The 288,358-nt window shown below is 38.8% G+C and overlaps 4 protein-coding genes and 2 pseudogenes across 7 annotated transcripts; 3 read left to right on the forward strand and 3 right to left on the reverse strand.

Moving 5' to 3' along the window:
* Positions 1-45,227: 45,227 nt before the first annotated feature.
* CSRP2 (cysteine and glycine rich protein 2) lies at positions 45,228-63,646 on the forward strand. 2 transcript variants are annotated; one of them, XM_012442082.2, is made up of 6 exons: positions 45,228-45,317; positions 57,329-57,441; positions 60,559-60,727; positions 61,940-62,069; positions 62,700-62,793; positions 63,329-63,646. In XM_012442082.2, the coding sequence occupies exons 2-6, from the start codon at positions 57,330-57,332 to the stop codon at positions 63,403-63,405; spliced, it is 582 nt and encodes a 193-aa protein (XP_012297505.1). In that variant the 5' UTR covers positions 45,228-45,317; position 57,329; the 3' UTR covers positions 63,406-63,646. The 2 variants fall into 2 exon arrangements, with proteins under 2 accessions (XP_012297505.1, XP_064233023.1); XM_064376953.1 differs by lacking the exon at positions 45,228-45,317 and adding an exon at positions 54,098-54,255.
* Positions 63,647-73,701: 10,055 nt separating this feature from the next.
* ZDHHC17 (zinc finger DHHC-type palmitoyltransferase 17) lies at positions 73,702-169,532 on the reverse strand. 2 transcript variants are annotated; one of them, XM_064376954.1, is made up of 17 exons: positions 169,422-169,532; positions 138,336-138,439; positions 131,369-131,491; positions 119,533-119,610; positions 118,793-118,937; positions 112,072-112,136; positions 111,264-111,426; positions 105,017-105,142; positions 100,570-100,712; positions 99,105-99,207; positions 85,619-85,741; positions 84,731-84,793; positions 81,800-81,893; positions 80,589-80,672; positions 78,894-79,051; positions 77,822-77,916; positions 73,702-76,783 (listed from the first exon to the last, which is right to left on the reverse strand). In XM_064376954.1, exons 1-17 carry the CDS (start codon positions 169,512-169,514, stop codon positions 76,645-76,647), a joined length of 1,899 nt encoding a protein of 632 aa, XP_064233024.1. In that variant the 5' UTR covers positions 169,515-169,532; the 3' UTR covers positions 73,702-76,644. The 2 variants fall into 2 exon arrangements, with proteins under 2 accessions (XP_064233024.1, XP_064233025.1); XM_064376955.1 differs by lacking the exon at positions 138,336-138,439 and having other exon boundaries at positions 169,422-169,531.
* LOC105709902 (alanyl-tRNA editing protein Aarsd1) lies at positions 114,963-116,268 on the forward strand. Its single transcript, XM_012442081.3, is given in 1 exon segment — positions 114,963-116,268. A coding segment is annotated over 1 exon segment (1,239 nt). The 3' UTR covers positions 116,202-116,268.
* On the forward strand, positions 125,864-128,051 carry LOC105709901 (kelch-like protein 2). 2 transcript variants are annotated; one of them, XM_021675273.2, is made up of 2 exons: positions 125,917-126,106; positions 126,229-128,051. In XM_021675273.2, exons 1-2 carry the CDS (start codon positions 126,017-126,019, stop codon positions 127,627-127,629), a joined length of 1,491 nt encoding a protein of 496 aa, XP_021530948.2. In that variant the 5' UTR covers positions 125,917-126,016; the 3' UTR covers positions 127,630-128,051. The 2 variants fall into 2 exon arrangements, with proteins under 2 accessions (XP_021530947.2, XP_021530948.2); XM_021675272.2 differs by having other exon boundaries at positions 125,864-128,051.
* Positions 169,533-175,189: 5,657 nt separating the features above from the next.
* On the reverse strand, positions 175,190-175,919 carry LOC105709873 (RWD domain-containing protein 1-like; annotated as a pseudogene).
* A 15,138-nt stretch (positions 175,920-191,057) lies between these two features.
* On the reverse strand, positions 191,058-191,583 carry LOC105709872 (large ribosomal subunit protein eL32-like; annotated as a pseudogene).
* Between the last annotated feature and the right edge of the window lie 96,775 nt (positions 191,584-288,358).

Raw genomic sequence — 288,358 nt, forward strand, 5'->3', positions numbered from 1 at the left:
AGCCTCCCAAAGTGCTGGGATTACAGGCGTGAGCCACTGCACCCGGCCAATCATATGCATTAGTTTTAACTCTTTTGGTCACAAAGGTTCAAAACCCCAGCATAAACTGGCTTAAATAAATATTAAATTTATTACAGAAGAGTGCAGAGATGGGTATGGCTTTAGGTGTAGACTAATCAAGAGTTTAAATTCAACCCTATTTCTCTCAGTCTTCCAAGTCTACTCCCTTTCATGTTCGTTCTATTATTATCAAACACACTATCCCCTTGAAAGGCAACACAGTTAAAGCCAATATCTTCATAACTACGATCTGGAGCAAAAGGGAAAGGACTGCCTTCACAGGGTCTCAGTAGATGTACCATTGCATCTTGCTGGCTCTGATTGGCTCATGAACCAATCTCCAATCCAGTCACTGTTGCCCAGGGAATGTGATGTTCAGATTTGCTGAGTTTGAATCACTTCTCTGCTGGAGCAGGGAATGGAATTAATACCTTTGGTAGCACATTAACCAAAATCACAGCGCAGTTATAGAAGAATAGTGAATGGCTGTTCTAGGGCGCAAATAACAGATGTACATCTCAATACGACTTCAGTCAAATGTTTTATTTTAAACAGAGCTTCAACCCTGTGAGCTCACCAAGATGAATTAATTCCCAAATGTCCCTCCACGTAACTAAATTTGATCTGTTGAATGAAATGATTCAATACTATCTACTTTACCTAAATTCAATAGGCCATTTGCCAGAAGGAACTATTTGGGTTTGGGCAAATTTGGTCCTGATTTGTTCTTTTTAACAGCTATTTGCCAGCAGATTCAAGAATTTCCTAAAGTCAGTTCCTAAATGACTTGCTATTTTCAGATAGGTCTTTAATAAACAGAATCTTTTGACTTAAAAACAGCACAGTACTCTGTATAAAGTGTGTTTTTTGTTCATTTATTCAAGAAATACTCACTGAGAGTATGTTCCAGGCATTCCATTTACGGTTAGGGAACTAAAGCAAATGACAAGACCCCAAATGCTGCCCTCATGGAGTTGACAGTAGTAAGCCTAAGAGTAGAATAAATTTTCAGCTGTTCAAGTGCATGAGTTACTAAATGTTCTTTTTAAAGCATTTCAGGCTGCAGATTTCACAGGTCATTAATCTGGCCAAACAAGGAGAATATTTTGTTCTTGTGGGAAAGTTCTCTGGTCACTGGGGAACATCACTAGCATTTAGACAGGGCTTTTGATGGAAGAATAAGTGGAACTGGAATAATTTGTCAAGACTGTAGTGTAGACCCCATCCCCCTCTCAACTGCAATTTGGTAGACTTTCAGGGGTAGGCGGCTTGGAGGCAGAAAGTAGAGTTTAAAAGAAAGAAGAGAGGGCCAGAAACATAAAAAAGGAAATAAGTCAGGGAAGGGTGGGTGGAGGAAAAAATGAAGAAAAGAGGAGGTGATACAGATTGTGCCCCCTGGGACATGAATAAATATTTGTCTATTGCTTGTTATTAGCATCTTTCCCAGACTCATTTAGAAAGATGCCTCCTTTGAATGAGTCAGTGAGTATTTCAAATGATCTTCAAAAATTTTGAACAAAAACACTATTGACTAAAGACCCAGAAAACTAATTTTATGCCATCCTGACTTAATTATGGCAAAGAATAATTGACTCCATATAAAATTTCATGTTATATTCATGTCATACCTCTCAAGTAAAACATTCAGTTTAGATTTCTCTTACATACTTGGCTAACAAGAAAATATTTGATTGCAAAACAAAGGAAAGAAAATCAAAATGCAAATTCAAGTGAGTGGAAACTGCATTTCAAACAAGGAGAATAATTATGTATACAGCATCATAAGCTGGTCTTCAAAGAATGTAGGCAGTGACTGACGTAAACTATTTCTACAGGAAACAAAAGTTCTCTTTAGAATAAAGACAATAGCATATGTAATTTACATTTGCGGCTGAATAAAAATAAATGTTTCAAAATGTATTGTTTAATCAAGAAATTAAAGACAGTCATACCAATGCCAAGAGTAAAATTTGAACGTCTTACCAAATAAAACATTTTGAAAGATCTGCTTGTAATTTTTCTAAAAGCTAAGAGAAGGAAATTAGAAAGTTAGTTGAGATTGTGATACCCAGTTTCAATGGCTTTCCAAATCCAAGATTATTGCATCTAGATTGTAAAGCAGACATGCCAAGTTTTTGAAAAAAACAAAAAAATCTGTTAATGTTACACAAAAGGCTTCAAGGTCCTGCTCTATTTGACCTGCTTCCTCAACCTCATCTCCTTCAATTCCACCCTCCACCACTGCCCTCCAGCCATGGCTGGCCTTCTCCTGCTTCTAGAACACAGTCAGGCATGCTATACCTCAAGGCCTTTGCAGTTGTCCATGTCTTTGATTAGAACCTTCTCTCAGGTTACATTACATGGCTTCCACCAACCAAAGTCTTTGCTCGGCAAGGCCATTCCTGACAACCTATTTAACATCAAAAACTCCCTCCTCTGCTTTATTTCTCTCCAAAACTTACCATGTGAGCATCACCATTTTTGTCTTTTGCCTCCTACTTAATGTGCCTGGCAGACTACATGCTCAATGAATATCCATTAAATGAGTTAATGAATAAATGCTGATATCTGAGAATGGAGCTACAGGCATGGTTAGTGGCCTAGTTAATCACCTCCTGAGTAAAAGCAGTCCCATCCGAAATCACATCTCCAAGCATTGTACTGATTGTTAGGATCTGGGTTCTGAAAGCAGAGCCTGAGACAAAGGCAGGCATGCAGGTGGTTTATTTGCAAACTGACCCCAGGCATCAGGAATGAGGTAGGAATGAAAGACAAAAAGCAGTGAAACAAACAAATGTTACTGAAAGGGACACGGGAGGAAGGCAGTACACAGGCCTAACTGTTAAAGGGGCACAATATTGGCAAAGCTAGAAGTGTTAGTAGGTGACATGGTTTGGATGTTTTGTCTCCTCCAAATCATGTGTTGAAATGTGACCGCCGGTGTTGGAGGTGGGCCTAGTGGGAGGTGTTTGGGTCGTGGAGATGGATCACTCGTGAATGGCTTGGTGCTGTCCTCGTGGTAATGAGTTCTCACTCTATGAGTTCATGTGAGATCTGGTTGTTTAAAAGAGCCTGGCACTTCCTTTCTCTCTTTCTTGCTCTGTCTCTGGCCATGTCACACGCTGGCTCCCCTTCATCTTCTGCTATGATTGTAAGTTTCCTGGGGCCCTCACCAGAAGCAGATGCCATCACATGCTTTCTGTGCAGCCTGCAGAACCGTGAGCTAAAATAAACTTCTTTTCCTTACAAATTACTCAGCCTCAGGTACTCCTTTAATAGCACCACAATGAACTAACAGTAGATAAGCAAGCTTGGGTGGTATGCAAGAGTGAGGACCGTAAGTCTTGTTGGGGCAAGTCTGGAGGAGAGAATGGGTGAGGTTGCTATTGGACAGTGTCATAAAGCTAGGCAGAACAAAGGAGACTGACAAGTTCTAACTGCCTTGAAGTAATCTCTGATTTCAGGGTGGAGTAATTGCTCAGAAAGGCATAGTGATCAGAACTGACTTTATGGGCTTGTAATCTGCATTTGCACAGGGACCCTGAACTTGGTTTAATGTTCTGTGCTGGAATCTTAAAAGTCTTACTATCTTTTTATTTATTTATTTATTTAAGATGGAGTTTTGCACTTGTTGCCCAGGCTGGAGCGCAGTGGTGCGATCTCGGCTCACTGCAACCTCCACCTCCTGGGTCCAAGTGATTCTCCTGCCTCAGTCTCCCGAATAGCTGGGATTACAAGCACTCGCCTCTACACCCAGCTCATTTTTGCATTTTTAGTAGAGACAGAGTTTCACCATGTTGGCCAGGCTTGTCTGGGACTCCTGACCTCAGGTGATCCACCCACCTTGGCCTCCCAAAGTCCTGGGATTACAGGTGTGAGTCACTCTGCATGGCCCACTATTTTATCTTTGAACTTGTGTTTTGTAGTTAAGGCTGAGGGGACTGTGGCACATGTACACAGCTGGAGGCTAGATGCTGGACCACTCTGCATGCAACCTGTTGTGGTCCAGCAGCCCATGCACAAAGGGCTCACCACCACCAGCCCAGTGGGCAGCAGGCATGCACAGCAGTCCCTGTGGGAAGTCCAGGGTGCCCCAGGGCCCGTGGGGACAACCAAGCTGGGACCTGGCCCAAGACTGAAAGTAGCAACAGTGACAGCAGCAGCAGAAGTAGTGGAACAGGAAAAATGGCAGCAGACACAGAAGAAAGAAGGGACTGTGTATAAACACAGCACCAGGACCTGCAGAGGAAGGCCAGCTTGCCCGTGTGTCCCCAGAGCCTGTCCTTGGCACATCTGCACAAATGTTAACACTCCCTCTGCCTAGAGCACTGGGACTATAATTGCTGGCATTTCAGGCAGTAAATTCCATCAGCAAATTATTACAAAACAAAAGTCCGTACACGTGGACATGGAAGTGAAGCATATCAGGGAATTATTAGTATTTTTGAAAGAGTTTAGTATCTCTGCTTTTGAAAACTGCTGCAATATTGCAAAATAAATGTCTACAGGCTTCAAAAGGGAAACTGCACTTAAAAATTGTCACATCCAATGAGAGAGACTTCTATTTTCATACAAAGCTTTGGCTGAAATAATTACTAACAAGGAAAACAGTTTTTAAGTGAATTTTGTTCTTCTAATTAAAGATACAGCAATAGAATTCATAAAAGGGCATTTTCAATTATATACATAACATAAGCCTCTATCAGTTTCTTGTATTGGTCTCTGTAAGTTACAGAAAATACCAGAAAAAAAAAATTAAATGGCATTGTATACATTTACATTCAAAATTAAATTCAAACATACAAAATTGATTTGTATGAAGAGTTAAATTGTTTTTAGAAAAATTGTTCCCCAACAATTATCAGCCCCAGATATACTAAAATATATGTATCACAATAATTTATCAGATATGTATTCCCATGTAATCACAGTCAAAAAATAGTCTTAACTCCATAACAGTAGCATCAATAGAATCTTATCAAAATTATAAATTATCAAAAATTATTCGCCATCTTATATTTGCCAAGAGTGACCAGAATTGTTGTCAATTAGATTGATGGAAAAGTACAAATTTTGATGATCTAATAAGTGAATTTGCAGAAAAGTGGGCCAGAAAAATCTTATAATCCATTAAGATTTTATAATAATAAAGTATTATTAATTTTATTATATAAAATTATGACACCAAAAATAGTTTCCTTTTTTGATAAGTTTATGTTGTTATTCATGTGTCACTATTACTCCTTTAACGTTTTATAAATAGTAAAATATGTTTAAGGGAGAAAGCTTTATAGTTTAGTACCTTTAATGGCACTTTTCTTCTTTTTTGAACTAAAGGCCCCATATTTTTTATACATTGAGCCCCACAAATTATACATCTGTCCCTGATAATAGTCATTTGAAATGTCATTACATGGTTTAAATGTGTCATGTGTTGGACACTTAATCCCTAGTGCACGTGTTGAGAGATGAGATTTTTAAGAGTGATTAGGTGATGAGGATGGATATGAAGACAGACATTAATGACATTAATTAATTAATGTCACTATCAAAGGAGTGGATTTGCTATAGAGAGAGTGGGTTTGTTATAAAAACAAGTTTGGCCACTGTTGCTCATTCTTTAGCACATGCTCTTTTGCTCATCCCCCTTCCATCATGGGATAACCCAGAAAGAAGGTTCTCACCGGATGCTGACCCTTGGATATCCCAACTTCCAAAACCATGAGCCAAATAATTTGTTTTTCTTTATAAATGACTCAGCCGTAGCTGGGCTCACCCTTGTAATCCCAGCATTTTGGGAGGCTGAGGCAGGAGGATCTCTTGAGGTCAGGAGTTCAAGACCAGCCTAATTAACATAGCAAGACCCTGTCTTTATAAAGAAAAGAAATTAACAATTAAAAGTAAATAACTAACCCAGTCTCTGGTATTCTGTTGTAGTAGCACAAAATGGACTAAGGCACTACACCATTTGAATCTGGACATCAGTTTGAAACAAAGGACATCCTTTCAATAGGGAGAAAATTAAAAACGTGAGAGGTAACAAGAAACCAGCACCTGGCAATGAATGACCCTTTCTGATGGTCTTTCCTTCAGAGGAATGACTAATTAATAAGAAAGAGGGTGGGGAAAACCGTCGTTTTAATACAGATCTTGCAAAGCCAAAATCAAGAAACCTTGAGGAAAAAATAAAATAGGTAGCTGAGCTGCACATGGAAAAATGTGTCTGCCCCATCCATACATACCTTGTTATAGTTGCAAAACTACGGTTGAATACATGAAGAATTTTTAAAATCAGACTAAATAGCATACTAGAGAGTTAAATAAAATAAAAACCAAGTGGAGGAATATGTATTAGATAATGAGGACTCTGGCTAGTGAGCAGCCAATGTTTTAAATCAAAAGGAGCTTATAAGCGTAGGATGAGTAAGTCTAGAGACTGAATGTACAACATGAGTACTATAGTCAATAATATTGTATCACGCTCAGGATAATTGCTAAGAGAGTAGTTTTAGGTTCTCTTACCCCCAACACAAAAAAGCAACTGTGTGAAGTGATGGGTATGTTCATTTGTTTGACTACAGTTACCATTTCACTGTAAGTATATCAAAACATCATGTTGTATACCTTAAATATAAATAAACAAAAGAAGCATATAAGAGCTAAGACTGAGGGAGATAGGAGCTGGGAAGTGTGGCTTGGCACAGAAGGAAAGGATACAAACTGTTATTTTTCTCAGATAGTGAAACATTAGCTGGTTGGCCACAATCATTGCATGTAGAAAGCCTGGTCAAAAGGCAAACTGGGAGTTAGTTAGGTTCTTGTTCCACCACTAGTGTCCACACGACACTAGGCAGATTTAGTCTTGCATGTTCCTAATCTGAAAACCGAAGGAATTTACATTATCTTCCTACTCACAGGGTTTGGTAGAGATAACATGTGAAAATTCTCTGAAAAACTAAGTCATAGTCACAGCCTTAAATTACACATTCCAGCACTTAGAAGAGCTGTTTTATGTCAAAAAAAAAAAAAAAAAAAGAATGGCTTTCCTGTGATTTAAGAAAGACTGTAATTTCAGTGGAGTGTTTGTCAGTAGCAAGCTCTATCTTCTTAAATATTCTTTAAAAACCATCTATCAAATGATGAATAGCCAAGACACCAGTAATTACTGAGTTGTCCTCAAATCTCTCCTAAACTGATCATAATTATGATAAACAGCTAACAACACAGAAAGAGCTGACCAGTGGAAAACTGTAGTAGTGAGCAGAATCTGGATTACAGTCCAAAATAAATACCAAACCCTTTAAAAATAGCTGCATGATTTCATAAACACTAAAACACAAACACATAAAACTCTTGAAGTTATTTGAACAAGTGATGATAAACATGATAAAAATATCCCAAATTTTAAAACCAGACATGAGCTTTCTCCAAGTTCTCCCCAAGCCTTCAGCAAAGTCTCCTTCTAGAGAGTCTATAGAATTGATATGGGACTGTAGAAATAATCTGCCCAATTCTGTGCTACGGTTACGTAACCTTGTATGTAGTTCCATATCTTCAGAGAACCAGTTTAATCATTTGTAAATGGCATAATAATTTCCCTGCCTATTGCATGGGGCTTTAAAGTAACTAAAGCAGCAAATGTCTTGAAAACTATGAGAATCTCTGAACAGTGAGACATTTCTACCAGTGTTCACTATGTTCCTAGGCTTTTCAGCTTGATGTGGAAAGAGTCAGGGATACTAAAGAGCGGAGAATTTGAAGAATTCTTTATCTAAGGCCATAGTCAATAAAAAGAGGACAGAATCCCTTTAGTCAATAAAAAGAGGACAGAATCCCTTTTGGGGGCTTTGCTTGAAACAAAGCAAAAATGAAACAAAAGTAATGCGTTGGTGATTTCTGAAGCAACTAACTTCTGTTCTGTAGAAATCTAGGTTTGTCTAGCCAAATATTAAGAAGTATTACTTTGCATAAACAAAACAGATTTATAGCAAATATATCTGAATCTACTTATTCAAATAAAATGTTGCTTCCCAGCATTTTGGGAAGCTGAGGTGGGCAGCTCATGAGGTTAGGAGTTTGAGACCAGCCTGGCCATATGGTAAAACCCTGTCTGTACTAAAAATACAAAAATTAGCTGGGTGTGGTGGCACGGGCTTGTAGTCCCAGCTACTCGGACGCTGAGGCAGGAGAATCGCCTGAACCCGGGAGGCGGAGGTTGCAGTGAGCCAAGACAGCACCACTGCACTCCAGCCTGGGTGGCAGAGCAAGACTCCGTCTCAAACAAACAAACAAAAAAAACAACAGGCTCCTTCCCTCAAAATAACCACATCTTCAAAATAACACACTTATTCCAACTACTATGCTTGCCTCCCTCACACCCCCAGTTCAAAATATTTTTAGATTTGAGTCACACTTCATTTGTAAACCAAAACAATGTTATCCAGAAATGGCCCCCAAACATATTTGGTTTCTGACGAAATTTAAATTCATCTTTAAAAACATTTTGCGGGACTCCGTGTTTGGGTCCCCTTCCACGAACACTCCCTTCCTTGAAGCTGTTTTTCTCTATCCTGGATTTTCCCTCTGGAGGTCCCTTCCACACTCTCTCGTGGAAGCCTGTCTTTCCCTCCTAAACTCCACTCTCTCTCTTCTGTCACTCAGTGTGGAAGCTGATTTCCTTTCCTGGATTCCATCTTTCTAAATTCTCTTACTCAGTGTGAGAGTTAGCGGTTTCTTTCTCTCTCCTTCTCCTGTTTCTCTCTCTCTCTAAATAAATCACTTTCTACAAACAAACAAACAAACAAAAAACCATTTTGCTAGGATTGGAAATTCTTCAAAAGAAACTATCATAGAATGCTTAATCACAGGCTATCACAAAAGAACATTTTTGAGCTGTTTTAGCAATAGCATCTTCAGTGTAGGACTGGCATGACTTCCCAAAGGAACTTCCTCCAAAAGACTATCTGAGCAAGTTCTAATTTTGTTTTATTAGGTTTTTTTTTTTTTTTTTGAAACAGTCTCACTCTCACTTAGGCTAGAATGCAGTGACTTGATTGATCTCGGCTCACTGCAACCTCCGCCTCCCGGGTTCAAGTGATTCTTGTGCCTCAGTCTCATGAGTAGCTGGAATTACAGGTGCACCGCCACACCAGACTAATTTTTGTATTTTTAGTAGAGACGGGGTTTCACCATGTTGGCCAGGCTGGTCTTGAACTCCTTACCTCAAGTGATCTGCCCACCTTGGCCTCACAAAGAACTGGGATTACAGGCGTGAGCCACTGCCCCTGGCCTGATTTTGTTCTATTGTTGATTGGTCATGTTACATTGCCTCATGCATTTGTGTTAATATGCTCAAGTGTGCATATCTATGCCTGTGTGTATGTACATGTCAATCTTGGCGTGCTGCTGCTTTGCCCGGAGTGGCTGATGAAAATTTTACTATCTCTGCTCAATGCTTTATCAGAGTAAAAAGGATAAGTGAGGTATCCCAGGAAACTGGGAAATATTTGGAGGAAGGAATGCATATCCTACTGTAGACATTATTTTTTATTTCACCATCCCACTTTTGTTTTCACCATACCATTGATTCCTTATCTCATATTATGTCATTTCATTGTTCTCTTTTTCCCTAGTAGACTCTAAGCTCTAAATGTGTATTGCCTGTGGGTCCTGCTCAACTCTATAGCCCAAGGTCTAGAACATAATAAATGCTTGATAAATCTATTTGGAAGGAAAGAAGGAGGGGAGGGAGAGAAGAGAAAAAACAGGGAGGGAGGAAGAAATGAAGGGGAAAAGGAAAATTTCCCATGTCTGGGCTGAGATTTAATTCCTTTGTCTTTGAAAGAAGTCAGCTGGTGGTTCGGTCTACACTAAATTAAAAACAGGTGAGGGAGCCAAGGATCATTTAGATGCTCTTTCCCACCCAACCCCCCAAACTGTTTTCACTCACAACACTTCTGACACCAAATATGTGAGGGATTTTTCCCATACCAGTAAATTCTCCAACTCTCCAGACATCAACTGGGTGTCTGAGGATACAATTCAATTCTGACACTAACTACCCAGCATTAGCTCAGACCCCACAGGTTAAGGTTCTGTCCCACAAGACTGCCCTCATTTCAGACACCAGTCAAAAGTCCCAGGTTGCCACTTACACTTCTGACAGGCTATAAAATCAGGGGTTCCCATAATGCCCTCTTCACATTCAATAACTTGCTAGAATGACTCACAGAACTCAGGAAAGTGTTTTACTTGCTATGACTGGTTTATTATAGAGTATAGTTTGGGAACGGCCCAGTGGATGAGATGCATAGGTTCAGGTATAGGGAAGGGATGAGGACCTTCCATGCCCTCTCCAGGATCCCAGCACCTCGATGTGTTCACCAACCCAGAAGCTGTGTAAACCCCGGAGTTTTTTATGGAATTTTCATTACGTAGGCATAATTGATTAAATCATTGGCCATTGGTGATTAAACTCAATATCCAGTCCCTCCCCCCTCCCCAAGATCATGCCTTGGTCTTTTTGGCAACCAGTCCCCATCTTGAAGCTATTTAGGGGTCCCCAGCCACCAGCCAATTCACTAACATAACAAAAGTCACTCTTAGAATTGCAGAGCTTCCAAGGGTTTTAGGACTGTGTGCCAGCAACTGGGAACAAATGCCAAATATCTATTTCTCATTGTGCACCACCCCTTCATCCATGCCCAATAATCTCTGCCAATTACTGCTCCCACCCACATCTTCATTTTTTGATAAACTTTCCTTAATCTTAAAGAACTATGCAAATGCAGCTTCGAGCCAAAGATTCCAGCCACAGTTACCTCTTCTGCATAGAAATTATGGAGCTATATAAGAAACCCAAAGTGCCTGAGTGTTTTATTTTTGACAGGTGTTATGGTATCAGATGAAGCTGCTATGGTCTCACTGTCTTTCTATTTATCTATCCTTTTCTTTCTGTCTCCTTCCCTCCCCACCAAGGATCACATCCCCCTCCACGAATCGGGGTTTATCCACCAGGACAATTTAGCCTGGCCCTCATATTCACCAAAGTGTGAAAGGTAGACTTTAGACATTGTGTGCAGGTGAACTTACACTTACAGCTGCCTTGAAGGCTGGGAGTCATGTTAAAAGAGTTAGCTTGTTAAATGTAAACATTTAAAATAAACGTGATCCTGTTTGGGCATTTCTTCATTTTTTAAAGACATTGGAAGACTTAAGAAATGGAACTGGCTTGGGCATTCTCAACCTCTGAGAGGCTCTGAATATGATGAAGAACTCTGGCTTCTAATGATTTGGCCTTGAATATGTTTCTATCCCTTGGAAACCCAGTTTAATTATTTCTAAAATGAGGTAATAATTCCCATCCTGCCCATCATATATTGCTGCTAGAAGGACCAAATGTGGAAATGCCTTGAAAAACTGGAGGAGATTTACAATGAAGTGAAGGTCAAGACCTGAGGGTTAGGGTCCAGCACCTCCACTGCCCAGGTGTGTGACCTTGCCAAAGCACTAACCCACACTGTAAACAGAAGGACTCACCCCGCTATGTTTTTAATCCCTGCCAGCTATCAAATTTTATGTTAGAAAATGAGGGATTATTATCATCACTTCCTTTCACCTTCGTTATATAAGGAGCTAAAATAAACTGGCCTTTTTGCATATTACTTTTATTTTGTGGAATAAAGAGTTTACCGTTAGCAAACCTCAGGAAACTGACCAGAGGGTGGAGCTGAAAGGAAAGTAGCAATAAGTTTATTGAGAAATCACATTTTGCAAGTCAGTGGCTAAGAAAAAAAAAAAAATTATGCTTCTAGCTACAGGGGCATCTTAACACTCTTTAGAACGTCAGAAGTAATCAACTACAGCCAATGTCTACTTTTACATGTAATTCTACTAATCTAGTGCAAAGGAAACGAAAACTGAAGGGCAGTAGGGGAAAAACGTCAGATAAATGGTGAATTTGTTCTACACATGTTTTGCCAGTAATGAGACAACAAAGCAAAAAGGAATGTCTTGAGTTTAGTGATGACTAGAATAAAGCAAGGGATAAAAGTATTCATAAAAACGGAATCTTGAATTCCATCATTCATATTAAAAGCTCTTTTAAGTAAATAACTCCACCAGTTTCCCACCCACAGGTATGAACTCAGTTTTCCTGGGCTCTGATCCTTCTGCTCACTCTTAAATCCTGTCCCTCGACAACTGTTCTATCTTAAAAGCCACTCTCTTCACAATTCCATGACAGCTTTTATAGCCATGGGTTAATCGTAGTTCCCTACTTCTTTACTGATTGATACTGTTAATAGAGAATAAATGTTAGCTATGCAGGACAAACAAAATAGCACCCCAGCAATCATACTAATTAATGCAGAATTGTTGTCTTTTGATAGTATCCCTAGACATAAGATTAAACAATGATGCTTCAGAAAAATATATTTTTTATCATGCTGTAATATAAACAAAGCACAATAAATAATCACATTAAATAATCTTAATTTATTGCTGATGTCATGGAGCCAATGATCTTTTCTTTTAAATTAAAAACAAAATCAGAGAAAGAACCACGTCCAGAGGCGTGTGTCTATAGTCCCAGCTTCTTGTAAAGCTGAGATGAGAAGATTCCTTGAGTCCAGGAGTTCTAGTCCAGCTTGAGTGACATAGTGAGACCCTATCTCAAAAAAAGAAAATCAGGATTGCACCATCTGCTATCATTCTAATTAAGACTAGATTCCAAGGTGATTCACGAGGATGCTTACCCCTTTAGATCTACTATTGTCTGTGCTTAAAATATTGCGTACGGGAGGCCAGCAGATTGACTTTCAAGCACAGACACATTTTGTTTGAATAACACAGTGTTTTTTTTTTTTTTTGAGCAGACATTAAAAAAATATATAGACACTTAACTAGCCTTTCATTAAAAATTGGAAAATCTGGCAACAATGGATATTGTTCATTCTATCTTCCCTCTTTCTCCATCTTCTTCTCTATGTTTTTCTCCTCTCATTCTTTCCTCAAACACTGATGCATTTCATTTATTTAGACTTCCTGACTGGCCCCGTTGGGATATGAGTTTTCTGCCCCTTCTGAAGGAACTCATATCACAAGACTAGTAGTGTCTTTGTTTGGATTTCCTTTATTTACAGTGCAGTTTAAAAGGTCTTCCTGCTTCTGAGTTTTTGTCTTAATGTCAATATAATGTGACCAACTTAATAGTAATAGACTAGAATGTTAGAAACGCTTTAAACATGTACTAGTGAAATAAATAGAAAAAGTGCTTCCAGTCAGATGAAATCCACAAGGGAAAAAAATAGAGAAAGTACAGAGAGTGAAAGTATTGTAAGGGTTGCAAATAGAAACACATACACACACACACACATACAAACACATAGATATATACAAATTAAGAAAAAAGTTAGGAATACCACCAGCAGACTCAGACGTCCAAAACCCATCAAAAATCAATCTATAGTTTAACAGAACCTGAATTTCATTAAGCTTCTAATCTCAAAAAACAACTTTCTGGTGACTCCTCAAAATAGGGTGGTTAAAAATATATATCATCTCATGTAACTGAACAGGAATACTATCAGCCAGTTAAATGCTGGGGAGAAAATAACCAAAAATGCAATCCCTGGTTGTAAATCAAGAGTTCCCAAACTTGGATCCTTTAAAAAAAAAAAACACTGAGGTCTAAATCCACTTCAAAGATTTGCATGTAATTGGTGTGGAGTGTAGCCTGGACATCGGGACTCTTTAAAGTTCTTCAGGTGCTTCTAAAATGCCACATAACTTGAGAAGCATTGCTGTAGGCATTGCTTTGCTTATCACTAAATACTAGGCTCCTGCCTCTTAAAAAGCAATCACATTTCCTGAGATTAAAGAAACCATCTACATATTCCCAAAGTTCCAAAAAGTGTATCATGTCATTAAACTACAGATTTGAGAGAATAGGAGGTCAGAAAGCCAATATTTTTACCCCAAAGGAAAATGTTGCCTAAATCCACCCAAAGAAGTTCTACAATCCTACTTGAACAAGTTAATTCCTAGACTAGGCCTTGATATCCTCATGTGTAAAATAGAGACAATAATTCCTACTTTATAAGGTTTTTCTGTCCATTAAATGAGATAATGCCTATGGAGGGATAGTTCTTTTAATCACAAGTCTTTTTTTATAAATCTGATATTCAGTGATTATAGTTTTTCCTTAAAGCCATAGCTAGTAATTCTAGCTAATATTAACCTCTCTCCTCCTTTATATTACAGTGCTCCAATTTCTTTTTTTTTTTTTGAGACAGGGTCTTGCTCTGTCATCCAGGCTGGAAGTGCAGTGCCTGGATCTCAACTCAACCTTCATCCCCCCGGACTCAAGCAATCCTCCGCCTCCCAAAGTACTGAGATTACAGTGCGAGTCACCGTGCCTGGCCTACAGTGCTCAAATTTCAAATGCTTTATTTTATTTTATTTATTTATTTATTTTTTTGAGATGGAGTTTCGCTCTTGTTACCCAGGCTGGAGTGCAATGGCGCGATCTCGGCTCACCACAACCTCCGCCTCCTGGGTTCAGGCAATTCTCCTGCCTCAGCCTCCTGAGTAGCTGGGATTACAGGCACGCGCCACCATGCCCAGCTAATTTTTTGTATTTTTAGTAGAGACGGGGTTTCACCATGTTGACCAGGATGGTCTCTCTTGACCTCGTGATCCATCCGCCTCGGCCTCCCAAAGTGCTGGGATTACAGGCGTGAGCCACCGGCCCGGCCCAATGCTTTATTTTATATTGTCCTATAATTGTTCAATGACTTGTGGTCTGACTAGATAGACAAGAATTATTTGGAAAGAAGGGAGATTAAAAGGCCACTTATCAGCAATGAGAAAAGTTGCTTGCTTCTCATACAATTTACTGCAACATATTAGGTTGGTGCAAAAGTAATTGCGGTTTTTGCCATTAAAAGTAATACCTAGATTGAGAGATTTGATCCTACAATTATAAGAAGAGAAATTAGCAATGAATTTGAAAGTGCATCCAGAAAAGCCAATGGATCAGTAGTTGGGAGGGGACTGTGGAGTCGTATTTTCATTTTTAAAGGTAGAATAAGTCATACTTTGTATATTAGTTTTGCTTGCAGCTGTAACGAATTACCAGAAATTTGGTGGCTTAAACACACCAGTTTATTATCTTATAGTTCTGTACATTAGAAGTCTGACATGGATCCCACTGGGCTGAGATCAATGTGCCAACAGGGTGCATCCCTTTCTGAGGACTCAAGAGGAGAATCTGTTTCTTTGCCTTTTCCAGCTTCTAGGGTTCCTTCCCTTAACTCTTGGCTTCTTCCCTATGTCTTCAGATCTAGCAATGCCAAGCAGCGTCCTCACACTACCAACTCTCTGCATTCCCTTTCCTGTTGTCACAAAAGAAGTCAGAGGGACTCCTTTTGTGTCTCTCTCTTCCACTTTCATTTTTATTTATTTGTATTTTTGAGACAGGATCTTGCTCTGTCACCCAGGCTGAGTGCAGTAGTGTGATCGTAGCTCACAGCAGCCTTGTCCTCCTGGGCTCGGGATCCTCCCACCTCAGCCTCTCAAGCAGCTAGGACCACAGGTGCACCACACCATGCCTGGTTAATTTTTTTTTTTAACGTTTATAGATCCTGGGGGGAAAAGGTGGTGGGAACAAGAGTGGGAGCTAGGGGAGAGCTCTTTATGTTGCTCATGCTGATCTCAAACTCCTGAGCTCAAATGATCCCCCCCCCCCCCCCCCACTTCAGCCTCCCAGAGCACTGGGATTACAGGTATAAGCCACTGCACCTGGCCCCTCTTCCACTTCTAAGGACTCTTGTGATTACAATGCACCCACTTATGTCAGAGACATCCTAACCAGAGTGATTCTATTTTGAATAAAAGCCAGATAGAGCAAGACCTGCTGGGTTACATTTCCAGGAAGTTAGGACCTGTCGATCACAAGATGTTTATGGTTGAGGAAACGAGTTCATGGAAAAAGGCATCCTTAGTTTAAAAACAGGTTTCCCACTAAAGATAATAGGATCCTCACAAATTCTTGCTAAAAGTAATAATTACACAAGAGAATACCAATACTAACAGTCCATCATAAGCTGAACACAAAGACCATTATTCTTAGCCTGAATATCCCATATAAGTAAGCCTTATGTTTGACGTAGGGGCATTCCTCCTCTTGCTGTCTCAGCAAGCCCTACTCTGTAATAGAGATGTTTCTAATAAACTATTTTAACTTTACTATATTCCGAGACTCACCCTGAATTCTTTCCTCTGTGAGATCCAAGAACTCACTCTTGTGATCTGGGATGAGATCCCCTTTCTGATACCATGTAGGTAATCCAGGCTTGTCTCCCTACTTTAGCTGACTGGCAAACTTATTCCATCTTAATTCTCTTTTGCCATGTGACATATTTACATAATAACAACGATGGAAAGAGAAGCCAAACTTGACTGCCAATTACATATCAGTGATCATCTAATCTCTCAGTTCAGTGAAGACTAACTGTTATCCCAATTCCAGATATTCCTTTGGAAGCCCTGAGAAGCTAATAGGATCAATCATTTATAAACAAGTAACATCTAATACAAGACAAATTGAGATAACAGTTACTCACCAAATCATGCACTCACAAGGCAACCAACTATGCCTCTTCTCTTCTCTACCTGATTCATGGCAGACATTGCGAATCCACCAGGTATAATGGTAACCTCAGAATCTTCCACAGAGCATGCTAAGAATTACCAGTGAGTACAATCAATCAAATTGGCATGTGAACTATAATCTATATCCCATCCTAACTTTGAACAATTGTGGGAGCAAGAGACTTTCTCTCAGGGACATTTTTTTGGAATCAGGTGATGATGTGATTTTTTTAATTGGCAGACCAAAGGAATCCCAGATGAGCTAAAGAAAGAGATTATAATAAGAAGATAAAATAAGTGAAATACTTCAACCATTCACAGAAATCTGTTTCAATGATCCCCTATAGAGAAGTCATTGGGTGGCCAAGAAAATCTTCATGTATTTCTAGCCCTGCCCACATAACACAAAGCCTTCTCTTGAGATCTCTTATTATGCACCTTTCTTTTTCCTAAAAGGATATTTTGTTCAGAAATAGATTTAGATAGATGTGTCTGTGTAGGTATTTTAAAGTTTTCATTACTCTAAAATAAAACTCTATGGCCTTTTACAAGTATTTCACATAAGTAATCTATGATCATGGTAGAGAAATTAGAAAAAACACAAGAAGATAGGAAAAAAAAAAAATCTCACATCTAATCCTATCTGCCAGAAATACATTTTGGTGCTTAATCTGACAAATGTGTTTACATTCATTTATTCATTTAACATATTTTATTGAGCTCTGTGCCAGGCACTATCCCAGGCCTTGAGAGTACAACATGAATAAAACAGAAAAAAAATCTATGCCCTCGATAAGTTCAATTACATACAAAAAAGAACATTTTAAAAACCACAAATTATACCATATTTCGCATATATGTAGTTTGTAACTGGCTTTTTCTATATCCTAGGTTTTTGAAGTATCCCCCCTAATTTTGTCAGGCTTTTGTGGTTTTCCCAGTAATCTTGACTGAACTGAGAGATGAGTACTGACTGCTACATAATTAACAGTCCAGAATTTTCTTTCCATAGTTTGTTGCTATGTGATCAGAAGATAATCTTCTCTCAAAAAAATAGTACTGTCTCTGAATTTCTTTAGACCACAAAGCCTACTCAGGGAATTAAATAGAACTTCATTCCCAGTGTTAAAAGAAAAACTTCAGGTGAATTAAATTTAAAGGAGTTTAAGTTATGAATGACTCGAGAATCAGGCAGCTCCCAGAATCACAGCAGACTCAGAGACTCCAGGGGTGCCTCGTGATCAGAACAAATTTATAGACAAAAGAAGCAATGTATAGAAATTGGAAGTGAAGTACAGAAACAGCTGGATTGGTTACAGCATATGAGCAGCTTGAAGTACGCATATGAGTGCTCAGCAGCATCTGAGTGCTTGAAGTGTGCTGCCGGAATTGGCCAAGACTCAGCTATTGTTACAGATGCATACTTCTAAGCTAGATTTTCAACCTTGTTAGGCTGCCATTCATCCACAAGGACTCAAATATAGAAGTAAGGAGTCCTGGCAGGGCATAGTGGCTCACGCCTGTAATCCCAGCACTTTGGGAGGCTGAGGCAGGTGGATCACCTGAGGTTAGGAGTTCAAGACCAGCCTGACCAACATGGTAAAACCCCATCTCTAGTAAAAATACAAAAATTAGCTGGACATGGTGGTGCGTGCCTGTAATCCCAGCCAGCTACTCTGGAGGCTGAGGCAGGAGAATCACTTGAACCTGGCAGTGAGCCAAGATCACACCACTATACTCCAGCCTGGGCAACAAGAGTGAAATCGTTTTAAAAAAAAAAACAAGTATGGGGTCCTTCTTTGGCCATATTTACTTAGCTTTAACACCTGGTATGTATTGTTGCATAAATTGTCCCCCTAAACCTTAAGGGCTTAAAACAACAATCATTTATATTACTAATTGACAATTATGGAGGTTTACTCTATTCAGCAGAATAATTCTTTCTTGGACCTTTCTCCCCACGCAGTTTGACAATTTCTGGTGCTAGAGTCATCTTGAAGGCTTCTTCACTCACAGGTCCTGTTGATTCTGGCTATCATCTAAGACCTCAGTCAAAGTGGCAGTCTGGAACACCCACATCCAGCTATGTGGCTGAGCTTCCTCACAACATGGTGGTTGGGTTTTGAGATCAAGTATCCAAAAGCATTAGACAGAAGCTGTATCACCTTTTCTGACTTAGCCTCAGAAGTCATGTAGGGACACTTCTACCATGGTCACAAGCCTAGTAGATCAAGGAAAAGAAATACAAATCCTATCCTTTTGATAGGAGGAGTATCAACATCACCCTGTATGAGCTTATGGGGCGGAATATAGTGTGTGACCATCCTTGGATAATGAAATCTGTCACGTATCTCAATCTCCTTACACCTTTACTATGTATGGTTAAAGACAGAGGTACCAAGTTTCAGGGCCACTGTAAGGTTAAGAGAAAAGTTCTGTCACTATCAAGACTCTCTAACACATCTCAAAGTTTCAGTTTAGTAAAAAGGAACTGACGATGAAATAGCCAAGTATTCTAATTCTAATATTTATCCCATTGATTAATGTGGAGAATTATCCGTTGGTGATAAAAGCTGCATCAGGCTTTTCCCTCTTTAATTTGGAAAACTCACCCTGGGAAAGTGACATATAGAGAAACACTCTTTCTTGTGTATGAAGCATGGGAAACACTATTAACTAATTTTGGCATCCAAGGCTTCTAAGATTATATTGTAAATTAATCTTAATAGTGCTGAAATGTAATATTAAGAAGGCTGCCAAATAGATTCCAGATATGTGTGGGATCTCTAGGTACCTTGTTGGGAAGAGATAAACACATTAAATTACCATTTAGTCTTACCAAAAAAAAAAAAAAAGCCACATAAGAATTTAGAAGAACTATTTAATACATGCTTGCTAAAACAAATCAACCTTCTTTTATTCAACTTAATGAATACCTATGATACATCTGATACAAACAAATACCAGGTACCCACAGTATACTAGCTGTATTAGTCTGTTTTCATGCTGCTGATATAGACATGCCCAAGACTGGGCAATTTACAAAAGAAAGAGGTTTAATAAACTCACAATTACACGTGGCTGCAGAGGCCTCACAATCATGGCGGAAGGAAAAAGGTACGTCGCATGTGGCGGCAGACAAGAGAAGACAGCTTGTGCGAAGAAACTCCCCTTTATAAAACCATCGGAGCCCATGAGACTTACTCACTATCACAGGAACAGCACAGGAAAGACCTGCCCTCATGATTCAGTTATCTCCCACCAGGTCCCTCCAACAACACATGGGAATTCAAGATGAGATTTGGGTGGAAACACAGCCAAACCATATCACTAGCTATCTAGGATACATATAAAATAATGTAAAAATGATTAATCCTGTAGCATTCTTTTTTTTTTTTTAGAGGGAGTCTCGCTCTGTCATCAGGCTGGTGTGCAGTGGCATTATCTCTGCTCACTGCAACCTCTGCCTCCTGGGTTCAAGCAATTCTCCTGCCTCAGCCTCCTGAGTAGCTGGGACTACAGGGGCGCACCACCACGTCCAGCTAATTTTCATATTTTTTAGTAGAGACGGGGTTTCACCATGTTGGCCAGGTTGGTCTCGATCTCTTGACCTTGTGATCCACCCGCCTCGGCCTCCCAAAGTGCTGGGATTACAGGCATGAGCCACCGCGCCCAGCCCAATCCTGTAGCATTCTTAATATTACAAATAAAATACTATTATAGTAAATGCCATTATGAAGGATTTTATATAATATATTTAATATCATAGCAGAATATCCACAACTTCAGTGAGCTACTGATCTTGTACCAGAAAGGGGCTTTGATCCAGACCCCAGAGAGGGTTCATCGATCTCATGCAAGAAAGAATTTGGAGCCAGTCCACAGAGTAAAGTGAAAGTAAGTTCATTAAGAAAGTAAAGAAACAAAAGAATGTCTACTCCATAGGCAGAGCAACACTGAGGACTGCCAGTTGGCTATTTTTATGGTTATTTCTTGATCATATGCTAAACAATTCATGAGTTTAGCGGAGCTGAAGATTACTCGTGAGTTCTGGGAACTGAGGGTTCCTCCCCTTTCTAGACTATATAGGGTAACTTCTGGAAGTTGTCATGGCATTTGTAAACTGTCATGGTACTGATTGGAGTGTCATGTAGCATGCTAATGCATTATAATTAGCATATAATGAGCAGTGAGGATGACCTCAGGTCACTTTTGTTGCCATCTTGGTTTTGGTGGGTTTTGGCCGGCTTCTTTACTGCATTCTGTTTTATCAGCAGGTCTTTTTTTTTTTTTTTTTTTTTTGGACAGAGTTTTGCTCTTGCTACTTGGACTGGAGTAGTCACACAATCTCGGCTCACTGAAACCTCTGCCTCCTGGGTTCAAGCTATTCTAGCACCTCTTCTAGCACCTCAGTTTCCTGAGTAGCTGTGATTACAGATGTGTGCCACCATGCCCAGCTAATTTTTGTATTTTTAGTAGAGACAGGATTCCACCATGTTGATCAGGCTGGTCTCGAACTCCTGACCTCAAGTGATCCACCCACCTTGGCCTCCCAAAGTGCTGGGATTACAGGCATGAGCCACCATGCCCGGCCTCAGCAGGGTCATTATGAACTGTATCCTTTGATACCAGTCTTACAGACCTCCTATTTCATCCTGTGAATAAGAATGCCTAACCTCCTAGGAATGCAACCCAGCAGGTCTCAGACTCATTTTACCCAGCACCTATTAATGATGGAGTCACTCTGATTTGAACATCTCTGACAATCTGATTACAACACACTCTTCTGTTGCAGAGTAAATACTAGTTCATGTCTCTTTTTTTAAAAAAAGAATTACTCCTCAGGTTTATAATTATTTCCTGTAGAGGGAAGAGTTAAGCTGGATGGTAGCTAAAAGTCACATATTTCTTTTGTCCTGCTGTCAAAGAAACACTTCCTTTTGTGTTGTACAAATTCACAAATCAGCAAATCATCACTCTAGAAGTTAACATAAAAAAACAAAGAATTTCCTTCCTTCTGAGTTTAATCCTTTCTCCTGGTTACCACAAAGTCAATGAATGTTGTTTCCTTCAGACCTGTTTCTAACCATGTCTATTAAAACTAAGTTTCTTGTTTTAAAATTGTTTATATTCTCTAGAGCTCATTGTAATGGGAATTGACTATCACAGTTTCCAACAACATCATGCATTAATTAATTGATAAAATTAGCCTAAGAAATCTGAGATTCCCATGCATCACATACTCAACTTGGTAAACTTACTGGATCATTTCACTTAGTAGGAAAAATAAGGTGGAACAGACAAGAGAGAACTATGTCAGGAACTAGCAAAGGGAAATCCTGTTTTGTTCCCTCTTTGGTTTTTGTTTCTCAGGTTTTGATGTGGTTTTGGTTTAGTTTTGCTGGAGAAGAGGAACCTGCCCACCAGCACTGCCCTGACAGAAAAAAAGATACCCTGGCAAACCACGTTTTCCTGAAATCACAGCTTTCTCTCTCCACTACTAAAGATGGTTTAGGGAACTTACAAGAGTAGAAAGTAGAAAACTCTACTTTCTTTGTTAAATCATATACAATACCTGCAAGGAAAAGGAAATGATGCTAAGGTTTTCTTCCTGGTCTCAGAATAAACTCATTGCTTGAGTAGATCCATGAGTGGGGATAAGAATTACCTGTGGGCTTTTTCAGGCCTTTACTGGATATTTACTTTTATATCTTTAATAAGTTAGAATTTTAAATAACCTAGAAACATAACATGTAGCTTGAATTTCTGTCTTAACTTTTGACATTGTAAATATCATAAATAGTGTTTCAATTGTTTTTCTTCAGCTACTGCAAAGGTATAAACTGTATAATGATATATTAATCATTACTCTTACTTTAAGTCTTATACATATAGCGTTAGGCCTTCTTAGATCAAAGGAGTATAAAAGTCTACTTGTAAAAAGATATCTATTTTGATAATATAAAATAATGAAGAAGAAAATAACAGTAGTTTTAAATGTCTGATTCATTTCCAGTTTTCTAAATCTATCAAAACCAAGGTTTTCCTTTATAGGCATTAAGTATACGCATCAGGGAAATCAATTTATAAAAACCAGGTTAATTGGCCTTTTTATAATGGGCACTGTAATTCCTTGCTCTGGGTTGAATTTTTTTTTTTCCTGTATTTTTCATTCTTATTTTAAGTCCTGTGCATTAGTCTGGAAACTCAAAATTAGTAAGACAAAAATTCCTGGACTGCAGAGTATAAAGCTTAGCAAGGAAACAGAAAATAACCAGTCACAAAACAATGTGTTTATCCAGGGATACAGTAGAGAAAAAAAAAAGAAAAAAGCATAATCCCTGTCCTCATGAAGACAAATTATGGAGCTAGGTCTTAATCATATGTAACATAGGTACAAGCTGAATACAATGGAGTTTAGAACTCTTTACATTTGCAGCGGCTAAACCCCCAACTCACAGTCGCATAAGCCAAAAAAGAAGGAGGGTGGTGAGTATTCACTGGTTCAAGGGCTGGTTGCAGCAGCCGTTGTTGTAGGGGCTCCAACAGTGTCACCAGGACCTGGTGCCTCTCCTTTCAGCTCTGCTCATCTGAATTTTGGTTTCATCTTCATGTTCAAATCCAGTGATAAGTGTTTCTCTCCTCCAAATATTCTTAGTGTGACTCTCATTAGGCTGAAGTAGACCACGTGCACATTCCTAAACTAATCCTGGGCAGGGTAATGTGGTGCTCTGATAGGCCAGGTCTAAGTCACATGCTCTTCCTTAGAGCTGGGGGTGGAGCCAATTCCAGCAGAAGTTTGTGAAGTGGAAGGGCCAGAGGTTCAGTCCCCAGGAGAAATTGGGATGCCTTACGAAAGGAAGGGGAATGGACATTGTCAGTCAAAGTAACAAGCCACTGTCTTGTTACTGGTCCAATTTCTTTGTTCCTTTCTATTCCTGGAGAGAAATATAGCAACCAAAAAATCCACTAAAGCAGTTTCTAACTTTACTCGTGCCTCTCAAAAGACTGCCAAAGGGGGCCAGATGCTGAGGCTCACACCTGTAATCCCAGCTGGTTGAGAGGCCGAGGTGGGTGGATCACTTGAGGTCAGGAGTTCGAAACCAGCCTGACCAACATGGTGAAAATCCGTCTCTACCAAAAATACAAAAATTAGCCGGGTGTGGTGGCACACACCTGTAGTCTGAGCTACTTGGGAGGCTGAGGCAGGAGAATCACTTGAACCCGGAAGGCAGAGGTTACAGTGAGCCAAGATGGCGCCATTGTACTCCAGCCGGGGAGACAGAGTGAGACTTTTTCTCAAAAAAATAAATAAATAAAAATTTTAAAAAGACTGCCAAAGGGAATTCAATTTGTAACCCACAGACACACATCTTGATATTCCCTTGTCCCTCTTCTCTCAGTCTTAATATATCTGACATCCCTTAATTGTCCCAGTGCCTCTCTGCACACCTTATTATTCATCCTTTACTAAAACGCCAACCTTAGCCCACATTCCTGCCATTTTTCCTTCATTTATTGTGCCTCAACAACATTTGTCTGGGTCAGCTTTTCCCTCATCTCTAATATTTTCCGGATTCATGTGGATCCTCTAGGCTTAACTGTTTCTTAAGATTTTCCTCTACTACTTTCCCTAACCTGCATAATAAATTTCAAAAATTCCCTTAAAATGTGGTGATAGGAGGGCCCAAAGACAAAAAAAAAAATTAGACTATTTTAATCTGAGGAGGTGATAAATACACTTATTATGTCTTTCCTTTCATCTGCCATGCAATTATATTCCATGGTCTATAATTTCAGAATGTGATAAGACTTTGTGGTGGGAATGGGCTGGGAGGAGCAGTGGCAGGTTTTTTTTTTTTTTTTTTTTTTTTTTTTGAGGCAGAGTTTAGTTTCTGTTGCCCAGGCTGGAGTGTAGTGGCGCGATCTCGACTCACTGTGACCTCCCCATCCCGGGTTCAAGCTATTCTCCTGCCTCAGCCTCCCAAATACTGGGATTACAGGCGCCTGCCACCATGCCCACTAATTTTTTTGTGTTTTTAGTAGAGACGGGGTTTCACCGTGTTGGCCATGCTGGTTTGGAACTCCTGACTTCGGGTGATCTGCCTGCCTTGGCCTCCCAAAGTGCTGGGATGACAGGCATGAGCCAACGCGCCCAGCCTAGACATTTGAATTAAGATCTAAAGGATGAAAAGGAATTAACTAAGTGAACAAGATGCGCAGGTGAGAAAGTATTCCAGTAAGAAGACATCATCAGACAAGACCCTGATCCTGAAGAAAGGCATACGTGTGTTTGGAGTGCGGTAGCCTGACACGAGATGAGGCTGTGGGTGGGCCCTGGAAATCCCCCAGCAGGACTACAAAGAGCAGATACCAGTGACTGAAACAAGAGAGTTTGACCCAAAAGGTCTCCAGAGTTTCTCTGAATCTCAGGAGGACAAAGGAAAGTCCCTTTAATACTGTTCTAAGCCTCTGCACGGTGAGAAAATCATTACTGCAGAAATCCCTTTCCAGCACTCTGTGCCTGGGTTGTTATACTATGGCAATCTGAGTTACGTAAGTGCGCCGTGAAGAAAGAAATGAAAAGTGCCTTCAGCACGGTGTCTCTTGGCTGAACTTGCTAGACATCATTCTGTGATCAACTTAAGTCAGAAAAGGAATCCCTGCCAAGATCATTTTGCTGTTATAACCATGATTAGCTCAAGTTTCTAATCTTTCACTGAACAACTTTTTGACAGAAATGTAAAGCAGATAGGAGATCAAAGTTAACTTGTTTATTTGCCTGAGGGTATTGACTAAGAGTTTATTGATATCGTTGCATTTAAATCTACCTTCTTGCTGTTTGTTTTCTATTTGACCCATCTGTTCTTTGTTTCCCTTTTCATATTTTCTGCCCTCTTTTGGATTATTTTTATAATTCAATTTTATTTCCTTTGATGGCTTATAATTAGCTATTACTATTTGTTTTGTTTTGTTTTAGGGGTTGCTTTAGGGTTTATAGTATACATCCTTAACCTATTACAATTAATCTTCAAGTAATAATATACCACTTCACATATAGTATAAAAACCTTACAACAATATACTCCCTGTTCCCACTTCCAGGCCTTTGTACTATTATTGTCATGCATTTTACTTTTATATACATTATAAACTTCACAATACACTGTATATGCTGTTAATGTTTTTTTTGTGAAACAGTCAATCATGCTAGGCACAGTGACTCACACCTGTAATCCCAACACTTTGGGAGGACAGTGAAGGAAGATTGCTTGAGGTCAGGAGTTTGAGCCCAGCCTGAGCAAGTTAGTGAGAACTTGTTGCTGCAAAAAATACAAAAATTAGCTGGGCATGGTGGTACATGCCTGTAGTCATAGCTACTTGGGAGGCTGAGATAAGAAGATTGCTTGAACCCAGGAGTTTGAGGCTGCAGTGAGCTGTGATCATGCCACTGTACTCAAGTCTGGGTTACACAGCAAGATCCTGTATCTAAAAAAATAAAAATGAAAACTTTAAAAAGTTGATTATCTTTTAAACAGATTTTTTAAGTTAAAAAATATACTTACCTATTCTTTTTATGTCTAGGGCTTTTCATTCCTTTTGAATAAACTTTCTACCCTGATTCATCTCTGTATATCCTCTTTTCGTGTAGAGAGGTTTTTGATTTGCCCTTAGATTTGCCCTTTTGAGGCTATTTTCTAGATCTGGTAGGTGTGCTTTATTCTTTTTTCTCCTTTGTATATTTTCATATAGCCTGTTTTTCATTTCGCTAATTCTTTCTTTTGCTTGATCAATTCTGCTATTGACAGACTGGTACATTTTTCAGTTTGTCTTTTGAACTTTTTAACTTCAGAATTTCTGCTTGACTTTGTCTTATTATTTCAGTCTCTGTTAAATTTCTCTCATTGAATTCTGAATTCCTTCTCTGTGTTATCTTGAAGTTCACTGAACTAGTACAAGGTGGCTTTTTTTTTTTTTTTTGGACAGAGTCTCACTCCATCACCCAGCCTGGAGTGCAGTGGTGTAATCTCAGATCACTGCAGTCATCACCTCCCAAGTTCAAGAGATTCTCCTGTCTCAGCCTCCTTAGTGACTGGAATTACAGGCACATACCACCACACCTGGCTAATTTTTGTATTTTTAGTAGAGAAAGAGTTTTGCCATGTTGGCCAGACTGGTCTTTAACTCCTGACCTTAGTGATCTGCCCACCTTGGCCTTCCAAAGTGCTGGGATTACAGGTATGAGCCACCATGCCAGCTATGACTGCTATTTTGAATTCTGTGCCTGAAAGGTCACATATTTCCGTCACTCTAGGATTGCTCATTTGTGCCTTGTTTACTCTGTTTGGGGAGTTCATATTTTCATGGATATTCTTGGTGCTTGTAGAGGTTGGTTCATGTTTCCACATTGAAGAGTTAGGTATTTATTCCAAACTTTATAGTCTGCGCTTGCTTGTACTCATTCTCCTTGAGACGGCTTTCCATAAATTCAAAGGGGATTGAGTGTTGTGCCCTAAGCCTACAGTCGCTGCAGCTGTTTCAACACTAGGAGCACCTTAAGCCCAGGAATGCTGCATGCAACTTCTGCAGACTCCTAGATACACTGCCTCGTTGGATTTGGGTGAGATAAAGAAAAGTTCCCCAGGTTACCAGGCAGTTTCCTGCTCTCTTCCCTCTCTTTTTCCCTGTCAGGAGTCTTTCTTCATGCTGGGCTGCCTGGAGTTGGGAGAAGAGTGACATGGGCACTCCCATGGCCACCATAGCTGGCACTCTGCAGGGTCACACTTGAAGCATTGTAGACTAGCACAGCAGTGAGGCTCACCCAAGGCCTGCAGACACTACTGCCTGGCTGCCACTGATGTTTATTCGATGCCCAAGACCACTTTAGTCGGCAGGTGGTGAATTCTGCCAGGATTGGATCCATCCCATCAGGGCAGTGGATTCCCTTCTGGCCCAGAGTGGGTCTAGAAACACTGTCCAGGAGCAAAGACTCAGAATCCAGGGCTTCAGAAATCTGATTGATTCTTTATTTTACTGTGGCTGAGTTGGTACCCAAGTTGCAGGACATAGTTCTCTGTACTCTCATCTCTCCTTCCCCCAAGTGATAGGAGCTGCACTGCCTGGAGCTGGGGAAGGGGTGACACAGGCACTCCCTTGGCTACCATAGCTAGCATTGCACAGGATTGTACCCCTAAGTCCCCTGCCTCCCAAATCAGTGCAGTAGGGCTTACCCTAAGACTGCAGTCCTTATGGTCTGACTGCCATTCACATTTACTCCGGCTCCCAGGCCTCTTTAGTTAGCCAGTGATAAAGGCAGCTGAGACTTGAGTTCCTCCTATTGGGACAGAGAATTCCCCACTGGTCCAGGGCTGGTCTAAAAGGTCCCTCTGTGAACACTGATAGAATTCTGTCCTGTGCTGTGTTCTGTTGTGATAGGGCAGCACTGAGTTCCAAGGCCAAGTTCCACACTCCCTCCCCTAAGCACACAGATTCTCTCTCCCTACTGCATTGCCTAGGGCTGGGAGATGAGTGATGCAGGCAGTGCAAGGCTGACCTTCCCACCCTCTTCAGTGCCTCTTTTTTTTGAGATGGACTCTTACTCTGTTACCCAGGCTGGAATGCAGCGGTGTGATCTTGGCTCATTGCAACCTCTGTCTCCTGGGTTCAAGCGATTCTCCTGCCTCAGCCTCCTGAGTAGCCTGGATTACATGTGTGCGCCACCATGTCCAGCTAATTTTTGTGTTTTTAGTAGAGACAGGGTCTCACCATGTTGGCCAGGGTGGTCTTGAACTCCTGACCTCAGGTGATGTACCCACCTCAGCCTCCCAACGTGCTGGGATTACAGGTGTGAGCCACCGCACACGACCAATGCCTCTTTCTTTGATATTATGTTCACACCAGGTAGTGTGATCACTCAAAACTTGATTGTTTTGGTTTCTATGAAGGTGCTTCCTTGTGTGGATAGTTGTTCACTGTAATGTTCCTGCAGGGGGATGATCACTGGTGAGCTTATTCAGCTGTCTTGCTCTGCCTCCTCCTTGCTCCTTTTGTAGATATAGATTCCTTTTTAGTATCATTTTCCTTTTACCTGATTTCTTTATAACATTTCTTTTGGTTCAAGTCTGATTTTTTTTCAACTTTCATATGTCTGAGAGAAACTTTATCTTCATTATTGACAGATACTTTTACTGGGTTTTGAATTCTTTTTTTTTTTTTTTTTTTTTGAGACAGAGTCTCACTCTCCTGCCCAGACTGGAGTGCAGTGGTACAATCCTGGCTCACTGCAACCTCCACCTCCTGGGTTCCAGTGATTCTCCTTCCTCAGTCTCCTAGGTAGCTGGGACTACAGGCATGTACCACCACACCCAGCTAAATTTTTGTATTTTTAGTTGAAACGGGGTTTCACCATGTTGGTCAGGCTAGTCTCGAACTCCTGACCTCATGATCCACCTGCCTCAGCCTCCCAAAGTGCTGGGATTACAGGCATAAGCCACCACCCCTGGCTTGGTTTTCGAATTCTAAGTTGACAGATTTTTTTCTTTCAGCACTTTAAAGACAATGCTCCACTGTCTGATGGCTTGCATCGTTTCCCACAAGAATTCTGCTGTCAATCTAATCATTTGGGTTTTTTCCTCTGTGGCATTTTCCCTCTGGGTGCTTTTAAGATTTTCTCCTTATCTCTGACTTTAACCTTTTCTTGTTTGTGCTGAGAATGCTTACTGGCAGCACTTACAGCTGCAGCCTTTACTCAAGATAATTTTGCTATAAAATATCTCACTTTTATTATTTTTGCATCACTGTAGTATATCAACTTTGGAAACAAAAGACATCATTCTATTTATAGCATTCTATTTTTAGTAATGATATTCCCATTTACAAAATACAGTAATTCTCAGTCACTGAAAACGTCAAATCCTAGCAAACGTAGAATTCCTATATGTGATGTTAGCATCGTTCTTTAACAATCATTGGTCAAAGATTCATTTGATGAATCTAATTTTTCTGAAATAGACAATTCTGATGATTTGGATGATTCTATTAGTTCTATTTAGAAATAGCTTCAAGAACAGTTTTCATATTTTATTTTCACATTGAAAATCAATCTGATTTTCTTCAGCCGTAAAGAATGTATTTATGTAAAATTAAATGAGTGCTGGCAGCCAGCTGTGCTTCGTTTTTCTAAATGTGAAAACGGTTAAGTAATACAATTATGCTGATTCTTGGCATAGTTTTCATGTTTCTTGTTCTTGAATTTGTTGAATTTCTTGGATTTGTAGATTTATAGTTTTCATGCAATTTGGAACTTTTTTGAGTATTATTTCTTCAAATATCATTTCTGCCCTCCATTTTTAGGGACTTTAAGTACGTGTATTAGGTCACTTTAAATTATCCCACAGCTCACTAATATTCTATTTTTTCCATGTTTTTTCCTCTGTGTTTTATTTTAGATAGTTCGTGTTGCTATGGCTTTAAGTTATGTAGTATTTTATTTTGTAGATCTTAATAGATTGCATTTTTCATCTCAGACCTTATATGTTTGTCTCTAGAAGTTCAATTTGGGTCTTTAAAAAATATATATCCCATGTATCTGCTTAACATGCACAAGGATTTCTCTACTTTATCATAAGAACTTTTATGGAATATAGCTATAACTATTTTAATGCCCTTGTTTACTTATTCTATCAGCTGTATCATTTCTGGGTTTCTATTTATCAATTTTTCACTTCATTGTGGATTGTATTTTCCTGTTTGTTTGTATGCCTGGTACATTTTTATTAGATACCAGTCATTATGACTTTTTCTATCAATATTCTTGAGCTTTGTTCTGGGATGCAGTTATGTTATTTAGAGATAGTTTGATTCTTCCAAAATTTTCTTTTAAGCTTTATTATTCAGGATCAAAGAAGCTTTTAGTTAAGGGCTAACTTTGCTTCTCTACTGAGGCCATAGTACCCTCTGAGTATTTTACCTGATGAGTACTCTATCTTTCCTCTGTGAACTGGAAGGTTCATCCTCTCTGGCTGGTGGGAACTAAAACTCCCCAGCCCTGTATGGGCTGTAGATATTATTTCCTCTGATCCATTTGGGTGGGTCTTTCTCCAGCCTCAGCTAGTTTCCTAAATGTCATGCACTCATCAGTACTCAATTAAAAACTTGAGGGGATCCTCTGCAGCTCTCTGGATTTTTTTGTTTGTTTGTTTGTAGCTGTCTCTTGTCTGGCACTCTGCCCTGCAAATTCCAGCCACCTTGGTCTCCCTGGACTCCTAATCCATCTCCTTAACTCAAAGAGATGGCCAGGATCTGCCTGGCTTCCCTCTTCCTGACATCAGCCTGGAAACTCTTCCCAGGTAGTAAGTTGGCAGAGTCACAGTAATCATTTCTTTTACTTACCATTTCTCAGGGATAACGTCCAGTGCTGCCTCATGTTCAATATCTGAGAACTATTTTTTGTATATTTTGTCTCGCTTTTCAGTCATTTCAGGTAGGAGGGTAAATCTGGTCCCTGTTATCCCTTCTAAGCAGAAAGCAGACATCTTAGGCTGTCTTAAGCTGGTAGTTCTCAAACTTTAGCTTGCATTAGAATTAACCAGCAGGCTTGTTAAAACAGAAATTGCTACACACCCCATCTCCTTAGAGTTTCTAATTAATGTGTATGGGGCCTGAGAATTTGCAATTTTTGGAGATAGGGTTGGTCTCTGTCACCCCGGCTGGAGTGCAGCAGCACAATCAGAACTTACTGCAGCCTCACACTCATGAGCTCAAGCAATCCTCCCACCTCACCGTCCCGAGTAGCCGGGACTACAGCCACTTGCCATCATGTACAGCTGATTTTTTTTATTTTTATAGAAGGGTTTTGCTATGCTGTCCAGGCTGAGAACCTGAATTTCTAACAAGTTCTCAGGGGATTCAGAAGCTTCTGGTACAGGACCGCACTTTCAGAACCACTGTGATAAACTAGTGAACTAACAATATCTCAGATGATGTTCATCTATTAATCAGTCATAGAGTGTGAACCACGTTCATAGTCAAGCAAAAACCTGTTAGTCATAGAAATACAGTCATCAGTACTTACGTGTTGTTGTTTGAATCCACTGGCAGATGCACAGAATAAGAACTAAAAGGCTGTCCATGCCCTCTTATCTGGTCAATACAGGAAATCAGCTCCACAGAAATCATGTAGGCCAATCTTTCTCAAATGGCTTGGTGCAGTGGCTCATGCCTGTAATCCCAGCATTTTGGGAGGCCAAGCGGGGAGGATCACTTGAGCACTTGAGCTCAGGAGTTTGAGAGCAGCCCAGGCAACATGGCGAATCCCCGTCTCTACAAAATTTAACCACCTGTGGTTAAAGCTACTCAGGTGGCTGAGGTAGAAGAATCACCTGAACCTGGGAAGCTGAGATTGCAGCGAGCTGTGATCGTGCAGCTGGACTCCAGCCCAGGGTCAACAAAGCAAGACCGCGTTTAAAAAAAATTCTTTTCTAAGTGATATTCTCTAGAACATTAGTACTCTATGTGTTGTGAGTAAAACTAGGTGCTTTGTGAAAGGTTTGTATAGTCAAGTAGGATTTAGAAGCTGTAATGTTGGGTGTGTTTTATGAACTTTCCAAGAGAAAGACACGATTTGAAGTGTTTCTCAAACTTATTTTACAACAGAACCATTTTATTTTGCAAAACATGTATTATCAACTTGAGGAACTCTGATGCTCCTCTGAAGCCAGTTTGAGAAAGACTAAAGCAGACCCTTAGCATTTGTAAGTTTACTGTTTTCCATGTTAGCTATTTATGAGAAGTTGCTCCATTGCTGTGGTAATTTGTGATTCTGCGGGAGCGAGGGGGCACACCTGGGGAGTGAGTCACTCTGCTGATGAATGAGTGAATGAGCCCTGCCCACCACCCACAACACACACTCCAGTGTGGCATTCTCGTTTGCTGCTCATCATGCGGTAGTATTTTTTTTTTTTTTTTTTTTTTTTGAGACGGAGTTTCACTCTTGTTACCCAGGCTGGAGTGCAATGGCGCGATCTCGACTCACCGCAACCTCCGCCTCCTGGGTTCAGGCAATTCTCCTGCCTCAGCCTCTTGAGTAGCTGGGATTACAGGCACGCGCCACCATGCCCAGCTAATTTTTTGTATTAGTAGAGACGGGGTTTCACCATGTTGACCAGGATGGTCTCGATCTCTTGACCTCGTGATCCACCCGCCTCGGTCTCCCAAAGTGCTGGGATTAGTTTTTATAGTAATATAAATTAATTCGTTAAAATAAACCTGAAAAAAAATATTAGCTATTGGTTTAAGAAAAAGAAGAGGAGGAAGTTGGGGAGATATCTTAAAAAGTAAGTCTTGGCAAGAAAATAAATGTTTAGGGGTAAATTTTAAAGGCAGCCTCTGAGATTTGTCAGAGAAGTGGATCTAAATGTGAATACGGTCATCATGTAGCCTATCTGAAAACCATAAAAAGTGATTCATGAACTGTTTTAGTAAGAGATAAAATTTAGCAAGATAAAACATTACATATGCAACTCCTGACTGATACATAATTCAAGAGAAAGCCAGAAGCCTGAGCAGGTGTTTCTCTGAAGTCACAGGTGGTGAAAACATGCACGTGGTACAGTTTGCGTCTAGAATTTAAAGAAGAGCTTTCTTTACATACTCTGATGTTAACAAGAGAGGAGATGTGTCCTTAGCCACAGGAAACATTTCCCCCTGAGCTAAGGACTTCACAAAAGAAAATATCTGAGAAATAAATTTTATGTCTTAGGACACATAGAAAGTTATGGAGGAAGAAGGTGCTGTGAATCATAATGATTCTTTTAAAAGACTCTAACTCGAGGTCTCCTATTAAGCCTTTAACACCCTGCATAGGGATTTTCTCCCATAATTAACCAATCTTACCCAGAATCTACTATGTGCCAGGTGGTGTGATAGTTAAAGAGCTTTTCAGTGTAAAGAAGCCAATTCCCTGCCTGCAAGGAGCTCACAGCCAGCCACCTGATTCACCTGCCTGCTCTCCCAAGGATGAACCACCGTGAACTACTTGTGAACTACCACAGCCAGACTCATCTGCCATGGACAGGTTTCAACAGTGTCCCCACCTAAAATGCCAGCTCTATAAGGGCAGGGATTGAATCTATCTTGCTCACCTTTATATTTGTGGAATACGTATTTATTGTTTAATGAACATTTTAAATAATGAATTGAAAACAACCTACATGTTTAAATATAGTGGAATGGCTAACAAAGAGTCAGTTAACACCATGAAATACTAGGCAGCAATGAAAATAGAATTAAATAATATTAAGGGGGATAACAGACGAGATAGCGCTGTACCAACTGTATCAGTTATGGACAGTATTCTGAATTTGGCTTCTTTGGGTCTTTGCTCCCTGTATTTGGAATGGCTTTTCCTTGACAATACCTGTTGGTGTCATATCTCTTTAAGGCTCAGTTGAAATACCACATCCTTCCTGAAGTATCAAGACTTCCACATCCCTCTATCCTCAGAATCAACCTCTTTCTGTAGCATATGCTGATAAGTCCCACCCCATGCCTCCAGCTTTACCTTCAGTACTTTCAACAAACAGCTGGTAGCAGCATGTCTTTGACGGAGAGCTTCCTCCACACCTGGGAGAGAACGCTCTGCTCACTTGCTTGACAGACCAGAAGCGCTGACAAGTAATTCCCTCCAGAAAAGCCTCTGATCCAAGACTGGTGGAAGCTGGTAACTAAAGGCCTCAGCCCCTTTGCTCCTTGGGTAGAATAACTCTAAGTTTTAGTCCATATTATTTCCCGGGTTCCTCAGGGGATTAAGCTTCAGGTGATGACACACCTGCTGTTGGCCACTTTCTCTTACTCTTCCCGACCCCCTGCCTCCCTAAGCTCCCAAACCGAACTGCCTGCTCTTGCAAGATCATCTCCCCATCTGAGCGCCTATGTTCCCATATAAGTCCCACATTATCCTCTATATTGCAGGGTTTTGTGAATGTCTTGGCTCTCCGAACTAAACTGTCAACTGTTTGAGAGCAGAAACCTTTGATTGCTGTATTCCTCAAAGCCTGACAATGTACCTGGCACATAGCAGGTGCTTGAAAAAACTAGGTTTAATCAAATTGAGAATTTTTAGAAGAAAGACACTATAGAAATCCAACGCTGAAATAAATAGTTCACAGCATTCTTTGTGGCATTAAATTAATCAAATGGTTTAAGCCAAGTTTTATGAATCATAATTATATATTGATTTCAAAATCTCATAAGCTACTGTTCCAAGTTCAAAGTCAGACTTCAAGGTGAAGCAATGGGTTGAATATATTTTAGCATTTTCTGTTTGAAAAACATCAGCACCTATTAAGGGAATTTGAGCGGTGGAGATTTTAAGTGATTTGGTATCCTTTAACATAGTATTCAAAGACCCCTAGGGGCTAGTTCTCCCCTCCATTTCCAGCTTTCTCTTTCATTCTGTTTCACTATTCCTGGGTATAAGGTTGTGTGATCTTCATGCAAATAATCTGTAATTCAAATTTATATTTGCTTATTAACAAAACTGTCTAATGCCATTGTGGACTTTGTAAGAAAATTATCATTGTTTTAATATGAGCAACGAGAGACATGAGATGAGGGGACGAAAAGACTCCAAGGAGGAAAAAGACTTCTCCAGATAATTCCCTGATATTATTATATTGTCTGAGTCTCCATGAAGAAACTGATTCAAATGTCTAGAAGTTGGATGACGTGATCTGAATTAGAATATGGTTTACATGCCCTTAAGAGTTATTTTCAAGATCTAACTCTGTGGCCTGTACTTGAAGACAGACATCTTCAGACACAAAAAGGCAGGGATACCACCTTTATGTCAGGTAAAATCATAGGCACAAAAATAATAAGCATCACTCTTAAGTAATTATGCAAGTAATACTCATTCATGGCAGAAAACTTGGTCAATACAGAGAACCAGAAACAAGATAAAAACATAACAGTCCTGATCAAAGAAAAGCACTTCTAAAATTTTAGTGTATACTTTTCAGACTTTTTATTTATTTATTTATTTATTGAGACAGAGTTCACAGTCACCCAAGCTGACGTGCAATGGTGCAATCTCAGCTCACTGCAACCTCTGCCTCCTGGGTTCAAGTGATTCTTCTGCCTCAGCCTACTGAGTAGCTGGGATTACAGGAGCTCGCCACCACACCCAGCTAATTTTTTGTATTTTTAGTAGAGACAAGGTTTCACCATCTTGGCCAGGCTGGTCTCAAACTCCTGACTTCATGATCCGCCTGCCTCGGCCTCCCAAAGTGCTGGGATTACAGGCGCGAGCCACCGTGCCCTGCCCAGACTATTTTATAGAGTATATTTTTATATATAGAAAAACGGGTTCACAGTGTACATACAATTTTTTTTTTTTTTGAGACAGAGTCTTGCTCTGTCACCCAGGCTGCAGTACAATGGTGCAATCTCAGTTCACAGAAACCTCCGCCTCCCAGGTTCAAGCAACTCTCCTGCCTCAGCCTCCCAAGTAGCTGAGATTACAGGCATGTGCCACCATGCCCAGATAATTTTTGTGTTTTTAGTAGAAATGGGTTTCACCATGTTGGCAAAGCTGGTCTTGAACTCCTGAACTCAGGTGATCAGCTCACCTTGGCCTCCTAAAGTGCTGAGATTCAGACTTGAGCCAACACACCCGGCCTGATCTCTCCCTTTTTGCCCAGCAATGTAACATGATGTTGCAGACACTACACACAGGGTCACTTAACACCCACTCACTCTTTGAACTCAGCTTCCTGTGCTCCAGAGGCTAGACAGGCAAACATTTCTAAAACTCTCCTGCAGCTTGAGTTCCACACATAACATAGTTTCCACCAAGCCCTAATGGAAGATATCCTGAGCCAGATTTGGAAGGCAAATAAGCAACACAAGGGGCTGGCATGGTCAAGGATAGCAGATCTAGCTGGAGTAGACAGTCTACTCTCAGGCCCAGCTTAATAAATGTTACGAGGCAAGTATAGGCATCAGCTGTGCCACTCTGGGGTCAGGCACAGATCCTGACTCTGTAACATCATGTGTCTCCTTGTTCCTCTTGTAAAGTCTGTTATCTTCAACTAAGAACCCTGATGGATACATATGAACACTTTGCCTTGTCAAAAAACATGTGACTATAATATTGTACAATTGCTACTAGTGGAATCATAGAATCCTAGAGCTGAATGGGACCTGAGTGATCAGCCAGACAGGAAAATTAAGCTCAAAGAAGTTAAATAGCTCACCCAAGGCAAGAACACATGTAGGTCTCCCCATTCCCACTCTGCTTAAGGAATTTATACCAACATTATGCCCCAAAAGGAGGTGGGACAAATGGCTGCCTGACTGTGCTCCAAGTTAGACTTTGGTATTTTTGTGTTAGCATAATGTGATATGCTCGTCCATCATCTGGCAGGCTTTAGCCCCAAAAGGATTGTCAGAATGTGATGCCTTTTAAATGTGTTTGCATCCTCTTGGCATCCACCTCATGCTGCACCCCCACCTCCCCTCAGCAGAGGCCCCAGCCCCAGCCCTGCTCCCCTAGTTGAAGACCTGCTTAAATTCTGCATGGTACTCTTCCTTGTCTTTTTTTTTTTTTTTTTTTTCTTTTTTTTGAGATGAATCTTGCTCTGTCGCTCAGGCTGGAGTGCAGTGGCACGATCTCAGCTCACTGCAACCTCCGCCTCCTGGGTTCAAGCAATTCTCCTGCCTCAGCCTCCCAAGTAGCTGGGATTACAGGCATGTGCCACCATGCCTGGCTAATTTTTGTATTTTTAGTAGAGACGGGGTTTCACCATATTGGCCAGGCTAGTCTCAAACTCCTGACCTCGTGATCCGCCCACCTTGGTCTCCCAAAGTGCTGGGATTACAGGCGTGAGTCACCATGCCTGGCCTCTTACTTGTCTTAGACTTCATCTCAGTCACCTATGCTGTGCAGGTCTCCTCAGATGGAAAAGATCTATGTTCAGTTTGCCCAAAGACTTGCTCCCAAGGAGCCAGCAGTCTTTAGTGTCTTTAAGCAAAGGTACTTTCTTCACTCTTCTAGTATAACAGGAAAGAATCATTGTTAAAAGGCCACATTCTACAGAGGAAAGAGTGTGAGGTTTGGATCCAGACTGGATTTGAATCCCAATTCTGCCACTTACTAGCTATGGGGCCTTGGACAAGGTATTCAGTCTCCGTGAGTTTCACTTTCCTCACATGTAAAATGGAAAGAAAGATAACTTACAAGGACAAGAAAACAATATTCCTACAATGTTTGACATGCAACGAACGTTCCATCAATAGTCATTGCCATTTGGTTGAAACACATGTTGGCTTGAAGAACGGCCAATGGTGTGTACTTCGGCCTGTTCTCATTTACGGTTTTTCAGCTGAATTTGGATGGATGATCACTCCACAATAACCCGATACCCTTTCACAGAGGATACAGATCATTTTGCAAGTCCGGATGTGTGCACACATACACACACACAAGATGTAGATATTTGAGCTCATACCCAGCCGTTAACAGGTCAGCGGAGTATGGTTCTGCAGTAGCACTCTGAACTCTTACAATGAAGTGAACACAGGGACAAATAAATCAGCAGCTTGAGTCTTTTTCTGTTAGTTTGTTTATTGAGACAAAATCTCATTCTGTTGCCCAGGTTGGAATGCAGTGGCCTAATCTTGGCTCACTGCAACCTCCGCCTTCCAGGTTCAAACAATTCTTATGCATCAGCCTCCTGAGTAGCTGGGACTATTTAGCTGGGACTACAGGCCTGCACCACCACACCGGGCTAATTTTTGTATTTTTAGTAGAGACGGTTTTTCGCCATGCTGGCCAGGCTGGTCTAGAACTCCTGGCCTCAAGTGACCCACCCGCCTCAGCCTCTCAAAGTAATTTTAACATATAACATCATTTAAGAATTAGGAATGGGAATTAGGTATTCCCACAATCTTTTTGGAACAGTGTAAGTAAAAACTGTTTAAAGTAAAATCTAAGCCAGCACTCCTTAAAAACATGTAAATACAGAATTTATACAAGCTTTTTTTAAAAAAGGCATTAACTTTTTTCCCGTAGTTTAATACTTTTCTCATGAAGTGAGAGCTACAGACGTGACAGTTTGTATTTTCTTTTACAAGAAAAGGTTCATTTTATGAATGATTTTTAATCCCATATGTGAGGATTACACAAAAATCCTGGCAGGCATATGCCATAAATGATTAACTGCCTATCAATTATAGCATTATGTATTGTTTCCAGAATCTTGTTCTTTTCATCATTTCCCAAATACACACACACACACACTCACACACACACACACACACAGTTTTAGTGGAAATTTTTATGAGGTTTTCTCTGGAGCTTGCTCAATGATCAAGATATATATATGGAAATGTCATTAACTACATTTAAAATAAAATTTACACTTAATTTTCAAATCCTGAATTAGAGTAATTTTCTAGTTAGTCTTTTCCTGAATAGGAGGGAGAAACCAAAATCTTTTGATAAGCCTGACTGCAAATTATAAAAATCTATCTTAAAAATTTGATGGATAAGTATTCATTCATTCATTCATTTATTGAGACAGAGTCTTACCCTGTTACCCAGGCTGGAATGCAGTGGCAGCATCTCAGCTCACTGCAACCTCTGCCTCCCAGGTTCAAGCAATTCTTCTGCCTTGGCTTCCCAAGTACCTGGGACTACAGGCACACACCACCAAGCCCGGCTAATTTTTGTATTTTAAGTAGAGATGGGGTTTCATCATGTTGGCCAGGATGCTCTCGGACTCCTGACCTCAAGTGATTCACCTGCCTCGGCCTCCCAAACTGCTGGGATTACAGCAGTGAGCTACTGTGCCCGACCTACATTTATTTTTGTATAATCTTTAGCAAGAATTTTAGAATCTATGTAAAAGCTAGAAAGTAAACACATATATACTTTATTTTTGTAAAATGGTATATCTTATCACAAGTGAAATAATAAAAACATTATTTAGTGCATCTGTTGCTCACATTACAGTTTTTTGGGGGAGAAACTAAGCTTTCTAGTGGTGGTAGCTTTGAAAATTTCTTCCCATTTATCATTTGAACAGTAGCTAGAGACAGAAGTTAGCATTTGTGAGAAATTTCAGAAGTGTCATCCTTCTAAAATATTTCATTCCATGCATGTGCACGCGATCATACGTTTACTCAATGTTGTCTAATAACCAAGAGGTTGAGTAAGGTAAGAACTGAAAAATGGTCATTGGTTTGGCAATTAGGAACTCTCCAGTGACCACAGTGAGAGTCTTAGGATCTCTCACGAGGTTGCAGTCAGTGTCAGCCAGCGCCGGAGTCATTTCAAAGCTTGACAGTACTGTAATATCTCCTTCCAAGCACACTCATATTTTTGTTGGCAGGAGGCTTCAGCTCCTCTGGGACTGTTGGCCATAGGCCACTGTACTTCACTGCTTGAGTGTCCTCCTGACATGGCAGCTGGCTTTCCCCACAGCAGTGATCACACACACACACACACACACACACACACACACAAGTTGGCAGGGTGTTGGAGATGGGGAGAGTGGATAAGAGAAAAGGGTGGGGGAAGAATGAGGAGAAAGTTGTCACAAAGCGTTTTTTGACTTAGTCTCAAAATCATACATTTTATTCTGCTTTCTAGAAGCAAAGTACTAAATCTAGCCCACACCCAAGGGGAAGGGCATGAATTAAATTCTGCCTGTTGAAGGGAGGAATAACAAAGTGCATGGACATGATTTTAAACCACCACAGTATTTGGGAGTCCTAACAGCAAGTAACAGAAAATCCATCTCCAAATGGATTAAACAGCAATGGGAATTCATTGGTTCCCGTAATGAAAAAATCCTGCAAATAGGTAAACTTAGTGAATACTTTTTCAGAGCTCTATTTCTCTGTCCTCCTCTCTGTGTCAAATCATCCTTGGCCAGCTTGCTAGCAAAAATGACTACAACCACTCTAAGGCCTCCTCCAGGCACATAGCACATTCCAGAATAGACGAGCTTGGCTCTGACTCTGCACCCAGCAGAGTGAGATTCACTCTGATTGGATGGGCTTAGGCCACATGCTTAGCCTCCCCAAGCTGGGGCCTCGAATGCCTTGACTGGATCCAGTGCTTCACTCTGAACCAGGACCATGCCTGAAACCACCCAGAGAGGAATGGATGCTAGAGAGGCAATCACAAATACCTACTACACAAGTCATTTATGTCAGCTTTTAAAAATATGGGGTGAATAGAATTTTTGTCATTTGAAAGGAAAGAAAGCAATAGAGACAGAAATTGAAGAGCAAGGGAGTACAGTCATGTGCCACTTAAAGACTTTCAGTCAACAACAGACCACAAATAGGATGGTGGTCCTGTGACACTACAATACTGTGTCTTTGCTGTATCTTTTCTAAATTTAGATATGTTAAGATACACCAATACTATTGTGTTGCCATTGCCTATGGTGTTCAGTACAATCACATGCTGTACAGGTTTGTAGCCCGTGAGCAATAGGCTATACCATAGGCTATACTGCCTAGTATAGCATTATACTCTGTGATGTTTGCACAATGGTGAATTTGTCTCATGATGCATTGCTTAGAACCTGTTCCCCTCATTCAGTGGCACATGACTGTATAACTAAAAAATGCCAAAGAAATGGATCAAAAGCCTAGGCAGAGTGGACACGGTCGGTAGGGAGTGAGAGCACCATTTGCTCCTCCAAGATCAGGGACAGCAAGTACAAACATAGGAGAAAACGTGGATGCTTCCAGGCAAAGTGGAGGAAGGTTGAGGAAATGTTGGTGGGCGACTGTAATGTGAATGAAGGAGAAGAAGGTGATGTCACCAGCTGAAAAAGGGAGAAAAGAGAAATAAAGGAATTAAAGGGTTAAGATAAGATGGATAGAATAGGCTCTCTGGGAGGTTAATGGTGTCTTTCTTACTAGCAGAGCTAGAAAAACTGCTGTAATAAGAAAACAGAAGCAGAGCTCGAAAAGATAGAAAGCTCTGGTCAAAAAGAAGACATAAATGACATGGTAATAGAAGATAATAACACTGAATAAAATAGTACCTACTGCAGAAAGAGAGTTAGGAAATGAAGCAAGTATGAGAAAGTAGGAGTTTATGGCAGGTTAAAAAAGCAACTATGAAAAATATCAAGAATAAAATTATCTACCTTCCAACGTTTTAGCATATATAACTTATATTATTCTTTTCTCTGTTAGATAATACATCACAGAGTATTAGGGTTAAGTATGAGTAATTTTTAATTCCCACCACTGCTGCTAAATCTTAGCTAAGAAATAAGGTAGCAAAAACTGCTTCTTTTTGTGTTATTAAATGTGTAGGTTAGCAAAGTGCAAATTTTTTCCCTTTATTTCATACTAAAAGTATTATAATAAAACATTTCTCTTCAGTATAGCCTTCCTGCCTTCTGGGAAGAAAGCCTTGACCTAAAATAAAGAGGCTTTGTGTTTAAATTCACCCTCCTCTGATTCAGAGTTTTGTTTAGAAAAAGGGGCATGAAATAAAAATATTTTAAAAATCTACGTTTGAAGCACAAGGTCATGACGAAAGGCAACAACCTTGGTTCAATTTGCCTTAGGACAGTGACCTTGAGAGAGGGCTTTGATTTGAAGTTGGTTGATGAATTCCAGAGAATACAGTTGTCACAAGTATAATGTGCATTTTTAGTGGGAAAAAGAAACAGCCTGCTGGACACATTTAGCCTTCAATTCTGCCTATTACGAGGTTGAAGAGTCAAACAGACCAGGACCATGTGGACTTAAGAAAGGTTTGTCCTTCTCCAAGAGGACACATTTCTCCCACTAGCCTTCTTCAGGCTTGCAGATGCTTTCTACTGTAGGCTCTTAATTGTTTTGGAAAACACCTCATACATTCTTAATACCAAGCCCTCAAGAAGGTAGCATAAGAACTTAGCAAAGCACAATTTCTATTTCCTTTCTGAGAGGCAAAAAGGACATCAAGATATCTTTGCTTAACATAACAATCATCGCTTACTCAGTATTTATCATGTGCCAGGCACTATGTTTGGCATTTTACATACATCATCTGATTTAATCCTCGTAGCACTACAAGGTGTGTAGAATTCTCTTTTTACAGATAAAGAAACAGATGCACAGAGGTCAAGTATTTAGCCCAAGCTTACAAAACTGATAGGTGGCAGAGCTGTATGTTGAAATCATGTGTTTGATTCCAAAGCCCATACTCTTTCTTTTGTACCTTAAAGAATTTCTTCATGTTCATAACTAAAAGAGTCAAAAGTTTAACTAGATGTTTAAAGAAAAAATAAGTATTTTAAAATGTTGATCATTAAATACAAATACAGATTTGTTCAAAATCACACATTGTATATCATCCCCATACTCACTGTGAAATATACAGAGACAAATGCATACAGGGACAGATAGCAGAAATACTTTTAGGTCAGAAACAAGCCCAATTTCTTTTTTGTTTTGTTTTGTTTTGTTTGAGATGGAGTCTCGCTCTGTCACCCAGGCTGGAGTGCAGTGGCACGATCTCGGCTCACTGCAACCTCCACCTCCCAGGTTCAAGCGATTCTTCTGCCTCAGCCTCTGAGTAGCTGGGATTACAGGCGTGTGCCACCATGCCCAGCTAATTTTTTTTGTATTTTTAGTACAGAAAGGGTTTCACCATGTTGGCCAGGCTGGTCTCGAACTCCTGACCTCAGGGGATCTGCCCGCCTGGGCCTCCCAAAGTGCTGGGATTACAAGCATGAGTCACCACACCTGGCCAACAAGCCCAATTTCAAATAAGATATGGCTCTGAAATTTAGCGACAACTCGAGCTTGACAGAAAGCAAACAGCTCAGGTCTGGGAGGCCCCTTCCACAAAGAGGCATTGAGAAGAACTCAGGGTAGGAGAGAAAGGGCAGTGGTTTGCTAAAATCTGGGCTGCAGTGAGACTCACTGATACAGTTTTATTCAGTAGAAGCACTAAGCAAACTTATGCAAGAAAAAATAAATACTGTGAGCAGCTGAGTTAAAGCAAATGTAGACTCTGAGGGACTGAATTTTCCTGTTGGCCCGAGTCAAGTCACTTACACTAGCTGATATCATGGAAATAAGGATTGCCCATATTTAGAAAAGCTCACAGCAGGCAAGAATGCTTTCCAGACTCCTGCCACAATATCAGGAGACGTCAATCACCACTATGTGTTTTTGGACAGTACTTGGTGGACAGAGAATAAGGCAGCTATTATAATGTTTATCCTGGATTGGCCCCAGCATATAAAATAAAACAATAATAATATTATAAATCGGTTCTGCACATTGTCATGCGGATATGCGCTCCCTGCACTCTCCCCAAGAGGGCATTTGGCAATGTCCAGAGACTTTTTGATTGCCACAATGTCGAGGGAGGGGTGCAACTGGCATCTAGTGGGTGGAGGCCTCCTACAATGCACAGGACAGCCCCCCATAATAAAGAATTAGGCAGTTCAAGACGTCAGTGGTGTGGAGGCTGAGAAACTCTGGACCAGAGGAGGCAATAGCATTTATGGCATGCGGGGGCTTTTTTGAACTGCCCACTCCGCAAGTATCAGTCTCTGTGATCATTGCTTCTGGCAGGAGAGGTCATGAGGAGGCCTAGAATATAAACCAGATAGAGACTGCATTGTTTATTTTCCTTTTCATCTAAAACAATAAACCATCCTGTAGCTTAGGCATTAGGTCCCTTCGGTTGTCACGGGTATCCTCGTGCTTTTCTGACATCAACACATAGAAACGCAGGGCCCTGTGGCGCCCGGGGTTTCTGCTTGGGTTTAGGTTTCTTATCCCTCAGTATCGCGTGCTGTGCCCTAGTGGAGGGGAAGAGAGAACAACTTTAGGAATGGGGCGTTTTCATAACGTCATTTATTTAGTCTAGATGAGGAATTTTGCTCTTTAAGAACGAGAAAGTTGTGGATTCCCAGAAGCTGGAAATCGGACGAGAGAATATGCGTTAACTCGGGAAGTCAATCACGTTGAGTTTACTGACAAGGACAAGGCAAGGGAGGAGGTGGCGGAAAGCCCCGTTTGGCTGATTTTCCACTGCTAGAGCCTCCCGGGCCCTGACTGTCTCCTCGAGGAGGGGGAGCGGCGCTCGCGGTGGAGAGATCCGACGCGGGGCGGCAGGGGCCACCTCCCAGAGGGACCGTCCCGCCGCCGGGCCTCCCTGGAGGGGAAGGAAGTCCCTCTCCAAGTCCAGTGGCTTCTGGAACTGCCAGGTCCCCTTGGGAGGGAGCGGTCCCGGGACGTGGGAAGATGCCGGGCGGGCGGGAAGCTGCAGGAAGAGGCGGGCCTCCTGCCTTTTGTCTCCTGGTGGCTAGCCCGGAGCCGGGCCGCGGGCAGCCCTCCCGCTACACGCCCCGTCCTCCCGCTACACGCCCCAGCCCGGCGAGCGGCTCCGGGAATCCCGCGGGCGGGGCGGGGCGCGGCGGAGGGCGGGGCGGGCACGGCCACGCCCACCGGGAGCTCTTTAAAAGGCACCAGCGCGCGCTTCGCCTCGGATCTCGGACTCTTTGGACCCTCCCTCCAGCCCAGCCTCGCTAGCTCCGCCTGCGGTGCGTGCTCCCGCCTCTAACTCAAGTGAGTAGGGGCTGTGGGGCGGTTCCGCGGCGCCGCCAACCCCGGGGCGGGAGTTGGAGGGGGTTACCATAGCCTCTCGGGGGCCTCCTGCAGCCCGGCCGGCGCGCCCTGGTCCCCTCCGACATCTCCATCCCGGTCCCCATTTGTGCCCCTGCCAGACTCCATAACCCTGCACCCCAGATTTTCCCTCTCTTATCCCCCAAATACACCTGCCCTTGTCCCTGAGGCCTCCCAGGCCGTGCGCTGGGATCCCTGGCCCGCGGGGCAGGTACATAATCCTGCGTGACCTTTAATTTCTCCATACTGGTTTCTCTGGGAGAGAGGCGGGTCGTGAGTTTCGCGTTTCTGCTAATCCGCCTCTTAGCAGTCGTGGGTCCCCTCCTCCAGCGGCAGGCTCTCTCTCTGGGGTGGGGGTCCTAGTCTCAGGGTCCCTTCTGTCCGGAGTGTGGCTTGCACCGAGGGCGACCTTACCGGATTCGGTCCCCTAGGGGTGGAATGGGACTTCTGCATCCCCCCGAGCCCAGGGTACTGCTCCTACCGCCGCACCGGGCTCCTGGCATTCCCATTGTTTGCTGGTGTCTGCCCACCAAGCACCGAACCCCTCTGTGTTGAAGGAACGGCAGGGAAATGTCAATCACTCACTCCTAGCTTTTTCCAGAACTTTCCACGATTCAGGTACAAAGGGGAATGCAAGAATGCTTGGTTGTGAAATTCTGCCACAGGTCCTGAGAATCAATTCTGGGCTCTCCAGAGCCAGATTCAGAAGCTCCACGTAGGCACCCCCTGGGGGCGGGGACGGGCTTTCTAAACCGGTGGATCCCTTTCCCCCTTCTAAGCCAGGGCATTGGTTAAACGATATTTGCTTAAATGGCTACCCAAAATGTTTAACCTGTTTTATTTGCAGTCTGCAAACCAAGCACATTTTCCCTTTATAAATGCTTTTCGATACAGTATTTGTTTTTTAGGGGGTAGTAATCTTTTAACCCAGGCAGTAAAAATCGTCGTTTCAGTTCTTGACTTTTCCAATTAATCTGTTTTAAAACTCTACTTATAAAATGCCAAGAATTCAAATAGGACAGCCGCAAGTTGGCTGTACTTTAACTCACATTTTTCAAGAAAGAGTTGGGTGATACATTTTGAAAGGAAGAATCTAACATAATTTCAGAACTGCCTGCCAAGCTACAAAAGATGTTGTGAAGTACTGGGTGTTCTCCCCCGGTACTCCTGGGGTCATCGCTCTCATCCTTTGCCACTGATACTTGGTCAGTATTTCTCTGGGTCCTTTCTCCTCTGCATTGTAAGTTTCTTTGCTCTTTTGGTGCCGTGTTACCTTTGAGACCAGACCTGCGTCACATGGGTCTTTGAAACTCACAGTGCTTGCTTGGGTGCCTTGGACAATTGAGTGAAGGAAGGAGTGAATAGGTTGTGGTGATAGGCAACAAAAATATAATTTGACTCATACAATAGATATTTGTTTGCAGATTTGACCTAAAGTTTTTATCATAAATTTTTAATGCATTTCTCCAAATGTATTTAACAAATATTGATACTGGTATATGCTAAGTACTGTGTGAAAGCAGAACTTGCTGGAGGCCTGTCCTGATGAAATTGCAAAATCACTTGGGTTTGGGGGAAATTGAATTTTATCCTAAAATAGCAAGAATGTTGGTATAGAGTGAAGGGGACAGCAAGGAGTTTTAGGAGCCTGGGTCCAGAGGCAACTCTGACACTAAATTGCTATAGTGATCTGGGTCTCTAATTTTTCCTTGTCAAAAGTGAGGTGAATCAAATGAGCCCCAAAAGGGAGCCCCCTATGGGAGAGGAGGCATGGCATGGCTGAAAGGGGCAGGACTGAAGCCAGTCAGGCCCAAATTCACACCTCAACTCCAGTAGCCATTGGTCTGATGCCCTTGGGCAAATTAACTTTACTCTTTGGCCTCAACACTTCATCTTGTAAAATGGGTATTGTAATGGCACATGCCTTGCAGGGTTGTCATAAGGCCTGTTGATGCTTGTATAAAGCCGGGCCCAGCCTGGGAGTGGTTCCTTGTAATTAGACAAAGTTGTGCACTTAGTTGAATATATGCGGGAAAAGGCTATCAGTGAAAGTTTGTTCCAAGAGAGAGCTGGCTCAGACCTGAATAATTTCCTAGACCTTGCCTGAAGGCCAGCTTTTTTCTCTGTGCAGACACTGACAGGTTTCCTCAAGGCACGGTACCCTGACTGCCAGCATGCCATCCCTTGGGTTCTGTTGGGTGGGGATCCCCAGGCACCTCCGGGTCTTTGATTACCTAGGTGGGGATTTCTAACTGCTTTTATATCATGGCACTCCTGTGAAGCCACCAGAACCCTTCTCAAAATGTTGTAACATAAAGTATGTGGTACCAAGTTCCCCAATCCCCAGAATTAAAAGGAATTCTGGATTCTGGGTTAAGAATCCTGACTTAAGAGAGTGTTTCTCAGTCTGGATTTTGGAGAAGCTGGGCACAATTTCTTTTTTTAAATATGTTTTCCTCCTCAAATTCCTTTTTACCATAGGCACAATTTCTGATTGTTAAAAACTTTATTGTTGTAAGTCATAGAGGAAGAACTAATAGAAGTATATTGTGAATGATTTGGAAAGGATATCAGGTTCCTTGCTTTTTTGTTTACGATCTCATTGTGCCAACAGTACTCTTAATTGTCTTTGACTAATAAGAACAGACACCACGTAATACATTAGGGCCAAATGACTCCCCAGTTCACTATAGGGAAGAGGGCTTCATGGTAGTTCCACAGTACTTCCAAAAGAAAATAAGCCGAAAGAATTGAATCTTCATCCAGCACACAGCAGTACAGGAAGTACTCAGCTTAAGAAGAACCTGTGCCGTAGCCATGGAGGTCAGTACTATATCTGTACTTCTACCAGTGGTTTAGTTTAGCAAAACATCAGTCAAGTAATTTTGAATTGGAATTTTGTTGTTATTCATTTTTAAGTTGAATTGGTAATTTTATTTTGGTTTCACAGTTATGAGGCATTTAATATCTCTATGCCTCAGTTTCCCCACTCATAAAATGGGAATAGTAGTAGTACTTGCTTTAGTTGTTATGAGTATTAAATGAGGTAATATAAACATAAGTAAAGCATATATTAAGCTTTATAGAAGTATTTGTAATTGTTATTACCTGTCATGTGGCAGGCACTATTCTAAGTGTTTTGCATATATTGTTTAATCTCAAAACTGCCTTAGGGTATAAATAAGCATTGTCTCCATTTTTACAGTGAGAAAACTAGCAGATCAAATGAACAACCTGTGATCATTTGGCAAATAAACAATAGTCTCAGCATATATATTTAGGTCTGATTCCATGAAAAAGTCACGCAAATATTAAATAGTTCAAATAATTAAATAACTTGTAGTTTGCACAGATTGCAGATTGCTGTGGCAGATGCTGGGGATCAGGGTTACCGAGCTTATAGCATAGTTGCATTCTAATTACAATATGGGATTTGGCAGATAGTGATTCAAATCTGTGTTGAATTTTGCTGCACTCTAAGTTGTAGACATGAATGGCAGCAGAATACAGAAGTAGTAAGAATGCTGAGGCTGAAGTACACACAGGAGCGTTCACTAGATTAGAGAGTTTTCCTTCAGTGAGGTTAGATTTAGGTTAGCAGAGAGGGGTGATAAAAAGCTTTTTGGTTGAAAGTAGCAGTTTGGGTGTGAGATTGGTGCACAGAGACCACTTACTGCTAATTGGGTGGAGAGGAAGGTGTGTGATTTGTGTGTGTAATTTGGTAATTCAAGGGTTGATAATTCTCAGGTCATTTGAATAGTCTCAACCCTTAATGTTCTGTACCAATCAGATATGGGAGTTTTGAGGAAAGCTTGTGGTTCTGGAATCAAAACATGAGCCTGATTTGTTTCTTTGGAGATCTGTGACTTCAGCAAGTCACCCAGTTCAGCAGTCCTCGTCCTTTTTTGGCACCAGGGACCAGTTTTGTGGAAGATAGTTTTTCCATGGATGGTGTGGGAATGGTTTTTTCCATGGATGGTGTAGGATGAGACTGTTCCATCCCAGATCATCAGGCACTAGATTCTCATAAGGAGTGTGCAGCCTAGATCCCTCACCTGCACAGTTCACATAAGCGTTCCTGCTCCTATGAGAATCTAATGCCTCCGCTGATCTGACAGGAAGCAGAGCTCAGGCGGTAATGGTCACTCACCCTCCACTCACTTCCTGCTGTGCAGCCTGGTTCCTAGCAGGCCACAGACCAGTAGCAAGTGGTCTGAGCACAGAACACAGCTATTGGTGTGTGGCCTGGGTGTTGGGACCCTTGACCTAACTGACTGAACTTGGTAACTATATTCAGGCCCTGAGTGCTCCTAAAGGAAAAGGAATCCTGCACATTTGTGGAGTACAGGCTCCTTGCCAGGTACTTTACAAAGTTTATCTCATTAAATCTTTACAACCACCTATAAGAGAGTTTGCATCCATTTCCAAGTTATGGCTGAGGAAGTTAAGACTCAGAGGTTAAGGAAACTTGGCCAAGATTACCGAGCTGATAACTGGCTTTGACAACCAGCTTGTGTCTATCTGATTCTAAGCTCTGCACTGTTTCTTTTGTATCTGGCATGTCTAAAACGTGGCATGTGTACTGCGGTATCCATGGCAGAAATTATTAATCACAGTACTCTTGATTGTAGAATCTGGACTAAACGTCAGAATCTTTCTCAACATAGTTCGAGGAACTCACTATCAGTGGATCTGCAAGATGGAACTGTTTTGTCATGTCTGTGGAAGTAAACGGTGCAGACCTTCAAAAGCCCTTTTTGCATGCCTCTGTGTCATTTATTTTACTATACTGCCATTATTTGTCCATATGTTTTTACCACCAAAGTAGAACTCCGTGCAAAACAGGACTTTCCTTATGACCCATTTATCCTCAGCCCCTAACCCAGTACGTGGCTTATGAAATACTGTTGAATTAATACATTCAGAGCTTTATAAACAGTAAGCATTATACAGTGCTTGCAAGCTGCCTCTACCCTAGAACAATTACTTGAGATACAGAAATGAAATGGATGGAATGGAGGTAAGGCAGTTGCCTTGATGGGGAGGGTTTGGGGGATAAGGAGGGAAACGATATGTGAGATGGCAGGGCAAGATGAGTATTGATAACAAAGGTTGAACATTGCTAAATATTAGTGACAGATGCTATCATGTGAGTCCCTACTATGTATGCAAGCATTATCTCATCTGTAACTCTATAAAGAAGGTACTGTTGCCCTAAGTTTACGGATGAGAGAAATGACACTTCCTGGATTCCAAACCCATGTTCTTACTTTGCCCTTTTGCTAAACTGATTTAAAGGCCAGGTTGACGATTTGGCTTCAGTAGGAGGAGCCAAATGGAGTATGGAGCGGATCACTAAGACATGAAGAGTTCTTCCTTGGTTCAGTGGTATTTACTTCCATAAGGGAAGTAGACTCAGAAGGTAGTTGGGGTAGCAGAAAAAAAAAATGCTTAGAACAGGCATCATCTGAAAGCTTAATTTACGATTAACTACAGCTGTCAAATCCTGGCCTTGCTAAAAAGTCGTTGTAATTGGGGATGGTGCTACTAACTTAGATTCTTTAACAAATGACTCCCCCTGGATGTGGCTCCAGATGAGACTGTATTTTATACAAAATTCTCCTTTTAGGGAAATCGGATTATAGTCAGGTTCTAGTGTTAACAACAAGGCCCTACATGTAGTAATAAAATGTCAAAGCTTCTGGAGGCATTTAGAATCTGGGTAATTATAGAATATAGACTGATTCAATCCAAACTTGTAGTTTCAGAACAGATAACTTAAACTTTAAATGTTAACATATAGACTTGAAATTCATAGATTCGAGCCATTCAGATTCTGAAATAAGACAGTAAATGCAGCACTAATGGTATGAAAATGGCCCATGTGGTTGCTCTCCTTATGGTATACGGCTACGATGAGTGGAGGAACACCAGGGTTCTTGGTCCTCATGCCGGTTTAGAGAAAACCACACGGACACACATGGAGTGCTTTTAAGGAGTGGAGAGTTTAATAAGCAAGAAGAAAGGGAGAAGACAGAAGGAAGAAGCTCCCCCGGAACAGAGACAGAGAGGGGTTCCAAAGCTGAAAGAGGAGGTCCCCACTCTGCCCGGGATACCACCCAGGTAACATATGCAGAGGCTGGAGGAGGCGATGTCTGATTTGCATAGGGCTTAGGGGATTGGTTTGACCAGGCATGTCATTCACATGGCTCACAAAAAAAGCTGGCCCTCCCACTCTAACTTTTTAATATGCAAATGAAGGGTGCCATGATGTTCTACACACGTTGGGGGATGTGTGGGGGCGGCCGTATCACCCGGCACAGGTGGGACAAGGGCTAGAGGAAGAGGGCGGAAATTGCCATATTTGGTGGACCCAGTTTCTAATGGCCTACATTTACATATCAAAGGTTGCCAGCCTGGCTCTAAGAGCAGGAGCTTTACAATAAACTTTTGCAGAGACACTTTTAAAAAATGAAAACTTCCCAAGGACCCCTTTTACTCTCTCTCTGCCTAAAATATATTCTTAATAACTCCTACCACAGTTATCTAGAAAATGAGGTAACTGTACCATAAGACGACTCAGACTATATCAGTTTTCCCCTGTGGGTGAGTCTTAGAAATTTTGGGTGGTATCTAGGCTAAGGAGAAGCAGCAAAGAGAAATTGCACATAGGTGTTCAGTTTAAATCACGTTTTAAAATCTAATACAGTGGATAAATCAGTGCTGGAACTCTTTCAGGCACTGAAAAAGAACAAGGCTGAGAAACAGAATTTGACCTATTTTATAAGATATAAAGTGGGCTTTAATTTTTGCTTTTACCATTCTGTAAATTAATGCATAGGATTTGGGAAAGGCATGCAGTCCAGATTGCTTAGTGCAAATCCAGTTTGCTGTGATTAGTGGCAGCTGTAGTGGAGTAGTGTGGCCAAAGGCTTGTAAGAAAATGAAGACTTGCATTTTAATTAATTAATTTATTTTTTATGCATAGCAATGCCAAGAGTGACAGAAATGGAAGCTCATCACACTTCTTCCAGCCAAATTCAGGAACTGTCCATAGAGGTTCAACTTAAAAGTGTAAATTTGAACTTCGTTTCTTAGATAGTCACCACGTAAGTGGAACCATTGCTATACTTTGGAGTGCATTTTAATGTCTTCAAAAAAGAAGGTTTTTAGCGACCATTAGTTCAGTTTTTCCTTACCTTGTTTGCTGCTCTGCAGTTATGTTCTAGGTGCTGGTTGGTGGGTTTTCCTACTCCAGTGCTGATAGCAGGATGGATAGAATGAGATGTCCCCTGTATCTTCAAGCTTACAGCTACTGGATTCCTGCCAAGGCATTTTCTTACCTTATCTTGCCTTTGCAATAGTTCTGTGGGTAGAGAGAGCTACCTGTCTCCATTTTGAGCATGAGAAAATGAAGCTTCAGGTTGCATAGCTATTGTAATGGTGGAATTAATGCAGGTATGTTTAAACCAGTCAACCTACCTACTCTCCCTCCTTCCTTCCTTTATGAAATATTTGAGACATACAAAGTAGAGAACAACATAAGGAATATTCAACTATCCCCTATCCACTTTTTTTTTTTTTTTTTTTTTTTTGAGATAGGGCCATCTTGCTCTGTTGCCCAGGCTGGAGTACAGTGGTGCGATCAGAGCTCACTGTAGCCTTGACATTCCTGGCACAAGTGATCCTCCCACGTCAGCCTCCCAAGCACCTGTGACCAGAGGTGTGTACCACCACGCCTGGCTAATTTATTTTTAAATTGTTTTAAATATAGGTAATATAGGGTCTCCTTATATTACCCAGACGGGTCTTGAGCTCCTGAGCTCAAGCAATCCTTCTGCCTCAGCCTTCCGAAGTGTTGGGATTATAGGCATGAGCCACCACTCCAGGCTCAGAAAAATATAAATCCAACTTTAGCTTTCTGAGGATGCTCTTTATGTTACATCATTTCCCTCTATCACAGAAAAGTTATTCAGAAATCCTTAGGAAAGCCCTTAAACTGAATACAACTATAATATTTTGATATATGCAAATACTCTGGTAGATGGTGTGGAGAATACAGAGATGTGGTTCCCACCCTCAAGGGACCAGAAACTTACAGCATAGTAATTTGAATGCTGTGGAACTTTGATAGGTATTTCCTGAAAAACTGACACATTCACATTTGGCTGGTGCAGTTAACTTAGAATAAGTTAAAGAAACCCTGAATTACATAAAGAAAGGGAAGATATTCCTTCTTTCCTAAAAATCCAGACTGTTGTTCAATGGTATGGAAGGGAATAACAAAGTTATTAGTTGGGTTTTCCTTTTACTGTATTTCCTTTTAATGACAAAGACAGCCTAGACAAACCTTAGTCACTATAGCAATCTGTCTCCTTACTGGTGATTGCTCCAAAGTAAATATGTGTGAAAATGAAAAATACCAAGTTGATATTAACAGTTTGCTTTCTAATATGAGAAGTGCCTCAACAACAACAAAGTATTTGAAGAACCAGTCGATACTTGGGATCCAATATGTACAATGTAGTGTCATTACTTATTATAGGCCTGGATTAGACCTTTGGTTCTGCAGGAATCATGAGGGAACTTCCAGCAAATGTCTGTTGCATCCATGAGCATTCAGAATACAGGTAACTTTGGAGGCAAGGGGCAAAGTCAGTGTCACTAACTGTGCTACAAACACAGGTCACTGCAGGCTGTTGGAGCCAAGGCTTTATGTTGTAGGTTTTACAGCCAGGCTTATGTTTCACTCTGGATTTAAACAATGGAGTGAGTGCCTATCTCCAGGGACGAGAATAAAAGATTTATGCAGCTACAAAAGGAAAGCTTCTCAACATGTCCTATTGTTGCAAGATACTGATCCTATGCGGATGCCTTCACAGTAAGCCTGGTAACATTTGTGGACCCTTGGAATAACTTTGTTCCTGTCTGGATAAAAGAAGTTGGCTTTTTGCAAATTCAGACTTACAGTTTAGTGATAAGCCATATCAGTCAGGGGTGTGTGTGTGTGTGTGTGTGTGTGTGTGTGTGTGTGATTTGTTTTAAGGAACAGTAGTTCCAATTCCAAATGACTTAAAAAGGAAATTTATTGGCCCATAGCTGAGGCATGTAGGATAAGATAAGGGACAGTTGATTGACCGTGACTGAGTCACATGCTCAGCCCTGGAGTTGGGGGTTGCTATGGTTCAAGTGTTTTTGTCCCCTCCAAGACTCATGTTGAAACTGAATGAGTCTTTAATTCATGTTAAAACTTAATGTTGGGAGTTGGGCCTAATGGGAGATGTTTAGGTCATGAGGGATCAACTCTCTTGAATGTATTAGTACCACCATAAAAAGGTCTGGTGAGAGCGGCTTCGGTGTCTTCTGCTCTTCTGCTATGTGAGGTACAGTGCTCTCGCCCTCCCGAGGATGCTGCATTTGAGGCACCATTTGGCAAGTGGAGATGGAGGCCTTAGCAGACACTACACCTGCCATGCCTTGACCTTGGACTTCCCAGCCTTCAAATCTTTATATTCTCAGTCTAGTCCTTATAAAATTACCCAGTCTCAGGTATTCTGTTATAGCAACACGAAACAGACTAAGACAGGGATAGAGTCGATACCATCTAAAACCTGTGCTTTTCAAATCATCAGTGGTAAAAGTATTAGTCTGTTCTCATGCTGCTAATAAAGGCATACCTGAGGCTGGGTGATTATCAATAAAAAAAGGGAAGAGGTTTAATTGACTCACAGGTCCACATGGTTGGGGAGACCTCACAATCACGGTGGAAGGTGAATGAGGAGCAAAGTCACATCTCACATGGCAGCAGGCAAGAGAGTGTGTGCAGGGGAACTTCCTTTTATAAAGCCATCAGATCTTGTGAGACTTACTATCATGAGAACAGCATGTGAAAGACACGCCCCCAGGATTCAATGACCTCCCACCAGGTCCCTCCCACAACACATGGGAATTATGGGAGCTACAATTCAAGATGAGATTTGGATGGGGACACAGCCAAACCATATCAGTAAAGGACTGTTACTTTTAATTTCCAAGTACAGACTGATGACTCTGTTCAACAAGATGAGTTCACTGAGCTTCTCTTAGTTCTTATGGCATAAATATTTCTAAATGCTTACCTGAATTTTGCCTCAAATTGGTAGCAAGCATAGTGGCCCATCCATCACCAGGAGACCACTTTTTAATAAGCACTTCTTTAAACCACATAGTCTAAGAAAGAGATGGCTGCTTTCCTGGAAGACGGTCTAGGGAAGGTATCACCAGAAGAGAGGAAGAGAATACCGAGTGCGGGAAAGTTGCCCGCCACAGTGATCAACTCCATAAATCTTGCTTTTGGAAAGGCCTCATCTTTGTGTCCAGGAAATTGTCAGGTTCTGAATCACCTTAATGGGGTAGGATGAGAATTCCCCACATCCCTTTTGATTTTAAGGATTGAAGACTGTTTAATCTTTTCTACATAGCAGCACTCCTTTTCCCTTCTCTTTCTAGCCAGGTTTGGGTTAGTAAGAGGCCTCGGCTTTATTAGCCACCTGTTTCCTAGAGAGGCAAGCAACCTATCTGAGGAGACTTAACAGGCAAGGGCTGCAGAAGGAAGCCCAGAAAGGATGGAGGGGAAAGGGGAGTTAATCGCTTGTGTTTTTAGATACCACTCAGGGTAGGGCGGACATAACATGCCTTCTTAGCAGGACAACTTTCTTTACTGGTTAAGGCACCTGAGGAAGCTGGTCATTCAGAAACAGGCTTTTTTTTGAGTCGAGTCTCGCTCTATTGCCCAGGCTGGAGTACAGTGATGCAATCTTGGCTCAATGCAACCTCTGTCTTCCGGGTTCAACCAATTCTCCTGCCTCAGCCTCCTGAGTAGCTGGCATTACAGGCACCCACCACCACATTTGGCTTTTTTTTTTTTTTTTGTATTTAGGTGAGACAGGGTTTCACTATGTTGGTCAGGCTGGTGTCGAACTGACCTCAGGTGATCCACATGCCTTGGCCTCCCAAAGTGCTGTGATTACAGGCATGAGCCACCATGCCCGGTCAGAACCAGGCATTTTAAACTGGGTCAGGCAGACCAATTTGTTGAGAAGGGAGATGAGAAAATGTTGGCCCTACATGACAGTGAGACAGCCTAGGATCTGTACTTCCAGTTTGCCCCTTACAGCAGGCCACACTGTTAGAGGTTATTCCTGCATACTCAGCAAATAGTAGGAAGGGAACTTGTAGCCGATTCTGTATGGCCTGACCAACTTGTCAAAGAGGAAAATCCAACTGTTGGTTGGCCTAGTGGGCCTTGGGGTTAGTGAAGCATAGAAACTTAAACCAGAGCCGTCTGGATGGGTGTTTGTTGTGGTTACAGCAAAGGCTTTGGGCATGCAATTGTACGAGTCACAGACACAGCTATTTACACTACAGTTGTGTAATTTCAGCAGACAAATATAAAACTTGTTCTTGCAGGGCAACACACTTTCTTCCCTAGAAAGTGTGTCATAGCTTATATATGTTAAAGGTTAAGAATTTAGTGTTGTTACAATGAATTAAACATGTAATAAAAACCTCCACCCAAGTGTAAGATCTTCAGCTGAGTTTTTAAAAACTGTTTATTAAAAATGGGCATGTTGAGGGGGGGACAAGGCTTGCCCTTCCCCTCCCCATGCTTCTTTTTTAACTCCTGGGGATTCTAATGGCATAGTTTGTTTTGTGCCTGGTGACCTGTACTGTTGTATTGAATGCAGGTCCTTTGTCTTGCAGAAAAAATCCTGTGCATGACAAGCCAGTTTCCTGAAAGAGTTGTGATTTGGGAGGAGATGAGGTTATTTTGGAGGAACACAGGCCTCTGAAAGATGTGGTTAGAGAGGTTCCTAAAGAAATGAAAATCTGCAGCTGTCCCTGGGCTTCAACAGCCCTCTAGGGAGCTATAAGACCAGCATAGGGACATTCTAATGAATCCTTTATTTCTTCAGAATGCCTGTCTGGGGCGGTGGAAACAAGTGTGGGGCCTGCGGGAGGACCGTGTACCACGCAGAAGAGGTGCAGTGTGATGGCAGGAGCTTCCACCGCTGCTGCTTTCTCTGCAGTAAGTAGCTCCCCGACAGAATTTGTATGTACAAAGCTTTCATTTGTCTATTTAAGGAAAAATTGCATTTTTGCCCATAGAGATTATTTTGGAAGCACGAGTGATTTTTACTTGTCTTCTTAGATGTTGTAAATGCCGAGCCTAGCAGCAAAGACAGGAGGGGTGGCCTAAGATACCCAGTCGCCCTTTGTATCCCCAGAGCTCTTGGTCGCCGTTTTGGCCTTGACTTTGTTAACACATCTGCCTCCCCGACCTCACTGGGACCAGGGTGTCATTTATGTGGTTTGGCACCTAGCACAGTTTCTGGCATATGGCAAGGGCTCAGCTCCTGCTTTTGAGTAAATGAATTGCTTCTCATCCACCCCAGCTTTCTATTTCTCAGATTCGCTTTAGTGACAACAAAGTCTTCAGTTTTAAAACTGTAGAGTAGCAGCTTAAGAAAGTGCTTCATTAATCATCTTCTGAGTTAATGACAGAATTTTCTTTAATCAATGATTATGTCAGATAAACCCACTCATATGGGCAGATGTTTTGCCTTATCAATCGTATTGTACTGGGAAAATTCCTACAGAAAACCATATGTTAAAAATTGGTTACATTGAGAAATGATCTTCAGGAAAAGACTTCATTCTTAAATTTGAATTGTGCTTTTCCTTCATTGGAGCCAGCATTCAAGGTATCTGGACCTCTTTAATAGCGTAACTTCTTTGCAGACAACCAGAAACAGACAGCAGAAAGTTGCAGTAGCAAAAATAAAAATAAAAATACTGCATAGGAATGTTCACTATGTATGCCTCCGCAATAATTATACTACTGTTCCTCAGAAGATCTGGCTTAACCATTTCTTATAGAAGTTACTTTTTTTTTTAAAGTAACTTCTATTTTTCAGCAGGCTTGTAACCAAGGAAGTATGGAAACAATGCAAATACTTTAGAAATTGCTCAGTTTCATCTGTCAAGGTTTAGCCACAATGTCTACACCATAATGAAACATCACATGCGTGTATGCTGTTGACATTTGTTTTACTAAATGTCAAGTTCTTTACTGGTCATTTCTACCAATCCTTTCTAATATTTGTCTTTGCTGACTAAAGCCCTCTATGGAAATAATTCAGAGTAGTTTGCAGACCTATGAGAATTTTACTGCAGACAACACGGATGAGGACTGGGGAAGAAAGGGGTGGTTATATAGTAACATTTTCATATACCTACACTTGTTTTGGTTCATACAGGTTTTTCAAAACAGTTTTTATATTTATTTACATTTATTCTATCTGTTAAGGGTATTTGTCGTTCAGCAGTGCATGGTGTTAGGTTGACTATGGTTTCAGATATAGTCACCTTTAAGCACATATATTTCAGCACTTGAGCCTCAACAGTTAGAATGAAATGGTATCTATGCTGGAATCTACTATGGAAGACTTTAGCCTAAGATAATAGAAGCTTCAAATTTTAACTCTTATTTTAAACCAGCTACCTAGTCCTCCTTCCCTCCCCTCCCTTTTATCCTTCTTCCTTTTTATTCAACCCCCCTTTTATTTTATTTTTTAATTTTTATGGGTACATAGTAGGTATATATATTTATAGGGTACATGAGATGTTTTGATACAGGCATACAATGTATGATAATCACATCATTTTTTTCACTTATTTTTTTTTTGAGAAGGAGTCTTACTCTGTTGCCCAAGCTGGAGTGCAGTGCAACCTCTGCCTTCCAGGTTCAAGTGATTCTGCCTCAGCCTCTCAAGTAGCTGGGACTATAGGCGTGTGCCACCACACCCCACTAATTTTTGTATTTTCAGTAGAGATGAGGTTTCACCATGTTGGCCAGGCTGGTCTTGAATTCCTTGACCTTGTGATCCACCGGCCTCTTCCTCCCAAAGTGCTGGGATTACAGGTGTGAGCCACTGTGCCCGGCCATCACATCATCTTACATGAGGAATCCATTACCTCGAGCATTTATTATTTTTTTGTGTTACCAACATTCCAGTTAAACTTTTATTTTTAAATGTACAATAAATGATTGTTGACTATAGTATCCTATTGTGCTGTCAAATACTAGATCTTATTCTGTCCAACTATATTTTTACACCCATTAAGTCTCCCCACTTCCCTCCCCACACACTACCCTTCTGAGCCCCTAGTAACCATCATTCTACTCTGTATCTTCATACAGTTGACTTTCAAATAAGGGGGAGAAATTCTGATCTTTGATTTCCAGCTGCCAGATTGTGCTACCAGTGAGTTTCTTCACAATTTACTTTTTTCTCAAGCCTAACTGAAGTTTGAGAAAGTGAAATAATGTCTGGATGAAACATGACAACATTTGGCAGGTTTACAAAGTGGGACACGTGGAAATGTCCTGTGGCAAGAGATCCGTGAAGAAAGAATGCATTCTCCTTTGGGACATAAGGGAAAGCAAATGCAGACTTTGAACCACTTGATGATTTTCAGACAGACCCATCACTGCTGGAGAAGCTGCTGGGGAGAGGGAAGGGTGATACCTCTTCCCAGTCTAGACTAGTGATGAAAACTAGAATTCAGGATTTAAAACTATTTTTATCCCAGGGGGTGCTTTTTGGGGAAGGAAAGGCTACAGAGGCAACTCCCCCAAGGCACTGAGCTACCCTTCTGTGCTTTTCTAGGTTGTGATTTAACAGTACTCGGTAAGAGAAGGCTGAAAAGATTGAGTGTTGAGGGTTGGGAGCAAGGTGGTGTTTTATTCCTTTTGTTTAAGTAATTATAGCCATCTCTGAAACTTTTCTCCCTTAATATGATCTCCCAGAAAGGGAAATCATATTAAAAGTTTGATGAGCACCATAGGAAAGGGAATAAAATATAAATGAAACAAAATAAAAATAAAGCTTAAGGCTTCTGATGTTATATTCTGATATATTTTTAAAGCAACTGTTATATCCGTGGAGGAATGTAAATAATCCTCGAATGTAGCTGGCCAGTCCAGTTGCTGTCTCATGGATTTTGGGAAGCCACAGGATAAACCAGGAATGTGAGGGAGCCTCCGCTTTTACCGTTTGTAGGCCGTGTGTCTGTGCCACCATTGTTCTAAGGAAAAAGACGTCCTTGGAACGTATTTAAAGTCTAACTTTTTCCCCTGCAGTGGTTTGCAGGAAAAATTTAGATAGCACAACGGTGGCAATTCACGATGAAGAGATCTACTGCAAATCCTGCTATGGAAAGAAGTATGGGCCAAAAGGCTACGGTTACGGCCAGGGCGCTGGCACACTTAACATGGACCGTGGCGAGAGGCTGGGCATCAAACCAGAGAGGTGAGTTGGGAGACTGTTGGTTACCTTCAGAAATGAGTTAACAACAGTTAGTGCTGCTTGCTGAACAGGAACCTGGGAGTATCCAGATTTTTGTTGAAACTTAGCAAATAAAATGGGACTCTGATTTTCTAATGTAAACTACTGTTCTTTAAGTTCAAAATACAGTTTTGGACCTAACAAAGTTCTTATTAATAATTCCAGTGATTTCTACTCCTGGCTTTACAGCATTCCAAGCTCTATCAAGGAGTCATGTTCTCAAAAGCAAGTGATTTACATTTACTTCCATTTCACAGTACCTTGGAGACCAGATCTCATGAAATTAAATGGTAGAGAAATGTGCTATGTGAATCATGAGAGGTGTTTCTCATGTGCAATTTAAGCAGTCAGTGAAAATTCCTCAGTCACTCCTTCTATGTAAACATTTTTCATCAAGAAATCACTTTTCTCTAACATTTTGTACTTAAAAATGGAAATTATTTCTTGTTTTTGATTCTTTGAGAGGGTAGTGTTAAACTTTAAAGGCTTCGGTACCAATGTATCAAGGTGCTAAATTTGTTAAAGTTCACTTAGTATTTCCTATTCAAGTTAAATAACTTCGTTTGGAATTCCGCCCTCCCCCACCACTACCACTTTGTGTGTGTGTGTGTGTGATAGAGTCTGTGACAGAGTCTCACTCTGTCACTGTCACCCAGGCTGGAGTGCACTGGCGCAATCTCGGCTCACTGCAACCTCTGCCTCCTGGGTTCAAGTGATTCTCTTGCCTCAGCCTCCTGAGTAGCTTACGACCTTAAATATAGCACTTGGCTTGGCTAAAATAATAATTACCATGTATTGAATCTCTGTTGTCTGTTGAATGTTAATCTTCGTTCTGTATAATCCTCACAGTAACTCTGAGGTCCATTTTATAGATGAGTCACGTCACAAAGATAAGTGAGGGGAGCCAGGATTTGAACCAGTCCATTTGGTTCCAAAGTCCGTTCCCTTCCAACTGCATTTTTATAATAATAATGAGCCCAGAGAGAGGTTCAAGTAGTAACTCTGGCTGGCACCTGAGTCATTTCTTCTTTATTCCCTCCCCTGTGCTAGCCTGTGAAGGCCTCCAGCTTTCAGGCAGTATAGTGATTAAGTCCCAGAGTTCCATTGTTCATGCCTTGTGAACTTAAAAGGGCCCTGTGGAAACTCTTGCCTACTTTTTTTTCCTCTTTCCACAAGTGTTCAGCCTCACAGGCCTACAACAAATCCAAACACTTCTAAATTTGCTCAGAAATACGGAGGTGCTGAGAAGTGTTCCAGATGTGGGGATTCTGTATATGCTGCTGAGAAGATCATTGGAGCTGGAAAGGTAAAGTGCTATTTCAATTAATAACAGCTAATGACTCCTCTGCTCCCTTTCTCTCCCTAACCCTTCCATATTCCTTGCTTGGGTGATGGCTTATATGAAACTTTTCTTTAAATGCATTTCCATTAAAATCATTAATTTTTTTGAAGTGATTCCCTTATTTGACAAGTCACTTTTATGTTTAAAAGAACTTGTTTTCATAGGGGGCACTCCTGAAGGTTAAACTTTAAAAGGCCAGACTGTAAAGGAATCTCCAGGTTATTCAGTATAGTGAAAAAAGGAATCTGAATCAGGACACCTGATGCGAATTCAGTGTATGGATTTGGAAAAGTTACCAACTAACCCCTTTGAGCTGTGCTGTTCTCAGCCAGAAAGAAGATGGTCTCTTTATAGGAGCAAACTGGGCTTGTGGTTAGGTCTGAGGCTGCTCTTAAGGAAACAGCCTTTCTGTGGGTGACCAAGAGTGAGTGCAGATACTGAGGAGCACTGGTTTCAGCTTTCTCATTGGAGCTGAACCACAGAAATCAGGAGCTTGCCTTGGGGTGATCTTCCTGAGCCGCCACTTGCCACACATCTAAATTGAACTGTAGGAAACAGGCCTCTCAAACATGCTGACACATTTGTCTTTTCCAGCCCTGGCACAAAAACTGTTTCCGATGTGCAAAGTGTGGGAAGAGTCTTGAATCAACAACTCTGACTGAAAAAGAAGGTGAAATCTATTGTAAAGGTAAAATTAGTTTCAGTTACTGCTGTCCATATGAATATCCCACACCAGCTCTTGTTTAATGAAATGTCACTAGCATTTAAAAAAAAAAAAAGGAGAAAGGGGTACCACTGACTGTTTGAAAATAAGATATTCCAAGATACTTGAAGATGACAGAAAACCACAGATAATCTCTTAAGTTCCTGATTATTTAAAACTCCCCGCAGATAAAAGAACACCACAAATAGCTATCTTTTGCCTTCATGTCTTCAGCAAAGCCTAAATATATGGAAGAAAACAGACAAATACATAACTTACCTGTCCTCACGCTTGCAACTCAGCAGGACCACGCAGAACGCCATGGAACTAGAATGCGTGGACTTGTCTTTACAGCGTTAAGATATTTAGTACACAACACGTTTAATATCTTTAAATAAGTTGAGCCCTTTCACACAGCAGTTTTTTTAAATTTATGGGGGTTTGTTGAGTGGGTCTTAAGCAGTGCTAGCAAAGCTTAATGGACTTGCACTAACTATCCTTCCTCCCTTTTCCTTTGTAGGATGCTATGCAAAGAACTTTGGGCCCAAGGGATTTGGCTATGGCCAAGGAGCAGGGGCTCTTGTTCATGCCCAGTAAGGTGTAAACCCAGAACTAATCATCACACACTGAGAATCTCTTCATAATCTAGGCACAGATAAATCTTTAACACTAAACTACTACTGTGAAATTCTACCAGCATTAAGTACTGTATATTACCCTGTACTTGGATAGGCTGGCTAACTCGTAGGAAGAGAGCACTGTGTTGTATCCTTTTGCTTTGTTCACCAGCATTTTGGGGGAACATTTCTTTTACTTTTTAAATAAAACTTCAGCTTGACTTGGGTGTTTATTGTCTTTTAATTAACCTTTTGGAGAAGCTGCTTTGATTTCAGTTAGTGGAAAATCATTTGGGTCCCTACCTTTGTTACCCCATTACCCCGTTGACTCACTAGGTTAATGTTTGCATTACAGCTGTTGAAAAGGATCTTTTAAGCAGGCAAGTGTGCCTGAAGAGTAAAGGTTGCTAGGCAACAGGCATCACCATTTCAGCTCCTCAAAGCTGGTGTTCAGCAGTGCAGCATCTCCTTCCTTCCTGCCCCACTGTACCCTCTAAATTATTCTTTTGATCTATACTTAAAAATCAGTACAAACACCTGCAGGCTACTACAGAATCTGAGACTTAGTATGATTCTTTTTAAAGACTCTCCGCTGTGTTCTGACAGATGGTGACCTACTAAATCCTGGAAACTGGGGTGTTTCACACATTTTGACTCTGTATAAGTAGCAAAGAACTTTGCATTGTCTGGGCACATTCAGCTGGCTTAGGTAGAAGAGGAGCATTAGACTTTATAAGGTATGGTTTCCTTATTCCCCCAGAAACTTTAGTTCTTTGCTAGAGATTCAATCCAACTCTCTCTCCCCCAGGAGTAGGATGTGTAATAGTTCTGTAACATATATTAGTAAAATTGAACCAGCCTGTGAACACATCTTAAATCTTTTCCGAGGTTCATTTTAACATACTATACTGTGTGCATTTCGCTCTCTTGCCCAGGCTGGAGTGCAGTGGCGCAATCTCAGCTCACTGCAACCTCTACTTCCTGGGTTCCAGTGATTCTCATGCCTAAGCCTCCTAAGTAGCGGGAACTACAGGCATGCCACTGCACCCAGCTAATTTTTATATTTTTAGTAGGGATGGGGTTTTGCCATGTTGTCCAGGCTGGTCTTGAACTCCTGGCCTCAAGTGATCCACCCACCTTGGCCGCCCAAAGTGCTGGGATTACAGGCGCCACTGCACCTGGCTTATTTGGCACTACAGTTGCCAGCAGTCCTTCCTTAAATATACCAAACCAACATATTGCTTATTTTGAAAAGCTAATGGGGATATTGGTATGTATGACATCAAAAACGAAAAATAGAAACCCAGTTAGAGGAAGGTGGTGGAGGGTGTACTGGGTGCTTATTTCACATCATAGCCTCGAGCAACTTCAGGTGTTTTATAAGGCATACCAGTTCCATCACTGGAGGGGGTGGGGGGCAGAAAGTAAACAGGCTGCGGAATAGTTAATTGGTCATAAGAGATGTTGAAGGAGAGGAGTTATGGAATAACTTCTGATTCTATATGTGGTAGAACATGTCCACAAATTCTTTGACTTTCCCATCAAATGATAGTCTAATTCCCCTGTCTTTGAATAAAGGCCTACCTTAGTGACTCATTCTTAGTATTTTGGACAAGGCTAGGTTAGAAAAGACAAGACAGCTTTTGCCTGCCTTTTCCTCTTAGGATGCTTACTCTTGGAATTCAGCCACCATGTTCTGAGGAAGCCCTAACTACATGGGAAAACCACATGTAGGCATTACAGCCATGGCCTCAGCTGAGATCTTTGAACAGGCATTATCAACCGTCAGGCATGTGAGTGAAGCAGCCTTCAGATTATTCTAATCTCCAGTCTTTGAACCATCACAGCTGATCCCAAGTGGAGCAAAGTGAGCTATTCCTGTTAAGCCCTGACCAAACTGCAGATTTATGAACAAAAATGTTTTAGACCACCAAATTTTGGGGTAGTTTGTTACCATTCCTACCATTTCCCAAACTCTACTGGAGTTGCTAGTAGATATTCGAGAGGAAAACAATGTAAATGAAGTTTCCAGGTGCCTGGTAATTTGAGATTTCTGTCTGGTAAAATAAAACAAGATATCCATTCATATTTTAAGTCATTCTTGATTAAATTGGGGAGCCATGGCAAAATAGCTACTCCAACACTGTAAGATTAGTGTCCAGTGGTTCTAGCAGTAGAAAAAGGAATTTGGCTTTGGGCCAGACTGTTTTGGGAGGAATCACTTGGTCATTTTGATGTACGTCAGTAGCCCGAAAGTAATCTGAATGCAGTATTAAAGTGCTGCAAGATCACAAAATACTACTTTCATTTTTAAAACTACCCCTTATGCTGGCTTGGTATATTTAAAGAGGACTGCTGGCAACTCTAGTGCCAAAAAAGTCATGTCGATCAAGTAAGTTTAGGGTGTGTTACAGAAACTAGATAGATCTGTAGGCTGACACTGCACACTAGCTATCGAAGGCCTTGAGAGCCTGTGGTTGAAAAGTCTGTTTTAATTTGAAGACAGCCTTACCTTGAATTAGTTGTCCATGGAACCATTAACATCTTGGAAAATGTTTTGGACCTGTGATTCCCAAACAGTTTGATCTCAGGACCCCTTCATATTCTTAAATTATTGAGGACTCCAAAGAGCTTCTGCTTATGACAGTTGTCTCTATCAAGATTTTGTATTAGAAATTAAACATTTTTAAAATTTTAATTCAGACTTCCACTTGTAGCCAAAATGTAATAACAGGGACCAGATTTACCTTCTCACTGTAAACAAGACAAATTACATGAAAAAAACGTCCAAGACACTGCACATTATAGGCATCAAATACCAGTTATGGGCGATAAAATGAGATCAGTCTTAGTAACTATCAAAGTTTACTGCTTTGAGTTTTCAGGCTGTAGTACAAGGAAGAAGAACACAGGTGGAGCTAGAAGCCACCCTAAGTTAAGGCAGAGCTGAGAGTTGAGGGGGCCCAGGTGGCTAGAGTTTGCAGGACTGGAGAGGATTAGAGAGAGCAAACTAGGATTATGCAGAGCACTGCCCCACCGTGCAAGTCTTCAGCTGAATTCTGACAGGACATGCATGTTAGGTGACTACCTAAGGCCTGGAAAAGAACCATCCAAAAGGCATGGAGCAAACAGTGTCTGGCGTTCACATGGAATGGGAATAGTGCCTGTTCCACCAACAAGACTGGGAAATATGACTCCTTAGGGTTTGGGACAGAGTACAGAGAAGGCTGTTAATTCAGTAAGAGCACTGCTTTGGTCTTGCCTAACAAATCTGAAAAGCAAAGGATCAAATTTTCCAAATAACTGCATCCTGAATAAAGCTCAAGAGTTTATAGAAACATAAAAATATCAGGCACCCAATTCATAGTGTTTGGCATCCAGCCAAAAATTACCAGGCATGCAAAGAATGAGGGCAAAAAAATATCAAAACCAACTCACAACTGACAAAAATGTAAACGTTCGCAGGTAAGGATATTAAAAGTTATTAGAACTACATATTTTCAAAAGGTTGAGATACTGAAGATACTTTAAAAGGTCCAAAGCAAACACTGTAGGTGAAAACAAAATGTGAGATGAAAATAAACTGAATGGTATTGATTACACATTGCAGAAAAAAAAATTAGTCAACATAAAGACAAACTAAAACAGAGAAAAAGAACTTAAAAAACCAACTAAGGATTGATCAGTGAGTTGGAAGACAATCTCAAGTGGCCTAACCCCTGTGAAATTAGTTTCCTGAAGGGGGTGGGGAGGAAAAATAATTGAAGAAAGAGTAACTGAAAAATTTCCAAATTTTGATGAAAACTGTAAACCTACAGATTCAAGAAACAGCAGCAGCAACAATGAGACTTTATGATGCTCTGAATGGATACAATCTAAAAACATTGCCATCTATTAAAAATATTTGTCAGTCCTAGTAAATGATGATGAGAGACAGTTTTAGCAAAATTTATCTGGGTAAGACACTCATATCCAATTCAAAGGCAATCTTTAAGAGGCATAGCTGGTTTCCTTGAGTTTCTTACTTAGCTGACACAGACCAAGGAACATTCTGAATGTTCACTCTACTTGGATTTACAGATTTTTCTATTTTAAGTCACATAATTATATTTAATAGAAAACTCTGGTAACAAGCACTTTACTTTCTGACAAGACGTTAAGATTTTTCTATACTGGTATGTACCACTTGTTTCCAATTATGTCTAAAAACTCCAAGACCCAGACATCCATTATCATAGGTATGATCTATCAATCTAGCAAGGACTAGGGGAGAGAAAAAGTAGACAATAAAGAGGAGGAGAATACTGGGCTGGATGATCCCCGTATATCCAAAGAGTCACCTCATAAAGGAGAGCTCAGACTGACATTTGGCAGGTATCCTTCTGGGACAAAGCAAAAGAAGAAACTGGTAGCAACCTTTACTGTTCTGCAGCTGCTGCAGGTGATCCCCAGGCAAGCAGGGCCTGGAGTGGACCTCAGCAGTGTTACAGCAGAGGGGCCAGAATGTTAGAAGGAAAAATAAGAAACAGAAATAACTTCAACATCAACAAACAGGACGTCCACTCAGAGACCCAATCGGAAAGTCAGCAACTACAAAGACGGTAGTTGATTTGGACCTTTTAAAGTATCTTCAAAGGTGAATAAATCCACAAAGATGGGAAGAAACCAGTGCAAAAAGGATGAAAACACCCGAAACCAGAACACCTCTCCTCCTACAAGGGATCACAACTCCTCACCAGCAAGGAAACAAGACTGGATGGAGAATGAGTGTGATGAAATGACAGAATCAGGCTTCAGAAGGTGGGTAATAAGAAACTTCCGTGAGCTAAAAGAACATGTTCTAACCCAATGCAAAGAAACTAAGAACCTTGAAAAAAGATTTGACGAAATGCTAACAAGAATGGACAACTTAGAGAGGAATATAAGTGAATTGATGGAGCTGAAAAACACAACACGAGAACTTCGCGAAGCATGCACAAGTTTCAACAGCTCAATTGACCAAGCAGAAGAAAGGATATCAGAGGTAGAAGATCAACTCAATGAAATAAAACGAGAAGGCAAGATTAGAGAAAACAGGGTAAAAAGGAATGAACAAAGTCAACAAGAAATATGGGACTATGTGAAAAGACCTAATCTACGTTTGATAGGTGTACCTGAATGTAACAAAGAGTATGAATCCAAGCTGGAAAATACTCTTCAGGATATTTTCCAGGAAAAGTTCCCCAACCAAGCAAGGCAGGCCAATATTCAAGTCCAGGAAATACAAAGAACATCACAAAGATATTCCTCAAAAAGAGCAACCCCAAGGCACACAATCGTCAGATTCACCAGGGTTGAAATGAAGGAGAAAAATGCTAAGGGCAGCCAGAGAGAAAGGGAGGGTTACCCAGAAAGGGAAGCCCATCAGATTCACAGCAGATCTCGCAGCAGAAACCCTACAAGCCAGAAGAGAGTGGGGGCCAATATTCAACATCCTTAAAGAAAAGAACTTTCAACCCAGAATTTCATATCCAGCCAAACTAAGCTTCATAAGTGAAGGAAAAATAAAATCCTTTGCAAACAAGCAAGTACTCAGAGATTTCATCACCACCAGGCCTGCTATACAAGAGCTCCTGAAAGAGGCACTAGACACAGAAAAGAACAACCAGTACTAGCCACTCCAAAAAGAACAACCAGTACTAGCCACTCCAAAAAGAACAACCAGTAATAGCCACTCCAAAAACATACCAAATGGTAAAGAGCATCAACACAATGAAGAATCTGCATCAACTAATGGGCAAAACAGCCAGCTAGCATCAAAATCGCAGTATCAAATTCACACATAACAATATTAACCCTAAACATAAATGGACTAAATGCCCCAATCAAAAGACACGGACTGGCAAATTGGATAAAAAGCCAAAACCCATCAGTGTGCTGTATCCAGGAAACCCATCTCACATGCAAGGATACACAAAGGCTCAAAATAAAGGGATGGAGGAAGATTTACCAAGCAAATGGAGAGCAAAAAAAAGCAGGAGTTGCAATTCTCATCTCTGAAAATATAGACTTTAAAGCAATAAAGATCAAAAGAGACAAAGGACATTACAGAATGGTAAAAGGATCAATGCAACAAGAAGAGCTAACGATCCTAAATATATATGCACCTAATACAGGAGCACCCAGATATATAAGGCAAGTTCTTAATGACTTACAAAGAGACTTAGACTCCCACACAATAATAGTGGGAGACTTCAACACACCATTGTCAATATTAGACAGATCAACGAGACAGAAAATTAACAAGGATATCCGGGACTTGAACTCAGACCTGGAACAAGCAAACTATAGACATTTACAGAACTCTCCACCCCAAATCCACAGAATATACATTCTTCTCAGCACCACATCACACCTACTCTAAAACTGACCACATAATTGGAAGTAAATCACTCCTAAGCAAATGCAAAACAACGGAAACCATAACAAACAGTCTCTAGGACCACAGTGCAATCAAGTTAGAACTCAGAATTCAGAAACCAACCCAGAACCGCACAGCTTCATGGAAACTGAACAACTTTCTCTTGAATGTTGGCTGGATAAACAATGAAATGAAGGCAGAAATAAAGATGTTCTTCGAAACCAACCAGAACGAAGACACCACATACCAGAACCTCTGGGACACATTTAAAGCAGTCCCTAGAGGAAAATATATAGCAATTGCCCACATGAGAAGCAAGGAGAGATCTAAAATTGACACCCTATCGTCAAAATTGAAAGAGCTAGAGGAGCAAGATCAAAAAATCTCAAAACCTAGAAGAAGACAAGAAATAACTAAAATCAGAGCAGAACTGAAGGAGATAGAGACAAAAAAAACCCTTCAAAAAAATCAATAAATCCAGGAGTTGGATTTATTGAAAATAGACAGACCATTAGCCAGGGTAATAAAAAAGAAAAGAGAGAATAACCAAATAGATGAAATAAAAAACGATAAAGGAGATATCACCACAGATTCCACGGAAATTCAAACCATCATCAGAGATTATTACAAACACCTCTATGCACATAAACTAGAAAACCTGGAAGAAATGGATAAATTCCTGGACACTTGCCTCCTCCCAAGCCTAAACCAGGAAGAAGTCAAAACCCTGAATAGACCAATAACAAGGTCTGAAGTCGAGGCAGCAATTAAGAGCCTACCCCTCAAAAAAAGCCCAGGTCCAGATGGGTTCACAGCCGAATTCTACCAGACATACAAAGAGGAGCTGGTACCATTCCTTCTGAAACTATTCCAAATAATCCAAAAAGAGGGAATCCTTCCCAAATCATTTTATGAGGCCAACATCATCCTGATACCAAAACCTGGCAGAGACTCAACAAGAAAAGAAAACTACAGGCCAATATACATGATGAACATAGATGCAAAAATCTTCAATAAAATACTGGCAAGCTGATTGCAACAGCACATCAAAAAGCTTATCCCCATGATCAAGTAGGATTCATCCCGGGGATGCAAGCCTGCTTCAATATACACAAGTCTATAAATGTAATTCACCACATAAACAGAACCAAAGACAAAAACCACATGATTATCTCAATTGATGCAGAGAAGGCCTTTGACAAAATTCAACAGCCCACCCTCAATAAACTAGGTATTGACAGAACATATCTCAAAATAATAAAAGCTATTTATGACAAACCAACAGCCAATATCATACTGAATGGGCAAAAACTGGAAGCATTCCCTTTGAAATCTGGCACTAGACAAGGATGCCCTCTCTCACCACTCCTATTCAATATAGTACTGGAAGTACTAGCCAGAGCAATCAGGCAAGAAAAAGAAATAAAGGGTATTCAAATAGGAAAGGAGGAAGTCAAATTGTCTCTATTTGCAGATGACATGATTGTATATCTAGAAGACCCCATCGTCTCAGCACAAAATCTCCTGAAACTGATAAGCAACTTCAGTAAAGTCTCAGGATACAAAATCAATGTGCAAAAATCACAAGCATTCCTATACAAGCATTCCTATACACCAATAACAGACTTAAAGAGAGCCAAATCAAGAAGAAACTGCCATTCACAATTGCTACAAAGAGAATAAAATACCTAGGAATACAACTAACAAGGAATGTAAAGGACCTCTTCAAGGAGAACTACAAACCACTGCTCAATGAAATAAGAGAGGACACAAACAGATGGAGAAACATTCCATGTTCATGGTTAGGAAGAATCAATATTGTGAAAATGGCCATACTGCCCAAAGTAATTTACAGATTCAACGCTATCCCCATCAAGCTACCAATGACCATCTTCACAGAACTGGAAAAAACCACCTTAAACTTCATATGGAACCAAAAGAGAGACCACATAGCCAAGTCAATTCTAAGCAAAAAGAACAAAGCGGGAGGCATCACACTACCAGACATCAAACTATACTACAAGGCTACAGTAATCAAAACAGCATGGTACTGGTACCAAAACAGAGATATACACCAATGGAACACAACAGAGGCCTTGGAGGCAACACAACATATCTACAACCATCCGATCTTTGACAAACCTGACAAAAACAAGCAATGGGGTAAGGATTCCCTTTTCAATAAGTGGTGTTGGGAAAACTGGCTAGCCATGTGCAGAAAGCAGAAACTGGACCCCTTCCTGACACCTTACACTAAAATTAACTCCAGATGGATTAAAAGACTTAAACATAAGACCTAACACCATAAAAACCCTAGAAGAAAACCTAGGCAAAACCATTCAGGACATAGGCGTAGGCAAGGACTTCATGACCAAAACACCAAAAGCATTGGCAACAAAAGCCAAAATAGAGAAATGGGACCTAATCAAACTCCATAGCTTCTGCACGGCAAAAGAAACAGTCATTAGAGTGAATTGGCAACCAACAGAATGGGAAAAAATTTTTGCAGCTTACCCATCTGACAAAGGGCCGATATCCAGAATTTACAAAGAACTAAAATAGATTTACAAGAAAAAAACAAACAAGCCCATTCAAAGTGGGCAAAGGATATGAACAGATACTTTACAAAAGAATACATACATGAGGCCAACAAACATATGAAAAAATGCTCACCATCACTGGTCATTAGAGAAATGTAAATCAAAACTACATTGAGGTACCATCTCACGCCAGTTAAAATGGCGATCATTAAAAAATCTGGAGACTACAGATGCTGGAGAGGATGTGGAGAAATAAGAACACTTTTACACTGTTGGTGGGAGTGTAAATTAGTTCAACCATTGTGGAAGATAGTGTGGCGATTCCTCAAGGACCTAGAAATAGAAATTCCATTTGACCCAGCAATCCCATTACTAGGTATATATCCAAAGGATTATAAATCGTTCTACTATAAGGACACATGCACACAAATGTTCATTGCAGCACAGTTTACAATAGCAAAGACCTGGAACCAACCCAAATGTCCATCGATGATAGACTGGACAGGGAAAATGTGGCACATATACACCATGGAATATTATGCAGCCATCAAAAACGATGAGTTCGCATCCTTTGTAGGGACATGGATGAACCTGGAAACCATCATTCTCAGCAAACTGACACAAGAACACAAAATCAAGCACCTCATGTTCTCACTCATAGGTGGGTGTTGAACAATGAGAACACATGGACACAGCGGGAGAGCACACTACACACTGGGGTCTGTTGGGGGGAAATAGGGGAGGGACAGCAGGGGGTAGGGAGTTGGGGAGAGATAGCATGGGGAGAAACGCCACATATAGGTGAAGGGGAGGAAGGCAGCAAATCACACTGCCACGTATGCACCTATGCAACAATCTTGCATGTTCTTCACATGTACCCCAAAACCTAAAATGCAATTAAAAAAAAAAAGATTGCTTACAAAAAGAAAATAAATAAATACTGGGCTGGAATGAAAACTGGTGACTTGCTTTACTTTATACAGTCATTCAAGATACTGTTACTTGAGCTCCAGACAGCTCTTGGGGCATTTTTTTCAATATAAAATTATGGCTAGAGTATTAGTCCAATTTGAAAATATTCCTGTTTAATACCACTGTGTTCTCAAACCATTAACAACCACTCGAACAACAGGAAAGGGTGCATTAGTAATTTTTGCATTTTAAAGTCCCAGACAAAGTTCTCTTTGCCACACATATCTTCTCAAGTAAATGAGATCAATGTCTGGTCGGCTTCATTCTGCCATATTTTTCTTTAGTATAGTATCTTTAGACATATTTAAAACTTGGAGATTCATACAGTCCCTGAGGATCCTAATTAACTCCATGAAATTCAAAATTCTTAAAAAAATTTATTCTCTTTATTTAAAAAAAAACATTAATTACACACACATGCATACACACAGTATTGGAATTTTTTTTTAAGAATGCTAACACCATCTTTTACGTTTCCAAATTCCTACAGTCCTATGCCACTTGACTCCTAACCAGGATATAAATAATCTTTTCACATCATAGGTACTACTATCATATTTCATCAATTTCCTGATGTAAATTGAGTGAAATCATAAGCACACACTTAAGAGTCAGTATTTATTCTGATTAATATTTTACAAAATTTTGACATTTAATTTATGTAAGGAGGGCTAATTTATTAAACACTTTACAGGTTTTTCTTTCCACAGAATTACACGGTAAGTAGCAAAATAATACTTGGCACAGTTATAAATAAAGAAAATATAAAATAAAAATATCCATAGCTTAAGTACAATGATGCTGTTTTATGCCCATTAATATCAAATTCCTGGAAACAACAAAAATATGAATGAAAACAACTCCAAAGAAGTAATTCATGTTCAGTGCCGAGAATTAAGTTCCTATTTGCTAAAAGTATCCAATTAGGTTGATATGAACTATTCTCAAAGGTTCACCATCATACACAACTTTAGAACTGGGTTTATAGTTGGTTCCACACACAGGACCTACAAAATAATTACACAGATGGTATACTGCTGCATAGCTGGCTCCTGACCATCTGACCATTTCTGTTATAGATTTCACAGGTACTACAAGATGGTTACTACAAAAGCATTCACATTGCTAGTATTTTCCATTAATTATACATCTAGAGGTTTTTTGTCTATTTAACTGAATGACATCTCTTTTGCACCGAAAAGAATATTGTACCACAAACATAGAACATGGTAACAACATTCTTAGCCAAACTCTGAAAAACCACCATAGTCTTTAACTGTTGATAAAAATGTATTTGATAAAAATGCAACTGAGTCTTCATGTGAAGTGGCTCAAAATACAAAAAATTAAAACAAATTCTAGCATTTTATAAATAACTCTGAATTTAAAAATTATCTAAAATTTCCCCCAATTAGTAGTCAAAACTAGCTGACATCTGTAAAGTTAACCAAGTTTTACATTCTATGACAAAATGGCACAATGCTAATTGCCACCCCACACCCATCTCTTCCCTTTTCAAAAATAAAGTACATATGCCAATTTTCTAATATTAAAACACATACACTAAGGGTAATTTTTATTTGATGTGTGACTTATGGTCAAACAAACTACTATATAAAAAATGGTACTTGGAAATACTGAACATCAACTATATACATTTCACTGCTCCTCTTACTAAGGCAAGGGGCGGGTATACCACTAGATTGCTTTAATACCTGTAATCTGCATTTTACGGGGAATACTAGTTTTACCAAGCATCAGACATGCAGTGAACTTGCAGGGTATAATGCCTATTAACAGCAATTTTGAACATCACTAGAAGCTCATTAGTTATCTCCCTTTTCTTTTTGGTTGGATAAAATGAAATGAGCAGCTTTAAAAACACTAACACATACAGACACAAAGAGAAAACTATTTGATAAATTATTTATATACAGATACACATTCTTTACACTGGTCTAGGTTCTGTCATCTGTCTGACCACCATTCCCCCACCCTCTCCCACCCCATTCCCTCTCACAGATTTCCCACAGGTTGCTCGAACCACAGTGTGCTACAGCACTTAAGATGACTAAACCATATCTTACCCTGTAAACAGTATTTACGGAAGCAGTGACTAGTAGTCCATCAGGAGGGTATGAAAATGCTGTGACAAAAATTGATCAGTGCATCACATTTAACAAAAATAAAATCTTTTCTAAAGCTGTTTCAGAACTTATTCAATATCGGATAAATTGAAATATTCTTGTGGATGAAATTCTACTTTCTGATAGGTCATTTTATTAAAACCAGAATATACCATCAGCTTTTCTTTCATTCACATGTGCTATGTACACAGATCATGCTCCATCTTTAGTTAAATGCCATTATTTTGTCTACAATTATTTTGCAGATGAGAATTTAAAAAGTATTCCATGTTATCACTATTACTGAGAATTTTGCATTATTTGTTCTGCTTTTTTCTTGAAAATACCACCTTAACCCTTAAAAATGGAACTGTTTGAACATCAAATTAAATTCTAATTTATGCTTCACTGGATAGTATCTGCTAGTATACATTCTATGTGGTGTATCATGCACTTAGTAGGGCTTTTAAATTTGAACAAAATAACATGACTTACTATACTCATGCAAGTGCTTCATTATCAGACCATAAAACCTCAGAGCAAGGTTACTACAAATTATTTCACTGAACAAGAAATATATCAGCATTGCAACAGCTGATAGAAACAACACGTTGTTAGCACATTTTATTGTGAACATTTTCTCCTGCATTTGAAGTCAACAACACAGTAGATCCCAATCACATGATTTTCATCACAGTATTTACGTGTACATTCTAAAATGTACATAATACTAGTCAATCAACTTAAAACAATGCTCCTGGAATTAGATGCAATATTCCTAACTAGATTGCATCATAAAATTAAGCCAAGTAACTTAAGTTTAGTTTTAGTTAAAACTGAACATTTCTGATCAGTACACCATGTCTGTCAATAGAATAAGCATACTCTTTTTTTGTGAAAAATACTGTGAGAACAAAACCCAAAAGTTGAGTATGTTGTGAATTTCCACATTAAGAACCATTAAAATTCTTTTTTATCATCTGTATTCTTCCCAGAAATGGCAGTGTGTTCTGTCCATGTTTACTTTTGTTAATAAAAGTGTTGAAAAAAAGACTGTAAAATTCACCGTTAGCCCTACACATAGCATGCTCAAAGGATGTGGATTCGAGTGTGAGAGAGACACGGACAGACACAATTTTCAGGCACCACTCAGCAATATGCTTCATAGGATAAAGATGTTGCTACACCAGCTGGTACCCAGATCCTGATATTTGGTCATATTCTATTGTATATTGCCTGGTCCAGTCCACGATAACAGGACGAAAGAGGCCACAGCATCGAAATTCAAAGAAGTCTATAATATTCCTTACGCATCCGTGGCTAAAGACAGCACCCCAAGAAGAAAAAAATGTCAGTCAGTATAAATGATTTAATACATGGATTCAATATAATTTTCATGTTAAATATATATTTTTCTAAACTTAAAAACTCAAGTTACTTGCAAGAAGGAACCAATTTATAACTCTATAAAATACATACGCCTTCATGTTTCTCCACTGCTCTGCCAACAATGATTTTTCTCTTTTGCTAATTTAAAGACTTAAGACAATTATATTTTAAAGTTATTCAAATGTGCTTAAAGCTTTTAAAAATTCTTACTATGTTGCCCAGCCTGGCCTCAAACTCTGGGCTCAAGCATTCCTCTCACCTCAGCCTCCCAAGTAGCTAGGATTACAGGCACGTACAACAATGCCTAGCTCCATATGCAATTTTTGATAAAAAGCCTTTAATTAGTGGCTCCTAGGCAGGAGACAAACTACCTCTAAAATCGAGAAAAAAAGTAAAAGACAAAATAATTATAAATAGCATGAATTTGGCAGTGAACCTAAGGATAACAACTTAAAAAAGAAACGTCAAGGATAAGTTCACGAAATTTTAGTATTCCAGTAACACCTTCAGAAAAGCAGTCAGTTTTATGCCTTACATAATTTTTGTATCTCTGGGAGAATTCTCAAAACTACCCAACTAACTCTCTCTGACTTTATTTAAAGATATGCTTGCTTTCCAGAAGTATGCCATAATTGACAGCCCCACAAAACCTTAAGAGTTTGTAATAACTTCAGTAAAACTCTAAGTTTTAAATATGTCATATAATTAGGATGTACTGTTTCTAAGCACCAGACTGAATACAAATTAAAATTAAAAAGAAAAAATATAAGGAGATATCACAACTTTATTATATATAATTGATGTGATGAATTACATTATGTTATGGTGTAATGGTGAACTGACCAATGCTATTTCTGCAGACATCTTAAATAGGATTTAAAAGCTATTTTACATATCACTAAGTAAAAGAGTCTGGTAAGAAAATTTATATAACCAGGGAAAATATTAAATTTATAGATATGTACGTACTTGAATGGGCTTTCAATAGATGTTGTTGTAACTTTAAAGTGCTTGTATCTCCTGGCATTCATTCTTTCATTTGTAGTAATACCTAAACATGATATCTAAGAGGAAAGAAAAAGCAAGCCATTATTCTTGTTTTTTGTTTCTGTTTTTTTGTTTTGTTTTGAGACAGGGCCTTGCCCTGTCAACCAGGCTGGAGTGCAATGGCACATTCTCAGCTCATTGCAACTCTGCCTCCTGGGCAGGCTGAAGTGATCCCGCGCCCACTGCCCCACCAGTAGCCAGGATTACAGGTGCATGCACCATGCCCGTCAAATTTTCCTTTTTTTTTTTTTGAAGAGATGGGGTTTCACCATGTTGCCCAAGCTGATTTTGAACTCCTGGGCTCAAGTGATCTGTCCACCTTGGCTTCCCAAAGTGCTGGGATTACAGGTGTGAGCCACCGTGCCCAGCTGGAAACGATTATTCTTTCTAAATACTTAATGTAAAAAACATGAATTCAAAGACAACTAGGATAAAGATAAAAATAACGAAGTCTGTTTTCGGCTTTCCAACAGGAGATCATCAAAGCTAGTTTACATGGTATCATTTTGACTGTGAAAAGTGGCCAGTTAAATGTGAAAAATATTTAAGGACAGGTTCCTTGATTGACATTGTGTAAATGGACAGACACTATTCATGCTCAGACAACTTCCGCATTAGCCTCTTTGAGAATGAGCTTTTAAAAATTCCTATTTTAAAAAAAGGCTTAGAATAAATATTGCTATTTGTAAATAATAAAAATACCATTAAAAACACAAAATTAATGTCATCATCAATCTAAGCTCACACATGTTCAACTAGATGTATTTAAGTCAGGAATAACAGATAGAAATTTCTGTTAAGAACTAAAAGTCAGAAGTTCACAATATGAGAAGAGGAAGGGGAAAAAGAGTGAGGAAGAAAGGAAAACTAAATTGAAAAATAAAATTAACCCTTTCAAAGCAGGAGTGGTTAGGAAGAGAGTATATTATTATCTTTTAAGCAGAGATAGAAGAGTTTTCAGTAAGTGTACTAAAAAGAATGCACTTGCACATACCTGGTACATCTGACACATGAGTAATACAGCTACCCACATGAAATGGAAAACACTGTTCAGAAACATCCAAAACATCCAAGGTGAACACGTGGCAATCTGAGTAATATATGTCCAAAATCCATCCTTGGTGTAAGTGGTCTCACAGTGGAGTCCCCAGTCTAAAGCCAGAACAGAAGTACTCAAATTTACTCAATCAGCATCCAAGCACCTCATACAGGCATTGGTGCTGGCACCATTTAGAAAACACAAACAGTCTAGATTTAATTGATGACATTCAAGAGCAAATGTTTTCACACTATTAAAGAACCCTATTATATCTCAATGAAAAAAAAGACAAATGGAAAAGCAGCCACCAATCTTAAAAAGAAAAATTAGTGTATCTTCAGAATAAACAATTTTATTTGATTGATATTGCATTCACACAATACTTAGATGAATATTTTCTTTACACAAAGAGGATATACCAAAGAAATTTTTTGAAGAGGGGGCATATAACATAACAGGCTGGTTATGTGGGCACTTTTTTTGAGACAAGGTCTTGCTCTGTCACCCAGGCTGGAGTGCAGTGGCTCAATCAAGGCTCACCACAGCCTCCACCTCCTGGGCCCAAGCAACGCTCCCACCTCAGCCACCTCAGTAGCTGCGACTACAGGCATGTGCTATCACACCTAATTTTTGTGTTTTTCTGTAGAGATGGGGTCTCTCTCCTTATGTTGCCCAGGCTGGTCTCAAACTCTTGGCCTCAAATGGCCCACCCGCCTCGGCTTCCCAAAGTGTTGGGATTATAGGCATGAGCCATCATGCCCAGCTAAGGTAGGCTTTTTCTAACACAAAATCTCCTGCTCGTTGAGAGCTGCTATCATGTATTGCTGTTGCTGGCAGCAAAGTGTTCTCTCTCAGGTGTGCTGGGCCAGAAATTAGGTCAAGTTCTTTGACCTAATCTTCCTACTAATCTTTAACTGAGGTGGTAACCTCCTTTGGTTCATTAGGGCAGTAACACTGATTATTATTAGTATCTGTGGGCAAGGAAGACTAGAAAATCATCCTTCCAAGACTTATATTTAAAACAGGATCTAATACATCTTTATGCTAAGCACAACTAAGCCCTGAGGCATTGTAACCGATGTACTCATTTAAACTCTTTCCAGATTGCATTCTCAATGCAATAAAAATCCATCATTTCCTTTAAGGTATGAAACCCACATGATGGAAGAACAATTTATCTTTAAAAAGGTAACTTCTGATACTTACTAATATTCTCTAATATGCAACAATTATACCTTACTTTTCAAAATATTTCAAGTTCTCTGCAAATTTAATTGTAAGTATATGTTGCCAACTGCTTGGTAAGAAAGAGAACTAGCACAATCACTTAATCTATAAGCTACTATAGTAAAGCAAGCAGATGATGGGGAAAATGTTGATGTATTTTACCCAGAAGCTTCTCAGAGCCTATTAAACCAACATCTTTTTCAGAGGACACAAGTATTAAAAGGTGGTTAACTGCTAACTGTTTGCTTATACTGTACATTGGACATAACTGATCTCTATCTTTTCCCTTTTGTGTTTCATAAGGTGTCCAAACCATATTTTAGTTAAAAGACTTTTGTCATTATCATAATTTGTTAGTATGGTAAGTATAATCTGAGTATGCAGAAATTTGTTTTCAAAAGGCAAAAAACTAATTGTACTCACAAGAAATACAACCATAAATCATCCAGCAGATCATAAAAAGCAAAAAGAATAGGTAGCCCATAAAGTATCTATGGTTGCCTGCACCTAAAGAAAAACACAGAAGCAAGTTTTTTCAGCTAAGCAAAAACAACGGGTAATGCACTTTTGAGGGGTATGCCATGAAAGGTATGCTACAATTGTGCTGATAATCACACATACATTATTTTAAAAAGTGATTTTCAGGAAAAATGTTTTAATAAAAATCTTAAAGAATGCTTACAATTACACACAAAGATATAATAATGGCAAGGGTGTTCAAGTCCCAAAGAACTAATTCTGTCCTCTAATCCTATTCTTTGTGAGTTTTAAAATAGTCCTATTTTATCTTTACTTTTACAAACTTTATAATCCAACTTTTCCAAGGCTTCTCCTCAACAGAATTACATAATTTTTTGTCATGTTTCCTTTCTGTCATCTCATAAAATCTCCAGGGCACCTCTCAAACCACGTAGTTTATCTCCTTAGACTACACCATTCTTGAACACTGAGGTGTGTATCGTTCTTATCTGTCATTCCTCTCTGCCTCTATACATAATAACATCTTTTTTTTGAGATGGAGTTTCACTCTTGATGCCCAGGCTGGAGTGCAATGGCGCAATCTCAGCTCACCACAACCACAACCTCCACCCGCCAGGTTCAAGCCATTCTCCTGCCTCAGCTTCCTGAGTAGCTGGGATTACAGGCATGCAACACCATGCCTGGCTAATTTTGTATTTTTAGTAGAGACAGGGTTTTTCCTTGTTGGTCAGGTTGGTCTCAAACTCCCAACCTCAGGTGATCTGCCCGCCTCAGCCTCCCAAAGTGCTGGGATTACAGGTGTGAGCCACCATGCCCGGCCTACCTCTAACATCATTTCAAATATTACTGCCTTCAGTTCTCTAGTTTAACTAAAAAAAAAAAATTATTTTCCTCCTTATCAATTTCATTGTTACCCAATGGGGAAAGGTGAAAAGAATAGGCATCAGATAGAATTGATAGAGAAAAGATATTAGGCACTGATTTTGTAATTTTTTCCCTCCCTCTCTCAAAAGCGTTGCTGTGTTGTCAACCAGAAGATAATTGGGGAAATGAAGGGTGAAGAACTTTCTACTGCCTACTTTAATATTATACTTTATCCATTACCTAAAGTAACTTAAATGAATGATATATAAGAAATTACTAATATAACTTACCTACACAGTTACCCACCCATGGGCAATGATGATCAAATTTTGCTATACACCGGTTGCACACACCACAATGTTTGGACCTCACCGGTTTCCGTATCTGTTAATAGGCATGTTAAAGGATTATGAAAGGCATTGTACTAAGAGAGAAAAGCTGAATATTTATTTTCTCAAAATATAATTATAAAAAATAAAACTATAATTTTTAAAGATTATACCAAGGTTTCCAAATGAATGAAACCAAAAATCACTATGTTTTAATAAAATTTCAGCTGTAAAAACAAAGAGTAAAATAATGAGGCTACTCTAGAAAATATGCTCTTAAGAATGAAACTGAACCATCAATTTACAAAAACAACAATTAAGAATTAAACACCAATTTGATGTGATGAATGATGCTATGTTTAATTCACATCCCTCAAATTTCTGAATAATAGAAACATAGCAATAACCAGTCTTCTAAATGATGTCCCATTATGACTAATGGTCATGATATTGGTTGTTCTTTAATAAAATAAAATTATTCCTTACTAAAAGGAAGTTCAGGCTAAACGTGAATTTAAAAAGCTCTTAAAATTCAAACATCAAAAAAATAGTTTGTCTTCTCCAAATTAACAAATCCAGCAAAAAACAGCATATATACATCTATTTCTCTTCAATAAAGTGCCTCTTGAGATCTCAGATTAAGGTACAGCATTTCTCCTGCCGAAATGTATGACCATATCTAAGAATGCAGAACATGCTTAAGAAGTTTAGACAGTCACTATTTCTCAAAAAAAAAAAAAAAAAAAAACTCATAAAATTCATTATTCTGCTACTGACACGCAATAAAGAATTCATGCTTATGATGTCTGTTTTTCAAGTGTTTTAAAATGGTTTTTAAAACCTACATTACTCTAAATCAGCCAAGTGAATACAAGAACTCATTGGTGATCTTCAAAGCGCTGGCAGTCCTAATGCTAGATATATGATAAAAGAGCTGGAGTTATTAACTCTTGCAAGAAAAAAATTTATAAATATACTTCAGTGTTTCAACAAAAGCACTGCCACTTCTCCATTAGTTTGCATAAGGTTACACACTATTTTGAGGTACCAAGGAAAAGTCACGTGAGTACGCAGTTCTTACATCTACCAAAATTGTCTGTGGAATAAAGAAAAGAGTAAGTTATTCTTCACCACAGTTGTGAGACTAAATCTACTTAGGAGAAGGCAGCAGGCTATTCAAACAATTTCTATCCCCACTTCCAACCCTCAGCTGCAATACTAGTTGCCCTTTGGGCAACACTAGTAAAAAATCTGAAAAACAGACTGACTAGTTAAGGCATGACTTGGTCTCAAGGTTCCTTGGATCACTTACAAAGTAATCCTTTTTTTTTTTCTTTTGAGACAGGGTCTCAGTCTGTTGCCCAGGATGGAGTGCAGGGGTGTAATCATCAAATTAATTTATTTTTAAGAAAGCTCTGACCTACAAATCTTAGGGACTTGTCTACTTACCAAAGTGAAGCATACCCATATAATGACAACTATCTCTGCTGATTTGCAAGATTTTATAATGGGAAGTGTTCTTTATAACAAGAAGTATGTGGCTTATAAATAATATATAATAGAACATTTATGCTATGATGGCAAAAAATAGTCTTATTCTTCCCATCAGATATTTATCTGACAATGAAACTGCTATCTGTATTGATTGACTATATAATGTGTTTGCCATATGGCAAGTACATCAGCACTGCATACTTGACTTTGTAAAACAGTATATTTCCACAGAACAGTAGTGTATTAAAACATTCTAAATATTAAGAAAAAGAATATCAATCTTCTAAATTACTCACTATAAAGCATAGAAACAAAAACTGTTTTCAGAATGCCTGAATATACAAAAGAATCTAGTCGGTATCTTAAAGTTGCTACCAAAAGTGAAGCTGTATATACTTTGAATATTCAAAATCATAACTGCTCAAAGAATATTAAGTGTAATAAAGAATTTGCAGAATTAGAACTGTTTCAAAAATTTATTCCATAATCCTAAATGAAGTCAATGACTTTATTATTAATCAGATGTTAAGACATTAGTTCACTTGCAGTGTATAAGTACAAAAGAGCATTTAGTTTCATATACGATTTTGGGATATTTCAATTTCCATGTAGAAAAACATAATTTAAGCACTCTGGCAGTCTATATATTTTTCACAAATACTAATTGTAAAAACTAAGAGAAAAATAATTAAAACATAAGATTCTACAGAAAACTGATGTCTATAATAATAAACAATGTCAGTAGTACTATACCTGACTCTATTAATGAATACTAGTGATTTCATATATATCTTGACCTATGAACTGGCTGACAATGATCACTTTTAAAAATCTATGCTAAAACAGTGTACAAAGTTATATAAACATTCTGAGGTTCCATAGTGTAATGATGAGCACTCAAAGTTACATTAACATTCTGATACAAAAAAAAAAAAACAACCAAAAAAAAAAACCCTACTCAAATTGAACTTGGTTACAGGCCATGTTGTCTTAACAGTTATCTAATGGATTTTTCCCATATGGCTTTTAAATACAAGCATAAATTTTCTTAAAATGTAGTAAAGAAAACAATCTACTAGGGAATCATTATAAACCTTTAATATGAAATACTTTATTACTTAGTTTTTAATTTATTGAGTAACATTTTAAGAGAGAAAAGAGAAAGAGATTGAATACAAATAAATGGCACCTCTGAATCAAGAGTGCAGTGAAGGTCTACCATCAGGAAATAAGCGCCCTGGGAAGAAGACATCCTTTAACCACCTTTCCTCTTATACCACAGGGCAGAGAATGCGTTCAGTGAAAGAAATTCTTCCCTTTCCCACACCCCACACCCGCTATGCTATGCCACTGTCAGGAGGAAAAGAAGGGAGGGAAGAACAAAGAAGAAAATACTACCAAACAGGTACTGCAGAATATACTGAGGTCCAGACTTCCTGTCTCTGCAAGTTCAACTATTGTCTGTGAATTAAAAAAATAATATTTAATTCAAAACTAAACAATGCTCACCAACTCTTTTGTCATCACTATGAATCAATAAACATGATTTTCATCTTTAATTTACTGATGTTTTCAGTTCAAAAAGAGAAATAAAATCTTTTTATTTATTGCTATTTCATCGAATAAGAATACAGGGTAGCAATCTCTATGCTGCCCAGAAAAAAGGGGATTAGACTGTAAGAATCTGCCATTGTCTTAGTTTATTATGGACCGAATAACTCATCAAAATTCATCTTGTTTTTAGAGACTAAATACAACAGCTCTTAAAATAATATAAAACGCTTCTATTACAATTCTCTAAATACACAACATTGTTAGATTATAAAATTGGTTTGCTAATTACCTGCGTTATAAGAAAGGGATGCCCTGGATGGTACATACAATATTTTAGCTACTGGGATGGTGTAGCTGCACTATTAACCAATTTATTGACCTTCTAGTTTAGTCATTTAGCAAACATCTACTGAATGCAAATTATTTCCTGGAGAGTTACAGAGATATTTAAGATTTACAGAGTCATTTAAGATACACACCCCTCAAAGCAATCACAGCGGCCTTGTAAAGGAGAGAAACATGAAATTATAAAATGTCATGGAAGTGTTATGGACAGGCATCACAAGAGCACCAAGGGTGAGCACCAAATAAAAGATACGTAATCTCAATTTAGCTTAAAGTAACCATCTTATATTGTAAAAGATAGTTACTTCCTTTGTACTCTAGTTAATCTGCTATAAATACTGATAATTTGGCAGTTAAATACAAGTGATTTAGTTGGTATTTTGCTACCTTTTTCTTTTGCTCTTCTGTTGCTTTAATAATCCCTGGATCTGATTTCCAAGATTTTCCAAAATTGTAGAAAAGTGCAACACTATTGGCAAGGAATGGAAGATGGATAAATAAAAAGTTGAGATGTGCCTAAAGTTAAGGAATCTAAAGAAGCAATGATAAATGAATTACTATTATATATACTTACAATCTATAAAATTTTTACAAAACACCTACCAATCAAAAAAAATACAAGCTGTTTTCCATTATGTTTATAACTACATGTAAAAATAATGTGACTTCTTCATAAATTTTAAATTATGTAGACTTATCTGATACTTTAAAAGTTAGTAATTAAAAATTCAATCAATATTTTTAAATGACTAATTTTTTGACAAAAATGAAGGGATTTCTCTCATTCAAATTTATTAACAGATACTTTATATGTATTGCAATCTTTATATATCTACCAATTATTACAGGTATCATACTCATATATTTAAAAGATTGCTTTTAACCATAGAAAAGTCAAAAAAGAAAAAACTCACTTTTGCCTTTTTTTGAACACACTGAAAATTGGTTTCAGAAAAAAATATAAGCTTGCTTAGTTTGTATGTTCACATTTTTTCTATCAAAACATAAGAAATATACTAGGCACTTAAAACACCATAAAAATAAAGCAATGTTGCTAGAGCAATACATTTCTGAGACACAAAACACCGGGTATACTCGAATATCATTTGCAAGATTTTACGTGGATACAAGTACCATACAAGAATTTCACAAGATTTTTTCATATTATCATGTGTACCCACTGTTTACATTTCTCAGGAAGCACAGGTAGAAAAAGAACAGTTTCTTGAATGAAATCATTCTATATTTGTTTGGAAAATACCAAAACACTAAACAGCCACTTGACATACAGGAGAAACAAAAGACGAAATAAAAGATTAGTTACTATCACCTGCCATATTCAAAAGTGATTTATCTTTTCCTTTTTTCTCCAGTTCCCTCTTTTCCCTCAATTTTTTCCAATCTTATTCTACAAAATATACTGGTACAGCAAGCAAAGAGTAAATAAGAAGTCAAACTTTCAGCTGTTCCAACTCCAGCTCTGGAGAATCAAGTGTGTAGAATGCTGAGGCTTGATATTACTCAGGGGCAGCACTTTTATTGATCACAAGTTTTAAAAAGGTTCTAACATGTAAATAAATAGGTCAAACTCTCAGGACCTGGATTAAATTTGAATGGGGCCAGCTGAACATATGACTATATATTTGAAAGGTATATTAAGGAATTAAATACTCAATGAACTTATAAAATTTTTTTCCTTGCTCTTTAAAGAAATTAGGTATCTTCAAATGGTAGACTGAACTTAGCTTTAGCAATAGATTAGACAAGCTAATTTTAAAAATTTAACTGAAATAGGCTGGGTGTGGCGGCTCACACCTGGATTCCCAGCACTTAGGGAGGCCAAGGTGGGTGGATCACGTGAGGTCAGGAGTTCAAGACCAGCCTGGCCAACATGGCGAAACCCTGCCTCTACTAAAAATTCAAAATTTAGCCAGGCATGGTGGCACATGCCTGTAATCCTAGCTACTAGGGGGTGCTGAGGCAGCAGAATTGCTTGAACTCGGGAGGCGGAGGTTGCAGTAACCCAAGATTGAGCCACTGTACTCTAGCCTGGGCAACAGAGTGAGACTCAGTATCAAAAAAAAAAAAAAAAAAAAATTAACGGAAATAGGCACACTCTACAAATATATGGCTGTTTTCAGTATTAATTTTATTATTAGAGAAAATGAGAGAGCACTAAAAAAAAAAAAAGCATAAAGACAGAAATAGTAACTCTACAACCCAAAATTAAGGTTCTTTTAATTTTGGTATTCTGCATTTTTAATTACGACTGGTATCATAATATATCTAATTAACAAAATAACACATTAATCACCAACTATTTGCCATTTAAGCAGCACAAGAACCCTACGATAAATCCTGCTATTATCCCCACTTTACAGATGATACAACTGAAGCAGAAGCTACATTGTCCAAGATTCCAGAGTGAGTTAGAGATAGAGCATGTATTAAAATTCAGACTCCTATTACCTATGCTATTCAGCCTCACCAAACTACTCAACACAACTTCCTACGCCAGTAAATATTACGGAAACAATATCTTAGGTATGAACATTTTAAAGGCTTGCGATATAAATATATACACACACTTTTATACTATTATTTTCCAGAAAGACATCCAATTTATAACCCCACAAACAACACATAACTGATTAGTACATTTGCTTTAACAGTAATGAAAAAAAATGTGCTTTTAATTTATATTTTTGCTTTTATGTTTAAACAGTCCTCCAATTAAAGATAAATTTACCATCAATGTTTTCTTTTGTTTATAGAATCATTTTTTACATTTAATTCTTTACTTGTTTTTTTGATATCTGTTATGAAATGCAGCTCTCATTTTATTTTTAAACAAATTTATCTAACTAGGCTTTCTTTCAAGAATAGAAAGAAATTCATACACTAAATTTACTTCCCATAACACTCAACAAAATGAAATAAAAACAGTAAATCAAACAAACTGAGTGCCTCCCAAAATACTGGCAACAAATTTGAAAAGGGGATAGACCACATTATATCAGAAAGCTCAAAACTGAAGACCACAAAAAGATGATTCTGGTGAGGCAGGCTGCCTGGGGTAGCTCCTAATCCTGCTCTACCTATACTAGTACTATGAAAAACCGTAGATGAGAATTCTCATCAGTTTCACCCTGACCCTTTACTATGGACTAAACTGTTTCCTCACAAGGCATATGTTGAATCCCTAACCCCTACAATCTGACTGCATCTGGAGATGTGGTCTTTGGGAAGCAATTAAGTTTAAATTAAGTCATAAGGGTGGGAGCATAATCCAACAGGATTGTGGCCTTCCTCACATAAGGTAGAATGAGAGATTTCTTACTTTCTCCTCACCATGTGAGAACACAGCAAGAAAGTCAACATGGGCAAGCTAGGAAGCGAGCCCTCACCAGAACCCAAACATGCTGGCACCCTGATCTCAAACTACCAGCCTCCAGAACTGTGAGAAGACAAATTTCTGTTGTTAAACCACCCAGTCTCTGGTATATCATTATGGCAGCTTCAGCTGACTAATATACACTCCACTCCTCAGCCCCACTCAATTGGAGAAAAATAACTGAAATGGTGAGTAGATAATTTTAAAAGTCAAGAAAACCCCTTCAAGAATAGAAGTCCCTGAATACCACTGCATGGCTTCCACTAAGTATCAAGTATCAATACCAAGGCTTGTCATTAATAAGGTGACTTAACAAAATTGAGGGGATGGCTGGTGAGGGATAATTCCAACATCATCCTATTTCTAAGGCTGGGTAGAATAAAACCTCAGGAAAAACTTTTAGCAAGATCCTAAGACAGCTAAACCCAAGTTTCTGAGCAAGAATTTACAATTGAGCTCTCTTTTTCTCAGGCTACAGAAAAATGAATAGAAATTTAGCCAAACTGTAACACTGAAGGCAGTAATCTGCCTCCAACATCCTTGTATCAAACAGGACAGGAAAAACTTCAAAGATTACAATATATCAGAGAAAACATAAAAGTCTGAATATATTTGTCCAGGTCAATCACAAGCAAGATGAAAGATGAAAAGAAATGACATAACAACTATGCTAGTGTATTTAAAAACAAAACAAAAATAATAAATCAGAAAAAAAGATGCACAGCATTCACAAAGCAGCTAATTCAGTACGGAAAGAAGCAACAAATTTGGACAATGTTGAATTAACTAAAGATGCTTCATAATTAAATTATGAATCCTATAAAAGCTTAAACATAAGATCATAAAACAATTAGAATCAGATAAAAGGAGTGATTCTAGAAGAAAACAGACTGAGATCAAACAAAAACCATTACACAATATACGAAATAAAAATTTATAAAGATGAACACAAAGAGGATAAAAAAACTGACAATCAGTAAAACACGATAATTAGAGACAAAAACTGGGCATGGTGGCATGCACCTGTAAATCCAGCTACTCAGGAAGCTGAAGCCAGAAGATCACTTAAGCCCAGCAGTTCAAGAAGAGCCTGATCAACACAGTTAGACCTCCATCTCAAAAAATAATAATAATGATAATAATAAAGATTAGAGACAAAAGTATGAACACAGATGACTGTCAAAGATAATTCAACCCATGGATAATTTTATCCCAGAAGTAGTAAATACATTAAATAGAATTAAGAAATCCTAACAGAAAGTTTCAGATAAAATGAAAGAAAACCTTCATTTGTATATATTACATATAGAATATACAAATGTAACTTCCATTTTAAATACAGCATCCTGAAAAGACACACCGTATATTAAGAAAATCTGAGGGACAATAATTAACATCCTCTGAAACATACTGGTTGCTTTTTAATTTCAATGGTAATGTGCTCGAGTAAAAAATTTTTTAATAGAGAAGGAGGAAGAGGAGGCAGAAAAAAAATTCTTTTTTTTTTTAATAAAGACAGGGTCTCACTCTGTTCCTCAGACCAGAGTACAGTGTCATAATCATAGCTTACTGCAGTCTCGAACTCCTGGGCTCAAAGGGTCCTACTACCTCATCCTCCTGAGTAGCTGGGACTACAGGCATGCACCCTCAACTTCAGCTGATTTTTTAAATTTTTGTAGACCCTGTCTCTACTAAAAATACAAAAATTAGCCAGGCGTAGTGGCACACGCCTATAATCCTAGCTACTTGGGAGTCTGAAGCATAACAGCCACCTGAACCTGAGAGGCAGAGGTTGCCGTGAGCTGAGATTGTGCAACTGCACTCCAGCCTGGGTGACAGAGTAAAACTCCCAAAAAATAGTAATAATAATTAAATATTTTTAAGTGTGTTGCTGAGCTGCTAGTAGGGTAAGAAAACCCCCTGGAGACCAGAGATGATAAATAAACACAAATCTAGAGGTAAAGTGGTTCAGATATTTAGTGTCCACTCTTCAAGATTTGCTTATCCCTATATACTATTTGCAAGAGACATTTCTAAAATTCAAGGCCATAAATGATTTAAAGCAATATTAATTAAAATAAATAGTCATCACTAATGCTTTTTACTATGGGTCATTATATATTGATAAAAGGTTCAATTCATTGGAAAGTATTCTAAACTTTTACATACTTAATAATGAAACTACAAAATATGTAAGGCAAAAAACTGACTGAACCACAAAGAGAAACTGCTAAATATACCAACATAATAGAAGATTTTAACATAGTTCTCTCAATAAATGATGCTGCAAATAGGTAAAAATTTGGTGATGATATAGTGACTTAAGCAAACCAATTAAGAAGCTTAATCTTCTTTATGGAATGAAGCTGAAGCAGCATATGAAATGTTACTTTTTAAACTTAAATGTTTCTAACAGAAAATATCAGTGAAAACTAAACAACTGAACAAGAAAAAAAATAAGCAGACAACAGGAAATAAATAAAATATACTGAAAGTGAAAATAGAATGGATTAATAAAACCTAAAGTTGTTACTTTGAAAAATCCAATAAAATACATTAACTAAAAAATAGCTCTAATTAATACTAGGAATGAGAGGGGGGTATAGCAGCTAAGTAAAAAAACAGAGAATGTGGTACATCTGAAAACAAAAGAGATGGACAAATCACTAAAATATATAAACAAACAACTGAGTCAAATAAACTATATATTAAAAAATTATTTAACATAAAGCAAACCCCAGATGAAAATGATTTTACAAAGTCTAATAAACATGTAGTCAATAACTTCAATCTAACCCAAACCCTTTTAAAGACATTTAAAAACAGTACCCATTTTGAGGCTATCATGTTGATATCAAAACATAACAAAGACAATCCAAAAAAATTATAATTTCATTCCCAAATGTACATGCAAAACTAGTAAAAAGTTTAAACCAGCAATGTATAGAAAAATAAGACATTTTGCCCATGTTTGTTTACTCCAGGCATGCATAAGTGGTTCAACATTAGAAATAGTCTATTAATACATTATTTAATATAAACGCATAAAGAAAAAAACATAATTCACAAAAAGTAAAAACAAAAGGGGCGTGTAGAAGGAGAGGTTATTCATCAAATCCAAGTAAACACTTTATAATATCACACTCAATGGTAAAATACTAGCCCTTTAAAGTCAATCTTCTAAAGATGATAACCTTTAAAGTCAGGAACAAAATGAGGACACTCATTCTGTGTCTATTCCACAGTGTACTAAGATCCCAGCTAATATAATACAATCACTAAAGGAATTAAATGCTAGAAAGAAAAACAAAATTCAGTCTTTACACGTTAATGATTATCCCCATGTCATATATCCAAAATACCCCCAAATTAGAATAAAAGGCTTTAGCAAAATTGTTGGCAATAACTAATAAGCTACATTTCTATAAACCAAACACAAATAGAAAATTTAAAAATTCATAATTTAAATTAAAATTATTTAAAAAATAAATCTGAGATATAAACTTCTACATAAGAAATTATATGACTTCACCAAAAAACATAAAAGATCTAAGTATCAAAACTACTTTCTCTAAATCTACAGCTCAAATAGAATTTCAATCAAAATGGCATAAGGCTGGCTGGACATGGTACTCATGCCTGTAATTCCATTACTTTGGGAGGCTGCAGCAGGTGTATCACTTGAGGTCAGGAGTTTGATACCAGCTTGTCCAACATGGTGAAACTCCGTTTCTACTAAAAATACAAAAATTAGCCAGGCATGGTGGTGTATGCCTAATCCCAGCTATTTGGAAGGCTGAGGTGGGAGAATTGCTTTAACCCAGAAGGTGGAGGTGCAGTGAGTCAAGATCACGTCACCGCACTGCAGCCTGGGCAACAAAGCAAGACTATCTTAAACAAACAAACAAAAAAGCCATAAGGCTTTTCATGGAACGCAAAGAGCTTATGCTAAAAAAATTTAAATGGAAGAGCAAAAGGCCAAAAAGAGCTAAGACATTCCTGAGAAATAACAAACTTGGAAAAATTGCCCTGCTCAGATATAATTTAAGAACAAAGCTATAAGATTATACAGTGTTAATAAAGGCAAATAGATCAATAAACCAGAGTACCTAGGAAACTTGATGAATATCAAGGTTGAGACTGCAACTGAGTGAAGAAAAGATATGCTGGAACAATGACCTCTCTAATAAGGGGAAAGATACTGATCCCTCCCCTCACATCAGTCTTCATTTACAGTAGTCAAATGCACACAATTGAGAATGCAAATCACAGAATATCTTTAATGACCTCAGAGAAACTCTTGTGGGAAAAAAAGATATACAAAAATATTTATAGCAATATTATTAGAATTCATGAAAAGTGCTGGGTGACTAGATACCTGAAGACAGACATTAAAAGGCTTAGGGGGTTTTGAAAGGAAACTGGGAGAGATACACAGAAAACAGTGAAGTCTAACGAGTAACCTACAGAAAAAAATGCTTAAGAGGAAATGCATGGGAGAGAATTCCGTACGATCTTGATTTTTTAAATATATGCAATCATCCCAGATTCTGCACACTGTTCATATGTTTCTTGAGTTTAAAGAAGTTCAATTTTGCTTAAAGCCAGGTTGAAAAATAACTTATTTTCAGACACAAAATTTCTAATAACCTTTTGTCAATATTTCAAAAGTGTTGCCAACACAATAAGCAGTTGACTATACTGGCTATGTCAGTGAATTTCAGAGTTGTTTAATTATAATTTAAAAAGCATAGTCAGTGAAAAATTTTTAAAATTAAAAGGCAAAAAACCAAATAAAATCAGTCATGAGTCCAATTCCTAGAGATAACCACTATTAAAATGATACATATCACTTCCAGCTCTTTTTCTTTGTGCATTTTAAACTTCATTCTGTAATTTAGTATTTTTTCACTTATTTGATCTTAAATATGGGCCCATATCATTAAGGCAGGAAAGTATTTTAGTGGTTATGTAATACCAATTCCATAGGTAGTGTAACTGATAAAACTCTCCCCTTATTTAGGCTGGCTATTCAGGTTGTTTTCATTTTTTTCCCCATAATAAATGATATGAAGAGAAACATCCTTGTAAATAAATCTTTGATCTTACAATTGATTATTTACTGACATATGATTAAGAGATTAAAGAGTATTTTTAAAAATTGTTCTAGAGGCTAACAAACTGTTCTCCAGGAAGGTTTAAAAACGTAAAATTATATTCAGAGTATAATATAAGGACATTTGAAGATACACTGAATCAGGCCAGAAAGCTGAGTCCAACACCAAACTCTTAATAATTTCCCACCTATGTGACTTTGAGCAAGACATAACAACTTCTCAGAGCCTCAATATTCCCATCAGTTAGAAACAGTATTAAATTTGTGTGTGTGTATATATATATGTTTTTTTTAATCTCAACTATTTTGAGAAGTAAAATAATGTATCTGAAAAACTATAAACAAAAAAGCACCAAATAAATATGAAGTGTTTTACAGGGAAGTAATTATTCAAAGAACAGAAGAGTAAGAACTTATTAGAACAAATAGTTTAAATCAATTTAAAATTCATTATCACCATAAAAACACCTATTAAGTAACTTAATAAGCTGGGTATCATATTACCTAAGAAACCAAAATAAAATTTATAAAGTTGATCCTCACACCCACTTGATAAAATTTATAACACCAAAATCAATATTCATGGCACTTTTTTAGTCACTCAACAGGCATGAACAAAGCAGTAAAAAATGTGAGTCACCCAATGCACACATTCTCAGCTGAGGCTGAGCAAAGCAACATTCTGTCTTCTTGTTTTAGTTCTCATAACTATAAACAAGTGTCCTTTACATGGTCTATTTAGGGCCACATTTTTGTGCTTTCTGCTGATTTTGCTGTTTAAAAGGACCTTCAAGCACAGTACTGAAGTGCTATCATGCTCTTAAGCACAAGGAGGCTGTGATGTGCTTTACAGAAAAAATTCCTGTAATAGATAAGCTTCATTCAGGAATAAGCTATAGTGCTGTTGGCCATAAGTTCAAGATTAATGAATCAACAATACATATTAAATAAGATTTTTTAAAAAAGAAACACATGCAAAACAAAGTTATGTAGTGATCAGTTGATACCAATACTGTTGTGACCAGAGCCATGTGGGAACCTAACTCTGTATTTCTCTTAGGAACAATGGTTCAGTATTTTCTATTTCAGTGCTTGCAGCAACTTCACAGAACTACTGTGAATAATGAAAAAGAACTGTAATTATATTTTTCAAAACTAGTATAAATCAGAGTTAATTACATAGGTAGCATGAGTTGCACGAGACATGGTCAAAGCAACAGAAAAGAGCCTGAGGTCATCAGAAGTGATCCTGGACAACTGCTGCTATTTTATCTTAAGGTACCTGAATCATCACTGTATATTATGAGCCTGTGGCTATTTCCTGTCTAAGATCCTTTGTGCCTCCATTATAACTTACTCGTGCTCTTTTCTGTTCCCTTCCCTAGAGGTTTCTGAAGCTTCTCACACTGGCTTTAGAAGTATCAAACTAGGAGAAAAACACAGTTGCAAAATCATAGAGGACCTAGAAATACAGTTCTTTTATAACATGAAGTATAGGTTTTCCTTTGCATACGCGGAATTTAAAGTAATCTGTGATTTTACCACACATTTCATGAGTATCATTTACACATACACAAATGTTCAAACAAAAGAAATTGTTGGCCAGGCATGGGTCCACACCTATAATCCCAGCACTTTGGGAGGCTGAGGCAAGAGAACCACTTGAGCCCAGGAGTTTGCGATTAGCATGGGCAACACGGCAAAACTCAGTCTCTACAAAAAATACAAAAATTATCCAGGCATAGTGGTGTGTTCCTGTAGTCCCAGCTACTCGGGAGGCTGAGGTGGGTGGATCACCTGAGCCTGGGAGGTTGAGGCTGCAGTGAGCCGTGATTATGCCATTACACTCTAGTCTGGGTGTGACAGAGTAAGACCGTGTCTCAAAAAAAAACCCACAAAAACAAACAAAAACCCAAAAACAAAAGGAATTGTGAATACACATTTAAAATAACTTTAGATATAACTTAGATTTTAGAAGTCATCAGAAATAGTAATGTGCACCTTTAAAAAAAAAAACCAACCCTTTTTACATGTCAGGTATGTCCTCAGGTGTTCATCTTCTCAAGAACTTTGGGACAGTGCTACTATCATCTCTCTTTTACAGACATGTAAGAATAAAACTTGATATTCTCATACAGCATTTTTATTTGAAAAATTAAGATGCAATTTATTCAATGTATTTACAAAATGAAATCTGTATCAATCTATTTTAAAGGCAGAATTATTCAAACAGGGTAAGCTAAATAGACTTGATTGTCCTGGTCCTCCCTTCAAAATCTGCCTCTCCTAGTTTCAATTTCTAACTTTAGCTATTTTATACTATTTCCCAAGCTTTAGCTATTTTATACTAACTGAATAAAGGAAAAAATTGAAATTTTACTATATAATACGCTCTAGCATTAATTTTTCATTATTTGGTAAGTTACTGACTTTCCTGCTTCTTGCCACTTACACATAACAGGAGTACAGAAACAGTTTAACATTATTTTGAGATCTGAATCTGAGTTTTTTTCTTGAATATAACTTTTAATGTCCAATTTAGGAAACATAAAGTTAGAAAATATGTCTGGAATACTAAAGTCATTTCAGAGGTCAATGCTTTTTATAACTTTAAAATAAATGAGGTAATGAAAACAAACAAATCTGTTTTACTCATACTAAGTGTTCCAATATGGCAATTCTAAAGCTTAATAAATCCTTGAGGAATAATTTTTAAGACAAAGTATAATACAAGGCCAGAATTTGCTAGTGAAAACTGCCATATGGAAGAATTTCAATAGATACTTACACTAAGAAAATATTTAAAAGTACTACTCTTTCTGAAAGCAATTACATAATGCAGTAAAAATATAAGAATCAGAAGTGTAGTTACAATTCTGTGCCTTAGGTCTCAAAAATAAAATAAGCACATTTTGTGTTTCAACTAAGACACAAGGCGACTTAATAAAAAGAATACAGTATTATGATATGCAAGGTTGTGAAGTGAAACCAGGTATGAATAACTAAGATTGCTTAGAATAGTTACAAGTCACCAAAAATTGCATACCATTTAAAACATATACTTTTGGTAGTAATGTTTTGAAAAATACTTAATTAACATTTAAGAAACGTGTGCCTTTATTACAATAAGTCAGTCTATCTTGCTGACTGAACTTTTTCTATGTAAAAATATCAAAAATTGACACTGGCTTTATTTCTTTATTGGCACACAGGCATACTTACAATTTCAATTATATTAGTTTTTAAAAGTATATTAGTAAGTCGTGGTGGTGCATGCCTGTAGTCCCAGCTACTTGGAAAGCTGAGGCAGCAGGATTGCTGGAGCCCAGGAGTTCAAGCCGCAGTGAGCCATAGTTGTGCCACTGCATTCCAACCTGGCAACAGAAGATCTTGTCTCTCAAACATAAAAATTAAAAAAAAATTTAAACAGGGAAAGTATACTACACTGACAATTTGCTGAAGATAGCAAATGTGTGAAAATACAGCATTACATGCTTTTCATAAAGGCAAAAGAGATGAAACACCTTTTCATGAAGGCAAAAAAGACGAAGAGGGAAGATTAACTCTTATTTACCACAACAAAATAAGTAGTGGCATTAAAAAAATATTTAGAGGCCAGGCGCGGTGGCTCAAGCCTGTAATCCTAGCACTTTGGGAGGCCAAGGCGGGTGGATAATGAAGTCAAGAGATTGAGACCATCCTGGTCAACATGGTGAAACCCCATCTCTACTAATACAAAAAATTAGCTGGGCATGGCGGCGCGTGCCTGTAATCCCAGCTACTCAGGAGGCTGAGGCAGGAGAATTGCCTGAACCCAGGAGGCGGAGGTTGCTGTGAGCCGAGATGGAGCCACTGCACTCCAGCCTGGGTAACAAGAGCGAAACTCCGTCTCAAAAAAAAAAAAAAAAAAAAAAAATTTAGAGAAAATAGTTTAATACCAAAACATAAAAATCAACATTTGGTAGAAAGGCTTAAAATATGTTTAGTTAGAAAAATACATGTTTCACAATCCCAACTTGATCAGAAACTAGCTACAGAGCCTAAATTTTTCTCAACTATAAAATCGAGATAGCTGGGTTGAATGGTAGAGTTCTTTTTTTAATTCCCCTTTGAGATGGAGTCTCACTCCGTCATCCAGGTTGGAGTGCAGTGGCACCATCTTGGCTTACTGCAACTTCCACTTCCTGGGTTCAAGTGATTCTTCTGCATCAGCCTCCCGAGTAAGCTGGGACTATAAGCATGCGCTACCACGCCCAACTAATTTTTGTTATTTTAGTAGACATGGGGTTTTACCACACTGGCCAATCTGGTCTTAACTCATGACCTCATGATCCACCTGCCTGGGCCTCCCAAAGTGCTCGGATTACAAGCATGAGCCACCGTAAATGGCTGCTAGTTCTATTTTTAGTTCTTTGACTAATCTCCATACTGTTTTCCATAGAGGTTGTACTCATTTACATTCCCACCAACAGTGTTCTTTTTTTCTCCACATCCTTGACATCTTGTTGCTTTTTGACCTTTTAAAAATAGCTATTCTCAAACTGACACAAGAACACAAAATCAAACACCACATGTTCTCACTCATAGGCGGGTGTTGAACAAGGAGAACACATGGACACAGGGAGGGGAGCACTATACACGGGGGTCTGTTGCGGGGGAGGGGAGAATAGCGGGGGGGTGGGGAGTTGGGCAGGGATAGCATGGGGAGAAATGCCAGATATAGGTGAAAGGGAGGGAGGCAGCAAATCACACTGCCACGTATGCACCTATGCAAGCAACAACCTTGCATGTTTTTCACATGTACCCCAAAACCTAAAATGCAATTAAAAAAAAAAAAAAAAAAGCTATTCTGACTGGTGTGAGATTGTGGTTTTAATTTGCATTTCTCTGATGATTAGTGATGTTTAACATTTTTTCATGTTTGGCCACTTGCATGTCTTTGGAGAAAAGTCTGTTTGTGTCCTTTACCCATTTTTTTAAATTAGGTTGCTTGTTTTTCTCTCCATTATACAATATATCCATATAACAAACCTTCACATGTAACCCCTGAATCTATAAAAATAAAAAATATAGAAAAAAAGGGAGAAGAAAGGGGTAACAATACTAACTTATGAGATGTGGATTAAATGAATAGTCAGAAAGTGCCTTTTAAACACTCAAAAATGATAGCTGCTATTATTTATATGCTGTTATTAAAGATAGCTTTCAAAAGCAACCTATTATTTATATTAATACTTATTTTTCTAGGAACACTATTTTAACGTATTACGAAAGAGTAGTTCAGTTCTAATGTCAAATTATTAAACATTTGTTCAAATAACAAACAAAATTTGTTTTAGGTATGATCTTTATAACCAAAGGATATCATTCCAAAACCAGAAGAACCACGTCACATACATCCAGAATTTGGTTGCCAAATATATTCCAAGGGGCAATGCACTATGCATTGAATGATCGAAAAAGGATCTGTAAAACACAAGTTTTACAACACATGAGCTCTATATTTCATTGTAAAAAATGAATATTTATTTAAATGAAAATGCACACATTTTGTATTGTAAGCATTGGTTTCACCAGAATCCAGAGTTCAAGATGCTAAAATATCATGACTATTTTCACAGTCATCAATAAAAATTAGTTCACAGCTGAAGGACTCAGCAAGATTCTGAAGTTCCTTTTAATTTCCCCCAAATTTAAATTACATTCCATATACTTTTCAATATCAGAATTTTAGTGCATTCTTATTTTCTTAAAGTCAATAACTGACTTTAGTATAGTAGCTATCATCCAGAATATTATTCACCAAAGATGTGTTATAATTTTAACAAATGAATACAAACCAAGCTTCACATTTTTCTCTGTTTCATCATTATTTCTCCTTACCTATATAATCCAGCAAAAGCTGGAGCACATCTTTTCAAGTAGAATGAACTGGTTAACTTAGTGAAACTGAAGGGTTGTGTTTATAATAATTAAAATTGGGAAAAATAAACATTAGTACAATTTACTAAATATAAACAGAATGAACTATCCATATAGGCAGAAAGTCTTAGTAACTTCCTATTTATACCTCTTGGAGCTCCTAGAACTACTAAAATTAGATTAATTAACTAGAATTAAGCCACTCAGCATATTGTAATACTAGTCTAATTCTCATCTCTCTGTGAACTATTTTCAGAATTCTTTTCTGAAAAGCAAGTGAAATTAAGATACTAAAGGAATGGAAATTAGATGGGAAGTTCTAGATCATAGACACCTGTCTAGGTTTGTTGGGTAGGGCAACTTTAGAGCAATGAGACCTACGAATAAGAAGAAAATGAAATGATCACGATGTTTAAAGAAAAAAGAGGGAGAAAATAACCTTAAAAACTAAGCCTACTTCATAATAATGCTTAGACGTTACCTTGCTACTAAAAATACAACTTCTTCCTTGCTTATTGCTTATGCCTTATTTTCTATAGGAAAAATAATTCCCATAGAAAGGTGAGCTCAAGTATTATAATTACCTAGAAATTAACAATATGTATGTTATATTTAGAGTTCAACAGACTCAAATTCACTTTTACTAAAATATTTCAAATATTTCCCAATAAATATTTTAGTGTTAAAAATTATATGCTAGACTTTTATCAGTAAAGCATCTTTGAATCATTTTAACAACAATGCTAAAAAATCTGATTTCACATATAGATATCTAAATTCTTTAAATAAATTAAGATCGAATGTACAACATAAAAGCAGAGTTCTAAACATACAAAACATTAATTTTATATGAGTACAAATTATTTCATGTACAATTTAAAATACTGTTAAAAACAACACACTTACTTTGAAAGAAACTGTACTGTAGCCCAAACACCACCATACATTAGCCCTTTAATGAGCCAAGAATCAATATTTAGGTCTGCTATAAACCCAACCAGCCAAATAACCAGGAAAGGTGTTCCTAGCATTACTTTCTGCCGAAATTCCTGTACAGAAACAAATAATTAGAAAGTTTTTGCATGTTTCAAGTAATCTCAATCTGAACCACTGTTACTTTTATGAAGGCATGCAACAGCAGGTAAAATTCATTCATTCAAATTTGCATACTATGTACAGGTACTATTCAAGGTGTTAGAGTCTGTCTTCTGGAGACAGGCATTAAACAATTTTAAATAACTTTGCTAATATTGTGGAAAATAAGAATAGAAGTTACAGGAGTGGGTTCTATATGGTCAAATACTGAAGAAAGTACCACCTGTTTAACACATAAACTGGCTAGCCAACAGTTTATGAAAAATACCACTCCTTTTTAACAGGGGCACTGATAACCAGAGAGACAAAGACAACTACAATGACTGATAGTATAAGAATTATATCACATAAGAAACCCTGATGATGCTTGCCTGGAGAAGACATTTCAAATAATAAACAGTATACTAAAATCTTAAAATGAGATAAAGAATAAAATCAAACAATCTGTAAGCTCCTAGAGTCCACTAAATGAAGAGATGTGTCTCTGAACAAAGATCAAGGCAGAATGCTCAATATTCTAAAGGTATTTCCATTTCATTTCTGTACTGGTCTGGTTGTTAGAAAGTCCATACTTGTAAGTATAAAACCTACATAACTCCTCATAACATCTATCACAATTGTATCTTTATAGCAACCAAAGTAAGCCACTTTCATATAAAAGCCCTTCACAAACTTACAGCCAGTTATCAAGTCTCTCTTCAGTTACCTTAGGTCAAAAAACTATGTAAGATATTCAAGGCGGGGCACGGTGGTTCATGTCTTTAATCCCAACACTTTGGGAAGATCAGGCAAGAGAATCACTTGAGCCCAGGAGTTCTAGGCCAGCCTGGGCAACATGGCAAAAACATGTCTCTACAAAAAATATAAAAATTAGCTGGGCATGGTGGCATATATCTATACTGTAGTCCCAGTTACTTGGGAGCCTGAGGGGGGAGGATCACCTGAGCCCAGGGAGGTCAAGGGTCAAGGCTGCAGTGAGCTATGATCAGGCCACTGTACTTCAGCCTGGGCAACAAAATGAAACCCTGTCATACACACCCGCCCCCGAAAAAAAAACAAACAAAAACAGCTGTAGTCTAACAAAGCAGAGTATAAACACTGCTTTCCTTATTGAATATCTTTCTAAAGGCTAAGATTATATTACACATTTTTTTTAGCACCCTTTGCATCCTATTGGCTTCCACTGAAATAAGTAGGGGTTTTTTTTTTTCCCATATAAATGACCATGTCTTCCCCAATTTGGCCACTGTAATTTATTTTCTAAACTAAATGTATAATTTTAACTTAGAGTAATAATTAAACATCAATTTCAGGCTTTAATTTTATAATGTAGTAAAATAAGTAATCCAACTTTTTTTTCTATTAAGTATGAACCTTAAGACATGAGAGAAGATTTACTACTCAGAAGAGAGAGAATGTATGGCTACATAAAATGGTACTATAAAGATACAATGTTGATATACTGCTATATGAGAAATTTATTTTCTCCTGTATTTTATTAGGGAAATTTTCAACTATATAGTAAATTTGAAAAATTACACAGGAAGTATATCCACCACCTAGATTCAGAAGCCTCTTTTTAAAATTAAACTTCTTATTTTGGAATAATTATAGATTCACACACAGTTGTAATAAATAATAGACAGATCCTAAATATCCTTTGTCCCCCATTGGTAACATCTTGCAAAACAGTAGCATATCACAACCAGGAAACTAACCTTGATACAGTCCAGATACAGAATATCTCCATTACTAAAAGGAATCCTCATATTGCCCTTTTATAGTCAATTTAGCTCCTACTCCCAAACCCCCTCTAAATACTAATTGAAAGATGTTCTTCCGACTTATTAAGAAGACTTATTTAATCATAAATATGGCTGTCTAAAATCCTTTTACTTAAAATAAAAAAGTCTAAGAGATTTTAAAATAGTTTTCTAAAAACATTCTCCCCCTTTCTTTTTTTGGGAGACAAGGTCTTACTCAATCACCCAGGCTGGAGTGTAGTGGCATAATCTTGGCTCACTGCAGCCTCAACCTCCTGGGCTCAACCAACCCTCCTGCCTCAGCCTCCCAAGCAGCTGGGACTATAGGCACACCACCATGACTGGCTAAAGATTCTCTCTTTACCTATCTACTAGCACTATCCAAAAATATTTTCCCCCTTTTGGAATGACATTTCTATTTTTCTTAAGGGAATAACTTTTTAAAATAAAACACTATTGAGTCCTAGTTGTCACTATATTCTTGTTTAGTTTTACATATAAAACACACTTCATAGGCTAGCAAATCAAAACATGTTAATGACTGAAGTATTTCCAGTGTGACATGGAAAAAGAACAGTTTACGTAATTATAGATGCTTAATCTCACAGGTCTCCTAATCATAATTTTTAAATATATGAGGGTTACTTTTAACCTTTAAAGATTACTCTCCCAATCATCATATATTTTTAAAACTAACCTTTTTAAAAATTTTAATATATTTAAAACTACTAATGAAAAGAAAAACAGGAAAGAAACTCAATTTCTGAACTGACCACAATGGTATATAAATGTTAGAATTGCACTACACTTTTAATGAAGTTCTCTTTTTAAAAAAAAAAAAATCATATCCAAACACATAAATCTGATACATAGTTTACTAATGCTATAAGTAACTTTACCCATTAATGCAATATCTAAAATTTGTTGTCACTTGTGTCTGACTATATATATACATATATATAAAATAAAACTTCAAAATACTCACATTCAACAAAACAAAAGAACCGACATTATGGGATTTTCCAAAGTAACACAAGATATTTTTATTACTAGCCTAATTATCATGAGACAGCCATTTTTCACTCTGTTGAGCAAAACTGCTCTAAATCCTAGAAAACTGAGCAACACAAAAATAAATCATTTTCTATATTGTATCTAATAATTACATTAAAGAGTTAACATAACATGCAAAAATTGTTCATTATTCTCAGCTATAGGGCTGAAAACAGCCAAGTTTATAAACTATGAATCTAATTCTTCTAAGTAACAGACCAGGGGACTTTCCAACTGATTGAGTCCAAACTCCTATAAATAAAGGAGATACTGCTTTCAAGTGTGCTTCTCTTTATCCCAAATTTGTCTTTTTGCCTTGGGAACAGATAGATCATTATTAACTTTAAATAATCTACATGACCACTAGAACTGCCTAAATACAATCTACAGAAGATGGTTCTCAAGACTTAATGCCACTCAAGTTGTGATTATTGACATTTAGCAGACATCTTGATAATAATTTGGGTACATAAAGAAACTCTTTTTTGTGGGAAATAAGATTGTGGGGAACCTAGACCACCTCTTTGGGGGAAAATATTCTAAGTTTTATTACCATATTATAATTAGGCAACTGAGCCAACAGTCATACAATTTAAAACTGAAGGTATATGGACGATCTAAAATGGGCTTTCCATAGGAAAGTCAAGAATATAAATTCTCTCTCTGAAAAAAAGTTATACAACATATCACAAAAGAATGCAAAGCTCAAGTTTGTACTCGAGTTGTGAGTAGTTTAAAAAGATATGTATTAGGACTAAGCTATTTCACAATTTACTATCATACGAACAAATGAGCATTCACTAGAAAAATCCTTATTTTTATCTATTACTTAACAAAAGCCAGTTGAATCAATGAACCAAAATTTACACCAGTAGCCTATGGAGATTTAAATAATTTCATATACACCCATCCTTAATTATCAGATGGCGCCAAAAGGTCACCAATCAGGTAGGCAAGAGCCCTTGGAAACTTTGTTATTTACCTTCGTTTATTCTGAGTAAAATAATATTTTTAAAATTACATTGAGAAATGTTCAAGGCTATAAGTACTCATGCTAAGTAAGTGTACCTGCTTTAAAAATTATATGTTGAAAATCTTCAGCCAGGTGTGGTGGCTCACATCTGTAATTCTAGCACTTTGGGACTTTGGGAGGCCAAGGTGGGCAAATCACCTGAGGTCAGGAGTTTGAGACCAGCCTGGCCAACATGGTGAAAACCCTGTCTCTACTAAAAACATACAAAAGTTGGCCTGGCATGGCGGCGGGCACCTGTAATCCCAGCTACTCCAGAGCCTGAGGCACGAGAATTGCCTTAACTCAGGAGGCAGAGGTTGCAGTGAGCCAATATCTTGCCACTGCACTCAAGCCTGGGCAACAACAGTGAAACTCCGTCTTAAAAAAAAAAAAAAGAAAAGAAAAAGAAAATCTTCAGTTACAGGTTTACCTTATCAGCTTTCAGCTTTCTAAGGAAGGATGGATTGTCATATCCTTTTGCTTGCCTTGCTTCTTGTAAGTGGTTGATCATCCACACGTTTTTCCTCTGTTTTGCCAAATCAAGCGCTGATTCACCCTGATAAGTAGAAGAAATTCTTATTAAAAATTTTAAAGCAGGCTATCTTAGTTACTTTTAAAGAACATCTATAAAAATTAATTTATTGCCCTATTAACATGGTTTTAACATTGTGTAAATTACTAAAAACACCTGCATCATTACATATTTCTTATTATGCCTTCCCAAAGAATAAACACAAAATGTATTTTCTCATCATATTCTGTAGATTTTATTTTTGCTTGCATTTTGACATATTAGAGAGCAAATCAAAAAGTAGGTATTTTAGTACCTGCTGGATCAGAGACTATCAGTAAGTTTATCAGTTATTTCTTATTCTTTAAAAATTTCATTAGTAATAGTTATTGCTACAAAACATCCTGCTATAATACCAAGTTGCCAGAAATCTCTCAGTTTTATTTCAACAGTAATAATTAGAGTCTTCAGAAGAGAATAGGAAAGAAAAGGGAAAGTCAGTCTCTACTTCTTCCACTATTGTACTGGCATTCTTGATTTATATTTATTCACCCATCCAGAAGTTTCCAAAGTAAATGAGAAATGATTTTAAAAAATAGTAAATTCAAGTTATAAATTTACATCTCCCTTTAATCCTAAGAAAACGAATGCCAAGGAGTTTATATAATAAGAATAAAACGTATTAAAGTAAGAAACAAAGAAATAAGCACTCCTAATTTTAGGTCTATGCTTCTTTTTGCCTTAACTAATTTAAAATTTAAAATCTTATTTCTCCTTTTGCAAGTTAGACACCTACATTTCCATTCTATTTAATGTCTTCCACTATTTATCGACCTCTTCAAATAGAAAAGTAAAACTTTAAATGCTTACCAAAGTTTCAAGAATGTAAAGATGAATATTCAAAATTACTTTTAAAAGGTAAAAAAAAATTGAAATTTTATTTCCAAAAACCAGGTCAAAAAGAATGAAGGAATAAAGAGCCTTGGGATACCTTATTTATGAGGAATGATTACCTGTATAGAGTTTACTTTTTTTACATTAAAAAAACAAAAATAAACAACAAAATAAAACACACCACTGCCACCAACAGCAACAACTATTACAAAACAACAATAACAACAAAAAACCCAACCAATCCTTTAATATAAAGATCAATGATATTTAATAAGAAATGGGCTAATCTAGGTGTCTTCCACAAATAGGGATATTTACTTTAAAACAGCTCCTTACCTATTCAAAAATTCCATCACCTAAGTTGTCAGAACCAGCTAATTAATCCAAACTATAAAGATTACCTGAATAAAAGCAATCCCTTGGGTAACAACTCCCCTGGAATATCCTGCAGTTGCCTCGGTCCAGCTGAGCATCCCTTCCACTAGAGGGCCATGTGACACCTAAGGATTGCCTAGACAAAAAGATTGAGGGAGCTTTAAAAAATCTTTCAACTACTCCTCTAGTCATCTAACTGTTTTTGTATAGTTCTTTTATTCAGCTGGTAAAATAAACACTCAATTCATTTAAAGAAGTATATTAAAACCAGGGTTCTGAGTTAAGTCTATATTTATTTGATCACTCCATGTCTCAGCCAAAATAATACTAACAATAACAACAACAGCAAGAATCTACATGGAGTAATTATAGACTATGTAACTGTTAATAAAAGAAATTATTCAAAGGTTTTGGTCAGATAAACACTATGGTTAGGGAGTAAGGTCACTCAACATTTTGCCTATGTAAGATTGAACTTCATTGTCAAAATTAAAAAAAAAAATTTATTTGGAGACCATCTAGGTCAGGTATTTAAAAGGTAATTCAAAATTATTTTCTGAAAACAGTTTTCTTACCTCATTTCAAGAAACTATACAAGAAATCTTTCCATATCTTAATGAACAGAGCTCAGTAATTTTACATTCTGTACCAGCTAAAAATTATGTCCTTTGATAATTTTAGAAAAAGATTATAACTGCTTGGGTAGCACTCAGATTAACTGTTCCTCCCAAACTCAGTTCATCTAAATTTATCAGTGTAACTAAAACATATGCTAAAGAGTAAAGTATTATTATTTTTTTTCAATCACAAATGAGATACTATCACAAAAGGGATTACTTAGTAGGCCATAATTGTGTTTTGGTTTTTATTCTTAGTATTCCAAATCACTTGTTTCCCCTGTTGTTGCTTTACAAGAAGAGATTTAAAATTATTTCATGTAGCTATTATCTAGGGGCTTGGTTCTTAAATTCTTTTGAGTCTCTTCTGATGACAGCCACTTTCCTTCTTCCCAGAAAACTGCTGATACACATAACTTTTTTTCAACAATTTCAGGGATCCATGGACCCATTACCTCCCCCAACCAAAGTCCACTGGGGCGGGGGGTTCCAGATAAAAAAAACCAAGGGTATACAGCTTGATCCTTCTAAAGATGAAAACAGCAATTTTAAAGTTATCTATCATTTAATATAAATTGTCTTTAAAATAAGTTCTATCTTATTTTGATAAAGGAACATTTGTTTATATATGAAAAGAACTGAATTCCTTACTGAAATAACTAATATGTAAAGGTAAATCTCTAGTTAATATAAAGAAAGATTTCTCAGAAACTTTATCGTATACAGCAAATAGGTATTTTAGGGAAAGGGAGGATCAACTAATAGTTATAGAATTATTATAACACAAAGCATAATTTTTCATATTCTTTGAAAGATATAAATTTTTATAGCTATTAAAGTCATAGTCAGATTTACTGTCTATATCTTATTGTTATAATTCATTATTATCAACAAGGCTCTTTCTTAAGACTTAAAACGGGAAAAATGCATAGGTGTAAATAAATTTGGTTAAATTCCTGGACAAATATTCTACGTATTTTTTTAAATAAATGTTTCCTTTTCAAAACTGGCAGCAATTTAGGTTTCCTTAATTAGCTTAATAGTTCACAAAGCTAAAAGGCACCACTTCAAATTACATATTACCAAACAGAACCAATTCCTATCACCTTCACCCCAAAAAGTACTTCTCCTTCAGTCTTCACAATCTCAACATTTCATATCACAAGATGCTCAGCTACTCAAAACAAAACCTAAGTCATCAATGGCAGTTTCTTTCATCCCCATACCTAACCTACCTTCTAATTTCTACTTTAAAATATCATCTCCAAATCCAGTCATTTCTCTCTATCTCTACTCCTCTGATCCTAGGCTAAGCTAACATAATCACTTGCCTGATTTTTCGCAACAGTCTAACTGATCTCCATCTCTCCTATTTTCTTAACTCTTCAATGCATTCTCCATACATCAACCAACGTAATGTTTAAAAAAATATTTTAACAAAGCAGATCATATAATCAGCCTACATAAATCCTTTCAACTGCTTTCCATGACTGAGAATACAATTAAAGCTCCTTATCATGGCACTGCATGATACAGCATCTGCCTTTCTCAAGTGACTTCACCACCTTGCTCACTGTACTCTGGCCACACTGTCCTTATTTCTGCACCTCAAACATGGCAATCTTATTCCTGTTTAGGGCCTTGCACTTGCATGTTCCTCTATGTGGAAAGTTTTTTCCCTCATATCTCTGTATAACTGATCCCTTCTCATCACATAATTCTGAAAGCAAATGTCATCTCCTCAGAGGCATTCCCAAATCACTCTCACCTGATGTGGTCTTTCCATCCCAGTCACTCTATCACATTTGCCTTTTATTATTTTTCACTTATTGGCTGTTTCCTCAATACAATGTATGTTCTGAAAGAATAGGGACCTTATTTGTTTTGAACAATGTGTCTCCCACCACCTGCCACTGAACCAGAATTTACTGAATGAATGAATACACGGTTTGTATTAGAAGATGATGATAAGACTTAAGTATGTTGGGAATGCCTTCGAGGCAGATCCCCATTTTTAAAAAAGGTATTTCATATTCATCTTTTTAATTACATACAAAGTGCATTTTAAACAAAAATCTACTTTGTCACCAGTGTAGATATAAAGATAATTTTTCTCCTGAAAGTATAAATGTTCCCTGAACAAATACAATAATTCCTTAGACTTTATTTTCTTTAACTACTATCACTCCAGAAGCTACCAGGGAATTCCATGAAAAATTTTTTTGCCGATAGCCAACCTTGATTACATGTGACAGATAAAGTTAAAATACTAATAAAAACAAAGTAACTAGAAAGAAAATAAATGAATTTAAATAAAAATTCTAAGGTACAATAATTAGCTCAGTTATAGACACTGTAGACTCTGGAAAGTATTCACATGAATACACTAGTTAAGGAAGCTACATTCCATTTCATGGTTTCTTGGTACCATATAACTCTTTCGCCTGAACCTTAAAATATTAAAAATATAAGGTTCAAAATCATTCAAATAATTGTAAATATCTCTACTCTTACCATCAACTTTTTGTTGAAATTTGCTGTAGATTATTCCTTTTACTAAGACTTAAAGATTTATGCAATGGCTAATGAGAAGTACGAGTCTTCATTATTTACTTGAAACCATTCAATACTACATTGAATTTAAAAACCATACCTCAAATCCTAATGACTGTGACTGAATTTAACCTAATTATATATGAACAGAAAATATACTTTTAAAAGTTCTTAAAATATACACTACTAGTCTGAAACTCCAGAACTGTGGAGTCATCTTACTGTCGTAATTCTTTGGTATTACTGTAATTTCAGTATACTACTGATACAGCTATTGGCAGAAGGTCTACAGAGTTCTTTCCCTTTGCCAAACTAAAATTAATACTGTTTTCTCAATAATACTAAATATCTTTAAATGTATTCCTCATGCATGATCACCTTAGGAGTGGCTGTCTGGTAGCAAAGAGAAAAAAAGTAGTAACACTCTAAACTAATCCAGGTAATAAAACATGAGGAAATCTCAAGTAATTTTCTTATAGGTATATTGATCAGGTTTAGTCAAACTTCTCCTTTCTTAACCTTCAGACCTGGGGTCAGCTAATTTAATCATTCCAGTGTTACAAACTTTTAAGAACCTCCTATTTAAAAACATTTGGAAAAGCAAAAATTCCTCTCTAAAGTTTCTGAAGTGGCAGAGAGGTATCCTAGCAGAGTCATGAAAACTACCTTAAGTAATACTCAAGAATACATAAGTCTTCATTTACTCAGTCAATAAATACCTAGAGTGCCCATTGCATGTCAGGCACTATGATATGCTGGCTTTCTTCTTTCTCTATGTTTAGTGGCAGATACAGAACTATTCTGATCACTTTGGTGAGGGACAAGAAAACTTGAAATTTTTTTAAAAGGAAAGAAAAAATATGATTTTATTAATATCTTACAGTTTCCAATATTAATTTACTTTAAACTAAATGTTTTAATTACACTACTTCTAAAAATTGATAAGCTTAATAAATTATACTCCATACTACTAGTCTAAGCCATTTTATTTTCTTAAAGTAACTGAATCAAGGAAGAAATAACTATTCATTGGAACATAAAGAGATACCCTGATCCAGCAGGAGATAACCTACTTTTTGATTGGCCATTCTAGATTAGCATGTGCCTTGAACCTCCTTCATATTTAATTAGTACGTATCCCTTAGAAATTTAAGAAACATAACTCAGAAAATACTATAAATTATAGCCAAAATTAAAGAACATTTGTCAATGGGTATAGTTACTTATGAATGCACATTATTAAAATATGATGTTTAAAGTATTTTCATAGAAAGAGTTCGTTGCTGAAAGACATGGTGGATCCTGAAGCTTTAAAAATGAAAAGAAATAACCAAAATTTAAGACTAGCAATAGAATCTTATTGCATGTATTAATAAAATGTTTATTGATTTCTAAATGCTTAGAGTGTAAATGTTAATTGTGCTTGGCTCTTATATAATTTTGTAACTTTTCCTGGATTAGTCCACCATGGTGGGGCAGAGATTCTCCTATAAACACCATAAAGGCGCTTATCAAATTTAAATCTCTTGACCTTTAAAAAAAAATAAGACAATAAAATAACCAAGTCAAAGAAGTATTACAATTTATTATGCATAATGTGGTTTAACTGTAAACCCGTATGGAAAGTTTCTTTCAACTCTAATAGTCTGTGAAAAACTTGTTTTATGGAATTCATGCATTATTAGCTACATTTCATACAGTATTATCAATATAGAATATTTTTATACCTTGATATTCTGGGCATCAACATTAGCTCCAGCTTCCAGAAGAAGACTAATGACTGTGGTATTCCCTGCTAGTACTGCCCAATGCAGAGCAGTGTTTTTGTGATACTTGTCACCAAGGTTAACTGAAACATTGAATGTTAAAAGCAATCTAGTTGGATCCACACTGAAAAGGAAAAAAAACAAACAAACAAACAACAACAACAACCCTAATTTCAATTATAGAAATCATTACAGATACTAAACTGATTATGGTTACAGTAATACTCCATTTTGGAATACTTCTAACCTACTTAACAACTTTAAAATCAATGATGAGACAATATTCTAATATAAAGTATTAAGTATGTACAACACGATATAAAGTAATTATTAATAGTTTCAGGGGATAAGCAACTTAGTCCTGATATTTTCTATTTTTGACTTAGAAATGGATGTCATTAATACAATTAAAGAACTAAAATTTTTTAAAATTTAAATTTGGAGTCTTCCAAAAGCGATCTAAGACAACTTACTAATTAATACATTAAACTTGTCAATATGTAAGTCACATGAAAAAATGCATTACTTTTTTAAAAAAGGTAACAACTTCCATTCTTAGAAATTGTTAAAAGAGAAATAGATTAAGGAAGCTTTAATCACTGAGGCAGAGGTAACACAGAGATACCAAAACATCCAAAGAGGTAATTTCTATATACCATATAGTCATAATAAAAATTGTAAATATTAGTGAGTATAATATTAACTGCTTTTTCCTCTCTCTTACTTATGCTGAAAAGGCCTGAATAAGATTTTTATAGTTGTTACATACCTATGTGTTCTATATGCTGCCCACATTAAAGGTGTCATTCCATTCTGATCCATCATATCTACATCCTGATAGAGTAAAAAGAAAAAGTCAGACAAATTATAAGTTCCTAACCAAATTTGCTTGGAAAAATCTAATCTACACATAATAGGAGAGGCTAATATAATACTACTCAAGGATCAAGGATAATGTATGAAATCGTCTCTTTCTTAACTTTAAAATAAAACTCTTGCCACTGTCTACTCTAGTTAACATATATCATGCTTTACAGTCTTCCCTTTTAAGATGTTTTAATCAGCCCTTCAATGTTTTACATTTATATAAGTGATTGAAGTTTCTGAAAAACTTGTTTATACTTATTCATGATAAGACAGAATAACAAAACTGTTTATTCCTAGGCATTTCAAAACAAAAAAATAAAAAGAACTGACATTTTAATATACTCCAAGTTTTTATTTTTTTTGTATTTTATTGTTATACATGTACATTTTTAGAGTTAAATGATTTGCAGTTTGTGGGAAAAAAAACAACACATTAAAGTAATCCCCTAACTTACTTCCCACCATTTTCACCATGTTTTGGCTCATTATTTTGGTATTTACCGCCATATCTTTAAAGAAGATGGCTGAATTGCTAATTCTTGATTTTTCAGTTTCAGGCATTATTTTGAGACTCCATGATATAAAAAATGTGAATTTTTCTCTTTCTTCTCTGCTACATCACAAACACGCGCCTTTCCTATTCTTTCCTATCAAGAGATCTATTGTAATTCTGGTTACATAAACATTTAATATTTGATATGTATTATTACAAATATGTATAAATACTACTCCCAGTCAAATCACATAATAAATCATTATTATTATTCTACTCAGTTTTTTGCTTTCCCTGATACCATCTTTTCCCCACTTTTGCTTAGTTTTTAGCAAATTATAATTAAAATTCCTACCTATTAAACCAAAACTCTTTCCTAGTTATCTAACTCTCCTAGTGCAAGACTTTCTGATGTATCAGGACTCTATCAGTTTCACTGCTCTGAAACTACCTTTCCTAACTCACTCCATTATGAACTGATTATCCTCTATGCCTGAAACATCTGTCTCATTAACCTGGAGTATTTTGAAAATAAATATCACCTCAAATCCATCTTCGTATTCTTAGTGTCCAGTAAAGTACATGATCAAAAACCATTTGTTAAAGGAAATGACATGCTTGTCTATCTACTCTTCTAGGCTTGGCTTTAGAATAAGATAGACATGGTTTTGACTTTCTAGCTCCACCACACAATTGCTATGAAACTGTAGGTTAAATTACTTTAACTCTTAGTCTTAACTTCCTCATTAAAAAATGTGAATACAAATAACTTCATAAGACTTCTGTGAAGATTAAATAATGTGTGCAAAGCATCCACTCAATAGCCGAGAACATAATGTATATTTGATAAACATTAAGTTTCTTTTTCTTCCCTACCCCATCTCCCATTCCTGAATTACATTAAGCAAGCAGTCTAATCCAAGTTGTCTTACCTAATTTACCAATCAGTGGATAGAGGAGAGAGTTATGGTAAGTACATTGTAAAACACTGTCTATCTCTATGCAGCAGTTCTCTGTGAGCCACTGTTAGAGATGGGAATATGTCTCAAATGTGAACATTATCCAAGCATTCTGAAGCAGAAAAAAGGCTGAGAACCACTACATTATATAACTAAGGCATTTCCTTAAATGTCACTAGTTTTAGCCCCTCATGATGCATACTATAATACAATATTATGCCTTATCCATTACAAATCCATTTCTGGATTTACTTTAATAGTGTTACCAGGAATATCTTCTGCAACCTCACTCAACATTTCCAATATGCAAGTTCATTTTTTAAAATAATCCTGTGACTTAAGAAAAATGTTTTCTGAAGAAACAACAAACTTCCTTATTTCTCATATGAGAAGTAAGTATTATGACTTCTTTTACTCCTAACTGCCATAGTTTCAAGAAAGCGCAACCAAATTTCAGGTCTGATTAAAGCAAGCATGTAAATTCTTAGGTTTAAGTTTCTTCTTCTTCTTAGTTGTCTTTTCAAATCATTTTTAAAAAATGATAGTATTAAAAATATCAATAAATAAAAAAATGTAAAATCATGGCACATCTCTAGAGTACTAAAAGAAAAATGAAATTCAACCTTTTCTCTCTTTGGGTCGGAATTTAAAACTTGGTACTTCTTTTCCAAGTTCAGCCTGGATGTATGGGTATTCTCTATTAGGAAGAATTAACAAGCCCAGATCAAAAGCTTATGGGAATTCCATGATCAACAGGGCTCCATAATTTAGCATTTTCCCCTTTTTCTCCTGAAAATCATCCAAAAGAATTGGTAGTGAGCACTGAATATATTTAACAATATAACTAAAACAAAACAATTGTGAAGAATAGAATGACAAAACTGAATGGCAATGTTATATACCCTAACAATGTAAAACTGATATAATTAACCAAAAAAATGTGAAATGGAAAAAGGTTGAAATGAAAGTATGCTGAGAGCCTCATCTGTAATAGCCATGAATCAAAGAAAATTATTGTCTAAAGCTGAATAATCAAGTATTAGAAATGTAGTAAAAATTTATCAGAACACAGTTAACATTAACAAAAACAATATTATTGACTAAAGTCAGTCAAAGAGAAAGGGAAGAATAAATTGAAATATGATAATTTATTACTGCTTATAAATTAGGAACTATGTAATCAGAACTAATAAAATTTGAGCAACCATCTCACTGAAGTAAGAGAGAGAGAACTGTGTGACTAACTGAAGAAAGAATGCACCAGTAGAAGGAAGAGCAAGCAAAAGGCCTTCAGACAACAGCATGTCGGAGTTGCTGAAAAAATAGCAAAAAAAGGCAGCAATGGCGTTCCGGTGTCAGTGAGACAGTTATGCCCAAGAGTTCACCACCACCGTGGTCTCCTGCCATCCCGCGGAGCTGCAGACTGAAGGGAGCAACGGCAAGAAGGAAGTGCTGAGCGGTTTCCAAGTGGTGCTGGAAGACACACTGCTTTTCCCTGAGGGTGGGGGACAGCCTGATGACCGTGGTACAATCAGTGACATCCCTGTGCTGAGAGTGACTCGCTGTGGGGAACAGGCTGATTATTTCACACAGACACCACTGGATCCAGGAAGCCAGGTTCTGGTCCAGGTAGACTGGGAGCGGAGGTTTGACCACATGCAGCAGCATTCAGGGCAGCATCTCATCACAGCGGTTGCTGACCATCTATTTAAGCTGAAGACAACATCATGGGAGTTAGGGAGATTTCGGAGTGTGATTGAGCTGGACAGCCCCTCTGTGACTGCAGAGCAAGTAGCTGCCATTGAGCAGAGCGTCAATGAAAAAATCAGAGATCAGCTGCCCGTGAATGTCCAAGATCTGAGCCTGGATGATCCTGAGGTGGAGCAGGTAAGAGGCTGGGGTTTGCCGGATGATCATGCTGGGCCCATTCGGGTTGTTACCATCAAGGGCATTGATTCCAACATGTGCCGTGGGACCCATGTGAGCAATCTCAGTGACCTTCAGGTCATTAAGATGCTGGGCACTGAGAAGGGGAAAAAGAACAAAACCAACCTGATATTTCTGGCTGGGAACCAGATGCTGAAGTGGATGGGGAGAAGTCATGGAACTGAGAAAGCACTGACTGCTCTGCTGAAGTGTGGAGCAGAGGATCATGTGGAAGCAGTGAAAAAGCTCCAGAACTCCACCAAGCTCCTGCAGAAGAATAACCTGAGTCTGCTCAGAGACCTGGCTGTGCACATTGCCCATAGCCTCAGGAACAGCCCAGACTGGGGAGGTGTGGTTGTATTACACAGGAAGGAGGGTGATTCAGAGTTCATGAGTATCATTGCCAATGAGATTGGGTCAGAGGAGACCCTCCTGTTCTTAACCGTGGGTGATGAGAAAGGTGCTGGACTTTTCTTACTGGCAGGGCCACCTGTGGCTGTGGAGACCCTGGGGCCCAGGGTGGCTGAGGTCCTGGAAGGCAAAGGAGCAGGCAAGAAAGGCCATTTTCAGGGCAAGGCCACGAAGATGAGTCGGCGGCCAGAGGCACAAGCGCTTCTCCAGGACTACATCAGCACGCAGAGTACTAAGGAGTGAGGACTTAGGGCGTTCACCTCCTGTCTCCACAGGAATCTTTTGTTCAATAAAATCGTTTGACTCAGAATGGTTGTGATACCGCTTATATTTATATGATTAATTCATATAGAAGAAAAAAAAAAAAGCAAAAAAAAACTACTGCGGTTAAAGCAGACTGATCACCAGGAGATGGCAGAAGTGGAGTTCAAGAGGTATCCAGGGACTAAGCTGCACAGTGCTGTCCAGCACAGAGAAAAACTTTGGGCCCAAGTAGTATGATGCAATGCACATTGGAAGAGTGTCTTTTACAATATATTAGTGTATACATGTTGAGTATCCTTTATCTAAAATGCTTGAGACCAGAAGTGTTTGAATATGTGGTTTTTTTCAGATGATGGAATATTTGCATGATAAGATCTTGGGAATGGGACCAAAGTCTAGATGCGAAATTCATTCCTTTCATACACACCTTATACACACAGCCTGAAGGTGATTTCATTCAATATTTTAAATAATTTTGTACATAAAACAAAGTTTTATGTACAATGGTGTACAATGAACCATCAAAAAGCAAAAGTGTCAGGGGTAGAATTTTCCAATTGTGGCATCATGTTGGCATTCAAAACATTTTGGATTTTGGAGCATTCCAGATTTTCAGATTACAGATGCTTCATCTGTACATGGAATAAAATCTCGGAAAATATATACTAAATTATTAAAGGAAGTAACCTCAGTTGGGCAGATGGCCAAGGGGAGAGGTGAGATTTCACCTTCTAAGTCATATTCTTCTATTACATTTAAATATTTCACATAAACATGTATTATATCTTTGTGTGTAGAAACAAATTTTACTAATGGAAAACTATTTCTCAGACATTTATCATCATCATCATCATGCATTTTTTGTACCAAAAGCACCAAGACAGGTAGAAATCCTGCCCTTTGAGAATTTTACAGCCTATATACTATAGTAGAGGTTTAAAAGATTAGTGAAATCATCCAAACTCCAAAATCAATAAGCTAAAAAAAAGACCACGAAGACTCAAAAACTTACACCACCTTTCTTTCCCAGTTAAAAACCGAAGAAAAAAAGTGAATGGGTAGTGTAGATTTATATCTGCAATATGGAAGGCTGCTGAAGACCTTGTGATGTGCTACAGCACAATTTATTTACTGCTTCAACCTTTGTTCTAGAAAAACTGCAGAACAAGAATAATCCCTATAGCAGCTGCTCTCCAGAGATGGCCCCCCATAAACCTGGCGTCTTGGTATTCACACCCTTGTGTTGTCCCTTCCCACCGTGATTATAGCCTGGTTAACTCACTTTAACTGATAGAATGGAGAAGAAATGTTGTGTCAGTTCAAGACCTAAGTCTTAAAAAGGCAGAACAGCTTCTACTTTTGTTCTTTTGGGAGCTCTGAGCCAGTATGTAAGAAGTCTAGTTCTCCTGCTGGAAAGACCACATGGACTGGTATTGAAAAGTAGAAGTTCTGACACTATGTGGAGAAAGAAAGAGGCCTAGCTGCCCCAGCCTCCCAGTTAAGCACAGTTTGTAGCTATTCCTATCAAGGCACAAGATATGTGAGCCAATCTTCCAGTTCAGTCAAGACCCCAGATGACTGCACCCACCAGCCATTTCAGGAGCCAAGGAGAAAAACCATCTAGCCAAGCCCACAAAAGTGTGAAATGTAATAATTGGTTGGTATCGTTCTTAAGCCATTAGATTTTGTGGGTAGTTTTTAAACACATTAATAGATAATAATCTCCCTCCCCTTCCAGCAATTAACTTAATCAGTCTATGCCTCTTTTCCTAAACTATAACGCATAACATAACTGCCATTGCTGAGACTACCAAATACTGTAAAGCCTTCATTAAATGAAACAGTATTCAAATTCTAAATCCACATAGAATTTTAAATTAAAATAACAATGTTGATAGCAACAAATTAAATACATCTATCTTAGTTATTCTTGTGATGAGATCCTTTTTTATAAAACTAGTGTTCGAATATAACCAGAAAAAACATCAAAGAAAAACTGGGTGACATTACTTTTAACAAAACACATTTATTACAAAAACATGGTTATATAAACTGGTAACATTTAATGTGATTATGGTCACTGAGCATTCAAGAAAAATCTGGAACAACCACTTAAAATATGATGTTTTTCTGACAAGTAAGAAGCAGCATTACCTTATACGACAGAAACTGATCTTAAAGAATGTATTCTTCTCAAAAGATATTTAATATGGAAAATAACCAATAAATATGTTCAAAAAAGTTTAGATGGATTCAGATGATATATTCAAAAAAAAAGGAGAAAATAAATACTTAAATTTTCTCTCTTCATTTCTGAGCTTTATTTCCCTTACTCTTGGAAATAAAAAACTCAACTTAATCATTATTTGGTTCATGATTTTCATGCTGACTTTTATGTTAGGTGCATTAAATACCCCCATATCAAACTAACTATATTTATGTTCTTCATCCACCAGAAAGTACTATTTAAATATCACCATGTTGTTATACATGCAACACCAATAATATTAGGTATTTAAACTATGAAGAGCATTTGATTAAAACCCACACTACTGAGATTTTTTTTTTACCTGTCCTTTTGCTATGAGATAAGCAACAATTGAGGTATGTCCAAACTGAGCAGCCAGATGAATACAGCTACATCCTTCCCCATCAATTAATGAAGGATCTGCACCATATTTCATTAGTTGTACAACCATGGATAGATGGCCTTGTCTAAAACATAAAAGAATAAACACTTAGATATATAAAAGTTATTTCAAACAGGATCCTCTGGAAAGAGCTTTTTTAAATAAGGTAATGGTGGGAAGATTACATATGTGTTTTTAAAAGTTATTTTAAAACAGATACATGTCAAAACACATTTAGGATTTTTTGGTTCTTAAAAGTCTTAACTGGATTAACAGCCTGAAAGTGTATGGAAGTACTCATAACTTATTTAAATATATAGTAAATAATTACTATATTCCATTATCTCCATTCTAATATTATCTTAATCATCCCAAGAAATGAGCTAATTCTTTCGTTGTAAATATATGTAGGCTGCAAAAATACTACATTTAGAAATCCAAAGTTAACCCAATCTTACAACTAACTGAATTAATATCAGCATGGCCAGGGAAACTTTGGACAATAAGCTTTTGCTTCTTTACGGGTAATATTTCACAATAAAACATTAGCATATTAATGATATTAACCAATGGCATAATAAGCTCTCCCATTCATTTTACTATATCATTTTTTCAAAGTTGTTTATTTGAATACTCATAAAGAAACCAAAGGAAAAAAAAAATCCAGGAGCAAATTAAACCTTGTAGCCCAGTGCAATGGAGTTGAATTCAGGTCTCCTCCAAGTTGATCCACAATAGCACCTTTCGAAATATAGTATCTATAAGACAAAATTTATAATAATTTAAATAACTTTCATTTTCAACAAATTATGTGAAAAATAAGTAAATACATATTTTCCATTCCAGATCTCATGCTAGTTTGAACCTCTGAAAATAATCTTTTGCAATTGTTTAAAAAATATATTTAGCATAATTTTTTAATCAAATACATCATTTTCTTTTGTTCTAGAATAAGGAAGAAAAGAAAAATAATTTTAAGCTACGAAAAAAGAATACAAATGCCAAAAAAATCATGTAAAAAAGAAGGTAGTCAAAGAACCACAAAGATCTAAATAGCAGCATAGAGAATCTTGAAATTAGAATAGTTGTAGAATATAGGCAAGACATGGTCTACCTTGGGTAACTCACCTTTTTAAGCCTTACTTTCCTTAAGATTACTGTAGATTAAATCAAGTAATATACATATAACATAAAGGTTCTTTATTATGTCTTATTTGTTATACCTTTAAAGCCATGCTGCTTTAAAAAGAAATAACTTTAATATTAGCTTAGTAAGCTTAATATTAACATTATATTTTTTTTTGAGAGAGAGAGAGAGAGAGCACACATGTCACTATGTTGCCCAGACAGGTCTCAAACTCCTGAACTCAAACGATCCTCCTACCTTGGCCTCCCAAAGTGCTGGGATTACAGGAGTGAGCGACTGCACCCTGCAGTCATAACATCTTGATAACTTCTGAAGTGAACAAGATCTAGCTGCTTATTACAATGCTTTCTTTGTGAATAATAATGCAGTAAATCCTGAATGTAAATGATTCTAAGGCATATGACATCGAATACTTGACATATGTATTCTCTTAAAAACTGTTCTAAGTGACTATTGCTCTAGATCACTAATGCATTTATTCTTAAGGTACATAGCTTTAAACCTGTGATTATTCATGCTTACATACTTAATTAAGAAATCTGTGGCTGCAAATAAGTATTTGTTAAATTGGTGCTTTTAAAGCATTATGCAATGAAGGGCCCAATTCCACTGTTTCATGCAAAATGGTTCAAAGTAACCTAACAAAATATTTCCAGAATATTAAACTATTACTAACTCAAACATTTAATTTTTCCTGAATCAGTTTCTAAGATACTTGGTAAACATTATACAATGCTGAAAATGTTCTTTAAGAATGTATAGGCTAGACCCCAAAGAGAAGCAATTTCATTCCCTTCTCTATAGTCAATTGTTCCTGAGATTCATTTTTACTGACATGTGGCACAATTTAAATCATCACTAGGTCTACCTCAATGAGCAATTTCCAAACTGATTCTAAAGCACAACTTTTTTTTTTTTTTCCCACAAGGAGAGGGAACTTTTCTGTATACTAAAAAAAAGAATAACTTCTATTATATTTTCATTGTAAACATAGCAGTACTGTATTTTTATAACGTTTTATTTCTTATAGTTATAAGACCCTAGCTCAAAACTACAAATTTCTGAGATTGCACAACTCTTAATTTTAATCTTGAGCCTCTTTGTTCAATATATTGTTAAGAAGGTTATTATCAAACAATGTTCTAGCAAGTATTAATGATCCTAGGTTTTATTAATGATCTTCCTCTCAGAAGAGACTATCAATGAACAACTAATACCAATAAATATTTGAAAGATAAAAACCAAATAGCTAAAGCTCAAACATCTCTAGAGGGGACACTGATGAAAAGTAAGCCAGAATATTACAAAAACTGAATAGGCAAAGGAATTAGACACAACTGTTGCCTCCAAAGAAAGTAGTAAGTACCTGAGCTATAAACAGAAACAACGTGATTGAAAGTCAATATAAATACGTTGCACAAAAATTGTGTTTTCTAGCATTTATTCCCACTGAAATGAGTAGTTACTTAGCATCACAAATAAGTGCTTTACCGACATGGAAACAATCATGCAGCTGACAATGCTAGAACATTTTCTTTGTATGCCATAATGTTAAATCTTAAGATGTTGCTACTCAAGTTTTTAATAGAATTGTAGTTAAAATTCAAACTCTTAAAGTTCAGATTCATTCTTGTGTCCCTACACATTATACGATGGCAATTTCTGACTTCAGTGTCAGTCCCATGTTAATTTTAACATACAACCATTCAGCATTTGCCAAGAGGTATGTTTAGTGCACCTTTACCATCAAAGTTTGAGACTCAGGAATTAAATTAGAGAACAGTAAGACACTGCACTGAAAATGTAGCAATTCAGTGAAAATGTACATGGTGAATAAGAACCCCAGACTCCTTTCTTTACTCAGGTGGTTAGCGAGCAGCCAGGCATGTACACAGCCCTTCCCAGAAAGAGATTAGAAGACTCTTCTCGAAGAGAAACCGAACAGCCCAGAACCGAAAAGTTTCAGAAACTGGTATTTGGGGGATTCCTATTGTAGACCTCTCTAAGTCTCACGACTTCCAACCAACTTTGTTATGTCTCGGTCCTATATGTGAATGGTCAAATATAACTAGGTAATTGAGGAAAATTTCAAACATATAAGGAGACCAAAATAAACAGAAGAAGCCCAAACTAAACAGACTAAAACGTAAAGAAAATTTTTTTTTTTTTTTTTTTGGAGACGGAGTTTTGCTCTTGTTACCCAGGCTGGAGTGCGATGGCGCGATCTCGGCTCACCGCAACCTCCGCCTCCTGGGTTCAGGCAATTCTCCTGCCTCAGCCTCCTGAGTAGCTGGGATTACAGGCATGCGCCACCATGCCCAGCTCATTTTTTGTATTTTTAGTAGAGACGGGGTTTCACCATGTTGACCAGGATGGTCTCGATCTCTTGACCTCGTGATCCACCTGCCTCGGCCTCCCAAAGTGCTGGGATTATAGGCGTGAGCCACCGCGCCCGGCCAAGAAAACTTTTTAAAAATTAGTTAATATCTTCTAAAAAATAAGAGAATATATCCATGATACAAGAACATGGATATTATGGAAAAATGAAAGAGATTCAGAAAGAATGCTTGAAAATTAAAAATGTGGTAGATAAAACTAGAAAGTCAATAGTAGAATTAGAAGATACATTAAGAAAATCTCCCCAAAGGTACATGGCTTTATAGGCAGCTAAAAGGTAGTTGGAAAAAATGGAAGGAAATGAGACAATCAATCTGGTTCATTCGTCTGACAAATAATAGTTCCTACAAGAAAGAACAGAGAAAATGAAGGCAGGGCACTTTTGAAGGAAAAGTACAAAAATAATCCCTGAACTATGAGGCAAGTTTCCAGATTAAAAGTGGCCAATGAATGCTCAATGTCTATGAACTGAATTTGGAAAAAAAAAAAAAAAATCAATGCACAGTAAACTTTCACAAAGTCAGGAATAAAGAAAAAAATCAGCCAGGTATGGTGGCTCACACTTGTAATCTCAGCACTTTGGAGAGCCAAGGCAGGCGGATCATTTGAGATCAGGAGTTTAAGACCAGTCTGGCCAACATGGTGAAACCCTGTCTGTACTAAAAATACAAAAATTAGCTGAGCATAGTAGCGGACATTTGTAGTCCCAGCTACTCAGGAGGCTGAGGCAGGAGAATCGCTTGAACCTGGGAGGCAGGGGTTGCAGTGAGCCAAGATCATGCCACTGCACTCCAGCCTGGGCAACAGAACGAGACTCTGTCTCTAAAGAAAAAAGAAAAAAAAAATCTTAAGTGTTCCCAAGAAAGAAAAATAAACCACACACATAGTGTGTTCTCAGAAAATTATAAGCTCCGTATTTTCCAATAAGCCCTATATTCTTTAATAAAGCCTTTATTTGGAATCAAACTGAAATCATATACAATTATTAGTAACTGTTATTAATTAAGAACCTTAACTGCTAAAGACAAGGGCCTGAGCTAATCATTTCTATTTTATTGCATTAGGGTAAAAGCTGAGAAATTATTATAGACTTTCATTTGAAAAGACTAAGAATATAAACTTAATCTAGGCTACAGTGAAGGTCTTCTCCCTTCTAAATTATGATAACTTTGTATTTTCTCATTATAAAAAGTGAATCAATTGCTCTGCTTGCAGTAAGTTCCTTGAGCACATCATGACGTAACATAACTGTTAGGAAAGACACTTCACATTATTATCTTATGCCTGATAAAGTAACTTATTATCTTAAGCCTGAAGATATAATATGCACATTGATACTGTGATTATTAACCCAATCTACAATTTACTGGCTTTGTTCTGTAACCTCACTAGTATATAAGGGCTTGGAACAATTTATAAGGCAGATAGGAACAAGATTTTTGTCTGCATTTTTCACTTCAGACGTCCTTACTTATTTTTAAAAACAAGACAAATATCATTTTTTTGATCACAATGAGATCACACATCTCTACTTAACATTTTATAGGCTTAATACCTGGGTGATGAAATAATCTATACAACAAACCAACATGACACAAGTTTACCTACATAACAAACCTGCACATGTACTCCTGGACTTAAAAGTTAAACACACACACACACACAAAGCAAACAAAAAAAAATAGAGTAATGCTTCAAAATTCTGAAGAAACTATTTTAATCTAGAAGTCTATATGTAACCAAACAACCAATAAGATGTGAAGGAGGAAGAGGTATTAACTTCAAAACATTTACCTCCAAAGCACTGTCTCAGAAAGCTATCAGAAAGTATATCATTAAACCAAGAAACAAACCAAGACAAAAACCTAAGATCCAAGAACTAGAGACAAATAGTGGAGCAAAGGAACTTCCCAGGATGATGTCAAAGGAAAGTCTCAAGACAACGGTTGTATGTAGGCCCTAAAGAGCAGTTTGGGCTGAGGCAGGAAGGTGGGGAGATCTAGAAATGATCTCATCCCTTCTAACCTGATACTGTTTGCATACTAAGAGGTTAATACTGTGTAAGAGTATAAGAATTAGTGACAGTATCGATGTAGTAAATTAAAGTTTTAAAAATGAAGGCAATTGTTACATCAGACAAAATCAAAAGTTCTACAGAAAAGAACAGACAACTATAGGACTCTTTTGGCCTTAATAGTGCATAATACTTGCATGCTTATAACAATTTAAACATTGCATAGTGATTTAACTAAAACTATACTAGACAGAAGAAAAAGTATTAGTGGTAAGGTGCTCTAGGTCATCTAGTAAGCCCAAAATATAAGAATAAAATATAACGTTAAAAACTAATAAATCAAGAAATAACAGAAGTTGGCATTATTAAAATTAAAAATTCCTATTTTTCTTTCATACTCTTAAGAATTCCACAGATGTAAGTGGACATATGCAAAATAATATGTGAACAACGTACCAATTATAGCATTGTTTACAGGAGCAGAAACACCAAGAAACAGAGAAAAAAAGTATCAATTTAAGTGCCCATTAATAAGGAAATCACTACAAAAGTTCAGATATCTCCATATAACTCAATATTATACAGATATTTAGAATGAATGATGCAGCTCTATTTGTCCTAATATGACAAATCTTGAAGACATATAAATTAAATGAAAAACTAGAAAAGTGTTTGCTATCCTATGTACAAAGAAAATAACTTCATAAAAATAGCAATATAAAGAACATATAGAATACAGGCAAAAATACTGAAAGAAACAGCTAAAGTACTGAAAATAGTTAATTATGGGGCACAGCACCAAGGGATATAAAAGACTGATATTTCTCATTGTAAGCCATTAAGCACTCCTTGATTTTTCAAATTGTTTATGTACTATTTTGACTAAAATAATACTAACTTTAAAAAGTACAGACTGGCCGGGCGCGGTGGCTCAAGCCTGTAATCCCAGCACTTTGGGAGGCCGAGGCGGGTGGATCACGAGGTCAAGAGATCGAGACCATCCCGGTCAACATGGTGAAACCCCGTCTCTACTAAACATATAAAAAATTAGCCGAGCATGGTGGTGCGTGCCTGTAGTCCCAGCTACTCAGGAGGCTGAGGCAGGAGAATTGCCTGAACCCAGGAGGCAGAGGTTGCGGTGAGCCGAGATCGCGCCATTGCACTCCAGCCTGGGTAACAAGAGCGAAACTCCGTCTCAAAAAAAAAAAAAAAAAAAAAAGTACAGACTGTGGAAGGCTAGATAATTTAGACCAATCTTTACATTAAGAAAACTTAAGGCCGCCGCCGCCGGTGGTGGCGCCCGGTGAGGCGAGCGCGGCGCCCCCTCTGGGGCGGATGGAACGTGGCTTGGCGGGCGGGCAGTGCCGGCGTCCGCGGCTGGAATGGTGCTGGCGGCGGTGGTCGGTGCCTGCGTTCTGAAGCCCTAGAGGAGCCACAATAGAGACGCCGCCGCTGCCTCCCGCATGCACAAAGCAGGGTCATCAGAAGCCTCTCGATTCAAAAGATGAGAATACCGAAAAACACTGCCCAGTGACAGTGAATCCTTGGCATATGAAGAAAGCTTTTAAAGTCATGAACGAATTAAGAAGTCAAAATTTGCTATGCGATGTCACAATTGTGGCAGAAGACACGGAAATCTCTGCTCATAGAGTGGTGCTGGCCGCCTGTAGTCCTTATTTTCATGCCATGTTTACAGGTGAGATGAGTGAAAGCCGAGCAAAGAGAGTTAGAATAAAAGAGGTAGATGGCTGGACCCTGAGGATGCTAATTGATTATGTTTACACTGCAGAAATTCAGGTTACAGAAGAAAATGTACAGGTACTTCTTCCAGCAGCTGGTCTCTTACAGTTACAGGATGTGAAGAAGACCTGCTGTGAATTTTTGGAATCCCAGCTTCACCCTGTCAACTGCTTAGGAATCCGGGCTTTTGCTGATATGCATGCATGTACCGACCTTCTGAACAAGGCCAACACCTATGCAGAGCATCATTTTGCAGATGTTGTACTTAGTGAAGAATTTCTCAATCTTGGCATTGAACAAGTGTGCAGCTTAATCTCAAGTGACAAACTTACCATTTCCTCAGAAGAGAAGGTATTTGAAGCAGTAATTGCATGGGTGAACCATGACAAGGACGTGAGGCAAGAGTTTATGGCCCGACTGATGGAACATGTGCGGTTACCTTTGCTTCCTCAGGAATATTTAGTTCAGAGGGTTGAAGAGGAAGCATTGGTCAAGAATAGCAGTGCTTGCAAAGATTACCTCATTGAAGCAATGAAGTATCATCTGCTGCCGACAGAGCAGCGTATATTTATGAAGAGTGTCCGGACCCGGCTGAGGACACCCATGAACCTTCCCAAATCGATGGTGGTGGTTGGGGGCCAAGCACCAAAGGCTATCCGGAGTGTGGAATGCTATGACTTTAAAGAAGAAAGGTGGCACCAAGTAGCAGAGTTGCCTTCCAGGAGGTGCAGGGCAGGGATGGTCTACATGGCTGGACTTGTTTTTGCCGTTGGTGGCTTTAATGGCTCATTAAGAGTTAGCACTGTAGATTCCTACGACCCTATGAAGGACCAGTGGACCAGTGTTGCTAACATGAGAGACCGGAGAAGCACTTTGGGAGCTGCTGTGTTAAATGGGTTGTTATACGCTGTGGGAGGCTTTGATGGGAGTACAGGTTTATCATCTGTGGAAGCATACAACATAAAGTCTAATGAGTGGTTTCATGTAGCTCCCATGAACACAAGGAGGAGCAGTGTTGGTGTGGGTGTTGTTGGAGGTTTGCTCTATGCTGTAGGAGGTTATGACGGAGCATCACGTCAGTGTCTTAGCACAGTAGAATGCTATAATGCCACAACAAATGAGTGGACCTATATAGCAGAAATGAGCACCAGACGGAGTGGAGCAGGTGTTGGTGTGTTAAACAATTTATTGTATGCTGTAGGAGGTCATGATGGCCCTTTAATACGAAAAAGTGTTGAAGTATATGATCCCACGACTAATGCATGGAGACAGGTTGCAGATATGAACATGTGCAGAAGAAATGCAGGAGTTTGTGCAGTTAATGGTCTGTTACATGTTGTTGGAGGGGACGATGGTTCCTGTAACTTGGCATCGGTAGAGTATTATAACCCAACAACTGATAAATGGACAGTTGTGTCATCGTGTATGAGCACAGGGAGAAGTTATGCAGGGGTCACAGTTATTGATAAACCATTATGAGCCTGAAAGACATTTTCAGCATATTTATACATGAGCAACAGTCTTCAACAAGTATTTCTGAAGTGACTGAGAATCTAGCACTTCTCCACTTGGTAGCTGCACTTTAAGTCTCAGCAGAAGATAAGATCGTCTGCCTTTATAGGCCTCGGATACTGAGGATTATTTTTGGTAGAAGCACCGTGTAGGCTTTTTCTGCAATGAGCAGCAGCTGACTGAATTTTCATAAGAAACTTGGACTGCAGGACTTAATCTGTAGTCTTTAGACAACAGTTGTTTTCATAAAGACTAGTTCTTATCAACCTTGAATGACTACGGATTATTTTGTGAAGGAGGATGAAGTCACGTGTGTTCTTATAAAATTAATTTTATCTTTATTTCTCTAAAAATCTGTATACCCAGGAACCGAAAATCTTTGAACAGATATTAAAATCTACGTAAGTATACAAATTAGTTGAGGGATAAACTGTTTGCTTTTATAAAATAACTTTGATTACATGAATATAATAAATTATGTGCATATAAATGTGTGTCTATATGCTTTCCTTTAAATATGTTTGAAAAGATGTTTGAAACTTGATTATACTATTTATAATTGGCACAGTACTTTGAATTATGCCAGTACTACATTGTAAAACAGAGTTGCATTTTTTGATATTTAACAATGCTTAACACTTTAAATGCCACTTCTGAGGAATGGACCTGGAGCAACACACTTGAATATGTGTGATGCCAAACTTTTTAAAATAAAATATAAATTATGCTTATTTATTATTCTCTTTAGTTTAATCTTGGTCATGTTTTGGTGTGTATTTTTAATTTTTTTCTTAAAGTAACACTTTGGCATGAACATTACTGCAGGTTTTTGATGAATATAATGAATGTATGGAATTCAACTGAATTTGCATGGTCTTAAGAATTTTTTCTGTGTGTATAAATTTAGCTGCTATTAACAGAAGTGAGAACTTTCTGTGAGTAGCCATGTGTGTTGATCAGATACAGTTTTTCTGAGATCTTCAATTAATCTCACTTTAAAAATGACCAAAACATGTCTTTCTTGAATTATCTTTGAATAAAAGTTTGTATATTATTTAAAAAAAAAAAAAAAGAAAACTTAAAAAGCTCAATAAAATATATTTTTTAAAAAATCACTTCCTAAAATGCAAAGCCTAAGAAAATTAAAAGCGTTTACCTGGCCAAGATGTAGGGATAGGCTAAAACCCAAAGAAGTTACAAAATGCGTGGATACCATTTTCCCTAGAAACAGTGTGCTGATTCAGAAGTCGGCCAGGAAGAAAGTAAAACTGACAAAAGCAAAATAAAAGGTGAGACCCCAAAAAGCTGTAGCATAGGACTAAGGAAGAACCAAAAGTAAACCTGGCTCTAGCATGGTCTTCAGCCACCTGCATAATCCAGAAAATCTAAAGCCTTGAAATTAAATAAAGCTGGGCCTGTCTGAAACAAATGGAAATCTTTGCAAGTTAGACCTCAAATTATTCAACAAATAATTTTTCAAACAAATGTCTAGTACATATGCAAGGATAATCAGGCACATGAAGGAACAAGATAACAGAAACAGACCGACAGAAACTCCAGATGCTATTTTCTCAGACACAGATTATAACTATATTTACTATGTTCAATTGTCAAAAAAAAAAAATAAAAATTCTAAAACAAAAATAAAATTTTAAAAATGAACACAATGAATAAATTTAAACACAGATTACACATAAAGAGTAAGTGAACTGGAAGACATTCTCCAAATGGGACAGACAAAAGACTAGAACATACAGAAGAGAGGGTTAAGAGACACAGGTTATAGAATGAAAAGGTCTAACATACATTTAAGTAGAGGTCCAGAAGGAAAGCAAAAAGAGAATGGGCAGAAGCAATATTTGAAGAAACAATGGCTGAGATTTTTCCAGAACTGATGAAAACATCAATCCACAGAATCTAGAATTTCTTGCAGTCTCATTCAGGGTAAACAAAAAGAAATTCACACCTAGATATATCACTGGGAAACTGCAGAAAATTAGAAACAAAGAGAAAAATCATAAAAGCAGCCAGAAAAAAGGAAAACAAAGCCTTCAAAAGTGCAATACTTAGACGGATTTCTCAATAGTGAAAGAAGCTGGAAAACAGTGAATTATCTTTTCAATGGGTAAAAAACAAAAATAAATCAAACAAAATCTGCCAACCTCTCCTTCCACATTCTGTCATGGAAGCCTGTCTTCTCCTCCTAAACTCCATCACTCTCTCTATTCCCTTCCACTCAGTGTGGAAGCTGCTTTCCTCTCCTGGATTCCATCTTTCTGGATTTTCTCATTCAGTGTGAGAGTTAGCTGTTTCCTTCTCTCTCCTTCTACTGTTTCTCTCTCTCTTTAAATAAATCACTTTCTACAAACAAACAACAACAACAAAAAACCTGCCAACCTAAATTTCTATGCCATGTGAAAATCTCCTTCACAAACTAAGATGAAATAAAAACATTTTCAGACAAAAACAGAATAGAATCAGGAGACCTATACTAAACATACAGAGAAAGAGATACAAGAAAGAAAAGAAGAAACAAAGAAAATGGAAATATGCTCTCTGGAAGAAAATGAATTCATAGAGTTTAATCCTGTAGTTACTACTTGCTTAATCTTTGCTTAGGACTCCAAGGGTGAATTCTTTTACCTGGTATTAATATCCGATTTGTCTCTACACTCTGTGTGCTGCACTTAACCGAACATCTGCAAGCACTTCATTTAGTTCATTTTAGATTCATGCTGGCTGGGCATGGAGGCTCATGCCTGTAATTCCAGCACTTTGGGAGGCCAGGGTAGTTGAATTGCCTGATCTCAGGAATTTGAGACCAGCCTGGGTACATGGCAAAACCCCTATCTACTAAAAATATAAAAAATTAATCAAGTGTGGTAGTATTTGCCTGTGGTCCAAGCAACTCGGGAGTATGAAGTGGGAGGATCACTTGAGCCTGGGAGGCAAGGTTGCAGTATGCAAAGATTGCACCACTACACTCTAACCTGGGTGACAGAGTGAGAACTCATTTCAAAAACAAAAACAAAAACAAAAATTCACATCTTTCTGTAAATATTTTATGTCCAAAGTGTCAAAGACTACTAAACAAGACTTACTAAGATTTTCTATCATCCTGACTCGATTATCTAACTACTGCTTATTAATACTAAACAAACATTAACAGTAATGGAAAAAAATCATTTTACACTTAGTATGCAAAGTATTCATCACTTATGCTGGTGTGAACAGTTAAATCAGATTATTATTACCTATTATCATTTCAACTTTCTTTCCTTTTGCTGTTTTCTCCACAGAATCCACATTCAGAATGCGAACACCAGGTCAGACTGCCTGAGTTCAGGTCTCGCCGACTCCACCTTTTATTAGCTGAGTCACTGGGTAGCACATTTAAACTGTCTGTGCTTCAGTTTCCCCATCAGTAGGATAGTAACAATTGTTATATTTCATATAGGGTTATATTAAGATTTAAAAACCAAAGAAAATATACATGGAAAAGTACTCAGTACACAACTTGGCTAATATAAGCATTCAATATAAGTTAAAAGCAGTATTTCTTTTAGAAAAACAAACAAGGTACACAGAATCTATATTCGAAAAGCCACGAATTTTAGAAAGTATTAATTTTTATAACAATTACTTCCATTAATTTTATAACAATAAAACTCAAGTTCTAATAATTAAAAATGGAGAAAATACATACTTGACTAAATCTATTCTGTTATTGATGGCAGCCCAATGGAGGAGAGTAACATTTTCTTTGTCCGGTTGCCGTACATCGTAACCTGCTTCCACCAATTCTCGACAGCGTTCATATATTCCATATCTTGAAAAGAAAGAAAATACGATGTTGTTATTATTTAATGAGAAATGTAAAGCTAAAAATAACACTGAAAAGAAAATTCATTCCTATTTTGATACTAGGAAATTAAAATATATTTCTCAACATGGAATATTACTTTTAAAAGTCAATATTCCAAAAGCTTTTACTAATCCATTTTACAGTTCTAAAATGTCTCACTTATAAGAATGTAAAAATTTCACTATATGGAAGAGAAAAGTACACTAGAAATATAATTTCAATCAGTTGCTTATTTTTCTTTATATTACCACTTATCCCACCAAACTCTTAAGGCAGATAAAAAAATACACAAAAGCTAAAAAATAATAAATATACAAAAATCAGTAACAAGATGCATATAAATGATTTAGAAGAATATCAAGAAGGATGGTATATAAGCCCCAGTGTGGGAAACAGCTCACCCATCCAAACCCAAAGAATAGATTCCAGAGGCATGAAGGACGGCGAAAGTGAGACTTTTAATAGCTGTCTTACAAGATCAGGTGTCTGGTAGGAAGGCACACCCAGGGCAGCTACAGCACCTCCTAGCATACAAGTCCCTCCCCCAGTTCCTCATTTGTTGAGCACATCCAGTTACAATCTTCCCAGATGTTGCCCAAGTTTTATTGTCCCCCTTATAAGGTTATACTCTAGTCTTCTTCCACATTTCAGTATGATTTCCCAATAATGAAACTTCCTTCCCTTTTATGGGCTGACCCTTCCTGTACATTCTAATCACTTATTGTGATCTTCTAGGTACATGAGCCATGCAGTTTGCTACATTCACAGGCTGGATGTCAGTGCTTATATTTATCATGCCTTGAAAATGGACCATTTAAAATGTTTTCTCACAGACTCCCTTCTCTTTTCTATTTACCTCCTTTGGTCTCATTTTCATTTAAACCCTTCTGGTCCTCGAATCACTCTAGAAGTCATTTACTATCTTCCTCATAGGAGAGTGAGTCTAATTTGGTTTTTAATAGTAGCAGGTTATTTTGCTGGTAAGTCATGGGCATTGGTTTATTAATAGCTGTTTCAATTAATCTCTGTGCTAGTCCCCTCACACAAGGGATAATACAACATTCCACTGCTAAGACTCCTGCCACAATTATGAGAGATGTAAGGATTGAAGCTACTATGCCTTTCCGTTTTCCAAACCAACCTTCTAGCCAAAACATAAATGGGTCATCAATTCCAGCACTCTCTGCCAGTTCATTGGCTAGAGTCGTCAAACTCTGTAAAGCTTTTGTGATGATCCCATCTGGGCAGCATTGTTGGGAATGAAAGTACATTTCCCACCCAGCATGACACATATGCCCCTTTTTTCTGCTAGTATCATGTCTAGTGCAAGTCTGTTTTTCCAGGCCTTTTGGCTGGTGGCATCTAACTGGCTAGTCACCCCTTTGAGGGTGTCCCGAATATAGCTGATGAAACTGTTGATTAAAATAGATGCAGTTAATCCAATTCATATTCTTATTAATAGGTGACCACCAGAAAAGCACTGATTCAAACCCAGCAGCTATTTGGTTTGGGGCTTTAAATTCATTAGGCACCCCCAGAGACTCCTATTGAGTCAACACATATAGTGGGATTAAAATAATTTGTCAAATCTCTCCAGTTTAGGTGGTCATGTGTATTTTGGGTATCTTATGGAATGCCAGGGTGAAGGGAATGGTCAATTGGGCTAAAGCACAAGTCCCGGTCCAACTGGAAGGTAACCGGTTATGGAGGTTGCTTTTCCTACAATACCACCAGACATCCGTCCGGGGTATATGGAGAGCTGAGTAATTACCATGGCCTCACCAGTGACATTTAAGATGTGGGTACAAGTTGAGAATTCTCTCACGGGCTTATTGAACTCTGCCCCCAACCTAGAGAGACAAGAGGGGTGGTTCATATTCCCTATAGAGAATAAGGGGATTACTCTGGGATCTGACCTCCACAATGCGGGAAAGAGCAATGACAGACTCTGAACAAAATCATCTAAGACAAAGCCTATTTTATAATAAATAGTTCATGTAATTTTTTTTTTCTTTTTTGAGACAGGGTCTCACTCTGTCACTGAGGCTGGAGTGCAGTGGCGCCATCATAGCTCCCTGCACCCTCCACCCCCAGGGCTCAAGCAATCCTCCCACCTCAGCCTCCCAAGTAGCTGGGACCACAGGTGCACACCACCATGCTCGGCATTTTTTCTTTGTATTCTTAGTACAGATGGGGTTTCACCATGTTGCTCAGGCTGGTCTTGAACTCCTGCGCTCAAGCAATTCCAGAACTAAAATGTACAATAACTGAAGTCACTATATAGATTCAAAGACAGAAATGAGACAAGAAATGTCTTCAAAGACAGAAGAAAGAGTCAGTAACTATGAAGACAGAGCAATAGCAATTACTAACAAGTGTGAAGAGCAGAAAGAAAAAAGACCAAAGGAAAGTGAAGACAGTCTAAGGGACCTGTGGGACACCATCAAGTAGAACACACACATTGTGGAAGTTCCAGAAAAAGAGAGAGAGAAAGGGGCAGAGGGAATATTTGAAAAAATAATAGCTGAAAACTTCCTAAATTTGAATATAAACATCAATGAAGTCAAAGTAAAAGGAACTCCAAGACACCCACACTGAGACATATGATAGTTAAACTTTTGAAAGACAAAAACAAAGAGAGAACCTTGAAAGGAACGAGAGAGAAGCAACTGGTCACATACAAGGATCTTCAATAAGTTATCAGCAGATTCCTCATCAGAAACTTTGGAGGCCAGAAGGTAGCAGGCCAACATATCCAAAGTGCTAAAAGAAAACCAGTGCCAACCAAAAATCCTATATCCAGCAAAACTGTCTTTCAAAAGTGATGGAGAAATTAAGACATTCCCAAATAATGGCTGAGGGAATCTGTTACCACCGGACCTGCCATGCAAGAAATGATCAAAGGAGTGCTGCTGAGTGAAATTAAGGGACACTAGACAGTAACTCAAAGCCATATGAAAAAACAAAGATCTCAATAAAAGTCAATACCTGGGCAATTCGAAAACCTAGCATGATGTAACAATAATTTGTAACTCTACTTTTTTGTTTTCTACATGATTTAAGAGACTAATACATTAATTTAAAAAATTAAACACCAGTACTATTGCAATTTTGGTCTGTATGTCTACATACTGTTTCTATATAATTTTAGAGACTAATACATTTAAAATAATCACTACTTTATGTCTATTGGAAATACAGTATATACATATGTAGTTCTGTGACATCAACAACTAAAAATGTTGTATAGATGTATAGATGAGGCTGTAAAGGAGCACAATTTATTAGGTTATTGGAATGAATGTATAAATTCAATAACATAAATTCAAATTAGTGTTATAACTTTAGGATAAGTATAATATCCATAGTAACTGCAAAGAAAAGTAGCTATAGGATATACACAAAAAGAATGAGAAAGAGATTTAAACACTTCCCTACAAAAATTGAACTAAACACAAAAAAATACAGTAATGCAGGAAATGAGACAGAAAAAAAGCTATACGGCATATAGAAAACAAATAGCAAAATGACAGAAATCCCTCTTTATTAGTAATTACTTTAAATGTAAACAGATTAAACTCTCCAACTCAAAGACAGTTTGGCAGGCTAGATAGGGGGAAAAAAAAGACCCAACTACACGCTGTCTACAACAGACATACCTTAGATCCAAAGGCAAATGAGTTGGAAATGAAAGGATGAAAAAAGAAAGTCCATGTAAATAGCAACCAGAGGAGAGCAAAAGTGGCTACATTAGTATCAGACAAAATAAACTTTAAATCAAGAATGGTTACAAAAGACAAAGACATGTATTAATAAAAGGTTCGATACAGCAAGAAGATACAACAATTATAAATTAAAAGCACTGAACATTTAACCTAGTAACATCATCAAAAAATTTGAAGCAAAAATTGACAGAACTGGTGACAGAAACAGTTCCACAACAAGAGCTACAGACTTTAATACCCCAGCTCTCAATAATGGCAACAATAACCAGACATAAGTAAGGAAACACAGAACTTAAGAAAACCATGCCCAGCCTGGACTCGAGTATTTATAAAAGTGAACTGAACTTACATATCAAAATTTAGTACTGTGCCTCTTCTTTCCACTGTAAATAATTAACAATTCCTAAGCAAATATCAAGTGGAAAACGGAAGACTACGAACAAAACAAACTACGTTCTAAAAACACAAATTTTAGGGTTATGTCTACTTTTTGTGTTGCTTTATGTGTAGAAAAAACAAGGCTACATGTGTCATTCTAATAAATGCATGCACAGGTTGTGTATCTCTAATTCAAAAATCCAAAACATGAAATATTCCAAAATCCTAAACTTTTTCAGCGCATGATAGATACAACAGATGGAAGATACTACACACGATCTCATGTGACAGGTGCATAAAACATAAAAAACATTGTATAAAAGTACCTTCAGGCTATGTGTATAGGTGTATAAGAAACATAATAAACATGTTTAGACTTGGGGCCCATCCCAAAAATATCTAATTATGTATGTGCAAATATTCCAAAATCCAAGAAAATCAAAAATCCAAAACACTTCTGATCCCAAGCATTTTGAAGGGATACTCAATCTGTATTTAGATAGCTTATTTAAACCTAAAAACAAACAAACCTACAAAAGAAAACAGAATCGCAATCTTTACAGATGTCACGGAATTTCTCTACGTTGTTGTACTCAAAGCCCATGCAAAAGATGAGATCACCTTAAAATCAAACGGTTCAGATCAATTATTTTTAATCTGTTTGGGGATCACAGACTCCTTTGAAAACACAATGAAAGTCACAGACTCTACCCAGAAACATTCTCCAACACACAAAATTCTGTATATAATTCCAAAGCATTCAAGGAGGCCTGAAGCTCTTCCTGGAGCCCAGATAAGACTGTTAAGTAATTCACACCTCCTCAGCAAGTTGTAATAAAGGTCACATTACTCTGAGATTTGGTTTGCACTGAGTAGTCTTAAGGTTGCCAGCAGTCTACAAAATGAATATTAAGGGACCAAAAGCACACCAAGTGAACTCTTTCTTTATATTAGGAAAGAGTTATTTCATAATTTCACAAAATAAAAAATATTGCTTTACTTAGGTAACCTATTATGCTTTCTTCTTGAAGTAAATATGCAGATGATCAGAAAGACCAAGAAAAATACATACCCTAAGTAAATATGACTATTAATTCTTTGAGATGCAATAAACTTCAGACAATTCTTTGTTTGTTTTTTTTGAGATAGGGTATCACTCTGTTGCCCAGGCTGGAGTGTACTGGCATGACCATATCTCACTGCAGGCTTGACCTCCCAGGCACAAGTGGTCCTCACACCTCAGCCTTCCGAGTAGCTGGGAACACAGAAGTGTGCCATCATGCCTGATATGGTTTGGATCTGTGTCCCCATCCAAATCTTATGTTCAATTGTAATTCCCAATGTTGGAGGCGGGGCCTGATGGGAGGTGACTGGATCATGGGGCGGATCCTTCATGAATGGTTTAGCACCATCCCTTTGGTACTGTTCTTGTGATAGAGTTCTCATGAGATCTGGTTGTTTGGAAGTGTGTGACACCTCCTCCCCTCTCTCTTCCTCCAGCTCCAGTCATGTAAGATGTGCCTACTTCGAACTTCACATCCCGCCATGACTGTAAGTTTCCTGAGGCCTCCTCAGAAGCAGAAGTCACTATGCTTCCTGTATAGCCTGCAGAACCATGAGCCAATTAAACCTCTTTTCTTCATAAATTACCCAGTTTCAGGTATTTCTTTATAGCGGTGAGAGAATGGACTAATACAATGCCCGACTTTTTTGTTGTTGTTGTAGAGGCAGGGTCTTATTCTGTTGCCCAAGCTGGTCTCAAACTCCTGACCTCAAGTGGTCTTCCCATATTGGCACCCCAAAGTGTTAGAATTATAGGCATGAGCTTTCACATCTGTCCAATTTCAGACAATTCTTAAAGCTGAACAATCTATGAACTAAATAGTCTCCTCTTTGCAGATAAAAATAACTGTTATTTCAACTGCCATATAATTTACATTATAATAAGTCAGATTTATCCTTTTCCTTGGCCTGTCTCAAAGACTGACAATCTGGTATTTTGACAACAACATTTTAGAAAACTTTGTGGTATTTTCCTCAGCACAGGTTAAATAAATAAGTAAATATGACATTAACTATGTTTTATATCTAATCTGTGTACCTGGTTGGTGGGGGAGAATACTGGATGCATACTAATGTTTTCCATTCAAAGTACTTTAATTCTAACAATGTTTTCGAATTCACCATAACTAACCTAAATATTCTTAAGCTCTAATAATATACTTCTGGAAAGATAAGCAAGTACCAAAAGCAAATAGACATATTCAATTAACCAATGGGAAATAAACTAATTTTTGTTTTTATGAGACGGAGTTTCGCTCTTGTTGCCTAGGCTGGAGTACAGTGGTGCAATCTCAACTTACTGCAACCTCCACCTCCCAGGTTTAAGTGATTCTCCTGCCTCAGCCTCCCAAGTAGCTGAGATTACAGGCATCCACCACCACGCCCAGCTAATTTTTGTATTTTTAGTGCAGACACGGTTTCACCATGTTGAACAGGCTGGTCTCGAACTCCTGACCTCAGGTGATCCACCTGCCTCGACCTCCCAAAGTGCTAGGATTATAGCTGTGAGCCACTGCACCTGGCTGATAAACTAATTGTTTAATTGAGATATTGATGTTTTCCCATGGTAATATGACTGTTATTCAGATTCATATTTCACTTGAAATACACGTCAAAGGAAACAACTACAACGAAAACCTTACTGTGTAGCCTTGACTATGTCCCATGTGCTGTAATCATCAATATGAGTTTTCCGTCCAAGAGGTTCACCATATCCATGGTTATAATGGCTTTGGGGTTTGATTTCCTGTTAAAAAGAAAATCACACACAGGCAAGAAATGAAAAAAGAGATACAGAAAATATTTCCATATTTTATAGTAGTGGTTTTGTGTCGTTTGAGAAATGCTAATTACTGAAATAATTAAGTTTACTTTATTCTAAAGTCTATACTCTTTAGGGAAAAAGCATGTTCAAAGAGATGTACCTATTTTATACATTCTCAAGCTAAAAAAAAAGCTGTAATATTAGAAACAAGTAACAACTTAGTAACTGAAATTCACCTTCAGATAGAACTCTCTTCCCTCATCATCAAATCAACTCATTCTCTCTGACCAATTTTTCTATTATTCTAGTATAACCCACAGCTCTAACACTTTACTTTAAAGCCTTCATCACATGCACTGTTCTATTCCTCAAATAAACTCTAAGGTCCTAAAGGAAGGAACCTCTGGATATTATTTTTCTGTTACTCTCAGATATCACCTTTCTTAAAACTCCTTCATGCTCCAAGCTACCATTAGACGAAGAAGGAATGGAGCAGTGCTGATAAAAAAGTAAATCTTCTTGAATAGGCCTAAAAATGTCAATATCCCTTTTAAAATATTTTATATAAAAATTTATATATATCAAATTTAAAGTATATAAAAATTTAAATGACAGTTTCAAAGAATATTATATCCATTTAAAGCTTACATGCTGTATTTTCTATTAAATACAAAATTTGCTATATATAGTCAATTTCCCCAATATAACATAGCACTAAAATACAATTGTTTCTTTTACATAAAAACAGAGAAAAACTGAGTTTGTGCAGTTCCAATAACATCTCTGGAAACTGCTATGTTTCTGATATTTTTCACAAACGTATAAATACAAAAAAAAGGATAAATCATAAAATATTTGAAAAAAAATTCTTAGAACAATATATGCTCTCTTGCCTCTGACAAACCATCTACCATAGATACTTAACGATACAAAGTTAAGGGTACTTTACTGGGGGAAAAAAAGCTATTTAGCTTACTCTAGCCATTCAAATTGTGAATTGTGTAGGAAATTCTAAAATTAATTTGTTTGAGCCATAAATTTAGAAGACTACCAATCTGAATATTTTCAACAAAAAGGAATTTAAAAATTTCACAAAAGCAAATTCTGCTTGGCATATAATCTTTCAACAGGCAAATGCTTAGTTCCTTATAAAAATGCTATAGCCAATGTTAAAATATCTCAGCAATAATTACACATCCACATTAGTAGAAGAAAGGGAATACACAGCATTCTTAAACCAAGATTCACAATATACTGCAGATAGTTCACTAAATGATTTTTAGGAACTCCATTAAAATAGAGGTTAAGTAGGTGTAGTATTTTGAATATATACAATGTTCTAAATAACTGACAAAGCAAGCCAATAAGAATTATCCATTTAATTTCTTTAAATCTTTTCTATTTAATTTCTCCACTGAATTCCAGTTTTCAATCTTTCTACGCTCTATATTTAGTGGGGTAAGGTAAAGAAAAATACTTCTAAGCCAGTAACACTTCCTTCTTTCTAAATTTTCTTTTCTGATTCTATTCGCTCCAACCACAGGGAAAATAATTTTTTAACCTCCCACTTTGACATCTATATGGCTGTAAGATACCTGAAAAAGAATAAAAACTTGATCACAGCTTTCAAGGAGAATGAAATAATATACCCAACAAAACATGTATTGAGAGCCTGCAATACATAAAGCTCTCTATAATATACTGGGAACCCTGCCCAGGACAAGGTAAGACATGTGCAACGTTAAAGAGGGTGTCAAAAAAACTCTTTTTAAAACAAAACCAATGCAACAACAATGAAAAAAAAAACCACACACACAAAAACCCATGAACCAAACATCAACATTTTAGGAGAGATCGCATCAGAATCACTGACTCTTCCTTTTGCACCAGGCTCCACTATGGCTCAGAACATCACTGTGCATGTATGCAAAATATAGCCTCTCATTCTGAAGGACTTCCCAATCCAGAATAGAAACACAAAGTAGGGAAGAAAAATGAGTCAAATAATACAAGTAAGAGCCTTCTAATAGTAAGTACAAACACAGATGAAGGCAACATAATGTACAAAAAGTAACAACATAACTTGGAAAAAACTTGGAATTTGAAAATGTGCTAAGGCAAATGCTATCCTTTTTTACTATGGACAAATATATTACTTTTACATACAAATAATATTCACAGAATAAAAATAAGTCTCTTTTTGAGGATTACTATCGTAAAGTTTTCATGTGACTTTATTTTCATGCCCAAAGATGTCACTTACTGTACATAGTGATTAAAGTGTATTCTCAGTTTGTCTCACTGACATTGCCAAATGTGAGCTTACAAATGTTACTGGAAATTAGACTTTTTTCCAGTAACATATTAAAACTAACCTATATCAGTATCTGTTTTGTGCCACCTATAGGTTTTTATTTTTTAATAAAAGGTGTCTGATTTTTTAAAAGATGACTTTAACTAAATATACCTTGAATAATTCTAGAGTGGCAGTGTTATACTCACTAAAAGGTGAAAGAAAGGGTATATAAGCAAATCTCCAACCTGCTTTATCACCAAACAAATTTTCTAATAAACAACTTTGTTTCTCACTTTCAAACAGACTGGATACTGGTTTATCTCTAGGACCAGTACCTTGTCAATGTCACAAATGACAACACTCTATCAAGATAACCACAACTATCAATAGGCCCAGGAGTAACAATTCTGATTGTAAAGCATATTTTTAACATGTTCATATAAATAAGCATATCCTACAGATGATTTTTTAAAGCTAAAAATTTGCTATTATATATCAAATATATTTTCAACATACAAATATTTAGTTAATTCAACTCTTTAAAATCTGTAATTTTTCCTCAATGTTAACGGAAACCAAGAAGCAATTTAATTGCTATCTCTACCAAGACAAGCAATACTAATTTTAAAATATGTATGTAGGTCATTGTAACTTTCAAGAAAACAGTAATTCCATTAGAAGCAGCTTGGTATAAAAGAAAAAAATTATTGACTGAGAGGCTAATGAATTGAAAGTCTGCAACTCTCCTACCTAGGGTATATCTAGCAAGTCAATTAACTACTACAGGGAACAGATCCCTCCTTTGTAAATAGGAAAGAACAAAACAAGCAAAAAGTTCCTCTGAGATGCCTCAAGGTAAGTGTGAAAGAGCTCAGAGATTTCTAACTACACATACATACATTCCCTTCTTTTGAGAGACAGTATTACTCTGTCACCTAGGCTAGAGTACAGTGGAATGATCTCAGTTCACAGCAACCTCTGCCTCCCAGGTGCAAGCCATTCTCCTGCCTCAGCCTCCCGAGTAGCTGGGACTACAGGCACGAACCATCACGCCCAGCTAATTTTTGCCTTCTTAGTAGAGACAGGGTTTCACCATGTTGGCCAGGCTGGTCTCAAACTCCTGGCCTCAAGTGATCTGCCACTTCGGCCTCCCAAAGTGCTGGGATTACAGGCATGAGCCACCACGCCAAGCCCCATTCCCGTCTTGAACAAAGCACTTTGTTATTTGTTTTTAGATACTGAGTGTTAAAAACTTGAAGCAAATTAAATTTAGCACAGTTTATTGAGCAAAGGGCAACTCACGAATCTGACAACACTAATAACCAGAAGAGGTTCAGAGTTCAGCTTCAGAGCATGAGCAGAGGGTTTTTACAGGCTGAACTCAGAAAGCAATTACTTGATTAGGCAGAGCTAGTTAGGCATTTGCCTTATTTGAGCTGATCCAAAAGAAGGTCCCAAGTTAAAGGTTAGTTGATGATCTGTAACTGGTAATGTCTCTAGTTAGACTTAAGTTTCATGTCACTGTTTTCATTGAACTGGGTTTTGGTTTGCTTATGCAAGAACCCCAGGACATGCAGCTTTATACAAGATTTCTCCAATTAAAGGTATAGCTGCTTTCTAAAAAAAAGTTCTGAAACTTCTGGATTAGATATTCCCCAAGTTCTAAGGGGAACATACAATGATTTCATATATTTTAAACAATTATAGCCACTTGGAAGAGTCTTAACATTATCTAGTTGACAGTCAAAAGGTTTTTTGTCTGTTTTTTTAATAGCCCTGGCTTTGAAGAGAACTGGAAGGAGAGAAATTATCTCTGAAATCTGCTATTATAGGTAACAGACAGTAGACAGGAATAGTGGACAGAAATGGGAAGAGCTGGGATAAGCTGAGCTGTGATAAACACTACTGCTAAGAGAAATCAACATGACATGACTCAAACTTACACAGCAGGTATAGGGCAAATACTAGTTTATATGCCAATATGACAGATGCTACAATACGTGTTTATTTGCACACTTTGATGGAATTATATAACCAACCAACTATTCGCCAAGCATCTATGTGCAAACTGGTTAAACTTTTTAAATGCTTGACCTATTGTGGTATAAGTGTATTCCATCTTTGTCCCAGGTTCTTGGCACAAGCCTCCTAAAATGCTTGAAATTTCCGAGTGATAGGAATGTTGTCATTCATTAAAGGTCCCTTTTGACTACACCAGATTTTATGCCAATGAAGTGACCTGAAATGGAGCCCCTATGGAGCATAGCCTCAGGAGGGGGCTGGTGACTAGAATGATCAAGTGATTAGAGGGCTGGAATTCTGAACTCTTCTTACTGACCTCCGGAAAGGAGAATGGGGTACTGAATATTAAGTTCTATAAAACCTCCTGAACAACAATATTCGATGAGTTTCTGAATTGGTGGAGACTATCAGAAAGAGGTCTCCAGAAATTGGCTCTGTAGTAGTGTATATATGAATAAACAAACATGCAAGTATAGTAAGTTCAGGAATACTATGAAAGAAGCATAATGGAAGGTACATGCCCTTCAAATTTATTAAATTTATGGTATTAAGGGTCTCTAGGGGAACGGATTCATTGCTAAATTCTACCTAATACTAACGAACATTCTTAAAATAAAACAAACAAAAAGCATACATATGAAGCTCTTTATTAAAAGAAATTATTTCACCCCAAATTACATTTGCAAAATAAATGCATTTTGTTACAGCCATAGAAATAGGAAAAAAATTTTGGCAAAAAAGGAAAACCTGAGGTAGTAATTTATTCTAAATTCTAGGGACATCATAAGGATTTTTAAAGGAATGCTTATTGTTTGTAATAAAAAGACAGCATAAGCATAAAAATATATAGCCAAGTGAACAACAAATGGCAAGGAAAACCAATTTCCCCTACAAAATCATAAAATTTCTTTTAAAATGTAATTAGTTAACAGTGCCAGCAGATGGCATTATACTCAAGACAGACTTAAAATCTACCCGATACACCATGTTTACTTGGCTTTTATTACTTTTAATTGACACATAATAATTGTACGTATTTATAGGATACAGTGTGATTTTTTTTTTTTTTTTGAGACAGAGTCTCACTTTGTCGCCAGGCGCCAGGCTGGAGTGCAGTTGCAGTTGCACAATCTTGGCTCACTGCAACCTCCGCCTCCCGGGTTCAAACAATTCTCCTGCCTCAGCCTCCCGAGTAGCTGGGACTACAGGCGCACGCCACCATGCCCAGCTAATTTTTGTATTTTTAGTAGAGACGGGGTTTCACCATGTTGGCCAGGATGGTCTTAATCTCTTGACCTCGTGATCCACCCGCCTCGGCCTCCCAAAGTGCTGGGATTACAGGCTTGAGCCACCGCGACCAGCCCAGTGTGATATTTCAATACATGTATACAATGCACAATGACCAAAACAGGAAAATTAGCATATCCATCACCTCAAACATTTATCATTTCCTTGTGTTGGAAACATTTAAAATCTGTGCTTGTATATTTGAAAATATACAATAAATTGTTAACTAGTCACTCTGTAGTGCTATAGAACACTAGGACTTATACCTCCTAACTTGCTGTACTTTTATAACCATTAACCAACCTGTAACTATCCCCCTCCTCCTCTTCCCTGCCTCTAGTAACCACTATTCTGCTCTCTACTTCTGAGATTAATTTCTTTAGCTTCCATGTACGAATGAGAATATGAGGTATTTATCTTTGTGATGAACTATCTTTCAGGAAAGACTGAACAAAACTGATTTAGGAAGACATTTGGGAAAATATTCATCAACCTTAGATTCCTTAAATAAGAGTTTACTGCAACCTCCACCTCCCGGGTTCAAGCAATTCTCCTGTCTCAGTCTCCAGAGTAGCTGGTACTACAGGTGCATGCCACCAAGTATAGGTAATTTTTTTTTTTTTGAGACGGAGTTTCGCTCTTGTTACCCAGGCTGGAGTGCAATGGCGCGATCTCGGCTCACCGCAACCTCTGCCTCCTGGGTTCAGGCAATTCTCCTGCCTCAGCCTCCTGAGTAGCTGGATTACAGGCACGTGCCACCATGCCCAGCTATATTTTTTGTATTTTTAGTAGAGATGGGGTTTCACCATGTTGACCAGGAGTAATTTTTATATTTTTAGTAGAGATGGAGTTTTGCCGTGTTGGCCAGGCTGGTCTTGAAATCCTGACCCCAAGTAATCCACCCACCTCGGCCTCCCAAAGTGCTGGGATTACAGGTGTGCTCCACCGCATCCGGCCTAATGAACATTTAAGCAAATGCCTAAATGCATATGTTTCTCTCCTCTACCTATCTCTTTAAAAATAAGCTTTATTTTTTTAAAAAAACAGTTTTAGATTTACAAAATTAATGTCAAGAGAGTAGTTCTCATATTCCCCACGCTGTTTCCCCTATTATCAACATCTAACAGTATGATACATTACCTTTAAAGAACCAATAATTGATACACTCTTATTAACTAAGTCCATACTTCACAAAGTTCATTAGTTTTTATGTAATGTCCTTTTGTTCCAGGATCACATCCAGGATATCACCTTACACGTTGCTGTCATGGTTCCCTGGGCTACTCTTGGCTGTGACACTTCTCAGACTTTCCTTGTTTTTGATGACCTTGACAGTTTTGAGAACAACCAGTCAGGTATTTTGTAGAATGAACCTCAACTGGAATTTCTTTTATGTTTTTCTCATTACTAGACTGAAGCTATGTATTTCAAGGGGGAAGTATTGCTTTTAATCTAACTTTATTTTTCCAAATTTCTTTCAACATTCCTTTACAATCTTTATCTCCCCAAATGTTTATGTATCTTCACATAGTCTGTAATCATAGTACTCACATACTTAATAGTCTTCCCTTTGTTTCCTTATGCCATTACACATAGTTTTTATAAGTACTGCTTTGAACCACTGTTAATTAGTCACTCTGCATACACCAATTTATACCACTGCATATACCAATATATCAAAATGTTCTGAAACATTTCCCAATTGCTGAACATTTTTAGGTTATTCTTACATGTCCTAACTGAACTGAGATGGTATATTTTAGGCATTCCTCTTCTGTCTTCCCTTAACATTCTCTTCACTATTAGACTTTAAGCTATGACAGGATAGGAATCCTATCTTAATCTTTTGTGTATGCCCAGTGGTTAGGAGAGAGCCTAGCATAATACTGGTCTCCCTAAATGAAATGAAAGAATAAATGGATGAATTTTTCCTCATTATTGAAAAAATACTTTCTTTAACTCATCTAATATTTCTTCTTTTTAACTGGGGTAAACTCCTAGAGACGGATTATTAAAGGGTATGAATATTTTTGTGGTCCTTGACATGGTATCCAAATTGTTTTGCAAAAGAATTATAATCTAAACAGCAATACATGATTTACTATTTCTCCATAAATTCACTAGCACTAGGTATTACTTTTAAATTCCCCACTACTTAAATAGAGTAAGAAAGACTTGCAGTTCCAACTTTAAATATATTTTTCTATCCTATTTTATCTTTTGAGAATTACCTGTTCATATCTTTTGGTCATTTTATTGTACTTGACTCCTGAAATTTACTTACTATAATTAAACTTTTATATATATACAAGACTCATCTTTTTCATACTGATCTAAAGACTTCTGTTCCATGTTTAGAATTGTTCATTTATGCTTTCAACATAGTTCAGAGATTATACCCTTTCTAGTCACATGTATTAGTCTTTTCCTTGTGCTTTTCTGGTTTTCATTTTTAAATTTCAATGCTGCTACAATTATCAGTGCTATTCATGAAATATTTTCAGTTCTCTTCTCAGGCACAAGGTTGAACTGTACAGTCTTGGCCCTTTAAAAGATAAGTGTGTCCAAGTGATTGACTGGGTGATCTTAACCAATGGAATATGAATAAAAAGTATCTCTTGCTTTCAGAGAGCAAGCTTAAGAGCTAATATGCAATTCCCCAGTCTCCTTCCATCTGCCAAGGAGACTGGCCATCTTCTAGAGAGTAGAGTAGCTACTATCCAACCCACGATGTATACGTAGTATAAACTACTAACATGTTTTTAAGGGACAGGGTCTCACTATGCTGCCCAGGCTAGAGTACAGTGCTATGCACAAACGTGATCATCACCCACTACAGCCTCAAACTCCTGGGTTAAAGCAATTCTCCTGCCTCAGCCTCCTGAGTAGTTAGTACTACAGGTACATGCCACCACACTCAGCTAAGTCACTGAAATTTAGGGTTGTTACTGCAGCAAAACACCACTTATCTGGACTAATATGATTCTGAGAGTTGTTTAGTTTGGTAAGTAGTGTATAAGTGGACCTATATAAATTAATTTCATTGTATTTTGGAGCTGGTTATAACTAGTATATGGTTTTACTACTAATGTTCACAGATTTATCTTATATCCAGCCACAATGTTAAAATACCATCTCTGAGTTTAGATATTTTTGAATAAGAATATAATCAAATCTCCTGCGAGAGAGAGTGTGTGTATTTAAGTGTTTTCACTCCATGGCTGATGGCATTGTTAAAAACATCAAATGCAACATTGGAAAAGTAAAATGAGAATAATTCCTTATTTCCTTGTATTTTTCCTCCATTTTTAATAGTCAATGTATTTAGTGTTTCTTCATTATAAAGGTGTTCAATCATCCTTATTCAAATATATTCCAGAGAATGCCTAACACTGTATATGGATAAAAATGTCCACTTGATTGGGCATAAAAATGCCAACAGACTCTCACATTATCAAATATGGCCACTTTAATATTTTATTTGAGATTCTCAATTCATCCTGCAAAGATTACGACTAGCATTATTTTAATGTATCTCCTAGTTGGTCTTATAATACTATGAAAGTAACCTTCACTCTTCCCCTACATCTCCCTTCTCCATCACAGGCCAACTGTTCTTATCAGCAGCCTACACTCATGCCCTGGCCACATTTCCACTAGGTCCCAGAAAAATAGGGCAGACGTAAAATGATTACAGAAAACTCCAAGGAAAAAGTACATTTTAAGTATTGTAAGTTAAGTTTTTTAAATGTTTGCATCAAGTGCACATGTAAATTATTTAAATGTAATTACCAAAATGTAATCTGAATGGCAAAGAAACACAACTGAAAACTCTAAAAAGTATTGTAAAACTATCTCTTAGAAGAAGCGTAAAAACCCCATCTTTGACTAAGAATAAACAAAGACATTTAGGCATTTATTTCAGCAGGCAATGAAGATCCATCAGGGATTTTTGAGGAAGGAAGTAACAGAATTAGATACACAATTTTAAAAGATAATCTAATGATTTTTTTCCTTCCCACCACCCCGACAATTTATACTTCGCCTTTCCTGTGCTATTTACTAGAAGGCATTTCTAACTATCAAAATGTCCAAGGTAGAAAAATTCAGCTGGGTACAATGGTGCATATCTATAATCCCCACAACTCATGAGATTGATGGGGGAGGATCATGTGCGGCCAGGAGTTTGATATCAGCCTGAGGAACATAGTTAAGACTCTGTCTCTAAAAATAAAAATTAAAAAGGCCGGCACGGCGCCTCAAGCCTGTAATCCCAGTACTTTGGGAGGCCGAGGCAGGTGGACTCCTTGAGGTCAGGGGTCCAAGACCAGTGTGACCAACATGGTAAAACCCCATCTCTACTAAAAATATAAAAATTAGCTGGGCATGGTGGCATGTACCTGTAACCCCAGCTACTCAGGAGGCTGAGCCAGGAGACTTGCTTTATCATGCCCCTGCACTCCAGCCTGGGCAACAGAGCAAGACTCTGCCTCAAAGATAAATAAATAAAATGAAAATTAAAAAATTAGGCAGGCTTGGTGGCACACACCTGTAATCCAAGCAACTCAGGAGGCTGCGGTGGGAGGATCACTTGAGCCTACAGTAAAGGATCACACCACTGCACTACAGCCTGAGCAACAAAGCAAGACCCCATCTCTAAAAGAAAAAAGAAGAGAAAACTCATTCATCTTGACTGTTTATCCCAAAACTTCAAATATTTACCAAGTCTCAATGCTTCTTTTCTCCAAACAAATCCATATCAATCCCTTCCTCTGTATTAATATTCTCACAAATGGTCTACCCATATTACTGTCCCTATCACTCCCTTACTTAAAATCCTTAAAATCACACATATAGGGTAAAGAGAGAACATTTCAGCAATCACACAAAATCCTTCAGGAAGTGGTCCCAATTTACTTTTTCCAGCTTCAGTATCCACCATTCCCTTCTACACATCCTACACATTTATGTACACCAGTCATTCAAAGAAGTCATGTACTTTTAAAAACCTCAGTATCTTTGTGCTTATGTTGGCTATTCTACTTAGAAGACACAACCCATCTCAGGTTCAAGCAGACCTTTACAAATCACAATTCAATTCACAATTCAAAAGTCATCAAAGCCTTCCTTGTCTCAGGCAGTTAAATGACCTATTATCTGTGCCCTTGTGCTATGCAAATAAATTACAGACAACTAAGGATGGTGGAGACATAATTTTTTTCGACTTTACAATGGGTGGGTTTATCAGGACATAACCACCATCATAAGTAGAAAAGTATCTGGACTCACAATCGTTCAAATTATAATTTTTAACTTTATGATAGGTTTATCAGAGTATTAAATTCTTTCTGACTAACAACGAGTTTACTGGGATGTGGTTCCATCATAAGGTGAGGAGTATGAAGGGACTTGAAAAAGTCTGCAGAAAAAATGGAATCAAAAGATTAAAAATACAAACTTTAGACTGGGCACAGTGGCTTGTGCCTGTAATCCCAGCACTTTAGGAGGCCAAGGCGGGCAGATAACAAGGTCAGGAGTTTGAGACCAGCCTGACCAACATGATGAAACCCCATCTCTACTAAAAATACAAAAATTAGCCAGGTGTGGTGGTGTGCACCTGTAATCCCAGCTACTCAGGAGGCTGAAGCAGGAGAATCACTTGAACCTGGGAGGCGGAGGTTGCAATGAGCAAAGATGGTGCCACTGCATTCCAGCCTGAGCAACAGAGCAAGATTGCATCTCAAAAAACACATGTGTATATACATATATATGTATGTGTATATATATATATGTGTATATGTATATATGTATATAAACTTACTTCTCAACATAAGCCCCATCAAGTTCAAGACACTTTTGTAAATTATGATATCAGACGTTTAGTCCATCCCTAAAAAACTGAAGGTCCTGAGAATTTAACCATGTCAATGCAATATTTTTTACACTATTATCTGAAAAAAAAATAGGTGCCCTTTAGAGATTTTTTAAGATCAGGGAACAAAAAGAAGTTAGAAGGAGCCAATTCAGAACTGTAAGGTGGATGTCTAATGATTTCCCATTGAAACTCCTAAAATTGTCCTTGTCTGATGACAGAAATTAGCAGGAGCAGTGTCATAGTAGAGAAGGACTTCCAGGCATTTTCTCTGCTAAAGCTTTAACTATAGCCTTCTCATAATAAGTAGATGTTGTCATTCTTTGGCACTCCAGAAAGTCAACAAGCAAAATGCCTTGAGCATCCAAAATTCTGTTACCACAACCTTTGCTCCTAACTTTTTGCTTCTGCTTTGTTTAGACCACTGGTAGTCATTGCTTTGATTATGCTTCGTCTTCAGGATCATCTGGTAAAGACGTGTTCATCTCCTGTTACAATTCTTCAAATAAATGCTTCAGGATCTTGATTAAAAACTCTGCTCTTGTCTGCAGCCAATATGTATGCAAGGCTTTTGGCAGCCATCTCATTGAAAGCTGGCACAACTTTAATTTTTCAGTCAGAATTGTGTAAGCTGAACCAATTGAGATGTCTACAGTTTTGGTTATTGTTTCTGCTGTTAATCTCCAAACGATTCGATTAGGGCATGAAATAAGATTAATTTTTTCCTCACAAATTGATGTTGATGGTTTTCTGCTGCTGGCTTCAACTTCAACATCATCTCATCCTTTCTTAAAACAAGTTATCCATTTATATACTGCAGATTCCTTTGGGGCATTGTCCCCATAAACTTTTCATAAAGCATCAATGATTTCACCATCTTCTACCCAAGCTTCACCATAAATTTGATGTTTGTTCTTGTTTCGATTTTAGTAGAATTCATGTTGCTCTGATAGGGGCTCTTTTCAAACTGATGTCTAATCCTTCTTAATGCCTCAAACTAGATCTAGTTTAGACATGTCACGACAAGTTAATTAAAAGTTTATTTTGGGGCCGGGCACGGTGGCTCAAGCCTGTAATCCCAGCATTTTGGGAGGCCGAGGCGGGTGGATCACGAGGTCAAGAGATCGAGACCATCCTGGTCAACATGGTGAAACCCCGTCTCTACTAATACAAAAAATTAGCTGGGCATGGTGGCGCATGCCTGTAATCCCAGCTACTTAGGAGGCTGAGGCAGGAGAATTGCCTGAACCCAGGAGGCGGAGGTTGTGGTGAGCCGAGATTGCGCCATTGCACTCCAGCCTGGGTAACAAGAGCGAAACTCCGTCTCAAAAAATAAAAAGTTTATTTTGGTGCAAAAAATTGTAAAATCCATGTATAGTTTTTCATAATATTCATTTTCCATGAACTTTCTGAAATCTGTATAGCGTTGTGTGGTGGTGTATGTGCTAGTTTAGCATTGTTGCTCTAATAAATTACCACAAACTTAGTGGTTTAAAACAACACAAATTCATTATCTTACAGTTCTGGATGTCAGAAGTCCAAAATCATCACTGGGCTGAAGTCAAAATGTCAGCAAGGCCACACTCTCTGCTCCCTCCAGAGGCTCTAGGGAGAATCTGTTCCTTGCCTCTTCTAGCCCTCTTGGGTATTGGCATAATCAAGGCCAACATTTTCAAATCTTTCTCCACTCTTTTCACACCGCCTTCTCCTCTATGTGTACTCAAATCTCCCTCTGCCTCCCTCTTAAATGGATTTCTGTGATTGCATTTAGGGTCCACTCAGCTAACCAAAATAATCCCCCCATTTCAAGATACTTAATTATCTCTGTAAAAACTCTTTTTCCTGGTAAGGTAATATTTTATAGGTTCCAGAGATTAGGACCTGATATCTTGGGAAACCAATGTTGTGCCTATTAAAGGATGAGAGGAAGAGTGGAGAAGTGAGAAGAGATAAAATCTGTATTCCATGGTGATATGGTTTGGCTGTGTCCCACCCAAATCTCATCTTGAATTATAATCCCAAGGTGTTGAGGGAGGTACCTGATGGGAGGTGATTCCATCATCGGGGCGGTTTTCCCCATATTGTTTTCATGATAGTGAGTTCTCATGAGATCTAATAGTTTCCTAAGTGTTTGACAGTTCCTCCTTCCTGTACCCTTCTCCTCTCTTTCCTGTCAACATTTAAGATGTGCCTGCTTCCCCTTCCAATATGACTGTAAGTTTCCTGAGACCTTCCCAGTCATGTGGCACTGTGAATCAATTAAATCCCTTTCCTTTATAAATTACCCAGTCTCGCATATTTCTTTATAGCAGTGTGAAAACAGACTAATACACAAGGCTGGAGCTGTTCATAGTTTTCTCTTGGCTATCAAATACCCTCAATCATGGGAGAAATCTAACCTCGGGCTCTCTCTTGTGGGACATTTTGAGAGATCTGAAATTCACCCTGTGGGGACTGACTAACTTTCTACTTGACCAAACTTTAGTCAGGCTCCTCTGAGCTCTCTTCTCAACTAGGTTTCAACCTCAGCCCTTGCCATCTGGGGGCCTGCATATCCCAAGTTTTGCAAGAATTCTGCTAAGTCAATTAGAAAGAATCCCCCACCCTCACTATCTGATGACCTTGGCCTGCCTTCAGCAAGAATCCTGTTAAGTTGGTTTAGCAAGAATCCCCCACCCATGATGTCTTCTCTTGGTAATTTTCCATCTGCTGAGATACCTCATTCTGCTTGCTGACTATAAATCCCCACCTGTCCTTGCAGTTTTTGGAGTTAAGCCCAGTTCTATACTGAGGTATCTTTTCCCCTATTACAAAGTTCCCGAATAAAACCTGTTGTTTACCACTTCAGTCACTGTCCAGTTCCGGCTTTCTCTGATAGGACTTCCCTTTGTAACATTCTCTGGTACAAACGAGACATTCTCAAGCACAAGTCTTAAAACTCTTCCTCAGCTCCTACTCCAGTGGCACATAACTGAGGCCGTGTCTGCTGAGCAGAAGACTTTCTAAGTTTCTTTCAAGATGGCGCTAGACTGAACAGCCTCTACAGTGTTTGGCCCAAAGAAAACACTCTTGACTCAATATCACTGGACATTGTGAAAGCTTTCTCTTCTAGCTTTTCCACTGCAAAGCTATGTTATGTATCTATTACATTTATTCTTCTCCAGGAATGCGGCAACAGGCCCCAGTCTCTGTGTCTTCCTTAACTCCAGGAGACGCAAATCACACTTTTCCCAAGAATTTTCTAACACTTTACTCAGGTAACATTCCAGGGAGGGCTAACTATTTTCTGCAACCCAGCAGGCATCCAGCTAAAGAACCATCTTCCTTCTTGAAAAGTCCCCCAATCTCTCAGAGAAATTGTCTTTCACCCACAGGGAAGATAATGTAAAGACTACGGCACTCCATTTTGAGCTGATAACTCTTCAAAGAAACCTTCCTCACATTAAATTCTTTTTTTATCTTGTATAGGCTGGAGGTACTAAAGTTCCAGAACAAATCAACAAATTCAACATTAATGCAGGGATCCTTTATCAGCTACTATCCTTAGCTGTGGGCTCCAGGAAAATGATAAGGTGACAAGAAAAGATCCACTTAACACTCTGTTATATACAAATATACAGTACTTATGCTATCACACCTAGAATTTTTCAGTTAACATTATGTTTTTGAGATTTATTTGTGCCAATACACACAGCTCTACTTTATTCAATGCAATTGCTAAGTGGTATTTCATTATATGAATAAGTCACATATATTCTCCTCCTGTCTTAGTCCATTTTGTGTTGATATAACAGAATACTGCAGACTGGGTAATTTGTAAAGAAAATAAAGTATTTCTTACAGTTCTAAAGGCTGAGTAGTCCAAGGTGAAGGGGCCCACATCTGGCAAGGCCCTTCCTGTTGCATCATCCCATGGTAGAAGGTGCAAGGGCAAGAGAGTATGATAGCACAAACAAAAGAGGACTAAACTCACTTTCAGAACAACCCACTCTCGAATAACAAACTCACTCTCTTGATAAGGACATTAATCCATTCATGAAGGCAGAGCGCTCTTAGCCTAATCACCTCTCAGCAGTCCCACCTCTTAATACCATCACAATGGCAATTAAATTTCAACATGAGTTTTAGAGAAAACATTGAAAACACAGCACCTGTTAAAATAGAAGACGCTTACACTTTTTGCTACTGCAAACCATATTGCAATGAACAATCTTATATGGGTCTCATCAAAGTTTCTCTAGGGTAAGTACATATTGTATTAATAGAAATTATGAGTATCTTCACCTTTACTATCTTTCAAGGTAGCAGTAACAATTTATGCTCTCACTGGCAATGTGTGAGGTCTCTTTCACTATACTTAGATTTATCAGACTTCTTAATATGGGGAGATCCAATGGCTACCAAATTTTATCTTGTTTTGATCTGCATTTCCCTAAAGAAAAGGGAAGAAGTTTATCAAAGACAGACCAACTACATCAATGCTTTTGAAAAGTCAGAAAGAATGAAGACTGCAAGTAATCACTGGATAACAATATAGAGGTCACATTCCTTTGAAAGTGGGGCACATGTTACACTCGAGTTGACTTAAGAAAAGATGGGAGAAAAGGAATTGGGTACAGCAAGTACAGACCGCTTTTTAAGAATTTTATTACAAAGAAGTTGGGCAGTAGCCAGAAATGACATGGAATCAAAGAAAAATACAGTTTTTTCTTCTGCTTTTGTTTTCTAAGATGAGAGAAATGATCACTAACAGAAATGGTCTGGTAGAGCCGAAACCTAATGATGTTAAAAGTGTAGAGAACTGCTGGAGAGGTGTCCTTAAGTGGATATGAGGAGACAGAAATTGGTGTAACCAAAAATGTATGTTGAAGCTCTAACTGCTGTACTTCAGAAAAGACTGTATTTGGAGCTAGGGCCTTTAAAGAGGTGATTAAATTAACATGAGGCCATTGGGTGGGCCCTAATCCAATATGACTATTGTCCTTTTAAAAAGGAGAAAATTTGGATACATAAAGAGATCATGTGAGAGAATATGAGAAGGCAGCCATCTGCAAGCTAAGGAGAGAGACCTCAGAAGAAACTTGATCTTGGACTTCTAGCTTCCAAAACTGTGGGGAAAAAAAAAATTTCCACTATTTAAGTCACCTAGTTTGTAGCATTGTTATGGGAGCCCTAGCAAAGTCATCTAGATGTGAAGAGACACTTTACTAAACAAGATATACAAATGGCAAATATGCACATGAAAAGATATTTAACATCATTTGCCATTAGGGAAATGCAAATTAACATGACAATGACTTATCACTTACCTATGAGACTGGGCTAAAATTAAAGAAAGATGAATAAAGTGAGAAATTTTAACATGGTATTTATTATGGTTGCTGACTCAGCATCCAGTTTTAGATCTAACATAAATTATCTGAAACTCAGCTACACCCCGCCATCTTTGGCCTAGTTACAACTTCCCAGCCTGGCGTGGTGGCTTGCGCCTGTAATCCCAGCACTTTGGGAGGCCAAGGCAGGCAGATCACCTGAGGTCAGGAGTTCAAGACCAGCCTGGCCAACATACAGTGAAACCCCATCTCTACTAAAAAATACAAAATTAGCCAGGCATGGTGGTACACACCTGTAGTACCAGCTACTTGGGAAGCTGAGGAAGGAGAATAGGAGAATCACTTGAACCCACCCTGGAGGCAGAGGTTGTGATGATCCAGCTCCCACCACTCTACTCCACCCTGGGTGACAGAGAGAGACTCCATCTCTCAAAACAAACAAACAAACAACTTCCCTTGCCTGTGTGATTGTTTGCAATATAGGCTTGTTCATCTCAGTGATCAAAAACCTAATATTCCCCATAGCTGCTGACCACGATAAAACCTAATGGTCAGTATCAGAGTCATGTAAAGTGTAAATAAGTTCCCCCTTTATGAGTGTTTACTTTAAACTAGCCAATCTACAACCACCACAGGAAAGCCTACAGGATAACGCCTATGTACCTTATAAAAGGCATAGTCCTACCAATATTCCCTTTTCCCTCTCATTCTTTTCCTCTCTCCCTTCCCTCAGGTCTCCCTGTCCTTCCTTAACCTTAGACTCTCTAGGCCTGTAAGTAAATCTCTTGTTTCATACACTCTGGTTTCACTTCTTCATGTGTCTCACCTGACACACTCAAACCCAACTGAGCTCTTCAATACCTGCTAGGGCTCTCATAGACCGTGAGGCTACTTGTCTTATGGCCCTCTCAAGATAGAGATCCCAAGACCAATTACAAAGTAAATATAACAATAAAAATCATAACAAAGTGACAATACCAAATGCTGGTGAGGATGCAGCCCTCCCTCATTCTCACTCATATACTGCCAGTTGGAATGTAAAAATGCTCAGCTACTCAGGAAAACGGCTTGTCAGTTTCTCACAAACGTTAAAATACAACTACCATATAACCCAGTAACTGCACTCTCAGAGGAATGAAAATTTATGTTTACATGAATACTTGTACATAAATGTTTAACGCAGTTTAACCTCTAATAACTAAAATCTGGAAACAACCCAGATAACCTTCAATGGGTGAATGGTTATTAGACACATCATGGTACATCCATACCATGGAATACTAGTCAGTAACAAAAAAGGAGGTACTGATACACACAACAACCTAATGACTCTCCAGATAATTATGTTGAATGAGAAAAGCCAATCCCATAAAGTTACATACTACATGATTCCACTTATATAACATTCTTAAAATACAAAATAATAGAAATGGAGAATAGGTTAGTGATTGCCAGGGGCTAAGGAGAGGCTAGGGGCTGGAAGGAAGGCCACATGGGTATAAAAGGGCAATATGAAGGATCCTTATGGGGATGGAAACGTTCTGTATCTTGACTGTACTGATGTTAATTTCCTGGTTGTGCTATTATATACTATACTAACCAAACTACAGTGTCCTATAATTTTGCAAGGTGTTACCACTGGGAGAACCAAGTTAAAGGGCACATGAGATCTCTCTGTGTTATTTCTTACAACTGCATGTGAATCTACAATTATGTTAAAATAAAAAGTTTAAAGAAGTTACCAACTTGAGCATTTAAAATGTGCATAATTTATCATAAAATACACCTCAATAAAAGTTATACAGTAAAAAAATTTTCAATACATACAAGTTTTTTTAAAAACTGTCCAGAACAATGCTGTCCAATTGAACTTCCTGCATACAGAAAGAACATTATGGACATGTTCTATAATTCTGTGCTGCCTAAAACAACAGCCACTAGCCACACACAGCTAATAAACACTTGAAATGTGACTTGTATAACTGAAAAACTGAATTTTAAGTTTTATTCATTTTAATTAAATTTAAAGTGCCATGTCAGTGGTGGCCACCATTGAACAATGCAGGTCCGGACATTACAAAGAATAGAGAAGATTGTTATGTGCTACAATAGAACTATGTCTAAATTATATTCAGAAAAATATAGATTTTATAACATTTATGTAATAAAAACAAGGAAATAAGTATATATAAACATGTATATAAAATATATATTTAAATGCATATGCATAGAAAATTCTGAGTGTACTCAAAAGTAGTATTTACTTGTGAGGAGTGAGAGAAATTTGTACTTGTTGAAGGCAGGGAACAGTGGGACTTTCACCTTGAACTATATATCCTTCTGTACTATCAAAATTCTTGACAATAATCATGTCACCTTTAAGGCTAACAAAACAAACTCATCCTAAAACTTAAATTTCTGATACCTTTAAAATGTATATATATTACTCAGCAGTATAGAACAAATCAGATGTTAGGATAATAATGTTCAGAAAATTTAAGTTTATATTTGGTCTCCTGTGCTAGAAGACTAGATTCTAGTTTGTGAAGAATTTTTTTTTCCAACTGCACTCTTTTTAGGGACTTGATTACATCAATTATTCAACAGAAAAAGGACTCAAATAAGGAAAAAAAGTTTAAATAATGGGAATTTCTCAAATCAAGCTAATTAACTTCTCACAAACAGGTGGAAGATTCTGACTATTTATGAGTGGTCAAATAGCCAAATTTCCAAAGAAAACACTGTCTACAATTTATTCATGATTATATTTACAGAATTATAAATAAAGATTAATGAATATTTATAATTTCAGTGAAAGAACATAGGGAGATACAATTCTAGAGTTAAAAACAGCATTAGCAATAGTGTATGTGCTCACTTAAAATCTTGGAACTGTGAAAGGAAAGATTACAAAACAAGTAATAGCTAACTCTATTTACCAAATATTGTTCTAAATTTTACTTATAGACAGAATTTCATAGAATCAAAAGATGCTATTGACTATAATATGCACCATTACTGTATGTACTAGTAAGAAAGAAAATACTGCCAACTGAACTACAATACAATGCTTTTTTATCACTTCAAATTTTTACTTATATTACTTGAAGGACTATTTAAACTAATTGAAAAATCTTTTATAGACTTACTTAGATTTTTATCAGATCATTCTTTTGGATATATCAAAAGGAGATAAATAAACAAATCAGTTATTGTATTGCTAAAACTTCTTCATGTTCAAGGTTAGCCTCTTCAGAATCACTGTTCAACTTAAAAGTTGTCAGTCCCATGTTTTTCATCACAATATTGTTTATGAGCCACCAATAACACTGGAATACAGCATTTCTTAAAAGAATGTCACTATTATCTCTGAGACTTCCTTCTCCAAGCCACTGACACGCATTCCACAAGTTTTGATGATTTTCTTGATGTTACTGGAAGTTATCGACGGTTTTCAGAAAACAATCAGTAATCAAACTCCTTTCTAAAATGCTCTTTAAATGGATTGCTAACTGAAATGGGGGCAACAATTGTACAACTGTGCTATCAGGAATAACCACGAAGAGGCTGGGCATGGTGGTTCATGCTTGTAATCCCAGCACTTTGAGAGGCCAAGGCAGGCAGGTCACTTGAGCCCAGAAGTTCAAGACCAGCCTGGCCAATGTGTCGAAATCCAATCTCTACTAAAAATACAAAAAATTAGCCAGGCATGGTAGTGCACACTTGTAGTCCCAGTCACAGTAAAATCTTGACTCAAAAAAAAAAAAAAGAAAGAAAAAGGAATAACCACAAAGATGCCACATGCACAGGTACTGACAGTCACTATTGCAATTTGGCCAAAGCATAGACGCCATTAACTGTAAGTCACAAATCCCAATTTCAGAGATATTAAAATGTAAAATGTATACATGTTAAAATCTACAAAGGGTATACTAACTCATTTAAACTCATAAGGATCCTAAGAAGTAGGTGTTATTAATCCCACTTTCCATATAATAAAACTGAAGTATCCAGAAGATTAAGTAATTTGCCCAAGATCATATAGTTACTAACTGCTGGAAGAGGCATTTGAGCTACATTATTCTCCCTGAAATGTATTCCAAAAAAGCTCTACTAAGTAGGAGACTGTGGTCCAGTAACAAATCTTTAGAAGAGATTTACAGATAATACAAATGATAGGACTCTTCAAAAATGTTTAAACTTGAGACACCTATAATTCAATAAACACTATCTGTTCTCTGATCAGCTACTGCCACAGATTTAATACTGAGACTACTCATCTCCAACCTTATCTACACCTAGGGTTATTTCAACAAGGGCTACCTTCTTTCAAAGGATATGGGTGGGTCGGTGGGGGGGTGTGCATATACATACATTCTTTTTTTTGAGACAGGGTCTCTGTCATCCACGCTGGAGTACAGTGTCATGATCACGGCTCACTGCAGCCTCAATCTCCTGGGTTCAAGCAATCATCCTGCCTCAGCCTCCCAAGTACCTGGGATTACAGGCATGCATCACCACACTCAGCTAATTATTTTATTTTTTGAAGAAACAGGGGTCCCATTATGTCTCCCAGGCTAGTCTGGAACTTCTAGGCTCAACCGATCCTCCTACCTCAGCCTCCCAAAGAAGTGGGATTTATAGGCACGAGCCACTGCGCCTGGCCAAAAATATATTTTACCTTATTAACATATACTAAGCAAAAGAACAGACTGAATAAAAGAAAATTTCAAAGAGAAGGATTTTTACGAAAATGTAGTTTTATTATTTCAAGTCAAAAGGTTACTAAAAGAAATGGCCTTAGAGCAACTGCTAAAAATGAATCCTCCCCTAGCTCCTTTAATGTCAAGGGAGAACTGAAGTTAACTCCAATAAAGTTTTTCTACTATATTGTAAAAAATAAGTAAAACATAAATTGTGTTTTGACCTATTTGTGTATACAGCAAAGTATATATAAGGATTATGGGCTTGGGAGTCAGAGTTTAGGTTCTAATGGAAACTATGCCAACTTTCTAATGATGTGAACCTAAGTAAACTACTTTACTTCTCTGAGTCTGTTTCCTAATCTGTAAACAGTTCAACATACATACTTTGCAGAACTACTGTGAAAAGTAAATGTGCAAAACTTGAAGACAATTAAGATGCCCTTCGGTGGGTGAATGGATCTGATACATCCAGAAAATGAAATATTATTCAGCACCAAAAAGAAACGAGCTACGATGCCATGAAAAGACATGGAGGAACTTTAAATGGATATTACTAAGTCAAAGAAGCCAATCCAAAGGCTACATACTGCATGATTCCAACTATATGATATTCTGGAAAAAACAAAACTAAGGAGACAGTAAAAAGATCAGGGATTGGTGGGATGGACATATGAATAAGTAGAATACAGATTTTTAAGGCCATGGAACTATTCTATATGACAACATAATGGTGGACACACATTACTCTTACATGTGTTAAGAAGCTGGCCAGGTGGAGTACCTCATGCCTGTAATTCCAGCACTTTGGGACATCAAGGCAGGCAGATCAACATGAGATCAGGAGTTCGAGACCAGCATAGCCAACATGGTGAAACCAGTCTCTACTAAAATACAAAAAATTAGCTGAGCATGGTGGCACATGCCTATAGTCCCAGCTACTCAGGAGGCTGAGGCAGGAGAATTGCTTGAACTCAGGAGGTGGAGGTTGCAGTGAGCCAATAATTTCTCCACTGCACTCCAGGCTGGGCAACAAGAGCAAAACTCCATCCCCTCCTGAAAAAAACAAAAACAAAAACAAGTGTTAAGAACCACAGAATACACAACACAAAGAGTGAGCCCTAAATGTACAATATGGCCTTTGCGTGATGATGATACATCAGTGTAGGTTCATATCCCATACCAAGTGTTACTACACTGGTGTAGAATGTCCACAGTGGGGGAGGTTATGCATGTGTACAGGCAGGGAGTATATGGGAACTCTCTGTACTTTCTGCTCAATTTTGCTACCAACCTAAAACTGGTCTTAAAAAGTTAAGTCTGTTCAAAAAATTTAAAAACAAAACAAATGAGGCCACTTGTAACCAGAGCTAGCTAGCGCCTAGCAAATACAACTCTCTATAATCTCTATCATACTGTATTGTGCTATAAAAACAGGCAACCTGGATTACTACTTAACCTCTCTATACCTCCATTTCCTCATTTGTAAAATAGTTATAAAAAGCTGTGGTGAGAATTAAATGAATCAATATATATGCAAACTTGTTTAGGACAGTGCCTGGCTCTTATTTATAATTTGCTGGCATCCATGTCTTGCAACAAGGAAGAAAGAAGCTGCTCCGCATTTGGAGAAAATGATGCTGAAAGGGAGAGGAGGAGAGACAAGAGAGTCTTGGTGGCATTCTCAGCTCAGGTTCCAGTTGTCTTTGATTTCAACTGTATCCCTGCATCCTAAGTTTAGGTTATTTGAGATAGTAAATTCCTTTTTGCCCAAATAAGTTTCAACAGGGTTGTTGACATCTGCAACAAGAGGATCCTAACACAACAAGCAACTTCTGTCTTCAACTCAAAGGACTTTTTTTTTCCATGAGAATAGGGATAGTTTTGATAACCACCAGTTTTGTTGACCAGTTGTGTTCAAACCTCATTAAATCCTTCATAAATTGGCCAGCCGCAGGGGCTGACGCCTGTAATCCCAGCACTTTGAGAGGCCGTGGTGGGTGGATCACCTGAGGTCAGGAGTTCGAGGCCAACCTGGCCAACATGGTGAAACCCCATCTCTAATAAAAAAAAAAAAAAAAAAAAGAATATAAATCCTTCATAAATTAATGAGTATTCATAATGGAAAAATTATTCTTAAAAACAGAACAAGGGTAGGATATACCAATATCTCAATCAGAAGTAATTTTTCATTTGATTTTTCCTAGAATACAACAATTGATAAAAATGCAAGCCATTTGACATATATACACAAAAAATGTTTTGGGTACAGTTAAAGTTATCATCTTCATATCCTTAACAATATCACTTATAATCAAAAGATGATCCTAGGACACTATAATGTTCTCACTTATCAAAGAAAGATTCTATTATGTTTAGTATGTATTAACCCTAGAAAATAATTTGGCAAATATGCAACAAGAATTGAAACAAAAACAAAAAGTATTCTGTTTAATTCTCTGTAAGGATATTAAGTTCACAGTATCTCATTCACAGAAGGCTGAAGTTTCACTGTACTTTGAAATTAGCTGCCTGTAGCTCTATTTTAGGAAAATTTTAAAAGACAAAATTTTATCCTAGGTCTAAACAATTATTCCACTGGGTGAAATTTATATTTATGTATTTTATAAATATAATATTGCCTTGAATCATTATTTTTCAAATTCCAAAATTCGAATATTTGATTTTACTCTTAAATTATCCATCTGTAATAAAATCTAATCATAAAATAATACTATAATCAGATAATGCACTGAAAGAGAATTTTACATAACCTCAATAGTGAAACGTCTTTTCAGATTATGTAATTGTTGTGGGTTCTGTTAAAAGCACACTGCATTTTAAGACACCTTAACTGTTCAATGCTGACAACTTTAACATACCCCTTACAACCCTTTCTAGAAGGAAGACCACAAATCATTTCTAATTTAAAAAAATACACACACATTCTCCCTCATCTATCCTGAGGTATCTGAAGGTCTACAGTTAATCTTACATTATTTTACGATGTGTCATTTTGTAAATCTCATTACTTTGGGGCCTAGCAAAGGGTCAAGACCATACTTGGATTCCCAAAAAACACTCCCAGTATCAAAGCACACATCTTTAAAAATATCAAATAGGTCAAAAGGGCTTATAATAAGAAGTCCTCTGCCCATCCTCTACTCAATCCCAAGAGACAACCAGTACTAATTATTTTAGCCATTCTAATATATATGCATACTACAGTTATTTATCAATTTGAGATACATTAATATTATCACAATTTTAATAGACAACATTTACTGTGTTTACTAAGTGCCAGACACAGAACGTCACATGTATTATCTTACTCAATCCTTACAACAGATTCATAAAGTAGGTGTTATTATATCCCATTTTAGTTTGGAAAATTGGAATGCAGAGTTCAGTAACATGCCCAGGGTCACAAGCTAGTAAGGAGCCAAACTGAGATTTGAATCCTAACACCACTGCTCACACTTTTAACCTATATGCTCTTATATCCACCCACTCCACAGTCCGCTCTTAATAAATAAATACTTTAGAGATCCTCTCGAATTAAAAAATAATAATAATAAGCAAAATAAAACAAAGAAGCCAAAACAGGAAATGGCTTTTCTCAAAACCAGAACAATTTTGTGGTTCCGTACATCAGTAATTTTCAACTTTGAACTTCACGCACAATCCATGAAGTCTCATCAATTAATCTCATTTTAATTATATATATATTGACTCAGTGATTACTATGCTTAATAGTAATGCTCAGTGGTTACTACGCTTAACAGTGGTTACTATACAAAGCATAGTAGTTACTATGCTTAACATATAGTATTTTAAATATATATATATTTTAAAATCTAGATTATTATTGTATGACCTGTAGGATTTTTGCTGACTTTTTTTAAAAGGCATCAAATCCTAGTGACTGCATAAAGAAGTGCTTTGAAGGAAAAGAGTTGCTGGTAGCCTTAGAAAGAAAAACAACTTTCAAAGTAATTTTCTATCTGATTTCTGAAAGCAAATGAGTTAACTGTACATATACATATATATACATAAAAGGGCAAAAGGCAATAGAAAAAGGCAAAATTATTTTTACTAAAGAAAAACTTCACAGCCGGTCGCAGTGGCTCACGCCTATAACCCCAGCAGTCTGAGAGGCTGAGGTGGGTGAATCACCTGAGATCAGGAGTTCCAGACCAGCCTGGCCAACATGGTGAAATCCTGTCTCTACTAAGAATACGAAAAATTAGCCGGTTGTAGTGGCAGGCACCTGTAATTCCAGCTACTCAGGAGGCTGACACAGGAGAATCGCTTGAACCCAGGAGGTGGAAGTTACAGTGAGCCGAGATTGTGCTACTGCACTCCAGCATGGGCAACAAAAGCACAACTCCGTTTCAAAAAAAAGAAAATAAAAGCTTCAAAAAGTAGATTTTTATGAAATTTGTGAGGAGAGTAGACAATAGCAATAGTTTAATTTAATATTCAAACAAAAAATCATGAGAAATTATAAAATGAATGTGAAATAAAAATGTTACTATAAAAAGAGAGAGGAAAATGAGAAAAAAGGTAGTAGCAGAAGTTTTGAAATCGAGAAAAAAGGAAGAAAGAAAGAGATGAAAGCCCTAGATAATCTAGGCAATCCAGTTCAAAGCTCTGAGTCAGATGGTTCTGAAACAGCCCCTATGATACTCTGGCAGAAGGGGATATTGTGATCTCATTCTATGAAAGAGCTGAGATGACTTACTAAGGATGTGCCAGTAGGTAAAATGGAAGCTGGTCATAGCTAGTCTGCTGGGCCAGTAGACCAACATATGGTCTCCCTCCCTCTACTGAAGCCTTTCTTCTAAGCATTCTAAATGACAGGAATCTGACATCACTTACAAGCTACATTACTTAATTCAGTACTTATTTGAATCATCAAGTGTTTCACATGCATACAACTTCCCAACTAGTTACTTGCCTTGTGGAAAACATATGCTATCCTTTTTATGCTATTTTAACCCATAAAATCTAAAACTATGCTATGTACCTAGCAGACACATTATCAAGTTGATGATCTTGAAAAATCACAACTTAAAACCAGAACATTTGAGTTTGAAATCATAGAGATCTAGTCTAGCTACTTTATCTTAAAATCAAGAAAATTAAGAGCAGTTAAATATCTACTAGCTCAAGGTCACTGAGCTAGAACTAGCACCCTAACCCCTTGATAATCAGTTCATCTTTATCCAAATAGCCTTTAATTTCTTTTATTTTGATAAAACAAATAGTTACCTATTTAAAAAGAAAACAAAGTAACAGCAGCTTCCCTTTCAGTATTCACTATATCCCAGGGCCTTTAGAAGTACAATTTGCTTGGCAGCCTACATGCCTAAGTCTATGATGACTGCTTTATAAACATTATCCTAGTTAATATTCATTCATAGTAACTATAAAAGGTGGCACAAATCCAACTTTACAAATGAGAAAAATGTACTTTGACATATACAGAAGCTACATTTCCAGTTTGTCACCACAGCTTTGGCTTTTTTTTTTTTTTTTTTTTTTGGATACAGAGTTTTGCTCTTGTTGTCCAGGCTGTAGGATCACGGCAACCTCTGCCCCCAGGGTCAAGTGATTCTTCTGCCTCAGCCTCTCTAGTAGCTGGGATTACAGGCCTGTGCCACCACATCTAGCTAATTTGTATTTTTAGTAGAGATAGGGTTTCTCTATGTTGGTCAGGCTGGTCTTGAACTCCGGACCTCAGGTGATCCACCTGCCTCAGCCTCCCAAAGTGCTGGGATTATAGGCAGGAGCCACCTCTCCAGGCCAGCTTTGGCTCTTAACCAGTATTGTACACTGCCTCTCACTGAATACCAAAAACATCCTGAATTTTTTCCACATAGACTCCAGCACAATGCCTTGCCCAAACATGATAAACAAATGTTTCAATGACCAACTAAATGAGTGGATTATTTAATTCATTAAAAAGTAAGATTATCTTACCTAAAATACCTCTAAAAGGTGTTCATCTAATTGTATAATCCTGTAAGAAAGGTTTTAACTGGGCAGTTTGCATACTAACAAGAGATTTAAGCAATGCTGATTTCTTTACCTACAAATAATTCATCTGCTTAACAAATACTTAAGTGAAAAATGTTTTTGTGTGAGAGTGTTAAATCTGAAGATAAAAAGTGAAATGAAACTTGTTCCTGCAAGATCCTATTCCACTAAATTAAAACCCACATAAGTTTTAAATCAGTCACCAAAACCAAAATAAATGTGTAACACTTCTCTCTTTCTTCTGGTAGAGAAAAAAGAAGTAACATTAACTGAACACCTACAATGTATCAGTTCTTTTTTTTTTTTTTTTGAGACGGAGTTTCGCTCTTGTTACCCAGGCTGGAGTGCAATGGCGCGATCTCGGCTCACAGCAACCTCCGCCTCCTGGGTTCAGGCAATTCTCCTGCCTCAGCCTCCTGAGTAGCTGGGATTACAGGCACGCGCCACCATGCCCAGCTAATTTTTTTTTTTATTAGTAGAAACAGGGTTTCACCGTGTTGACCAGGATGGTCTCGATCTCTTGACCTCGTGATCCACCTGCCTCGGCCTCCCAAAGTGCTGGGATTACAGGCTTGAGCCACCGCGCCCAGCCAATGTATCAGTTCTTGATCCTCAACATGTAGCCTCACCTAATCCCTACAGTCAAGTAAACTAGGAAGCATCTCTATTCGTTTTCTTTTTCTTTTTTTTTTTTTTTGAGACAGGATCTTGCTCTGTCACAGAGGATGGACTACAGTGGCTCGATCATGGCTCACTGCAGCCTCAACCTTCCAGACTCAAGCAATCCTCTTATCTCAGCCTCTGATTAGCTGGGACTACAGGCATGCACCACCAGGCCCAGCTAATTTTTGTGTTTTCTGTAGAGATGAAGTTTCACCATGTTGCCCAGGATGGTCTTGAACTCCAGGCCTCAAGTGATTCTCCCACCTCAGCTTCCCAAAGTGCTGGGGTTATAGGCGTGAGCCACCATACCCAGCCAGCATCTCCATTTTCTGATTACAACTGAAGCTTAAAGGAATTAAGCACTTGTCTCAGGTCACTTAGCTAGTTACTGAATTTCCAGAATTAGAATCCAAGTCTGTCTGCCCCGAAGTCTATGCTCTCTCAAAAACGAGGTTAAAAGTACTATTATTTCATTACCTACCAAGACAGAGAATGGGTTTCTTTCCAAAGGAGACTGAAAACACTATTTTAACAACAAAAATGTTACCTCAGTTAATCCTCGCTATAACTTATTAACTTTTATTTTTATCATCCATTATAAATGATCAAACTAGAACTCAGAGAAGTATTAATAGCTTGCCCAAGACACACTGCTAGGAAGCAGCACAACTATCCCCAAGTCTGCACCAGGTACACACACTAACCAGAGAAAATGCAGAAAGACCTCAGCCATGTAGTACAAGCTGAAGGTACATCCAAACTGTTAAAATAATCAGACCCTGTGCTTCTTGGGTAAAAAGGAGTGGTATATATTATGTATGTCAATTCCCACTATCAGTGATGAGAAGGCTGACTTTCTAGTAATATTCTATCTATTAAATGGCAACCTGAAGATTGGTATCTAAACTTCAAGCCTACACTGGCCATTCTACTACAAACCATCTGGATTTGTTGCCAGTTAAAATTATTCTTAAAGCAGCAAACATAAGTGCTATATTACAAAGCAAAGGTTTATGAAGAACAGTATGCTAAAAATAAAATACATAGGATAGGCCACACATGGTGGCTCACGCCTGTAATCCCTGCACTTTGAGAAGCTAAGGTGAGAGGACCACTTGAGTTCAAGAGTTTAAGACCAGCCTAGAAACAGCACAGGGAAACCTCTTCCTCTACAAAAAAAAAAAAAATATATATATATATATATTCAGCCGGGCATGGTGGCGCGAGCCTGTGGTCACAGCTACCTGGGAGGCTGAGGTGGGAGGACCACCTAAGCCCTCGAGGTAGAGGCTGCCGTGAGCTGTCATCATGTTAGTGCACTCCTGCCTGGGGGACAGGGAGAGACTCTGTCTCAAAAAAATAAACTGGAAAAACATTTAAGTGTTTGAAACACTTTCACAGGAAGAGATGAATAGAAATCACTTAGCAACATTTTCAAGGCAACATCTAAAAACTACTTTGTCTATTTCTTGACGTATGTTAGGGCCTAAGTGAACCAAAAGAGATGTGTATAATGCCGGTTCTGAAAATGTTACCACTTTGGTCAAACAAATGTTTAGTCTTACTGTATAGTTCTGTTTGTCAGAAACCCAGAGTAGCCTTTTCTGTTGAGACTGGCACAGGTATATATTTGTAAGGAACTGTCCCGTGTGTTTTTGATAAACCAAAGTAACCAATGAGAGGATGGTTGAGTATTAACATATAACACAAAAGGGTGGTTGTCATTATTCACTTTTTAACAAAAACTAGTGGCATGGTACAAACCCAAATCCAGAAAAAAACAGAATCACTCTATTGCAAAGTAACCAGGTAGAGACTTCCATGTTTGTTCATCCTACAATACAACGACTGTCATCCTTCAACCTCACGAAAACTACCCGAGTTCTTCAGGCAACTGTGCCGCTACCCTATTCACACATCACTGTGGATCACTAAAAATCAGAATTCATCAAGAATTGCTTCCAAGCCTTAACTAGCACTAGCTCAGCTACAAATTCGGAGGTAAACAAGTACATATTGTGACTGACTGTGGAGAGGAGCACTGTTTACTTACACGGGAAGACACTCATGCACTCATGTTGTGATGGGAAACGTGTTGCAGTATCCACCCCTAGGCTCCTAGAAAAACGGTACTTCAACAAGCTAATGTGAGTGTGGGTCTATTCCCAAAAGTTTTGACCTCTCTTTTTCATCGCTTAAGGACAAATGCTCAAAAAGGACACCCGACACAAGGTGCCCGAGGTGCTGCCCATGGCATTACCTGGAAGGACATCACTATGCCCATGAAACTGTCCCCTCACAGTGGGCTAAAAGGAAGCAACAGACACCGTCATTCACCCTGGCGAAGGAAAAAGAAATCAAAACCAGACGCGCTTTGACCTGGCCCCGAGAGGCTTGCAGTAAGAAGACAGGGGGCTAAGCTGCGGTTCAAAAACAGCACCAGGCCCCCCCGCCTCTGCACTCAAAAGCAGCGCGGCGACACAGCAGAACCATCAACATCTCCACCTCTGTCCTCCCGGCACAGCCAGCGACTGCGTCCCTGAGCCCGCCCCGGTCGGGCCCGCCCCGCTATCTCCTCCCCCGTTATCCGCTCACAGCCGCGCTCGGGCCTGGATTCGCCTCCCCACCCTCCCCAACTTCGGCACGTCCCACTACCACACACACGTCGGTCACCGCCCTCGGCGAGTCCTGGGGAGAAAAGCTGGAGGGCCGCAGGACAAGGAATGAACTCGGCGCGGTTCCTCACCTCTGGGTGGAGAAGGGGTACACAGCCCGCTTCAGTATCGTACTCATCCGGGCCGTCCGCCATCTTGGTGTTAAATCCCTCCTCCCGCTGCATGCCGGGAGAGAGCGTTTCACCCTCCCGGGGCTCGGGCGAGGCGGAGGGCGAGCGCGGGGCGAGCGCGAGCCCCGCCGGAGGCGACGTGGGCCTCCTCCTCCTTCTCCTGCCCCTGTGACGCCCCCTCTGCCCCCTCCCTCCTCGGAGGGCGCGGGTTTCTCCGCGCGTGCGCGGAAGCGCGGCCCGGCCCCGGACGAGAGCGCGCTCTGCTGCACTGCGCTGGGGCCGGCGGAGGGCTCTGGGCGTGGGCGCCGCGACTCGGGGGCGGGTCTCGGCCGGAGGCAGATGTGCAACTCTGGCTGCTCGCGGGAGGCGGCGGGACGGTTGAGACCGTCGCTTGGGAAACCTAGCGGCGGCTCTGGAGCGAGAATTGAGCTCCGGAGCCGCGCGCAGCACAAGTCTGGAACCCGAGGCAGCCGAGAAGGCCCACGCGCTCCCTCTTCCGCTCCGGAACCCCCGGGACCCTTCTTCAGAAACTCGTGCAGAGCCATCAGCCAACTCCAGGGAGGTTTGGGGCCGTCGGGCTTGAGTCGAGACGTGCATCACTCCTGAAGACGAAAGCAGCTCCCCTTTCCTCCACACTCGAAAAGGTCACCCGCAACCTATGCCTCCGGTGGACGCCCGGATTTACCATGGATGCAACTTAGGGCTTCCTCCTAGAGCACCCTTTATTTTTATTTTTTTTTTATTTTTATTTTTTTGAGAGGGAGTTTTGCTCTTGTCCCCCAGGCCGGAGTGCAGTGGCGCAATCTCGGCTTACTGCAACCTCTGCCTCCCGGGTTCAAGCGGTTCTCCTGCCTCAGCCTCCTGAGTAGCCGGGATTACAGGCTCCCGCCACCACACCTGGCTAGTTTTTGTACTTTTATTCGAGATGGGGTTTCACCATGTTGGCCAGGCTGGTCTCGAACTCCTGACCTCAGGTGATCCACCCGTCTCGGCCTCCCAAAGTGCTGGGATTAAAGCCTTGAGCCACCACAGCTGGCCGAGAACCCTTCTTAAAATGATCCCAACCTGCTCTCAATCGTCCTGAATTAGTGCCACATAAAAAATTACAATCTGAATGCCCACACACCTCCATCTGCAACATTTCAATATAACCCAGGAATTCACAACTGAAACCACTTCAACTGAATTCGCTGAAATGCAAGCCCGATAAAAAAACTAAAGCCATTTTTTAAAGGATTTTAGTGTGGTATGGGGGAGGTGCTCCTTGTAAATGGGCTGATGGGACAGTTTTAGAAAGCATTTGTCTTTCCTTTTACAGCTGTTAAAAACAGTAAGTCCAAACAGCTCAGAGGACGATTTCGCAGAGATCATAAAAGTTGACTTATTATATAGATCCTGGTACTAATCTGTCTCCTGTTAAGGCCAGAAACCACCGGGAAAAAGCCTGTACTCGGACAACATCAGGCTAATTTATAAATCAAGAGGGAGGACACTCCAAAGGAAGCGTGAAATGCCACTGGAAAAGGGAGGAGGAAGCCTCCTTTTAAAGATTAGTTTCCCACCAAAGGAGTCTGAGGAGGGTCTAGGGAGAGCGGGAATCAGATTTGGATTGGACGCCGTTTCTGCGGCGTGATGAAGAAAAGCTGGGATTTACGAGGGATTGGATGCTGTCTTGAGGATACAGCAATTTAGTAATTAGGTATCTCCAGTAATAAAGTAGTCACGTGGACTGGGGCTCATTAGTAAGAGAGCAGCAGTCACTCAAAGAGAGGTAGGTATGGCGTATCATAGCTACTGCACAGCTATGGGAGAAAGAAGATTCTCAGTAACCTCGCTGCTGGCTTTCTGTCTGTCCTCCCAGCATAGCTACTTTTTCTCTTTTCAGTCCGAGCTGATTTTCATTCTGTTCGTCCTGGCCCAAACTAGGAGTCATCTTTTACAGCTAGATGGAGTGAGGCCCTTGAAGCACCGAATTGCTTTCAATCGTATGTTAACATGGACAGAAGGCATTTTCACTCAAAAAATCTTTTTCTTTTCTTTTTTTTTTTTGAGATACAGTTTCGCTCTTTTTGCCAGGCCGGAGTGCAATGGCACAATCTCTGCTCAACACAACCTCCGCCTCCCAGGTTCAAGAGATTCTCCTGCTTCAGCCTCCCGAGTAGCTGGGATTACAGGCATGTGCTGCCACGCCCAGCTAATTTTGTATTTTTAGTAGAGACAGGGTTTCTCCGTGTTGGTCAGGCTGGTCGTGAACTCCCGACCTCAGGTGATCCGCCCGCCTCGGCTTCCCAAAGTGCTGGGATTGCAGCCGTTAGCCACTGCGCCCTGCCAAAACTCTGAATTTTTCACCTTGCCCCTCCTTACCTTTATGTCTTGCATTGACTGGAAATAGAAGATGAGAGTGAAGAAAGGACACTCAATGAAAAAAATAAGTGGCATAAATATTAATAAAGCACTGAATAAAGTGAGAGTGTAAAGAAACTAGGCATGGAGAATCGGAGACAATGTTTCATGGGTACCCGTGTATTAGGAATATTGGTACAGGTATATGATGTGGAGTATTCATAAAAGAAATGTTTAGCCTTCCCTACGAAAATCAGTAAACCAGAGTTCACTTTAAAATCTAGAGTTGTAGTTCATCTGACAAACAAGCCATCTGGACCTTCTTGCTCAGTCTCTACTGGGTCCATGGCCTGCTTTACTCATTTTCATTACCTGCCTGGCTCTGTAAACATTTTTACTCCTGAGAATTCTACAATTCAAACATAGGGAAAACAGAAGCAGCTGAAAAGTTGGAACAACATAACCAGGGTCCATATCTGTCTTGCTTACTGCTGGAACACTAAAATAGTTATTAAACGAAGAACTGAAGAAAGAAATCATTCTTAGGAAAACACGTTGAAGTTGAATCTTGAAGCAAACCCTTTAGATATAATCAAGATCCATCTTGATAACTATAGAGTTCTTATCTATAGCTCAAATTGAGACAATATATTCAGGGAACTATAAAGACAGCTGAGAAAGTATACTGATTGGATAGATTGGCAAAAGAATGGCATAGAATTATGGAGGAATGCAGAATAGTGGCTAAAAGAGAATAAAATTCAAAGAGAAAAATAGACCTTGGTAGAGAGTAATTGTGAAATGAATTTAGAAGCAAACAGATTGGAAGGCACAGGGCATTGTTGTATAAATATAGTTTCGTATGTAACTTCAGAGACTACTGAAGCTAAAGACAGCATTAGAGATCATCCAGATTTAGTCCAGCTCTGTCATTTCACAGAAAAGAAAATGATGGGGAATTTAAGTAATCCTCATAAAGTCACAAAACTAGGTGGTAGCAGAATCATCTGGAAGCCTCCTGAATTTTCCCCATTTAGTACTCCTGCCTCTGCCACAAGTTTCTTCTGTTGTTATTATCCTCAATGAATTATCACTTGGTCCTTTTAATTTTATTGTAGTGAGAACACCTGATGCAAGAGCGCTCTTAAATTTTAAAGTGCACAATAGACTCTTGTTAACCGTAGGCACAATAGTGTACAGCAGATCTCTAGAACTTACTCATCTCGTACAACTGAAACTTTATACCCATTGAACAGCAACACCCCATATCCTTCTACCCTAGCCCCTGACAACCACCATTCTACTGTTTCTATCAGTTTGACCATTTTAAATACCTCACCTTTGGTCTTCAGTGACTGGCTTATTTCACTTAGCATAATGTCCTCTGGGTTCATCCATGTTGTCACATATGGCAGAATTCCCTTCTTTTTAAAGGCTGAATAATATCCCATTGTATGTATATAGCACACTTTATCCATTCATCCATCAGTAGACATTGAGGTTGTTTCCATATCTTGGCTATTGTGATAATGCTACAATTAAGAGCGGTTTTATCTCTTTGAGATCCCAATTTCAATTCTTTTGAATATATAAACAGAAGTGAATTGCTGGATCATATGGTAGTTCTATTTTTCATTTTTTGAGGAACCATCATACTATTTTCCATAGCTGCTGAACCATTTTACATTACAGTGTACAAGGGTTCCAATTTTTCCACATCCTTGCTAATGCTTACCTTTTGTTTTTTTTGTTTTTCATAATAGCCCTCCTAGCAGATGTGAAGCAGTTATCTCACTGTAGTTTTGGTTTGCATTTCCCTGGGGATTAGTGATGTTGAGCATCTTTTCAAATACCTGGCCATTTGTATTTCTTCTTTGGAGAAATATCTACTTAAGTATTTTGCCCATTTTTAAATTGGGTTATCTGGGGGTTTTTGCTCTTGAGTTATAGGAGTTCGTTGAATAGTTTAGATATTAATCCCTTATATATGTGATTTACAAATGTTTTCTCCCATTCTGTAGATTGCCTTCTCACTTTGCTGACTGTTTCCTTTGCTGCGCAGATGCTTTTTAGTTCAATTTAATTCTGCTTGTCTAATTTTGCTTCTGTTGCTTGTGCTTTGGTGTAACATCCAAGAAATTATTGCCAAGCCCAATGTCACAAAGTTTTCACTTATGTTTTTTTCTAAGTGTTTTACAGTTTTACAGTTCTAGATTTTACATTTCAGTCATTAATCCATTTCGAGTTGATTTTTTTTTTCTGTGGTGCAAGATAAGAGTCCAATTTCATCCTTTTTGCATATGGATATCTACTCTTCCCAGCACCATTTGTTGAATAGAATGTCTTTTCCCCTTTGTGTATTCTTAGCACCCTTGTCAAAGACCAGTTGACAATATATATGTGGGTTTATTTTGAGATTCTTTATTCTGTTCCATTGGTCTGTATGTTATGTCTGTTTTTATGCCAATACCATACTGTTTGAATTACTACAGCTTTGTAATATATTTTGTTTTTATTTCTTTTTATTTTTTTGAGACAGAGTTTCGCTCTTGTTACCCAGGCTGGAGTGCAATGGCACGATCTTGGCTCACCGCAACCTCCACCTCCTGGGTTCAGGCAATTCTCCTGCCTCAGCCTCCTGAGTAGCTGGGATTACAGGCACGCGTCACCATGCCCAGCTAATTTTTTGTATTTTTAGTAGAGACAGGGTTTCACCATCTTGACCAGGATGGTCTCGATCTCTTGACCTCGTGATCCACCTGCCTCGGCCTCCCAAAGTGCTGGGATTACAGGCGTGAACCACCGCGCCCGGCTGTAATATATTTTAATATCAGGAAGTGTGATGCCTCTAGCTGTGTTCTTTCTTAAGATTGTTTTGTTTATTCAGTCTTTTGTGGTCCCATATGAATTTTAGGATTTTTTTCTACTTCTATAAAGAACACCATTGAATAGGAGTTGCATTGAATCTGTAGATCACTTTCAGTAGTATAGACGTTTTTTAAATGTTAATTCTTCTAATTCATAAACACAGGATGTCTTTCCATTTGTGTTTTCTCTCATTTGTTTCATCAATGATTTGTAGTTTTCCGGATACAAGCCTTTGGCCTCCTTGGTTAAATTTATTCCTATTTTGTTTTTCTTGATACTATTATAAGTGGGATTGTTTTCTGAATTTTCCTTTTCAAATAGTCCATTGTTAGTGTGTAGAAACAACTGATTTTTTTTATTTTAAGGTCAGTTTATTAAGTTCAATGATGAAAGCTATCAGAAGTATATTCTTTTGAAAATAATTTTTTCTTAGAAAAAAAGAAAAGAAAATTAAAACCCTCTGAGCATAGCCACAGATGCTGTGACAGTCAAGCCTCTCTGCAGATGGGGACAGTCTATTAGTCAGCTGAGTCACTCTCTGGGTCAGCAGGATTGTAGTCTGGATCATCTCATTATCCTCCAGCTTCAGGTCATCCATTTCTTGGAACAAAGACTCATCTACCTCCAGGTTGTTTCCAGCATCCTCCAAGAACTGGATATCAGATGTGTCAAGATTATGATCTGTTTTGAATAGTTCCTTCCCACTTGATTTATTTTCTCCTGCTTGTTCTTCTTTCATCCTTTTTAATTTCCAAGAGTTCTGCATCAAACTTGGCTTTCCAATTAAGAGGTTCTCTTAGTTGTAACTGGAGTACCTGGAATAATTGCTTTTCAGCTTCTTCTGCTTCTTTTTCTTTTTGTTTCTTATTCTCTTCTAGTTTTTATCTGATCTATTTCATTTAACTTTTCTTGCATAGCTGTCACTAAAGATTATCACCATACCAAGATTTTCTTCTATAATGCTAGTAATTTTAAAATGTCTGAGACATCATTATCTTCTAGATTTGCCTGGGAGAACATTTCATAAAGGGGAGCTTCAGCTGGGTATTTTTCACTGTATGTAAACTTAAGAGTAGTGTGGACAGTTTGATCATTTTCTCCAGCCTCAGATGTCACAGTAGTAGTGAAGCTGGGTGGATATTCTGATAATACTGTGAAGGAGTGAGGTTAGATGGACTCCAGAGCCTCCAGCTCGTTGTGCTGCTCTTTGCCATAATCTGTCACTGTGGCCCCTGTGCTGTTACCCATGACACCTAGGCAGCACAGAGCAGCCAAGACAGCAGCTTTGTCAGGAGAGCGGGGGAGTGGCCAGACAACTTATTTTTGTATGTTGATTATTCATCCTACAAATTTACTGTATTCACTTTTTTTTTTTCTGAGATGGAGTTTTGCTCTTGTTGCCCAGGCTAGTGTGCAATGGCGTGATCTCGGCACACTGCAACCTCAGCCTCCTGGGTTCAAGCGATTCTCCTGCCTCAGCCTCTTGAGTAGCTGAGATTATGGGTGTGTGCCACCATGGCTGGCTAATTTTTGTATTTTTAATAGAGACAGAGTTTCACCATGTTGGCAAGGCTGGTCTCAAACACCTGACTGCAGGTGATCCACCCACCTAGGCCTCCCAAAGTGCTTGGATTACAGGCGTGAGCCACCGTGCTCAGCCCTGTATTCATTTACTAGTTCTAACATTTCACAATTACTTATTAAACATTTGTTCTGTGTAAATGTTGGAATGACTAACCACAACATAGTCAGAGATACTTTTTAAGCTATCACTCAGATTATTTGACTCAACTAAATAAATAATCATAATACTTTGGATTCTAGCCAAATTTATTAATTATAAGGTTTTCCTCTAAGCCATTTCAGAAATTTCTTTGTTTCATTGGCTTGTGGACTAAATAAATACTGACTACTTAGAGCTGGAATGAGGCACAGGGTTTGCTATTTTGACAAGAGAAAGCAATCACACCTAACAGTACTCTACAATCCTATTTTAAGTGAAGTGAGGACAGTTTTTTTGCACTTATAGTTTTTAGAGTGATGTAGATAAAAACGAGACTGGAGAATTAAAGAGAATATATAGAATGTAGCATATGTGATAGTCACCTTTCAAGAGGGCCCCCAGTGATTCTTGTCTCCTGGTATGCACGCCTTTGCACCCTGAGTAGAGCTGACCTGTGGAACCAATGAGATATTGCAGGAAAATGGTGTGTGACTTTTGAGTCCAGAGCATAAAAGGCATCCCGGCTTCTGCCTTGTTCTCTCTTGGATCCCTAGCTGTTGGGGAAGCCAGCTGCCATATCATGAAGACATTCAAGCAGCCCTATGGAGAGGTCTGCCTGGCAAGGAACTGAGACCTCCTGTCAAGAACCAACACTACTTGTCAGGCATGAAAGTGAGCTGCCTTAAAAGCTGATCCTCCAGCTCCAGTCAAGCCTTCAGATGGCTGCAACCGCAGCTGACCTCTCAATTACGAGTTCATTAGGGACTCTGAGCCAGGACCACCCACTTAAACAGCACCTGGTCTCCTGACACACTAAAACTGTGTGAAAATAAGTATTTTTCTGAGACGCTAAATTTTGAAATAACTTGTTATGCAACAATATAGTATAGTGTGTAAAACGTGAAACCTCCAAAATCATATACAAAGTTCTATGTGTACAAGAATCCAGCAAGATAAAAAGGTTTAACGTGATTTAGTAGAACTGGTTTATTTCTAAACTTTGCTTCCTTAAAAGGAATGTGTGACCTATTTTGTTGATATTTTTGTTGGGGGAAGAGGAGGAAGTGTGTGCAAATTTCTCCTGGAAATTTGAAGACAGCGGTTCCCATTTGTGAAGAGAATCAGTGCTAACTTAGGGTCAGCCTTCAAGGGCCATCAATATCCTTATGAAACAGAAGAGAATGGGACTTTGTGTTAAGAAATAATGAGTATTTGAAGCAACAATGTATATATTTTAAAGTAGGAAGACAGCAAGAACATGGATTGCTGGACGTGAACTTGTCTGAGAATGCATCCTGCTTCCAGGAAATGGAGATGCACACAGAGAAGAAAAGAAGAGTCACCCACAAGAGCAAGATCCCTCAGGAGCCTCATGAATCAGAGACCTCTCAACACCCAGAGCCTTGCTTCATTCCGTGAGAGCAAATTTCTCTTTTGCACCAGCACTCCATCATTTCACTACTTCTTAGGAAGTCAAGGTGTGGTCACGGCAGCAGTCCCACTAAGTTTTGCACCCTCTGCAATGTTCCAGGGCACCTGTAAGCCCAAAGGGACCCCCTGAGCACTCACGAGTAGGGAGGTCTGATAATACCAGAAAGGCTTGACTGAGCAAGTTTAAGACCCTCTCCTCCTCCCAACTGAGACAGTAATCAGTGAAAGCCCTTCTTATATGGCTATGCGCAGTTTTTCAAGGGAGAAAGCTTTCATTAGAGTTTCAAAGGCATGTATGATCCAAAAAGATTGCTCAAATCTAGGATAAATCCATATAAATCCACCTTTTTATTTAAACACTCTTACTCTGTTGCCCAGGTTGGAGTGCAGTGGTGCGATCTTGGCTCACTGCAACTTCTACCTCCTGGGTTCTAACTATTCCTGTGCCTCAGCCTCCCAAGTAGCTGGGATTAAAGGTGTGCACCGCCATTCCTGGCTAAGTTTTTTTGTATTTTTAGTAGAGATGGATTTTCACCATGTTGGCCAGGCTGGTCTCACATTCCTGGCTAGTCGTGTGCTTCATGTACATTATTTTACTTAATCTTCATAGGAAGCCTAAGAGGTAGATTCTTTTATCTTTCTTTTACAGGTGAGTTAACCCTTTACAGGGAGTTAACATAATGACAACATGGGATCTCTAATGTATGGGTAGTCTGTAGACATCTACACATTAGGTGGTTTGCAAACAACTAATGATGCATCAACAATTCCTGAAATCAAATATGTAGACAACAGCTAATAGGCCATTAATTTGATATATGCTAGTTGATTATGTATCATGACTGGACCGAAAGACATACTTTTGTTGCTTTGAGATTAGTCCTCTGATCCAATGTCAAATATGCTATTTACTAACTTTTTTATGACAATTCAACAGGGTCAGGAAACTATTTTTATAATTGGCTATAATTAATGCATAGCTGTAAGAAAAAGTAAATGAATTTGTATTAAAAATAAAGCTTTTAGATTGCTATGATCAGGCAATTAAAGCAGTTGAGAGAAGCTTTATGCCATAGCCTTGTGTATAAATTAGGGGAAAATGGAAAAAGTCAAAACATGCTCTCAATGACCTCCCACATCTTCTCCACACCTCTCCCTATTCTCTGCTTGCCCCTGCTATGCCAACATATACTTAAAGTCATTTATGTTTCTCTGAATGACCCCTGGACTACAGGACTAATGTCCACACATCACTCACCCAAACCCAATTGGGAACAAATTGAGTGTTCTTTGCATTTTTGTCTTTACAAGAAAAAAGGCTATTGATTTGGCTGTTAAGTAGGAACTGGCCCCACCTACCTGAAGTTTACTTTCCTCCCACCCCTGATTCTAGGCCAGGACACTTTTATGGTTCAGAGATGCTTACCTTAGGAATGAAAAGGGCGACAATTATGGTGTTGAGTGCCTTGACTTGGCTATGCTGGACCCCTGCCAAAGCTCCTGTTGAGGAAGATATTAAGAGTAAACTTTTGACCAGGCACGGTGGCTCATGCCTGTAATCCCAGCACTTTAGGAAGCCGAGGTGGGTGGATCACAAGGTTAGGAGTTCGAGACCAGCCTGGCCAACATGGTGAAACCCTCTACTAAAAATACAAAAATTAGCTGGGCACGGTGGCACGTGCCTGTAGTCCCAGCTACTCAGAAAGCTGAAGCAGGAAAAGCTCTTGAACCCAGGAGACAGAGGTTGCAGTGAGCTAAAATCACGCCACTCCACTCCAGCCTGGGCAACAGAGGGAGACTCCATCTCAATAAATAAATAAATAAATAGGCTGGGCGCTGTGACTCATGCCTTTAATCCCAGCACTTTGAGAGGTCAAGGTGGGCGGATCACAAGATCAGGAGTTTGAGGCCAGCCTGGCCAACATAGTAAAACCTCGTCTCTACTAAACATACAAAAAATTACAGCTATTTAGGAGGCTGAGGCAGAAGAATCACTTGAACCCGGGAGGTGGAGGTTGCAGTGAGCCGAGGTTGTGCCACTCCACTCCAGCCTGGGTGAAAGAGCAAGACCATGTCTCTAAATAAATAAATAAATGAGTAAACTTTTAAAAATCAGGACTTCATTAGTACAGTATAGATGTACGGTAACTGTTGTAGGCCTAGACTTTCATCAGACCACTTCCAGAAGCTTCCCCAGCCGGCTCTCCCTGACCCTTTCCCCAAGTTTCTGGTGCGTCATTATAGGGATGTATTCTGTCTGGTTTATGTCCTAAGGTTATTTCATCAGGAACCAGGGGCTCCACTCATTGGCTTATTTACACCTTGGAATCAAACTTAGTATTGGAATTCTAGCTGTAGTTGGCTCAACCAAATTATGTTATGTAGGAGACAGTTTAGAAAGTCAATATTTTTCTATCCTGATTTCTCAGGCTAGACACACTATCTGCGTGTGCTGTCATCTTAAATTCTATGACCTAAGGAAAGTTACATAAGTTCTCTGTGCTTGCATAGTTGCCATGCTATTTATTTTCATCTTGCTGACACTTAGATAGGTCTGAGAGCCATTTCATTAGTTGTGATATTGTGTGGGGGGCTTTTTAAGTTTCTTCCCTTCATATCTGAGCCCATTTTGGTTTTCATTCTTAGTTTCTGTTTGAGGGCAAAGTATTTCATCTTCTGTTTACTTTTCTGTACCTCAAGGAAAAGGGTGTGGAAGAGATAAGCATGGCTGAGAGAAGCAAGACACAGGCTGTCTTAGAAAGCCTGGATCCTGCTCTCTCTTTGCTGAGTTGTTGTTCCCTCCATCTAGATGAGAATTATATCTCATTCCCATTGGGGAATATCCCCAGACATTAGTTTCCACATCTTAGTGAGTATCTCCAGAGCCTTCACTTTCATGAGAGTCAGCCCCATAGTTCACATTTCCCATCTTGCTTGCCTTTCTCTCAGCCATTTCTAGCAGTGTACAGTGAGAAAATGGAACATGGAAGGAGACCCACTGAGTTTGCTTCTCTACAAATTTGGGGATATTCATGTGAATCTCAGATTTTGGTATATTTATCAGTAGAGCTTGAAGTAGGTAAATGGATGACAGGGCAGAGTCAGGATATAACCCATTCATTCTTGTTAGCTCTGTTTCATAGTATGTCTTTGTGTGCCTGTCTTTTATGTTTCATTTTTTAACTTAAGGGTATGCCCCCTTCATTTGTTGGCTTTTGAATTGGTAAATTTTCTCGATTTTGTTTTGAACAGATATTAAGGTAGAAAATATCTGTGATGTAGTTAGCCCTTTGGACATCTCAGAAATACCCCAAACGTGAGTTTTCCTCCACAACTGCTTAGCTTCTGATATGCTGATAGAATCAGGTGCTCTAGAGAATATTTCCAAGTCACTGAACCTGAGAGTCCCCTTAACTCATCTGCCTCTCATTGTTGAGGTACATTCTTTCTATAACTGGTTACTTAATTCATTGCATGATTTTTCCTAATTTTAGTCTCTGAAATTGATCTTAAATTCAACTTTTGATATACTTGCTGTCAGATTGGTTCATCATGGAAGGCACTGGGGACTTACAGATTTCCAGACATTACATAGACACAAATTTGCATCAATATCAGATGGTTCAGGCATTCCCTAAGCATGGTCCATGGACCCCACATGAAAAATCCCTGCTTATGATACATTATAGCTTTAGTTCTTGACTACTGTACTTAACCTATAAAGAAATTTGGGAAGTCATGTGGTTTATCCTACTGTCTTCAGACAAAATAATTCTCAGCAAATGTGGTGTAGAAGAAAGGCTGTTTTAAGAAATCAAACACTGGTTCTGGTTTTACAGTTGATTAACTGTATGATCTTTGTCACTTAAATTTTTCAACCTCAGTTGTCATCCGTAAAATGAAGGTTCTGTAATAAGTGCTCCCTAAAGTTTATTTTTGTTTTGAGACACAGTCTCGCTCTTTCACCCAGTCTGGAGTGCAATGGCGTTATCTCAGCTCACTGCAACCTCTGCCTCTCAGGTTCAAGCCATTCTCCTGCCTCAGCCTCCCTAATAGCTGATATTACAGACACCGACCACCATGCCCGGCTATTTTTTGTATTTTTAGTAGAGATGGGGTTTCACCATGTTGGCCAGGCTGGTCTCAAACACCTGACCTCAGGTGATCCACCCGCCTCAGCCTCCCAAAGTGCTGGAATTACAAGCATGAGTGACTGCACCCGGCCCAAAGTCTCTCTCATCTATATAATTCTAATAAGAATATTATCAACCTAGATTAATAGTTTCCCTTTAAACTGTCATAATGAAAAGTTCACAGTCTCTGCAATTAACCTCTGTTTTGTTTTGTGACCGTTTTTATGATCTGAAATTTCTTCCTAGTTTTTATCCTAAATCCCTCACACTATAGATCTTCTTTTATTTTTCTCAGTTCTCTTAACAGTATATTTCTCTTCCTTACCTAAATCATTCCCAGACAGGTGAAGTCTTACTAGTGAAACCTCAGAAAGCACTTCTATCAGTAAAAATCCTTTTTCCGACTAGTAAATCATTAATGCACATGGTAAATGAGACGAGGCATGGTACTAACACCCAAAGGCAGTCGATCTGAAATTCTGTCTCTCGGAGAGATAAGAGGACCTAAACTGTTGTAGTTACAGTATCTGGTATTCCTTGCTTTTCTACTGTAAGTTTTATACTTCTAACCTTCGCTCAGAGAGAAGATGGCATGGCTAAAGATCTTTTGCTAAGAAAATAAAATAAAAGTGAAATCATCTGAATTTAGGGCCTTATTCCATTTTAGATCATCAGCAATGAGTTGCCAGATTGTCATATTCACACAGAATCCTATTCAAAATACCTACCTGTCTAGAAAGCCAACATTTTTTTCATTTCTTTATTTTTGAAATTATTTTTTTAATTCCAGAAGTAATAACTGCATATACATTAACATTTTTAAAAAATTTAAGGTAAGACAGATAATTAAAATAAAACTACATTTTTCTTCCCCACTCATTCCAATACTTCCAAAAAGTTATCATGATTAATTGTAGTTTTTCCAAAATCTTAAGATATATATCCATAAAACATGACATATTAACTGTGCAAAAACTGTTCCACACCTTGCTTTTTTCATTTAAAAATTTGTCTCAGATAGATTTCTTGTTGTGTGTGTGTGTGTGACAGAGTCTCGCTCTGTCACTCAGGCTGGAGTACAGCGACACAATCATGGCTCACTGCAGCCTTGACCTCCTGGGTTCAAGTGATTCTCCTGCCTCAGCCTACCGAGTAGCTGACTACAGGTATGCACCACCATGCCCAGCTAATTTTTGTATTTTTACTATAGACGGGTTTTCACCAGGTTGGCCAGGTTGATCTCAAATTCCTGGCCTCAAGTGATCCATTCACCTCAGCCTCCCAAAGTGCTGGGATTACAGACGAGCGCCACCACGCCTGGCCATCTTAGATATCTTTCCATGGTAGCACTTATAGTTCTATTTGATTCTATTTAATGGCTTACATGGTATTACCCTGCATCCTTTTATCTCAGTCAGAATATTTTGGGCTTTAAGTAACAGTTAAATAAAGTGGCCTCCATTATAAAGGCCTTTATTATTTCTCACAACAAGAAGTTTGGAGTCAGGTTAATTCAACAATTTCATAATATCATAAAGATCCAAGTATGCTGCAGACTAATTCAACAGCTCAGTAATGTCATGGAGATTCAGTCGGATTCCTTCCTCTGTTCTACTATTCTCAGCTTAAGGTGAGAAACCACATGTCCTCAATATGGCTGCAGCAGCTCTGGGCATTACGCATCACACAGCTGTATCCACAGGCAACAAAAGGACTGTTCCTTCTCATGGGCCTCTATTTTCAACTAAGAAACATTTGCAGATCACATTTGTCAGGACTTAATTACATGTCCATACTAAAACCAATCATTGGCAAAGGAAATGAGAACACTCTGATTACCTTCTATGAGGGGTTGGGAAATGATGGCTTGTGGGTAAAATCTGACCCATTGCCTGTTTTTGTATGGCCTGTGAACTGTGAGTTTTACATTCTTAAAGGGTTGGTAAAAAATAAAAAGAAGACATTTTGTGATGTAAGGAAATTACATGAAATTTGCTGGGTGCAGTGGCTCATGCCTATAATCCCAGCACTTTGGGAGGCTGAGGTGGGCGGATCACCTGAGGTTGGAAGTTCGAGACAAGCCTGACCAACATGGAGAAACCCCGTCTTTACTAAAACTACAAAATTAGCTGGGCATGGTGGCACATGCCTGTAATCCCAGCTACTCGGGAGGTTTAGGCAGAAGAATCACTTGACCTGGGAGGTGGAGGTTGTGGTGAGCCAAGATGGTGCCATTGCACTCTAGACTGGGCAAAAAGAGCAAAACTCTGTCTCAAAAAAAAAAGAAAGAAAGGAAAGAAAATTACATGAAATTCAAAGTTCAATGTCTATAAAGTTTAGGTATTCTTAAAGAATGTTTTTACACAACAGCAGAATTCAGTAGTTGGAACAGACACCATACGGCTCACAAAGCCTAAGATATTTACTATCTGGTCCTTTACAGGGAAAGTTTGCCAATGTCTGGCTTAGACCATCACCTGAAGCCAAGGAGCCTCTCCCTTGAACACAAGAGTGTATAGTCAGTAAGCACAAACAAAATTGGGGCTTTCCCTAGCAAGGTTCGAAAAGGGGAGAAGAAATGGATTTGGATAGGTAGTCAACAATGTCTGTTTTTGTTACCACACATTTTCTCAAATTTCAATCAGCTCTCTGAGAACAGATTCATCTTTAAATGAATGTTCCTAGATAACAGTGACTTATGCATCAATGTTGGAAAGTGAACTCGTTTTCACATTGCTTCAGGTTAGGCAGAAGGTTTTGTAAAGGGATTAATGTAATTATTTCCTTGTTGTTTACAAAAAGAAGTCTCAGTTGGCATGCCACATAAAATCTTCTGTATCTCATTCCTGTTTACATTTCCAACATCCTCTGCCACTGCAAGCTCATCACTCTGTTGCTCTTTCCATTGTGAAACGCTTGAAAGTCCCTGAATTTACAAAGACTTTTCCTGCTACATTGCCTTTGTCCATGCTATTATTTCTACCTGGCACACTTTTCCTTCTTGTCCACCTGGACAATTTCTTAGGTGAACGTTTATGACCTAACTCAAATGTTACTTTCTTTGAAAAACCTTATAGGACCACATTTGGGGCTCTATCTTTGTTGTCTTGGTCTGGGTTGCCTAAAAAGAACCTGAGACAAGAGTTTTCTCTCATTCATTTATTTCTCTCATTCATTAATAACAGGGAGCAAGAGTTGCGGGTAGGAGACCAGGAGTAAAACACGACAGGAAAACCAATACAAAGGTGCATTATTGAGCTGGTTACCTTTTTAGGTACTGGGGACTTGGACCTGCTGAAGAGCTTCTGAGGAACCAGAATTCAGAATTGTTTGCTGAGACACAGAAGAGGGGATAATCTTATCCCCTACTGATATGTAGTTGCACCAGAGAGTGTTCACTCCCTCATACTCCCGAGTTTGCACAGCAGAAAAGCCTCAGGGTAGAAAGCAAAAGATATCTAGTGCAGCTATCAGATGTCATCCTGGCTCAACTGGTAGCTATGGGTATGAAATGGGCAAAAGACGTCTGATGTACCCCATAGTGTGTATTACTCAGATCTGCTAGGAATGTTCATCATATGTAGTCTATCACAGAGCCTTCAAGGTGGTAACTGACAGCAATGCCTATGGAAAATATTATACAAGAGTGTTAGAGGAACAAACAACAGTTCCTGATGTTGTAATCATTTTCATAATTGGTATTCATCTTCTCTCTCTTCCACCACTACTTGACCTAGGTTGTTTGCCTAGTGGATATTCCAGTTCGTCATCCTGGAGAGGCTAGTACCCTTAGTTGCTTTGACCTTATTGGGTAAGGGCTGTTGCATTTTCTCATTTATGATTATCAATGGGTGTGAATGCACGGTGATACTCACTGATTAGCATGTCCAATTGTCATGATGTCATTTGTATAGCACAATATTCTGCAGAATATCAAGTTAATTAGTGACCTATGGATGATGTATATTGTGATGGAGAGCAAGAAAGTTAACATAGTCCTGCAGCAAGCAGTGAGTGTGTGCTGCTCTTCTTCCCACATAAAAGATCACTTCTTTTGCTCCTTTTTATCAATAGGGAGTGAGACGAACCCATTCGCTAGAGCAATAACCATGTATCAGGCACCAAAGACTGTTGTTATATTCTAGTAAACATACAACCCCTCACATAGCACCTATGATTGGGGCTATTTTTAGGTAAAGTTTACAATAGTCCACCATTATTTCCTATGATGGATCTAGTTTTTGCACTGGCCAAACAGACTAAATAAGCAAATTCAACCAACATGTCCACATCCATTGAGTCTTTGAAGGTGACATTAATCTTTATATTTCTTCTCAGAAAGTTGTATTCCTTCTAATTCACTGTCTTAACCAGTGAGAGTGTGCAGTTTTGGGGACCTCCCCTGGTTATTCCTCTCAAGATAACTCTTACTACACACCAGGAAACCAAGGTGAGGGTTCTTCCAGTTGCTAAATTTAACCATTCCGATTGTTCACTTGGGAAACTAGGGATATAAACAGAGGATGGGTCTGTGACTCTGTTAGACCATGGTGAGGTGAACCTGGGCCATCTGTTCTCTGTGAACTCCCACTCGACCTGGCCCCGTGTTTCTAGCTTCCTGGTATTAACATCAGCTCAGAACCTATATGCAACTAACCTCGAAATGTTTAAATGGTTCCCTTTATTTTTCTTTTCTTTCCTTTTGCTCTTTTTTTTTTTTTTTTTTTTTTTTGAGACAGGGTCTCGCTGCCTCCCAGGCTGGAGTTCAGTGACACAATCATGGTTTACCCACCGCAACCTCTACCTACCCAACTTAATCAATCCTCCCCACTAGCCCCCTGAGTAGCTGGGACTACAGGCATGTGCCACTACATCAACTAACTTTTGTATTTATTGTAAAGATGTGTTTTTGCCATGTTGCCCCGGCTGGTCTCCCACTCCTGGGTTTAAGCATCCCCCTGCCTCCGTCTCCCACAGTTCTGGGGTTACAGGCCACCATGCCCAGCTCCCCTGCCTTTTTTTTCAATGTCCAGTGATACGGTTTGGCTCTGTGTCCCCACCCAAATCTCATCTTGAATTGTAATCCAAATTGTAATCCCCAGGTGTCAGGGAGGGAGCAGGTGGGAGGTAATTGTCTCATAGGGGCTGTTTTCCCCATGCTGTTCTCATGATAGTGAATGAATTCTCATGAGGTCTGATGGTTTTATAAATGGTAGTTTTTCCTGCATTCTCTCTCTCCCTCCTGCTGCCTTGTGAAGAAGGTGCTTTTTTCCCCTTCACCTTCCACCGTGATTGTAAGTTTCCTGAGGCCTCCCCAGCCATGAGGAACTGCAAGTCAGTTAAACCTCTTTCCTTTATAAATTACCCAGTCTCTGGCATTTTTTATAGCAGTGTGACAACAGACTAATACATACAGATTCTCCATAAATGGGTTGTCTTAGTCTGTTTGTGTTGCTGTAAAGTAATACTTGAGGGCTGGGTAATTTATAAAACAAAGAGATTTATTTGGCTCACGGTTCTACAGGCTGTACAAGAAATATGGTACCAGCACCTGCATATGGTGAGGGCCTCAGGTTGCTTCCACTCATGGTGGGAAGAGAAGCCTGTATATTCCGAGATCGCGTGGAGAGAGAGAAAACAAGGGAAGAGGAAGAGGTGCCAGGCTCTATTTAACAACCAGTTCTAGCAAGAATGAATGGAGTGGGAACTCACCCATCCCTGAGGCAGGGCATTAATATATTCATGAAGGATCCACCTCCATGACCCAAACACCTCCCAAATAGGCCCTATCTCCAACACTGGTGATCACATTTCAACAGGAGATTTGGAGGGGACAAATATGCAAACCATAGCATGGATGTGTGTCCTTTTGTGGAATGAATGGGAAAATATGTAGTGAATATACTTGTGCTATTATTGCAGGGCCTTTACTCAGCTTTTCCTTCAGGTGATGAGCTCTGGTTCCTGAGAAGTCACTTAGGTCTGTAAACTGGCTGAGGGATTGCAATTTTCCATTGAGACAGCTGGCATCAGCCCTCTGCTCACCAGCTGTCGATGTTTTCTTTTTATGCATATAAGTCAAGTAATATCCTAGTGTAGGCTCATTTAACTTGCCCCAAGAAACACTATAGTCTTATTAGTCACTATCACAGAGTGCTATGGGTGAAGGCATTCTGGTTACTACTCTGGCCTTGCAGCCCATTATTGTAATTATGTACTCTTTCCTTCTGTCAGTCAAGCACTCCCATCTGGCCTTTGCTATTTTGGATTCTTATCAACCCAATTGATACTAGGGAGTCCAGTTCCATAGTAGCATCTCTTATTGTCAACTACAGTAGATAGCCACCACTGGACTTTTCAAAGGTGCCAATGGCACCCTCACCAGTATATTTCTTAGATGGGTATGTCCTCTGAACACTTAGAAGGAATATTTGGTCAGATGGTGGGTTCTCAGGTCATATATTTTCAATTTAACATTCTAACATCCTGGAAACTTCTGGCACCTTTCTCAAGGCAGTCAAGGCACCTCTAGAATCTCTCCCTCATTTGCTATAGGCCCTCATCCTGTCCAGCTCCAGAGAACCATTCCAGCAGTATATGAGGTCCAGCTCCATGTGTCTTTGCCGTATCATGAAACTCCAAGTGTTTTCCAGAGTCAGTAAGTTCTCTCCTGTCCACCTTTATATTCTCCCCTCTCTGGCCTACCAGTTTCAAGATATTCTCCCATGCCTGTATTCCCTTTTCCTTCAGGTAAATATTAGCCAGGTTTACCATTCTTTGTTTATGTATATGCTATTCCTCATCTGAAGTATTTGCAGGGTCTCCACACAAGGGGAGGCTGTTCTGTTCCAGCAAAGCAGAGGGAGCTACTTGTTCCAACACAGAGTTCAGAAGAATATGGGAATGGAAATTTCTCAGGCTTGTCCACCTAAATCCTACCATTACAGGTCTCAGGATTCCATTCTTTCCCTACCAGGGCCCTGCCTTTGGCATAGAAGACTCGTCAAGGGAGTGCATTTCCTTTGTAGTTATGATACCTTAAAGGTCAGTCCTAGGTCTCATTATCAGCACAGTTTACTCTAGGGATACAGAAGACAAGCATCTCTTTAAATACTACCTGAGAGGTTTTCTGCTTTTCACCTGTCTTGAAAGTTGGTAACTTGAACCTGTCGCTTAAAAAAGGGTGATGGGAGAGGGTCTTAATGAGCCCTTAACAAAAGTGAGCCAATCCACATGTCTTGTGATTACCATTGCCTTCAAACTGTTCAAAGGCCATTCCTATTCCATAAGCAAATGCTTGACTTTCCACTTATACCTTATCCCAGTCATCCACCAGTGAAAGTCTTGGTGATGCTGATTCAGGCAAGGGATTGACACCACACATTATTTCAACCAGCAGTGGAGGAGTCTGACTGGTGAGTAATTCAGTTCCAGAATTCCTTCCTGGGCGAAAGAGGTCTGCTTTCTAGGTCTACTCCTTATATTGAATGTCTTAGTTTCCCGCAAAAGGCAGAATCTGAGACAAGGGCTTGCATACGATGGGCTTACTTTGGAAAGTGATTCCAGGGGATAAGAGTGGGGACCTGGGGGGAAAGGGTAAATGGAAGGGAAGAAAGCAAATCCAAACAGTGTGCTATTGAGCTGGTCACCACTATGGGAAACTGGAGTGTGGTCCTGCTGGGGGCCCTTTGATAAACTGCATAAAGTGGGCCTCAGAATTGTCAGAATTGTCTGACACAGGGGAGATGATTGATTCATGAGTTCTACTCTTCAGTGGTAGAACTGAAGATTGCCCCGGGGAATGTTCACTCCTTCACTCTTCCAGTCTGTGCATGTGCCAAAATAGTTGGATGGGTTTCTGCAGACATTCCACGTGGTGGTTGCAGGGAAGCCTCACCGCAAAAAGGAAGGGATGCTCCATGCACTTGAGGCAAGGTGAAGTCAGAGCATAGTTGGCTACAGCAGCAATGTGTGGAGCAAAAAGGCGAGCCAAGAGAATATGAGGAAGGAATAAGAGATGCTTGACAAACACGTACACCTCTCTTATTGTACTAGTCAGACTACATCACAGGTATTGCTCTGTGAGACTGTCACCAATCCTAGATGCCAAGCACTTTTTAAAAATGGACATGGAATAAACTGGCATTATGTCCCTCCTGAAATGATGCATTGAGAAGTAGACAACGTCACTTCTTTGGTATTCCTGCCAAAAGGCATATCTTAAATGTAATCATGAGAAAACATATGATAAACCCAAATTGAGGGACGTTGCACAAAATTTATAGTCTGTACTCTTAAAAAATGTCAGTATCATGAAGGATAAACCGGGGAATTGTTCCAAGTGAAAATAAAAATTGAATACACCATCTAATCCAGACTATGTTTTGCTATAATAGACATTATTTTGGGACCACTGGCAAAGGATTTGAATATAATCTGTAAATTAGACAATACTTTTGCATTAATGTTAATTACCTGATTTTGATCATTATTCAATGGTTATGTAAAAGAATGTCTTTGTTTTTAGGAAATATATGATGAGGTATTTAAAAATAATGGAGCATTATGTCTGAAATGCTCAAAGAGAAAATGATAATAAAATGTTGATGTTTAAGGAATATGAGAATGTAAAGGACCTGTGGCAATTTTTTGTACGGTTACAGGAACAAAGGTCTGTGATCTGACCGATCAAAATAGATGCCCCTTTATCAACGAAGATAGACCCTAAGGTTAAGGAAACAAAAGTTACCTACAGGTCGAGGGTTCAGATCTTGGCTAGCATGGCAACTTCCTAAATTCCTATGGCTACAAAAAAAAAAAAAAAAAAAAATCTACACTCTTGTTAAACTCCCTAACCAGGCAAATTATTAGACCCCTCCTAACTCTGATTTGCCGCAACAGACCACTACATCTCTGAATGGACAGAGAATCTGCCTTACAAACATTCTTTCCTAATAAGCAACTAGAGACCTTAAGTCAGCTTTAGCCAGTTTATAGAGACTGCATACAAACTGTCTTTGTGTTCTATAGTTCACCTTTTTTTTTTTTTTTTGCAGTTTTTACAGTTTTATTTAAACACAAAATGTGCACATGAGCTGTCTACTTATTTTCTTCGCTGCGCAGCCTGGCATTGGGCTTGGTGACTCTGATGGCCAGCTGGGCAGCTCTTTCCACGATGGCTTTGTGGTTCTTGGAGGAAACATCGTGAGCAATCTCAGCACAGTTAGATTTGTTGCACATCAGCAGCACTTCTAGCTCCTTCACATTGTGGACCAGGAACTTCCGGAAGCCATTGGGCAGCATGTGCTTTGTTTTTTTTGTTGCTCCCATAACCAGTGTTGGGCATCAAGATCTGGCCCTGGAACCTTCTACAAACCCTGTTGTCAATACCTCTGGGTTTCCACCTGTTACGCTTAATTTTGACATATCGGTCTGACTGGTGCCACATGAACTTCTTGATTCTCTTTTTGACGATCTTGGGCTTCACAAGGGGTCTGAGGGCGGCTATGATGCCAAAGAGGAGATGGCTGCCACCTCCATAGGCAGCACCGAGGAAAAAAGCTAGTCCACCTTTTGATGTAAAGATCCAGTTCCACCTAAGGTTCACTTTGGGGACGGTGAACATGGGATGTATGTTACATGCATGTTTGTTCTTTGTACATATGCTCAACTCCCCTCATAAATATGTATAGCTTTTCTCCTAAACCTGCTGAACATGTATGACTTTATTGTGTAATACAGACCCTCTGAGGCATAAAACCCCAACCTGCCTTTTCCCTCTTTGAAGAGAGCATCTTCGGTATACACCAAAGACTGTCCTTTCTCAGTTTGCAAACTGGTATCACCAATAAAGCTCTTCTTTCTACTGTTTAGGCACCATGGTGGTCTTCTCGTTGACATAGCTGACATTATATCAAGATGTAAATTTTAAATTTTAGACAAAGAAATGGATATATATATATTTATTTATATATATGGGTATATACATATACATGAATCTATCTATCCATATATCTATGAAGCACCTAGCACAACGCCTACTGTCATATAGTAGGTTGTCAGTAAATGTTCTAGAAGTCAGCAGAGAAGTGTTCTGAAACAAACCAAGGGCAGGTTTCTAGATGACCTAGCACTTCATTTTCCTGTGATGATAATTCAGGACACCCTGTTTAGGATTTGAGCTCTTTCAGCATAAGCTAACACAAAATTTCCAAAAGAAAACTGTGCTTTAAAAATGTAGATTGAATCAATGGGCAGTTAGGCAGCTATATAAAAATACAAGGATTATATTCTTGGGCAAGTGAAAATAAAATCACATGAAGTGAAAAGGTGAAAAATTGTGTATACTCTGGAATTGACTACAATGGTCACATGTGGAAAGAGAATGAAAATAGGCCAAGAAAAGATACGAATAGTTGTTTAAGTAAAGGGAATAGAGATGGAATTCTCTGGAAATGGACTTAATTTTTATTAAATGAAAAAAATGCAGATTATATCTTATTCATATACATATTGCCAATGGCCGTCGCTTCCACCAGGTAGGGAGAGCTTTCCTGAGAAGGAAGTCCACACTCAGAAAAGCGCTCCAGAGCTGGGAGGCAAGACAGAGCCCTGGAGAGTCAGCCTTGGACTCCCTGATACTTGAGAATTGTTAATCCCTCAGGGTCATTTTATATAAACTGGTGAATTCTTTTTTAGCCTGAACTAGTTGGAGTAAGACCTTGAGCTTATATTGGGGCTCAAGAAAAACATCCCAAAATGAAGACCTCAGAAGTCAAAGTTTTCTCTGACCTTCTGCCCTCCAGTCTCTCAGTCCCATTCTTCCCTGGGGCTCACCATAAAAGTTAGAATCCCTGGTCCCCAAGGCAGTCATAGAAACCAGAACCCTTTTTCACCAAAGCTAGCCATAAAGCCTAAAAATATTATTCTAACTTTCTCCTCTCCTTTTCTGTGTAAAAACTGGCCATAGAGAAATTCTCCGACCTACTTGTTTAACTGTAGGTCATAAGACCCCCATTCCAAAGAGGGTTCTGCCCTATATCCAGAGAGAAGGAATGCTGCTCAGAGAGGCCGATAGGAATTTAGACAGACAGGCCCTGCTAGGTTTTTCAACTCAGTCTTAGCATGAGATCGTATCATTTTTAGCCACTTATATTTCTGTGCAGCTATCCATAGTCCAGTGAACTTAAGTATAAAAATGAACAATTTCCCCTGTGCCTTTGGGTCGGAAGGCTCCCATGTATACATGCTAAATAAATTTGTATGCCTTTTATCCCATCAATCTGTCTCTTGTGATTCAGTTTTACAATAAACCTTCAGAGGGCCAAGGTGAGCACTCCTTTGAGCCCCACACTTGCAACCAAAACTACCACCCCTACCACCAAGCATACAAAAACTAAAACAGTTGGTTTGTTATACGCAGGATCTTCTCTATGTTGGAGATCGATTTACCTTGAATTTTAATAAAGGTAAATAGGTATTTCGCTTACTTTTTGTGTGGCATTCCTGTACTTCAGCTCTCCCCAGAATTAGCGATTTTCTCTTTGCATTTGACTACCATCTTTTGTTTTTTTCACAGCTGCCCCTGAGATCTGGGCCAATCTCAGCTTTCTAGTTTTACACATAGCATAATCATTTTGTTTCTTACCTCTTTCTTACATAACCTCTGAAAAGATGGTTTTCCTATTCTTGGCGTTGAGCCAACCTATCCTCTATGTTTTTTTATATTTTTGAGATTTAAAGCTACAAAAAAAAAAACATATTATTGTACAGCTTTTGAAAGATGATGTGAAGGGATTCAGGGGATCATGGCGGACGGGAGGCAGGACCAGATTGCAGCTACAGACAGAGCAGTATGCAGAGGCTTGCGCTGTGAATTTTAGCTCTAGATCAACTGCAAGAACAAACCAGCAATCCTGAGAGGACCCACAGACCCTCTGAAGGAAGTAGACTGCTCCTGCAGGACCTGGGAGACACCCCAAATACTGTGAATGCCTAAACAGCAGAAGTGGGAAAGGGAGACCTTCCTCTCCTGAACACATGTCCCCACTGGAGAAGTTGAAGGTCTGTTTCAGAGAGAAGTTTCCAACTTTACTTGGAACTGACTCAAGTTAGAGAGCTGAGTGAAATACAGGCATAGAGGAAGCAGTAGAAAGGCCCTGGGAGTTCACTGAGTCCCCAGAGGAGCAGTAGGTAAAACTCCACAGGGAGAAGGAGATCCCTAGCTAAACTTTGTAACAATTTGAATGGGGTGAGAAGACTCCTGGCCAGAACTAGGGGGAGGGTCCTAATTAGGTGTGCAGACTCCACTGGGGGAGGAAGAACTAGAGCCCTTTCTTTCACAGCTGGGAGGCAAATAGCCTCAGGCAAATTTTCAAGCCCGTCTTGCCCACTGCCTGGAAACAGATTCAGGGCAGTTGAGATGGGCACAGTGGGAATTTCAGTTTCAGTGGGAGCTGGGTGAGGCCTGTGACTGCCAGCTTTCCCCCATTTTCCTGACAACCTGCATGACTCAGCAGAGGCAGCCATAATCCTCCTAGGTACACAACTCCAGTCACCTGGAAATATCACCCCCATCCCCCACAGCAGCCCCAGCAAGACCTGCCCAAGGAGAGTCTGAACTCAGACACACCTAACCCTGCCCCTACCTGATGGTCCTTCCTTATCCATCCTGGTAGTGGAAGACAAAGGTCATATAATCTTGGGAGTTCTAGGACCCCGCCCACAACCAATTCCTCTTCACACTACTAAAGCTGATGCTTTCTGGAAAGCACCACCTCCTGACAGGAGGCCAACCAGCACAAAAATAGAGCATTAAACCACCAAAGCTAAGGACCCTCACAGAGTCCATTGCACCCTCCGCCAGCTCTACCGGAATGCAAATGTGCTGGTATCTATGACTGAGAGACCCATAGACAGTTCACATCACAGGACTCTGTACAGACAACCCCAGCACCAGCCTGAAGCTGGGTAGACTCACTGGGTGGCTAGACCCAGAAGACAGACAACAATCACTGCTGTTTGGCTCACAGGAAACCACATCCACGGGAGAAAAGGGAGAGTACTACAACAAGGGAACATCCTGTGGGACAAAATAATCTGAACAACAGCCTTCAGCCTTAGACCTTCCCTCTGACAGAGCCAACCCAAGAGAAGGAACCAGAAAACCAACCCTGGTAATATGACAAAATGAGGCTCTTTAACCCCCCAAGAAATCACACTAGTTCTCCAGCAATGGATCCAAACCAAGAAGAAATCTCTGATTTACCTGAAAAAGAATTCAAGAGGTTAGTTATTAAGCTAATTAGGGAGGGATCAGAGAAAGCCCAATGCAAGGAAATAAAAAAATGATACAAGAAGGAAAGGGAGAAATACTTATGGAAATAGATAGCTTAAAGGAAAAACAATATAAAATTCAGGAAACCTTGGACATACTTTTAGAAATGCACAATGCCCTGGAAAGTCTCAGCAATAGAATTGAACAAGTAGAAGAAAAAAATTCATAGCTCGAGGATAAAGTTTTCAAATTAGCCCAATCCAATAAAGACAAAGAAAAATGAATAAGAAAATATGAACAAAGTCTCCAAGAAGTCTAGGATTATGTTAAATGGTCAAACCTAAGAATAATCAATGTACCAGAGGAAGAAGAGAATTCTAAAAGCCTGAAAAACATATTTGGGAAAATATTCGAGGAAAACATCTCTGGCCTTGTGAGAGACCTAGACATCCAAATACAAGAAGCACAAAGAACACCTGGGAAATTCTTCACAAAAGATTCTCACCTAGGCACATTGTCATGTGATTATTCAAAGTTAAGATGAAGGAAAGAATCTTAAGAGCTGTGAGACAGAAGCACCAGGTAACCTATGAAGAAAAACCTGTCAGATTAACAGCAAATTTATCAGCAGAAACCCTACAAGCTAGAAGGGATTGGGGACCTATCTTTAGCCTTCTCAAACAAAACAATTATTAGCCAAGAATTTTGTATCCAGCAAAACTAAACATCACATATAAAGGAAAGGCACAGTCATTTTCACACAAACAAATGCTGAGAGCATTTGCCATTGCCAAACCACCACTACAAGAATTGCTAAAAGTAGCTCTAAATCTTGAAACGAATCCTGGAAACACATCAAAGCAGAAACTCTTTAAAGCATGAATCACACAGGACCTATAAAACAAAACTACAAGTTAAAAAGCAAAAACAAGAAACAAAACCAAAGTACATAGGCAACAAAGAACGTGATGAAAGCAATGGTACCTCACATTTCAATATTAATATGGAATTCAAACAGCCTAGATGCTCCACTTAAAAGATACTGTACCTCAGAATGGATAAGAACTCACCAACCAACTATCTGCTGCCTTCAGGAGACTCATCTAATATATAAAGACTAGCATAAACTTAAAGTAAAGGGGTGGAAAAAGGCATTTCATGCAAATAGACACCAAAAGTGAGCAGAGGTAGCTATTCTCATACCAGACAAAACAAACTTTAAAGCAACAGTGGTTAAAGGAGACAAAGAGGGACAGTATATGATGGCCTTGTCCAACAGGAAAATACCACAGTTCTAAATAGGATACACATTCTATTCAACAGAGTATGGAACTTTCTCCAAAACAGACCATATGATAGGCCATAAAATAAGCCTCAATAAATTTAAGAAAATTGAAATTATATCAGCACTCTCTCAGACCACAGTGAAAAAATACTGGAAATCAACTAAAAAAAAAAAAAAAAAAACCTTAAAAACCATGCAAACACATGGAAATTAAATAACCTGCTCCTGAATGAGCATTTGGTCAAAAATGAAATCAAGATGAAAATTTAAAAATTCTTCTAACTGAACAACAATAAAGACACAACCTATCAAAATCTTTGGGATACAGCAAAGGTGGTGCTAAGAGGAAAGTTCATCACATATACCAAAAAGTCTGAAAGAGCACAAACAGACAATCTAAGATCACATCTCAAGGAACTAGAGAAACAAGAACAAACCAAACCCAAACCCAGCAGAAGAAAGGAAATAACCAGGATCAGAGCAGAACTGAATGAAATTGAAACAAACAAACAAAAAACACAAAAGGTAAATGAGACAAAAAGCAAGTTCTTTGAAAAGATAAATAAAATTGACAGACCATTAGCAAGATTAACCAAGAAAAGAGAAAAAAATCCAAATAACTTCACTAAGAAATGAAACAGGAGATATTACAACTGACAACACTGAAATACGAAAGATCATTCAAGGTTACTATGAACATCTTTAAGCACATAAACTAGAAAACCTAGAAGAGATTGATAAAATCTTGGAAAAATACAACCCTCCTAGCTTAAATCAGGAAGAATTAGATACCCTGAACAGACCAATAACAAGCAGCAAGATTGAAATGGTAATTTAAAAATTAGCAACAAAAAAAGTCCAGGACCAGTTGGATTTGCAGCAAAATTCTACCAGACATTCAAAGAAGAATTGTTACCAATCCCTTTGATGTTATTTCACAAGATAGAGAAAGAAGGAACCCTCCCTAGCTCATTCTATTAAGCTAGCACCACCCTAATACTAAAACCAAGAAAGGGCATAACCAAGAAAGAAAACTACAGACCAATATCCTTGATGAACATAGATGCTAAAATCCTTGACAAAATCCCAGCTAACTGAGTCCAACGACATATCAAAAAGATAATTCATCATGATCCAGTGGGTTTCATACCAGGGAGGCAGGGATGGTTTAACACATGAAAGTCAATAAATGTGATACACCAAAAAACAAAATTAAAAACAAAAGTTACATGATCGTCTCAATAGATGCAGAAAAAGCATTTGACAAAATTCAGCATCCCTTTATGAATAAAACCCGCAGCAAAATCAGCATACCAGGGACATACCTTAATGTAATAAAAGCCATATATGACAAACTCACAGCCAACATAATACTGAATAGGGAAAAGATGAAAATATTCCCTCTGAGAACTGGAACAAGACAAGAATACCCACTGTCACCACTTCTTTTTGACATAGTATTGGAGGTCTTAATCAGAGCAATCGGAAAAGAGAAAGAAATAAAGGGCATCCAAATCAGTAAAGAAAAAGTCAATTGTCACTGTTTGTTTATGATATGATTGTTTACCTTGAAAACCCCAAGGATTCCTCTAGAAAGCTCCTGGAATTGACTAAAGAATTCAGCAAAGTTTCCAGATACAAGATTAATGTACACAAATCAGTAGCTCTTCTATAAACCAACAGCAACCAAGTAGAGAATCAAATCAAGAACTCAACCCCTTTTATGATAACTGCAAACAAACAAACAAACGAAAACCTTGGGAATATACCTAACAAAAGCGTTGAAAGATCTCTACAAGGAAAACTACAAGGATTTCTTTCTATGAAAGAAATCATAGAGGACTCAAACAAATGGAAACACACCCCATGCTCATGGATGGGCACAATCAATATTGTGAAAATGATCATACTGCCAAAAGCAATCTACAAATTCAATGCAATCCCCATCAGAATACCATCATCATTCTTCACAGAATTAGAAAAACAATTCTAAAATTCATAGGGCACCAAAAAAGAGCCCACATAGCCAAATAGAGACTAAGCAAAAAGAACAAATCTGAAAGCATCACACCACCTGATTTCAAACTATACAATAAGGCCATAGTCACCAAAACAGCATGGTACTGGTATAAAAATAGGCACATAGACCAATGAAACAGAATAGAGAACCTAGAAATAAATCTGAATACTTACAGCCAACTGGTCTTTGATAAAGCAAACAATAACTTAAAGTGGAGATCTTTCCCTTTTCAATAAATGGTGCTGGAATAATTGGTTAGCCACACGTAGGAGAATGAAACTGGATCTTCATCTCTCACTTTATACAGAAATCAACTCAAGATGGATTAAGGACTTAAACCTAAGACATGAAACTATAAAAATTCTAGAAGATAACATTGGAAAAATCCTCCTAGACATAGCTTAGGCAAGGATTTCATGACCAAGAAACGAAAAGCGAATGCAATAAAAACAAAGATAAATAGCTGGGACCTAATTAAACTAAAGAGCTTTTGCCCAGCAAAAGGAACAGTCAGCAGAGTAAACAGACTGCCCACAGAGTGGGAGAAAATCTTCACAATCTATACACCTGACAAAGGACTAAGACCCAGAATCTACAATGAACTCAAACAAATCAGTAAGAAAAAAACAAACAGTTCCATCAAAAAGTGGGCTAAGGATATGAATAGACAATTCTCAAAAGAAGATATACAAATGGCCAACAAACATGAAAAAATGCTCAACATCACTAATGATCAGGGAAATGCAAATCAAAACCACAATGATACCTTACTCCTGCAAGAATGGCCATAATCAAAAAATAAAAAAACAGTGGATGTTGGCATGGATGCGGTAAACAGGGAACACTTCTACACTGCTGGTGAAAATGTAAACTAGTACGGCCACTATGGAAAACAGTGTGAAGATTCCTTAAAGAACTAAAAGCAGAACTACCATTTGATCCAGCAATTCCACCACTGGGTATCTATCCAGAGGAAAAGAAGTCATTATTTGAAAAAGATACTTGCACATGCATGTTTATAGCAGCACAATTCACAATTGAAAAAGCATGGAACCAACCCAAATACCCCATCAATCAACGAGTGGATAAAGAAACTATGATATGTATGTATATATATACATATATACACAATGGAATACTATGGAGCCATAAAAAGGAATGAATTAACAGCATTTTCAGTGACCTGGATGAGACTGGAGACTATTATTCTAAGTGATGTAACTCAGGAATGGAAAACCAAACATCGTTATGTTCTCACTGATATGTGGGAGCTAAGCTATGAGGATGCAAAGGCATAAGAATGATACAATGGACTTTGGGTACTTAGGGGAAAGAGTGGGAGGGAAGTGAGCGACAGAAGACTCCAGTATGGTGCAGTGTACAGTTCTTGGGTGATAGGCACCCCATAATCTCACAAATCACCACTAAAGAACTTATTCATGTAACCAAAAACCACTTGTACCCCAATAACTTACAGAAAAATAAAAGAAAAGAAAAGAAAGAAAGATGATGTGAGTTTTAAAGAGGATGCAAATCTCTGAGACTCTAGTTCAGGGTATTAAGAATGACAATGCAGATGCAAGTAACTGCCACTTTGCATTGTGGAAAAGGGGAGGCTCCATGGGGACCAGATGAACTCAATATCTTTTCTCATATCAAAAATCACTATTTCATTATATTTGAACTTGACAACAATCTAGTTCTAAATTTAATTGCTGTCTTTAAAAATTTCAGGCATTAGCCAGGTGCGGTGGCTCACACCTACAATCTCAGCACTTTGGGAAGCTGAGGCAGGTGGATCACTTGAAGTTAGGAGTTTGAGACCAGCCTGGTCAACATGGTGAAACCCCGCCTGTACTAAAAACACAAAAATTAGCCGGGCATGGTGGCAGGCACCTGTAATCCCAGCTACTCAGGAGGCTGAAGCAGGAGAATCACTTGAACCCGGGAGGTGGAGGTTGCAGTGAGCCGAGATCACAGCACTGCACTCCAACCTAGGCGACAGAGCAAGACTTTGTCTCAAAAAAAAAATTCAGGCATAGTAATGTCAAATTCAAAAGTATGCATATTCTTTCTTGGAAATTATCTGCAGTACAAAAAAATCCAGCTGCAAAAACAGTACAGCTCAGAAATGAATGGTTAATAAATATATGATAAGGTGCTAGATTACATTTTTATTAAATAAATGCATATTAAAATAACAATGCTATGTCATGTTTTACTGCCAGATTGGCAAAGATTAAAAACAGACACTCTCCAACACATGCTGCTGGTAAGAGCACAGGTTGGCACAAGCTTTTTGGATGGCATTTTCATAGTATTTATCCAAATTTCAAATGCATCTGCTCTTTGACCCAGCAATTCCATTTCTAGAAATTTACCATACAGATATATTACATAAGCATGCAAGAATACATATTATGAAGTTATTTATTGTGGCAGTATTTGTAATAGTGAAAATCTAAAATCATTTTAATTGCAGTCCAGAGACAAATAAATTACAGTGTATCATACTGTGAAATATCTACATGGCATTGACAGATTGCTAAGCGGAGGATGCTAGTTATAAGATTGTGTGTGTGTGTGTGCGTGTGTGTGTATGCCATAAGTTCATTTGTGAGGAAATATTGTACATGCTTAAACATCTGTAATGATGTATATGAAAGGGTAGTGACTCCTGAGTAGAATTTAAATAAGAAGAAAAAAACAAGACAATTTCTTTTTATTTCTCAACTATTTCTATTTATACAAACATACACTACTTTTATAATAAAACATTTTTAAGTCACAATTTTGCATTACTACACAATCTGTAAAACAATCAAAAATACAATTCAATTCTACTGTAAAATTAACTGATGATTAAAGCTTACATGTCACTGTGGGTGGTATTTTAAGATGACAATGAATTGAAGTAAAAAAGTAGCACAGATAAAAGTCTAGAAAAGTGAAATCTAAGCTGGGCATGGTGGCTCACGACTGTAATCCCAGAACTTTAGGATGCTGAGGTGGGAGGATAGCTTGAGCCCAGGAGTTCAAGAGTAACTGGGCCACATAGGGAGACACTGTCTCTACAAAAATTTAAAAAATTAGTTTGGTATGGAGGTACATGCTTGTAGTCCCAGCTACTTGGGAGGTTGAGAAGGGAGAACTGCTTCACCCCAGGAGGTTGAGGCTGTAGTGAGCCAAGATCATATCATTGCACTCCACCCTGGGTGGCAGAACAAGACCCTGTCTCAAAAAAGAAAAAAAAAAAAGAAAAAGAAAAAGAAAAAAAGTTTGGTCACTTTTTAATCTATACAGATAGTATAAGTGGTAATGTAAATGAACTACTAAACTCAATTATATAGTATGAGATAAAGTTTATTGTATGTAATTATGTGGGGGGATATATATATATATATATATATATTTTTTTTTTTTTTTTTCTCTTGAGACAGGATCTCACTCTGTCACCCAGGCTGGTAGCACAGTCTCGGCTCACTGAAATCCCTCCCTCCTACTAGGCTCAAGCAATCTTCCCACCTCAGCCTCCCCACTAGCTGGGACTACAGGCATGTGCCACCATGGCCAGCAATTTTTTTTTTTTTTTTTTTTTTTGTATTTTTAGTAGAGATGGAGTTGTGCCATGTTGTCCAGGCTGGCCTTGAACTCTTGAACTGAAATGATAAACCTGCCTTGGCCTTTCACAGTGCTGGGATTACAGCAGACGTGAACCACCGAGCCAGGTCAGAATTATATTTTTAAAGGCCAACAGTGAAGCTATTTCTATACCTTGTCTCCAAGTCCATATATTCTCCTATTGTTCTTCTATTGCCATCTCTGAAAGGACAGTAGAAGCCATTTTGCAGGATCAGGGCTATGGAATTTTCCCCACTTCCTATCTCTGCCCTACAGATAGCTGGGTCATTTGGAGTAATGGACAGCGGTCTTGGTACTATGTATACTGTGTCTACAGAGGAAAACATTACGTGTTATAGTGGGGGCAGTTGTACTTCCACTGCATTGGAAGCAGAGAAATGAGAGTATAAGTTGTATAGGAATCAATGGAAAATGTCCCCTTTATCCTCCTGAAATTTCACTAAAAACTCAACTCACAAAAGCCAGATTAATGGGAGAAAAGGCATACAAATGCACTAACATACACATGGTAGAGAAACACAGAGTGATTACTCCCAATCCTCAATGGGGTTCAGCTTATATATCATCTTGAGGTTACAGAAAGAATGGGGGCTCAGAGCACGACCAAAAACAGGCTATGGTGGCAAACCAGGTTATGGTGGCTAGACAGGTTATGAGAGGTAGAGAAGAGGAGGCTTGGTCAGCAAAGGTAATCTTGCTACATAGATGAAATCTCACAGATAACAACCCTTAGAAAGGGTAAATGATGTTAAATATTTCTTCCAGACATTTTTTTTATGCGTAGTCTTGCTCTATCGCCCAGGCTGGAGTGCAGTGGTATGATCTTGGCTCACTGCAACCTCCACGTCCTGGGTTCAAGCAATTCTCTGCCTCAGCCTCCCGAGTAGCTGGGATTACAGGCACACACCACCATGTTGGCTAATTTTTGTATTTTTTTTTTTTTAGTAGAGATGAGGTTTCGCCATCTTGGCCAGGTTGTCTTGAACTCCTGACCTCATGATCCACCTGCCTCAGCCTCCAAATATGCTTGGATTAAAGGCATGAGCCACTGTGCCCAGCCTTCTTCCAGACTTTTAAAGTTGTCAGACTCTCCATTAATCTTTCCTAGATTTAAGCAAGGGAAGGCCTGCCTGGTTGCATCAATGCAGATTCTCTGCAGATGCAAATCTCCCCTGCAGAAGGCAGCTTAATTACTTGTTTGTTGGCCCTCTGAACAGCCATCTCAAAATATGTCAAAGATATATATATATATATATATATATATATATATATATATATATATATGAGGGTTTCACTCTCTTCTAATGGTAGTGGTTACAGTGGTCATGATAATAGTGGTGATAAGAGTATTAGTATCCGTTATAGTGGACAGCAGCAATTCTGCTTCTGAGTGTGCCAGAAGGAGCTTAGATATACTGAAGGTTCTTTAGGTATTAAAGTCTTCTGCAGTTGAAGTGGGCTCATGGCTTAGGAAGGAAGATGGTATAGAAGCCATAATTGGCTATGTATATTCTGAGCAGGGAATAATATAATAATAATAAAATAATAATAACAAATTTAATAATAATATAATAAAATTAAAAATATGATATAATAATACCACCACCATATGTTGCTACATAAATATAGCAACACCTAAATACCTATAATACTCATTATAGGGTGTATATATATATATATATATATTTATATATATATCTATATAGGGTATATATATATATATGTCAGAAGATGCTTAGACATCCTGAAGTTTCTTTAGGTATTAAAGCCTTCTGAGGTTGAAGTGGGGCTCATGGCTCAGGAAAGATGTTATAGAAGCCATAATTGATAGGGAATATTATATATATATATATATATTTGTTTTTGAGACAGAGTCTCACTCTGTCACCCAGGTTGGAATGCAGTGGCATGATCTCAGCTCACTGCAGCTGCCACATCCGGGTTCAAATGATTCTCCTGCCTCAGCCTCCCAAGTAGCTGGGATTACAGGTGTATGCCACGACACCAGCTAATTTTAGTATTTTCAGTAGAGATGAAGTTTCCCAACGTTGGCCAGGCTGGTCTTGAACTCCTGATCTCAAGTGATCCACCCACCTCAGCCTCCCAAAGTGCTGGGATTACATGTGTGAGCTACCGTGCCCAGTCAAGAAATATATTTTGAGGTAAAATATTCCTGCTAGATTTGGCTTATGACTAGAAGAATAAACTAAGTGTCCCCTGCTATACCCCTAAAAGGGTATTGGATACAGAACATGGGAAAGAACATGCCAGAAATGCTGAGATACTGAGGAAGGATCTCTGGACCAACCATATCAAGGACCTGCAAATAACTGGTATAGCAGTTGTTTGTTTCCATGTCTGTCTTCCTCCCAGACTAAAATCTCCTGGGATACAATTAGCACAGTGATTGTCACGTAGTACGTGCTCATTAAATATAAATTTGGTTAAATGGATGGATCAATAGATGAATGACAGAAGAAAGACTCCTTAGAGACTTGCACAAACTCCCTAAACGAAGGGAGAGGATAAAATATTCAGGTGACATGAATCAGAGGGAATAGTAGAAAACCATGCTGGGGAGAATAAGAATGGGATCTTGAGCTGTCTCAATGTATGGTACACTTGGGAGGCCTTATACACTTGGTTAATGTAGGATAACCCAGAGAAATACATAACCGAAGAAGTCACATAGCTCAAAGCCAAGATAGGGTGCATCTAGATTTCCTCCAAAGAGAGGGAATTCCATTATTCCCGGTTAAGGAGAACTTAGGAGAGTTTCACCTCAGAGTTTGCATAAAATAACTCATGTCATTTGCCTGCTCAGAATAGGTAATTCCCTGCTCAGAATATACATAGCCAATTATGGCTTCTATACCATCTTCCTTCCTAAGCCATGAGCCCACTTCAACCCCAGAAGACTTTAATATCTAAAGAAACTTCAGTATATCTAAGCTCCTTCTGGCACACTCAGAAGCAGAGTTGCTGCTGTCGCCACTATAACAAATACTAATACTCTTATCACCACTATTATCATGACCACCATAACCACTACCATTAGATGAGAGTGAAACCATCCAATAGTAAATCATAATCCTAAAGCATGTCTGGGATCTTGGCCAATCAGAATGGTATGTCTTCCTTTCTTGCTTTGGGTGTTAAACAGAAGAAGGTGAGCAAAAGGGAGACAGAATTTTCCCTTTAGTTATATCCATATCTATAGATCTATGTTTATATTACTGAAAGTATATTAGGGAAATTTCAAGAATTAAGAAAGGAACTTTAAAGACCCAAGAGATTCAAGGGCTTCAGAAATTGAAGCTGGGATTCAGTATCTCCAGGATTTTCTCTCTTGCCCTCTCATGTTTGCTTACTTCTGCTTGACTTCATTCTCTCCTATGACAGATGGGCTTTTTCCACTGATAGAAAACCTATCTGCCAGCAGCTTGGGCTGATATCATCCCAGTCATTTTTTCCCAAAAGAGGGTATATATGCTCAACTTCATTTTGAAAATTTCCAGAGAAAATTTTCTGTGTGACTTGTTATGTACTTATCCCTGAACCAATCATTACGATCAAAAGGATTGCTTACTTTGGAGTGGACACCCTATATTGCATGTCCACTCTTAGGCCAGAGGGTGAAGTCCTGTGACTGGCAGCTCCACAAAAACCACATGGGATGCATGGTGGGGGTGATGATGCCCTTCTCCTGAAGGAAGGTAAAGAAAAAAAATGCTTAGGATGTCCACAAAAATAGATACAAAATAGATAAGCAGGTAGGTAGATACCTAGATGATAGAGAGAGAGAACATGCTGGTTAATTGGCTAACTATATAGCTGACAAACAGATGTGTTAGTACTCATTATAGGGTTTAATATTTGTTCTCTTTTTTTAAGATTTATTTTTGCTATTTCTCCTATTCATTTTTTCAAATATATTGTAAAATTGTTGTCATAACCAAAGAAATAGAAAAACCTGTTTACATCTTAATTAGAATTTATATGCCCAGGAGTAATTAGGAAAGAACAGACATTTTCATAATATTAGACTTCCTGTCCAAGTGTATAGCATAGCTTTATAGCTCTTCACTCATTCTATCTTTTTTCAATATCCCAAAAACTTTTTGTAGGTCTTTTATGTAATATAAGTGAGAGGTTATTCACATAATAACTAGCACCAAAACAGTCTTTGATTAGAAAAATATCTTAATAAGGTAGAGGTAGGGCCTCCACACCGTGTTGTTCAGTCTGTGCACTGCACAACTCTTGGTGCACCATTTGCATAGACTACAGTGTAAGCAAGTCCTCTGGAGTTGTGCACTGAAGCCACTCTGCAAGGAAGATGAAACTGTTTACAGGCTCCAAAGCAATGAGAAGGGAGGCTAAGTTTCTCTGTATGAGAACATCAGAAAAGTTTGTTTTATCTCTTAAATGACAACAGAAGAGAAAAAATAATCAGAAAGATGGTAAGGCCAGGTGAGAAGCTTGAGTGATGGCGAAAGAATGAGTGGCACATGGGTGAAGTGGCCTGTGAGAAAACCTTGGTAGGATGAACAAGAGACTTTTTAGAACAAGAATGTTCTACAATTAATTTTCAGTTATTTGAAATCATCGGTAAAATTTCTGCTACTTGGTATGGTTTTTTATTCAAGGTTAATTTTGGATGGGAAAGGGGAACAGAAAGCATGGGTTATAACCCAGCTTGTGTCAAGCTGAGATAAAGGAATATACACAATCATGCAGAGAATAGAACAAAAATTCAGGGCCTGGGAATGAGGATTTGAGCCAATCATATCTGAAACTCAGGATTCCAGGGTAGGGGACCCCTACTGACACCTAAATTAAATTTATAGCAACTTTATACCACTCTTAGGAGGGTTCTGTAAATTACTTTGTGGTTTTTTTTTTCTTGCCCTTGTAGATGGAAGCTTATTTTCTATAGTATTTTTCTGCCAGTTCTTACAGATTACAGATGTCTATTGCTCCATCTCTCTCCCTCTTAATTCTCTCGCTCTCTACATATATATATATATCACATGTGAATATATAAGCATATATGAAATTTAAATGAAACATATCTGTACATACATAAAATAAAGAATATAAAAAAGATATATTGCGACTTGGCGGTGCCTTTTTTCCCCCCCTCCTGATGGTCTGGCTCTTATCAGATATGATTTCCCTTTAGACCAAATAATTTATTTTAGCATTTCTTGTAGTTTAAGTCAACTGCCAACAGATCCTCTCACTATTTATTTGAAAATGTCTTTATTTTGTTTTTCTTTATATTTTTATTTTATTTTATTTTTTGATACAGGGTCTCACTCTGCTGCCCAGGCTTGAGTGCAGTGGTGTGATCTTGGCTCACTGTAATCACTGCCTCCTGAATTTAAGTTTCTCCTGCCTCAGCCTCCCCAGTAACTGGTATTACAGGCAAGCATCACCACACTTGGCTAATTATTGTATTTTAGTAGAGACGGGGTTTCACCATGTTGGCCAAGCTAGACTCCAACTCCTGGCCTCAGGTGATCCACCTGCCTCAGCCTCCCAAAGTGTTGGGATTACAGGTGTGAGCCATCATGCTTGGCCTTGTTTTACTTTTTAAAGAGATATTTTGGTGTATTCTAGGTTGCTTTTTATTTCTTTTTGTACTTTATCAATTTATTTTTGAGACAGAGTCTCACTCTGTCACCCAGGCTGGAGTAGAGTGGCAAGATCTCAGCTCACTGCAACCTCCACTTACCAGGTTCAAGCATTTCTCCTGCCTCAGCCTCCCAAGCAGCTGGGACTACAGGCCTGTGCAACCACTCCCAGCAAATTTTTGTATTTTTAGTAGAGATGAGGTTTTGCCATGTTGGCCAGGCTGGTCTCAAACTCCTGACCTCAGGTGATCCACCCACCTTGGCCTCCCAAAGTGCTGTTGTTACACGTGTAAGCTGCCATGCCCAGTCTCTTTCTGCACTTTAAAGATGTTGTAGTTTGACTATAATATACATATGTGTGTTTTCTTTGTGTTTGTCTTGCCCGTGGTTGGCTAAGCTTCTTGATATAAGTTGTTATCTTTCAAAATTTTTGAAAAATCCTTAGAAATTCTTACATTCCCTCATCTATCATTCTTGGGCTTCAATTTCATGTTTTAGAGCATTGACACTGTTCCAAAGGTCTTGGATATTATGGTCTTTATTTTAATTGTTTTTTCCTTTTTGTGTTTTAATTTGGTAATGTCTATTATCCATTGACCCAAATGTCTTCAAGTTCAGTGATCTTTTCTTTGGCCTTTTCAGGAATCCTTGACATCATTATTGTATTAAGACTGCTGTTAAGGCCATGGAATGAATTCTTTGATATCATATTTTTTATTTCTAGAGTTTCATTTGACCTTTTTTAAAATTTTTCATTTCTCTGCTGAAATCTCCAGTTCACATGTTGTCAATTTCTTCATTTTATAGATAATTATACAAACACACACACACACATCTTGTATCTTGTAACTTGTATGTATATAAGAATCTGATCTGTGTCTCAGAGACGGCTCTGGGATTTTTGTTTTTTGTTTTTTTTTAATTTTTCAAGACTTGTTTTGTGGCCTAACATATGCTCCATCATTAAGAATGGTCCAAGTCAGGCACAGTGGCTCATGTCTACAATCCCAGCACTTTGGGAGGCTGAGGCAGGAGGATCACTTAAGCCCAGGAGTTTGAGACCAGACCAGGCAACCAAGTGAGACCCTATGTCTACAAAAATAAAAATAAAAAAAATGGACGTGGTGGCATGTACCTGTAGTCCCAGCTGCTTGGGAGGCTGAAGTAGAAAGATGGTTTGAGCCTGGGAGACTGAGGCTACAGTGAGCTGACTGTGCCATTGCACTCCAGCTTGGGCAACAGAGCAAGACCCTGTGTCAAAATAAAATAAAACGGTCCATGTGCTGAGGAGAAGAATGTGTATTCTGTATCCATTGGATGAAACGTTCTGTAAATATATATTAGGTTCATTTGTTCTAAAGGGTGATTAAGTCCTATGTTTCTTGGTTGATTTTTCTGTCTGGATGATCTACCCAGTGCTGAAACTAAGGTGTTGAAGTCTCCAACTATTATTGTATTGGAATGTATCTCTCTTTAGCTCTCATAATATTTCCTTTATATATCTGGATGCTCCAGTGTTGAGTACATATATTTACAGTTGTTATATTCTCTTGGTGAATTGACCCCTTTATCATATATAATGACCTTCTTTGTCTCTTCTTACAACTTTTGTCTTAAAAACTATTTTGTTTATCCTGCTCTTTTTTTGGTTTCTGCTGGCATGGAATATCTTTTTCTATTCCTTTATTTTCAGTCTATCTGTGTCTTAATAGGTGAAGTGTGTTTCTCACAGGCAATAGATCATTGTGTCTTTTTTTTTTTTTAACCATTTAGCTTCTCTATGTCTTTTGATTGGAGAATTTAGTACATTTATAGTCAACGTTATTATTGATAAGAAAGGACTTACTCCTGTCATTTTGTTATTTGCTTTCTGGTTTTCTTTTCCTCCCTCCCTCCCTCCATCCCTCCCTTCCTTCCTCCTTTCTGTGAAAGCGGTTTTCTCTGGTGGCATGTTTTAATTTTTTGTTTTTTATGTTTGGTATACCTGTTGCAGTCTTTTTTTCAATTTGAAATTGGTATTATTTATTAACTAATCAGATTACAAACATAAGCATGATAGTCACTTTAATTCTTCTTTCTAATAAGCTTGTTGATCTTGTCTTCTCTGTGGTCAGTATCTCCACTTTCTACAAGATGAGTGGTTTTTTCTTCATTCCAGCTTATGGAGAGTATAATTTGAAAAGCCACAGAAAGTTATTTGCTTCTTGAAAGCATTTTCCAATAGCATCAATCTCATAAATCAGATCCTTCAGGCAGATGATGCCATATTTACCAAAATATCAAGCAATCAAAGAGTTATCTGTCAAGACAGCTTACTTCTTATTGAATTTACCATAACTTGTAGATTGCTGACATCTACTGACTTCATTACTGTTCACTTACTGACTTCTGGTTTGGGCACCCCCATGTAATATAGGGTCCTATAATCCTCAGCATATTAATTGAACCCTTATTGAGCTTAACAAAGCTTCCGTTGAAAATCTGAAGAAGATGAAGAAAGTGCAGTGCTTTTCAGACCTTTGGGCTCACACCATTGATATCTCTAATCTTGCTGACAAATGCCAATTTGGGCTCTGTGGGAACATAGAAGTTGCTGGCTTTTCTTGTCATCCTAGCCATTCAAATCTCAGTTCTGTACATTTCCCTATATTCCTTGTGATAGTGCTTAGCTTTTTCATAGATAAGCTTCCTCCTTGCCTTTCAGTGCATTTTTTGGGCAAATCTCTTTCTCAGGTGCTTGATCTTCAGCTCTGCAAAATTCCTTCCCTTTTTTTTGAGGGGATTCTACCACAGCAGGAAACTTCTTCTTCTCTTTGACACCCTACATGGTTCCAGCTGGAAAAGATTAAGTTGGCCTGTTGTAGGTTTTTTATTTGAGGTTGCCATGAGGCTTACAAATAACATCTTGTAACCCATTATTTTACACTGGTGACAAGTTAACTCTGATTGCAAAAACAAACTAACAAGCAAAGAGAAAACTAATAAAAGCTCTACACTTTAACTTCATCCTCCCAACTTTTTAAATTTTTGTTGTTTTTATTTATATCTTATTATACTGTCTATGTCTTAAAAAGTTGTTGTAGTTATTATTTTTAACAGGTCCATTCTGTAGTCTTTCTACTCAAGATATGAGTAATTTCTACACCGCAATTACAGTGTTATAATATTCTGTGTTATTTTGTATACTTACTATTACCAGTGAGTTTTGTTTCTTCAGATAATTTCTTATTGCTCATTAACATTTTTTCCTTTTAGATTGAAGAAGTCTCTTTAGCATTTCGTGTTGGACGGGCCTGGTGTTGATTAAATTCTTCAGCTTCTGTTTGTCTGGGAAGTCTATTTCTCCTCTGTGTTTGAAGGATATGTTCACTAGATATACTATTCTAGGATAACATTTTTTTTCCTTCATCACTTTAAATGTGTCATGCCACTCTCTTCTGGCCTGCAAGATTTCCACTGAGAAGTCTGCTGCCAGATATATTGAAGCTCCTTTATATGTTATTTGTTTCTTTTCTCTTTTGAGATGCTTTTAAGATACTTTCTTTCTCCTTGACCTTTGAGAGCTTGATTATTAAATGTCTTCAGTTAGTCTTATTTGGGTTAAATCTGTTTGGTGTTCTATAACCTTCTTGTACTTGAATATTGATATCTTTCTCTAGGTTTGGAAAGTTCTTTAGTAGCTCTCTGAATAAACTTTCTACCCCAATCTCTCTCTACCTCCTCTTTAAGGACAATAACTCTTAGATTTGCCCTGCTGAGGCTGTTTTCTACATCTTGTAGGTCTGCTTCATTCCTTTTTATTTTTTTCTTCTCTCTCTGTGTATTTTCAAATAGCCTGTATATAAGCTCACTAATTCTTTCTTCTGCTTGATCCATTCTGCTTCAGAGACTGATTTACTCTTCAGTTTGTTAATTCAGTTTTTCAGCTTCAAAATTTCTGCTTGATTTTTTAAAATTATTTCAATCTTTTTGTCACATTTATCTGATAGGATTCTGAATTCCCTCTCTGTGTTATCTTGAATTTCATTGTACTTACTCAAAATGGCTATTTTGGGCCGGGCGCGGTGGCTCAAGCCTGTAATCCCAGCACTTTGGGAGGCCGAGGCGGGTGGATCACGAGGTCAAGAGATCGAGACCATCTTGGTCAACATGGTGAAACCCCGTCTCTACTAATACAAAAAATTAGCTGGGCACGGTGGCGCGTGCCTGTAATCCCAGCTACTCAGGAGGCTGAGGCAGGAGAATTGCCTGAACCCAGGAGGCGGAGATTGCGGTGAGCCGAGATCGCGCCATTGCGCTCCAGCCTGGGTATCAAGAGCGAAACTCCGTCTCAAAAAAAAAAAAAAAAATGGCTATTTTGAATTCTCTGAAAGGTCACATACCTCTGTCAGTCATTCCAGAATTGGTCACTGATGCCTTATTCAGTTTGTTTGGTGAGGTCATGTTTTCTTGGACAGTCCTGATGCTTCTGGATGTTCATCAATGTCTGAGCACTGAAGAGTTAGACATTTATTCTAATCTTCATAGTCTGGGCTTGTTGGCACCCATCCTTCGTGAGAAAGCTTTCCAAGTATTCGAAGGGAATTGAGTGCTGTGATCTAAGTCTTTGGCCACTGCAGCCCTGCATGCATAAGAGGGCACCCAAGCCCAGTAGCACTGTGACTCTCACAGACTCACAAGGGTACCACTTTGGTGGTCTTGGGTAATATCTGGGAAAATTCACTGGATTACCAGTCGGAGTCTTTTGTTCTCTTTTCTTACCTTCCCCCAAACAAATGGAATCTCTGTGTGTGCTGAGCTACCTGGAGTTAGGGATGGAGTGACACAAGCACGGTGGCACCACCACTGGGGCTGCGCTGGGTTATACTGGAAGCCAACATGGTACTGGGCCTTGCCTGAGGCCTGTGGCAACCACTGCCTGGCTACTGCTGTTTATTTCAGGCCCAAGGGCTCTTTATTCAGCAAGTGAAGAACCCAGCCAGGACTGGCTCTTTCCCTTCAGAGCAGCAGGTTCCCTCTGGCCCAGGGTGGATCTGAATATGTTGTCGAGGAGCTAATGCCTGGAATGGGGGCCTCAGGACTCTTCTTGGTGCTTTATTTTACAGTGGCTGAGCTGGTATCCAAGTTGTAGGACAAAGTCCTCTTTACTCTCTTCTTTCTTTTCCTCAAGCAGAAGGAGTCTCTGCCAGAGCTGAGAGCTGTGCTTCCTGGAATTGGGGGATGGGAATGATGCAAGCATGCCCTTGGCTGCCCCAGCTTATGTCTCACTAGGTCACATGCACCCCAAGTCCACTGGCTCCAAGCTGGGCACAGCACCAAGACTTGCTCAAGAATTGCAGTCCTGATGGCCTAGACTGCCTTTCAAGTTTATTGAAGACCCTAGAGCACTTTACCAGGTATTGGTGGCTAGCAATCCTGACTGCTGGGATAGATGATTTCTTCTGGCTAGGACTGGTCTAAATGCTCCCTCTGGAGCACCAGATAAATGTCCCTGTGTTGCTGTGACAGGCAGCACTGAGTTCCAATGCAAGGTACCACACTCGCTCCCCTCTCCCTCACCTAAGCACACAGACTCTCTCTCTTTTCCAAGTGGCACTGCCGAGGGATGGGGGAGTAGTGGAGTTGGCGATTCAAGACTGTCTTTCCTACCCTCTTCACTGCTTCCTTCCTTGATAAGATATTAATCATGCGTTTGATTTTTGGTACTTACGAAGGTGGTTTCTTGTGTGGATAGTTGTTCAATTTGGTTTTCCTGTGGCAGGTATGGAGTGGGAAATGCTGGAAGGTTCTATTTGGCCATATTGCTCCAAGAGGGCTCTCTGGTTCTATTAGTTGAAGATGACAACCCACCTGCTATGCATGAGAAAGGGTAGCATTTATGCCCAAAGACATTCAGTTGTATTGCCACAAGTGCAGAAAAAGTGCTTAAACTCAACTATAAAGGAAAACATGTTATTTCAACTAAGGAAAATAAAGTCTTCTTTCTTTTATCAGTTGTTTTCACCATGAGAGAATAGAGACGTTTTGATGTAGTGTGTAAGTGGATACAGTTTGGATTCAGGCAAACTGGAGGTAAATTTCTGGCGTTGCCACTTTGAAGCTCTGTAGTCTTGAACAAGTTATATGTTTCTCTAAATTCCAGCTTCTTATCTGTAAAATGTGGATAATTATAAAAATATCTCCCCCATAGGGTTTCTGTGAGGTTTAAATGGGATAATACCCAGACAATGCAGTAGTCAGCAGAGTGGCCTTTCAGTTAATGTTAGCTATTTTCTTTCCATTACACCCTGCCTCATCTTTGCACTCTTTCCTCTAGGGTGAAACTCAGAAGAATAGGGAATCAGTTTTGTCTTGATCACTGATGTATCTCAATCACTCAGTAAATATTTGTTGAAAGAATAAATTAACAAATCTCTTCTCTGAGTAAAGCAATTCAAAAAGCTGGGCTCTGCAGGGATCAGACTTGTTTTAAATCATACTTTCATTTTTTAAAAAATTTTATTTATTTATTTTTTTATAGACAGGGTCTTAACTATGTTGCCCAGACTGGTCTTGAACTTTTGGCCTCAAGCAATCCTCCTGCCTTGGCCTGCCAAATTGCTGGGATTACGGATGTAAGCCACCACATACAGCCAAACAATATTTTCAGAAGCCATGCAGAAAAGGGAGTGTGCTACCAAATCCATCAGCCTTCAAAAGACTCTAAAATGATAGTGAAATTCCTGGTTCATACATAGGCACTTCAAAGAAATTTTTCAAGGTTAACGATGGAAGCAAAGAAGAGACAAATTAATTTTATTGACACAAAGAAGTAGTACTTCTTTTTTTTTTTTAACATTTCCCTCATGAGAATCACCGTAAGTCTTGCCTGAAGATATTGAACCAATGTGCTGCTTTAGCCAAAAATAGAAAGGGAAGATCATCAAGAAGATCAACAAAATGTACATATAGTTTATCTTTGGCTATAACAAGGCTCACCTTTGCCTAAAAAGTAAGTCTAATTCTATGATAACCAGTGCTAAAGAATCAGGAGATGCAATTTCTTGATCCCAGCAACATAAAATAGGACTATGCCTCTTTGTCCTCTCTGTTTCCTAAGGGATTCTAAGAAGCATTTAAGGGAATGTAGAGTATGTGCTCACTGGTAAAGAGTTAGTCATTTTATAATATGCTTAAAAATCACTTTATTTTTAGAATGTTCCCTTTTGTCATTGACATCTTAATGTACTGTAATTTAAAATTTTTGCATGTTGAATGAGCAGAGCACAAGCACTTCACAACAGTGAGAATAATTGCTACTTAAGTATGCCATAAATCAATATATAATGCAAGGATACACAACAATGGTGCAAAACATGTACCCTACTTTAATAGTAATAAAAAATAGTTTAAAAGGGGGGTGGGATGCTAAATGTAGTGCTCGTTTTGTTCTCATAGAAAAGGGCCAGAATAAAAAGGAAAAAGGAATACCCATTTTAGATATATTCTCTAGTTCTTTATTCATTAACTATTTGTTAATGTGATACTCTAAACAGTAAAATCCATGATTTTAGTGTGTGTGTATAAACCTGAAATTTACTTTTAGACAATCTCAGGGAGGATATAATTTCATGTGTATAGTATGAACCAAAATTTTTAAGGAAAACTAAACGCTATTGTTTCTAAATTTAAAACCTTTGCATGTCTTTAAAAACAATTTTGTGCACAGTTGAACTCTCAGACATAATAGGAGTCTGATGCTAAAATACTGCAAGTAAAACTTTTGTTTGTTTGTTTGTTTGAGATGGAGTCTCACTATGTTACCCAGTCTAGAGGGCAATCTCGGCTCACTGCAACCTCTGTCTCCCAGGTTCAAGCAATTCTCCTACCTCAGCCTACTGAGTAGCTGGGACTGCAGGTATGCATCACGCCTAGCTAATTTTTGTATTTTTAGTAGAGATGGGATTTCACCATGTTGTCCAGGCTGGTCTCGAGCTCCTGACCTCAGGCGATTCACCCTCCTCAGCCTCCCAAAGTGCTGGGACTATAGGCATGAGCCATGGCGCCTGGCCATAACTTTTCCTAGAACTTGATTAGAACAGGAAACTTCCACAACTTTGAAGGAAGATGTATCTAGAGTGTTAGAGGAGATAATTTTCCTGAATTGCTAAGTCCAAAGTTTACTAGCTTATAGATAAAGTTTAGAATTTTTAAAAAATAAATTCACATTTTCTCAGGATAGACTTTCTTCTCCTGTCATCCTTCTGGAGCCTGGCATACTATACAGTAACAAGATGAACAGACAGAGGCTTTTTTCACATAAATAATGTAAAAGGGTTTAATCAAGATAACGGAAAGTCTTGATTATTTTGCAGATAATCTCTGAGGGCACCCAATACTGAGTTTTCTCTGGCCTCCACCCAACACTTCTGGTCCTGCTCAATGATGTCACACAGGCCCCAGCCTCTTCATTTTTCTGCTGTCATGAATGGCCTGTTTCTCTTCATGCTAACAAAATAGCTGCCTCGGCTCCAGACATCACATCCTCAAACAACAAATTCAAAAAGCAAGCAAGAAAGAAGGTCTGAGAGCTTCTCCTCAGGTATCACTCTTTTTTCTGGGAGGAAAATGTTTTCCAGAAGTTCCCCAGCTGACTTCTGTTTTCTCTTATGTCTCAATGACTAAACTATTTTACCCCCCTTCCCTAACCCAATCACAACAAAAGAGATGAATATATTCATTGAATTAAAACACTCACAATTTGCCCCCTGGGGCTAAAAGAGGGGTCAACTTTCCCTGAGTACATTGTTACCAAATCTTTGAATAAAATTGGATTCTGCTAGCAAGGAGTAAGAGTTAGATGACTGTTTGGTCTGAAACCAATAATGCCTACCACACCACACAGACTGGTATATATATCTGAATGTCAGTGGATTCATTTACACTGAGAAATATTATTGCCAAACAAGCTGGGCACTTGAGTTCTTTGGCCAACATATTCTTTTCTCATTAAAAATTTTCAAGAGAAGTGCTATGATTTGAATGTGCACCTCCAAAAAGCATGTGTTGGAAACTTAATTTTCAATGCAACAGTATTGGTAGGGCCTAATGGGAAGAGTTTAGGTCAAGAGGGCTCCACCCTCATGAAGGGATTAACATCAATTATGAAAGGGCTTGAGGCTGCAAGTTCAAGCTCTTGCTCTCTCTTGCTCTCTTTTTTTCTCTCTCCCTCTGCCTCTCTCTGCCTCCCTCTTTCCCTGTCTCACCCTCTCGCCTTCCACCTTGGGATGATGCGAAGTCCCTTGCCAGATCCTGGCACCCTAATACTGGACTTCCCAACTTCCAGAACTAAGAGATAAATATTTCTTTCCTTCACAAGTTACCCAGCCTGTAGTCTTCTGTTACAGCAACACAGAACAGACTAAGACAGGAAGTTAAATTATAATAAGCAAGCTGCGAGGTGAGGGAGGAATCAGACCTAGAGAAGTAGTTATTTTTCTGTGCTCAGGTTGTCTCTTCTGCCTGCAGTGCTTTTTCCTTTTTTAACTCCCACATGTCCTTGAAAATTCAGCTTAAGCATCGTCCACCTCTAGAAAGCTTTCTTTATTACTCCCTCTCTCCATACCTGCACTTCCCACCCTTAGCTGAGTTACTTGCCTCTCTTCTGTATGACCATGACATACTGTGCATAACTATCATTTCACCTACTCTATCGTATTGCAGTGATTTATAAGTCCTCTTGACTAAATATGAGTTCTTTAGAAGCAGCAACCTTGTATTTGTAGTCTTAGTGGTGAGCACAGCACTCAATATATAGATATCAAAGGTTAGATATTTGTGGTAGAAAGAATAATGAGCCCCTCCCAAAGATGTCTACATCTTAATCCTTGAAACCTGTTGTGATAGTTAGTTACAGGTGTCAAACTGGAGGGTGTTTCTGGATGAGATTAACATTTAAATCATTGAACAGACAGTAAAGCAGATTGCCCTCCATAATGTGAGTGGGCCTCATCCAATCAGTTGAAGGCCTGAATAGAACAAAAAGACTGGCTTCTCTAACCAAGAGGGAATTTTTCAGCAGACTGCTTTGGATGTCATTGGTACCCCTGGCTTTCCTGATTGTCTGCCTGCTGGCCTTTGGACTGAAATTACACCATTGGCTTTCCTGGGTCTAGAGCCTGCTTGCTCACACACTGCAGATTTTGAACTTGCCAGCCTCTATAATCACATCAGCCAATTCCTTAGAGTTTCTCTTTCTTCTCTCCTCTCCCCCTCCAACACCCCCGTACCCCCATATATCCTATTGGTTCTGTTTCCCTGAAGAACCATGAGCATCTATTAAGTGTATTATCTCACATGGCAAAAGGGAAACCGTAGGCATGATTATGTTAAGGGTCTTGAGGTGGGAGATCATCTGAGATTATCCAGTAATCACAAAGATCCTTATAAGGTGGAAGTAGAAGTGTCAGAGTCAGAGAAGAAGTTTGATGGCAGAAGCAGAGGTCCAACTATGCAATTGCTGGCTGGGGATTACAAATCAAGCATAGTATTTAGAAGTTGGAAAAGCAAGGAAACAGAGAGAACTTCCAGAAGGAATGCAGCCCCGTTGACATCTTAATTTTAACCCAGTAAGGCACATTTTGGATTTCTGACTTCCAAACTATAAGAAATTTATGTTGTTTAAGGTAGCGTGTGGTGATTTGTTAAAGCAGTAATGGAAAACTAATAAAGTATTCAATAAATATTTATTGATTGACAAAATGGCTTATGTATTTACTCTATTAAGGTATTATAATAATAGCTATCATTTATTGCTTGCTATGTACTAGACATTTTTAGACATTCAGTCTTGATCCTCAAAACTGAACCTTTCATCAAGTTATAATTATACCCATTTACAGATGAGCAAACTAAAATACAGATAGATAGGATAATTTTATGAAAGTACCATGCCAATAAATGTTACAGCAGATATAGTAAACCAAGGAAAATTATTTTTTTCTTTTTTAATTATCCAGAAAGAGCTTGGAAAGACACATTCTTCCAAATCCCAGTGCTCCCAGGATATCCTAAGACCTAAGATCTGCAGCTTTGTAATACAATAGAGGACTAGGCAATGGTAGCACCAAAACATGGCTTGAAAGTCCTTTAGCCTCTTTCAAATCTCCTTCAGCACCCCTAAAGTAACCCAAGTAACAACAAGACAAATAAAAACAGTGTGCTTATTTGCAAATGCAGTTTCAAGACAGTCTGCTAGCTCCTCATGGTGTGGGTATTATCTCCCATAAGTCCCTCCCGCAGGAAATTCTGGAGCTGCCCAACAGGACAGTCTTTGTCAGGCTCCCACTCTCCATGGACTGAGACAAACTAAATATTGGGGATAAGGCTCATCTTTATTGTCATATTTTTGTATGTTTATTAATTCTTATCTTTTGAAAATATTAATGTAATCAATTAGACCATAGTCATGGCCTCCTCAGGCAATAAGACAGTCTTTTCAAGACTCTTTTATATATGTAAAAATGCACCAATTTCTTAAAACATTTCATAAACTTATAACCAACTGACAATCCTACTTCTATTTATGAGCTTCACTACACAACCACCCTAATGTATTACCTATACATAAATTACATAAATATCTGAATATTTACTTAGAAAATCTTTTTAATGAGCAAAGACTTATTATAAAGTAATTGCACTATAAAATCCCAATTGAAATAATCATAAACTGTAAAAACTCTGCTCAAAATGTAAGTAGATGCAGCCACAGGTTTATTTTGAGTAATCCTGTCTTGGTGTAATAAGTCCCCTGAGAAATATTTAACAAAATAATAATGATCACTTTTTTATGCCTATGGATAAAATAGAAAGGTCTGTTTCCCTTATTTGCTTTTTATAAAAGAAGAGTCTTTTTTTTTTTAAATTTTAGAGACTGTTTAAATTGCTTTACAGATGACGTTTGAAGAATTGGCTGAATGTAATTATTTGCCTAATTGAAGGGTGCTTTTTTAGAATATAATAATTAGGAAAGTTTATGGTAGAACATTTCTAATAAAAATAATTTAGTTTGCCTGTATAAAACCAACGTGGGTGGTCTTATCACCACTACCACTGAATTCACATGCAGAGCATACTTTTAAAACTTGGGAACCCTACATTTGCCAACCACACAGAGTTTGCTTACTGTACACATATGAAATATGGATATCTCTACCAGTGTTTCTGTTAAATATATTAATTAACTCACTGAAACATGCTCAAAAGTAAAACAATAAGGAAATCTATAATAAACAGTAATTCCTTTCTTAGTATTTGCTGATTGCTAGCCACAAGCATAATTTACAGCCGTAAATTTTTTTGGAAGAAATTAATGCAGTAACAATTTCTTTTAAATGCTTGTTTGGAATAAATGTTACCTCCAGGTGGGGCGCAGTGGCTTTACACCTGTAATCCCAGCACTTTGGGAGGCCAAGGAGGGTGGATCAACTGAGGTCAGGAGTTCAAGACCAGCCTGGCCAACATAGTGAAAACCTATCTCTATTAAAAATACAAAATTAGCTAGGAGTGGTGGTGCATGCCTGTAATTCCAGCTACTGAGGAGGCTGAGGCAGGAGAATCACTTGAACCTGGGAGGCAGAGGTTGAAGTGAGCTGAGATCATGCCATTGCACTCTAACCTGGGTGACAAGAGCAAAACTCTGTCTCAAAAAAAAAAAAAAAAAAGAAAAGAAAAGTTACTTTCAAAAACTACAGCATGTAAAGTTTCAAAAATAATAAATGAAAGCCAAAATCCTTTTGATGAACTTTTATCTTTTCTCTGTCAAACCAGTCTTCAATCTTGACTCCTCATTTTCCCTGGCTATGTACCCCTTTTTATCAAATAATTCACTGGAGGTTAGGATGCAGTCCTAGCTACCTGGGTGACTGAGGCAGGAGGATCACCTGTACCAAGGAGTTCAAAGCCAGCTTGGGCAACAGAGTGAGATTCTGTCTCTAAAAAATAATAATAATCACAAAATGAAATCGTTCACTGGATTCTATAAATTCTCTCTCTTAGTATAGCCATGAATGTATCTCCCTCTTTATTGTAACTCTCTTAATTCTGGTCACCATCATCTCTTGGCTTGGTTTATGACAACAGTCTTCTAAATGGTTTATCAGTTTCTTTGCTTCTAACCTCCACTACCAACTTCCCATGTTGGTATAATTTCATCCTCTAAAATTCCAACAGACCACCTATGCTTTGTAAAATGAAAATCAAACCATGCCACTCTACTACTCTGCTGCTTAAATCCTTCAACAACTTCTTCTTGCTCTAGAACCAATTTTAAACTTCAAATGTTGAGACATGAAGAAGCCCTAGGTGATTCAGACCTTGTTTAGGTCTCCAAAAGTATGGTCACTTAACAGTACAAACCCAAAGGGCAAGGACCATGACTTAAAAAAAAAAACTTATATTCTCATTGCCAGTTCAGTGTCTGAAAGATACTACGTACTCAATAAATATTTGTTAAGAATTTTCTGACCTAGTTCTATAGTGTAAAAATATACTCTCAATCTACCGAAGCCTACATGAAATGGACAGGCTTCCCAAATTCTCCATCAGCTCTCTGAGATTCGTCTTTGTGCTTGTTTCCTAGACCTTCACTAGTATTCACTTTTTGGCACTGTGGCAATAGTGCTTTCCTAATTTATGAAACTCTATGACATTAGACCATAGCCAAGGGCTACATCCAAGAGTACTGCCTGGGGGAGCACCTCAGCAGCTGAAAACCAACTCTCATTAAACTGCATGAGTGGAATGCATATAAAACTTACTTTATTTTAAGCACTAAAATTCAATTTTCTTTTCTGAGATTTAAAAAACTGTATTTTAAATGTACATGTGAACCCCCAGAAAGTTATTTTCACATTTAGTGTCTGCCTAAATAAACAAACAAATCCTATTAAGTCAGAGAGGTTTTTAAATTTCCTAGTGATTTTGGTCTTAGCTCTAACCACTTATTATAGTTAAACATTCAGATGTTTTCTGAATCTCTCTCACTAACCATTCTCCTTTTCCTGCCTCTTTGAGTAGTTCCATAAGAATAGACATTATGAGGCCAGGCGCAGTAGCTTATGCCTGTAATCTCAGCACTTTGGGAGCCCAAGGCAGGTGGATCACGAGGTCAAGAGTTAGAGACCAGCCTAACCAACATGGCGAAACACCATCTCTACTAAAAATACACAAATTAGCTGAGTGTGGTGGCACGTACTTGTAATACCAGCTACTCAGGAGGCTGAGGCAGGATAATTGCTTGAACCCAGGAGGTGGAGGTTGCAGTGAGCTGAGATCACGCCACTACACTCCAGCCTGGGCAACAGAATGAGATTCTGTCTCAAAAAAAAAAAAAAAAAAAAAATATATATATATATATATATTATGAATTTGATAGCCAATTTAATCATGAAAAAAATATCATTACTTAACATTGGGAGTAACTGGATGGGAGGTGGCATTTAACATAATTTAAATGATGAGATAAACAAGTTAAGCCATTAACAAGAATGGAGAGATTATATTCTTAGCATCTTTGGTTATTACTTTTTAAATAATTCATATGCTCACCCATACTTCCATCCATCTCTTCATTTAATTATTTCCTGAGAATCTACTATGTGCCCTGGTACAAGGTAGTGGGGATACAGCATCTTTTATGTAGCAGGTGAGCTCTGTCCCCTGATGGAGTTTATACTCCCTGAGCAGAGACAAACATGAAACAAGGAGGCAAAGTTTAGAATAATATAGCTTCAGAAATTGCTAACTACTCTAAAATATCTAAAATGTGGCAATGGGACAAAGTGACGGGGGAGAGATGCCAACTTTAGTTAGGGTGAGTCAATAAAGGATTTCAATGTTGCAATTTTAACAGTGAGGCGGAGCTGCATAAAGATCTAGAGGAACAGTGACCTAGACAAGGTAGAGAAACACAAGAGCCCTGATATGGAAATAACATGCATATTCTAGAAAAATAATGAGCAGTGTGGAATATCATAACATAATGACTGCGTCTGGACAAGAGATAATGATGGCTTGAACTAGGGTTTTAATGTTGAGGGTGGTAAGTGGTTGAGTTGGGTATATATTTTGGAGGTCCAACTAATAAGACTTGTATGGCATGTGGGAGTATAAGGAAAAGAGCCACTCCTAGGTTTTTGACTTAAGTAGTTGGGTGGATGGTGGTACCGTTTACTGAGATGGAGAATATCAGGGGGAGTTCTCTTTAGAATTTGTTATTGGTTCCATTTGTAATCTGATAAATATATAATACATCCAAGAGGAGATATCAAGTAGAAAGTAGAATATTTGAGTATAGAACTCAAGATAGGCTAGAAGTGTCACTTTCATCAAATACTTCCCTGCTACAGGCTGTTTTCTTCTGTATTAACTCAAAATTCATGAGAACTGCAGCCACCCACATCAATATAATATAGCTACAAGGCCTAAGAACTGAGACCGCCTGTGTCAACATGACTTAGTTAACTGCTCCAGGAAAATTTGTCCAAAGAAGATAAGACCATAAACCAATAAATAACTTTGCTGTTTGCTTCAGGAAATTCCTGCAAATCAGATCATCTGAGAGAAGTCCGCTTACCTGGATAAAGATCCATTATCAAACCATGGTTTATATATCAAGAGTCACTTCAAAAGTCTCACTTCACTATGCCTACCAATCCTAAACTATTATTTCACAAACTTGCCCAATCCCAATCTTTTCCCCACTTTGTTTATTATTATTGTTATTTTATTTTTATTTTTTTAGAGATGGAGTCTCACTCTGTCACCCAGGCTGGAATGCAGTGGTGCATTCATAACTCACTGCAGCCTCAAATGCCTGGGCTCAAGCAATCCTCCCACCTCAGCCTCCTAAGTAGCTGGGTTTATAGGCATAGGCCAGTGCACCCAGTTAACTAAGAACAATTTTTGTTGGGGGAGGTAGAGACAGGGTCTCATTTTGTTGCCCAGGCTGGTCTTGAACTCCTGGCTTTTGTTGCCCAGGCTGGTCTTGAACTCCTGGCTTTTGTTGCCCAGGCTGGTCTTGAACTCCTGGCTTCAAGAGGTCCTCCCACTTTGGCCTCCCAAAGTGGTAGGATTATAGGCATGAGTAGTCCCCATTTTGAAGCAACTCCCATAAGACCCTTGAGCCCAGATCCCCCAAATCCTATACAATTCTCTGATTCCTCTCCTTGATTCTATCAAGGTGCTCGTCTCTCTGACTGCAATAACTTCTAATAAACTGAATTTTGCCTTGTTAAGCTTGCCTGGCTGTATCTTGGAGAGTTAAATATTCTTTACTACTTTTTCTCCTGCCTTTATAATAGATGTTTATCCTGCAAATAACTATTCTTTGCAAATACCTTCTCTGAAGTTCACAATTAGTGGAATGGGACTTCTGAAGCTGGGTGGACCCTTAAATATCTAATCAGTTTATTTTGAAGATGAGAAAACTGAAGCCAGAGCAATAGTGACTGGTGTGTCTGGTCTAGTGTCTCAGATAGTTAGAAACTACTTAGATTATAATCACTTACAGTTCCCAGTCTGGCACTCTATGGAAGAATACACAAGTTCATGTTGAGTAAGATAAAATAAATCATTCTATTTTATTTTCTGTAAACATCCTGGCAGGAGAGACAGCAACCTGGCTGTTTAAAGTTTTGGTTTTATTTATGGTTGTGATGCTTCTGTACTACTTGTCGGGCTGGCTTGGGCATGAATTGGATGTATTCATAAAGACATTACTAAATTACAATTTACTTTTACCAAAAATTCAGATAGTGAAAGTCCATTAATCAAGAGAAAGACACAGAAATACCAACAACCACCAAAACATGCTTTCCTGATGTAGGTGAAGTTTTCTCCTAATCTAAACATAGAGAAATGAAACAAAAACAACCCCCGCACCCCACTGACTCACCAAGTCATGTATTCCTTCTCAGAGGGCAAGATTTGCCATGTACATAATATTCAAGAAGTGACAGTCTTCAAAATATGGAGTCTCTTTGAGAAAGCAGAAATACACAGGGCTGATATGTGTACATTTTCCATTTGAACTCATATCTGGTAAACATTGTGGAAAATTTTCAAACATTTTCTGCAGGAATAATTAGAACAATGCATTCTCTGCTCCTTGCCCCTTGGTTTCAGAAACTGTGCCTTCTGACTCCCATGTTATGACAATGGGAGCTGCCTCATAAATATTCCATGGCTCAGTGCCCCAGCCGTAGTTGATTGGACCAGAGGTGGGCACCTGGCCCATGGGCCAGTGGACTAGGGACCAAGAGATTTAAGTCAGTCTCTCAGTGCCTGGATTATAAATGTGTAAACTTGGAACTTGCTGTTAGCTGTATTTTTTTCATGTGCAGCAAAAAGCAGAGTAGGCCACATTTTTGCTTGAATGTTCTTCATTGCTCGTGAGCCAGAGGATTAGTGTGGGGGAAGCTCCTCAAGCCAATCCCTCATTATGTACCCAAATTATCAAGTTAATACCAGACATGTAAAAAGAATGAAAACTAAAAGAGAATGAAGGAAAAGAGTAGGAAGCACTACCAAATTCCTGCCCTAGCCCCCTATTCCCTAGAACCAAGGGAATAAAGTACCATTTGTACATTCTTTGTTAGGATGGATGGGCTGGCAAAAGATGTAATGTTAGGCCCCTTTTCTTTGATCTTCACCAAATCTTCTGAACAGGACACAGAGTTCATTTTTTAAGGGCATCATCAGAAGAGGAAGAAGATAGCACACCAACAGTAAGTATCCATCCCATCTTTGCCCAAACCAACAATCAGGACTCCATCCTCATACATTGTCCTCACCTTATTCTTATCACAAAAACGGGGGTCTATATCTTATTATCTGACCCCACCTGGCCCCACGACCACCAGAGGCAAAGATGTATTTATTTCTAAGATCCCTCATTAGAAACTACTTTATTTTGCTTTGGGAACAGTGTTTGGTAATACTAAGAGCCAAAACATTCCTGTGGTTAAGACCAGTACAAGACTTCATTTTAATTTTAAAAAATAAGACTTGTAGCTGATAAACAAATTCGATCCTTGTTCTTCTTCCTTCCTCTCCCCAAAACTGTAGTAAAACTATAAGTAATTCTTCATATGCTGAATTAGTAGACCTCCTTATAATAACTGTCAAACCATTGCCATATTAATAGTATTCTATATAATTTTAATTTACTATAGTAAGTGATTTGATTTAAAAATATACACAAAGTGCTATAAGAGTATACAGGAGGGATTTGGAGACTGGATTAAGCCTGGATTTAGGCTTTCTGAAAGACAGGGGCTGAGTTTGCAAAAATGAGGAAGAATTGGCCAGGAAAAAATTGTAAGTATATTATAACACTATAAGTAGAGTGTATAACATGCTTGATCAAGGCAGTGAACACTATGGAGGGGGCCTTACAGAAAAAGTACAAGATGGGGAATTGTGAGAGTTGAGGGCAGAGAGAGAGAGAATGGGATCAGCTCATGGAAACCTCATACACTATCCCAAAGACTGAGATGATTATCCTACAAGCATCATTGAGAGATTTATAAAATGCCTTAGATTGGGTTCCCTGAAAACAGACTCTGAGACAGAAAGTGGTGTGCAGCAAGTTTACTGGGGAGTGTTCTAGTGAGAGACATCTGTAAGGAAGGCAGGCAGGATTGGACAGAAGGAGGAGCTGACCTGTAAAGCAGTTGTCTCTGAAGCCTTAGCTCATTCTACAAAAAAGCTGTGAAGCTGAGATGACCCTTAGAATTGTCCCAAACTGAGACAATGGGGCAGGACCTTAGTATTAATATCTTTGCATGAGCCAGTCATTTACTGTTGGCCATTACCAGAGAGGAGACTGGAGCTTAGGCAAAGTTGTTCTCTGAAGTGGTTATTTGATGCTAAGGGCAGTTCCCAGTGTGGGATGCTGACATTCTCAGCAGGTAGGGATAAGGAAATAAGCTTGATGAGGAAGTTTTGAACAGAGATCACAGTACCCAGTACATACAAAGATAGGTAACAGTTACTGAGCACTTTCTGTGTAACAGGCACTGTTCTAAGCTCTTCAAATGCACTGTGACATTTAGTCCTTACTACAAGGGCTATGAGAAAGCTTCTTTTATTGTCTTCATTTTATTTATTCTTATTTTATATTTATAGATCAAAAGGCAGAGAAAGGTTAAGTGATATTACCAGGGCTCAAACCCAGGCAGTCAGACCCCATAACCTGGTATCACAAACATGACATTGTGCTGCCTTTCAATGAGGAGGAATAGGGTCAACTTTGCAGCTTAGATAGGCTTCTCTGGAGAGAAAGGCAATAAGCAGAATACATAGAATGTTAGGCAATGGCAAGTGCTATGGAGAAATGAACAGCAGAGAATTGGATAGTGAGGGCGAGAGGGTAGGACTGGGTGGCAGTTGTGATATCATACAAGGTAGAGAGAACAGGTTTCACAGAGAAAGTGGTATTTGAACAAAAGTCTGAAAGAAGGGAAGAAAGCAAGCCCTGGAGACACCCAGACAAATGGCCTTTCATGTAGAGAGATCAGGAGTATGAAAACCTCCAGGTGACATCATGCTCAGTGTATTCAAGGAAGAGCAAGGAAGCCCTTGGAAATCTGAAAGGCACATCAAACTCAACATGTCCAAAACTGAGCCCCTGATCTGGAGTTGTAAAGAAGTAGAAATAGGAGATAAGGTCCAGATTCCTGTCGGGGAATAAAGGCAGATCCTGTAGGGCCTTAAAGCCATTATGGGGACTCCGGCTTTAACTCTTCAAGATGTGGGCAGTCACTGGAGGGTTTTGAGCAAAAGAGTGACAAAATCTGGCCAGGTGTGATGGCTCACACCTGTAATCCCAGCACTTTAGGAGGCCGAGGAGGGCAGATCACACGAGGTTGGGAGTTAGAGACCAGCCTGACCAACATGGAGAAACTCCAGCTTTACTAAAAATACAAAATTAGCTGGCGTGGTGGTGCATGCCTGTAATCCCAGCTACTGAGGAGGCTGAGGTAGGAGAATCGCTTGAACCCAGTAGGCAGAGGTTACGGTGAGCTGAGATCACGCCATTGCCCTCCAGCCTGGGTGACAAGAGTGGAACTCTGTCTCAAAAAAAAAAGAAATGACACAATCTGACTTGTGTTCTATAAAAATTGTTCTGGCTGCTATGTTAAAAATACGTAGTTCAGGCTAAGGCCAATAGCAAAGAAACCACGTAAGATGCCACAATCCAAGCAACAAACAATGGCAACTTGAAACAGAGTGGTAGCAGTGGCAGTGAGAAGAGTGGAGTCTGGACACATTTTGAAGTAGAGCCAACAGGATTTGCTGAGGGATGGGACATGACGAGTAAGAGAAGGGGGTGGGGTGGGGATGAAGGATGACTCAAGCTTTCGACCTGAGCAACCAGAAAGATGAAGGAAGTTGCCTTTTGCTGAGATGGGTAAATCTGGGAAAGGAATAAGGTTTAGGAAGTGGTGGGAGAAGATCAGGAGCTCCGTTTTAGACATGTTGAGTTTGATGTGCCTTTTAGATGTCCAAGGAGATACTGAGTAGTAGTTAGACATGCAAATCTGGAGTTCAAAGGAGTGGTCTGAGCTGGAATATGCATTTAGGATTCTTCAGTGTAGGGCCCAGATTTAAAACCTTGAGATGAGATAAAATCCCTTCACAGTGCATACAGATAGGGAGGAGATTTGAGAATTGATATTTGGGGCACTCAACCTTAAGAGGTCATTAAAACTAAAGAGGCTGGGCGCAGTGCCTCACATCTGTAATCCTAACACATTTGGGAGGCTGAGGCAGTCGGATCGCCTGAGGTCAGGAGTTCGAGACCAGCTCGGCCAACGTGGTGAAACCCTGTCTCTACTAAAAATACAAAAATTAGCCAGGTGTGGTGGTGCATGCCTATAATCCCAGCTACTCAGGAGGCTGAGGCAGGAGAATCACTTGAACCTTGGAGGCGGAGGTTGCAATGAGACAAGATGACGCCATTGCATTCCAGCCTGGGAGACAGAGCAAGACTCTGCCAAAAACAAACAAACAAACCAAAAACCCTGAGGGAAATTATTTTGTTTGTTTGTTTTTAATAAAGAGCAATGTTGCAAGATTTTATGGGAAAAGACTGCATTATTTTTAGGAAATACAAAGCTTCAAGTTGTTCAGCAGTGTAACTGGGAAGTTCTCCCTGTCAGGATGAGGCATTTTTATAACTTTAGAAAGAGAGAGACAGTTGTGGTTGCACAGACATCAGACATCTGCACTGCTTAATTTCAGCTTCCTCCCCCAGGATTTAGAAAAAAAGAAAAAAGAAAGAATTCACATAAAACACTGAAACAGGAACAGGTCAGAAACATCTGTGGCTGGAATAATTTTGATTGCACAAATGAGGCCATGAGATACAGTCTTTGTCTTTCCTGCTGGTATATTACTCAGGTTTTATAGTATCAAATGCAGCAAATGACAGAAAGATAAAACTGAGAAGTATTTGCTATTTTTGACCCTTTCCAGAATGGTTTCAGTACACTATTGAGGTTTGTCTTGGGGGAGTGGGCTGCACAGAAGATAGATTTCAGTGGGTAACTAAAAATTGAAATAGAAAGTGAGAAAGTGGAACTAGAAAATATAGACTTCATCTTTCAAAAGCTTATCTAAGTGTCAGATTTTTTTCTTTTTTTGAGATGGAGTCTTGCTCTGTCACCCAGGCTGGAGTCCAGTGGCATGATCTCGGGTCACTGCAACCTCCACCTCCCGGGTTCAAATGATTCTCCTACCTCAGCCTCCTGACTAGCTGGAATTACAGGCACCTGCCACCACGCACAGCTAATTTTTATATTTTTTAGTAGAGACGGGGTTTTGCCATGTTGGCCAGGCTGGTCTCAAACACCTGACCTCAAGTGATCCACTTGCCTCGGCCTCCCAAAGTGCTGGGATTACAGGCATGAGCCACTGTGCGCCACACAGAATAATTTTTTTAAAAAGGAAAATCGTAACTCTCACAGAAATAAAGAGAAGATATGTTAAAGATTACTATTGTATATTATTTAGTGAGGAAATTGTAAAGATGTTGCAATGGATTTGAAGTCAGAAAGCCATAAATTTGTATATTGTAAAGGAATGTTGAAAGAAATTTAACAAACAACTGCAAAACTAGCTTTTTTCATGGGAATGGTTAGAGTGGGGAAGAGAACGGTTGTCTGCCCACTAGACAGATTTACCCACATGTCTATAGATAATAATTATGAAAATAGCAAGGTTATAGAAAGGCAAGGAAGTCAAGCCAAGAAACTCCATCGGAGGTCACCTGCAGTACTTACAAATTTGAGTTAATTCCAGCCAAGCGTGGTGGCTCACGCCTGTAATCCTAACACGTTGGGAGGCCAAAGCAGGCAGATCACTTGAGGTCAGAAGTTTGAGACCAGCCTGGTCAACATGGTGAAACCCTGTCTCTGTTAAAAAAAAAACCCAAAAACAAACAAACGAACAAAACACACAAAAATTAGCCAGGCATGGTGGTGAGCACCTGTAATCCTAGTTATTCAGGAGACTGAGGCAGGAGAATCCTTTGAATCCAGGAATCGAAGGTTGCAGTGAGCCGAGATGACACCACTGCCCTCCATCCTGGCCGACACAGCAAGACTCTGTATCCAATAAGTTAACAAATAAATAAAGTTAATTCCTCTGAGACTGGAGGATAGGAAGGAAAGAAGGTACAGAAGTAGAAAAGCAGTAGGGTTAAGAAAGAGTTGAAGTAGTTGACATATCATAGACCCAGTTTGATAACGAAATTGTGTTATCGTTGTTAAAAATTGCAAATCTTTTAGAAGAGATTTTATTACAGAGAATCTGGGATAAAATAGTAATTGAGCTCTAATTTTAACACTGAGTTTCCTGGTAGTGAAGGGAAAAATGGAAAAATGGCAATTCTGTCATTCTGATTGGCACACAAAAAAGAAGAATGCAAGTTTTTCTGGAAAGGTGGGTTTGACTGCTGGGGGAGGAGGTTGTGAGCTAGGTGAGGAAAGTGGGGAAGGTTTGGAACTTCCTGAGCAGAATGGGAGATGGAATTGATGAAGAACAAGTAATTTTGTAGCTAAGTTGTGGCACCACAGGGATCACAGATATGTGTGTATTTGGAGTAAATATGGACTCTTTGTCAACTCCTCCAAGAAGGCTGTCCTGGTAATCAGTCTGGGCTAAGGTGTCTGTGCCCTTGCAGTTCTTTGTGGCAGCTGGCATGTTGGTTTATTGTTTCTTCTCTTTCTACCGCCAGAAGTCCAGGAAGCCAAAACATATATCTGCCTATTTTCAGTGCCTAATACAGTTGCCTGCCACTAGTGCCTCCCAGTGAAGTTGAAAGTGTAAGGAGAGAGTGAGTGAAAATTTGAAAGCGGACCATTCAGCGGGGTGTGCCTGTTAGGGATAGCTCTTGGGCACTGAGCCTGGAAGAGGCCGGCACCCACTCCACAGGCTCTCCTGCCTTTCTCATCTTGTCTTGCACTTGGTAACCTCAGGAACCAGTTAGGGTTAGGCCCAGAAAGATATGACTGGAGGCACCTGCAGTGAGTGCGGGACTTACACACAGCGTTATCTTACCATTTGCTTGCGGGGTGCCCCAACCTGCTGATTGGTGCTTGGAAGTCTACAGTTAAGGGTGAAATTAAATCCCTTAAATTTATTTTACTTGTTTTATAATGATTTTCTTGGTTATCAAAATAACATATTTTTATCATAGTATATATACAAAATACAGAAAATTGCAGAGAAGAAAATAAAATTTCTACCATCCTCAACACCATTAACATTTTCCTATATTTCTTGTCCCCCCTTTTTTTTTGAGATAGGGTATCACTCGATGCCCTGGCTGGAGCGCAGAGCAGTGAAGAAATCTCAGCTCACTGCAGCCTTGATTTCCTGTTGATCCACTCACCTCAGCCTCTTGAGTAGCTGGGACTATAGGCATGTGCCACCACTCCCAGTTAACTTTAGTACTTTTTGTAGAGACAGGGTTTCACCATGTTACCCAGGCTGGTCTCAAACTCCTGGGCTCAAGTTATTCACCCGTCTCAGCCTCCCAAAGTGCTGAGATTACAGGTATGAGCCACTGTGCCCAACCTTTCATTCTTTTTTCTATGCATCTGTAAATATAGCGTTTTCTTTACAAAATTGATATTGCAGGGTATATAATTGTTTTTATACTACTTTATATGTATTATATGCTTATATTGTTATATATATTGTTTTGTATTTTGTTATATATAATTATATATTTTTCTACTTTTTAGAGTTATAATTACATTTCAAAATATTCCAGTGCCATTAAGCCCAAAATGATTTTTAATGGGCTAAAAATTTGTGTGTGTGTGTGTGTGTGTGTGTGTGTGTATGTGCAATGAAGATTCACTCTTGTTGCCCAGGCTGGAGTGCAGTGGTGTGATCTTGACTCACTGCAGCCTCCACCTCCTGGGTTCAAGCAATTCTCCTGCCTCAGCCTCCCGAGTAGCTGGGATTACAGGCGCACACCACCACCCCATGCTAATATTTGTGTTTTTAGTAGAGACAGGGTTTCACCATGTTGCCCAGGCTGATCTCGAACTCCTGACCTCAGGTGATCTGCCCACTTTGGCCTCCCAAAGTGCTAGGATTACAGGCATGAGCCACTGAGCCTGGATGGACTAATGCTTTATCTTACTTATTCTTCTGTCGTTGAGCATTCAGGTTTACTATTTTTCTCTATTTTAAAATGATGCTTTGGTGAACGTTCTTATTCAAAAAAGCTTACACACACGTTATTTTCTTAGAATAGATTCCTATAAGTGGAATTATTGGAATCAAGGGTGTGAACTTTAAAAGAACTCTCTAAGCCAAGTAGCTCTCAGGAAGACTGCTTCAATTTAACTTCTATTAGAATGTTTAAGAGCACCCATTTCCCTGCACCCTAGTAACTACTATTAACAATTAAAAATTTTTATAGATGACACTGAAGTCATATAATTAGAATAGGATAGATAGCTCCTTATACAATTTGCCTTCCATATTGAAGAAGACAATAGTGAAGCATATCAGTTTAAATATAAATGGACTATAATATCACAGTATTATGTGACTAAATTTAAATTCAGACAAAAGATCTATCTTATCTTTATAAAAGTCTTAGCTTTTAGAAAATTTAGACACTGAACAAAATAGAATGTTAATTTAAATCACATTTAAATGAAAACATCTTGCAACAGGTACTTGAACAAAGATTTTTTAAAAGTAGTTCAATCTCTAATAGGTAGCATATATGTTCAGAAAATGAATTGTCCAAATTAATTCCACATACAATCAGAATAATCATTTAACATTATTATGTTTTAATGTAGGGAAAAAAGGAAAAACTTGCTTTCTTTTTGTAGTTTTATTGTGTTTTATTACTTGTGCCAGATTTTTTACATACATTATCTTTAACTCTCACAAAACTCTACAGAGAGATTTTTTTGTTATTGTTCCAATTTTACAGATAACAAAACAGGCTGAGGCCAGGCATGGCTGCTCATGCCTGTACTCCCAGCTCTCTGGGAGGCTTAAGTGGTAGTGTCACTTGTCCCCAGAAGGTTGAGGCTGCAGTGAGCTCTGATCAGAGGCCAACAGAGGTAAGAAACTTGTCAAAGGACACCCTAGTAAGAGGTAGGCCCGCACTTGAGCCCAGATTTGTCTTACAGCAGAGCTTTGCTCATTTCACTACACCATAGGGACTTACAGGGAGCTACAACACAGCATTGCATGAGAGAAAATGACAGAGACCCTAGCGTTAGGCTGGTGACAAAGGGGCCTAGTGATACAAAGCCATCAGCCTCCCTCTCTGGTTGTCTAAAGTGGAACTATTAACAGGTTAACACTTCTTGTTATTTCTGTGTTTAAGTTAATATGTTTAAATGTGTAAAATTATCATTGAATGAATTTATTAAACTATAAGGAGAGAACAGAAAAGAAAAAACAAAACAAAGAAGAAGGAAAAAGGAAAAAATGAATGAGGACAGTGGGACAAGAGTAAAAACCACCCCCCATGGGACTTAAAAATCCCACGACTGCCTCGGTAATATCCAAGTGTAGAGTACAGAGAGGGTAATTTTGAGAGCATTGCGTATATTTGCAGGTTGGGAAGCAGCGGGACGAATGGTTTCGGAATCAGGCTGAGTGGGCGGAGTTACTTGCCTGATCTCACAGGCAAGGTGCTGTGCCACGTCTTTTTTTTGTACCGCCACCTGTCTACACCACAGGGGTCTGCTGCCCCAAGGACAGGCAGTTGTGTTTGTGGGTCAGGACATCCCTCTCTGGGACAGGCAAATGCTTAAGCATTTTTCTTTCTTTTCCTTTCTAACAGCAGTACCAGGTTTTCTTCAGATGGAGTACACGAGGGCTTGAAGGAAGGCTGGCATTTTGGGGAAGCAGTGCAGTGTCCTGCAGACCAGGAAATGCTCCTGTGTCAGACCACCTGGGTTCAGACTCCAGCTCTGCCACTCATGGTGCAAGCCCGGATAAGTCACTGAATCATTCTTTGCCTCAGGGCTCCTCATCTGTAAAATGGGAATCCATTCAAAGAATATTTATGAAGCACCTATTGTATGCCAAGAATTGTTTGACCCTCTCAGAATAGAGCAAGTAGCAAAAAGGTTATTGTTCAATGGGAACAGACAGGTTTTAACCAAATATAAATCATGACAGATAACAGGTATAATGAAGTAAAATAAAGGAAGGGAAAGGGACAAGCTGACACGGAGTGATATTCTAGTTAGTCAGAAAAGATCTCCGTGAAGAAGTGTTATTTGCACAGAGACACGAAAAAAAGTGAATGAGTCATCCATAGATTCAGAAGGATAAGAACAGCAGGTCCCAAAGCCTTAAGCAGAGGCAAGCTTAGTGTGTTCAAGGAAGAACAAAAATGCAAAAGTGCTGTGTAGCTTCAGCAGAGTCAGTGAGGGAGACAGTAAGAGAGTGGCTAAGGATGGATGGTTCTGGGCTGGTAGGCCTTGGTAAGGACTTTAGATGGATTCTGAATGTGATTGGAAGTGCATCAGGTAAGGGTCAGTCACAGGAGCCATAAAATACTCTCATTATTTATTTTAAAAGAGATCTAATTCAGATAATCTGAGTGCTTATAAAATTATGAAAGGGATGCAAGAGCAAACTCTATGCTGGGCCTCCAGGAATGAGATCCAGAACACCACATCCAACCAGGCTGCCAGATATTGACAAAAAGTCACTATCTTCTCTTTGACCTCCCTACTCCCAACTCAAAGCAGGAAGTGAGGTCTTCCCTTCTGCTCTTCTGTAGCACTTCACTTGTATTTCTCTTGACATACTCGGTATATTTTTTGCCTCATTCTGTGATCATTTATTTACATGCCTATCTCCCCTACTAGACTGTTGTTACTACTTTTATTTTTCTTTTATTTACTTATTTATTTATTTTTTTGAGATGGAGTCTCACTCTGTCACCCTGGCTGGAGTGTAGTGACATGATCTCAGCTCACTGCAAACACTGTCTCCTGGGTTCAAGCAATTCTCCTGCCTCAGCCTCCCAAGTAGCTGGGATTATAGGCACACACCATCAAGCCTGGCTAATTTTTGTATTTTTAGTAGAGATGGGGCTTCAATATGTTGGCCAGGTTGATCTTGATCTCCTGACCTCATGATCCGCCCACCTGAGCCTCCCAAAGTACTGGGATTACAAGCGTGAACCACCGTGCCCGACCTCTACTTTTATTTTTTTAGAGTGGGGGTTTTGCTGTGTTAGCTAGGCTGGAGAGCAGTGATGCAATCATATTTCCCTGCAGCCTCCAGCTCCTGGGCTCAAGCGATCCTCTCACTTCAGCCTCTCGGGTCACTGGGATTACAGGTGTGAACCACCACACCCAGCATGTTGTTACTACTTTTAGGGAAAAGGACCCCTATATCTCATTCTTTCTCAGTAGTGCTTTTCATTATAGAATGAGCACAATTTTAAAAAATGGTGATTTAAACTTTCTTTTCTCTTTTTTAATTCTGGCTACAAATGTTTCTGAGAACACCAAACTTCATAAAAGCATTTTCTCTTAGCACTGCCACAGTATCCATTCATCCAACAACTAAAACAACAATGAAAATTCACAATCCACTGGCACAGCAAGCCATATACAAACCATTATGATGCCAGGAATTGTAGTACATTTATGAATAACATATGAAGGTAGGACTGGAGACAGTGACTAACTCATCTTAGAAAAGTCAAAGACAGCTGGACAAAGAAACTGACATTTTAGAGTGTTAAGCTGAAGAGATGGAGAAAGATTTCTTGGCATAGAGAAAAACATAAGAAAAGGCAAGGGATTGTGCCTTGGGCAACAGACATTTAGGAAAAACAAAAATCTCTGAGCGGCAGGAGGCTTCTCATATGTCCCACACTTCAGCTAATAACCCTGGTTGAGTGACATTTTGCTGAGTAAAATCAAAATCGAATTAGAAAAATGTGGAATTTGTTCTTAATAAGCTAAAAATCTACTAAGGATCTTGAATCAAATGGGGATCTTCCATTCTATTAAATCCTCATATTTCTATATTGACTATACCACATATTTAACTGGGTATGAGTTCTCTGGTGATGAAAGGTATTTGACCAGCAGCTGAAGGACTTACCACACCTACAGAATTCCTTCTCTCTTCTTTCCAGCACAAATTCTCTGGTGTCATGTAAACCTAGAACCAAAGGTCTTCCAATATTCATTACATTCATAATATTTCACTCCTATATGATTTCCGTAATCAAGACCTGATTTTTGTATGAAATATTTGTCCACTCTTATTATGTGAATGTGGTCACTCCCCTAAATGAACTCTTTGATGTCTGATTTGGACCAATAAAGAATAAATATACAAAGAGGCAGTTGGAGGGAGTTATGTTTGCCAGGCCATACATATTGTGATTCAATATGTTTCTTCGTTCCTTTGATATCTTTTTCTTCACTGTGGTGGTCTGGTTCTTAAACTAGTTAATCCTACATGAGTCTACAAAAATCAGGCTGGTATTAAAGTGAAGTCAAATGCAGGACTATAGAGAGGCTTTGATGTCCCTTTCTTTTAGCTGTTCCAACCCCTTTCAGGGCATAGAGCTTGATGACCTGAGCATGGGCTCTACCTCAGCCTCCGCTTCCATCCTGCCAGGCCTAGTGCCCTTGTGCAGGCCACTACCTGTACATCTAACCACCTGGGCCTTGAGAGTATATAGACAAGAAGTCCTTTGAGCATCATGCACAACTACTCACTGTAGCCAATCAAATCATGCTCATGAGGAAGAACTTTGAAAAACTCAACCCTTCCCAAGTTAATCAAAACATTGTCATTGCTGATGGAATATCAACAGAAACTATGATCCGGAGATACTCTAAAATAAGTGCTTTCAGTCCACAATTTCTACTGTCCCTGTAATATTCTGGTTTTCCATGCTAATCCTGCTTTCTAGATTTTAGGATACAGAACTCTAAAAAAAACAAAGACATTCAAGAGTTCACTAATAGCTGGGCACAGTGGCTCACACCTGTTATCCCAGCCCTTTGGGAGGCTAAGGTGGGCAGATCACGAGGTCACGAGATGGAGACCATCCTACCTAATACGGTGAAACCCCGTCTCTACTAAAAATACAAAACATTTGCCAGGCATAGTGGCACATGCCTGTAGTCCCAGCTACTTGGGAGGCTGAGGCAGGAGAATCACTAGAATCTGAGAGGCAGAGGTTGCAGTAAGCCAAGATCACGCCACTGTACTCCAGTTTGGGCAACAGGGCGAGACTCTGTCTCAAAAAAGAAAAAAAAGTTCACTGACGACCTCAAAAATAATTAGGCACATTAGGTGGCTTAGTAAAAGAAGAAAATGTGACATAGGGAAAGCAGTTTGGAGATTTCACAAAGAACTTAAAACACAGCTATCATTCAACCCAGTAATCCCATTACTGGGGTATATACCCAAAAGAAAACAAATGGTTCCACCAAAAAGACACATGCACTTGTATGTTCATTGCAGCACTATTCACAATAGCAACACCATGAATTCAACCTCGGTACCCATCAACAGTGAACTGGATCAAGAAACTGTGGTACATATACACTGTGAACTACTACATATCCAGAAAAAGAATAAAATTGTGTCCTTTGCAGCTGGACACAATTTTATTCTTTTCATGGATGCCCCTAGAGGCCATAATCTTAAGTGGATGAACACAGAAACAAAACCAAATAGCACAGGTTCTTACTAATAAGTGGGAGCTAAACACTGAGCACACATGGACACAAGGAGGGGAACAGTAGACACTACAAACCAGTAGGTGGGGACAGAGGAAGTCGGGTAATGGGTTGAAAAACTACCTATTGGGTACTATGCTCACTACCTGGGTAAGGGGCTCCACACTCCAAACCTCACCATCCTGCAATATACCCATATAACAAACCTGCACATGTACCCCTTGTATCAAAATAAAAGTTTAAAAAATTGAAAAAAGAAGAAGAAAAGGCCAGATGTGGTAGCTACTGCCTGTTATCCCAACACTTTGGGAGGATAAGGCAGGTGAATTACTGGAGCCCAAGAGTCTGAGACCAGCCTGGGCAACATGACAAAACCTTGTCTCTACAAAAAATACAAAAAATTAGCCAGGCATAGTGATGCACTCTTGTAGTCCCAGCTACCCAGGAGGCTGAGGTAGGAGGGTCACCTGAGTCATGGTGGTTGAAGCTGCAATGTGCCATGATTGTGCCACTACACTGCAGCCTAGGTGACAGAGCAAGACCCTGCCTCAACTACAACAACAACAACAAAAATAAAGAAAGAAAGAAAAAAGAAAATGTGACACCAAATAGTCAATATTATTTTTTGAACTATGTTGCTGTGACCCAAGACAAAAAACTCAGCCTTCTGATCTTCCTGCAATCAGCCAATATCTATGGGACACTTTACTTGAGAGGGCCCCCTGTTGAAGTATTCATTGTATGAGACTCTCCTGCATAAAGAAAAAATAATTTAAATTCTAGTTTCAGCTTTGGTACCAATAGTCAAATATTAAATATTTTAACTTTTGTGGGCCTCTATTTCCTTAAGCTTAAAGTAGATGATTACCGCAGTGCTTTCTTGTTGTAGAATGATGCTGATAGACAGAACTTTATTTTTAAAGTATTGACCGTTTATCACATATGTGCAACTTCCTCCCAAAAAGGACAATTGCAACAGGAGAGACACATATCATAACTTGGAATCTTCCTATAATTATAGATATTTAATGGCTATCTCAGCATTAGACTTTTTCTCATAGAGATCTGTTATCCATGTAAACATGTTTGTCAAATATAAAGGGGGCAAATGTTACAATAGATGTATTTTCTCAAAAATGACAAAAGCAAAACTAAAACAGTACATTGCCCAAATAGAAAATGTAGCCAAAATTATCTCCCCATGAGGAGAAATAAAGAGTAATGAGATTCCCTGAAACATTACCACATACTGTTAAGTATGAAAGGACTCAGAAAAGCCACGCCCTCTAGTCAGAGCAGCTTTGTGGTAAGCTCATTGTAATTTTCCATCTCATATTTCTTGGAGGGCTGGCAGTAAGTATTTTGATGGTTTTCCTTCTTCCTTTGAATATTTAAGGCTATTTCTTTCCACTATGAATACATTCATGTGTATTTTTCTTATTAAAAATGTTCCCTTGTTTTTTAGTCAGCTTCTCCAATCAGGCTTCAGGTAGTTCAGGCAGAATTTGGGTGTGGAAATGGTTTGTCTGCGATGTGTCCTTACTGTTCCTTTTTACTTGGAAAAGGAACTCTCTTCTCTCTGAAATTGCTCTCCAATCATTCCCTCCTTTTCCTTTCCTCACACAAAACTGTGAAGAAAAGGCAGTAATTGCAGTCATTTTGGAGTGAACTTCAGGATTACATTTCCTGAGGGTATCTTTATCTTCAGCTTTATTTTTTATTGCAGAAATAAAGTCTTTGTCTCTTTGATGATGACATCTTTTTTTTTCTTTTTTTTGAGATGGAGTCTCTGTTGCCCAGGCTGGAGTGCAATGGCAGGATCTCAGCTCACTGCAACGTCTGGCTCCCGGGTTCAAGCAATTCTCCTGCCTCAGCCTCCTGAGTAACTAGGATTACAGGCGCACGCCACCATGCCCTGCTAATTTTTGTATTTGTAGTAGAGATGAGGTTTCACCATGTTGATCAGGCTGGTATCGAACTCCCAACCTCGTGATCTGCCCACCTTGGTCTCTCAAAGTGCTGGGATTATGGGCATGAGCCACTGCACCCGGTGATGATGACATCTTCTAATGTCTTGAATCCCAGGCATCAGAACAATGTGTAGGATGAGACTTTTTAAATGTTGTTTGGACCTCTGGGTGGGGGAATGTCAGTCATCCCAACACGGTATCAGCGGGCACACAGCCAGCACGGCCCTACTCTTTCTATGTTTAACACCAGCAGAAGCTGAATTGCCCCAACATCTGGAGGCCAAGGGTTACTTTTTTTTTCTCCTGCATATACGGTGAGGACATTCCTGCAAATAATAAGTCATTGGGATCTTAGAATTTGGGAACTGAATTCATCAAAACCAGGAGTTGATATTTTGCTCTTGTTCTGTACCATCCACAGGCACAGACTGCCTTATCAGTAACACCTCTCTGGGGAGGGAGTCGCCTGATGGAGGCTCTCTGATCCAGACAAACCCCCTCACTACAAGGTGGGGACCAGAGAGCTAGCTGGTCACTATCCAAATCTGAGCCCGATCCAGATTTGAGAGCCACCTTATACAACTGGCAGATCTTCTTTAAGAAAAACACAATTATGAATAAAATATTAGATATGCAAAGGAGTGTCTATTTATAATGAGGAAAGAAATCACCACACATTGCAAATCTTATTACTTATTTACATATTTATTTTTGAGATACAGCCTCGCTGTGTCACCTAGGCTGGAGTGCAGTGGCGTAATCATGGCTCACTGTGGCAGTCTCGAATTCCCAAGCTCAAACGATCCTCCCACCTCAGCCTCCCAAGTAGCCAGAACTACGGGTGCATGTCATCATGCCAAATTAATTTTTTAATTTTTCTTTTGTAGATACTGGGGTATCTGCCCAGCCTGGATTCAAAGGATCCGCCCTCCTTAGCCTGCCAAAGTACTGGGATTACAGGTGTGAGTCACCACACCTATCCGAGGCGTTCAAACCAGATGGACTCCATCTTGAATGAGGGCTAGAAAAATGAAGCTAGGACTCGTTGGGCTGCATCCCCAGAAAGTTAGCTATTCCTAGCCTCTAGATGTTTATGGTTAAGGGAACAGAATGATAATGTTTATTAAACAGACTTGGGAGGGACCTGATATCCTGATAGCTCGAGAATAGACGCATTCCTAATTTTGCTTTAAAGATAATAATATCGATTTTTGCAAAATATAATAATTAAGAAAATTAACTCTTTATCACAAACGCTTGCAGCAGAGAACATCTCCCCATGACCTTTTTTTATCCTATATATAAACAAGTATTGTACAAGGGGTGGACGCATTCCTTCTCTCACTTTCGGGAACGCCCTACTCTGTCTATGGAGTAGCTGTACTTTGACCGTTTTACTCTCTTAAATTTGCTTTTGCTTTGCACTGTGGACTTGCCCTGAATTCTTTCTTGCATGAGATCCAAGAACATTCTCTTGGGGTCTGGATCAGGACTGCTTTCCTGTAACACACCCAGCACATTACACATTTTAAAAAGCTGACAAACATCATAAACATTACAAAATCTAGAACATATCATAATACTATTATTAATCAATTGCTTGACACAGCTCTGTTATTCTTTCCTGCCTTTTCTGACTGCATACTCTTTAATCACATTTTCATGTGATAATTTCATAATATTTTCTAATTGAAGAGAAATGAAAGGCTATTTGGTCTTTCCTCCAGCATAGTGGACCAAAGTTTGTTTTTTATTATGGTTTAGAAAAATGTCTTTTTGTTTTTAATTCTTATTTGTAAGGCTGTATAAATTTTTAGGATTGTCAAATCCTAAAAATGGTCAAATTTGGAAAAACTTCTATCAAGTTTCTTTCATGTATGAGCTGTAAGCTTCTCAGGGCATTTGTGGTTTTTTGTCTAATTTTAAATACTCTTTAAATTAACGACAGCCATTAACCAGTTTGTCATCAACATTCTTGTATTTATATATAGAAATTTGTGTTATAGTCATAGATATTGATATTTCATGCTGTATCAGTCTGGGTCCAATCGGGAGAGAAAAATCACATAGTAGTTTGATAGATAAAGTCTAATAAAAGGAAGTAAAGAGAACAAACAAGAGAATACAGAAACCACAGACAATAGAAGCAGCTACTATCCCCAATGCTAACACAGAGCCACCAAGACCTCCTCCTTTACAACCCGGACTGAGAACAGACACTGACTTGCTGAATGGCAGAGAGGCTGGTCTGGTGCTCACCAGTGGAACTTGCCAGGAATCTGCCCTATGGAGTGCTAGTGAAAGCTGATGAGGGAGAAGTCTCTCACACAAGGCACTCCTTTACAAAACTCCCTGAGGGGCTGCCAGGGAAAGCTGCAGTCTCCTGTGCACTGCAGAGACTGGGCCCTGGAGAAGCTGCAAGTACTGCAGGAGCCCGTACTGGAGAAACCTTATACACCACAGGAGTCTGATGCTGGAGAAGGCGTAAGCTGAAATCTTGTGTGCTGCAGGAAACTATCCAAGCACATCGCAACCAGGAAGCAAATCCTTTTCCTCCTGCAATGTCTCTCCAGCACCCTCTATTCACAAAGCTTCAGTGCCAGCTGGCAAGGGAAAATTATTTAAAGGGCCTTCATCCATTTTTCAAAAAGCAGTCAAAAAGGCAATACATAGTAACCACACATATGTCAAATCAGTGAGAAATTTACATAGTTTTCCATGTGATTAACTCCTCTTCACAGGCTGGAGTATCAGACAGTTCAATAACCTTGTGTCTTCCTTTTTTTGAGTTATTGCTTTTGTTATATACTCTGAGAAAAAATGCTGCTATTTGCCTCTCAATGTCAGAATAATTTCCATTGACTGTGCTGTTCTTTATGTCTTTTGTTTCATATTCCATTAGTGTTTTTAATCAGAATTCTTCTCAATTCTAGTAATTTAGTAACTAAATTTAAAGTTAATAAAAGAAAGTACCCTTCACATGTTTCCAAATTAGTAGTCGATAATTTCTAGCTAGTTGTATTGGAACATTCCAAAATGGCTTTCCAAATTGCAGTAAATGTGGCATATTCCCAACTCAACTTTCCTTAGCTGGATTCTTAAAGTGCCCATTGCCATTTCAATGTCACCTGACATTGGGGAATGTCTAATAGATAGGAAATCTGAAAATACCCTACTTTTGCAAATTTTAGAAAAACATATGGTCGTGTAAAAACATGTGACCATGTAAAATTACATAGCTATTTAGCTATTTAGCTATTTAGCTCAGACCCTGACTACTGGTTCACTGCTTTATTCCATCATACTAAAGTTTCTAGTCCACTCTGGACACTTACAAAAAATGGACTCTGGACCAGACACAGTGGCTCATGCCTGTAATCCAGCACTTTGGAAGGCTGAGGTGGGTGGATTGCTTGAGCTCAGGAGTTGGAGACGAGCCTGGGCAGCATGGCAGAATGCTGTCACTACAAAAAATACAAAACTTAGCCAGGCATGGTGATGTGCATCCATAGTCTCAGATACCTGAGGGGCTGAGGTGGGAAAATCACTTGAGCCTGAGAAGTCAAGGCTGCAGTAAGCTGTGTTCTGGCCAATGCACTCCAGCCTGGGTGACAAAGCAAGACCTTGTCTCAAAATAAAAAGGACCCTGTATGCCATTACAAGCCCATATTGCCATATTGGTAATATGGTGTCTATACACAGGTGTCTATACTTGCTCCCGTAGCTCCTCGGCTCATGGCTTTCTGCATGCCTTGAATCCTACTGCACACTCTATCTTGTCCCTTATTCTTTTACTAGTACAGAAGTTGAGAATTCTTCAGAATTCAGAAGTCAGACAAGTCTTGTAAATGAGGGAAACTTCTCTGTTAGGAAAGGAGGGATTATGAAGAAGAGGAGATGACATGTCCTATTGAAGAACACTGTTGTCATGCAGAAATACCTGTCCAGCATAATTATCTGATTTTTCAAGAGAAGACAAAAATCTAGATTGTTATGTGAAATCTCTCAAGTAATAAAAATAGGCAATTAAAAAGTACTTGGAACCCTGTGGGTCAAACAGTTTTCTTCTAAAGGATTGACCTGAACAAAAGTGACATACTATATCCTGTCCCATTTTCCAATCACGTCATCTTGTTTTATTATAATAATAGCACCTATTACTACCTGATATTTGTTCATTATCTGACAGTTCCCCACCTCCCACTAGAAAGAAATTCCATAAATAGGGAGTTTGTATAAATTCTTCGCTGTGATATCCCTAGCACCTAGAAAGGCACCTGGCATACAATGCACTATGTTTGTTGAATGAATGAATGATTGGGATTTAATGCTTTTAAACATGCCATTTTTGTTTCTTTTCAATGAGTATAAGGGTACTCCCTCAATCCTCCAGTCCCAAGAACATGATCAGCACTTTCCCAAGTGAATCTCCTTTCCAGTCAGGCCCCAGACTGACAGGGAAGGAGAAGCAAACATAATTATCTTCTTTGCCACCTCAAAAAACTATGAAGTTTTTAATATTAAACTTTACAAATCAAGATGTTTAAATTTACGTTTCAACTGAATTAAATTTTATTAAAATTTTAAATTATATTTCAGTCAAGAATACTAGTGTGTTGATCAAAATCTAAGATGCAGATGAATTTCTTTTTCTTTTTCTTTCTTTTTTGAGACAGAGTCTCACTGTGTCATGCAGGCTGGAGTGCAGTGGCACAATCTCGGCTCACTGCAACCTCCACCTCCTGGGTTAAAGCGATTCTTCTGCCTCAGCCTCCTAAGTAGCTGGAACTACAGGCAAGCACCACCATGCTCGGCCAAATTTTTTTTTTTTTTTTTTTTTTAGCAATGGGGTTTCCCTATGTTGGCCAGGCTGGTCTCGAACTCCTGACCTCGTGATCTGCCCACCTTAGCCTCCCAAAGTGCTAGGATTACAGCCATGAGCCACCACTCCCAGCCCCTTTTTTTATTTTGAGGCAAGGTCTCACTCACTCTATCACCCAGGCTGTAATGTAGTGACACGAATACACCTCACTGCAGCTTCAAACTCCTGAGCTCAACTGATTCTCTTGCCTCTACCTCCCAAAGTGCTGGGATTACAGGCATGAGCCATCATGTCTGGCCGGACACCTTTCTTTAGCCAAAAATATGAAAGATAACTGATTACAAATATAGTACATATTAAAATGAAAAATTGTAGTTTCATGAAAACGCTTTTTGTTTTGTTCTGTTTTGGTATGTTAATGCTTACACTTCTCATTATGGGATTTGAAGTTTTGAGAAACTGAGATTCTTTGAAGTATTTGCGTTTTTTAACTTGTTCTTGTATGCATATATTGATTACAGATTCAAGTAATATAGATTATTAGATCTCGTTATCTTGGAAGACAGCTAAGTAGCTAAAGAGTTGGCCAGGCGCAGGGCCTCATGCCTGTAACCCCGGCACTTTGGGAGGCCAAGGCAGGAGAATCGCTTGAGCTCAGGAATTCAAGACCAGCCTGAACAACATGGTAAATCCTCGTTTCTACCAAAAATACAAAAAAAAACAAAAATTAGCCAAGCATAGTGGTGTTTATTTGTGGTCCCAGCTACTTGAGAGGCTGACACAGGAGGATTGCTTGAGCACAGTAGGTAGAGGTTGCAGTGAGCCAAGATCACGCCATGGCGCTCCAGCTTAGACAAGACAGTGAGACACTGACTCAAAAAAAGATAATTTCAGATAGTGATAGGTGTTGTAAAGGAAACAGAACCAGGATTGTTGGAAACAGAGCTGTCAGGGGGGTGGTGGTGGTGGCTACCAAGGAAGGCCTCTGGGAAGAGACAGCATATGAACAGAGACCTGAATTCTACCTATAAATTCATGAGTATCAGGTATTACATTGGTTTCTCTATTTATGTAGATGAACCTGACAAACTGTCTTTTCTAGAGGTACTTACTAGAATTAGTGGAGGTAAATATGATATGAACGTAAATAAATCATACGAAGTACTTGCTATGGTCTCAATGTCTTTGACTCCCCAAAATTTACATGTTGAAACCTAATTCCCAATTTGATAGTATTAAGAGGGGGGCCTTTTTGGAGGTAAGTAACACATGAGATGAGGGTGGAGCCCTCACTAATGGAATTAATGTCCCTAAAAAAGAGTCCTAAAGGAGCTTATTCTCCCCTCTACCATGTGAAGACACATAGAAGGCACCATCCATGAGGAATGAGCCCTCACTATACACCAAATATGCTGGCACCTTTCTTGAGCATCCCAGCCTCTAGAACTGTGAGCGATAAGTTTCTGTTGTATATCAGTGCCCTCTTCAATGTATTTTGTTATAGCATCTTGAAAAGACTAAGACAGTACCATAGTGCACACACACATGTGAATAAATAAAATAATGTCAAGGCATATACAGCTATCTATATCCAGAGCCTATATGCTATGTTCAGTAGTTCTTACCTCATCATGTAAGTTATTATAAGCCATACATAGGGAAGGCAATATAATTGATTTTACTCTTTGGATACACTCTGGCAGAGTGTGGTGGGTGATCAAAGCAAACACGACTGAAGGCAGGGAAAGAAGATAAGAGATTACTGCAGTTCATACTTCATCTATTCAAAATGGTGGGGTTTTTTTTCTTTGTTTTTTTGAGTGCCAGCAATAAACCAGGCACTGAGGAAATACCTATGAGTAAGACAATTAAGATCCTGCTGTCACAAAACTTATATTCTGGTTGACTAAAACATATTCTGGTTGACTAAAACCAAATAAATAAGTAAATGAATTAGCACATAATCTCTCTCTCTCTCTCTAACAGGGTCTCACTCTGTCACCCAGACTGGAATGCAGTGACGCGATCTCAGCCCACTACAATCTCTGCCTTCTGGGTTCAAGCGTTTCTCCTGCTTCAGCCCCCAGAGTGACTGGGATTATAGGTGCCTGCCACCACACCTGCTAAGTTTTGTATTTTTTGATGGAGACGGGGTTTCACCATGTTGGCCAGGCTGGTCTCGAACTGCTGACCTCAAGTGATCTGCCTCCCTTGGCCTCCCAAAGTGCTGGGGTTACACCACCGGAATTTTTAAAGGATGTTCTTTAAAAAGAAGAAAGTGATCCTGGAAAGAAATTCTGAGATGTAAGAAAGAATGAGAAACGAAACTGGGAAATATACAGTATACTGGCAAATCTAAACAAATATTGTCTATAAAAAAACAAATATTAATTTGTAAGGTTTTTAAAAATAGACTAATGAGGAAAAAAATGCATGGACATCAGGAGGGAGGTGATCAGAGTTCTGAAGTTCTCATATTTCTCAAAATATTAACATTTTATAGAATCATAGTACAATGATTAAAACTAGGAAAGTCTAAGATCAATGTTCTAGCACACTTGGTTTATGATGAGGCTTCTCTCCTCCTGGCTTGCAGATGGCTACCTTCTTCCTATGTCCTCACATGGCATTTCCTCACATGCATGTAGAAGGAGAGAGAGAGAGAATCTGTAATGCCTCTTTCTCTTATAAGGACACTAGACTATTGATATAGTCTTATTAAGTTACAGACTTTGTAATCTTATTAATGTACAGACTTTGCTCAATTTTCCCAATTGTCCCACTAATGTACTCTTTTTAGTCCAGGATCACATATTGCATGGGTGGGTACATTAGACTACTTGAACTGCCATAACAGAATACCATGGATTGAGTGGTTTAAACAACAGGAATTTATTTTCTCATAGTTCTAGAATTTGAAAGTCTAAGATCAATGTTCTAGCACACTTGGTTTATGATGAGGCTTCTCTCCTCCTGGCTTGCAGATGGCTACCTTCTTCCTATGTCCTCACATGGCATTTCCTCACATGCATGTAGAAGGAGAGAGAGAGAGAATCTGTAATGCCTCTTTCTCTTATAAGGACACTAGTCCTATTGGATTAAGGTTTCATCTTTATGACCTCATTTAACCTTGATTATCTCCTTAAAGGCTGCATCTCCAAATACAGTCACATTGCAGACTAGGGCTTTAACATACGAAAGGGGGAAGGGAACATTTCTGTTCATAACAATGGGCTTGTGACTACTTTAACCAATACAGGACAGAGACTCTATCTCTCAATGGGTAATGTCAGAGTTTACAGCCTTATTTTACTGTATCCCAAAGAATAAGGATCCAATAATAGCTAAGACATTCCTGAAAAAAGAACAACTAAGGAAATCTGTACTTTCAGATATCAAGATGATGATGATGGTGATGATGATGATGATGATGATAAACAGTCTCGATCTCTCACAAGGGTGGAGTGCAGCAATGTGATTATAGCTGACTGTAACCTTGAACTCCTGGGTTCAAGAGATCTTTCCTCCTCAGCCTCCCAAGTAACTAGGACTATAGGCAATGCCACCACGCTTGGCTAATTTTTAAAAAAATTTTTTTAGAGATGGGATCTCACTATGTTGCCCAGGCTGGCTTCAAACTTCTGGTCTCAAGTAATTTTCCCAGCTTGGCCTCCCGAAGTGTTGGGATTTCAGGTGTGAGCCACCTTGCCCTTGTCGCCCCACATATCAAGATTATTATAAAGTCATATAATTAAGACAATGTGATATTGGGATGGAGATAGACAATCAATGAAATAAAATAAAAACCTGGAAGTAAACCTACAAATGCGTGTGTTTTTTTGTTTTGTTTTGTATTTTTAGTAGAGACAGGGTTTTGCCACGTTGGCCAGGCTGGTCTTGAACTCCTGACCTCAGGTGATCCACCCACCTCGGCCTCCCAAAATGCTGGGATTACAGGTGTGAGCTACCATGACTGGCCCACATGCATATGTTTTTAACATAATATAGGGGTAGTATTACAGTTCAATGAGAAAATAAGAAATCCAATAAGTAGTGCTCAGACAATCCAAATGAAGAAAAATCTTACTGGATCATATTATATACATAAGTCAATTACAGATTAAAAACTTTAAGGGTGAAGAACAACATTTTAGAGAATTTAAGGCATCTGGGGAAAAGTATTCTGATGGCAACTCAGTTCCTGTCTCTTCCTCAGAGGCCCATCTGCATTCCTCTTCTTAGATTTCCATGAGTCATTTCTATATTCTTATAATAAACACCACCACCAGCACCTGTTTTGTTTTTGCTTCAGCTTGCTGTGCATGGTTTCTGCCACTTACACAAGGTGTTTAAATTAAGCTGATAGAAAGGAGAAGCTAAACATTTAACCAGCACTTAGTTCATGCTCTGCATGAACTAAGTGCCTTAACTGTACTAACTCATTTAGTTGTTACAAACAGACCAATGAGATAGTCACAGATTGTCCTCATTTTACAGATGGACAGATGCACAAAGAAGTTAAGGAACTTGCCCAAGGTCACAGGTTTAATAAGTAGCAGAACCAGGATTTTATTCTGGACATTCTGGCTCCAGATCCTAACAAAGGCACTGGAGTTTGAACTTGGGTTGTCTAACTCCAAAGACCATATTCTTAACCTCTATGTTGTGCTGCAAAGACCAGAGTATCACAGCAATTTCTTGCATTATTGTTTTATTTACAGCCAGGCCAATCCCAGTTCCTGGGGTACTACAGAGCCTTACAAAGAGCAGCCCTCTTCTGGCACAGATTTGGCAAAGGCCTGTTCTGGAAACAGATTGTGGCACCAGGAAACTCAGGCACTTCCAATTCTGGGACCAGACCTCTCCTATGCTGTGTACACATTTTGGTTCATAAGTTGCTGCACCAAAACCCAGAAGGGAGATTACTCCCGCCTTCTTCCTCTACCCCAAACACCCACAGTAGAATTCACTGCAGAGGACAGGGAGCAGAATTCCTTTCCTGTCTGCATTTAGTCTCTTCTACTGCCAGAAGGAAAAATGAGTTACTGTGTCTGGAAGTCACAATTAAGTGCCCTGAGGTACATCTGGCTCAAGAAAATCAATATTTGTTGAGTTCTTAAGTCCAGCACTCTGCTAGGTGTGGCACACAAACTTTTATACCATTTGGATTTTGTAGCTCCTATAAAAATAATGCTTTCTTTTCATCTGTCACCTTCAAAAGTCTCTGTTTGGCTTTTTTTTGCCACTGTTCAAAATTTATTGGGGGTTTAGTTCGTGCAACAATGCAACACTTGGATAGTTGGTTGCATTGTTTATATGTAGATCTTTTTACGTTATATGGTAATGTACACTACTGATATATATAGTGCACAAAATAAGATCCTTTGGAACAATTATGCACAAGACATGCGATATAGGATCTATACACTGAATGCCAGGATGTGACTGACTGGGAAAAAATGCTGGACTAGACATGTTCCGTGAAGGAGCCAGGAAGTTATATAACACACAGTAAACATTCGTCTGGCTCAAGGGGCAACTGCAGCATGTGCAGCATTGGCAGTGGTGCCTCAGATGTGGCAGAACTATTTCACACTAACCAGTTTAGGACTACACAAGATTACCACCATCCAGCATCAGAATATAGCTGTAGCACTTTACAAACCATTCCTATTTCTAACTTCTGGAATTGATGTTTTTCCCAGTCCATCTTAAAATATTGCTGCTTTAATCACAGATCAGATAAAAAGGACAACATGCACAACCTCCAGCTAAAGTTCTGTTGTAGCCTAGACAGTGAAATGGTATGACATCAGAAGACTAAAATTGTAGCTCCTTTCGGATCCCCCAAAGTGTATCTGCACTCTTCTTCAAACAGGCCTCTTCCTCAGGAGTCAGAGTCACCTTCACAATGTCTGAGATTCCATTCTGTCCCAAAATGCAAGGAACACTGAGGAAGACATCATCCTTTATTCCATAGAGAGCCTTAAACATGGTGGAAATTGGGTGCACCCACCTGATTCTTCATTATAGTCTCTGCCAAATCTGCCACACAGAGTCCAATGGCCCAGGATGTGTAGCCTTTGAGTTTGATCACCTCATAAGCACTCTCAACTACATGAAAAGCCTCTGTTTTTTAAGAAGCCAACACACAGGTTTCACTTGTGCTCCTGTACAAGTGAAATTTAAAAATCTTTTTAAATATTTGAAAATTATACTTTGCCCAAGCAAACTACAGAGAAGGAAGACTTTTTTCTGCCTGGAGTGCTAGTTCTGGTTTGAGGAAACACAGCTTGGACTCTTATCATTTTCTGTCCAAATCATACGGTTTCATGTTGAAGCAATATGTAGCCCCATCTACCCAAAATGGCTGAGAAGCCCCACCCAACTGGGAGAATGTTACCTAGGTCAGTTGTATTAGTCTGTTGTCATGCTGCTGATAAGGACATACCTGAGACAGGGTAGTTTATAAAGAAAAAGAGGTTTAATGGACTCACAGTTCAACGTGGCTGGGGAGGCCTCACAATCATGGCAGACACTGAAAGCCACATCTTACATGGCAGCAGGCAAAAGAAAAAGTGAGAGCCAAGTGAAAATGGTTGCCCCTTATAGAAATATCAGATCTCATGAGACTTATTCAGTAACAAGAGAACAGCATGGGAAAGACCCACCACCATGATTCAATTACCTGCCATCGGATCTCCTCCAATGACATGGGAATTGTAGGAGCTACAATTCAAGATGAGATTTGGGTGGGGACACATCCAAACCATATCATCAGTAAAACACCTGGGAGGAGGGTTGAGGATATAGGGGCAAGAAGCAGTGGAAGTAATGGCAGTCTGCAATTCTGAGAGAAGAGATCATGAATAAGTGGGGAGTGGCTGGATGAGGTGGCTCATGCTTATAGTCCCAGAACTTTGGGAGGCTGGGGAGGGAGGACTGCTTGAGCCCAGGTGTTTGACACAATCTTGGGCAACATGGCAAGACCTGTCTCTACAAAAAAATCCAAAAATTAGCTGGGTGTGGTGGCATGCACCTATAGTCCCTGCAACTTGGAAGGCTACAGTGAGAGGATTGCTTGAGCTTGGGAGGTTGAGGCTGCAGTGAGCCATGATTGTGCCACTGCACTTTAGCCTGGGTGACAGAGCAAGACCCTGTCTCAAAAATAAAAAAGAAAAGAAAAAGAAGCAGTGGGACAGGAAGGACAGAAAAATATGGAAAAGAAAGAGAAAGAAGATAAAAAGTTTTGCAGTACCATCAAAGGTCAAGGAATGGTGTAAATGACTGGATATTAAGCTCTCTGAGGGGAATTTTGGAAAACCTCAAAAATGGGCATAATAAGGACTCAGTAAGAGAAAATACCTAGTTCACTTACGTGAGCAACAAAGGCAAAGAGGGGCATGAAAGAAATGGGTTTCAAATATGACCCATCAAGGCTCAAAGGACAGAAGGCACAGGCAGTTAAAGAAATATTGGAAATCTGTTATTAGTTGAACAGGAATGCAAATGTTTTGTGCATTCAGTTATAATGTTATCCACAGCATGTACATTAAACATTAATTTCTTCTTGAGTAATCCTCCCTCTACCCCACAGCAGTTCAAAATAGGTACATTTAGGGAAAAATTATTTGATAGAAATGAAACCAAAATCAGTGTGATCATACCATCTATTTAGTTGCTTAAACTAATGCTAAGAAAAGGACAGATCCAAGCACTTTGGGAGGCTGAGGCTAGAGGATCACTTGAGCCCAGGAGTTTGAGACCAGCCTGGGCAACATAGTGAGACTCCATCTCTAAAAAAAAATTAAAAATTATCTGGGCACTGTGGCAAGCATTTGTAGTCCCAACTACTCCAGAGGCTGAGGCAGGAGGATCTCTTGAGTTGGGATGATTGAGACTGCAGTTAACCATGATCACACCACTGCACTCCAGTCTGAGCCACAGAGCAAACCCTGTCAAAAAAAGACAAAAAGATTGACTGTTGGACTTGCTTGCCTGGTGGGAGGGGAAGAAAGAGGGCAGGAGGCATCAGAAAGTGAAGCAGCAGGTGCTGAACTTCTGCTTCCTCAGTACATTCTCCCAAAGTGACTTACTTTCACCATTTTTTCAGGTTCTTTTTTTTTTCCAGGTTCTAAAATTACTGTTTTTCAGACTGTGATGAAAAATGTTGGAGGAAGCAGTGACAACATCAGGGGACAAAAGAATCCATGAGATGAGCTTTCTTTACTGTGCTCACCACTCCCCATCCCCAAGTATCTGTGCAAGTCCTTTTCCCTCCATGATGGACCCTTATTAAGTGTGCTCACTATTGGGTAAAAAGAAAAAGTGTGTATTAAAGAATGAAAGAACGAACACCCCAAAAGAAATGGTTCAAATGGCATTTTTTTTTATTTTATTGAAGAGGAGATTGCAGTGAGCAGAGATTGCACCACTGCACTCTCCTTCAACTGGCATTTTTTAAAATGCCAAAGTATCAAACCCATCCAAAAATTGAATATTACTTCAAAGGCATTATTCAATTGCATTTTGTTAGTAAAAGGATAGAAACCCAGCCTGGGCAAATATACCTTTGTCTACAAAGGAAAGCCCTTGGTGTCACTGAATTCAATACCCAGGTAATAAATTTCCATTTAGTAAACATTTTTCTATGTAGGAAGCAGTTCGAATTCTATTTAAGGAATATAGATCCTTGATGAAACTCAGAGACCATTATTTGTTCTCTGTATTTAAAGGATTCAGATTCCCCCATCTGGTAAATCATCCAATACCGTTCTTTATAATCCTCAGAGGACGAAAAATGCAAAGCTTTCAGAACAGGTAAAATTGCTTTGATTGCTCTTTGTTGCCTCAAAAGGACATTATGTATTCAGGTCCAAATGCTGAATTCATTAATACAGTGCTTTTCTTTTTCACTAGGAATAAGACAAATGATCTAAATCATTATTTACTTCCTTTCAGCTAAGGGTCCTTGTTGTCCTGATCAGCTAAATGAGCTGTGGAATATCTCCTTGGAAAGAGTGTGTAGCAGAAGTGCAAGTGTTATGTTAAATGTCCACAGATGCTGAGCTCTAAAAGCCCACAGCTGATTGCATAGTCACTGTTTGCAATTTATTGCCAGCATCTGTTGTCATTCTACACAATGTTAATGGGCTACCCTCGGGAGTTAGAGTTGACGCTCTCCCAGTAACTCACTTCTAAAATAACCTAAGCAAGTGAAGTAATTTTTGTTTGCCAGCATGAATTATGCCACTGGTGAAAATCATGAATCCATGCTGTTAAACTAATGTGGATTTCCTCTAACCTCTGCCTCACTCAAATTAGCATCAGAGATATTAGTGCAGGCTCCAGTGAAGAGCCAGATACCAAGAGCTTTGGCTAGAATGAAAGACAACAGGTTATCTCTGGGGAACTGCTGAAGTCAGCACCAGCCACCCAAAGGGCCTGTTAGCATGCAAGACAAAAAAGTTTTGAAATCGACTTCTTTCATGCTTCCCCTTACCCTCGTTGGCTCACCTAAGTAAACTGTATGCTTTCTCTTACTGTGTGGGACACTCCCATCTGATAGCATAACCTTTGCTTCCTTCCTTCTCCTTTTCACCCAACAGCGAGGAGACTTCCTATTTCCCCTTCTTATGGGACAGGAACTGTCACTAAACCACACACACACACACACACACACACACACACACTCTCTCTCTCTCTCTCTCTCTCTCTCTCTCTCTCTCTCTTTCCAGGGGTTAGAATAGCAAAGGGGCTACAGGGAAAGCAATCAGATTACAAAAAAAAAAAAAAAAAAAAAAAGGAGGGTCACATCAGCATCAGGAGATATTTCTTAAATCCTTGTTGCACTGAACAATGTTTCTCCTCTGGATGACTGTTCTGGCAAAATACCAAAGAGATGGGCTTCGGGGTTTCAAATGAAACTTGATTTCTATGGCTAGATCGAGGGTGGGGGCAGATGTGACTCAGAGGCAATGTCAGAAAACAGGAAGTGTAGTATACACCTCCTCCTCTCTTAACTTGGTGTTGGAAGCTGTCCCAGTTTGAACTCAAGTGGTATTCAGACGTGTCGGGCCTCTTCTGGTGAGCAGCAGGGGCGGGACTTCAAGAAGTCTATTTGCAAGAGTAAAGGAAGAGCTCTCTGGAGAGAATCTTGCCGGAGAAAAGGGAATAGATGTCAAAGTGGCAGGAAGGAGGAGTAATTTTGAGTACTACAGGATGTTCTCAACTTGGGTTTGCCGTATCAGGCCTGAAGACTCCAATTTCAGCACAGGGTATGGAATAGCTGGTAAAGAGAAACTCTAAAAACGAAGAGTTCTTTCACAAAAACTTGGCAAGGCAGCAGGACTGGATAGGTGAGCTTCTAGAAGGAGAAGAGACAATATTCACACAGCATTGGCGTATCCAGGGCTCTACTGTACTGGAAGCATTAAGTAGTTAGAAGAGTGTAGCAGACACAGCCAGAAGCGGCAGGATCATCTTGCTGATTGGTTTTAAATGTCCCCCTCCTCCAGGTAAAACCAATCAGCAAGGGGAGAAGGGTTGGGGTGAGAGGAAAGGAAACAAAAATGACTGTTACTGTAAGGTAACTGACTAGCCTTGTTTGGGAACACATGGGAGAGACACCCTGGGGACCTTTAGAAATACTTGGGTTTGGGAGGGTCCTTGCAGAATACTGAGATCCTGTAGAAGGTGGAAGTGAGAACTAGTGAAACCAGGTGATTTCTTGTATTCTTCTCCTAAATATGGTTTTACTTATGGCAGGTATAACCAAGGAAACAGACCTCTTAACTGTTTCTCTTTTAAAGGACAGCACGAGATCCACGCCACCAAGGGCTGGTTCCTGGAATGCTTTGGAACAGGAGTAGCAAAACTGCAATGTGCTGCAGCTCTTTGGGGGCTGCTAACCCACTGAAAAGGTGACTGAGGATATTGCCTGGGCTGCTGATAACTTTATCACTTCACCACAGGAATTAACCTCCAGTTATTAGTTAGGGGGTGTTGTTGAAAAATCGTTTGAACGTTTAATTTCTGTAGCTCTTTATGTTTAATCCTATATATTTTTATTCCTTTGAGACTTGATTCATCTTTGGTGTTCAGCAAGGAGTCTTTAAAGAACTCATATGTGCATCAGTCTTTCCATGCTTGTCTTCCCATAGCATTTTGTATATGCTTAATCTTAAATCTTATTTCCTATTGAAATAATTGGCTTATATTTCTATCTCCCTTGGTGAGGCTGTAAGTTCCTCAAGGCCAGGGATCATGTCAGACATTTAAATTATTTGTAATGAACTCTTATAGTCCTCATTACTATAAAAGTAAGTGAGTAAGTGGTTTTTTTCCCCTTGGCTCACTGCAGCCTTAACTTCCTGGACCCAAGTGATCCTCCCACCTCAACCCCCCAGGTAACTGGGACTATAGGCACATGCCACGACGCCTGGCTAATTTTTGTATTTTTAGTAGAGAGAGGGTTTCACCATATTGCCCAGGCTTGTCTTGAACTCCTAGACTCAAGCAATCTGCCCACCTTGGCCTCCCAAAGTGCTAAAATTACAAGTGTGAGCCATCATACCTGGCCATTATTGCAAGAATAAATTCTTATGGGCCGGGTGCAGTGGCTCATGCCTGTAATCCCAGCACTTTGGGAGGCTGAGGTGGGCAGATCACCTGAGGTTAGGGGTTCGAGACCAGCCTGACCAACATGGAGAAACCCTGTCTCTTCTAAAAATACAAAATTAGCCGGGCGTGGTGGGATTACACATGCCTGTAATCCCAGCTACTCGGGAGGCTGAGGCAGGAGAATCACTTGAACCCAGGAGGCAGAGGTTGTGGGGAGCCAAGATCGCGCCCCTGCACTCCAGCCTCGGCAACAAGAGTGAAACACCATCTCAAAAAAAAAAAAAAGAATAAGTTCTAAACACTGCCCCCCCGAAAAAAAATCTCAGATCAAATTTTCTGTGAAGATCTTACTATGGCTAATACTGGTAGTTATTGCCCAATATTCCTGTATTCCTCTTTTTCATGAGTAATAAAAATTTTAGGTGGGCATATGGCAACCCTATAAGTACTACATGTCTTAGTTGAGGCTGCTATAACAGAATACCATAAACCAGGCAGCTTATAAACATTGGAAATGTATTTCTCACAGTTCTGCAGCCTGGGAGTCTGAGATCAGGGTGCCAGCATGGTCAAGTTTGGGTGAGGACCCACTTCCAGGTTGTAGACTCCCAACTTCTCATCGTATCCTCACGTGGCAGGAAGAGGGCTAGAGAGCATCTCAAGTCTCTTCCTATAAAGGCCCTAATCCCATTCATAGAGGTTCCACCCTTATGACCTAATTACCCCACCCCAAAGGTCACACTTCCTAATGCCATCACATGAAGGATAAGGATTTCAACATATACATTTGAGGGAGGACACAATCATTCAGCCCATACTACCACATTTTACAAGCTAGTTACAGTATTGTGATGAAGTGTTGGCCATTGGGATGTCAGCCAAGTATTGAGGGCAACTTTTCATTTGTGACAGGAAAGGGAAGGAGATTACCTTCTTTCCTCCAAATCCTATAACTTGCTACTTAGATCAGGGATATGGGATGAACAATCTCTACCTTTAAAGACAAGGGCCATACATTAGATATAGCAGAAAAAACACCTAAAAGAAGGCTGAGATCTGACACCACTGAATCATCATGACAGCCCTGGAATGCTCACCCCTGAACTATTATGTGAGGAAGAAATGAACTTCTATCTCATTCAAACCATTGAACATATGAGGATGACCATTTAGTCTGGTGTGTGGTATACAAAAAAAAAAAAAAAAAATCATTCCATAGAACCAACCAACCAGTCTCCTTTCCTTAATTGCCATACCTTGCAAATGCTCTGGGCAAGGAATAATCGGAACAACAAATAATCACAGTAAGTCAGAAGCTGGTATGTGAAATTGGCAGTCTCCTTGTATAAACTACTAAATTTCTAATATGTTAAGCCTTTCTGTTTGTTCATAATTGTGAAATAAAAGAAGAGCCTTCCCTTTTGACATTCATTACTTTCACAGCTTACTCATCTACTGCCTAGATATCCATTGGTCCAACTCCAAGAGGGCTGAAGGTATATGTTCTGTTTCCTGTCCATCTGATGCTCTCAGATGATTCAAGTGTGGCTGCTTCACTGGCTCCACCCCACTTACTCTGAAACTCATAGATCCTATGCTGAACACTGATAAATTGCAGTAAGAAATTAACTTCAGTTTCTTTCATGGTCACCTCCTTGTCTCTTCTCTCATTATTTTATCTTTCTCCCTCCACCTCTTCATCCTAGTATTTATAGTGGGAGCACACTATAACTACTTCCCATCACCCACCACCGTCATTGTCGTATGCCAGAAAGAGTTGCTCACAATATCCCTCAGAGGCTCTCATATTCCCCACCAATTCTGAGACTCCTGCTTATCCATCAACTCACTTTTCATGTTCTGTGTGGTTCCACCAGGAGGTCCAATATAACCTGGCCATAGCGCCAGCCAAGTGGGCTGAGGCACAGAAGCTGTTGGACCCTGAAGGGTCAGGGTGATCCTATTCTGAGGGAATAAGAAATTTGTAAAGATGGCCTGGCACGGTGGCTCATGCTTGTAATCCCAGTACTTTGGGAGGCTGAGGCAGGCGGATCACTTGAGGTCAGGAGTTTGACACCAGCCTGGCCAACATGGTGAAACCCCATCTCTACCAAAAATACAAAAATTAGCCAGGCATGGTAGCGCACACCTGTAATCCCAGCTACTCAGGAGGCTGAGGCATGAGAATCCTTTGAACCTGGGAGGCGGAAGTTGCAGTGAGCTGTGATCACACCAATGCACTCCAGCCTGGGCAACAGAATGAGACTCTGTCTCAAAAAAAAGAAAGAAAGAAAAGAAAGCTGACTTACTTACTCATAATAAGGAAAAAGGTTGAGAAACACTGGTGTAAGCTAAGAATACAGCATGATTCTTCTCATACGGTGACATATTCCCAATACCATTTTTTTCTTTACAATTTTTGTTTTAAATTTTAGTATTTTTCTACAGCTGCTGGCAACTTTGACCAATACCATAAAAAGAGAAAGAGAGAGAGAGAAATTGTAAAGATGAGAAACAAGTCTGATAGAAAGTCAAATGCCTAGTTCTAAAAGCAGAAGCAACACAGTGAATAGATGACAGAGCTCAGAGATTCAGAAAAAGAATAAAACCCATTCAAATTGGAGTTGGAATTAGGACTCACATTTCTCAAACAATTACAGGTTGTTTGATAGAATGTTATATATATATATAATATATGTATATATAATGATATGTATATAATATATTACATATTGTATTATATATATTATATATATAATTTTTTGTACCTAAAATAGCATGCTATCATCATCAGTTTCGGCAAGGACCCTCTTTTGCTTGGTTTTTGTTTTATGTTTCTTCTTCATTCTCAATCCACACCCTTATTCCCCTCTCCATCACAGGAGTCCATTCTAATGTATAAGCCTTGGAAATGCCTATCCCCTTGGAAAAGGATATAGAATCCAGAATTCAAATTGGAGTTAGTTAAGCTCAAGTAAGCCTTATATCTGGGTTTGGTTAGAATTAAGGTTGACCTCATCCTATTTCAGGTTGTTTGCTGAAATATGGTAAAATGTAACCTATATTGCATTGTATTTTGGTTTTGGATCTAAGGTGGAGAAAGCTGAGTTACTTACTCATAATAAGGAAAAAGGTTGAGAAACACTGGTATAAGCTAAGAATACAGCATTATTTTTCTTATACAGTGACATATTCCTAATACCATTTTTTTCTTTATAATTTTTGTTTTAAATTTTACTTTTTTATTACAGATGCTGGCAACTTTGACCAATATCATCTATGAAATAGCTTATCAACCCTTTCTCTGTGCATATGCATGCATCTGTTACTGAGCTCTCTCACATGTTTCACTGGTATATGTGTTCCAGAGCCAACGTCCCAATTTTTTGATTACCATAGTTTTGTAACTGTCTGATATCAGGCAGTGAGGTGCCCTCTTTCTCTGATCTTTTTCAAAATTGCCTTAATTATTAAAATATTTGGTCTTCTTATGCATGTCAGGATAAGTACATTGAATTCATTTTTTAAAAGTCCTCTAACTTTAATTGGCATTGACTTGCATTTATAGATTAATTTTGAGAACTGCCATCTTTTACAGTATTGCCATCTGTTCCATAAACAAGGCATAGCACTCATTTATTTAGGCTTTCAGGCCCTTAAATGAATTTAAAACTTTTTCTTTATAAAGGTATTATGCATTGTTTGGTTAAATTCACAGTTTATCTTTTGACTGCTGTTGAGAACGGCATTATAGAATCTGTTATATTTTCAGTCAATTATTGTTGATACAGAGGAACACTGATTTTTGTGAGTGGATCTTGTAGCTAGCATTCTTGCTGAATTCTCTTATTAAATCTATAGTCTTTCTGTTGATTCAGTAGGGATTACCTCATCTGCAAAAACAGAAAGAGTGAGAGAGAAAAGGAAAGAAAGAAAAGACCAAAAAAAGATAAAGAAATTCTGTACTTTCTCTGGAACAGATAAAGAGAAACCACTAATCTAGTGACCTACATATAGCAAGAGGAACAGTGAATTGAACCCTTGTGGAGTGTAGTATAATAATCATCTGGTCTAGTTTAATGGCACAGGTAGTATCTGCTTTGCATTTCAATGATTGGCTTGTTCAATTCTGCCAAATAAATGCCTATAATTACCTTTTGCTTCCTTTTCATAGGCTCAGTCTTTTTTTGGCTATATAATTATAAATATTTATGAATGTTTTATGATACAATGGGTGAAACTACTTGTACTACTTTATCTCAGCAAGCAGAACAGTAACCAAAATTCTTTGGCTTTTTTTGTATAGCCATACTTAACAACCTCTGAACATTCTCACCAGTACTCACAATAAGAAGAAAATTTAGGTCAGGTGCAGTGGCTCACGCCTGTAATCCCAGCACTTTTGGAGGCCGAGGTGGGTGAATCACCTGAGGTCAGGAGTTCAAGACCAGCCTGGACAACATGGTGAAACCCCATCTCTACTAACAATACAAACATTAGCTGGGCATTGTGGTGCACACCTGTAATCCCAGCTACTTGGGAGGCTGGGGCAGGAGACTCGCTTGAACCCAGGAGGCGGAGGTTGCAGTGAGCTGAGATCGCGCCACTGTACTGCAGCCTGGGTGACACAGCAAGACACCACCAACAACAACAAAAACCAGAAAATTTAAGCACATGTATTAGAGGGGAAAAAAATCTCTTGAGTAATTTCCTAAATGATGAACTATCAAAAATAACTAAGTCAAAGTGATTGTTATTGCTTAACAAGAGCTTCAAGAGGTTAATTGTGCATAAAATATACACATCATTTCCTGAACAGAACAACATATGCAAAATCAAATTATGCTCCTTCAGAATAAACAAGCAATGGCCAGTCTTGATGACTCATGGCTGTAATCTCAGCACTTTAGGAGGATAAGGTGAGCGGATCACCTGAGGTCAAGAGTTTGAGACCAGCCTGACCAACATGGAGAAACCTCGTCTCTACCAAAAGTAGAAAAATTAGTCAGGCATGGTGGCATGCGCCTGTGATCCCAGCTACTTGGGAGGCTGAGGCAGGAGAATCACTTGAACCCAGGAGGCAGAGGCTGCAGTGAGCTGAGATCATGCCGCTGCACTCCAGCATGAGCAACAAAAGGAGACTCTGTCTAAAAATAAACAAACAGGCAAGGTTTCCAGGCAAAAATATGATTGTATATACTGTACATTTCCCAAAATATTCACAAGAAATTTAGATGGCTTCAGAGGAACAAATTCCTGAAAATGATCAAATCGATTGGACTGAAAATTTCTTCACTACTTAAAAACCTAAGAAATCACTTAGCCGACAAGTAATTTCTTCCAGAATAAAAGTGTGGCACTTGGAAAAAATAGAGCATATGTATTTTAAACACCATCAGACAGATTTCTTCATTAGAACTTTTTGTAAGCTAAATGGAATTCAGAACTAAGGCATAGTAAACTGTTACTAAGATTAACCCTTGTTCAAGAGAACAGATGTAAAGACAAGTTCGTAACAATGGAATAATCTTTGCTACTTTTAGAGAAGGCAGACACAATATAAAATACAATGGTTTATCAAGGGGAAAGAAATTCCTAACAGAAACAACTTTATGAAGCTGATCCTGTATTATTCTATCAGGAAATACGAGAAATACATGATGTTTAAGGGAAATATTTTCTTTCCTTTTCAACACAAGGCCTTGTTCTGTTGCACAAGGTCTTGTTCTGTTGCACAAGAGGCTGGAGTGCAATGGTGTGGTCATAGCTCACTACAGCTTCCACCTCCTAGGCTCAAGCTATCCTCCTTCCTCAAGCTCACAAGTAGCTGAAACTACAGGCGTTTTTTAAAACAATTTTCTTTGTAGAAACAGGGCCTCACTATGTTGCCCAGCCAGCTTTGAACTCCTAGGCTCAACTGAGTCACCCACCTCGGCCTTCCAAAGTGCTGGGATTACAGGTGTGAGCCACTGTACCAGGATAGGGAAACATTTTTTTGCAAAGCAGTAAAGGTGTGATTCGATGTAAAGTTATCATTAAAGGCAGCAGAACTGTCACTGCATTGTTAATTCACTGGGCTTTGTACATATCTCTATGATAACAAATTCACCCTGTGTCATAATTATATGTGCCACTATGAGCAAGTGACAGTCAGGAATTCTCTCTTCCCATCTTGTTTTTGTTTTTATTTTTATAATTATTTCCTGCATTCAGCATGGTGCACAGATATGTAGCCAGTGTTCAAGCTTTAAAATGCTTTATGCTGTAAAGTAATGCAGTATGTGATTTAAGACTTTACACTATTTCTAGGTGTATTTATTATCACCTCATTTGGCTATCTAATAGACATACAATTCCTTCTGTTTGAGCCACAATGTCCTGAATCAGTTCAGTCTAGACCAATGATTCTAACCCCCAAGTTCAGCTTTTAACTCTGCCAGATGCTATTTGACACTAGATTCTCCAATACTAAAAATCTTGCCAACCTTACATTATGTTGTTGTATAATTACAGCTTCCTAGTACTCAGTATGATATTATTAGCTCGAGCTGTAGCTCATTTGATGTACATAATTACAGCACACTCAGCAGTGAGCCCTGACCTACACAGGGCTGGGGTGGGGGGTGGGGGGATTCTGGTGATATTTTAATCTATTTCAATTGACAATAAATGTAGTTATTACCAAGACTCCAAATTTTGGGAAAGTTTGATATTCACACTGCATTTCCAAATACCTTTGGAATACCTAATATTATACTAATACTTTTGAGCTATTATCCTTTCTAATAATGATTGAATATTAGTATTATTTAAGCAACACTTCACTTTTTTTGGTTCTTTTCTCTTGTGGGAACCTGGTGGGAAAACAAGAAGGAGCAAAATGGTACAAAAGTGAAAGTTGTAAAGAATTGTCCTGCTAGAGAGTTATAGCTTAGAAATTTGTATGATGCCTAAGGCATAGTCAGACTTCAGTAAATTACACTTCCTTGTTATTATTACATGTATATATTTTACAGCTTCAAATACCCCTTATTCAAGCACGGGTAAGCAACTGATAATCCTAGGTGTGTTCTCATAAATCAGAATTGTCCTGGCTCCTAAGGAGTAAGTACTAGAGGAACTTGGGGGTGGGAGGAGGAAGGCTGCAGTTGCTTGGTCATTTCCTCACTAGCTAGTTTTACTTCTTATTGCTTCCCAGTCACTATTAAACTTCTCAGCTGGCCTGCTTTGTCTTTGCCTATATCTTTCTCTTGGATTTAATTGCATTACAAAAAAGGTCAAGGTTTGACCCAGACATATGGCACTTAACTGAAACTCTCAATATTAATAATTAAAGAATTTTAATTTTTTAAAGAGAAAATATCTTGAAGACCATTCTTTTACCTCCCCTTAGAGACATGTCATAAATAACCAGACTTAAAGCTTTTGCACATTATTTCACACTTGTGAAGTACTGTGAACCTCAAGAAGAAATCTCTTTAAACATGCAGTATATACCCCATTTTATTCCAAAGCATGTAATATTTTAAATCAAAGAAATTAATTTTTAAGAAAGAACTTTCAGTTTTCAAACTATTCATAATTATACATTTTAACAATGTACACTGAAATATTCTAAAGATGAAAGCATGGCTGCTTCAATACTAAGGATCTCTTTCCAGCTCCAAATATACTTAAAGTAATTTTCATTTATGTGATTGAAAGTTTATATGCCCTTAAAGCCTATCATAAATAAGAAAAAAACGCCAAAGTTTATATGGCAGTATAGGCAGGAGAATTAATTTAATTCAAAAAAGAGAGGAGAATTATGTAAAGGATGCTTACCAGCATAATCAGCTAATAACATTATAGAGAGCTTTTACTTTATGTGAGCATTTTTTAGAGACTTTAGTTTGACCAATACTACACACACACACAGACACCCACCCACACACACACACACACACACACAGAGATAGTTTTCTTAATGCTAAACCATATTATAATAGAGTTCTTCTTAAAACATCTTGAAAGCTCCCTTACACAGGTCTTGTGACTATTATAGAACCAAATCACTGTTATGAAACCAAGTGATGAGCTACATAAGGAAAATAGGGTCTCTTTTGATAGATGTCAAGGAAGTACAGAAAGGTTAGAGCTGTTTGAGACCTTGGAGATCATCTATCCTTACAATGTCATTGACAAGAAACTAAGGCTCACAATTCTTCATTATAAACATGTTTTTAAATTGCCTTTTATTAGTCCAAGTAACAGCAATACCTCTATAGTCTTAGGTAGAAGCAAATTATTCATCACACTGTAAATCTCTGTTTACTGCATCCTAGCTCTGTCCTGCTACCTAGACTCCTAGAGAATGTAAATAAAAAATATTTCTCTAGGATGTATTGCTTCATTTTCTCCCTAAAAAATTAAGTTCATTAGCATCTACATTTTTAAATAGTAGCTCAGACCCAAAGAAATATTTCTCTAAAATCAGCTTTCATGAAAGTACTTTCTACTTCCGTTACTGGATCTAGTCTCTCCTAAAATGTAAGAAACCAGTTACTATTAATGATAAACCATCTGCTCACTATAAATATGAGGTTTAATGAGTAATACATGCTGTATTTATTCAAGTGTCTACCTCTTAACTGTTAATTATGAACAGATTATCAGATGCGTACTCTATTTCCTGCAGTGTACAATAATATAACTCTGAGTAAATTGAAGTTTGATGGTGTAACAAATTTAATTAGAATATAATTTAAAGCATTTTTTTTCCTATAGCCTTTTTTGACTGGAGAAGCAAAGGGTAATGTTAATTTGTAAATTTTGTTATTGTACAATTTATGTTTCCGTAAGATATGGTGCCCTGTCCCAGAGATGCTAGAAAACTTTCTTTGCTCCTACCTGTGGATTCTGTTTTTGTGAGTTTTTAAAAGAGTATGCATACAATAAAATAGTCCTTCCTTGTTAAAATAAGAGAAACGAAGTCTCAGAGAAATCTATCTGATTTGTAACACTCAGATTGCCTGTAGTAAAAGCTGATATAATAATAGTAATGCAAGAGATTGTTAGAAGAATAATCTTGGTCAGGCGCAGTGGCTCACGCCTGTAATCCCAGCACTTTGGGAGGCTGAGGCAGGTGGATCATGAGGTCAAGAGATCAAGACCATCCTGGCCAACATGGTGGAACCCCGTCTCTACTAAAAATCCAAAAATTAGCTGGGTGTGGTGGCGTGCTCCTATAGTCCCAGCTACTCCAGAGGCTGAGACAGGAGAATTGCTTGAACCTGGGAGGCGGAGGTTGCAGTGGGCTGAGATCCCGCCACTGCACTCCGGCCTGGCGCCTGGCCACAGAGCAAGACTCTGTCTCAAATAAAAAAAAAAAAGAATAATCTTTTAATTGGAATAAACAAATAATCAATTAGTGACTTGTAAGAATTACTCACAGGGTTCACCTAGACCCACATCATATATTGCTGAATTACAGAAGCCTACAAACCTGAAATGTTTAATGAGAATACTTAAATTCAAATATTCACCTGAAATTTATTAGAAATCTCTTATAAGAAGCATGTATTTTAGATGTTGTGAATGATTTAAAGAATTAAGAAAATGAAGGAGGAATGAGGGAGGGAATAAAAAGATAATTCCTGGTCTCCAAAAACTTACTTCTGGCAGGAAAGAAGATATTGCTACTGCTACACTTTGTTTAACTCTCCATAAGGATCCGTGTATTATTTCAGTCCCTGCCATTAAATGAAAATTCTTTGAAAGCAGAGAGCATGTCTCCTTCAATGATTTATCTCCCAAAGTACCTTCTGTTAATAGCATTTGTCCAATAAGTGCTTCTTGAATTGAAATGAATTCCATCAACATTATGGTGCATCCAAACACCAATTGTAAATGCATCTTTTCTTTTATATACCATTTCAGGCTCATTGATGATTTACAGCCAATAAATCTTTTGCATAAACAATATTTTTAAGTAACACTTGCACAAGTGGGTTTTATAATACTTGAGGAAAATGTACATGATGAAACATTCACCTTTTTTAAAAAAACTCTGTTCAATATTTTAGGTGAAATACCAGTATTTTTCCTGAAATGAATAAAGGTCAATTTAGAGATACACTTATTGGCATTCTTGCTAAAACCATTTAATCGTGTTTCTATAGGTAAACCGACACTTTGATTCTGCATGACTTTGTTAAATAACACCAGGTTGAGAGGGGATATTATCTAACTGAAAGGCAAGAAAGAGTATTATAAATCAGATGAGGTTCCCGGAGACAGATTATCAAGTGACAGCCATTTGGTCTGTCTAAAGGAGAAAGGGGTAGCCTTCGGCTGTCATAGGGGAGGGACTCGTACGAATAAGCCAGAAGGAACAGCATGAGCAAAGGCATAGAGGTGAAAGGGTCAATGTACGCTTCCCCTTGTTATAAAGACTCATGCACCATTTTGGGTACCGGTTCTGATAAGAAGTTTCTGCTTTGTTTCTGTACTTGAGGGCTTCTCTGTATCTTGTCTAATTCACCAAGTCACTTTAGGAGTAAGGTCTTTCTTGGCTCTTGTCAGCCTCAAACCCAACCCCATATAACTAAAACCCTCTCACTATACCCCAGAGCATGCTCACCAGCTACCCAAACATCCCAAAGAGCTTTCCAGTTCTTTGCCTAGTTTTCTAGACATCTGGGTAAACTTGGGTAAATAAAGTTTTTCTGAACGTTGGGTAGCTCAGAAAGAGAACAGGAGAAATAATATCCACCACACTGGTTCACTTTGAGGATGAAACCAATGATGTCTATAAATTGCCTAGCATAATGCCTAACACCTGGGATTTCTGTTCTGCTTCTGAGCTCTGTCCACTAATTGGGACTCTACTAATTTCTCTTACTATCACATTTACCACTACCCGCACCCCCACCATGCACACCCAGGCACATGGACTACTTTCTTGAAATACCACCTATTTTTGTTAGCCTCCCCTCCACCACCCATGCTTTGCTGCATAATGAATGGTATTGCTGCTCGCATGGGCAGCTGGCTCCAGTCCTGTGATTCTAGTTCTATCTCCCCAACAGGAGGATTTCATTCCTGGGTTGGCCCCTCCCAGGTTGCAGCTTCCTGAAAATATTGTCCTGAAATAGGATACCAGGGACCTTTATTCTGAAAAAGAGAATGCTGTTTTCAAATATTTGAAGGCCTGGCCTATACATAAGGAATTAAACTAGAGTTTCTAAACTTTTTTATGCCATAGACCCCTTTGGTGGTCCAGAGAAGCTCATGCACCCTTTCCATATTCCATAATCCTATGCATTATAGTTTCTACATTTAAAAACATATTTTAAATGTAGAAACTATAAGTTTTTAAATGTAGAAACTATAATGCATAGGATTACAAAGAAACCAATTATGTTGAAAGACAGTCCTCAAAATATCTTTTAAAACAAGCTTATGCTATAGCAAAATATGTTTTTTATTATTGCAAATAATAATGTATAGCAGCAGACCTAAAAACTTTGGAAATTGCAGTTACCCTGAATAAATGAGATCTTAAGATTTCTAGGACAACTGGAATGTGATACAGAAATATCTGCGATTCCTGTTATTGACAAAGTCATGGAGACTATTAATACTACTGTGGTTTGTTGCCTCCATTCAATAATTGAAGGAAATCTAAATTTAGAGATAAGTGAAAATGAAGATGTATATTTTCCCCATCTAAATTCATAGACCCTGGAAATCTATCCATAGATATTCTTGGCCTATGCCTCCTAATCACCCACCCAGTGTAAGGACTGTCAGGACCCTACCCGAGACTCATTCTGAAAGGGGACGACTCCTTTCAAAGAAGTAGAGCTCACCCCGGGTCTACGTTATAAGAAGGCAGACTTAAGTTCACCACAATGAATAACTTTCTAACGATTAAAAATCCTCAAAAATAATAGGCCACTTAGTAAAGTACGTTTTTAATCACTACTGTATTCAAAAGAAGTAAATGTGATTAAATCAGGATTATTGCATCAGGAAGGAAATTGGGGCTCCATTTATATGAATTATAATGTGAACAATGCTTTCTAGAGATGGACAAAGCTGCAGTCCTGCTAGCATTCACCAGGCATAGAGCAAGGTGCTTTACATTCCTTGACTCATTCAATTCTAAGTCAGCACAGGAAGTAGGCATATTCTTCTGAATGTCAGCTCAGGATTATTATTATTTTTTAACTTGACAAAGAAAAACATCTTAGAGGTAAAATTCAAATGAAGGTGTTTCAGGCCCCAAAGTCTAGACATTTTCATCTGTAAAATGGACTTAACAATACTTACCTATAAGTAAGTATACTTATAAGTACTTATACTATACTTATAAGAATTTATAAAGTGGTTTTTAGAACTTCAAAAGATAATATATGTCAAGTATACATATAAAATTATGAAGGATAGTGATATTCTAAGCATTTTACATGAATTAACTAATTTCATCCTCGCAACAAGTTTAAGTATTAGCATTACTTAACTATTATTTAACTTACTTAATCCAATAATCTTTGTGTCTGCAAGATTTCTGTCCCCACCAGGTATGGTGCCTTGCACCTGTAACCTGTAATCCCAGCTACTTGAGAGGCTGAGGCAGAAGGATTCCTTGAGGCCAGAAGTTCAAAACCAGCCTAAGCAACATAGTGAGACTCCATCTCTTAAAAAAAAATTTAAAAATAAAAGTAAAAGATTTCTCTCTCCAACAAGACAGTGACTGTTCAAAGGTAATAATGGAACTGCCTTTATTACTAGCCCTTAATGAAACTGCCTTTATTACTAAAACAAATTGCTAGTACCATGTCTGGGCACAGCATAACATAGTTGTCACCAGCATGAGTTCTGGAGTCAGACCACCCGGGTTCAAATCCAGTTTGCAGTTGTGTAACCTTGGGCAAGCTATTCAACATCTTAGTGTCTCTGTTTTCTCATCTGTTAAATGAGGATGAGTAAAATAATAAAATAAAAGAACAAGACTTGGTAGCATCTGTCCCTGTCAGTTTGACCAGAACTAACTTGTTCTGCTTCTGCTGTCTTTAAAAAAAAGTATTCATATTATTATGATTAATCTCTAAAGACTTTTCCTTCATAATTTGTCACTGACAATGTACTCCAAGAAAGCAACCAGAACCACCCACTCTCAGGGAAACATTTTGAACTACTGCTTTGAGTATTGCTAAGCCAGTTTCTCTGTCCTACAGTGTACTCCAAGGTATCAATTCACAAACTGAGATTTATGACTTGCTAAGCTCAAAAATACAAACAAAATACTTCTGTTTGACATTTCTCTTGAGAAGTCACCAGAATCACTCACATCTTTCTCTTGGTATTTAAACAGGTGTAGTTTTCAGTAATCATATTGTTAAGGAATCACTGGGGTGTTGCTTCACCAGCTGGAAACCTCTGTGGCAGGTGGCTCCTTTTGCCTGAGTTTTGCTCTGGCCCACTGGGCTCATTCTGCCTACTTGGCGTAGCAGGCTGCACTAGGCTCCTGCTACTGGCCTGGATCCCCTGCATGCCAAGGTCAAGCCAGGCGTGGAGCAGCAAGGGGTGTGTGAGTGAGTGTGGGATCTGAGCACTGCACACAGCCAGTCATGCTGTGTTGGGGCGGGCAACTCCAGGTGCCAGCATAGATGCTAGCTCCCTGCCAGGCTGCAGCTAGAACAGGTGTACCATAAGCAGCTTCCACAGCTCACACTGGGAAACGTGGTGGTGCCCAAAAGCTTGGAGACATCAGGAACTGCAGAGCCCTAAAGAGGGTATCATAGCCCTGGTTCAGGGAGCTCCCAGGTCTGGGTTCCCTGAAGGGCTGCTGCTCTTCTCTCCTTCTCTCTTCTGGTCGCCCTCAATATGGCAAGTAAGGGGTGCGTTTCAGCCCTGTTTGTGTTACAGCTCTTTTAGCCCCACCATTTAGGGGTTCCCAAGTTCTTGTCCTGCATCCAGGAAGAATGAGGTACCCAGACCAGTGAAGGGTGGGCAAGATGAAGAGGAGCTTTATTGAGCAAATAGAACGGCTCCGAGGAGACCCACAGTGGGCCGCTCCTCCCGTCTGTAACCAGCGTGTCCTGATGAGTATTCAGCTTTCAGCAGAGAGGGAAGCTCCTCTCTGCAGATGGGGCGTCCTGACAAGTATTCAGTTCTCAGCAGGGGGGTAGCTCCTTTCTGCAGCTGGTCATCCTGTTATCCCTCTAGTCTGGCTCAGTCCAGAGCTATTATGGGCCTCAGAGGAGAGGATGTGCACACCAATTGGTCTGTGGGCAACCATGGGCAGGCCTGGAAAAGGCACCACAAGTTTCCACTATGGTCCATGGGACCAGCAGCTTGGCCCCGAGGCTTCAGGCCCTCCCCAGCTTGAAAGTGGGGCTTCACCAGAGACCTGCCCTCTTCTGCTGAGGAGCCCATCTGCCTCTTGCCACCATTCATGATGTCCAGGCTGTTTGTGCCAAAGGGCACCTGAAGACCAGCACAGAGGTGCCCTCAGCCCCCCTCAGCCTCCTTCCTGTGATCTTTGGCACTGAAAATCCAAAGGGGCCCAAGGTGGCAGGGGGCTGGCATGTCAGCACTGCCCTGAGCATGTGCACACCCAGCCAAGTTGCAACAGTGCTCAGACTCAGCCTCAACTTTGCTCCATGACTGGATTGGGTGCTGACAGCACAGAGAAGCCAGACAGCGGGAGCTGGCACTTCTGAGCCTGCAGGAGCTTGGGGGGCCTTCTCAGGTCCCTGAGAGTGCAGAGATGCCTGAGTCCGCAGACAAGGCTTGGGCAGCTGCAGCTGCACCTGGGAGGGCAGGACTCCTGCCTGCTCCTGGCTCCCAAGAGCACAGGGGTTCCTGGGTTGCAGCTGTAGCATGGGCGGCTGCAGTTGTGCCTGGGGAACTCCCACCCCACCAACTCAGAAGGGGTAGGGCTCCCACAGGCTCCATGGAAAGCAAACCCTCCCTGCGCCCCTTCTCCATGTTTTCCCCACAGTGGCAGCAGGCAAGGTACATATGGAGCAGCAGCCCCAGCCAACCTTGCACAAACAAACCCGATGCTGCTGGGGCCGGCCCTGTGATGGCCAGGTGCTTGAGGGTCCCTGGGACATAGTGGGGAGCAAGGTTGAAGCCACAGTGGAGCCTCCAGTCCTGGGAGCAGGTCCTGCCCAGCTGTGTAAGGGTGGGGGTGGCACAGTCAGCTGCCTCAGGAATGTGGGGCACAGGGGACACAGAGCACAGGGAACCCACTGCTGCTCCCACAGCTGTTCCTGCCACCACCACCCATGCCTCCCCACTGCAGTCAGTGTGATGTCAGCAGCCACACAGGACAACCCATCACTACCATCAATATGCCAACCTTCACAAATAAATACAGGCTAATAGACATGCTGAATTAGATTTAACTAAGAGAGTGACAGAAAATACATATTGAGCCCACTACTTACAAGGCAGTGCGTTAAGCGTTCACATACATTCCTTCATTTGATCCTTACAAAACACTATAAGGTAAGTACTATATATATGGTTCCCATTTTGTATGGATGAACAAAATAAGCACAAGAGGATTGTAGAGCTTGAGTTCTTAACCTTTTACTTTCTATAATCAGGGATCTTTCCCAACAAGTCAGGCAAACCACCCACAAATATTGCTGAAATACTTGGTTTATAGCCATGCATTGAATTCCTCTGTTTATATATAAGAAATGTACCCCCAGTTACATTTCCTGATATTCTCTGTGCCCTGAAATCCTTTCATATTGTGCCATTAATATATATTGAGCATTCTCCATGGGATGATTAGTGCAAAAAAGGTTATTTTTTAGCAATAACACATTTTTTCTGGGGGTCAGTTCATAAATGCAGCTACGATCTGCTGCCCTTTAGTGGGATCCAGTGGAGTCTGGCTGAAGTCACTGGTGTGATGAACTGAACAGGGTCCCTCTCCTAACGATGTCTAAGATGCATCCCACAACATTTACTGCAGGATCTCCCATGGGGTGTAAGACCACTAGACTAGGCTGGGTGCAGTGGCTCATGCCTGTAATCCTAGCACTTTGGGAGGCGGATGCGGATGGATCATCTGAGGTCAGGTGTTCAAGAACCAGCCTGGCCAACATGGTGAAACTAAAAATACAAAAATTAGCTGGGCATGGAGTTGGGCGTCTGTAATCCCAGCTATTTGGTGACTGAGAAAGGACAATCACTTGAAACTAGGAGGCAGAGGTTTCAGTGAGCCAAGATCACACCACTGCACTCCAGCCTGGTGGCAAGAGCAAAACTGTCTCTGTCTCAAAAAAAAAAAAAAAACACTAGACTGGATCACTGGGGGCAGGGGAAAATTTGGACCTCGGTACCCAGACTCAAATTGCTCACTGTTTCTGAAAAGCGGAATTCACCTGTGGGCAATGTTCTTCTAGAAACTCTCCTTTTAGAAAAATCCTTTTCTTTATTTATTTTTGTTTACTTATTTTTTGAGACAGTCTTTGCTCTCTCACCCAGGCTGGTGCCATCATGGTTCACTGCAGCCCTGACCTCCTGGGCTTAAGAAATCCTCCCACCTCAGCCTCCGAGTACGTGGCTCTACAAGCATGCACCACCATATTCAACCAATTTTTTTATAAAGTTGTTTTGTAGAGATGGGGGATCTCACTATGTTGCAAGCTTGTCTTGAACTTCTGGGTTCAAGTGATCCTCCTGCCTCGGCCTTCCAAAGCACTGAGATTACAGTATGAGCCACCACACTCAGTCCAGAAAATCCTTTTAATGCCTGTAGTTATTTCTTGACCTTCTGGTCAGGCCTCCACAGTTCAAAAACAACCACTCATAGAACGGCCAGAAGTTATTCAAGTAATTTTTGTAAGTCAAGTGCTTACTCCCTTTTACTTAAGCTGCCTGAGGCTGTTTTGCTAGAGCATTGTTTTGTCAGTAAACTCTGGGCTTTACCTAATAACTCTATTGGTGGTGAGAAGTGCAGAAATTTTATAGGACACTTGGTAGGAATTATTATAGTAAGAAGCAGTTTATAGAAATTTCATCTTATTTAAAAGCAATATAGACCATAAATACTAGATTCTGGTAGAAGAAAAAGGGGAAATTTTAGATTGTTTGAAATGTAGTATTTTTGTGTTTTTATTTTCACTGTATCATTTTTACTTCTCTTGCAAATCTTTAGAGAAACAGAATTAAGAAGAAAACCTTTTCTGTGAGCCAGATAAACATTTAAATATTTACTCTGGTTTACTATTCCTCCCCTATTTATTTATTTATTTATTTAGAGACAGTATTGCTCTGTTGCTCAGGCTGGAGTGCAGTGGCATGATCTCAGATCACTGCAACCTTTGACTCCCAGGTTCAAGTGTTTCTCCTGCCTCAGCCTCCTGAGTAGCTGGGATTACAGGTGCCTGCCATCATGCCCAGCTTATTTTTTTGTATTTTTAGTAGAGACGGAGTTTCACCATATTGGCCAGGCTGTTCTCAAACTCCTGGCCTCAAGTAATTTGCCCACCTCAGCCTCCAAAAGTGCTGAGATTACAGGCATGTGCCACCATGCCCAGCTAATTTTTGTATTTTTTAGTAGAGACGGAGTTTCACCTTGTTGACCAGGATGGTCTCGATCTCTTGACCTCGTGATCCACCTGCCTCGGCCTCCCAAAGTGCTGGGATTATAGGCATGAGCCACCGCGCCCGGCCCCTCTGGAGAGCGTTTTAGGCAGGGAGTCAAAAACGTTGGGGTCAAGTCCTCATTCGAACCCTTTATCTACTGTCTGACTCGAGAAAATTACTTTTTTTTGTCTGTTATTTAACATTTTATTTGCAACATAAAATACAGTTTAAGATCATGGTCTTTAGAGGCAAATTGTCAAGTCTCAACTCCACTAGGTACTGGCTAATGGAACTTCGGTAAATTACTAAACCTCTGTGCCTCAATTTTCCCATCTATAAGATGGCGATAGTAATACCTTCTACCATATAAAGTTGTTTTGAGAATTAATCGAGTTATCTTCTGTAAAGCTGGCTTGTCAGTGGTTGTCATTCAGCAAGTGTTATCTTGCATTAAGTGCTGAATGAGTCTGCATAATAGGAATAATAACCCCTCTTTCACCAGACTAATGGAAGGATGACATGCGATAATATATGTGAAAGTACTACAGAAACTACAACATACTATGCAAATGCCATGCCATTATTAGTGAAGTAGTTGCAAGTATATGTCAATCATCTTACAATTCTATGGTAAAAATATTCTAGCTCCTAGAAACATATGTATGAGTGGTAATTGAGTTAGCAGACCAGAGAATTGAAATTTAACTCTGCATTGGGGGACAAAAGGTCAGAGTAAAGGAGGGCTGCATGGAAAGGACTAATAAGAAGCAAACTGGCCAGGCGTGGTGGCTCACACCTGTAATCCCAGCACTTTGGGAGGCCAAGGGGGATGGATCATGAGGTCAGGAGTTCGAGACCAGCCTGGCCAATATGGTGAAACCCCAAAAATTAGCTGGGCATGGTGGCACACCCCTGTAGTCCCAGCTACTTAGGAGGCTGAGGCATGAGTATTGCTTAAACCCAGGAGGTGGAAGTTGCTGTGAGCCAAGATAGCGCCATTGCACTCCAGCCTGGGTGACAGAGTGAGATTCCATCTCCAAAAAAAAAGGAAGAAGCAGCAAACTGTAGAATCACAGAATAGCTCAGGTAGGGATACATAGGGCCTAAAACAGAAGGATTGGTGAAAAATCTTGAAAAGGAGTAGGGAGATAATCCCCTTCCCCAACTCTTTATCCCTCCCTACGTGGCTACTTGCTCCCTCCCTTGATAGAAAAGTGGAAATTTGCTCTCTCAAATGGTTGTGTCAGAAAGGCTGTGATCTCAGGATCACTAGGCACAGCTGAAGACTGGGGTATGGGGCCATACTAAGGAAAAAAGGGTTGGGGAGAGATTTAGGTGAAAGTGAACATACAGAAAGGTTCACCCCTGCCTTTTCCTGCTTGGCTCTCAGAGTGCTGCAAGCCAGATGTATATTCCCCTAGGCAAAAGACAGGAGATTATCTTTGTAAGAAAGCTGGCCATTTCCAGAGAAAACATCTTCATAAATGAACACTTTGGAGTACCCAACAAACCACCAAGTTTCTGCCTAATTATTCTACAGTGAAGTCCGCAAAGATGCAAACATACAGACAAGCCCCAAACATGCACACATGACTTTTCATCAGAATTTTAGTACTTTACACTTAAGTAAGAACTCAGCATCACTTGATTTTTCAGAAAAACTTTCAACATGAGAGAACGACTAAGCAATTTATGAGACAATCAGAGACTCTTCAGGGAAGAGAAGAAGACTCAAAGTATAAAACTAAAATATATCCTTAGAAAGGTAAAAAGTAAGGTACCCATGACACAAAAGAAAGATATTTTTAAAGGAATATTTAAAGTTGGGTGCGGTGGCTCACGCCTGTAATCCTAGCACTTTAGTAGGCCAAGGCGGGCGGATCACGAGGTCAGAAGTTCGAGATCAGCCTGAACAACATGGTGAAACCCCATCTCTAATAATAATACAAAAATTAGCCGGGTGTGGTGGCTTATGCCTGTAATCCCAGCTATTCGGGAGGCTGAAGCAGGAGAATCGCTTGAACCTGGGAGGCGGAGGTTGCAGTGAGGAGAGATCATGCTATTGTACTCTTGCCTGGGCAACAAAAGCGAAACACTATCTCAAAAAAAAAAAAAAAGAATATTTAGAGAATAGTGTAAAGGTCTTCAACACTAAAAAATATGATAGTAGAAACAAAAAATCAAAAGGATGCTTGAATATATGGTCAAGTGAATTTCCTAGAAAATTTCTGTTCCTTTTTAACAAAAAGATAAACAGATGCCAGATGTAGTCGCTCATGCCTGTCATCCCAGCACTTTGGGAGGCCAAGGGGGCAGATCACTTGAGGTCAGGAGTTCAAGACCACCCTGGGTGACAAAGCAAAATTAGCCAGGCATGGTGGTGCATGCCTATAGTCCCAGCTACTCAGGAGGCTGAGGCAGGAGGATTGCTTGAGCCCAGAAGTTTGAGGCTGCAGTGAGCTATGATTGCACCATTACACTTCAGCCTGGACAATAGACTGAGACCCTGTCCTAAAAACAAAAGAAGACAAAACACACACACGTGCACACACACACACACACAAAACAAGAAAACAAAACACACACACACAAACAAGACAAACAGATTAAATATGTAAGAAAGAGCATTAGAGACATATAAGCCAGTTTCCCAGAATTGAAGGACTTGACTTTTCAGATCTCAGTTACAGTCCTGTCAAAAAACTAAACCAAAGGACAACATCATTAAATTTCAGAAGACCAAAGATTTTAAAAGACCTATCTTTGAAAACTCCTTGAAAGGAAAAATTAGGCTGGGTACAGTGGCTTACATCTGTAATCTCAACATTTTGGGAGGCTAAGGCAGGCAGATTTCTTGAGCCCAGGAGTTTGAGACAACACAGCCTGGGCAACACAGGGAGACCCCATCTCTATAAATAATAAAAAATTAACTAGGAATGGTGGCACACACCATTCTAGGAAGTGGAGTGAGGGTATGGGAAAGAGACACAGGAAAAGGAGAAAAGCCATTAAGAATGTGTCAATGAGCTCAATCCCACTGGGAACCTTCTGAGAAACAGTGTGGAACACACCTTTGAATTGTCCCACTAGAGGACAGGGAGTCTGGTTGACTGGTTGAAGGTAGCATAGACAAACGCCTCTGCATTCCTCCTTCTGCTTATACAACTAAGAGCTCCTGTGGGGCCAAAGAAAGCCCTGCTGTGGTGAAGTAAAGAGGTGCTAGAGCTCAAGGTGGGAGGCTTTCAGCAGGATGGAAGCTGTCACACCACAGCAGGTAAGCTTACAGTCAGAGGTGGGTGGGGACCTGGGAGGGGAGCATTAACAGCTTCTGTCAAACAAACGCTGGATTGGAGCACAGAGTTTGAGCTTCCTAATATTTCTACTATGAGTTAAGCAGACTTGGCGCTTTCATCACTAGCCTCTTGCACAGAGCAGACACTGCCCCGATATGCTCACCAAATGGGAGAGCCAAATTGAAGGCACCTTGCCTCAGTCAGACAGGTTCATCCAAGAGAAAGAAAAGGCTGAGGCAAGCCTGCTCACTAGCCAAGTAAGTCCCTTATTCCTGGAGGAGGGAGTGAAAGATGGAGAGAGAGACTCGAAGAGCTATTTTTGCTAATGTTGCCCCAAGTGGAAACGTAAGACCACGGAAATGAGGGGCTCCCATAGAAACCAGCATGTCAAAGCAGATACTGAAATTTTAAAAACAACAATACAAAACAGAAAACAGCAATATTCATGTGTTATTTCAGATTACAATACCACCAAAATAGCTAAGATATTTCAAAAGTGATTGCTATGGTCTGAATATTTGCGTCTTTCCAAAATTCATATGTTGAAATTGAATCCCCAATGTGTTGATATTAAGAAGTGGGATCTTTGGGAGGTGGTTAGGTCATGAAGGCAGAGCCCTAGTGAATGGAATTAGTGCCCTTATAAAAGAGGCGTGAGGGAGCTTGTTTCCCCCTTTGCCCTTCCTCTAAGTGAGAGCAGAGCTCGGCGCCATCTGTGAGGAAATGGACTGAATCTGCCAGCACCTTGAGCCTGGACTCTCCAGCCTCCAGAAATGGGCAATACATTTCTGTTGTTCATAAATTTCTCAGTCTAAGGTATTTTGTTATAGCAATTTGAATAGACTAAAACAGCAGTTATCTGTGGGAGAATGGGAATTAGAATGGGAGAAATAGAAGATGGGACTGCTTTTTTTTTTCCACTATAAACACGATCATATTATTTGACTATTTTAATCTGCATTAATGTATTATTTTCATTAATATTTATTTGTTTATTTATTTACTTATTGAGACAGGCTCTCACTCTGTTGCCCAGGTTGGAGTGCAGTGGTGCGACGTGGCCCACTGCAGTCTCAGCTTCCTGGGCTCATTGGATGCTCCCACCTCAGCCTCCAGAGTGGCTGAGACTACATGGATGCATCTGGCTAATTTCTGCATATTTTTTTTTTGTAGAGATGGGGTTTGCCATGTGGCCCAGATAGTTCTTGAACTCCTGGGCTCAAGTGATCTGCCCACCTCAGACTTCCAAAGTGTTGGGACTACAGGTGTGAGTCACTGCACCCGGGCTATTTTCATAAAAATTTTAACATTAAATTAGAAAAAACTCTGTAACAGACCAACCACATTAAGTGGGAAAAAAATGTTTTAAAAATCAGCATGGCATAATAATCCTAATTAACAAAAGTTCTACATGAACATTTGTTACATCTATAATCAAGAAAATAAAATACACACTAAAAATACTTTAAAAAAATAGAGCAGAGATGAGTTGTACTCACTGTTATTTCTACATATTAAGCAACTATTAGCTATTTGAAATTATGTCAGTAATTAATCATGAGAAGTGACAGTGAAAATAAATTTGAGAACATGTGTGCTTATGCTGGTCCAAACATCTCTGCTTGATTGAAATGCCTAGGGCACAATGGGATATAAATAATGCTAGCAAGGCATTACTTTATATGGTTAAAACAAGAGGATCGGAATATGATTTCATGAATCTCGTGGGTTATTGCCATAAAAACAGATTTTTTTTTTACAATGCTTAAAGAGGGGGAGAATAATGAGAACAAATCTCATAGGAATACACCCCGTAAGTAAGGTACATTAGTCACATAGTGAATGAGTTCCAATTTTGTTTAGAGTCCAATTATTAGAATTTAATTACTTAGGGGGCAGGTACTGTGGCTCTTGCCTGTAATCCCAGCACTATGGGAGGCCGAGGCAGGTGGATCACCTGAGATCAGGAGTTCGAGACCAGCCTGACCAATATGGTGAAACCCCATCTCTACTAAAATACAAAAAAATTAGCTGGGTGTGGTGGCTTGTGCCTATAGTCCCAGCTGCTCGGGAGACTGAGACGGGAGAACTGCTTGAACCCAGGAGGCAGAGGTTGCAGTGAGCCAAGATCATGCCACTGCACTCCAGCCTGGGCCAGGCTGGTGTCAAACTCAAAAAAAAAAAAAAAAAAAGAATATAATTACTTAGGATAAAAGCAGACCTCTGTGGGTGTAAAGTCTAATAGAAGGTTGAGGTATACCTTTATAGGAGAGGTTCTCAGAAGAGGTGATTTGACCAACATGGTGGAAATCTGTGGTGACATGCAAGGCCCCTCAATGCTAGTGCGTGTTGCTGGTGTTGGAGGGAAGGTTGGCAGAGAGTAGCTCTGGCACCCACCGCCTAAGCTCTCAATCTTTCTGTCAAAATCTTGGATTCTGTCAGGCACAGTGTCTTAACGCCTGCAATCCCAGCACTTTGGGAGGCCAAAGCAGGCAGGTAGCTTGAGCCCAGGAGTTTGACACCAGCCTGGCCAACATGATGAAACCCCATCTCTACGAAAAAATACAAAAATTAGCCAGGCGTGGCAGCATGTGCCTGTAGTTCTAGCTACTTGGGAAGCTGAAGGGGGAGGATTACTTAAGCCCAAGAGGTAGAGGTTGCAGCAAGCCATGATGGTGCCATTCTACTCCAGCCTGGGTAACAGAGTGAGTCCCTGTCTCAAAAAAATTGTTCCTAATTAAAAATCTTGGGTTTATATATATTTTGGAGTCTATTAGTTGAGGCTAATAACTCATTTATCTAATCTGATAAGGTGTTGAAACCGTGCATGTAAACCTTATAAATTAATCATGGAAGAAGTGAGGAGAAAGAAACAAAAATATACCAAGCTTGCAGTACATGCAGCATTAACCGCTAGGTCAGCCCGCTCTCTGACCCACTCCCTCACAGTTTTTAGGTGCTGCTTGCCTCAGAATCACGTAAACCCTGTTATAAGATTATAGTTCCCCTTAACTGCTCTATAGAGAACAATTTGAACATGATAAAATGTTAAGTTTTCCACCTGAGATACTCTTTCAGGTTTTGTGTACCAGTGAAACTACTGACATCACCTGGTCTGAAGGACTCCATGAGGAACTGACTCACCAAAGAATGAAGTTTCTACATCCTGATAATTTCATCCCTGTTATCCTGACCACACAATGACCCCAATTTCCCAGCCCCTTACCCTCCATGAGCCCCTTAAAAACCCCAGCTTGAAACTTCTCAGAGAGATGGATTTGAGGATCTCCTCCCATCCCCTCACTTGGGGCCCTGTGATCATTACACCCTTTTTCTACTGCAAACCCTGCTGTCTCTGTATCTATCTGTCACTGCACAGCAAGTATATGAATCTGTTGGTCCAATAACACTGCCACGTAACATTCCCATGTGGAGGGGGATTACACTCCATGTTCTTATCACAGCAAAACATACATCACACATAGCAAACTATGTAAGTGTTTGGAATCATTTCAGAGCTACATAACAGGCACCATTGTGAAATGCAAGAAACTCTGAATTTTGAGTTTTGAAAAAACTGTATTGGAGCTCTGGCTCTGCTACTCACTAACTGTGATTTTGGTTCCTTAACATCTCTGCACCTTGGTTTTCCTATGTAAAAAAGAGATAACACCAACCTCATAGGATTACTGTCAAGATTAAATGAAATAATGTACAAAAGCACTGTAAATATCTCTGTAAATATAGGCACATATTTGAAAGCTCTTCCTTAAATGTGAAATTTTAAAACCAAGGAGCTAATTATAATTAAGAAAAGTTATAAAGGAACATTTAAAAACTAAAATTTCATTAGAAAGATACATTTTAGGCCAGGTGCAATAGGTGGAGCCTGTAATCCCAGCACTTTGGGAGGCTGAGGTGGGCGAATTACCTGAGGTCGGGAGTTAGAGACCAGCTTGACTGACACAGAGAAACCCTGTCTTTACTGAAAATACAAAATTATCCAGGCTCATGCCTGTAATCCCAGCAACTCCGAAGGCTGAGGCAGGAGAAACACTTGAACCCAGGAGGCGGAGGTTGCAGTGAGCTGAGATCTCGCCATTGCACTCCACCCTGGGCAACAGAGCAAGGCTCTGTCTCAAAAAAAAAAAAAAAAGATACATTTTAACTTAAGGTATATTTGAAGATAAATGTTACCATCACTGGGTGCCAGCATACTTGTAACAATCTTATTTTCACTTTATAATTTTTTAATTTAATTATAAAAGTAGCACATACTTGTCATAGGAAATTAGGAAAATACAGAAACATGAAAAGGAGAAAAATCTCACCTCCCAGAGACAAGTCCTTTTAACTTTTTAATACATTTCTTACCGTTAGTGTTCTGGCTTTCAGCGCTCCTCTCCCTCCCTCTCAAAACATTCAGTGTAAATTATGTCATTAAGGCCAGGTGTAGCGGTTTATGCCTGTAATCCCAGCACTTTGGGAGACCGAGGTAGGAAGATCTTAGGAACAGGAGTTTGAGATCAGCCCTGGCAAAGAGTAAGAAAAAATTCTATACATTTTTAAATAATATTAGCTAGACATGGTGGCATGTGTCTATAATCCTAGCTACTTGGGAGCCCAGGAGTTTAAGACTGCTGTCAACTATGATCATGCCACTGTACTCAAAGCCTAGGCTGTAGAGTGAGACCCTTTCTCTAAAAAAAAAATAATTATATTATATCACTATAGCTTTCAAAAATTATAGTAACTTAACATCTTATTATTGTTAGATAGTTTGCAACTTTTGAATAGCATTACAATGAACCTGGGTTCCATAAGTGCATACACAAATTGGTGTATTCTGAATGAATCATAATTACCTGCTTACTCATTTGTCTCCCCAAATAGACAGTGAGCTTTGTGAGGAACTCTTCCTTTTTTGCCATTGTTATTTAGTGCCTAGTATCTTGCCTGGCACACAGTATCTATACATAAAAATATTTGCTGTGCATGAATGAACAAAAGAAAGAAAGAATGAATACTAGTATTTCCCCCACAGAACTTAAGGGGTTCTGCAAGAGAGTTTAACAAAATGACATAACATTTGTAAAAGTTCTTTGTGTGTTTTCAAGTTTATTATCTTTGAATCAGTATGATTTTTACTGTTTTATCGTTGCCATAAACCAGAGCAATAAGAACAAGATACTTGAGAGGTAGACGTGGGTGTTGGTGGAGGCAAGTCATGGGAAAGAGCATTGTGACAGAATGGTAACCTCTTCTCCTAGACACTGGAGAGCAGGCTCTGTTTAGAGCCCTTTGTCTGCCTCTGCAAGGTCAAAGCTTTCATCTTAATAGAATCCTCTGCTGGCAGCTCAGTAGCTGTTTCAAAGCAGGAAGGAAAAAGAAAAAAAATGGTCCTGGGGGAGGGGAAATTATAGGAGGAAAACATTTTTTCCATTTTCTACTCAAAGTATGAGTTAGAAATACACAAAGAGGGGTATATGGAAAGAAATGCAGCATGCAGCATCGACTACCTCTGTATTAAAAAATGTATATTTGCTGAAATCTAGATATAATGTTTCATTCCAGAGTAGCACATTGAAACCACTCTAGAGGTGAGAAAGTGTTGGAGGCCATGGAATTACAGAAGTAGTGCTATATTAGGGTAATTTCTGGTTATAAGGACACAAAGCAACCTTTTGGGGATGAAAATATTTTATATCTTGTTTGGAGTGGTTACATGGGTGTATATGGTTATTGAAATTCTTTGAACTGAACACTTATCTCTGTGCCTTTTACTGAATGTAAATGATACCTCAGTTTTTAAAATTATTAAATAAGAGTTTTTTTTCTGATTGCAAAAATAACATGCATTCATTCAAGGAAATTTAGAAATTACAGATAAGTACAAAGAAGAAAATAAAAATTACCTGGACTCTACTGCCCAGAGATTATTACCTTCACTTTTAGGTCATTGTTTTCTGGATTTTATTTGCCTGCTTGCCCAGTTATGATGTTACCCAAGAAAGCAATAGTTATCATATTATGGACATGTTCACTAACAACCTCACCACTTACTGAATTTATCCCCACCCAAACATCCCCCAGCTTAACACTGGCTTCCCTCCCCACCCATCCTGTCAATGTGCTTGTCAGCCAGCTATTTCCTGAATGTTGTATATGAATATCCACAAATGTAATGGATATTGACTCTAAGTGGATTGTGAGCTTTTGAAAAATAAGATATGTTTGATGAAATAAGTGAACATAATGTTGGAAAACTACTGGGTCACATAAAAGCCATTGACAAGTGAGGAGTTAGACCTGATGGGCATCTACTAAGAAAATAAACAGAGATGATGATTAGGCATTTCGAAAGAGAATGATTTGATTAGCAAAGATGAAGCTCTTTGGAAAACAATAAAACTCTCAAATTATTTTTGTTGCAAAAGTTATAACAGTACTATAAAAGTCAGACATGAAGTGGTAAACAATGTTCTATCATACTACCACACAATTTTGTCCAAAAGAAAAAGCCAAAATGTGATTTTAAAAGTTAATTGCCAAACAAACATTTTAAAAATTATTTTCTGTAACTGAACGTCTCAAATGTTAATGTGCATAAGAATCACCTGGAACTCTTGTTAAAAAGGCAGATTCTGGTCCAGTACAGTGGCTCACACCAGGAATCTCAAGGCTTTGGGAGGCCAAGGCAGGAGGATTGCTTGAGGCCAGGAGTTCAAGGCTGCAGTGAGCTATGACCCTATCTCAAAACAAACAAAAAACAGATTCTTATTCAATTAGGTCAAGGCAAAGATCCTTAATTCTGCATTTCTAACAAGCTCCCAGGAATGCTGATGCTGTTAGTCTCTGGGCCTTACTTTGAGTATCAAGACTGTACAATTGTGATCTTATGCAGATTCACTTTAAGTGGTCTTTATCCAATATTAATCTTTGAGTATTGAGAAATGCCTGCCTATTTTTTCAGCTATTTCACACTGACTGCTCTAGACCTGGGCAATGCGTGGTTCTCAAACTATAAACAAAATTACTTAGGAGCCTTGCTTAAATATATACTGTTTAGCCTCACTCCCAGAGTTTCTCATTTGATCTGAGGTGGGGTCCAAAAATTTGCATTTTCAACTAGTTCTCAGGTGATGCTTAATGCTGCTGATCCTAGAACTACACTCTGAACTGCTGCTTTAGAATGATTGCAAATAACTTCAAAGAAGTTGCTTACAATACCTGAATTATACATTGTGCTTGTAACATTTACGAAAGAGAGGAAAACAGAAATTATACAGATCATATGAACAAGCTGCAAACATTTAACTATCTGAATGTTCCTGGTATTTATTGCACTCAATGATCCAGCTCCCTGCCCACAGATTCAGTTTAACTTTATACATGTACATCAAGGTCTCCAACTGTTTTGCTTGCAAAATTATTTTTTATTAATGATTTTATATTATTTTACATATTATTAATTATATTTCTAGTGAGAGCAATGAGACTACATATGTTATATCTGCTTAGATTACCAATTGCTTTTATCTCAGCTCAGCAGGCAAAAGAGTACCCCTGAATTTACAGGTGGTGGCTCTGCCATCAACTTGTTGATTGTGTTTGCATTATTAGTATATGAAAATATAAACTGCCTACCACACACAGTTTATTTGCAGGGATCCTTTTAGGCAACACTCTCTCAAAATCCAGTCATTCTGAGAGGATTACTTACTTAAAAGCAGATAATATAACCCGTAAATCCACATATTTGCTTTTGTAACCTGCAATACAATGTCCAAGGCAAAAACTAACAAACCACTAAAGACTCCACTACCAATCCCTATCCTTAGAGGGACTCCCACTCAGGATACTGCGGATCTTTTAACATGAGTCTCAGTATTGATATTTAATTGACAATGTGGTCCTCTAACTGCATTTTCATTTAGCACATAGGTTTGCAATTGGTTCAAAGTAGTATCAGTGATGCTGCGTCAGATGCCCTGGGAAAAATCAGTTTGTAGTGGTTAAGAGATCTGATTCTAGAGCCAAATGGTCTAGTTCAGATCTTGGCTCTATCACCTATGAGTTCTGTGTTTTTGAGCAAGCGACTGGACCACTCTGTGCCTCAGTTTCTTCATCTGTGAAATGGAAATAATAATAGTACATATTTCATAGTGTCATTGTGAAACTCAAATAAGTTAGTATCGGTAAAGCATTTAGAACAGTTCCTGGCATATTAAGAATGCAAAAAAACCCCAGCAATTTTATTATGCCCTTAGCACTGAATTGGAAGACAAAAGATCTGGGTTCAGGTCCTGGCTCTGTCACTATAGTTCTATAACTTTAGACAAGCCACTTAACCTTTCTGAGCTTCATTTGCAAAAAGGACTAACAATACCTGTCTTGCCAAGCTAGCAGAGTTGTGATCCCAAACAAAATAGTTCATGAAATGTGCTTTTATGAACTGTAAAGCACTATACAAAAATAAGAGTCCTTTATAATTTTGTCTTATATCTTAATGTATTTATAATATATGAAATGTTTTATTGTATAGAAACAAAATCAAAGCAGGAACATATTCTAAGTGAATACTTTCAATATGAGTCCCAGGTAAGCTGTGTGACCTTGAACAAGTCACCGAAATGCTCTGAGCTTCAGTTTTACTACAGGGATAATACTGGCTTCTCAACCCACATCCCTGGGCTGGATCTGGAGAGTATCAAATAAAATATAAACGTTCACAGTTGCTGTGGATTAGAGATTACATCAGATATGTATCTTGCCCCCGAATGGGTGAACTTTTTTTTTTTTTTATAAAAAAACTACAGAGTAAATATTTTAGACTTTGTAAGTCATACGGTCCCTGTTACAACTACCTAACCCTGCTGTAGTTACACAAAAGCATCCACGGACAGTATGTAAACAAATGGACATGGTTATGCTCTTTATTTTTTATTTTATTTTATTTTTTTGAGACAGAGTCTCATGCTGTTGCCCAGGCTGGAGTGCAGTAGTGTGATCTCAGCTCACTGCAACCTCTACATCCTGGGTTCAAGCGATTCTCCTGCCTTAGCCCCCCGAGTAGCTGGAATTATAGGTGCCCACCACCACGCCCTGCTAATTTTTGTATTTTTGGTAGAGACAGGTTTTCACTGTGTTGGCCAGGCTGGTCCCGAACTCCTGACCTCAAGTAATCCACCCACCTTGGTCTCCCAAAGTGCTGGGATTACAGGCATGAGCCACCACGCCCAGCCTGTTACAATAAAACTTTATTTATGGACACTGAAGTTTGATTTTTCTTATAATTTCCACATCATGAAATTTTCTTTTTTTGATTTCTTTAAACCATTTAATTTACTGTTTTTAACAAAAATACAAGCAGCAAGCTGAATTTAACCAGGGGGCCATAGTTTGCAGACTCTTGGTCTAGCACAATGCCTAGCACATAGCAGATAATACTAGTTAATATTAGTCATATAACTTTGCTTTATAAACTGCAAAACTTACTAGATATAATCTAGCAGCTTGCTTGTTCTCTATCACCACTTTAAAATGATCAGCTCTTGTCCCACCATAACATCGGCTCTCTCTTAGTACCTTAGGATGTAATTAATCTGGGTTTGTGGGCTTAGCATCATCTAAGGCATTGAGTTAAAATCATTTACTTATGTCAAATATTAATTCCCTGTTTTTCAATAAAATAGTAAGAGTCTCTTTAAACTTAAAATAAAAACGCATTCTATAACGATTTTTAGAAAATAGAGAAAAGTAGGCATGGCACAGTGGCTCACAACTATAATCCCACAATTTTAGGAGGCTGAGGAGGCCAGGAGTTTGAGACCAGCATGGCCAATGTGGTGAAACCCTGTCTCCACTAAAAATACAAAAACCAGCCAGGCATGGTACCATGTGCCTGTAGTTCCAGCTACTTAGGAGACTGAGGTAGAATAATTGCTTGAACCCAGGAGGTGGAGGTTGCAGTGAGCCAAGACTGTGCCACTGCACTCCAGCCTGGGCAACAGAGTGAGACTCTGTCTCAAAAATACAAAATAATATGAACATAACTGTGTCCCTTTGTTTACATACTGTCTGTAGATTTTTTTTAATTCCAAAAAAAAAAAATAGAGAAAAGAAAGAATGAAGAGGGTCTCCCATAATCGTACTGTCCAGATTAGTTTCTGCTTAGTTATGTTTTCTGCCTCCCACTTTGAAGGCCATTTTCTTCATTAAAAAAAAAAAATAGAGAAGTCAAGCAAGCAATGGTTAAGTAGTTACACTTTCTCTGCCATCTGTCAGCATTACACCATTTTCTTGCTCCAAACATAGTTAAAAAAAAAAAAAGAAAAAAAACCCAACTGCAATTGTTTTTGTTATCTTTAACCTCAGCTGGTTCTGTGCTTTCCTGAGGCTTTTCCTTCAAATATGTCCTCGCCTCTTTCTATCATCAGCATCTCTCTCAATAGAGGCTCATTCTCTTGAGCCACATGTTTCTTTTAGTATTCTCTTTCTCATCAGCTTTATATGTATCATAATTTCTTATAAGCTGTTTCCTTAATCTAAGGATAAAATGGAACCATATCAATAGTAATAACAGGTTTTGTATATTAGTTTTACCCCAACCCTCTGATGTGTTTCTAGCTACCCTCAAAGTCTCATCCAGTTGTCCCTAGGTGCTCTTAGGTTATATGATAACAGGTGCTTATAAACAAATTATAGCAGCTATCATCTGTGTTTGCCATGATTCCTTCCCATTCTGGCCCCCTCTGGTGATGTCTGCTGCTTAAGCTCTGCTTGCTATTAAGTCATTTGGTAGTGCCTGACCACTGCCACTGCAGCTGGTGTCCACCATTACAGTGGTGTGTTTATACTAAGGGGTCCTGAAGCTGCAAACTATTAAAATCTCTCTCACTCTTAGAACTGGCTCCCACTGCTACAGTGTGATGAGAGCTGGCCTCTATTGTGGTCACAGACAT

Source organism: Aotus nancymaae, unplaced genomic scaffold, assembly GCF_030222135.1.
Source record: "Aotus nancymaae isolate 86718 unplaced genomic scaffold, 86718_ANA_hifiasm-v0.15.2.pri h1tg000016l, whole genome shotgun sequence".
NCBI classification, from domain to species: domain Eukaryota; kingdom Metazoa; phylum Chordata; class Mammalia; order Primates; family Aotidae; genus Aotus; species Aotus nancymaae.

What these genes read in the sequence shown, in the direction of transcription:
- CSRP2 (XM_064376953.1), top strand. Translation starts at nt 54,116, where the DNA reads ATGTTTCACTCTGGATTTAAACAATGGAGTGAGTGCCTATCTCCAGGG. An exon ending in CCGCTGCTGCTTTCTCTGCA is followed by an intron (nt 57,442 to 60,558) that starts GTAAGTAGCTCC and finishes TTTCCCCTGCAG; the next exon opens with TGGTTTGCAGGAAAAATTTA. An exon ending in AGGTGAAATCTATTGTAAAG is followed by an intron (nt 62,794 to 63,328) that starts GTAAAATTAGTT and finishes TTTCCTTTGTAG; the next exon opens with GATGCTATGCAAAGAACTTT.
- LOC105709901 (XM_021675272.2), top strand. Translation starts at nt 125,962, where the DNA reads ATGAAGAAAGCTTTTAAAGTCATGAACGAATTAAGAAGTCAAAATTTG.
- ZDHHC17 (XM_064376954.1), bottom strand. Translation starts at nt 169,514, where the DNA reads ATGCAGCGGGAGGAGGGATTTAACACCAAGATGGCGGACGGCCCGGAT. An exon ending in TATTCTGCAGTACCTGTTTG is followed by an intron (nt 81,894 to 84,730) that starts GTAGTATTTTCT and finishes GCCTATTAACAG; the next exon opens with ATACGGAAACCGGTGAGGTC. An exon ending in ATGGGTGGGTAACTGTGTAG is followed by an intron (nt 80,673 to 81,799) that starts GTAAGTTATATT and finishes GTTTTTCTTTAG; the next exon opens with GTGCAGGCAACCATAGATAC.